This window comes from Balaenoptera acutorostrata, chromosome X (assembly GCF_949987535.1).
Source record: "Balaenoptera acutorostrata chromosome X, mBalAcu1.1, whole genome shotgun sequence".
In the NCBI taxonomy this organism is placed as follows: Eukaryota; Metazoa; Chordata; class Mammalia; order Artiodactyla; family Balaenopteridae; genus Balaenoptera; species Balaenoptera acutorostrata.
Window position 1 is genome coordinate 2,519,734 of NC_080085.1, and position 288,358 is coordinate 2,808,091.

At 40.4% G+C, this 288,358-nt stretch overlaps 1 non-coding gene across 1 annotated transcript; it reads right to left on the reverse strand.

Annotated features, from left to right (window-relative positions):
* Positions 1-122,034: 122,034 nt before the first annotated feature.
* On the reverse strand, positions 122,035-122,141 carry LOC114236698 (U6 spliceosomal RNA). The gene has a single exon (XR_003622563.1). It is a non-coding gene; the product is annotated as a U6 spliceosomal RNA (small nuclear RNA).
* Between the last annotated feature and the right edge of the window lie 166,217 nt (positions 122,142-288,358).

Below are 288,358 nucleotides of genomic sequence, written 5' to 3' on the forward strand. Positions count from 1 at the left end.
TTGCATGCAGGCTGATTTCTGCAGGATGCACTTTCGCACCTGCCCAGCACTTTTACTTACACTCATCTACCTACATGCTGAATCTGACACCGCATCCCTGTACACCTACCTGCCTACCTCTCTGGGTAGGATCTACATGGGAGAGGACTCCACACCAGCCGTGACAGGACAAAGAGCATGGTTTTATTTAGGGAAGAAGCTGCTGGTATCGTCTGAGAGGTCTTAGACAGAGAAGATGGGTGTCTCCCAGCCAGAAGATAGGTGTCTCCCTGTCTCCCTGGGTGTCACCAGCTTCCAATGGGAAGGAAGAGAATGGGTTCCAGGGTATCCTTAATCAATGGGGTCTCATTAATCGATGAGGGATATAAATGCAGCCCCTTCTCATTAACATCCCGCCAGGTCTTAGGAAGAAAGTTTTCTTGGCATTTATGGGTCATTTGATATAATCTCATCTATCTATCTATCTAATCTGAGAATTCTTCATGAAAAGATAACCTTGAAAGTTAGAGAAAAAAAACAGAAGAATATTTATTTACTTATTTGTATAAATATTATGTGTACATGCATATTACATGTACATACACATGTATATATGTATGTATCAATATTTATTTTTAAATGTATCCTGAGATCAAGAAATCCAAAAAAAAATTGAGAAAATACTCAGGTCGACTTCACAGCATAAGTGATATTTAGGGAGTTATCTGCAAACTGAAACCTAATACACTTTTTAAAACATCCCATTATTAGATCTCCGAGCACATCATTAAGCCAGAATTTCTTAATAGCATTTAAGTCCCTCATGCCACCCTCTCAACCAAGGTGAGGAAAGTGGGAGCTGTCTCCTACAAGCCTGTAAATCTCTTCCCTAACGTCCCACTGCAACTGTGTTTTGTTATTTAAAATAATCCCTTTTTGTGTAAGGGAGGGGGGAGGGATAAATTGGGAGATTGGGACTGACACATACACACTACTATATATATAATAGATAGCTAAGAAGGACCTACTGTAGAGCACAGGGAACTCTACTCAATACTCCGTAATGATCTATATGGGAAAAGAATCTGAAAGAGTGGATATATGTATATGTAAAACTGAATCACTTTCCTGTACATCTGAAACTAACACAACACTGCAGATCAACTATACTCCAATAAAAAATTTAAAAATTCTCAGTAATTTAATGTGTAGCCTATCAATACTGCAATTTTAACTTTACTTAGCCCTATAAGCTTTCGTTTGAAATATTTTAAATTAATGTTTCTGCTGCTGAAATTGTTTGGACCCATTTGGTAGAGTGTAAATCAGAGCTGCTCCCAGATCCATGCAGCTGCTGGTCATGGGCATTAAGCAGAGATGGAAGACACTGCAAGCTCCATGGAAACCAGGATCCTCTCTTCTTCTCCATCCCATGCAGCACCTCATGCTGAGCCAGCACAGGGAGAGACAACAGAAATGCGTACTGACCTCACCAGGGCTGGGGCTGGGGGAGGGTGCATCCTGCGAGCGTTTCAGGGTCTGTTATTTCTGCATCTATTCTCTCTCCCTTTTCCTTTCTCCTTTCTCTCTTCCCTCCTTTTCTTCCTTCGCTCTCTTCATCCTTCCCTCCCATGCTTTCCCAACTGGACACATTAATTCCAACATTTGAAGTATACTAGTATTTCCAATGAAAGTTCCCTAAGTATGGGCTCCAACTACAATTCATTTTTCAAAATTCCTACTCTTGGTTTTTCTATAGTCAGAAGAGACGGCTATTCCACAGTTCATGGATTATAACACTGACAGAGCCTTTTGCATGATCTCCTCGTTCACTCAAAGGATTAAAAGACAAGTTTACGATTAAGGAAGGGAAATCTTATACCCTGTCTGGGAAAGTTAGTGGACACACTGTAATTAAGAAGGACACACAAACATTGGCTTTCTCACTCCAATTTATTGGGTTGCAAGTATCATAAGTTGGATCCAACAGACTGTTAATAGGAACTACAGTGACAAAAAAAAAGTGGCAGAGTCTTTGAACAAATGAGTCTGGGAGACAACACTCTGAGAAAGTCACAGCATTTCCTCTGCAGACTGTCTCTAAAATGCCCTACCCTCAGAATGTGTTATAAGTGAAAGTGTGTCCAAAATCCCCAAGAAGAGGATATAGTGTGAACATATTTCAAATTAAATTTAAGGAAAGTAGTGTCTAACAATGGAGAAAGCTTACCAGTGTAATATTTTGATGAACACACTGTTGGAAATGTCATTCTAATGAATTGATATTATTCACCTACCTGATCAATATGTAGGGAGCACTCCTGCAAATTCTTGTACACAAATATTCGTAGAAGTACTATTCACAATAGAAAAAAACCGGGGGAGGGGTATACTGGGAGACTGGGATTGACATATATGCCCCACTATATACAGATAAAACAGACAACTAAAAAGAACCTACTGTATAGCACAGTAATCTGTAATGGCCTATGTGGGAAAACAATCTAAAAAAAGAATAGATATATGCATACGTATAACTGATTCACTTTGCTGTACACCTGAAACTAACACAACATTGTAAATAAACTATACTCCAGCAAAAATTTAAAAAAGACACATGCCAGCAAGAATAAAGAAAAAAGAAAAAAAAGGTGGAAACAATACAGATGTTCACCAATGGATTAATGGATAAACAAATTGTGCTGTGTCCATACAATGGAATATTGTTCAGCTGTAAAAGGAATGAAGAACAGATACCTGCTCTAACGTGGAAGAATCCCTGAAAACATGACGCTAAGTGAAATGTCAGACACAAGAGGTCACGTATTATATGATTCCACCTATATGAATAGTTCAATCTATAGAAACAGAAAGCAGATTAATGGTTGCCAGGGGCTGGGGGGAAGGTAGGAACACCTAATTGGGATGGGGTGTCCTTTTAGGGTCATGAAAATGTTCTGGAATTAGATAGTGGTGATGGTTGCCCAAGATTATATAAATGTACATATTGCTGCCGGATTGTTCAGTTTTTTAAAATAGTAATAGCAATTATTTATTGAGTACTTATGTGACAGGCAATATAGTACTTTTCGTTGTTCTTGTTGATTGACAGCTCTTTTATTTTTAAAAAAAATTTTAATGGAGTATAGTTGCTTTACAATGTTGTGTTAGTTTCCGCTGTACAGCAAAGTGAATCAGCTATATGTACACATATATCCCGTTTTTTGGATTTCCTTCCCATTTAGGTCACCCCAGAGCATTGAGTAGTGTTCCCTTTGCTATACAGTAGGTTCTCATTAGTTATCTATTTTATATATAGTAGTGTATATGTGTCAGTCCCAATCTCCCAACTCGTCCCATCCCCCCTTTCCCCCTCAGTAACCATAAGTTTGTTCTCTATATCTGTGACTCTATTTCTGCTTTGCAAATAAGTCCATCTGTACCATTTTTCTAGATTCCACATATAAGCGATATTACACAATATTTGTTTTTCTCTGTCAGAGTTACTTCACTCTGTATGACAGTCTCTAGGTCCATCCACGTCTCTGCAAATGGCACTATTTTGTTCCTTTTTATGGCTGAGTAATATTCCACTGTATATGTGTACCACATCTTCTTTATCCCTTCATCTGTCATCGGACATGTAGGTTGTTTCCATGTCCTGGCTATTGTAAATAGCACTGCAACGAACACAGGGGTGCATGTATCCTTTTGCTTTTTAAAAAAATGTTTTCACAGGTAACCTACCACAGTGTATTCACAATCTGTATAGGGTATTATGGAATTGAGGTACATAGTCCTTAAAATTCAGAATCCTGGGACAGGCGTCTCCCAAATAATCATTTCTGGGTGTCTGTCTCAGGAATGAAGGAGGTGGCCAGCTCGTCAATCCTAGGGGAAGGGTAGACAGTAACTAAATGTGCCAGAGACAAATGATCCAAATGGGCTGCATGTGGCTAAGGTGATGGATACATGCAAGTACAGATGTAGTTGCATTGGTGCCAAATGACCTGCCTCTTCCACTTATATTACTGATCCTAGTCATGAAAATCCTTACGGAAGACACAGATTACTGAATTCTGTTTTCTAAAATCAGAGGTAGTATTCGTGCATCAACTACACATTTTGGAAGACCCCAGAGAGACTTTGTGAGAGTGCAAATATATTTCAGAGTTTTTGAAAAGAGTTCTGAATAATGAGCGTGAATGCCTGGGAGTGCTTTGGTGGGAACAAGTTAGCATGTGTTTATGCAGAAGAGGTCAAACTGGGGGACCGTTTCACACTAAAATCACGAGACCAAAATTGCAGAAAGAGGAGGACACAAGTCACATGTTCAAAGTCAGCTGGAGGTTAGGAAAACGTGCGCCTCTCTGGAGAGATTCGGGCATAGACAGAGCAGAGGAAGTTGGAGGTCACAGCAAAGGAAAGGCTGGGATGCTGAGTCTGTGTTCCTTTCCTTCAGAGTTGTGTAGGGTCAGCCCCAGACAACTTTAACGGGTGATTAACGTGATCAACTGATAAAAGAGATTTACTGTAGAAGATCTTGGCAATTAGTGACGGCCATTATCTTGTAGCGCCTAGTTTTTCTCTTCCTTTCCCAGTTAAACCTATTTCCTGTAGAAACGGCACACCTTATGCTGGTCCTGTAAGATGGACAGGTGCGTGTTCATAGAATTGCATCCTTGCTGCTTCTGGTGCTGAAGATCGTTTAATTATTTAGTTTTTATAGGGCTGCAGGCTTTTGTAAGCTTAATTAAAGCTCTAAATTCCTCTGGGAAATGTAGATGAACTTGTTGGGCAAACTAAAAATCTCTAGGGAATGACTCTGAGGAAAAAAAAATAAAGAGGACGGAGAGATTGGTTCAAGTTGGCGGAGGAGAAGGAGGTGCGCTCACTCCCTCTCGCGAGAGCACCTGAATCACCACTAACTGCTGAACAATCATCGACAGGAAGACACTGAAACTCACCAAAAACATACCCCACATCCAAAGACAAAGGAGAAGCTGCAGTGAGACGGTAGGAGGGGCACAATAATAATAAAATAAAATCCCATAACTGCTGGCTGGGTGACTCACAAACTGGAGAACACTTATACCACAGAAGTCCACCCACTGGCGTGAAGGTTCTGAGCCCCACTAAAAATAGAACTATGATATGACCCAGCAATCCCGCTACTGGGCATATACCCTGAGAAAACCATAATTCAACAAGAGTCATGTACCACAATATTCATTGCAGCACTATTTACAATAGCCAGGTCATGGAAGCAACCTAAATGCCCATTGACAGATGAATGGATAAAGGAGATGTGGTACGTATATACAATGGAATATTACTCAGCCATAAAAAAGGAATGAAATTGGGTCATTTGTAGAGACCTGGATGGACCGAGAGTCTGTCATACGAGTGAAGTAAGTCAGAAAGAAAAACAAATATTGTATATTAACGCATATTTTGTGGAATCTAGAAAAATGGTACAGATGAACCAGTTTGCAAGGCAGAAACAGAGACACAGACGTAGAGAACAAACGTATGGACACCAAGGGGGGAAAGCGGGGGAGGAGTGGTGGTGGGATGAATTGGGAGATTTTGATTGACATATATACACTAATATGTATAAAATAGATAACTAATTAAAAAAATAAAGAGGAAAGACTACTGAATCTTTTCAGAGTTAAGGGAATCAGAGTTTAAAACAAATGTACACAATAGCAGGGAGAAAAATATGCCCTTCCCCAAAGTTTGGAGAGAATTTATATTAAATTCCACTTTGATTAATTTTATGAGTTAGTTAAATCTGACATCTGCTATTTTTCTGCCATTGTAGTATCTATTTAATTCCATCTCTTCTTCATTTTTCTCCCATTATTTTTGCCTCCTACACCTCCTTCTCTTTTTCTCTGGCCATGGAAGAAGCATAAATCACGGAAATATGGGTAAAGAGATGCAAAGTCTAACAACTAATCTGGGAAATTTTTAGGAGAACAGGCAATAGAGACCCACAGTTGAAGAAATGTTCTCTTCCTAAAACCAAAATAGATGGCCAAAACAAAACAAAGAAATACATAGACACAGTAAAAACGTATCAAGCATTCTCTCCAGAGTCTCCCAAACACCCGCTAGCTTGGGGATTGGCTGGAAAGGACACATGGTCCCCATCATGTTACAAGTGCAGCTAAGACTTATTAAAGCCAAAGAAACATGTAGGAACAGCAAGGAAAAGATCTACATTGGTAAAGACTACAGAGGTCAAATGCAGAGTTTCTTGTCTTTGCTCTCTGACGATAACAGAGATGTGCTTTGGGTTTCTCTCCATTTGCAAACTTCAGGGACATATTCAAGATGCCCTTGCTGAGCAAAGCTCACTTGAGTCTTGGAGTCCAATGTTCTTAAAGGGAACTGGTCACGTAGACACGTATGTACCCCATGACCAGCCATCGGACCCAACCAGGAATCAAAGCACACATCATGAAATGTCATGGTTAGTTTCAGCATGTTGACAGCCTGGTTTGTCTTACCCCCCTGCCTCACCTACAGAGAATCACATCTTACCTAGTAACCAAATACGTTGAGTTCTGACAGTTTGACCAAGAGTCATCGCCAGGAACAAGAGTAGGGGCAAAGAACAGACTTTCTGTGCGGTGTTGCCTCACAAGCATTCATGAAACTAAGAAAACATTTTTCTCCCTTATAGTTCATATCAGGAATGTTTGAGACAGACTCATAGCCTTTGCGTGCACACTAAAAAATAAAAATGCGGCCAGGAAAAATATTATCCGGAAGACCCTCCCTTTTACAAGAGCAGATGAACGTGGCCATTGGCTTCCAAAGAAACACTGAAACACCACTGAGATACATTGCATGGACGTGTCTTAAGTTAGAGCACAGTAAATGGCTCTAGGGAAGGTCCCAAAGTTACCTGACTGAGGGTGTCTAAGGTTTAAGCTCTGAAAGAGAGGATGGTATTTTTTAACCCATTTCTTACAACAGGAGGAAGCATAGAGGTTAAAGCCCCGAGGTCTGCAGTTAGACACAGATTTTTTTTTTTTTTTTTTTTTACTCTGGGTCTTAATTTCCTTTTCTTTTTTAAAAAAATTTTATTGAAGTCCAGTTGATTTACAACATTGTGTTATTTTCCGGTGTACAGCAAAGTTAATCAGCTACATATACATATTTATATACATATATATTCTTTTTCAGATTCTTTTCCATTTTAGGTTATTACAAAATGCTGAATATAGTTTGCTGTGCTACGCAGTAGGACCTTGTTGTTTATTTTATATATAGTCGTGTGTATCTGTCAATCCTAAACTCCTAATTTATCCCTCCCTCCCTGTTCCACCATGAGAGCTGTGTGATTTGGACAAGTTAAAGGAACCTTATCAACACTGTTTTCCCATCTGACAAATAATGATTCGGGGGAATGCTTCCATTGTCACGTTTATGTGCGGATTCCCTTAGATATAGGATGGAGTGCATTCAATCAGCATGTTATATATGTTAACAAAGACACGAAACGTGAAACATATGAGAGATTAATGTTGTATGCAGATCTGGTGGGGGAGAAATTACCTTCAAAGAAGACAAGATGATGAAAGAGAAATGAAAACGTGTAGTGTCATTTCCCTAAAAGTTAATATGGACTGTGTCTAACCATAAAGCAAAGACGAGGGAAAAGAAATAAAGAAGAGGATGGAACCAGAAGATGAGATGGCATCCAGGTTGGAAAAGATGACGAGGATGTGGAGGATACCACAGGTACCTGAGGCAGAAACAGACACAGGTGGAATCCACAGGCAGGACCACTTTCTGATTGGACGAATCACAAGATGCCTAAGGAGACACTGAATCTTCTCAACACTCAAAATCTGAATCCAATCCAAATGAACGCTCGTTACAATAAAAAACCAAACTCACGATCTGTGAATTCCCCTCCATTCCTACCAAACCAGTTCATCATTTTTACTAATCAGTATGATAGAAAGAGCAACATTCAAAGGTGTTAAGAGGAGACGGAAAAGATCAGGGTGAATGAACACCAGAAAAACTTTTACTCTTTGAGGAAAATCTGGAAATGACTGTGAAATCTACTGGCTGTGTTTCGAGACAAAGCAGAAGCCTGTGTGTGTGTATGTATGTATGCACGTATGTGTGTGTGTGTACTGGAAACAGAATTTATAATTGTATTGATTGCTTTCCTTCTAACTACATTTTTTCCTCTTGAATTCTTATCTGTCGGCCAATTTTGTTAACAGAATAGAGGGCAGACAATTTACAAAAAAACAGTTAATAGTTAGACCATTTAGGGACTCAATATAGAATAAAATTAAACTCAAAAATATACTTGGGGGACTTCCCTGGTGGCGCAGTGGTTAAGAATCCGCCTGCCAATGCAGGGGACACGGGTTCGAGCCCTGGTCCGGGAAGATCCCACATGCCGCGGAGCAACTAAGCCCGTGCACCCCAACTACTGAGCCTGCACTCTAGAGCCCGTGAGCCACAACTACTGAGCCCACGTGCCACAACTACTGAAGCCCTCGCGCCTAGAGCCCACTCGCCGCAACTAGAGAAAGCCTGCATGCAGCAACAAACACCCAACGCAGCCAAATATAAATAAATAAATAACTAAAATTTAAAAAATATATATATACACACTTGGAAGTTACAGTTACTGGGTAAGTAGAGATTTGGTGCTTTTGGGCCTTTGTTCTGTGTACTGAAAACATGAGTGATCTGCTTCATGGATGATTTCCTTTCCAAGAGATGATCATCAAATTTTGAAATCTCGACTGTGAGATACTCTAGTTTCTTTTTTGTTATTATTCACTCTTCAAACATATACACAAACATAAGTTTCCAAGGAATAAACTATTTTCGACCTCAAAAGTAGCTATAGAATGCCACTGGAATTCTAGGATATAAAATGGAAACAGGTAAAAATTAAACACAGCGTGTGAAGGGCTAAGCGTGAACCGTGGCCAATTCTGAGGTGAGGCTAATTCTCCAGGCACTGAAGTCATGGCATCCTGCCCACGGAAGAGAAAAAAGCATCATCGCATGGTTCTAACAGGCTTAGGTTTTTCAAGAAAATTACATATGCATCAAGGGAGATACTCAAGGAAAAACATAGGGAAGAAAAAGTAAAGCAAAACAGTTTTGCTGTGTATAGCAAATCGCCCCAAATGTGAAACTCGATGTTGAGATAATCATTTGGAAGCAGCATTTCTGTCAGTGAGTTAAGAAACCCAGAAGAAAAAAACCCCAAACAACCCAAAGCAAATGCTTGTTTTTTACCCTGTGAATACTGCAATTGAGATAGATGCTTACCATCTTTTTTTTTTCCATGTGTTTTGTGTCTAGACAGGTGTCCTGACAAAACACAGTGAAATCAGACAGACCAGAATAACTAGTGCTTTATGCTATCCATTTTCAAGTTGAGGATGGAAAAAAAAAAATCAAATATTAAAAAAAGAAAAATTCACATCTGCTCTACCTTTTACAGGGACAATTTCCTTTCTTTAACCACTTTTTTCACAATTTTTATTTATTTATTTTTCACAGTAGGTCCTTTGGCAGTGACAGGGGAATGAAGAGGAAAGTATGGATTTGGAAAACCTTTGGGAATTAGTACAGGCAGAAGTTTAGACTGATTAGATGTGGAGATAAGGGAGTATGTGACTAGAATAAATCCCAGAATTGGTTCTGGATTTAAATCTGAAAAATAAAAAATAAAAAAAAAAGAAAAGACCAAGGCAAGCACTCCAGCTAAGTTGGGAAGCTGGGGGGTTGCGGGGGGGGGGTGAAAAAGACAGGCTACAAGGGCTTCCCTGGTGGCGCAGTGGTTGAGAATCTGCCTGCTAATGCAGGGGACACGGGTTCGAGCCCTGGTCTGGGAAGATCCCACATGCCACGGAGCGGCTGGGCCCGTGTGCCACAACTGCTGAGCCTGAGCGTCTGGAGCCTGTGCCCCGCAACGGGAGGGGCCGCGATAGTGAAAGGCCCGCGCACCGCGATGAAGAGCGGTCCCCGTACCGCGATGAAGAGTGGCCCCCACTTGCCGCAACTGGAGAAAGCCCTCGCACGAACTGAAGACCTAACACAGCCAAAAATAAAAAATAAAAATAAAAATGAAGTAGCTATAAGTACCCTAACCCTAATGCATACCCTAACCCTAACCCCTACCCTAACCCTAACACGTACCCAAAAAAAAAAAAAAAAAAAAAAGACAGGCTACAAGAAAGGGATGCCGAGAAGTGGCACAGATGCCCAGTCTCCATTGGGGTTGAGGCTGGTACTCAACGAGGACCCCCCTGGCGGCCTTCGGCAAAGCATCATGCATAAACCACCAACGTGGATTCAGTCAATGCTGGTTTGAACCTTTGTTTATTCCGACCCACACTATGGGCACAAACGCTGTCCAATAGCTAAGGACCCTGGATCACCCACCCGTTCCCTACCCGGGGCGGAGGTGGTAGACCAGAAAGATTTCACACCACGCAAGACTGGGGTGGAGCACCCAGGCTCTTGACGGTATAGAAGGAGATCATTTTCTTCTTAATTTTTATTTTATTGAAGTACAGTTGATTTACAATGTTGTGTTAGATTCTGATGTACAGCCAAGTGACTCAGTTATACATATATGTATATAATTTTTGACATTCTTTTCCATGATGGCTTATCACAGGATACTGAATATAGTTCCCCGTGCTGTACAGTAGGACCTTGTTGTTTATCCATCCTATATACAATAGTTTGCACCTGCTAATCCCCAACTCCCAATCCATCCCTCCCCCACCCCACCCCACTTGGCAACCACAAGTCTGTTCTCTATGTCTGTGAGTCTGTTTCTGTTTCATAGATAAGTTCATTTGTGTCATATTTTAGATTCCACATATAAGTGATATCATATGATATTTGTCTTTCTCTGACTGACTTCACTTAGTATGATCATCTCTAGGTCCATCCATGTTGCTGCAAATGGCATTATTTCATTCTTTTTTATCTCTGAGTAATATTCCATTGTATATATATGTACCACATCTTCTTTATCCATTCATCTGTCGATGGACACTTAGGTTGCTTCCATGTCTTGGCTATTGTGAATAGTGCTGCTATGAACATAGGGGTGCATGTACCTTTTCGAATTAGAGTTTTTGCCTTTTCTGGATATATGCCCAGGAGTGGGATTGTTGGATCATATGGTAGCTCTATAGTTTTTTAAGGAACCTCCATACTGTTCTCCATAGTGGCTGCACCAATTTACATCCACACCAAAAATGTAGGCGGGCTCACTATAAAAACAGATCTTGAATGCAAGAGTCACAGATTATGCAAGACAATTTCTCGGTAGCTTTTGGTGTCTCACTATACTTGAGATATACTTTTGGGCACCCCTCCACTGTAATGGCATAGGTGAAGTATGCCTTTCTGGAATGGAGTAAGCAACTCAGCCCTTCTTAGGAGCTCCAGGAATATTCTGTAAACTATCTGAAATAAGAAGGTTTTGTTTCTCACTTCTCAGCTACCAGAAACATCCTGCCATTGGTGAACGGATCTTCATGTTACCTCTGGGCTTTCGGTGACGGTTAAACAGTTAATCTAAAGCGAATGAACAGAAAAGATGAAAAAAGAGTGATAAATACTTAACCGTTTTGGTGACTTTAAGTAAAGCATTTGTCATGCTTGAGACTAATTAGTAATTACGTAAGAAGTTTATTATGTCATGCCAAGGAAACATTACTTTGAGTTTCAGTGCAAATTTGAGTCTCAAGTAATTAATTGTTTAAGTCAGAATTAATTACTTCATGAATTATGAGCCACAGGATTATTTTCATGAACTTATGTTCGTTAATAAGTTTGTCAAGGTCTTCTTTTCTCCAGCATTAAGATGAATATTGTTTAATAACTTACTGAATGTAAACGTAAAATTCACAATGAGTTTAGATGGATTAAAGGGTTTCTTATGTGTTGTATTCAAGGACACAGTGTATTATTTAAAAGCTATATTAATTTTGTGAAAGGCAGATAAACAAGTTCAAAAATATAAAAAAGCATAGCATTCCATATGCTTAAATTAGGGGAAGAAATTGTAAAATATCTTGGAATTTCAGTATACGTCACGACATTCGAATATTGTGAGATTACAGATATAAAGCCTTCATGGAGTAACGATTACACGTGATAATTGTTTGCAAACCGTCCTATGGCAGAAATACTAAAGAATACTACTGATGATACGAAACCGCAGTCACGACACTTTTGTGAAATCCAAATGGTCACTGTAATTTCCCTCTGAGCTCTGAGAATGTCAATAATTGGATTTGTATCCACGTCAGAGGATGCGTTATTGATAGTTCTTTAAATAGAACACTGCTTTGTACAAAGTCAAGTTGAACACAGGTGAAATAAATGTAAGATTCATTCCAAGGAATGAGAAGTACTGAATCACTGGAGAGCAAAGGGTATATATCTTGACGTCTATTAATTGTACACGTGTAGTAGGATGGAAATCTGCTTGGACCACGTGCAGGTACAAAGAAAATGCCAGTTCTTTACTGTTCCCAAACTGTCCAGTTCTCCTGTATGAGCTCATCATCTGGAAAACATCACCTGTTCTGGAGGTGAACACCACATTTGCTGTGGGTTTCAGGTTTCCTCCTTCTGTGTTCTTTCTCAAGGTGGCTTTTGTGTGAATGTAGGTGGGGAGAGGAACAGGGGACACCAGTGTCCCCTTGCTTTCTGCTTTGTAGGGAGCTAGTCTGAGCTCCTAAGGTCTGGAAACCACTGGGGAAATGCTGGTCTCAGCGACATTGCCCACGTCGACATCTAAGGCTAGAGACTGTTTTCTCAACCTAGTAGGTGCTCTGGGAAGCAACAGCTAACTTCCCCTGCTGACTGGGTCCTTCCTGGCTCTTTCTGGGTCTGCATAACCCTGAGGTTGGGCTGGGATCCCTCTGCGAACACTGAGTGGAGAGAGTTTGGGGTGCAAGCCCCAGCTGTAGAGCTGAACACAGGAACCAGGGAGGTATCCATCTTCTACTTTTTCTTCTACATCTAGGACCTTTTCAATGGATCATCCGTTCTACAGATAGGATTCTCTCAACCCTTTCTTACTTTTTCTCATGGGTTGAACCTTGTTCCCCCAAAAGATGTGTTGAAGTCTGAATGCCAGGTAACTGAGAATGTGGTCTTATTTGGAAATATACAGAATCTCTGCAGATGTGATCCAGATGAAGACATTAGGGTGGGTCCTAATCCAATATGACAGGTGTCCTCAGAAAAAGAGGAGACACAGACACAGGAGAAGCCCCGTGAAGACAGAGGCAGAGATGGGAGGGATGTTGCCACAAGCCCAGGGACGCCTGGAGCCCCCAGACGCTGGAAGAGGCAGGAGGGACCCTTCCCTGGAGCCTCCAGAAGGAACCGACCCTGATGACACCTTGATTTTGGACTTGTGGTCTCCAGAACAGTGAGACAATACATTTCCATGGCTTTAAGACACTTAGTTTGTGGTCCTCTGCTGTGACAGTCCTAGGAAACAAATAAACCTCTATATAGAAATGCAAAAGAGAAAGTAGGCAGGAAAAACAACCTAGATGTTCCCGCACCCACCGTGAAAGGATCTAGGGAGAATGATTTTTCTCTATATACTTGGTGATTCCGTTTTCTTCTTCTTTAAACTCCTGGAGCAGAGTTATTGTACGAAGAAGAGCCTTATCTTCTATCACTTTGCATTTGGATCACGGAGATAACTGATCTCCCTTTTAGACGGAGTTTCGGTTGAGGGCAGTGAAGCAAGCACTTAAAATAGCCAGTGTCTGACTCACAGACATAGAAAACCAACGTATGGTTACCAAAGGGGATGACAGGGGAGGGATAAATTAGGAATTTGCGATTAACGGATAGACACTATGATATATAAAATAGATAAACAACAAGGACCTACTGTAGAGCACAGGGTACTATATTCAATATCCTGAAATAAACCATAATGGAAAAGAATTTGAAATATATATATTTATAATATATAAAATTATATATTTAGAATACATGTATATATTTATATAACTGAATATATAATATATACAACAATCACTTTGCTGTACACCTGAAACTAACACAATATTGTAAATCAACTATATTTCAATAAAATAAAATAGTGTGATAAACCATAATGGAAAAGAATATTAAAAAAAAAGAATGTATGTGTATAACGGGGTCACTTTGCTGTACAGCTGAGACAGGCACAGCATTGTAAATCAACTCTACTTCAATAAAAAATAAAAATAAAACAGACAGTGTTTAAATCGTAGTAGTGGTCCTGGATGCCCTCCAGAGTAAAATCAAGGGTCTCCTGTCTCTCACGGTGCACTGCTAATGGACAGTCAGTATGAACTTTCTATACGACACAACTCTCTGGGAGAAATGGACTTCACTCCCCACCGTGCACCGATCGGTTCCTTGGTTCCAGGAAAGTCTGACTTTCCTAGACCTCAATTCTGCACCTGGTAACAGGGTCAAGAGCATCCCTTGCCTCCTGTGTCAGGTGGGACACTGAAATAGGTTTATTGTGAAGGTTATCTCCGTGATGGTTAATGATTCGTGCTATCTACAGTCGTACATTAGATGCTCGTCTAATGTAAGAGTGTGTGTGTGTGTGTGTGTGTGTGTGTGTGCGCGTGTGGGTGTGTGTGTGTGTGTGTGAGAGAGAGAGAGAGAGAGAGAGAGAGAGAAGAGAGGGTGGGGGGAGAGGGTAGAGGAGAAAGAGGGGGTGAGACAGAGAGAAGGTGGAGGGAGAAAGGAGAAGGAAGCAGAGAATCAGGAGGACAGGCCCAAGCATCCTTTTGTCCGGCAAGAGAAAAGGAGGGTGTCTAGATGTTGATGAGAATGAAAATGTATTGAGGGGCTTTGCTCTCTGCGCTGTGGATTTTCATTTCTGAATATAATATTTCGGGAAAAATGTGTGTGCTGAGGGGGAAGTCAAATGGAATGGAGAGACGATTAGTAGCAGAGTAACTATAGGATGAAAGCAGAGCTGTAAGTCTGGGGTTTGGTTTCTATGAGCAAATCTAGAGAAGGCTCTTTAATCTCGAGGGATCTTGTTTCCGTTTCATTATTGGCTTGGCTTGTCTCTCTCTCTGTGATGTACTGATTGTTTCTTTATAATATCACTCCCCCCAAAATATACACACATACACTTTATTCCCAAAACAAAAGAGGGCTTGGCTCAGAGTAAATTCTAAATAATTGCTGGTATCTATTTCAGTCAATGAATGGATATGCTTATTCTTGGTTGAGATGTTAAAGGTTTTCAGACTCAAAATACTCATTATCTTCAATGATTTTTTTTCCGGAAGGGCAACCATAAATTGTTCTCAATTAGTAGTTTTTCGGCTGATAGAAGCAGCGTAGATCCTGTCATTTTCTGTAGTTTTTCTCTTGAGTGATCTCTGTAATTCAGGATGGGATAGAATCATTTGTGCTCAGCTGATTTTTCTTTTTCTTTTTCTTTTTGCAACGACTGGCATCAAACAAGGAACTATGTTTTTATTACCTCAGGGTATATATTAAAATGTGTAGCCTGAAATTAAGAAAGCACTCTGGAAATTTACAATTCCTCTGGCTCCTTTTTTTTTTTTTTCTTTTCTGAAGACTTATTTATGGTTTTAACGAATTTCTTCCAAGTTACTGTCATCTTTCAGTAGTGAAGGAAATGCCTTGTTATCATAGGTCTGCGTTGATTTGATTTCGGAGTCCGAGCGTTTGTTCCGGCTGAAGGCATTATGGATGTGTCCGAGAGCGTATTGCAAAACAAATTAAAGCAATTAAAGGGAAGTCAGAAATCCATAGAGTGGCAAAAACAAATTTATTAAATGACTAGACAGTCATCAAGTGGTGCGTCTTAAAGTGGAATGGGTTAATTTTTTTTTTTTTAAAGGAGGTCTCGACTCGAGGGAAGAGGGTGGGAGGAGACAAGGAGGGAGGGTTCCTTAGGAAGAGTTTCTAGATCTGGAGGAGCCTGGGGAAACCCTACTTCTGTGAGTTAGAGGTTTGACAGCTGCATACACCAGAGCATGTTTTTGAATAGACAGACCAGAATTTGCTGCTTGGTCTCATTGCATACTTGCTGGTGAGCTCAGGGAACCTTTCCTAGCCTCAAACTCCCTCTACTCTCAGATTAGACAATATAAGTAAAGATCCTAGCCCTGACTGTGGTACACAGCAAGCACCTAATAAACAGCAATTGTATCTGTGATGACTATCTTTTGAGCCCGGGCTGTGAGACTCAGAATAACGACCCTCCAAAGGTGTCCAGGCCCTAATCCCCAAAACGTGTGAATGTGTTACCTTATGTGACAAAAGGGACTTTGCAGATGTGATTCAGTTAAAGACCTTGAGGTGGGAAGATGATCCTGGATTATCTGGGTGATCCCCATTGTAAGGTAGAAAAGGGAAGCCCCATGGTAAAGACGAGGGTCCTTGGCAAGAAAACAGTCTCTCCTCTAGATTCTCCAGAAGAAAAAAGCCCTGTTGACACCTTAATTTTAGCCCAGTGAAATCCATGGTAGAGTTCCGCCCCCCAGAACTGTGAGATAATAAATGTGTGTTCTTTTAAGCCACCAAGCATATGGTAATTTGTTACAGCAGCCATAGAGAACTAATACTCATGCCAAGAATGGGTGAAGGGATTCCCCATCCCAACGAATAATCCACACATCTGCTGTGTCTATTCTTCACTGCAGGGATTCACCTGCTTTCCTCTGCCACTCACCTCAATTCTAAATACAGGTGACCCTTTCTCTGCCTGACTGACTTCACTTAGTATGATCATCTCTAGGTCCACCCATGTTGCTGCAAATGGCATTATTTCATTCTTTTTTATGGCGGAGTAATATTCCATTGTATATATGCACCACATCTTCTTTATCCATTCATCTGTTGATGGACTCTTAGGTTGCTTTCATGTCTTGGCTATTTTATATAGTGCTGCAATGAACATTGGGGTGCATGTATCATATAATATCACTCATATGTGAAATCTTAAAAAAATGATACAAATGAACTTATTTACAAAACAGAAACAGACTCACAGACTTGGAAAACAAACTTATGGTTACCAAAGGGGAAGGCTGGGGGCTCGGGATAAATGAGGAGTTTGGGATTAGCAGATAACACATTACCATAAATAAAATAGATAACCAACAAGGACCTAGTGTATAGCACAGGGAACTCTACTCAATATTCAATATGTAACAACCTAAATGGGAAAAGAATTTGAAAAATAATGGATACATGTGTATGTATAACTGATTCACTTTGGTGTACACCTGAAACACAACATTGTAAATCAACTATACTCCAATATAAAATAAAAATTAAATTAAAAAAATACAGTTGACCCTTGAACAACACGGGTTTGAACTGTGCAGGTCCTCTTATACCGTGTGTGAATGAAAAACGTCACCTGCCATATCTGTAAACAAAGGATGTTGCAGCCGTCAAGTCATCACGTTATAGCCACCCCGACGGTGAGCCCTGAGGGAACTCAGGATGGGAAAACACAGGATCCTGGCCCCAGGTAGCTGAGGTGCAGATCAAAACAATGATTTCAGTGAGCCAGACTCTTGCATCTTCCCCCACACAGAGCCCAGACTCTTCCCATCTTCCCACGCTACATTTCTTAACTTGAGATGTCGGGTTTTCTTTAATTAACATTAATTTTTTGACGTCCTGATTACCTGGTCTTTTTTGCAAAAAATCCTATATATCCAGGCTCCTCCCTGACCTCTTTGGGGCTGTCCCTCAGAGCTACCTAAGAGTCCTGCCCCCTAGGCTTGAAGTCCTCAGAAAGTCCGCCAAATAAAACATAATTCTTAACATTTAACGTGTGCGTTTGTTTTCAGTCGACACATGGATATGTCTCAATAGTAAATACTACAGTACCCCATGGTCAGGAGTTGGCTGAATCCACAGATATAGTGAAACTACACATATGGGATGGGGAGGGGGGGGGCAACTATAAATTATAGATGTTGTTCAAGGGTCAAATGTAGTTCAACCAAACCATCCAGCTGACTTTGACAAAACAATGGCCCATGCAATGCTTACTGAGTGTCTATGCTGCATCCATCATTGCTCTGGGCATTTCAGAGGCAGTCGTTAACTTTATCCCCGAAAGAAACTTCTCCGTTAATGACATTATTATCCCCATTCTACAGCTTGGGAAACTGAGGTGCAGGGAGGTTAAATCAGGAGGCAACACAGCCAGTAACTGGCAGAGGCAGTCGTTAACTTTATCCCCCAAAGAAACTTCTCCTTTAACGACATTATTATCCCCATTCTACAGCTTGGGAAACTGAGGTGCAGGGAGGTTAAATCAGGAGGCTACACAGCCAGTAACTGGCAGAGGCAGAATTTGACTCCACGAAGCTTCATACCAGAATCAGAGTGCAAACCACCCCATGATACCACCTGCTCTCAAAATCTAAAGATGACCTGGGTCTATGATGTTGATGGTGGTCATACCTATAATATTTGTTGAATTTATTTATAATTATATGGCTCACGACTATAATTATCATCCGTTATCACCCTCTTAAACATTGGGACCGCCTTTCTTGGTGCCCAACCCCAGGGGGAAGTGACCTGTTGAGCTAAACTTCAAATTGATGTGAGAGGAGGTGGAAGGTGTGTCTAGGATGATGTATTATAGCAGGAGAAGGGTGAAGAAATACGAATTCATCTTCCATCTCCAGGTCCAGTGTTTTTTCTACTCCAACGCAGCTGAAGGCGTTAAGAGGAGTCCATCGAATATTTTCGTGTTCCTGTTCCATCATTTGGGCAACAAGAAGGGTTCCTGGATGCCGATTCCTGGGTGGAGAACCCCACACTGAAATTCCATGGTTCACACCATTGCATAATGCTGTATGGTTTAGGATAAACACTTTGTTTCCGTTGCTAGGCAACAAGAGATCGTCATACACATAAAGACAGGTTTAGAACGCCGCCCAATTAAGAGGAGCTTCCTGTCATTCTCAGGGGATTAGAGGGTTTCCAAGAACCGGGGTTAATTATCTTTCCTTCTTGAAAATTATAAACAATCCAAATTGCTTCATGTATTTTGCAATGATATTTTATTGTTTTGTAAGACCACAAAATATTAAACTGATATGGATAATTAGTATTATTCAGTGTATACGTGTATGTGTGAACATTTTACTATCAGTGACCTCGCTGTGTTAATAGCTTGATATATATTATTATCTATGTTTTTCGTAGAGCTCTGTCAGCTGGGTATTACATTTTTTCCACTTTACAGATGAGAAAAGTAAAGTTCAGACAACTTAAGGAACATCCCATTAACTATTAAGTGCCCAAGTAGGAACATAAGCTCAAAATTATATAACTCAAAAAAACTAAAAAAAAAAAAAACAAAAAACACAAACAAAAAAATTATATAACTCCTCATCCCATTACATAAGTATTATGCCATAAAAAGTGTCATGATTGCCAGACTTTATTTTCCATCAAAACTCAGTATGCAGCATTCCTAATGCCAAAAAAAGTGTTATTTAACAATCTCCACTGCAAATGAACACGTGGATAATCGCTCCAAATAGAGTTAATTTTTTAACTTAATATGCCATGAACCATTTTCGCTTTTATTTGCTGTGTTTGTGGTGGGTACTGCATTTTTCCTGTTATTTTGATGCATGATTGAATTAAGAGAAAGAAGGAACTGAACATTTGCTAAGCAATAGGGTTCTTTTATTTACACAGAGTAAAATGCAGTGGGGAAATCTCAGGCCCTTTTAAAGGAAATTAGCGTTTTTTTGGTTTTACCTCTGCTGTGCACTTTTCCCACGTCATCCACTGCCAGCAAACAAGAGTCAACCATATGGCAGGGATATAAGGCAATTAATTCATCTCATACAAATGCCATTCCTATTTCATGGGAATGTCTCAGTATCATTTTACTGCAGTGGTTTTGAGGCAATTATCTTAATGGATTTTCATGCGTAGAATACGTTATTTCACAGTATCTTATCTAATTAATTTTCTCTATTTCTTAAAAAAAACCCAACAGTCTGTACTTATCAGGTCTCTTTCTGTTGAAAGTGACAGAAACCAAACAGAAACCAGCTTAAGCAAAAACGGAAGCAGATTGCCTTCAGCTGGTTTAGGCTTGATTCCGGCACGTCTGGACAGAGCCCCTCAAACAGTATTGTCAGTGCTGATTCCTTCTCCATCTCTCAGCTCTCCCTCCTTGCAGGATTTATTTCATTGTGCGTACGGAGTTTCTCTTTGCAGTGGGGAAGACGGCTACTTCCAGCCCTCTTCCACATCGCCCACGGGAAGAGAGAAGAAAGCATCTTCATTCTGTCCCCCGCCATCACCCATGAAAGAATCCTGTTCCTTAGCTGGTCGAGGATAGTGGTTTCCAAAGCTTCATCCTTGAAGCAGCAGCATCAAGATCACATGGGAACGTGTTAGAGATTCTTGGTCCTGCCCTCAACTTACAGGATCAGAATCTATGGGGGCTGGGACCCACCAAACTCTGGTGTATTGTAAGAAGCGCCGAATTCTGTGAATTGCGGCTCTAATATCTCCCGCATGACGAAAAGTCAGAGTGAGATGTTTGGCCAAGGCTGGGCCACTGTCTCCTTGGAGGAAGTAAAAGGAAAGAGCACTGAAAGTGGAAGGAAGGATTAGTTCTCCAAGAGAAATGGGAATTCTACATGGAGAAACACAACAGCATGTGCCTACTTGTGGGTGGAACACGTGACAACTGGAGCATCTACACACACTCAGGAAAGGCGGCCAGGGAGACCGTGCATAGAGACCCATCTTACCTGAGGCGTTCTCTAAGAAAGGGGAGCACAGCCTCATTCCCCAAACGCAAGTTATCTTTATTCTGCCCACAGGGAGCATCTCCCATGTTTATTATATTCCATTGGTGTGCCTAAGCTGTTGTAGGTTTTCCCCTCCGGAGGCTGTAGAGATTTAACATCCGGTCTCCATGGGTGTGGTTTTGGGTATCTGAAGACCGGGTTCTGTCCTGGCCTGAATGGTCCTCCACAAATTCGTATGTTGAAGCCTTAACCCCCAGGACCTCAGAATGGGACTATATTTAGAGATGGGGTCTTTAAAGAGGTGATGAAGGTAAAATGAGGTCATTAGCGTGAGTCCTAATTGAATAGTACTGGTGTCCTTATAAGAAGAGGAGATCAGGACACAGACACACACAGAGGGATGACCCTGTGAGGACACAGGGAAGAGAAGGCTGTCTACATGCCAAGGCAAGAGGCTTACAAAGGAGATAGATTATAATAAAAAATAGCTACTCAACTTTTTCAAAAAGGCAAATTTGTGACATATCACATGTTCTGTTAACGCTTTAACAAGACCAAACCAGTGGTGAGTATAAACAGTAAAGATACCAGCAGTTCCCTGAACTTAATTGGAAAATATTAGGTATTTCTATTGGTGACAAAAATCAGTCACACTCGATGTTATTGTGGTTTGTTGCCTACAGTGAGAATGGATGGAAATGCTAAATTGCAGTTAGCGTTACTGGTCCTTTGTGAATTTTGCTGAATGTAGACGCCATCCTTGTAGGGTCTGGTTCCTAGCGCTGTTTTCTGTTTCTGTAGTCTTAGCCTCTCCTCACTCCTTGATCCCATGTCTTAAGTTAAAGACCATTCCCTTGACCTGCCGTGGACCATCCCGCCTCAGGGTCCATCCCAGGGGGAGTGCTACTGTGAAAAGTCAAGTACAAAGAATGGATGTTGTTATGTTCCTTCAAAATTTATAAGTGGAGATCCTAACCCACACTACCTCGGGGTGATCTCACTTGATCTTATTTGAAAATAGGGTCTTTGAAGATATAATTGGTAAAGAGAAGGTCATTAGGATGGGTCCTGATGCAATATGCTTGGCATCCTTAGACAAGGGGAAATTTGAAAATATGCTTCAAGCTTGCAACATCAACTCTTCTCAGGATTTGCAGCCTACTGGTCTACCCTGCAGATTTAGGACTTGACAGTCCCCACAATCACGTGAGCCAGTTCCTTAAAAATCTCTGTCTTTCTCTCTGTCTACCTTTCTGTTTCTGTCTCTGTCTGCCTCTCTCTCTACCTACTGTTACACCCTATTGGTTCCATTCTCTCTGGAGAACGCTAACTAATACAACATTTCACTTATTACCCTACGATTTCCATATTTCCCAAAGCATCGGGCACCACATTTAAGATTTTCTGGACAATTCTGCATTATAAGGTTTTGTGTGGACCATGAGGCATGCAATGACAGTGCAGGAATCTAATTCCAACTCCAGTGGGGAGAATACCTCCTAATGATAACATCTGACAGAAGAGGGAATTACGTAGGGTTTAAACAATGAACCTTGCACACTTCACTTGGGAAAGTGTTTCGCTCTGTTCTTGTGCATTCCTGAATTTTAATTCCACTGCTCATTAAACAAGACTTTATGGTTTTCTATCCATGTCGCCGTGAAGCAATTTTTTAAGCTACGAACGCATCTGCTCTGTCAATGCACTTTTAAAGATGGAAATGAAGACAAATGGGCAATTCTGCATAAAAGTTCTTATCTTGGTGGTAGTGGACTTGATGTATGTCAGAAAGAGAATCGCTGCTAACTCTCCTTATCTGTGTGGGGAACAGGAAAATGCAACCTTTTCAGGATAACTCAGCCCATAGCAACTTTGTCAAATAAGTGAGTTGGTCTTGGTGCCCTTCCTTTTTTTTTTTCATGTTTCCTCATATGTCACAGGTGTGAGCTTCTTTCTCATTCTTAGCTAAATCACATGGGATTCTTGCTATTATCCTACTTTTGCAGTTAGGTAGAGTCCAACCCCAAATGGAACAGTCTTTGGCTACAAGACCTTGGGCAAAGTACTTAATCTTAGTCTTTAAAATGATGGAGGACAGAAGCAAAGGAGGGTGTGTTGTCTTAATGTGACTTTAAGATTCTACGTGATTAAAATGAACTGTATGGAGAGATGGTGTTCACTGCCTCAGGACACCTTGTCTGCCTTCTCTGATAAGTGAGACTCAGATTCCATTTCCACTGAGGTTGGATTGGCCCACCTGGATCTTTTCCAGATACTTTCAATGAATCCCACTCTCATTCCCCTAATATAAAGAATCATCTCCCTATTCCAAGAAAGACATCATCAAGGGGAGGAGACTTACCTGTAGGGAAGGTCGTCTGCTCGCTGGCCCTGCTCTGAGTTACACCTTTACCTGTGGGCTCTGTCATCTTCCTGCAGACTACCTGTCTACCAATGCTATGATACTCTAAGCCTTGGGAGAAAAGAAACAAAACAAAACTATTTCCCTTGGATCTTCTTAATCTAGGTGGGAGTAGCCAGAATACCCCCCCCAAAGCTTTTTACTTCATAAGGGAACCCCAAATGTAGATAAAATTTTAATTTCATGGTGTAAAAACATATTTACTGTTTTTCTTTGCCCCATTTCCCACAAATTTCTTATGCAATGTGCACTCAGAGGACAGCCAGTCTGACTCAAGGAAAGGTGGTAACAATTTTATCTCCAGGAAAGAAAAACATACAAGAAGATCACACATTTATAACATCTTCATGTGCAGAACTGGATATTAACCAGTTAACACACCACCTTAAGTCCTTTTGAAATGACATGGAGTACAGGAGCTAAATTCATTCCCTAAAAATAAATCCAGCATTTAGTTCCCCTTCATTTCAGTTAAAATAATATTATGAAGGGAGTTACCTATGATATAAATATGTATGTTTTTTCCTATAACATGTTATTTATTGAGTTCCTACTGTATGATATAAATATGTATATTCTTTCCCTATAACATATTGTTTATTGAGAATTAAGCCCCATTAAATTGTAAAAATAAATGCTACTGTGGCTTAAAGCTGGATTGTTCAGTGATCTAGGATGCATGTTTATTAAGAACAATTTGTCTTCATGCTTCGGTAGATAGGTTGCAAATGTTAAGATAAGCTCCCTGAGGTTCCTGGAACATATAAAGCAATGCACTGAATTTGATGAAATGCATCATATTCTTCTGAACAGAGAGGGAAGGAGAGGGCACTCTTGGAGTGGGTGACCCCTGCACTGTTATTTGATGGTCCCCCAAGGCCTGTCCAACATCTGCCCCCTCACACACCTATGTTGACCTGGCCTTGACATTGTGTTGGTAGTAATTTCCTCTACCAGGCAGATTATATGGGAACTATTCATACAATTGACTCATTTTTCCCTGTAAATCTAAATCTGTTCTAAAAAATAAATCTAATAATTTTTTTCAGATGATAGCTGCAAAAAAAAAAAAAATGAACTTCAACTTCACCTGTTACAAACTGACTCAAAAGGGATCATGGAATTTACCGTAAAATGCAAAACTATAAAACTTTTAGGAAACAAACAAGAAAATCTTCAGGATCTAGGGCTAGGCAAAGAGTTCTTAGACTTGACACCAAAAGCATGACCCATAAAAAAAATTGATAAATTGGAAGTCATCAAAATGAAAATTTTTTGCTTGCAAAGGACCATATTAACAGAATAAAAAGAAAGGCTAGAGACTGGGAGAAGTATTTGCAAACGACAAATCCAACAAAGTACTAGTATCTAGAATACATAAAGAATTCTCAAAGCCAAGCAGTAAAAAGCCAAACGATGCAATTAGAAAATGGGCAAAAGACATGAACAGACATTTCACTGAGCAAGGTAAACAGATGGCAGATAAAGACACAAAAAGATATTCAACATCACTATCATCAGGAAAATGCGCATTAAAACTGCAATCAGATACACCTGTCGGAATGGCTAAAATTTTAAATAGTGATAACACCAAATGCTGGTGAGGATGAAGAGAAATCGTATTGCTTTTCCACTGCTGTGAAGTGGTACGGGCTTTCAGGAAAACAGTTTGGCTGTTTCTCATAAAACATGCAATGATCAGCAATTGCACTCTTGTGCACTTGTCACAGAGAAATGAGAACTTATGTTCCTGCAACAACTTGAATACAAATATTCACAGCAGTCTTCTTTGTAATAGTCGGAACCTGAAACGACTCCGACGTCCTTCAAGAGGTGAATGGTTAAACAGACTGTGGTCCATCCACACCATGGAATCCTGCTCAGCAATAAAGGAACAGACGACGGATCCACAGGACAACCAGGGTGTCTCTGTGGGGGATTATGCCGAATGGAAAAAAGCCAATCACAGAAGGCTTCACACTGCATGATTCTATTCACATACATTCTTGAAATGACAAAATGATGGAACAGGAGAACAGACGAGTGATTACCTGGATAAAGGATGGAGGGAGGGGGAGGGAGAGGTGGGTGTGGCTGTAGAAGGGTGGTACAGGGATCCCGGTGGTGGAATCTTCTGCTTCTTGACTGCATTAACGTCAGTATCTTGGTTGTGATATTTTTCTATGCCACCACTGGGGGAAATTGGGTAAAGAGTACACAAGATCTCTCTGTATTCTTATTTTTTTAAGTTGAAGTACAGTTGATTTACAGTGTTGTGTGCATTTCTGCTCTACAGCAAAGTGATTCAGTTATACACATATATACATTCTTTTTTATATAAATTCTTTTCCATGACAGTTTATCACAGGATATTGAATATAGTTCCCTGTTCTATACAGTAGGACCTTGTTGCTTATCCGTCCTATATATAATAGTTTGCATTTGCTAACCCCAAACTCCCAATCCGTCTCCCCACAAGCCCCTCCCCCTTGGCAACCACAAATCTGCTCTCTATGTCTGTGAGTCTGTTTCTGCTTCGTAGACAGATTCATTTGTGCCAATATTTTAGATTCCACATGTAAGTGATATCGTATGGGATCTTTCTCTCCGTATTATTTCTTATCATTGCATGGGACTCTATCTCAAGATAAACCGTCTAATTAAAAATATAAAAATTTGACAGCTTTTTTTCTTTCTAAATCTATAAAAGGATTGGAACATAAAGCTGAAGAAATTTAGTAGGAGGTAGAACAAAAGGAAAGGGAGATGGAAAATACGAGAGAAAAATGTCTTAGAGAATCGGTCCAGGTGGCCCCTCACTTATTAATCGGAGGCCCAAAAAAGACAACAGAGCAGATGCAGGGAGATGAAGACTGTCTGGATTCCAGGGCTGGGGAGGCATGCGGAACGCAGCTCAGGGCCAGAGTCCCAGAAAGGCTGCAAATTGGAGACGCCGGGCTCCTTGGAGACGGGTGGCGTTACTGGATGGCATTACTGCCCACCCACCTGTACAGCCAGGGGGCCCCCTTCCCCACCCCAAAGAAGGCAGGAGACGTGCTCTCTGCAGAAGGTGGGCCAGAGGCTCTCTGGGAAGACAGGAGGCTCCTTACTGAGAAAGTGGGGAGCAGGAGAAAGTCTGCACATGGCGTCTCGAGCCCCCAGACCCCTCCCTGGTGCACTCACAGCACATGCACCACGGGCAGGGCGTGGGGTCACCACCAGGAGGGACGCCCATCCACAAGCCCCTCCCCAAACACACATTTACGTTCTTCGGTTTTTACCTGTGTTAAAGTATAATCGACGCACGGCGACGGGCACACATCGTGTGTGTCAGGCTGGATGGATTTTCACTAACTCAACACACCAGCATCCCAGAAGCCCCTCATCCCCTGCCGGCTGCACCCCATTTCCAAGACAACCACTGTGCTGACGTCTGGTGACACAGGTTCCTTTGCCTGTTTCTACGGTTCGGCAAGTGGCATCACGCGTGTGCACTGCTTGTGCTGAACAGCATGTTTGTGAGGACTGCCTGTGGGAATGTGTGTACAGATCACTCCTCTCACTGCAACACAGTATCCGCTGTGGAATATACGGCTTCATCCACCCTACTGTTGATGGGCACTGGGGTAACTTCCAGTTTCAGCTGTTACTAATACGCATTACGTGTTTAATCAGCTTTCAGTGCCTCCCTTTACAAAAGGAATAGACCGGCAAGGATCACCGGGAGAAAGCTTCAAACACGGAAAACGGAGAGTAAAACAGAGGGTCTCAAAGGGCCTCTGATGCAGGCAACAGAGCGAAATTTCAAAGTAAGACTAAAATGAGTACCTTCAGAGAGACAAGGGCAGGTCCATAAAGGAAACAACAAAGGAAATTCAGGGAACAGTTTCTAAGGAGCTCTTAGAAATTAAACTTGTGGGAGCACAAATTTTAAAATTAAATAGGATGATGGGAAGACAAAGTTGAGGAAGTCTTCCAGAGAGTTAAGATAAAAGGACAAAAGGGAAGAAAACACAAGAAAATCAGATAGTCGATCCAAGATGTCCAACGTCTGAATAATAGGAATTCAGGGAGACCAGAGAAAACTAAGGGCAGAAAATTATGCAAAGAACAATAAAAGAGAACATTCCGGAACTGAATGCATTCGTTTCCACATTGAGAGGCTTAGGGAAGGGCCAAACGAATGCAAAAAGACCCAAAACTAAGACAAATCGATGCCATAAGTGCTTGCCATGGGGCCATCACAGGGCACACGAAGTCGGGAGGCCGGTGGCATCCACCTTCTACAGAGCAACCCAGACGCTGGACGACGCCCCAATACAGGGGGAAAACGTACTCCCACCTGGATTTAACCCCAGCCAAGCCATCATCAAGGATGAGTGGAAAACATGCACTTTCAAGGGTACGTAGGAGGAGATATGGGGATGTACGTATGTATACGTATAGCTGATTCACTCTGTTGTACAGCAGAAACAAACACACCATTGTACAGCAATTATACTCCAATAAAGATGTTAAAAAAATAAAGGGTATGTAAAATACAATATTTCTGGACACTGAGGTCTCAAAAGGTCTGCCTCCCCATATACACAGTTATGAAGAAGCCCCCCCCCCACCCCGCCGAGAATGCACTCGGCTACACGAGGGCACAAGCCGGGGAGGGAGAAGCATGGGTACCCCAGAGCCGGGGATGCACCCAGGACCGACTGAGGCGACCAGGGAAGCCGCCAGGTAAGCACCCGGGGCTCGGGGCTGTCGTCCATTTAAGTTAGAGTTTAAAGATTCCACTTAAGTTAAAACACACCTGATGTGTTTGAATGATAATAACAACTAAGCAAACAAAAAAGTAGACCAATTCCAGGGGGAAAACTGTATAAGAAAACCATGTGACTCGGCTGGGAGCCCATCCACGCACCCGGAACAATACAAACGCAGGACATTGATTTAACCCGAAACGGTGATGTAACCACAGGGCAAGACATGAAGCGGGCAGGTGTGCGTGAAGCAGTGGGACATAGAAAGCCACGCCCTGAGCCTATAAAGATGACCTCAGCAGACAACGCTTAAAACCCAAGTGGCCAGCATCAGCAGTTCTGTCCTTGAGACCAAGAAGGACACACATCTGAAAAGACTGAAAAAGAGTTACCGCAGGGGAGGGGACCTGGGTAGGACAGGGCACAAGATCTTTGTTCGAAGCTTGATGTGCTACAATCTGAATTTTTAAGCTCTACACGTTTTACTGTGTTACATAAGTCCAGAAAAAGTCTCTATTCACAATTCAATAAAATAAGATATAACCAATAACCAATACAATTCAAGAAAATAAGAGGTAACCAAATGTCCCTTCGCCTGGACATTTTAAAGCCCTCTCTGAAGCAACATCTGGATCAAAGAAGAAATCAAAATCCACATTTGGAACAGCCAGATAGACTAAAAACAGTACATCGGAGCTAATATTCCTCAGAGCAGGATTCATAGTCTTAAAGATTTAGGTTAATACACAAGAAGCAATGAACACAATTATAATAAATATCCCTCCAATTCTGATACCAATTCCAACGTCTGTGCTTTTGTAACACAAGACCACACCATTCTCCAACACCAGCTAGGGGTCCTGCAATTCAGTTCCAGCTCTCTCTCTACGTGGAGGGAACATCAGATTAACCTTTCAATCCCACGAGATGCCCCCTGACCCCCGACCCCGACGGCAAGTCCAGCTTGTCACCTGCCCTTCTGTCCCGCCGGCTGCAGATTGGAGGTTCCCACGACCCCCTCGTCAGGTTCGGTTAATTTGTGAGCACGGCTCACAGAACGCAGAGAAACCTGCTACCCACGAGATTACGGATTTCTCATAAAAGCAGGTAACTCAGGAACAGCCGGACGGAAGACGCGCACAGGCCAAGGCCTGGGTTAGACATGGCAACAGGTTCCAAATGGAGTCTTTTACGCGAAGCCCCACGTCACCAAACTTAGACGTAACCGCGGTCTCGGCTCGCCCAGCAATGGGGTCTCCAAGCCGACCACCAGCCCCTGCCTGGGAGGCCCTGTCCCCCCTCCAGGACGGCGCCCTCGCCATGTAACCAACCCGCTTTTCCGCCTGGGTAACTCCTGCTTCCCACCCCTTCCGCCTCTCCAAGTCCTTCGTCGTGCCCAGCTCGCCCGCCCCTTGCCACCTGCTAACTGCGTGCTGCCCATCTCACGAACGGAAGACACAGCCAGTGGGAGCTTCCAAACGCACTCAGCTGAATTCTGCTGTTGTCACAGCGCAAGGGCACGGGGGCCTCACGCCCCTCCCCGCAAGCCCACACCTCTCCCCACGTCGCCAGGTACTCACCCTCCAGGAAGCCCTCCGAGCCCTCGCCCGGGGCGATCAACCGAGGCCTCGTGACGCGCGCATGGCTGATTCAGCCACTGGGGACGGGACTCGCTCTCCAGCCCCTCTGCCCTCCACCCTCCACGGCGCTGGGTGAGGGAACCGAAAACCTTGCAACCCCCTAATCACTCCTAATCATCAGCCTCCATCCTTAGGGGACCACGGGGCCTTCCAAACGTCACCTCAGGGGCAGAAAGACATCGTCCCCCAGGAAATCCCAAGGGTGTTAGGAGCTCCGGGCCGGGCGTGGGGACAGAGACCAAATCCCCATTTCTTAGGATGAATCACGATATCACCATCCCACGCAAGAGGTTAGAAAAGCACAAAAGGATCCCGGGCGGGTCTTTCTGGCCCTCCTGCCCGTGAGCCGAGCCGGCCCAAGAGCGGGGCTTACCTTCCAGTCCGGGGCGTCCGGTGCGGGGCTTACCTTCCAGTCCGGGGCGTCCGGTGCAAGCTGGGGGTGCCGCGGCGGGGGACTCCGGTGCTTCTCCACCCGGGCTGGGTGTGGCCAGGATCCGGCCCTCCCGGTCTGCGTGGCCGACCTGGGTGATGACACAGGTGACCCTGGAAGCGCCGGGACTTCCTCCTGGCTCTCTCTGGACCACCGGCCGGGGACCCCTTGGTCTGCCAAGGACTCCAGACCGTGATGGGCAGCTGTCACCTGCGGCCACACCGGCGGCGACTGGCCAGGCAGAGGGGCCACCTTGACCGTGGGCCCTGCGGCTCCCCCAGGCGAGCCAGGGCCAAATCTGCCTGCGGCCTTGGGAGGCACCCGGCCGGAGCCGCCCTGCGAGCTGCCCCGGAACCCTCGGAAAGGGCGGGAGACAGTCACTGTTTCCGGGCTGAGCGTCTGGGTTCTGGAGCGGGGGGTTCTGGGCCTGCAGAGACTGGGAAAAATGCTCACGTGCAGAGCCGCTCAGAAGCCGCCGCCCGAGGCCTGCGATTCGGCGCTTTAACGAGATCCAGGTGATGCCGATATCCAGGTGATGCCAATATCCAGGTGAAGCCGATATCCGGGTGAAGCCTCACGTGGCCCGCGAGGACCCGGAGCGTCCGGCCCCGCCCCCGGGAGAGGCGGCCGCGCCGCGCACCCCTTACCCGCCCGCCGCCCCGCGTCCCGGCAGCCGGCGGCGGGTGACAACGTGAACGCCAGGCCAGACGCGGCGGACGCACGGTGGACTCCGGAGGGTTCTGTGACCCACAGCGTCCCGGTGAGTGCTGCTTCCGCTTCATTCAGAGTTGGCTCCCAGGACCCCGAAGGTTCTGCGGGTTCTGGGTCCGTTTTACGCAGCGTTTGCTCGGCGGACTCTGGAAGGGTCTGCGGGTTCTGGGTCCGTTTTACGCAGCGTTTGCTCGGCGGACAATGGAAGGGTCTGCGGGTTCTGGTACTGTTTTACGCAGCTGTTTGCTCGGCGGACTCTGGAAGGTTCTGCGGGTTCTGGGTCCGTTTTACGCAGCGTTTGCTCGGCGGACTCTGGAAGGGTCTGTGGGTTCTGGTACTGTTTTACGCAGCGTTTGCTCGGCGGACTCTGGAAGGGTCTGCGGGTTCTGGGTCCGTTTTACGCAGCGTTTGCTCGGCGGACTCTGGAAGGGTCTGCGGGTTCTGGATCCATTTTACGCAGCGTTTGCTCGGCGGACTCTGGAAGGGTCTGCGGGGTCTGGTGCCGTTTTAAGCAGCGTTTGCTTGGCGGACTCTGGAACGTTCTGCGGGTTCTGGGTCCGTTTTACGCAGCGTTTGCTCGGCGGACAATGGAAGGGTCTGCGGGTTCTGGGTCCGTTCTACGCAGCGTTTGCTCGGCGGACAATGGAAGGGTCTGCGGGGTCTGGGTCCGTTTTACGCAGCGTTTGCTCGGCGGACAATGGAAGGGTCTGCGGGTTCTGGGTCCGTTTTACGCAGCGTTTGCTCGGCGGACAATGGAAGGGTCTGCGGGTTCTGGTACTGTTTTACGCAGCTGTTTGCTCGGCGGACTCTGGAAGGTTCTGCGGGTTCTGGGTCCGTTTTACGCAGCGTTTGCTCGGCGGACTCTGGAAGGGTCTGTGGGTTCTGGTACTGTTTTACGCAGCGTTTGCTCGGCGGACTCTGGAAGGGTCTGCGGGTTCTGGGTCCGTTTTACGCAGCGTTTGCTCGGCGGACTCTGGAAGGGTCTGCGGGGTCTGGGTCCATTTTACGCAGCGTTTGCTCGGCGGACTCTGGAAGGGTCTGCGGGGTCTGGTGCCGTTTTAAGCAGCGTTTGCTTGGCGGACTCTGGAACGTTCTGCGGGTTCTGGGTCCGTTTTACGCAGCGTTTGCTCGGCGGACTCTGGAAGGTTCTGCGGGTTCTGGGTCCGTTTTACGCAGCGTTTGCTCGGCGGACTCTGGAAGGGTCTGCGGGTTCTGGTGCCGTTTTAAGCAGCGTTTGCTCGGCGGACTCTGGAAGGTTCTGCGTGTTCTGGTTCCGTTTTACGCAGCGTTTGCTCCGCGGACTCTGGAAGGGTCTGCGGGTTCTGGTTCCGTTTTACGCAGAGTTTGCTCGGCGGACTCTGGAAGGTTCTGGGAGCCGCAAGCCTTAAGGGCAAGGGCAGAAACGCCACGTCCTGGGGTCACGGCCGGCGGGCAGGCCCTCAGGAGGCCCGGGGACAGGAGCGGGGGGACGGGGTGACGCCGTCAGGACCGCTGGCGACATCCCAGCCCAGAGGCGGGCCCAGGCATCCTCAGGCGGCCGGGCAAGCGGGGCCTGGGCGGGAGGACGGGCCCCGGACGGGGCTGGCGCTGGGTTCCGGCTGTGCGCGGGGCGGGCTGGGGGGTGGAGCCGCCCGGGGGCAGCCGAAGGTCACACCCGGGGGCCGGAGACCAGGAAGCGAGGGCGCCGTGCCCCCCGGGCCTCCCGCCCGCCACAGCGCTGGCCTTTGGGCGTCCTGGGGCAGCCGGGGATTTCGGACCGCTGGACACCGTTTCAGGGTGCAGCCGTCTGCACGGCAGGTGCTGATCCAGCCTGGAGGGTCTGGGGGGCGGGGGGCGGGGGGCGGGTCCCGGGGAAGGCGCTCATCTGCTCCCCGATGGAGACCTCAGAGCAGGCTTTTAGCACCGACGTAGATTCGTTTTAGGAGAGTCTTCCAAACATGAGGGGAAAACGGCCTCCTTGTTTGACCAGCTCAGAATTGGCCACTCAGCTGTTTGCTGTTAAAGGCTGAGAACTAACCCTGCAGCCACCTGAGCTCCGCAGGCCCGGCCTCTTGGGTGGGGGCTGGGTCCTTGCCGTGGCTCAGGGGCTGAGCACAGGTGGCCTGGCTCAGCATCCCTGCCCCCCAGACGGCAGACCCACAGCTGAGTCACTCAGTTCTGGGCGTGTCTGAGGTAGCTGGGCCGCTGGGGAAATACCACGCGCACGGCGGCTGAAACAACAGCTGTTTATTCTCTCCCAGTCCTGGAGGCTGGAATATGAGATCCAGGTGTGGGCAGGGCTGGTTCCTCCCGAGGCCTCTCTGCTTGCCATGTAGACGGCCGTCTCCTCCCTGTGTCCTCACGTGGTCGTCCCTCTGTGTGTGTCTGTGTCCTAATCTCTTCTCATAAGGACACCAGTCCTAGGGTATCAAGACCCACCGTAATGACCTCATTTTACCGTAATCACCTCTTTAAAGTCCCTCATCTCCAAATACAGCCCCATTCTGAGGTCCTGGGGGTTAGGGCTTCAACATGTAAAGTTTGGGCTGGACACAATTCAGCCCGTACCACTGCTGTTTAACTAGGGTTGCCAGATTTAGCAAATAAAAACACAGGACGCCCAGTTAAAACTGAATTTCAGATAAGCAACACATTTTCTGTAGTTCCTCTGAAATTCAGATTTAGCTAAGTGTCCTGTGTTTTATCTGGCAACCTTGTGCTTAAGAAACCACTCCAAACTCGGTGGCTTAAAGTCACAAGCACTAACTATTGCTCACAGGTCTACAGGTCAGTGGTTTGGGGTCAGCTGGCTGTAGGTGGGTCTTGGGTGGCCTTGGCCGGGACAGCTGGCCTCTCCTCCACGGGGTCTGTCATCCACCAGCAGGTTGGCTCAGGTTTGTGAGCCAAGCAAAGGTGACCCCTGCAGGGCCCTTGGGCCCGACCTCAGCATTGGCACACGGAAACTTCAGCCACGTTTTGTGAGTCGGGTCAAGTCACAGCCCAGGCTCCAGGGGTGGGGAGGTGGACCCAGCATCCACACGGGAGGGTGAGTAAGATGGAGTCTTTAGAGCGTAACAGGGAGGAATAAGGATCTGGGGACACTTTTGTCATCAATCTACCCTAGCAGCCTCGGAGCTGCCCAAACTGAGTCCCTGATGACTGCCCCATGGGGATGGGTAGAGTCTGGACACAGCAAAGTGGGAGCCGTAGTCACAGGGGTGGGGGAATGGCCCTCAGGTTGGCAGGGCTCATGATTTCTCCAAAACCCAGAGGTGGTGCTCTGGGATGGGAGAAGTTATCAGTCACAGCTAATTACAGGCACACCTTGGAGACCTGCGAGTTCGGTTCCAGACTACCTCAATAGAGTGACTATCTCAATAAATCAAGTCACATGAATTTTCTGGTTTCCCAGTGCGTATAAAAGTCATGTTCACATGATCCCGTAGTTGATTCAGTGTGCAATGGTATCAAAAAAACAATGTTCTTGTCTTAATTTAAAAATACTTCACATTTTTTAATTTACTTTTTAATTGAAGTATAGTTAATTTACAGTGTTGTTTCAAGTGTGCAGCAAAGTGATTCAGTTATACATACATATATATTCTTTTTCAGATACTTCTCCCTTGTAGTTTATTACAAGATATTGAGTAGAGTTCCCTGTGCTCTACAGTAGGTCCTTGTTGCTTATGTCTTATACATAGTAGTGTGTATCTGTTAATCCCAAACTCCTAGTTTATCCCTCCCCCCCTTTCCCTTTTGGTAACCAAAAGTTTGTTTTCTATGTCTGTGAGTCTATTTCTGTTTTGTAAGTGAGTTCATTTGTATCATTTTTTTAAGATTCCACATAAAAGTGATATCATATGATATTTGTCTTTCTCTGTCTGACTTACTTTACTTAGTATGATAATCTCTAGGTCCATCCATGTTGCTGCAAATGGCATGATTTCATTCTTTTTTATGGCTGAGTAGTATTCCATTGTATATATGTACCACATCTTCTTTATCCGTTCCTCTGTCGATGGACATTTAGGTTGCTTCTGTGTCTTGGCCATTGTAAATAGTGCTGCTGTGAATTTAGGGGTGCATGTATCTTTTTGGATTAGAGTTTTATCTGGATATATGCCCAGGAGTGGGATTGCTGGATTATATGATAATTCTATTTTTAGTTTTCTGAGGAACCTCCGTACTGTTTTCTATGTCTATGAGTATATTTCTGGTTTGTAAATAAGTTCATTTGTATCATGTTTTTAGATTTCACATGAGTGATGTCATATAATATTTGTCTTTGTCTGACTTACTATCTCTAGGTCCATCCATGTTGCTGCAAATGGCATTATTTCATTCATTTTTATGGCTGAGTAGTATTCCATTATATATATGTACCACATCTTCTTTATTCATTCATCTGTCAGTGGACACTTAGGTTGTTTCCATGTCTTAGCTATCGTGCATAGTGCTGCTGTGAACATTGGGGTGCAAGTATCTTTTCAAATTAGTGGTTTTGTTTTTTCCAGATACATACCCAGGAGTGGGGTTGCTGGATCATATGGTAGCTCTAGTTTTAGTTTTTTAAGGAACCTCCATACTGTTTTCCATAGGGGCTGCACCAACTTACATACCTGCTAACAGTGTAGGAGGGTTTCCTTCTCTAGCTTTGGACATTATATTAAGACAGATCATTTTTTTAGGATCTCTTTTTGCATGTCCCATTTCTTTCTTTTTTATGGTCTTTATATGGACTTAGATTTTCTTCTGTTAGGTCGATGGCAGAGAACCCAGACTCTGAAAAAGATTCTCAACCAGATTTTGAAACTTTGACATAGTCAGAAAACATAAAGGTGTTTAGAAGAAGTTGGGGTGCTGTTTTAGAAGTAATAACCATGGGTCTAAACGTACTATTTTGATATTAATTTGGTTTGACATGTTCTATTGTTTAGAATCACCTGATTTCTACAAAGATCATAAGAGTTCCAGAATTAGCCATGAATTGGCTGCCTATACTGTGTGTTTAGTATCTTTAAAAAAAGATGAATCTACATTCTGTTTTTATTGATTTGCGTATTTTGGATATTTCATATAAGTGGAGTTATACAGTATTTGTCCTTTTGTGCCTGGTCTATTTGGGGACCGGGGGCAGTGGAAAATGTGGAGTCATTGCTTAATTCTTCGGGGTGATGAAAAAGATTTGGAAATAGCGGTGATAATTGGACAAGACTATGGATGTAATTAGTGCCATAGAATAGTGCACTTAAAAATCGTCCAGAGGGCAAATTTTATTTTACATACATTTTACCACAATGAAAAAATGTAAAAATTAATGAAAAATCCTGGGAGAAAAAAAAACCCAAACCAAAGAAAACAGAAGACATAAATAGACATTGAGAAACTTGACTGCGTTAAACTTTTGAAATTCTGATTTTGCCGATAAATGAAAACCAAAAACCTTTGCCGATTGGAAGAAAACATTAGGAAACTATGAGGCAGGCAAAGAGATAATCATCATGCTATTTGAAAAGTCCTTTAATATGTGAAAATAAAGTTTTAAATGGACAATCAAAATGAAAAAGGTCAGCCGGGGTCGTGGTTTGCTCTCATGATGGCAAAATTTGTAAAAGTTGTACTACTTTTGTAGATCAGGGCAAAGCACACACACACATGCACACGTAATGTGTTGTGTGTAAATAAACTGGTATGGTTCTTTTGAAGATGAGTCTGACAGTATCTCAAAATGAACAATGTCTACATTCTTGGAGTCATTAATTATGCTTCGGGGAAACTATTTCAACAGATGCAAAAGACAGTAAGGGGACATGGTTGGCAGAGAGACCTCTTTTCCTCAGCACTGGCGGTTAGCGTGAACTATTCCATTTTCATCAATAGGGGACTGTTTAAATAAATTATGCAAGTACAGTCTTGTAGAATCCTCGCACAAGTTTAAAGACTCTCAGACACAAGACTAAATCTTCATGTCTGGATGTGTAACTCTGGGATAATAATAACAGGTACAGGTGTTGCAGTCCTGAAAATGTGCGTCTCAGAGTTTTGTTTTGCTGCAGCGAGAACCGTGGATGGTCAACGAGGTGACTCTTGAGTCCATCCTCTGTTCTCCTGGAGGCCACATGGCCCCTGATTGCTTCCACTCGGTGACTGGGTGGGGCAGGGAGATGGAGAAAGAGCCATTCAGGGTGATGGGGAATCTTCCCACAGACGGTTTTGGTGGGAGGGCTCCCAGGCAGCAATGCAGAAATGTTAGGATAACTGCACAGCTGTCTCAGCCTATCCAACTTCCTTCCTTCCTTTCTGCCCTGCCCCCTTTCTGGGTATCAGATCAGCCTCGAGGGCACTTCCGGCCTCCTTTGGCTTCCACTCCATTTTTCCTCACTGGAGTTTCCCACAATACACCTCTCACAGGTCTGATCTGACCCCCGCCCCCCCGTCCTTTGCATGCTTCTTGGGACACCTAGGCTAATACAACACCAAAGTTCGATAAGTTAGCTCTTGTCAAATATATCACATAATTTTTGAGCATATGGCAAAGTTTCAATAAATAAGAGCTTAAATATCAAAAAATGCAAAATAAGATTTTTAAAGATGCCCCAGTGTTGCCATCGAGCTATGATCTGGACTAATCCCATATGGATATAAGAAATATGTACTTGAAAAATGTTCTGTGCCTTTGGCTAAGAGAGCCGCAAGATACAAATCATCTGTAGTGTTCTCACATTCTGTGTTATAAGGATACACATTGTCAGTTTGCTCTCAAATGAAACAATGTAATTTTTCACTTTAAATAAGGTGTACGAGTCTTTGCCTTTGTGCTTGCGTGTGTGTGTCTGTGTTTTGGCTATTTTCCTTGTTTTTTTTTTAATATAATTTAGTTAATTATAAGTCTATGCAATGTAATATATTTTATTCTGAAAAAAGTTAATGATGATATAATTGACATACAGTGTTGTGTAAGTTTAAGGTACAAACCTGTTGCTTTGATACATTTATATACTGTAATATGATTACTACCACAGTGTGATCTAACACCTCTGTATGTCACATAATTATAATTTCTATTTTTGTGTGTGGTGACAATATGTAAGATCTATTTTCTTAGCGACTTTGAAGTATATCATACAGTATGGTTAACTGTAATCACAATGTTATGAATTCCGTCTATTTCCAGAAGTTATTCAGCTTCTAACTACAAATTTGTACCTTTTGATCAACACCTTCCCAATTCCCCCACCATGGTAACCATCGTTCATTTATTTTTTTAAATCGGGGTAAAATACACGTAACATAAGTGACCATTTTAACAATTTTAAAGTGTACAATTCAGGGCCATTTACTATATTTGCAGTGTTGTGCAACCAACACCTCTATCCATTTCCAGAATATTCTCATCCCCCTCAAAGGAGACCCCTTACCTGTTAGCCATCCCTCCCCATGCCTCCTCCGCAGTCCCTGACAACTTCTAATGTGATTATTTTGTCGCTATGGATTTGCGTGTCCCTGGCAACTTCTAATGTGATTATTTTGTCTCCATGGATTTGCATATTCTGGACATTTCATGTGAATGGAATAAAAAACGACGTGACCTTTTGCGTCTGGTTCCTTTCACAAAACAACATGTTTCAAGGTTTATCCTGTATGACTGTTTTTTAGGTTAATAAAAACCAAATCACCACATGCTCCCATTTCTGTGATGTTCAGAATGTAGTTTCGTGCTAACTCAAATCCTGTTCTTATACTTTCTACCCATGTTCTGCTTAACAATTTCTTAAAAAATTTTTTTTACTTTAAAAAAATTTTTTTATTGAAGTATAATTGATTTACAATGTTGTGTTCATTTCTGGTATACAGCAGAGTGATTCAGTTATCTATCTATCTATAGAGATATATCTCTCTCTATATTTTTTCGTATTCTTTTCCATTATGGTTTATTACAGGATATTGACTACAGTTCCCTGTGCTATACAGTAGGACTTTGTTGTTGATCCATTCTATATGTAAAAGTTTGCATCTGCTAACCCGAAACTCCCAATCCTTCCCTTGCCTAGTCCCCTCCCCCTTGGCAACCCCATGTCTGTTCTCTGCAAGTCTGTTTCTGTTTTATAAATAAGTTCATTTGTGTCATATTTTAGATTCCACATATAAGCAATATCATATGGTATTTGTCTTTGTCTGACTTACTTCACTCAGTATGATAATCTCTAGGTCCATCCATGTTGCTGCAAATGGCATTATTTCATTCTCTTTTATGGCTGAGTAATATTCCATTGTATATATGTACCATATCTTCTTTATCCATTCATCTGGCAATGGGCATTTAGGTTGTTTCCATGTGTTGGCTATTGTAGATAGTGCTGCTATGAACATAGGGGGTGCGTGTATTTTTTTGAGTTAGAGTTTTGTCCAGATATATGCCCAGGAGTGGGATTGCTAGGTCATATGGTAGTTCTATTTCTAGTTTTCTGAGGAACCTCCATTCTGTGCCCCATAGTGGCTGCACCAATTTCCATTCCCACCAACAGTGTAGGAGGGTTCCTTTTTCTCTACACCCTCTCCAGCATTTATTTTTTGTAGACTTTTTAATGATGGCCCATTCTGATTGGTTTGAGGTGGTACCTCATTGTAGTTTTTAATTGCATTTCTCTAATAATTAGCAATGTTGAGCATCTTTTCATGTGCCTGTTCGCTATCTGTATGTCTTCTTTGAAGAATTAACAATTTCTTAAATATTAATGTAAACTTACATCTTTACTGCATGCTCATATATGTGTGGTAATATTTCAAGCCATTGAGAGATTATTGGAGAAAGATGCAAAGCAAGATTTTAATCAAAGTGGGAAGTTTATCTTACTGTCATTGGGAGTTAAACCATGCCCTTTTTTTTTTTCAGTGTAAGTTTTTAATTTTCTTTCACTAAGCCAGAGTTGGTCAACCTTGACACAATTGAAATTTAGGGATGGATAATGCTTGGAGGTGGGGCTGTCCAGTCATTGTAGGATGTTTGCAGCACCCTGACTGCTACCCACTAGATGCCAGTAGCACTCCACAGACTTTTGATCTCAGATCCTCAAAAGTGTTTCCAGAAGTTACCCAATGTATCCTGGGAGGGAAAATGTGGTTGGCAAGTGTGCTCCCACCTGAGAACTGTTGACTTAAAGCATGAAATTAGGGTATGTACACAATTAAATTTCCTGTTGTTATAAAAAGACACAGAATGGAAAAGATCTTCAAGAACTGGAAAGAACATCAATTCAAGCACTAAATATAAAGATATTTTGGCTGTTTTCTCTCTGACCTCCACTCTAAAGTTTCGGTTTATATTAGAATCATATTAAGCATGAAGACTGTCCTGGAGATTCTATATATGAATCTATTTATTATTCACATGAGAGTATTGTTGTCCAATCATGCTAAACAGTTTACTCAAAAGCATATCTCTAGCTGTGAGTCAAGATTATTTCTCTGGTGTACCTCATTTTATACAAAACCCTAAATTATTCTATCATTTTCAGGCGGACAGTTGAAAAAAAAGTCAGAATCAGAAACTGAGGTAAGCGATGTTATCATTGCAGTGGAACTGCAAAGTGGTTTTTACTTCTTTTTTACACTGAAAGAATCACCACTGCAGTGGACCTGGTAATATATACTAGCTAAAGAGAATTTCACCTCCATGGCACTGCGTGGAAAATTTTAAACTTCTGCACTTTGCATGCTGCATTTTTTTGTTGTTGTTCTTTAGTCTTTCTTTAATATAGTGAATTTTTTAAGAGTAAAAATTAAAAACTGCTGAATCCAAATCTGTCCATATAACAGGTTTAATGTATATCTGAAGCATCTTGAGGTCAGGAATAAATATGTGAAATACTTGGAACTTCAATAAATTGTTGCAAATATTCCTATACCTGTCTTAGAAGAGAAACACTTTCAAATGGAAAGTAATGGTGGTTGGATGTCCTGTTGATTTAAAGACATCTCAGAAATGGTGTTGAAGAGTTTCCTTTCTGAGAACATTAGTCTTGAAGATTTTGATTTTTCTTCCCCTATGACTTTAAATATTGCTTTTTTCCCCAGAGACAATGTTCTTTTATGTGAGGTATGCTCCCCTTGTCCTTTTAGCTTTGGTTTAGGTGTAAATTGTAAAATAGGCATTTTGGCTGCAGCTAAAATGATAAAGGTCTTCACATGGAGCTTAAATGCTGACTTGCAAGATGAAAGGAAAATGGTTTTGCTTAATCAGCTTCCAACGTAATGGTCACTTAAATAAATTGTTTCACCTGCCCTAAAGAAATCTTTCAGGTTACCTTGTGGCTCACTGATTCTGATGCCAGAATAAAGTGCTGATTACTAAAAGGTTTTTATTTCTGATAAGAATGGATTGCAATTATAAAAGTTTCTATTGGGAGGAAGGAGCTAAGGGATTTATCGTAAAGCAAGCTTTTTATTTTCCTCTTTCTTTTTCTTTCTCTTCCTTCCATCCTTCCATCCTTCCATTCCTCCTTCTTTCCTTCCTTTTTACTTAAAAATTTTTTTTTCCTTTCTCTGTTTGGGTGGTCTGAGATAATCCCATGGCTTTAAATAAATACTAAGATCAGTAGATGAGTGTCAGATTTATACAGCCAGCTCAGACGTCTGCTCTGAGCATCTGCTGAATTAACACTCTGCCCAGGCTTGCCACCCGAATCCCTAAAGTACAGTATTCATAAGGGACCTTATTATTTTCATTTATCACTTCTGCATGATTGAGAAAATATTACATTTATTTGCATGAGGAAATATTTTTTGCCTGTGATGTGGTTCTTTCTTGTTTCATTAATTTTTGTTCTGATATTTATTGTTCCTTTAAACTTATTTGAGGATACTTCTACTGCTCTTTCACTCATTTCTCTAATTGAATTTTTAAGTTACATTAAAAAAACGAATTATAGGCTACATATTTATATATGCTTTGGGATATCTGTCTATTGTGTATCCATCTGTCTATCATCTATTTTATCTATCATGTATCAATCATCTATCTCATCTATTATCTTCTATTTTTGCTGTCATCTATCCATCATCTAATCTATTTTATCTATCCATCTAGCTATGTGTACATCTATAGTGTATCTTTATCATCTCTATTTATGTCTATCTCTATCCCATAATTCCTTCCTTCCCAGAGCATCTCAGTGTGTAAATACATGGTAATTAAACAACTCCTCAGTGGAGTCAGTAGCAAAAAACTGGCCAGAAATTCCTCCCATTTCTCTAGATACACCCCTTTTCGCTGAGATTTTGTTGACCTTTGCATCAAGAGATAGAGTCTACTTCTTTATCCTTTTGAATCTGGTCTTGTCCTGGGACTTACTTTGACTGAGAGATTGTCAGCTGTGCATCAAGGTGGGATCCCTGGATTGAGGGCTTGAGAAGCCTTGCAGCTCCCTCTCTTGCTCTCCTGGAATCTGAGACCCCTTGGGAAGGAGCCTGCCCTGACCTCCTGCAGGGTAAGAATCATCCTGTCCCCATGGGGCTGGCAGATGTTTGCAGGCTCCTGAGGAACCAGCAGAAGAACCACCCAGCTGAACCCAACTCAATCTGTTGACGGCTAGAATAATGAGGCAATAAAGTAATCATTGTTTTAAGTAAGTTAATTTTGAGGTCATATGTTGAGCAGAAGCAGATGTCTGATGTTCTTTGCAAACCGTAAATTAATTAGGATTGCATACTGTCCTTTTCCAAATATACATGTTTTTAATCTGCTTTTTGAAAAAAACTATCTTTTTCCCTTGCTGGTGTCTCACTGAACTGCACTTTGATCAGAGAGGGAATGTGTAGGCTATTGATTCATTGAAATGCGTCGAAATGTCCCTTATATTCTGGTATACGGGTGAACTTTATAAATATATTCAAAGAAATTATTTGGTCTGTTTATTGGATGTCCAGATACTCCGTATCCATTCTTTTTTACTTTGTTAGACATTTTTAAATGGCATACAACAAACTCGTGAATATAAAAAAACAGAAGTAGACTCACAGATATGGAGAACAAAGTAGTGTTTACCAGTGGGGAGAGGGAAGGGGGAGGGGCAAGGTAGGGGGAGGGGATTAACAGGTACAAACTACTAGGTATAAAATAAACAATTCGTATAGAAACACAAAAGACCCCAAATAGCCAAAGCAATCTTGAGAATGAAAAACGGAGCTGGAGGAATCAGGATCCCTGACTTCAAACTATACCACAAAGCTACAGTAATGAAGACAGTATGGTACTGGCACAAAAACAGAAATGTAGATCAATGGAACAGGATAGAAAGCCCAGAGGTAAACCCGTGTACATATGAACACCTAATTTATGACAAAGGAGGCAGAGATATACGATGGAGGAAAGACAGTCTCGTCAATAAGTGGTGCTGGGAAAACTGGACAGCTACATGTAAAAGAATGAAATTAGAACACTCCCTAACACCATACACAAAAATAAACTCAAAATAGATTAAAGACCTAAACGTAAGACCAGACACTATAAAACTCTTAGAGGAAAACATAGGCAGAACACGCTATGACATAAATCACAGCAAGATCCTCTTGGACCCACCTCCTAGAGTAATGGAAATAAAAACAAAAATAAACAAATGGGACCTAATGAAACTTAAAAGCTTTTGCACAGCAAAGGAAACCATAAACAAGACCAAAAGACAACCCTCCGAATGGGAGAAAATATTTGCAAACGAAGCAACTGACAAAGGATTAATCTCCAGAATATACAAACAGCTCATGGAGCTCAATATCAGAAAAGCAAACAATCCAGTTAGAAAATGGGTGGAAGACCTAAATAGACATTTCACCAAGGAAGACATACAAATGGCCAAGAGGCACATGAAAAGATGCTCAACATCACTAATTATTAGAGAAATGCAAATCAAAACTACAATGAGGTATCACCTCACGCTGGTCAGAATGGCCATTATCAAAAAAGCTAGAAATAATAAATGATGGAAAGGGTGTGGAGAAACGGGAACCCTCCTGCACTGTTGGTGGGAATGTATATTGATACAGTCACTATGGAAAACAGTATGGAGGTTTCTTAAAAAGCTAAAAATAGTACTACCATGTGACCCAGCAATCCCACTGCTGGGTATATACCCTGAGAAAACCATAATTCAAAAAGACACATGTGGGCTTCCCTGGTGGCGCAGTGGTTGAGAATCTGCCTGCTAATGCAGGGGACACGGGTTCGAGCCCTGGTCTGGGAGGATCCCACATGCCGCGGAGCGGCTGGGCCCGTGGGCCACAATTGCTGAGCCTGCGCGTCTGGAGCCTGTGCCCCGCGACGGGAGGGGCCGCGATAGAGAAAGGCCCCCGCACCGCGATGAAGAGTGGCCCCCGCTTGCCGCAACTGGAGAAAGCCCTCGCACGAACCGAAGACCCAACACAGCCAAAAATAAAAATAAATAAATAAATAAAATCAAGTAAAACTTTAAAAAAAAAAAAAAAAAAAAAAAAAAAGACACATGTACCCCAATGTTCATTGTAGCACTGTTTACAATAGCCAGGACATGGAAGCAACCTAAGTATCCGTTGACAGATGAATGGATAAAGATGTGGCACATGTATACAATGGAATATTACTCAGCCATAAAAAGAAACGAAACTGAGTTATTTGTAGTGAGGTGGATGGACCTAGAGTCTGTCATACAGAGTGAAGTAAGTCAGAAAGAGAAAAACCAATACCATATGCTAACACATATGTATGGAATCTAAAAAAAAAAAAAAAAATTCTGATGAACCTAGGTGCAGGACAGGAATAAAGATGCAGATGTAGAGAATGGACTTGAGGACACGTGGAGGGGGAAGGGTAAGCTGGGACGAAGTGAGAGAGTGGCATGGACATATATACACTACCAAATGTAAAATAGATAGCCAATGGGAAGCAACCGCATAGCACAGGGAGATAAGTTCGGTGCTTTGTGACCACCTAGAGGGGTGGGATAGGGAGGGTGGGAGGGAGGCTCAAGAGGGAGGGGTTATGGGGACATGTGTATGCATATGGCTGATTTGCTTTGTTGTGCAACAGAAACTAACACTTTATTGTGAAGCAATTATACTCCAATAAAGATCTATTTCAGGTGTACAGCAAAGTGATTCGGATATATATAATATTTTTCAGATTCTTTTCCATTATAGATTATTACAAGATATTCTGTGGGTATTACCTAACTGCATAACTGACCTTTCCTTTGGATCGTATTCCAAAGATGGAGTCATATTGTCATGCAGCAAGAAGTCTCTCACATGCAACTTTTTCCAGCACAGTGTATACAATGTCTATACAACATCTTTGTCTGTCCAGCCATCCATGGACGCTTGGGTTGTTCCTTTTACTTTGTTAGTACAGACAGAGCTATTGCGAAAATTGTCATGCATGTCTCCCAAAGCATTCAGAATAGCTGGGTTGTAGATGCCTCTTTAAACTTCATAGATGATGTCAAATTGATTTCCAAAATGGGTGATCCAGGTTTGGTCCGAGCGCCAGTGCCTAATTTTTCAGATTGCCATACTTCTCACTACCTTCGACATTGCCAGGCATTTCATTTTTCATTCATAGAGTTGGGTGAGAAATTGTAGCTAACGGTTGTCTCTTCGTGGTTGATGCCAAAGCATGTAACAGAGGGTTTTGCATATTCTGGTTATTCATAACTGAATCCTTTCTGAGTGTTCTAGTAGAACATATTCTTTTTTTTTTTTTAAAGGTTCAGAGAGGAGGGAGTATTTTTTTTTTTTAATGATATTCTTGTCTGCTTACATTCTTTTTTTTATGTATGTATGTATGTATGTATGTATGGCTGTGTTGGGTCTTCGTTTCTGTGCGAGGGCTTTCTCCAGTTGTGGCAAGCGGGGGCCACTCTTCATCGCGGTGCGTGGGCCTCTCACCATCGCGGCCTCTCGTTGCCGCGCACAGGCTCCAGACGCGCAGGCTCAGTAATTGTGGCTCACGGGCCGAGTCGCTCCGCGGCATGTGGGATCCTCCCAGACCAGGGCTCGAACCCGCGTTCTCTGCATTGGCAGGCAGATTCTCAACCACTGCGCCACCAGGGAAGCCCAGAACATATTCTTAAACATTAGAGAGTTGAATACGTTCCTGGTTTTGTTGTCTTCACTTTAGGCTGATGCTGTGAAATGTAAATTTTATTAATTGCTTTCATTCTCAAGTGAATATTAAAGAACATTTTTTCAGGACTCAGAGGGAAAACAAACAAGAAATGAAATTAATTATCTGAGGAACCATGTCAGACTAAACTCAAATTGATCCTTTCTCTGAATTAAAAAGATTGCTATTAATGGTCTTAAGAAAAGGTGGAGATGAATTAACGGAGGGATAAAAAAAAAAAAGACTTATTCTGGATGTGAGGATATAATCTGTTTATTTGCCCATCTTCCTTAAGGTAAATGTATGTCTCATAAGAGGGTTTATAATATCTCTGCTGTGAGTGACATGCATTTATGATGAGGGATCTGCAAGGTTTTACGTCCACTCTGGTTGGATTTGCGTTAGTGGTAATGAGAGGCTTTCTGTATTAAAGGGTGACCTATGTCTTCAAAAAGAGTCTGTTTACGTTTTAAAAAGTGATAAGACAATGAACGATAGAAGGAGGTGTTGAGGGAATTAAATCAGAAGACAAAATAATTAGAAAATGATGCACAAACTCTATGGGTGAGCAGATTTCTTTCGGATCCTTACCGGAACTTGTAAACCAAATACGCTTAGACTGGTGCTTGTCAAATGTTAATTCATCCACCATCATCTGGAGATCTTGTTAAAAGGCAGCTTCTGAATCAGGAGGTCTGGGGTGGAGCCCTGGGGGTCTGCATTTCTAACCTGCTCCCAGGGGATGCTTGTCCCAGAACTCACTTGCACAGGCAAGGCTTCCCAATAGTATCCTCCTGGGGTATCTGACCTTTGTCCCTCACTTGTAGGACAATTTTCAGCTTATTACTTTCCTTCCAGTCTTCTTTGTGGTTGGAGATGAAAGCGAATTTAAATCACTGGGCTGTAGTCACGGTGTAACTGTACATCATCACAGACATTTGGAGCTCAAAGGAATTTTAGCGATTCATGCCGTAGGTTTCAAATCTTTTTCAGCAGAAGTCTTTTTTTACGATTTTTTGCTTTTTAGGAGGTGAGTTTCAAATGGCATATAATTAACCATTGAGATTGGCAACTCAGGAGCATTTAGTACATTCACAATGTTGTGCAACCACCGCCTCTGTTTAGTTCCAAAATATTTTTATCATCCCCAAACTGGACCCCATACCCACTAAGCAGTCACCTCTCATTCCTACCTCCCCCCAGGCCCCAAGAAATACTCATATGCTTTCTGTCTCTATGGATCTGCCTATGCAGGACACTTCATATAAATGGACAATAGAATATGTAGTCTTTTGCGTCTGGCTTCTTTACAGTGAGCGTCATGTTCATCCACATTGTAACCTGTGTCAGAGCTTCACTCCTTTTTATTGGTGAATGATATTCCATGGTATGGACCCACCATTTTGTTTACCTGTTCATCCATTGATGGACATTTCTTTTACATTTAAAAAAATTTTTAGGGACTTCCCTGGTGGCGCAGTGGTTAAGAATCCGCCTGCCAATGCAGGGGACACGGGTTCGAGCCCTGGTCCGGGAAGATTCCACATGCCACGGAGCAACTGGGCCCGTGAGCCACAACTACTGAGCCTGCGCTCTAGAGCCCACGCGCCACAACTACTGAGCCCACGCGCTACAACTACTGAAGCCCACGCGCCTAGAGCCCGTGCTCCTCAACAAGAGAAGCCACCGCAGTGAGAAGCCCGCGCACCGCAACAAAGAATAGCCCCCGCTCACTGCAACTAGAGAAAGCCCACTTGCAGCAACGAAGATCCAATGCAGCCAAAAAGAAAAAAAAATTAAATTAAAAATATATTTTATATTGGAGTGTAGTTGATTTACAATGTTGTGTTAGTTTCAGGTGTACAGCAAAGTGATTCAGTTATACATACACATATATCTATTCTTTTTCAGATTCTTTTCCCATATAATTATTACAGAATATAGAGTAGACTTCCCTGTGCTATATAGTAGGTCCTTATTGTTTATTTTATATATAGTAGTGTGTATCTGTTAACCCCAAACTCCCAATTTATCCTTCCCCCCCTACCTTTCCCCTTTGGTAACCATGTTTCTTTTCTAAGTCTGTGAGTCTGTTTCTGTTTTGTAAATAAGTGCATTTGTATTTTTTTTTTCGATTCCACATATAAAACATGTGATATGTTTCCACTTGGTGGTTGTGAGTAACTCTGCTATGAACATGTGTGTACATGTATTAGAGTCTTGGCTTTATGCCGACCAGTTTCTTTTTTTTTTTTTTTTATTTTTTTTTTTTTTTATTTTTTTTTTAAAGCTTTTTTTTTTTTTTTTTTTAAAGGATTTTCTTATTTATTTATTTATTTATTTATTTATTTATTTATTTATTTATTTTTGGCTGTGTTGGGTCTTCGGTTCGTGCGAGGGCTTTCTCCAGTTGCGGCAAGCGGGGGCCACTCTTCATCGCGGTGCGGGGACCGCTCTTCATCGCGGTGCGCGGGCCTCTCTCTATCGCGGCCCCTCCCGTCGCGGGGCACAGGCTCCAGACGCGCAGGCTCAGCAATTGTGGCTCACGGGCCCAGCTGCTCCGTGGCATGTGGGATCTTCCCAGACCAGGGCTCGAACCCGTGTCCCCTGCATTAGCAGGCAGATTCTCAACCACTGCGCCACCAGGGAAGCCCCGGACCAGTTTCTTTTTAAGCGATACCTGGTGTGGCATCCCTCGATCAGAGAAGACCAAGCCTTGCCTGACAGACTCAGCATAAGGCAGGCACCTGATTCCCTGTGTTCGAGGTTTGGATGTTGTCCATTGCTGCCAACTCTACACCAGGTGGACACCCAGGCATGCCTCATGCACAATCCCCGGGGTCTAAATCCAGTTGCACAAACCACCCCCCCCTTCCTTTTGCAGAGGACCAGTGAGGTGAAATAAGTTTCCTCCTTGGTGTTTGGCGGGGCAGGATGGAAACTTCCATCTCCCAGCTTGCTGGGCTGTGATCTGCTGAGCTGTGTTTAAGCCGATAAGAAATAAATATCAACATGCCGTTTCATGCTGGGTGTACGATGATTCCTGTAAACTCTGGGGGGCGGTGGAGGAGTTGGAAATATATGGGAGTCACTTGTTTTCTTTTTTCTCTATTTCTCTAAGCCTGACATTTAGACATCAGAATTTTGAGCTTCCTCATATTGGATTCCTCCATCCTTTGCTTGTTCTACTCGCTTTAAAGGCTCTAGGTAGCTGTTAGCATTCTCAGTGTGACGTTCTGTGCGTGGGTGGACCCCTGTCTGTATCGAGGTAGTAAGAGGCGCAGGTGAAGTGAGAAGGGGTACCTTTTAGGGGATCTCCCAGGATAGAATCTATTATTGATGCAGGTGGAGAGGTAGTAAGGTGTTCCCCTTTCCCCACGGCAGCAACTTTCTCAAGGTCAGGTGCATTTCTGTCCCCAGTCCTCATCTCTCCGTTGGACAATATTTTGGCAGTATTTAATGTCAACTCATTAGAAATTCTGATGGCTTGGGATCCATCACTATTTTTTCCCTGGTTTTCCATTTAACTCTCCCTGGAGAAGGGTCCAGGCGTTTGTATTTTAAATCATTTCCAGGGGCTTCCAATGACCAAACTTATTTGGAATCAATTGTCTGTGCCGTTGTAGTCTTAAAAGGCGCTTAACTGTATTCTTTGCCTGTTCCCATTTTCTCTTGGCAATTGCCTTACTAGTAAGGATAAATCAAATTGTTGAATGAATGTTATCTGTGATGGACTGAACAGTATCCCCTTTCACCAAATTCCTGTCTACTCAGAACCTCTGAATGAGACCTTATTTGGAAATAGGCTCTTTGCAGGTGAGATTAAGTGAAGGGTCTGAGATGAGGTCCTCCTGGATGAGGGTGACCCTAAATCCAGTGACAGGGTCCTTCTAAGAGACAGAAGAGGAGAGACACACAGGAGAAGCCACGTGAAGACGGGGGCAGAGACGGGAGGGAGGCGGCCACAAGCCCAGGGACGCCTGGAGCCCCCAGAAGCTGGAAGAGCCAGGAAGCCCCAGGAGCACGGCCCTGGGACACTTTGGCCTCAGATGTCTGGTCTCCAGGACTGGGAAAGGATGAATTCCTGTCGTTTTAAACCAATAAGTTACTGATCATTTGTTATGGCAGCTACAGGAAACTCCTACACCATGTAACCTGCCAAGGCTATGTGTAATAAAGAGATAGCTACACATTCATTTTTACACTTATGAAAATGGAATAGAGCCACGTTCTGGAGTGACTGTTCTCAAAGTTCAGCACACGTTGGAATCACCTGGAGGGCTGTGGATACTATGGCTTGTTGAACCCACCCCCAGAGCTTCTGACCCACTAGGTGTGTTATTAGGGCTTCCCAAGCAGCCTTTGTCACAAGCTTGTAGCCATTGTGCTCGCTGTGAGGCCACACCTTGAGAACCAGTCTACTAAATAATGCAAAAGCTTCACTTGCCTAAAACAGCCAGAATTTTAGTCAAGCGATATTTTTAGTGGGACTGGAGGATTACAACAAAGTGTGTTAAATTCTTTCTTGAATAAGGTGAATTTTTAAAAAAAGGTATGTTTTAGGCTGTTGGCTGAATAGGGGCTGTCGTGGCAGGGAAATAGGAAATAGGAGTTGTGCTTTCTCAGACGTGTGTGGTTCTTGTGTGTTTGGGCTGTCCGCCTCTGTGACCGTCATTCTTTTTTTTTTTTAATGGTATCTCGGTTTACTTTTTTTTTTTTTTTTTAATTATTAGCACCTTTAATTATTATTTATTTATTTATTTATTTATGGCTGTGTTGGGTCTTCGTTTCTGTGCGAGGGCTTTCTCTAGTTGTGGCGAGCGGGGACCACTCTTCATCGCGGTGCGCGGGCCTCTCACTATCGCGGCCTCTCTTGCTGGGAGCATAGGCTCCAGACGCGCAGGCTCAGTAGTTGTGGCTCACGGGCCCAGTCGCTCCGCGGCATGTGGGATCCTCCCAGACCAGGGCTCGAACCCGCGTCCCCTGCATTGGCAGGCAGACTCCCAACCACTGCGCCACCAGGGAAGCCCATCGGTTTACTTTTAAATTTGCCTGTCTCTTATTACAACTGAGTTCTTTTTTAAAAAAAGATTTATTTATTATTTATTTATTTAATTTATTTTTGGCTGCGTCGGGTCTTAGTTGCAGCACGCAGGCTCTTTGTTGTGGTGCACAGGCTTCTCTCTAGTTGTGGCGTGCGGGATTTCTCTTCTCTAGTTGTGGCGTGTGGGCTCCAGAGCGCGTGGGCTCTGTAGTTTGCGGCACGCGGGCTCTCTAGTTGAGACGTGTGAGCTCAGTAGTTGTGGCGCGCGGGCTTAGTTGCCTCACAGCATGTGGGATCTTAGTTCCCCTGACCGGGGATCGAAGCCACGTCTCCTGCATTGGAAGGCGGATTCTTTACCACTGGCCCACCAGGGAAGTCCCTGTGACAATCACTGTTGACTTCATCTTTACTTTTCCTTCTGTCCATATTGTTCATGCCCTTTCCTTTGTTCTTGACCTGTTCTAGAGCCTCTTCACCCTTAAGGACCGTTCTCCCAGCCTGTGCACCCACCTCTCCATTCCCTGGGTAGAAGCCCAGTGATGACACACACCCCAGGTCCCCACCGATCTGGGTCCTGCCCCCTCCACTCTTGTGTATGCCTTCACCCCCCCCAGATGCCTGGGGTTCAGCCAGGCACGGTCCACCCTCAGAGAAGCAGACAAACAAAAGCATGGTGTAGTTCTTCCTGAACTTTGAAGACATTTTTCTCTCCACGGTGATTACTTCTGTCTCCCACTATGATGACTTGTTATTTTCTTTGCATCCTCCAAATATGAACAAAGCAAATTTAGGACCAGTGACCTTTACTCAATTCTCTCATACCGTAAAAATTTTAATTGCTCTGTTTAAAATGCATTTCTTATGTATTTCCTTGTTTAATTTATTTTGACCTAGTTCACTTGCCATCGGAAGCTATTATTGGTATTTTTTTTCTGAAACATCATTACAGGAAGAAAGGTGATAGGCAATTGCATCTTTTACTATTATTTTTATATTTTACTATTTCTTTACGTCATCTTGAATCTGATCTTTTTATTTTTTTAAATAATATATTTGTCATGTTAACATTACTTCAGCTGTTTTGAATTGTTTTAATATCAAATTGAGAATAATTTTCAAAGCTTCATGTCGGACAGCACATGTAGCTATTGTATGGATTTGCTAGTGCTGCCATAACAAGTTTCCACAGACTGGGTGGCTTGAAGACAGGAATTCATTCTCTTCAAGTTCTGGAGACCAGAAGCCTGAAGTCAAGGTGTCCCAGGGCTGAGCTCTCTCCTGAGGCTCCAGGGGAGGGTCCCTCCTGCCTCTTCCTGCTTCTGGGGGCTCCAGGCGTCCCTGGGCTCGTGGCCTCATCCCTCCCGTCTCTGCTGCCATTTTCACAGGGGCTTCTCCTCTGTGTCTGGGTCTCTCCTGTTCTGTGTCTTAGAAGGACCCTGTCATTGGATGTAGGGCCACCCTCATCCAGGAGGACCTCATCTGGATCATTACATGAATTAGCTCTGCAAAGACTGTTTCCAGTTAGGTCACGTTGAGATGTTCTGGAGGTGAATATTTGGACACCTTGGGGAACATAGTTCAACCCACTGTGCTAATACTAGATTCTCTAAGAGCAGATTTTTGAGGGCATCACAGAATGTGGAGGATTGTGAAGCCATGGGGATTTTTCTATATCAAACTATTGCAATGGGAGATTCTCTACTGACTGAAAGATATATACCTCAAGAGATATGACAAGGGCACCCCCTGTTGTAGAAATACTAGTACAGTCCTTTCCATTTTCCCTGATAGGAAACTACTTGAGATGCTATTTAAAGTCATCATTAAATAGTTGGGTTTGGCTTTTTATAAAAAATGAGAGTTGTGCAGGAAAAAAAAAAAAAAAAAAGCATGGAAAGGCTGCTTAAATGTTCTCTCCTCCTTCGCAACTCCATCTAACAAATTCACCATACTGTGACCAGGATCATCTTTGTAACATGCCCAAGTCTGACTGTGACCTCCGAGGAAGCTCTGTATGACCATCAGAATAGCTCATACTATTTATAGGGTCCTTTGATGGCTTTTGTGAGGTGGACCCTGATTGTCTGTCTGTCTGACTGCATGTCATGCTGTTCTTCAGTGCTCCAACCACACCAGGGTCCCAGATGTGTTTGCCTCTAGGTGCACGGTGATGTGGCTCTTTCTGCTTGGAAAAAGGTCTCTTTTCTTCTAGAATGTTCTCTCGAAGCTGGTATCCAGCTCTCTTCTGGACTTTCTTTTTAGTTTCATCATAGCCATCATTTCATTTGGGGAACCTTCTCTGATCCTTCAAGCTGCTTTTAGATGTCCCTTCTGGGTACCCTTGTCACCTTGTGCATGTGGCCCTCTTTTCTAACACAATACCTTCTTTGATGATGAATTTCCTATCCTGAAACACCACAGCAACTCCACACAAAGGGACCACCTAGATTGGGATGACCAATGTGTGGAGGATGGGAGTATCCCGTTTGCTTGAATTCATTGGAAACCTTCTGGATCAAGCTGAAATCATAAACCAGCATGATCGCCTTCACAATAGTTTTATTCCCCCCCAAAACCATTATTTTGGTATTGGTCATCCAGCCCCAAATCTTCATTCCATTAGCGATTTTTTTGTTTCATTTTTATTTATTTTTACTGAAGTATAGTTGATTTACAGTGTTAGTTTCAGGTGTACAGCAAAGTGATTCAGTTACGCATACATATATATACCTATTTTTTCCAGATTCTTTTCCCTTGTAGGTTATTACAAGTTATTAATATAATTCCCTGTGCTATACAATAGGTCCTTGTTTATCTATCTTATATTTAGTAGTGTGTATATGTTAATTCCAAACTCCTAATTTATCTCGCCCCCCTCTTCCCGTTTGGTCACCGTAAGTATGTTTTCTGTGTCTGCGGGTCTATTTCTGTTTTGTATGTACGATGCCAGGCTCCTTTTTTCTTTTCTGGATGGATCCTAGGGTGGTGTACGGAGGGGGAGAGAGAGACTTTGAAAGCTCTCAGCAAGGCAACGTTTGTGTTACTGTGACATCAGAGGCTCACGATCAGGGTCCCATCGGATGAAGGTAAACGCCCCTTAACTGATGATACTCCTGGGCGAATAAAGGCTGGCATCTGTTCTTTTCAGGTTTGGCTTTGAGGATTCTCCCTAGAAAACGGCAGTTGAAAAGATTGTCTTGGAAGCAGTGTTAAATAATGGAATGATCTTCAGCCAGCAGTGACCCCATGGCTCCCTGAGGCCTGAATGGCAATTGTGCAGCAAGCCTTCTGGTTTGCACGAAACAGGCTGCTGCAGATAGAGGAGGAGAGAGCAGGGGGAGAATATGTGAACGCTTGTCTTCTGTGTCTTCATGGCAGACGTTTAAGGCGTGGTTCCTTTCTGGGTTTTTATGCAGTGCAGTTTTACAAGGTGACATGTTCATAGGAGGATGTGTGTTCTCCAGAGAGAATCAGTTGATGAAAATGTTTTGGAAGCAGATGGAGGGGTCGGTGCACTTCTTAAAATGATTGATTTTCTGTGTTGTGAAATTCACTTTAGGACAGAGGATGATGTAGCTTTTTTTTTTTTTTTTTGGAAAATTAAAAGAATGACTTGTTCTTTTAAGGAGTAAACATGACTGTTTGAAAAGAAATAGCCTCAAGGAGAATCGTTATTTAGTACAACTGTAAACTTTTGAAAATTTTTCCGAGGGAATAAAAAAGAGAGATCTCACAGAAAAAAAAAAGCTTATGATTACTAAAGAGAAAACAAGCGGGGGAGGGAATAAATTAGGAGTTTGGGATTAACAAATACGCACTACTGTATATAAAATAGATAACCAACAAGGCCCTACTGTGTAGCCCAGGGAACTGTACTCAATATTCTGTAATAACCTAGAATGGAAAACAATCTGAAAAAGGATATATATACATAAACTGATTCACTTTGCTATACACCTGAAATTAACACAACACTGTAAATCAACTATACTCCGATTAAAAAAAAAAAAAAAGAGGTCTCATTGGAAGAATGATCCCTTCATGTGCTGGGTTTACTTCAAAGCATTTAAAAAATTTAACTATCTTGGCGGGTAGAAGGAGGTGATGACTGTAGACTTTGCCTTTCCCACAAAGGAGCTTTTAATACCTGTGAAGTATATGCATTTTCACACGTTGTCCGTGGGTCAGTGTGGAAATGTTGGCTTTTGAGTTTTGCAATTTGGCGGAGCTCCTTAAAAGCATTCCTAAAATGAAATTCTGCCATTGGCAGCAATGTGGATGAACCTAGAGAATCTTATGCTTAATGAGATAAGTCAGAGAAAGACAAATACTGTATGATACCACTTACATGTGGAATCTAAACAACACAACAGAGTGACTATAACAAAAAAGAAGCAGATTCTCAGATATAGAGAACAAAGGAGCGGTTACCAGAGGGGAGAGGGAAGGGGGAGGGGCAAATCAAGGGTATGGGATTAACAGATGCAAACAGCTGTTCATAAAATAGATAAGCAACGAGGATATATCGTATAGCACAGGGAATTATACCCATTATCTTATAATATTTTTAAAAATTTTTAAATTTTTTTGAAAGAGAAAATAATAGTTTTATTTCATTCTTTTTAAAAAATTTTTATTGGAGTATAGTTGATTTAAAATGTTGTATTAGTTTCTGTTGTACCACAAAGTGAATTAGTTATACCCCATTATCTATAATAATGTATAATGGATGTGAAAAAGTGTCATAATTTTATGCCAACATGAGAAGAAACATAAAAATTCTTCTCTGCCCTTTGGTCTCTCTCTCTCCCACCCCGCTGTGCATCGTGTATCTGCCTTAGGCATCGACCAGACCTCCCCCATCAGCAGGAATATCTGCTCAGCCATACAGAGCAACATTCTCCCAGCGCCAGCAAGACGACGCCTAAAAAGATGACGGTCCTTCTTGACCTTGTGAGGGACCACAGTGATGGTCAGATATGGACTGTGTAGACCGTCACTAATACATCATTTAACATACAGCCCCGTGTCTCAGAAAACTTACATAACTGTCCCTTGACTTCTAACAGGGCGGAACAGTTGTCAGAGCCTTCTGAGATGCTCTACCTGGCTTATAATCCTCATTTTGGCTCGAATACAATTTTCCACTTCTTTCTTACATTGACGGATTAATTTTTTGCCTCATGTTGCAAGATAGGTGTGGCTATTTTTGTAAAGTAGGGGGGAAATCAGAGGAGAATAAGATAGCAAGCAACCTTTACCCCACAGGGAAGGTAGGACTGCAACAGCTTAGCTATCTCTCAAGTTGTCTGCTCATGGACGGACCATCTTTATAAAGACAACACCTGCTTCGTTTATCACACATCTTAACATGTTTAGTACCTTTCGAGGGACTTTCAAGATCAAGTCCAGACTTTTTAATGGGACACTCAAGGGTCTTCATGCCCTGGTCCAAGCTTTCTCTCTTCCTTACCTTCTGGTACTCTGAACCCCCACCCCAACCATATGCCCTAGCCATGCTTAACCATTTATTTCCTAGAACATCACAGGGCCTTTGGACTTCTCGGATTTGATTATGCTCTATTGTCTGCCCAGCACACGATAGGTGAACAATGACTTTTTTAAGAAGTCTTTTAACCCAGGTTCCAATTTTCTCTCTTTTTAATTGAAGTATAGTTGATTTACAGTGTTGTGTTAGTTTCAGGTGTACAGCAGAGTGATTCATATATATATATATATATATATATATATTCATCCATCAACACACGTATTCGTTAAGAAGTCATTGTTTTTTTATTTTATTGAAGTATAGTTGATTTACAATGTGTTAATTTTTGCTCTATGGCAAAGTGACTCTGTTATACATATACGTATATTCTTTTTCATATTCTTTTCCACTATGGTTTATCCCAGGAGATTGACTATAGTTCCCTGGTCCATTAACAGGAAGTCATTGTTAATGGAAATATATATATGTATATATTCTTTTTCAGATTCTTTTCCACTAACAATGATTTCTTAATGAACGAGTATGTAGATGGATGAATGAATGGAGCTTAACGTTTTAGGGTCTTTGACGCTTTTGAGAATCTGATGAAAGATAAGGACCCTCTTGCAAGCAAAAAGCAGACTTATATCACGAAGGTTATCTCAAGGAATCCATGGGTCTCCTGATGTCCAAACGTTCATTGCTTCAGGAGAACCGCTGGTCACTGAGATGGGATCAGAGAACTCCATTGCAAGATGATGTCCTTTTCCTTCTTCTTTTTTTAAACGTTGAAGCCTTTTAACAGGCAGTCCTATACTTCAAGTGACTGCTCTAGAAATGATTCAAAGTGAATTTCATTTCACGCTGACCCAGTCAAAATATTGATTACAAGCAAGGGAAGGAGGCTTGGGTGAGTTAATGAAGCCATGGGGAAAATGGATGGTGTTTAAGAAAGAGGAACGCGATTGGCGTACAGACAGACTGCAAAATTAAATCTGTTTCTTTTTTCTGTTTCGTGCAACAAAAGAATATTCTGGAAGCTGGAGGGAAGGGTAAGGCAGAAAACATATAAGGGTACTATGTTTAGAAGAGAAAAACTTGTGTTTCCATTCTGTTTTTCCCCAAAATTGCTGTGTGAGTGTGCGATGTCAGGGTCTCTCTGTGTGTCTTTGTTTCCCCTTCTACAAATCGGGTGCAAACATCTTCACCATTTCCTGGGATGCTCAAATGTGGATAAAGAAAGTGGGGAAGTGATATAGGGACTGCAAAATACCATCCATGGGAAAATGATTGCTGTTACTACCATTATTGTCATGCTACGGATTAATTAGGATCAGGCAGGTGGACATACTTGAGTTGGGAAAACATAATACAAGCAAGGGGTTTTGGCATCGAAACAATCTCAATCCCTAATTTGCTGAAACTGAGAGCATTCTGTAAGAAGTTCAAAGAACCAACATCTTTTCTACTCAAGCTGGTTGTAAGATATTTAAGCAATTGTTTTATACTCATTCAGAAATGGTGCCCAAATTAAGTGATTCTATTATTATATTAGTTAATTGGCTTTAGGTGATAATATAATTAAAAGTGCATTTATTCATTTACCCATTTTAAAAAATAACATTTCATGAGTTCATCATAGAAATAGAGAATAAAATAAAAACTACCCAAACCTACCATGCAGACATAACTTTGTTTAATGTTTTTTTTTTTGTTGTTGATGATGTCCTTGTATTCTTTATCTATGCCAGTGGTTTTCAACTGGGAATGATCTTGATTTCCAGGGGGCATCTGGCAGTGTCTGGAGACATTGTTGGGTGCTACATCCGAGGGCAGAGGGTGCTCCTGGCATCTAGTTGGTGGAGACTAGGGGCGCTGCTCAACCTACCACAGTACACAGGACAGTCCCCACCACAGAGGATGTCTGGCCCCCAGATGTCCATAGCACTGAGGTTGAAAACCCCTGATGTATGCATATATGTCTGGCAATGTTGGGTACCTATTTCAGTCCACCATGGTTGGGTGTAGATGTTTTGAAATAGCTCTCATGGTTAATTTCATGTGTCAACATGAGTGGATCAGAGAGTGCCCCGATAGTTGGCTAGACATTATTTATGGGTGTGTCTGAAAGGATGTTTCTGGGTAAGATTAGGATTTGAATCCATGGACTGAATAAAACAGATTGCTCTCCCTATGTGGGTGGGCCTCATCTAATCAGTTGAAGACTAAACTATAACAAAAACTTGGAGGAAGGGAAAATTCTCTATATATCTAGCTGTCTAGCTATCTATTATCTACTAGCTGTTTGTGTATCTATCAATTATCTATGTATCTATCCATCTATAATCTATATCTATCTGTTATCTATCACCTCTCTCTCCCTCTCTCTTTCTGCCTGTTTGAGCTAGGACATAGATCTTCCCCTGCCCTCAGACTGGAATCTCAGGCCTTTGAACCCAGACTAGAGTTGACACCACCATCTTGCCAGGTCCTTCAGCTTCCGGGTGGCAGATTATGGAATTTCTTAGCCTCTGTGATGACCTCAGCCAATTCCCATAATAGATCTCTTTTTCTAAATACATAGATTTATTGGCTCTGTTTCTCTGGACAACCGTAATACCACTTTTATTCAAACCCAAAGTGTTTCTGATCCATGAGTGGGTCAGCATACTGTTGTTATCTTTATCTTTCTCCTTGACCTGCAGACTATGACACCCTTAATCCTTGTGCAGTAGTTGCCTTGAACTTCAGACAGATGTTGTGTGAATCATGTTTTCAATGCTGGGCTTCTGACTAAAAGTTGATTCCTAACTCCTGATGAGCCTATAGATTCTGGGTGAAAATCAAAAGGCAGCTCTATCCCAAGCTCATCTTGGGGCGCCTCAGATCCCATAATTAAGTTTTGCTTGGGAGCCTGGAGTTCACCACGATGCCAGGATAGACAATGATTTCATATATGCTTTCAAGAGAAGTTGCTTCTTGCATTATTTGTGGGTCTTATGTATCTATAAGTGACCATAAAGATTTTTTTAACTGAAATATAGTTGATGATATAATGTTGTGCTAATTTCTGCTGTACAGCAAAGAGATTCAGTTATACATATATATACATTCTTTTTTTATATTCTTTTCCAGTATGGTTTATCATAGGATACTGAATATAGTTCTCTGTGCTACACAGTAGGAAACCATAAAGATTTTATTCACATCTAACAAGTCATAAATAAATAGTGACCATAAATAGTGACAAGTTTCCAAATTTTACCCAAGGCCAGGTGTACCAGTTACCTGGTGTTCACTGATTGCCTAGTTGTGATCTTGTCTTAAAAATGATTCTTCTCCTTTAAATTCACATTGGGGGGAGTGTTACTCAATATAGCTACTCCAGACTTCATAGAGGTAAGTAAGGAAGTCCCCACAGTCACACGTCTGGGATAAGGCACACCTGGGATTCAAACCTGGGCTGCACACCTGAGGACATAATCCCCATCTCTGCGTGCCCCTGTCTGCCGTGTTCAGAGCCCCACAGAGACAAGAGCTGTGGGAAAACTCCAATGTGGAGCTAATGGACATTTCAGAATAAGTTCATGGTTGGCTTTTACGTTTGTTCTCATGTTTCCTTCGTATTTCTCAAATGCAAATGTTGGAAGAAAAACACAGTTCCTAAACAATTTTTAAATCTCTAAAGTTTATTCTATCTGTTTAAATTGTTTTTGTTTAGATTTTTGAATGAGAATGAGTTAAGCCTGATGGATGTGTAATACAGCAATGCATTTTTAGTAAAATAAGTTTACACATGCTTTCTTAATTAGAGGGAAAATGATGAAATTTGGAACAGCCCTTGGAAACCAGAAATACAGTATTTATAGGAGCTCAGAAAAATGCCAGGCTCTTCTTTTTTCACCTGTGAGGCAACACTTTATTAAGAGATTGACTTGTCCTGTGACATAATTGCATGTGTTAATCAACAAGAAGGGAGTAATGATTGTGTCTGATTACAGATGGTAAGGTACCTAAAAACGAAACAAAAAAAACCCAGTAGGTAGTATACCAATAAGTGCTACCTATAAAGGAAAATTGCCCTCTATGATTCGAAAAACAACAATGAATTGATGTAGGACAGGTAAAGGAAAATTAAATAAAATAGTTTAATATATGTAGAAATGATGGATAAGAAAAATTCCACGCTGTCTACGGAAAACAAATATAAAAATTTCGGGAAGACATAAAGGGTTTGAGAAAACACGTCTTCCCCCAAATTATCGTTTTTACTGGTTTTCTATAGTTTATGAAATCCTTCTCTCCTCTCCCCACCCCTTCTCTTTATCTACATTGAAGTATTGAAGGTTCATTAGTGTTTGGGGGATGAAATAAGGCGTCGCAAGCTGTGCACTTGTGAACAAGAAGGAATTGCCCTTCGGACATTTTTCGGGCCCCACAGGGAAGGGACGCTTTGCATCCCATCAGCAGGAAATGAGGAATTATATACTTGAAAGTCGCTGAGAGATGGATCTTAAATGTTCTCATAAAAAGAGATAGCTATGTGAGATGATGGGGGTATTAAATAACCTCCTTGTGGTAATCATTTTGTAACATACGTGTATCAAATCATTGCATTGTACACCTGAAACATATACAATGTTATACGTTAGTTATATCTCAGTAAACCTGCAATAAAGAACACAGATGCCTACTCTATAAAAAAGGATCACCTATGTCTCAAACAGAGTAGCTAGACAGGGGATTTTAGAGAAAATGAAAGGCTGCTCTCACAAAGGTTTTCATTGGATTTATTTTCTTTTTTCATGACAAGAGTTAATAGTCAGGGACTTCCCTGGTGGCGCAGTGGTTAAGAATCCGCCTGCCAATGCAGGGGACATGGGTTCGAGCCCTGGTCCTGGAAGATCCCACATGCCGTGGTGCAACTAAGCCCGTGTGCCACAACTACTGAGCCTGTGCTCTACAGCCCGCGAGCCACAACTACTGAAGCCTGCACTCTAAGGCCCACATGCCGCCACTACTGAGCCAGCGTGCTGCAACTACTGAAGCCCGCGCGCCTAGAGCCCGTGCTCCGCAGCAAGAGAAGCCACCGCAGTGAGAAGCCCGCGCACCGCAACGAAGAGTAGCCCCCGCTCGCCACAACTAGAGAAAGCCTGTGCGCAGCAATGAAGACCCAACGCAGCCAAAAAAAAAAGAGAGAGAGATAATAGGATATTCTGCACTCACAGTGGTGCTTGTTACTATAATTGTTCTAGAAACAGGCTTTCAAATAAAAATGTTAAATATAAGAGTACAGCCTAAGATATAAATTGATATTGTTTCAAAGAATCTGAGATGCAGCAAAATACAGCAGAACAGAAAAGTAGAGGTTATAATATACATCTTCCTGGCATGTGTTGTTTGTTTTATTTTATTCACAGTGTATAGGGAATAATGGAAAGATATTCTAACTTAGAATAATTTATTCTCTTTTTATCGCTGTGAATCTAAGCGTGCCTATGCATAGATGGTAGGATACTACAAATCAATACTGCAAATCAATACTACTTAATTCTGTTCTCTGTAAATGAAAGAAAATGTCTCTGATGAATATTTCACCCATAAATATCATTGATACATTTCAGACCTGACTCATTTTTTGTTGGTATTGAGATTTTTTTCTCTGCAATCTAAATAAGTAAATTACCATGATGTTTTGATTTGGGATCCTATTCAAACTCTATGCCTAATATTATCACATATCAGAGAGAAAAGGTAGTCAGGTCAGCTGTTCAGCTTGCATTGTATTGATGATTTTATGATCTTCTAGTAACCCACTTTTACATTCGTTCTGAATGGTTTTGAAAGGAATGCCGGCTTTTTTGTACAGGAGAGAAGAGGCTTTCTTCGGTTCTCTTTGTGAATATTCTACTTGTTTGTAACATATTTTCAGTGTTTATCAGTATACAGTGTATACAGCGGTTCCCATCGTTTTTGGCACCAGGAACTTGTTTCGTGGAAGACAATTTTTCCATGGAGCATTGGGGGCGGGGGGGATGGCTTCGGGATGATTAAAAGCACGTTACATTCATTGTGCACTTCATTTCTATTATTATTACATGAGCTCCACCTCAGATCATCAGGCATGAGATCCTGGGGGCTGGGAACTCCTGGTATACATGATTAAATAATTTAACTTATATCCTGTGTAACATGTCTAAGTTGATTTTAACCATGCACAAATTGGTCTGAGATTGGGAGGCATTTATATAGCAAAGTCCAGTTTTGTTTACTGTGTGTCCCAAAGCATGTTGTTTAAACTCTTAGGCTACTAATTTCTCCATCTATAAATGGGTAAATCAAATATCTGCTTTCATCTAAACCAAAACTGTTTTCCTAAGTAAAATCTGTTTGAAATTGCTTTGGGTTCCTCTGGATATTTTCTGTTTGAATTTATGATTTTACTTAAAGTGTTTCCATACCTGCCAACATAGAAACTTTAAGCTCTCAATAAGTTGAGACAGTTTCATTCATTTTTGGGGGGTAGATGCTGAATGTGTCTTGAAATCTGTCCTTAGCGATCATGGAGAAGGTCGTGCTTTCTGGGCATGAACGCTTCTCATAAAGCATCTGCTCCCGTTAGCGACTTTGTCTAAGGCTTTGTGTTTCTGCAAGATGGTCATGCCTATTGTCGTGGGAACGTGACACCTTCTGCTCATTTCAACTCTTGCATTTGGGCTCCTCCATCCTGTCCCAGACAACCCTGAAAATTACAACTCGACACCAGCAAATAGCTTTGGAGACATTGCCTCCGTGCTCTGACAGAGAGTTTCTCCTGGAAGCAGCGTCCTGTTCAGAGTGATCGGTGGAGGACAGGGGATGCTGTGCTCTTTCTTGACAGGTGACATGCCCGGGCAGCAATAAAGGCAGATGCTCTGAACTCCACAGGCCCAGAGGTCTGTTAATGCAGCCTGATTCTCAAGGCAATCCGTGACCAAAATCGGAAGCAAGGAAGAGTTTCGATCCATTTTAGAATTGGGATGTGTCGTGTTGATCTATCGCAACCTAAGCTCTTTTAGAAGAGATGGATATTTTTGCTTCTAAGAGATGAGAGATTTTAAAATGTTTTATTTACTTTTTTTTAAGGAAAATATTCCCAAGGTAGAGCATAGCAAATTTTCTTTTTTTTTTAACATCTTTATTGGAGTATAATTGCTTTACAATGGTGTGTTAGTTTCTGCTGTATAACAAAGTGAATCCGCTATACATATACATACATCCCCATATCTCCTCCCTCTTGCGTTTCCCTCCCACCCTCCCTACGTAACAAATATTTTAACTGATGTTTATTGAGATGACATTGAGATCCTCAATAAACTTGTTTGTTCTGAAACAAGTTTCGAAACATAACGTGTAATCACTGGCTACATTTGGAGAAAACATTCACATTCATAGGTTCATTAATGGGAAGTAAAACATTAACACAATTTTTGCTACTTTTCTCCACTCCTGGCCCTAAGCAGACTAGATGCAATTGACAAGCTATTGTGCTAGTACCTAGACGTGGACGGAATAAAATGTCACCCAGACCCTGCAGGGAGATTTGAGGAAGGGGAATGGTATTTTGGTATATACACACAGTTGAGCTGCAGGAACTGTGAATTTGGTCTATTACATAGCACAGTGGACTTTGCATATGTCATTTATGTCATAGACCTCAAAATAGGGAAATTATCCTAATTAACCATGTGGGTCCCATCTAATTCCATGAGCCTTTAATAGAGAACTTTTTTTAGGAGAGATGCAGCAGAAGGGGAAGTCAGAAAGATTCGAAGTGTGGGAAGAATCCACCTGGCATTGCTGGCTCCAAGGTGCAGGGGACACCTGCATGGACCAGAGAGAGGTCTCTAGGAGTTCAGGGCTGCCCCCACTGACCACCAGCAAGGAAAGTTTGTATCAGTACAACCCCAAGGACCTGAATTCTGCCAACAATCAGAGTGAGTAAGTTCACTGAGGATCTCAGTGCCATCTGTATAAAAATGCCTACATAAAGTCTTATGGACCTAGACAAAATGATTCGGAAGTTAATGCTGAAAAATGTACATGTAACAAGGTTTAGGGCACTATGATTAAAATGACCAATGTCAATGGGAGGTAGAGCTATTAGATATTAAAACATTGTATTGGACAATGGAATATTATGTAGCTGTGAAAAAGAATGAAATAATGCCATTTGCAGCAGCATGGTTGGACCTAGAGATTATCATACTAAGTGAAGTAAGTCAGACAGAGAGAGACAAATACCATATGATATCACTTATATGTGAATCTAAAATACAACACACATGAACTTATTTACAAAATAGAAGCAGACTCTCAGACATAGAGAACAGACTTGTGGTTTCCAAGGGGGAAGGATGGATTGGGAGTATGGGATTAGCAGATACAAACTATTACATATAGGATGGATAAACAACAAGGTCTTACTGCTCAGGGAACTGTATTCAATATCCTGTGATAAACCATCACGGAAAAGAATATGAAAAAGAATGTATATATATGGATAACTGAATCACTTGGCTGTACACCAGAAACTAAGACAACATTGTAAATTATACTTCAAATTTTTAAAAAATGAAAAAATATATATAGAGAATGCAAAAAAAAAACACCAAAAACACATTGTATTGGATCTGTAGTTAAAATGGTGGTCTTGGTTCATGACAGACCAAGAAAACACAAGAGAAATTCCAAAATAAGACCCAAGTGTGTTTGGCAATATTGTATTTGGTAAATGTGGCATCGCACGTCAGCAGGGACAAATGGACATTTTATTGGATGTTTTTGGGACAACTGGCTGGACATTTGAGAACTGAGAAAAAGATAAAATGGGATGCATAGCAAACCATACACCACGATAAGTAAAAATGCTTCAAGGGTATACATACGAAAACATGCAGCTAGTTATGTACTAGAAATAAACCTTCCATTGCTCAAATTCCTGAGGCCATAAAGTTAAACACTAGTGAGCTCACTGCATATAAGCCTAAAACTCTTGCATCTCTCAACCGTAAGCACAGTTTAAAGACAGAAGGCAAACTGTGAAAAGATGTCTGCAGTGTGTATCACACACAAAGAGATGTCTCTATTACAATCAAGATTTTTTAAAAATTTCAGAAATGTGCAAGGGAAATGAAGAGATGACCCTCAAAAGAAAACATGGAAAAGGCTTTAACTATATGAAAATATACCGAACTTCGTAATAAGAGAGTTACAAATCAACATCAGGCACAGATACCACTTCTCATCAATTAGATTGGAAAATTGCAGAAGTTTGGCAACAAACCCTGTTGACCAGGCTGTAGAAAAATAAGCCCAATACGTTTGCTGGTGGAAGTGCAAAATTGGACCACTTATAGGAGGGTAATTTGGAGATATCTATATCCAGTTAACCTTTGATTAAGCAATTCTACATCTATGAATCCAGCCCAAAGATAAATAGGTAAAAATACTGCATCTCTTTGGACAGCATTACTCATAGCTGCAATATTTGTGATCTGAAAGATAGAAAGTATTTCAAATGTCTCTCAGTAGGAGATTGGCTCAACAGACTATGGTACATGGATAGATAAAATACTATGAATCCAAAATAAAAATGAGGATATTGGTGTGGGGTGAGCTTTAGGTTGTAATAATGAGTGGAAAAAACAGAAAGAAAAAGGTGCACAACAGAATAAGTGTGTAATTAGGCTAAATTTTGTAGAAGATGGAGAACTACACAGAAACCCCATAGGCGTCCAAACATATGCATAGATCCTTGTATTAGCAAAACTATCGAATGGGAGAATGAATGAATGGCATTAGCATACCTATCTTTCACACTTGCGCCATGCCATTTTGCAAGAGTTACCACACCATCAGAGCTTCAGTATCTTTTTGCATGAATTGGAAGTAATAATCCTGCTAATTACATGGTCTGGAGGTATCAGTATAGATAATACTTGGCTGTATGACAAACACAAGTCATACAACTGTTGCTCATTGTTTATGGAACATACTGGATCTTCAACACACGTACGTGTAGGATGGATAACTTCACTGAAGATCAACATCATCCCATCTGACTCTACAGTTTTCTTTGAAATTTTCTTTAGAAATTGAGAAATTTGTGAAAATGACAAAGGGAGAGGCTGCACACCCCAACAAAAGTCTCCTCCTGTTTTGACACCAATTGCAACTTCAAGGGGGTCCTTAAAACCCTCACGTCTGACGGTTTGCTAGAAGGACTCGTAGCACTCCCTGAAAACCGGTGCACTCAGGGCTATGGTTTATGGCAGGGAAAGGACACAGATTAAAATCAGCCAAGAGAATAAATACATCTACAAATCAAGGATTGCCAGCTGTCACCAGGAGCTAGGAGAGAGGCATGGAGTATATGCTCCCCCAGAACCTCCAGAAGGAACCAACTCTGTCGACACCTTGATTTCTGACATCCAGCTTCCAGAATTGTGAGAGAACACAATTGTTGGGTTTTTTTTTTAAAGCCAAGTAGACAGATAGGTGGGTGGGTGGGTGGATGGATGGATGGATGGATAGATAGTTACAGTCGTCCCTCAGTTTCCATGGGAAATTTGTTCCAGGATGCCCTTGGATACCAAAATCCACAGATGCTCAAGTCTCTTATATAAAGTGGCATAGTATTTTTTTAAACATCTTTATTGGAGTATAATTGCTTTACAATGTTGTGTTAGTTTCTGCTGTATAACAAGGTGAATCAGCTATACATATACGTACATCCCCATATCTCCTCCCTCTTGCGTCTCCCTCCCACCCTCCCTATCCTACCCCTCTAGGTGGTCACAAAGCACCGAGCTGATCTCCCTGTGCTATGCAGCTGCTTCCCACTAGCTACCTGTTTCACATTTGGTGGTGTATATACATCCAGATGGCATAGTATTTGAATATAACCTATACACATCCTCCCATAGGCTTTAATCATCTCTAGATGACTTATCATACCTAATACAAGGTAAATGCTATGTAAACAGTTGCAAATCCAATGTAAATGCTATGTAAATTGTCATTGACACAGCAAATTCAAGCTTTGCTTTATGGAAATTTCTGGAATTTTTTTTTCCTGAATACTGTAGATCCGAGGTTGGTTGAGTCCTCAGATGCAGAACCCACAGATATGGACAGTCAACTGTAAATAAGTAAAATCAACCAAGGGAAATAGTGCATGGGGCATGGTCCAAAAGGGGTCCTAAGGTGGAATTTCCACTGTCCTACTCCCAAGAGGTCATAGATGGTGTTGCTTCCTTCCAGATATGGTTATGCTGACACACAGAGTATTGGCTACTAGGGAAGCTGGCCTGAGCCTTGGTACCCAGAGTCTTTATTGGAGCTCCATCCTCTCCAGCCCCTGGGGTGGACCATTAGTCTCCAGCCTCTACAGAGGTGGGGCTAATATCTGTGGTCTTCAGTTCCTCTGGAGATCGGAACTGATAGGCACAGTCCAAAGCCTCCGTCAGAAGTCACATTGTAGACTCTTCCAGTTGGCCCAGAGCTGCAGGTCAGCAGAGGCACTCCTAGCGCCAGGGCATTCCAGGGGTCTGGAGATCACCTCCCAGAGCAAAAGCCAGGCATCTCTTTAGGAAGGGGTAATTGTTCACTACAAACATATTTATATAGCCTATCAAATAGTAATACTGAAGTACATTTTGAGATGTAGTTAGAGGGATTTCTCTTGGGGGGAAAAAAAAAGATTCAAAATCATGATGGGACCTAAAATTTGGAATATTTAAATCTTAGCAAAATGGCTAAAATCCTTTTATGAGTAACTGGTAACTTCTTATTTTCTTGAGTGATCTTGACAGGAAGTTGATTGTTCCTCCTTTAAATCTAAGGACTTTGGGTAGCAAAGGAAACCATGCTATTTCTATGTGAATTGTGTCAATGTGCTGTTTGTACAAAAAAATAATTGCATGTAATTGTGAAGGACACACGACTGCCTCAAAATTCATTTAAAAATCCCACTTCGGGGGCTTCCCTGGTGGCGCAGTGGTTAGGAGTCCGCCTGCCAGTGCAGGCGACACGGGTTCGAGCCCTGGTCGGGGAAGATCCCACATACCGTGGAGCAACTAAGCCCGTGCGCCACAACTCCTGAGCCTGCGAGCCACAACTACTGAGCCCACACGCCTAGAGCCCGTGCTCTGCAACAAGAGAAGCCACCACGATGAGAAGCCTGCACACCGCAACGAAGAGTAACCCCTACTCGCCGCAACTAGAGAAAGCCCGTGCACAGCAAGGAAGACCCAGTGCAGCCAAAAATAAATAAATTAAAAAAAAAAAAAAACCCTCTTCGGAATCTGTTTTCGTGCCTACTCAATTATAACATTCAGTAAATAAATATGCCATCATAGAATAAAACAGGATGGGTTACATCTTTCTGCACCTAGAACCGTTTCTGATGCTGTTGGATGACGGGACACATCAGTACACGATGACAGAGACGTAAAGAAAATCTTCGCATCTGCGTTTGGATGCATTTGTTTTCTTCTAACCTGGACATGCATGGCTGAGACTTGTATCCCAACAACAAGGGAACTCCCGGGGGGTGATTCGGAGCCTCTTTTCTCTAAGCAACCATCCTTAATCCATCGTCTCTTTGTCGGCTGACCTCCAGCACCGGCCCTTGCTTTTTTCGTAGCATTATTATGTATTTCACAGATGCAATTTTCTTTCAAATTGCACATCAGTGAAGGTCACGGGTTTCTTAATTCCAAAACTTTTGACACCTCACTCGATTTTGTCACCGGAGGCCTACTTGCTATTCCAAGAAGCTTGTGCTTCTGATAGCGGAGAATTAACTTGAAGTGCCGGCTTCTGAATCTCAGATGCTCTCTGGATGGGCATAAGTAGGGCCTTTTCGTAGGCATTATACTGAATGCTGGTGTGGCCAATGCTGGCGGGCTCTGGGGGCGGGGGACAAGAGACGAGAGGAAGCCAAATGGGGTGCGGAATATGAACAAAGCAAAATGGGTGACTATGCCTTAGATCAGTTCCCGCCGCTTTATAATCTGCTTCAGTTTTGTAAAACTAAGATTTTATATTTTTCGGGCAGTTTCAGATTCCCAGCAAATCAAAGGGAAAGTATAGAGGTTCCCCATAGACTCCTGCACCCCAACACATGCACGGCCTCCCCACAGATCGACATCTCCCGCCAGGTGGCGCTTCTGTTACAATGGATGAACCTACACGGGACACATCACCATCACCCAGAGTCCATAGCTTACGTTAGGGTTCACTCTTGGTGGTGTAGACTTTATGGGTTTGGACCAATTTATAGTGACGTGCATCCACCATTAGAGTATCATACATTGTATGTTCCCTGCCCTAAAATTCCTCTGTGGTCTGCCTATTCATCCCTCCCTCCCCCCAACCCATGGTAACCACTGATCATTTTCCTGTCTCTCTAGTTTTGCCTTTTCCAGGATGTCATAGGGCTGGAATCATACATTATGTAGCCCTTTCAGATTGGCTTCTTTCACTTAGTCATATGCATTTCAGGTTTCTTCATATCATTTCATAGCTTGATAGCTCATTTCTTTTTAGTGCTGAATAATATTCCATTGTCTGGATGCCCCACAGTTTATGTATCCATTCACCTACTGAAGGACATCTTGGTTGCTTCCAAGTTTGGGCAATTATGAATAAAGATGCTATAAACATCTGTATGTAGTTTTTTGTGTGGACGTAAGTTTTCAGTTCCTTTGGATAAATGCCAAGGAGTGTAGTAAATCTGCATGGTCGGTCTATCTTTCTATCTATCTGTGTGTCTGTGTATCCATCCATCCATCCATTCATCCATCTAAATATAGTCTATCATCTACATCCATCTGTCTATCCATCCACCCATCCACCCATCCATCCACCCATCCACCCATCCATCCACCCACCCATCCACCCACCCATCCACCCATCCACCCACCCGTCCGTCCATCCGTCCGTCCGTCCATCCATCCATCCATCCATCCATCCATCCATCCACTGGTTCTTTTTCTCTGAAGGACCCTGTCTAATACACCAGCTAAGTAGTTTTGGAGTTATTGAAGCTTTCTCACTTTCCTGAGCCTCAGTTGACACATCTTTAAACTAAGGATAAGCATACCTACCTCCTAGTGTTGTTATGAAAATGAAGTGTGGTGGTTTCTGTAACACACTGGGTGTATTCCCTGTAACATAGTGTGTGCTAGAAAACGTTTATGATTGCTCTTATGAGCCAGTATACTATTGAGAACTCTTTTGTTAACCTGTACTGTCCCTCCCCCAAGGACAGTTCTCTGGAGGGGGAAGGGGGTGATTGACACCACCTCCAGGGATGCTCTTGGAGGAAATCCTGGCTCCTGGGACATGGTTAGTTAGTGGGTGAAGCACATCTGCCCTATAACTGAGAGTGATGTCGGCTCAGGGAAGAACAAGTGGGTTAAACTTCGAGCTACCGCAACTCTATGTATCTAAGGAACTCAGACTTGGGGTGAGGGATAGGGTGATATCTGGGCATCTAGGTGTGGGCTCAAACACATTCCTGGATTGTGACGGGATTTGGAACAGCAGACTATACAGGTGACCACGTGTGGGCTTTGTAATAAGACAGACCACAGTATATTTTTAGCTCTCATTCTCACCAGCTTTGTGGCCCTAAGCAGACTAGGGACCATCTTGAAGCCCCCGGGTTCCTGGTTCACTTCTTGTGTGTGAGCATTATGGGTGAAAGTTGTGAGGTTTTCTTGAAAGGGTTTAGGCAGAAGGAAAGAAGAAAGTGGTCTCTGATATATCAAGTATGACATCAAGACCTATGGGGTCGGAGAAATTCACCTGATAGAGATTAGTTGGAGGGTAAATAAACATTTAACTTACATTGTATTATGTTATTCAAGCTAAAGGGGAAAAAACCCCAATCTACTGTTAAGGGTTGTCAAGGATGGAATCATAGAAATGGAAGATTCCCAGGGAAAAGCTTGTTTGCATCCATCCAAAACACTGCCTAGGAGAGAGGAATCATTCTAAGAGTAGGAGACACCAAACCTGATTATACGTACATGGATGTGATGACCTGAGTAATACCCTGATATCAGTTGATATTGGGATATGCATCCTAACTTGGTCTGATTCTGTGTTCAGAAAGTAATCTTCTAGTTTTCTTTTTTTTTTTTTCTGTTATCATGGCTCTTTATTTTTTTAAGATCCATAGTGCTTTTAAAAATTTATTATGTTAGTTACAGGTGTACAGTATAGTGATTCATAATTTTTAAAGGTTATACTCCATTCATAGTTATTATAAACTTTTGGCTATATTCCCCGTGTCGTACAATATATCCTTGTAGGTTATTTTATACATAGTAGTTTGTACCTCCTAATCCCCTCCCCCTGTATTTCCCCAACCCCCTTCCCTCTCCCCACTGGGAACCCCTAGTCTGTTCTCTGTATCTGTGAGTCTGCTTCTTTTTTGTTATATTCACTATTTTGTTGTACTTTTCACGGTTCCACATATAAGTGAGATCATATAGTATTTGTCTTTCCCTGTCTGACTTATTTCACTCAGCATAATGCTCTGCAAGTTCATCCATGTTGCTGCAAATGGCAAAATTTCATACTTTTTTATGACTGAGTAGTATCCCATTGTATATATGTACCACATCTTCTTTTTCCATTTGTCTGTTGATGGACACTTAGGTTGGACACTTCGTAATCTTCTAGTTTTACATTGGCTTCCCACATAGGTTTTCTTTTTTTAAAAAAATTACTTATTTTATTCAAGTTAGTTGATTTACAATATTAGTATCAGGTGTAAGTAGTCTGTTTTTTAAATATCCAGTTTATTTAAAAGTTACCTTGGTGTACTAATCCTAGATATTAAAAGAGAGAACACAGTGATCAAAACAAACAAAATCTAGGGTACTTTCCTGGTGGTCCAATGGTTAAGCATCCACCTTCCAATGCAGGGGACGTGGGTCCGATCCCTGGTCCGGGAACTAGGATCCCACATGCCACGGGGCAAGTAAGCCCATGCGCCACAACTACTGAGCCCACGTGCCTCAACTAGAGAGCCTGTGTGCTGCAAACTGCAGAGCGCATACGCTCTGGAGCCTGTGCGCTACAAGTAGAGAGAAGCCCATGCATCACAACTAAGACCCGATGCAGCCAAAAATAAATAAATAAAATAAATACTAAAAACAAAAATTAAAAAGCAAAATCTAGAATATCTTTGAATTTGAGTATCTGCTATTACAGAATAAAGCAGCAGTTATTTAGATATTTTTAATATAGAATTAAGTAGCAGTTTTAAATATTTGCTTTGATTTATTATATAAAATTGATACATGTATTTAACAAAGCACTGAATTTTCAGGCCTGAGCCCTGTGAATTTTCTTTGTAGCCCCTCGAACACACATGGTTAAGATTTCCCAATGACTGTATCCAATGTTTCTCCACCGTTGGGTGGGTTCACAGTCACATAGGTTTTCTTATATACATTTTCTGGTCTGCACAATTGTTATATTTCCCATGGGGGTGAGGCAGGGAACAGAAGAAGAAAAAAACCACAAATTAGCATTTTTGTGTTGTACATCGATCATGTGAGTTTGGTTAATGTCACTCCATTACTGAACGGTTCACTCAGTCTTAAAATTTTGAGTTACAGAGTCAAGACTAGATCTTGCATCATGATTGAACCCATCCAGATGAGATTTTTGGGTTCTTCAGTCATCTCCTGGTAACCTCCTTGTTAATAGTTCTGTATAGGCTAGCTCTGCTGTGTAACAAGCGACCCCAACCTTAGCAACCTAAAAGAACAAGCGTTTATGATATGTGGGGGAGAAATCTGGACATGGCTTACTGAGTCCCCTGCTCAGCATCTTACGAAGCTACAATTGAGGTACCATCCAGGCTGTGTGTACTTTTTCTGGAATTCAGGGTTCCCTTCCAAGCTCATGTGCTTTTGGGCAGAATTCAGGTCCTTGAGGTTGTAGGACTGAGCTATCATCAGGGCTGTTCTTGGCTCCCTCGAGCATGTAGCTATGGCATATAGCTCTATCCATGCAGTTCACAATATGATACCTCACTGTTCAAAGCCGGTAGGAGAATCTCTCACTCAGACAGTTAAGACAGAGTCCCATATCACATAATCTAATCATAAGGTGATATTTCATCCCTTTTGCCATATTCTCTTGGCTAGAAGTGAGTCACAGTTTCTACCTACAGAAAAGGGGAGGAGAAGATACAAAGAAAGACATGGCTCACTGGGCGTCAATGTGGAGGGGCGGGGGGCTGCCACAGATTTCCTCTGTATGGCTCTTCTCCATGGATTTCTGGTCAAATGGCAATGCTCAGTCACCGTCGGGTCATTAAGAGGACTGCATTCAATGGCATATGCAAAACCAGCAGTCCATCATACATTGTGAGTCACGTTCTTCTCTCAATTTCCATGCGAGTTTTTTTCTCAGGATCCTAATATTAGCCAGTTAAGAAGAGTATACCAAATATTGCTAGGAAATAGAAAACTGAAGTAACCTCTCACATGTACGCCCTTCCCCACACCTGACAAAATTTGGAAGAAGGCCACTCAGGCAAACCTCAATTGTAGTGGAAAAAAAAATTAAAGTGGCGGCACCCTTCTGTTTCACTTAGCACATCGTCCCAGGTAATGAAACGCTATTCCATTTCTTGTGTCAACTGTCAAATCACACATCCTTATCTCTGGTGTGTTAGGCTCTCGTTTGTTGTATGCCATGTAGCCTCCCAGCACCATGAACAAATCTTATTTTTTGATGTGCGTGATATACACAGTTTATAAAGTGAAATTGTCACTGTTTATTGCACTGAAGAATCCGTGCAGAAGAGGAGAGATCAGCATCCATATGTTAATTTAATGCCATTCTTTATTTATTTTGCCTCAAATGAATCTGCTATCTGGTACACAGGTTTTTTTCCCCCTCTAAGTAAGTGCATCTTACATTGTGAATAATAAAAAAGGTCATTTAAATCTGCACCAGTGGTGACCTTGCTCTCCCTTGATTCTGTAGCCGAAACCCAACTGGATTATAGTCAAGGACAAACATTATTTTGTTATACAGAGGCCGCTGAAACTGCAGACTCAATTTGGGCAATTATAGGAGCGTCGTGTATGTCGGCCAGGTCGTAATTAAAGTTGGGATGTCCTTGGTTTCAGACTCTCTCCTACTGTCCATTGTCCTCAGAGTTTGTTCTTGAGGATTTTGTGTGCCAATGCGTGTAGCATGGATTAAGAATGCTACCCCAACTGTGTAAATGTTGCTGTCTAGTTCCTATTAGCAGTGATGGACTTGAGGTGGAAGCTTCAATTAACAGAGCCAGATCATTTAAATAGAGAAGGACATTTGAAATCCAGCACATCCACCATTATTCGACATGTATCCAAAACCCTCATTAGTGCGCTAAGACCAAGAAACTCGGTGTACCTGTCAAGCAAGAGCATGGTCCCTTGCACCTTCTCCACCACCAAGTACACTGCATTGCCCAAGGAAGGAATTCTTCCCATTAATTGCACCTGGGTTTCCCAGGCTCCACCCATAGGGTCTTAAAATGGATTCCCATGACTAGGGATCAACTCCTTGCTTTCCTCATGTTCCATAATTGGTTTGCAGCAATTCTACTTGTGCCCAAACTTTCTTCCACTTCCACTGGAGTTCAAAGATGTTTCAAGGTTATCCATACACCAGTCCTTTGTGGACAGCCCATAACTACTCTACATGCAGAGTTGCTTGTGGGCGCCATTGCTTTTGGACCTGCAAGCAAGCTGGCTTTCTCTGGTCCCTGCTACCATCAGGGACCACCTTAGGACATGCATCCTTGGATGAGACCCAATTCTACTGAGTTTTTCAGAAGCCTCAATTTGCCAAAACAATTCGATAGTCCATGCATAACTGATGGTATTCACTCTACTGAGCTACCCTTTACCAACATGAGCACTGTAGTGGCTCGGTAAAAATACCTGAGTCTTATAGATTGTTAATGAAGAATAATGCTTTGGTATTTTGCACGGTGGTACCCTTTTCTGTGTCCTGCTCCACCCTAGGATTCCCTGAGAGACTCGCTTAGGAGTCTCTGGATGCAAGACTCATGGACAAAACAAGTGTCAGACGTCACAATCCAGAGAGAGCTGTCCTCAATGACCGAAGCATTAAACCTGACCATGCTTCTTCTCATTAAGTCAGTTTCTTTTTAGGGACCCTTTTCTGGTCACTTTCACATAGTCCTCTTGTGTGTCAAACACATCCCAACATCAGATACAAACACACCTGGGGCTGAAGGACACACCCATGCAACATGAAAGGTTGACAGCATTACTGGATTTTCTGGTCTGCATGTCCAAGAGTTTCCATAGTGCCCAAGTGAATGTTTTGGGCACCAATCATTTCGTTGTGGGTCAACAGTCATGACACAAAAAAGTGATGCTTGACGGATCATGGGGTAGAAACTCAAAGGAAAACATTTTAACAGAAACCATGTTCTGCTTCATTTGTGTAATGAACAGAACACTATTTCCTAAGGCTATGTTTCAGATCAGATGCTAATAACAAATGAAAAAATGTTACTTCTGTTTGAGGGGGGGCATGCTTGTGGCTGTGTAGGTGATAAATGAATCTGTTGTTGCCCTTCCCTCTTTCTTTATATCTCCAAGAGCGAATTCAAGGTCTCATTTACCATGCACAAGACATATGGGTAATGGTTAATTGGGGTGAATAAATTATAGGAATTACATCTACATTCAGGTCCCAGAAGGTTCCGGTTTTTCTTCCATAGAAGCATCTGACCTCCTGCTCCCCTAATTATCTCCTTGGCCTCGGTTAGTTAATTGGGTGAAGATGTCAGAAGAGCTTAAAACCGAAACACTATTCCTAACTTGGCTTATCTCATGCTCATTAATTTTTAGAAGCATATTTCAAAGTCAGAAATACTATCATCTTCCTGTGTTTGAAATATAGCTGGAGAGAAGAAAGACTAGTGTTGGGTTAGAATCAGACTTCTTGGAAACGGGCAGGGGCCCTAAAAGCAATGTCTGGAATATCTGCGCATTTAACAAATGCGTATTTTTTACTGAGCGTTTCCTTAATGGGGCATGGCAGATTGGATTTGACCGTACTCTATTTTTCTTTAGGGTGAAGTTGTTTTTCTTGAGTTGCGGAGCAGTTGCTACGGCATTAAATCAGAGTTGCTGCAGCAGAACCGGGCACATATGGGCAATAAAAATACCCAGATTGGAGCTGATTGGGGTATCAAATTTTGGGAAGATGACCCAGGATGACAATATGATGGGTTTACCTTGCCTCAGAAAAGGAGATGTCGTTTCCCTCCTCTATAGGATGACATATGAACGAGAACACCGGCAGATGGGTTGGCTTGTTGGAGAGGAGGAATGGGGAAGGACTGTACTTTCAAGGACAAGTTAGAATGTTCCTTCTTTTTTCTTTTCTTTCTTCTTTTTTTTTTTTTTTTTAAGAGAAAGTGGGTAAATTAGACCTATCCCAAGTTATAGGGCAATTTGTGGGGCATTTGATTACAAAGTAAAAGGGAGGGCAGAATGTTAGGTTACAATGTAGAATGCAATAGGATGGCATCGAACCTGCAACTCTCCACCTTTGTGGCTTCTCTGCAAAATGCAGTTTGGTAACCGAGACCGGGCAAGGTGATTGTTTTCCTTCTTTGTTTCACATACTTCGGGCACTGTGGGCACAGCTGGGTTATAAGTAAGAACAAATATTTGTGCTTTGCTGCAATTTACTGCCACCTGATCCAATAGTGCTATTTTAGAGCGGCTTTCTTCTACTCCCATCCTGAGGCAGTGTACGATTTCAAACAAAGCCACGTAGATCGACAGTGATTAAACAGCAAGCCGCACTATCCAAAGCAAGCTTTTCGCCATGTGTGAAAGTTACACAGTCCAGAACTTCCCTGTGTGCAGAGGAAACAAATTCAGTGCCCTCTGAGGCAAGAGACAAGAGGCACGGAGTCTTGCTGATTTCATGAATATTCTTGGCATAGAAAGGGTGCAGTGTGGGTGCTGGATGTGAAAATAATTATGTAAATTCAGGATGCCAAGGATCTTGTTTAAACAAACTGTAGCCTCACAACCCCACCTCTAAAAGTGCCGTCTGGTGTGAATAGCCCTGCTTGCATTTCTTTTTTTGGCCACACTGTGTGGCATGTAGGATCTTTTTTTTTTTTTTTTTTTTTTAATTATTTATTTATTTATTTTTGGCTGTGCTGGGCCTTTGTTTCTGTGCGAGGGCTTTTCTCTAGCCGCGGCGAGCGGGGACCACTCTTCATCGCGGTGCACGGGCCTCTCACTGTCGCAGCCTCTCCCGTTGCGGAGCACAGGCTCCAGACGCACAGGCTCAGCAGTTGTGGCTCATGGGCCCAGTTGCTCCGCGGCACGTGGGATCCTCCCAGACCAGGGCTCGAACCCGTGTCCCCTGCATTAGCAGGCAGACTCTCAACCACTGCGCCACCAGGGAAGCCCGGCATGTAGGATCTTAGTTCCCCAACCAGGGATTGAACTTGCACCTCCTGCATTGGAAGCATAGAGTCTCAACCACTGGACCGCCAGGGATGTCCCCGCTAGTAGAATTTTAAACCAAGGCAGTCTCTGATCTTTAGAAAGCTTCACCTTGGAGATAGGAGAAGATAATCAGGAGAAGAATTCTATAGAATCAGAATCACTCTTGCTCTGCTGGACTGAACATTGGGGGGCATCTGGTAGGCTCCCTAAAATATTTCACATTAAACTCTTGGGTCCAGGTGGTGGACGTACGTTACGATGGTCCCGGTGATGTCTTCCTCTTGGTGTTCACGCCTTTGTAGAATCCCTTCTCCTGAAGTGAGGGTAGGAGGTGCGATTTCCTTTTTAATCTAGAGAATATGGCAAAGGTGAGAAGACATCACTCCTATGATTATTACATTACATTGTATTATATTACATTATATATTATTATATTATATTATATTATATTTTATATTATTATATTATGACTCCATCTTACAAACTCTCCCTTGACTCTTGTTCTCCTCGCTCGCTTTGAAGATGCAAGTGCTGTGTTGTATCGTACAATTGCAAGGGAATGTATTCTGTCAACAAACAGAGTTTGGAAGCAGAACTTTGCACATTTCAGCCCCCGGAGGACCACTCATCCCTGGCTGACCTCTTGATTTCAGCCTTGACAAAAATTCAGTTAAGCTGTGTCTGGACTCCTGACCCACAGACACTGTGAGATAATAAATGTGTGTTGTTTCAAGCCTCTACGTTGGGGGCACTTTTTTTTTGAGCACAGAAAATGAATATAGTCGTGCACAGCAGCAAAGCTGAACATCTGTTATTCCAACTGACCCCAGGGGCTCTTATCCAAGGTCCATTTTAATCCATTGTATCTGTCACCAGTGAATCTGTCAAAGTCAAGATCAAGTGACATCTTCATCAAGCCTTCCCCAACCTGCGTTGAGCTCTTCTGCATCCTGTTCTTGCTGACAATGCCACACATGTGAGAATCTTGTAAAAAATCCTCTTCAGTTTAATGGGAAATTCTATGATAATAGGAGGCTGCTTTTGTTCATGAGTTCCTCTTCATGGATTGAATCCTGTGTGCATTTCTCCCAATATAAATCTTCCTTCCATGTGTGTATGGGTTATGCTGTAAATTTTCCAAATGGCTCAATCTCTCAGCTGACTTTGCAAGGTTGTCTTTTCTGGTCTAGATCTTCTACAAACTTCCTTAAAATGCTCCAGCAATCACACTAGACCAGTGTCATTCTATAGGGAATTCCTTGCTGATACCCAGCCGTCATTAAACCCCACTATTACTTTTTCTGGTCACCATTGTGAAGAACATGGTGAAAAAAATGTTCATGGCTACAGTGGGTAAATATTTTTGCCTGTTAGTTCATGCTCTGTAATCTCACCTGCATATTCTGTGCAACTTGGCAATGTGTTCATTCACCTCTAATTGGACATTTTCCACATCATCTTTCACAAGTATGCTTCATGAACATATCAAGCCTTCAAGCAGATTTTAACGCTTTCCTTAAAATAAAAAGCTCAACATCCTTAAGGTGTAATTCACATAAGACAAATACAACAAAACCGGACCCTCTTAAAGTACACAGTTTGATGTGTTTTGACAAATGTTTACCCAAGTTTAATCATAGAAACAACCAAAAATATACAGTGTTTCCATCACTTTAAAATGTTCTCTTGTATTTCTTTGAAATTGTTTCCCTTCCACCCTCCTCAGTCTCTGGAAGCCACTGTTTTTTATTGGGGTTTTTTTTTTGTCTTGTATCTAGTTTTGGTTGTAGTCAGTCTTCTCTAGATTTTAATAGGAATGGAATTATGTACTTTGTGGGTCTATTTCTGGATTTTTTTTCATTGCTTAAAGTTAGTTTTGAGATGTGTCTCGTAGGTGTCATGCAGATGACATCATCAACTCCCCTGCAGTAAGTAAGTGGTTAGGATGTCTAGACTAGTGGTACCACACGCACCAGGGGTATGAAAGGATGTATTATTCACAAATGAAGGGCTGGTGGCTTAGTTTTTTGTTGTTGTTGTTTTTGTTTTTTTACTGTTGTTACAGGGCCTGGGCTGAGGTTTGCATAGTTCAAATTACCCTCTGGCACCAAGAGGACATACATAGTGGTGTTCTCAGAAGATTGCCCAATTGTAGGGTGAAAGTAGCAGGGATGTAATGAGGCTGGACTCATTGTTCAGACATCAACAGTGAAGCCTGACTTTTTACCAGATGCATCCAGATATTGTGTGTGAACCTATATGTGCCTTTTTATGGTTTGGTGGTAGATGGACAGATCACAAGTTGAACTAGAACACACATAGTTTTATCCTTGCAGCTGACCATGAATGTTCACTTGATCCCCAGTGTTCGGCATTTTGAACAAAGTTGCTATCGATATTTGTGTACAAGTCTTTATGTGGACACACGTGTTCATTTCTCTTAGGAATGTTTCACTGTGAGTTATGGAACTAGGTTGTATAGGAAAGGAAGGAATGGGTGATTTTATAAGAAATTGCCAAACTGTTTTCCCAAGTGGCTGTACCATTTTACATCCCCAGAAGCAAAAATATGAGTGCCAATTGCTGCACAGCCTCACGGACATTTGATATTTGGGGATTTGTTTCTTGCTTTTAGACTTTCTAGTGGCTTAGCAATATCTCATTATAGAAATAATTTGTGTTTTCTTGGTATCTACTGAGATCGAGCATCTTTTCTACTGAGATGAATGCTTATTGGTCATGCTTATTGGTCATTCACATGACTTCTTTTGTGAAGTGTCTGTTCAAATAGTTTTGCCCATTTAAAAATAATATGTTTTTGGACTTCCCAAGTTGTAACAGGTAATTATATATTTGGACTACACGTCCTTTGTGAGATTTATGTGTTGAAGTAGTCCTCATTCTGGAGACCTCCTTTCCATTACGTTAATGGTATCTACAGAAAATTAGAAGCCTTTACATTTTTGACGAATTCTAGTATTTCATTTTTGTTAGTGGTTTGTGTTGTTTGTGTCCTAAGAAGCCATTGCCTTCCATAAGGTATTTTGTTTACATGATCTATATGTCTCCGTGTTTGGATAGAATGTTTGTGTCCTCTGAAAATTTCATATATTGAAATCCTAACCCCCAAGGTGGTAATATTTAGAGACGGGTGTTTGGGAGGTGACTAGGTCACAAGCGGGGAGGCCTAGGGAAATCACTGAGATGAATTTGTTTAAAAGTATAACTAGTAAGCTAATAGGGAGAAAAAATTTAAACTAAAATACTGAATTCATCCAAAAGAAGGCAGGCAGGAGGGAGGGGGGCAGAAAATACAGGACAAATAGAACAGATACAGGAAGATGGTAGAATTAAACTAATGGTGGTATTATTATAAATTGTCTAATATTCCAGTTAAGACAGAGATTGTCCAACAGGACACACAAAGTAAGAAGAACCAACACATTCTTTCTACAAGGAGGGCAATTTAAATATAACCCCAGAAAGGGGTTAAAAGAAAACCATAGAAAAGGAAATAAGATGCAAATATTAATCGTGGGAAAATGAAGAAACTTTATTAACATCAGATGAAGTAGACTTCAGGCCAAGAATGAATAGCTGAGATAAAGAGGGAGCTCTCTTTTATTGACATTGCCTATTAAACGCTCTGCAATTAAAGAAAACCCTGTAAATCAGTGCAGCCACTGTGGAAAACAGTATGGGGGTTTCTCAAAAAAACTAAAAATAGAGTTACCATGTGATCCAGCAATCCCACCCCTGGGCATATATCTGGAGAAAACCATAATTCAAAAAGATACATGCACCCCAGCGTTCACAGCAGCACTATTTACAATAGCCAAGACATGGAAGCAACCTAAATGCCCATCAACAGATGAATGGATAAAGATGATGGGGTACATGTATACAGTGGAATACTACTCAGCCATAAAAAAGAATGAAATAATGCCATTTGCAGCAACATGGATGGACCTATAGATTATAATACTAAGTGAAGTTAAGTCAGACACAAGAAGACAAATATCAGATGGTATCACTTATATGTGGAATCTAAAAAATACAACAAACTAGTGAATATAACAAAAAAGAAGCAGACTCACAGACATAGAGAACAAACTAGTGGTTACCAGCGGGGAGAGGGAAGGAAAGAGGGGGGAGGGACGAGAGAGGTAGGAGATAAAGAGGTACAAACTATTATTTTTAAAATAAATAAGCTACAAGGATATATTGTACAACACAGGGGATATAGCCAACATTTTATAATAATTATAAATGAAGTGTAACCTTTAAAAATTGTATAAAATTTTTTAAATAATAAAGGGAAAAAAGTAAACAAAACCCCCCTTTCTCAAATGCCAGAAACTTCTCCATCCACTTGATTCTCCGTTGAAAACTCGTTAACTCGGAAGAACTATTTTTCCTGCCCTTCCTCAAACTGACTCTCTTTATTCTCTCACCGTCACATTCACATGCTCAGGAACTTAGGTCTACGTTCTCTTCACATGTGCTTTTTCCAGATCATTACTCCTTCAGCCTCTTCTAAAATGCCTGCTCCTCTGAAATTTACCTTTTGGCCATGACCCTCCGGTCTCCAGGTCCTATGGACGCCCACCACCGGAGCTACTCTCCTTTTATTTCCTGGAGAGCTTGCCTTTCTACTGCTCTGATATAGTCTAGAACCCTTTCTTCATGTTGTGCTTTTTAGGTCCAGACTTTCTGGTCCTCACAGTTGAGAAGCTGGCTATCCACATGCCTTCACAGATGCAGGCATTAGCATCACCCAGGAAACCGATGGAGATGTTAGATAAGAAGGGTCTTAGGCGTCAAGCCCAAACTATAGTGCCTCTTTGGGGACATTTTCCCCTAAGGATTGGTTCTGTCCATCTGCGATAATCCTGGGCATTGCTTTCCTTCTCCAGCTCCCCACGGAATTCCAACATGCAGCTGGGATGGATCGCCATGAGTGTAGAGCTTTCTCGCCAACCTCCAAGCCATCAATCACATCCGACTTCCAACCCATCCCTTCTCAGATGCTCTCCCTACTAGAAAAGAGTCCTGGGGACGTATTTTAGGGGGAGCAAATGTCAGCACTTAAATTGGTAGAATTCAGTCACTGCATACAGTTTCTGGCTCTGCGGAATGTCCTCAAAGTTTTGTTCTAGTATTTTCATGATCACCTCTACTAGGCAGCTCCTGATGTAACAGAGAAGAATAAACCTGACTCCCTTATCTATTCCATTAGCTCTAACCTTCGTGCCCTGCTGTCTGTGCTTAGTCAGGCTGGCTCTGCACCTTTTGTAAAAGAATGTTGCCTAGAGCCTGAAATATACATGACAGCACATTCTCAAGGCTCTGCCTCCCAGGCTTGACCTTTAAAGGCATAATACAAAGTTGCAGGACAGAAAATAACATTTGTCTTGTTGGAGGTTTATAGGAACATCCTGATCAGAGTTCTGTGGACAGCTGCAAAAACAATGGATTCTTGCACCAAGAAGTTTGCAAGCGACCAGCCACACCCCCAAAGAAGCCTGAACTTGACCTCAAGTAGGATAGTTCTTTGGGACACTAGTCCTCTACCTTCTCAGTCTGCTGGCTTTTCTAAATAAAGTTGCTATTCCTTGCCCCAGCATCTCATGGCTTGATTTATTTGCCTGTCCTATGGCAAGCAGTTCGAGCTTGGACTCAGTGACACCTACTCTGCTTATAGACGCAGTTAACCCTGACCTTGAACTCAAACTTAATAGGGTCAATCACAGGAATGTTAAATGTTTTCTATGACTTTTTTTTTTTTTTTACAATAGGTCCTTGTTGGTTATCTATTTTATTTTACTTTTTAATTAATTAATTAATTTCGTTTTGGCCGCATTGGGTCTTCGTTGCTGCGTGCAGGCTTTCTCTAGTTGCGGCGAGCGGGGGCTGCCCTTTGCAGTGCACGGGCTTCTCATTGCCGTGGCTTCTCTTGTTGCACAGCATGGGCTCTAAGAGCGCGGGCTTCAGTAGTTGTGGTGCGTGGGCTCTAGAGCGCAGGCTCAGTAGTTGTGGTGCATGGGTTTAGCTGCTCTGTGGCATGTGGAATCTTCCTGGACCAGGGATCCAACCTGTGTCCCCTGCATTGGCAGGCAGATTCTTAACCACTGCACCACCAGGGAAGTCCGGTTATCTATTTTAAATACCGTAGTGTGTGCGTGTCAGTCGCAAACTCTCAATCTACCCCTTTTGCCCTCTCCCCCCCAATAATCAGAAATTCATTCTCTAAGTCTGTGAGTCTGTTTCTGTTTTGTAAATAAGTTCATATGTATTTTTTTATATTCTGCATGTAAATGATATCATATCTTTGTCTTTCTCTATCTGACTTCACTTAGTATGATAATATCCAGGTCCATCCATATTGCTGCAAATAGCATTATTTCATTCTTTTTTATGGCTGAGCAATATTCCATTGTGTATATGTACCACATCTTCTTTATTCATTCATTTGTTGATGGACATTTAGGTTGCTTCCCTGTCTTGGCTATTGTAAACAGTGCTGCAATGAACATTGGGGTGCAGGTATCATTTCAAATTAGAGTTTTCTCCAGACACATGCCCAGGAGTGGGATTGCTGGGTCATATGGTAGCTCTATTTTTAGTTTTTTTTAAGGAACCTCCATACTGTTCTCCATAGTGGCTTCACCAATTTACATTCCCACCAACAGTGTAGGAGGGTTTTCTTTTCTCCACACCCTCTCCAGCGTTTATTGTTTGTAGATTTTTTGATGATGCCCATTCTGACTGGTGTGAGGTGATACCTCATTGTAGTTCTGATTTGCATTTCTCTAATAATTAGTGATATTGAGCATCTTTTCATGTGCCTCTTGGCCATCTGTATGACTTCTTTGGAGAAATGTTTATTTAGGTCTTCTGCCCATTTTTGGATTGGGTTGTTTGTTTTTTTGATATTGAGCCACATGAGCTGTTTGTGAATTTTGGAGACTAATCCCTTGTTGATCACATCGTTTGAGAATATTTTCTTCCATTCTGTGTGTTGTCTTTTTGTTTTGTTTGTGATTTCCTTTGCTGTGCAAAAGTTTTTGAGTTTAATTAGGTCCCACTTGTTTATTTTTGTTTTTATTTCCATTACTCTGACAGATGGATCAAAAAAGATCTTGCCATGATTTATGTTAAAGAGTGTTCTGCCTACGTTTTCCCCTAAGAGTTTTATAGTTTCTGGTCTTACATTTAGGTCTTTAATACATTTTGAGTTTATTTTTGTGTATGGTATTAAAGAATGTTCTAGTTTCATTTTTTTACATGTAGCTGTCTAGTTTTCCCAGCACCATTTATTGAAGAAACTGTGTTTTCTCCATTGTATAGTCTTGCCTCTTTTGTCATAGATTAATTGGCCATAGGTGCTTGTGTTTATTTCTGGGCTTTCTATCCTGTTCCATTGATCTGTATTTCTGTTTTTGTGCCAGTACCATATTGTCTTGATCACTGTAGCTTTGTAGTATAGTCTGAAGTCAGGGAGCCTGATTCCTCCAACTCCGTTTTTCTTTCTGAAGATTGTTTGGCTATTTGGGGTATGACTTTGATTTCAAAATATTAGTGAATGATAATATAGACTGCTCCTCATGGTCTGTTGATTTGTGAGAAAATGGCTTTGTCTAAAGTACTTAATATTTTAAAAAATATTGTATGCAAAGTTTAAAGCATCATAGACCCTAACTATTGTGCAAATATTGTTTGGAAAAATTAGTGCAAGTAGCACACTTCCAAATTTTGATTCTCTAGTGTCAGAATCTGATTTGAGTGTTCTCATGGAGTGATACAGAGAACAGGTGCTCTCAGGAGGAACCCGTAAGAGAGCAACGGATACAGGATAAGATGGATGGAGAAGCCAAGGATCCTTTCCTGCCTAATCCCAGGGGAGCTCTGGAATATAAATAACCCCAGAGGGTTCTTCTCACCCAGGAGAATGGAGCTGGTCCACCTCTGCATCATTTAGCCATTACTGGCTAGCAGTTGTCCCTGGGTGTGTGTGGTGGGGTGTCACCTTCCAGGCATCTCCAGGTGAGGTGGAGACAAAGATGATTCTGTGCAAAAGTGCAGGCATAAACCATAGCGGCCAACACCACAGCGTCCCTGTAAAGACAACCTTTGTGGGAACAGCTGCATCTACCCGCATGAAGACAGTCTATAAAACCCTCTGTAGGTGCTCTCTCGACTCTAATAAAACGCCATTTATATCCTGCGCTTCGTCCTTCTTCAGGCCACTTCATTGTCTGCCTCCTGTACCTTAGCTTTTGGCTGCGAGTTTGTCACAGGCAATTAATTTCTGTCTCTGAAGTAACCCTGTTGAATTCACCAAGGAGCCATGAGGTTCGGCTGAGTTTCTGCCTCACAATTAATGCACAGGTTTTTAATGGGTTTATAATCTGCTTCCTCTCAAGAAGAAGAAGAAAAAAACAATTACTGAAAGCTCCTGCACCTATTCAACCCATTCATGATATTTTTAACTCTTACGGAAGGATAAGTTAACACAGAAATAGAAATTGCCAAGTGTTTTATTTTTTATCTATATACATGTTCCACCTCTAAAACCTCTCATCTCCACTTGGTCGTTACGTCCTTTACTCAATAGAAGAATATACAAGATGAAAAAGAAGAGGATTTGACAATGGATAGAATCTTGATTTCAGGATTTTTACTTATCATTGGCACTTGGGGATTTTCTCCACTAAAGTAATGTCTCCTCATTCTTTTGCTGTGAGACTTTTTCTCCCGTCATGCTTAGGAAACCCCATGATGATACACATCCCTTGTTTTGTTTTTATACTCATTTTCTCCATATAATAACTTATTTGAGTTGTATATATTTAAATTGTAGGCTGCTATGAATATTACACCAGACTGGTAGTTCTCAGATTTTGCAGTTCGTAAGAATTAACTGGGTGGAGACTTTAACATGCAGATTCTGTGGCCCCATGTCCAGATGTACTGGTTCCATCCGTTTGGGTAGAACCCAGAAATGTGCATGTTCAACAGAAATTATAAAGCAGGTAGCCCATGGTCCAGAGCCTGAGAATTGCTAAATGTGACTGGTTCCAAAGAGGCAGAAGATTGGCTGATATTTTTGCATTTCCTCATGCTCCTCAGCCAATACTTTGCATCAGATGGGTGCTCAGATTTTTTAACTGTAAACTGACCACAGGTGGTCAGTGGTTCACATGTTTTTATGAAGCCATCTAACACGAACATGCAGTTGAAGCCTTGAACTTCAAATTTGAAAGTAAAGGTCTGAGTTAGGTTCTCATACCTCTTTGGAAGTATGGACTAGGTGCATCTACTGCTTTATTACCTTCTCTGAACTCTTAGTCACCTCGGGGCTTGTATAATTTTGTAATAAGTGATAATATGGCAATCACTGTTATGCAGAATTTTCACACTTCAGTCTTACTATTCTCGGCACTGTAGTTTATCGAACGGGTTGCCAGCTCATGGATAACTGCTTACACCGCCTGGAGCACACACCTATGCTCCCACAACGTTGCCAAGCAAGCTCCTATTCATCCATCAAAACCCCGACTACATGTCACCATCCCTAGGAAATTTTTTTCTTGTATCTCTTTATCAGTTCCTGTGAAAATCTTTCTTGATTCTGTACTGTCTCTTTTTTTTAAGCATTTCTGTGAATTTACATGTCACATTCTCATTGAATATGCATATGATTACCTCCGTCTTAGCCTGGGAGATACGCTGCAGGTAGAGGTCATATGTTTATTTTTTGTTTGTTTGTTTATGTATTTATTTAGTCATTCACTTATTCACTCCTCTAATTTTCAGTGATCGGCATATGGCCTGAAACATGGCAGAAAAAATGTAGTTGAGTTTATCTAAATTATATTGCAGTGGTTCACCAAATACTTTGGAGTGATGTTGTCTCATAGGGGACATTTGGCGATGTCTGGAAATAGTTTTGGTTGTCACAGCTTGGAGTGTGGGTGCTATTGGCATCTAGTGGTGAGAGGCCTGGGGTGCTGCTAGAAATCCTGCAGTGCACAGGACAGACTCCAGAGCAAAGAATCATCGTGTCCAGAATATCACTAGCGCCCAGGTTGAGAAACCCTGACTATATTAAATGCTCCCCGATGGCGAGTTCTGTCATATAATGTGATATTTCTTAAAGCGCCTAACAAATTACATACCCCGAGTAGAGACTAGACAGTATGGCAAAGTTAATTTTATTAAATAAGTTGATGCTTGTTGATTGATTAATTGAAGAAACATATTAACCTTTTAGATTTTATGTGGGTTTTTTTTTTTTTTTGAAGACATACGTGGGCTTTGTGTCAGAAACATCTTTTCCACTGTCTTTATTTCCAGAATAAAATCTGGGGAAATCTATCTGGTGTGGTTAATCATTACCTCATGTACTTACTCCTTGTCATGTTAGAAATAAATCCTAGGGTATTTTCTCCATATACCTTACCTGTACTCACTTCAAACTATGAGTAAGAAGAAGAGTACAGAAAGTTTTATCTAATTTTTTTCTACCCTTGTTGACTCATGATCCATTTTTATCAAAGTGTGAAGAATGGCCCAAAAGGGACAATTCAGCAAGTATTTCCAATGAAGGGATCTCAGAACTGTGTTTAAAATGGGACACATCTGCCATTTACGGCGATATAGTCCTATATTCCCCATGTCGACATAGGGACAGAAGTAATTTTACTTTTATTTAAATATTCTGCCATCATTTGGAAGGCTTGAAACGCATGCCAACTGCTGAGAGAGAGATACCTGTAGCACAGTCTCAGCTGTCAGAAGGCTTACAGGCTAGAGAGAGAATCAGAGGCTCAATCCTGATACTATATTCTGATGAGAGAGGGCGCCTGATCTAATCAGGCGGGTCCAGAAGATTTGTAGGCGTGAAAGATGGCTGAGCCGTGTGAGAACGTTTGAGGGTAGCCTTGTGTAGAGGTTGAGTGGAAGAAGAAAAGATCAACCTATTACTAAACACTAAGAAATGTTTCTTAATGAGATAAAGCACAATGTATTTTAAGAGCAAAAGTGGGTCCCTTATGGCTGGTGCTTAGCATGGGAGAAAGTGTGGGCAGAAACGGAATGGGAGAATTATGATATGGGGGTGGCAGGTGGAAAAGTATTAAAAAGCCCGAGAGACACAGGATGGTGTTTAGAAGTCGTATGGGAAGTGATGCTGGGATTTTTTAACCGGGAAGTGATGTAGTGACGTGGTCTCTTTTCTGTTGTAGAGGATAACTCTGGATGCTTGCTGTTGACTGGTCTGGAAGAGAAGCAAGGTGGTGCTAGGGAAAAGGGATGGGTGCTTTTTTTTTTTTTTTTTTTTTTTTTTTGAGCAAACAGCTTGTTTTCTCTGAAATTTGCAACATTACTGTTGTGCTAATGGACATGGGGTACTAGTATGGTGTGTCTGGGGAGGGAGGCTGGGAAACACACAAGACCAAGAGGGATTCACCAAGTAGAATTGACAAGACCTGTTGACAACTCATGGGATCTCGGCAGAAGGGATGATTCTTAGATACTTTTGACTTGGAAAGTGACTGATGGGGACCCAAATTGAGACAAGGGACCCTGGTATAGCAATGATGACCAGTGGCATGCTGGCAGCGAGGGGTAGGTGATGCATTTTGGACAGGATGAGTTAAAGATGATGGAGGCATCAAGTTAGGATGCCTTTTAGGTAGTAGAAAATAAGAATGAGGAGATTAGAAAAACAGCTCTGAAACTGCAGCTTGATGTTTTGGGACGTGACGATACGTATTCCCCTTCCTCGTGCAAACAGTTCTCTGTTTTCTCTAGAGATTATCATTGCCTTGGGGGACAAGATCTGGATTTGCTACTTTCTTGGGAAAGTATTGATACTTAAACTTGACAAAGATGACTGGAAGAGACTAGCTGTTGTGTCTTATCATGAAAACAGACTTGAAGCAGAACGCTTCCATTCTTTATCCATCCTCCTGGAAAGACTAATTATCTGGTGTCGGGATCAGACAAGATCTAAGCTGGGCTATGTTTCTTATGGGCAGGGCACTTCTGGGTCACCCAGGTGGCCCTAACTATTCAGCAATTATGTATTTTGTTTGGCTTGTGTTGATTGCCACTGTACGTTCTTATGTAAATGTGTGTTCTGCAAATATTCCTTTCCCAACAAGCTTTGGTTTCTTGCGACAAGTGTGTTATCTTCCGATGCGAGCAGGCTAACTTTCCCCCAAAGTGGGCACTATGTACGTTTTGACTGCATATTATTATTATTACTATTTTCTGGAAAAATACTTGAGTGCTTTGGGAGGGAAATCAACAAAAGCCATATTGACGTGCTACTGAGTTAGTCTTAGCCTCTAACGTGGGAAGAGGCAGTTGGGACTTGGAATTTTTCATATCAAATCCGCTTATGAGACAGAGAATTCAGGAGATGAGGGGCTTGCACCACCGGTCCTAAATCCACGCCGACGGTTTAGGACTGGATCGTTCTCTGTTGTGGCAGGAGCTGTCCTGTGCTTTGTGGCATATTTAACAACATCACTGGCCTCTTCCTATTTGATGCCAGGGGCACCTCCCACCCCGAGTCCTGACAACCAAAAATGTCTGCAGACCTGGCTACGCGTCCCAGGGGAGATAGTACGTCGAGGCTTAGCAAATAAAAACACAGGGCATGCAGTTAAATCTGAATTTTAAATAAGGAATGAATAATTATTTAGCATAAGTATGTCCCTTGCCATCTTTTATCTGGCAGCCCTGCCTGGGGGACAGAAATTGCCACCATTCAAGGAAACTGCTTGCTCTTCTCACTAATTTTCTTCTGAATTTACGAATGTCTCTACTAGGTGCTTAGGTCATGGGAGTGACATGGGATTTTGCATTAGCAGAGTATTCAACTTCCATCGACAGAGGAATGGATAAAGAAGATGTGGTAGGACTTCCCTGGTGGCACAGTGGTTAAGAGTCCGCCTGCCAATGCAGGGGACACGGGATCGAGCCCTGGTCCGGGAAGATCCCACATGCCACAGAGCAACTAAGCCCGTGCGCCACAACTACTGAGCCTATGCTCTAGAGCCCGCGAGCCACAACTACTGAGCCCATGTGCCACAACTACTGAATGCCCGCGCGCCTAGAGCCCGTGCTCCGCAACAAGAGAAGCCACCGCAATGAGAAGCCTGCACACCGCAACCAAGAGTAGCCTGCGCTCGCCACAACTAGAGAAAGCCTGTGCGCAGCAACGAAGACCCAACACAGCCAAAAAAAGAAAAAAAAGATGTGGTATATGTATACAGTGTAATATTACTCAGCCATAAAAAAGAACAAAATAATGCCATTTGCAGCAACATGGATGGACCTAGAGATTGTCATACTGAGCGAAGTAAGTCAGACACAGAAAGACAAATATCATATGATATCAGTTATATGTGGAATCTAAAAAAAAAAGGGTATAAGTAAACTTAGTTACAAAACAGAAGTAGAGTCACAGATGTAGAAAACAAACGTATGGTTACCAGGGGATAAGGGGGGTTGGGGGGAGGGATAAATTGGGAGATTGGGATTGACATATACAAACCACTATATATAAAATAGATAAACAACAAGGTCCTACTGTATAGCACAGGGAACTCTGCTCAATATCCTGTAACAACCTAAATGGGAAAATAATTTGAAAAAGAATAGATACATGTATATGTATAACTGATTCACGTTGCTGTACAGCTGAAACCAGCACAACATTGTACATCAACTATACCCCAGTAAAAATTTTTTTAAAAAGGAGAGATGAAGAACCTGAAAAAAAAGTAGTATTTCAGTCTGAAAGGTCCATTGAGCTCACACAAATAACCTATTAGAACCTTTAAATAAAAAGAAAAAAAAACTTTATAAAAAAATTCCATCTTGAATTAAAAATGCTGTGTTTCAAAAAAAAAAAAAAAAGGAGTATTCAACTGTCTTGCTTGTATATCTTTAGGGGAAACTGCAAAATCCAGAACAGTCTGGTCGAGACACCCACACTGTCCCCATTTATTGTTAACTGCATACTTTCCACGTCACTTCGTCTACAAAAAGCAGACAGTGTTAAAAATTAATGTTTGCTAAGTTAATCTGTGAGTTGAAAAGAATGCTCTACTGTGAAGTTCTCTGTACTTCTTTAGAATTTCACTTGTGGGGCAGGCCTGAAAGTTCTAATTTACTGGTTTGTGGAATCTCTTGTCTGCAGGTTATTTCTGCTGCAACATCTTCTGTTGGTAAAACAAAATAAAGTGTACTCTTCTGCCCCAGGAATGTGGTGGCCTTCATCTTCCAGCCTGTTGGTCCTTATCTAATTACCCAGCGTGAAGAATCATCTGTTGGCAGTGAGACCAGACTGTGCTGGCAATGGGCAACTCCTCCTGGTACACCAGCCAGCAGACCCATAAAATTAAGAGGCAGCATTTCACAGGCTATTTCTTGGACGTTTTAGAGCGTTCAAGTATCCTTAGAGAGTAATGCATAAGATATAGACATAGTGCCATGGATTTATAAACTCTTTATGGGCAAGATCTGTGTCCATTATTATTGTTATTATTTTTGGATCAACCTCCATTCCATATTTTGCACATGGAAAGTACTCAGTAAGTGCTGTTGCTGAAGGGAAGTTAAAATAGAATGCTTCTACCTTTAACCAGAATCTTTTCCCTCCTACCTGCTGGATCGTTTCACTCTTAGACACATTCTTTCCTGTTTCCTTTCTACAACACACATCACCCTCATCTGTGGTAATGATGATGGTTATGATGGTGATGTTGATGTAGCTTATGGTGGTGGTGGTGATGATGATGATTTGTTTAATATATATTTTAATGCTGTTCTTTTTAAAAATTTATTTATTTAATTTATTTATTTTTGGCTGCGCTGGGTCTGCATTGCTGCGTGCGGGCTTTCTCTAGTAGCGGAGAGCGGGGGCTACTCTTCGTTGCGGTGCGCGGGCTTCTCATTGCGTTGACTTCTCTTGTTGCGGAGCACGGGCTCTAGGCGCACAGGCTTCCGTAGTTGTGGCATGAGGGCTTTAGTAGTTGTGGCTTGCAGGCTCTAGAGCACAGGCTCAGTAGCTGTGGCGCACGGGCTTAGCTGCTCCGTGGCATGTGGGATCTTCCCAGACCAGGGCCCGAACCCGTGTCCCCTGCGTTGGCAGGCGGATTCTTAACCACTGTGCCACCAGGGAAGTCCCAAGCACCACTATTAATATAAATTATTTTAAATAGTCACAATAATATGTATTTACTATAATAATCTATAATGTAACCATTATATTATGAGTATAAATTATTGCAAATACGAATAATTCAGAGGCAGTCTTGTGGCCATTAAGGGCAACACACCTTAAGTTTTCTATAATCTGCCTCTACCGTGTATGTCTGCATTTATCGTGTTACCTTCTATTCTGGGCATTATCCCTCTTCTCAGATTCTTTTGTGGTGTCTATACCTTGATTGGAAACTGCTCTCTTCTCTTGAACTATAATGACTTTGCCCCTTCCTCACCCTTATTTAAATGCCGTCTGTCTTTCCAAATGTCCCCTCAACGTCTGCCTCTTCTGATTTTCCAAGCAGCGTCGATCTCCCTTCCCCTAAGACACACTGTCATTAGGGTCTAGTTTGTGATTGAGTCACAAACTAACTTGCGTTGCTACTGAGGAATTCCATGAGCATACAGTTGATGTTAACCATCTAATGAAACTTATACAAATGGGTGACTGGTATGACTGACCATACAATCAGAAGAAGAAAACATCTATGCATTCGTATTTGTAACTTTTGATCAATGGGCCTAAACAAATTAAAAACAAAGTTCTAGCCTCAGAAAGAAATGTGTTGTATAATGCAGTAGAAGTGAATGTAAAGCAAAAGTATTGTGCTGGCCAAAAAGTTTGTTCGGTTAGTGAATATGTTGTTCAATAAAGTTCTTGGTGTAAATGAAAAATGTGTATTTTTACATACAACCGAATGAACTTTTTGGCCAACCCAAAGAAGGAGTAACCTCCCCCCAAATCCCTACACTGTTGAGCAACTCCTTAATTTCAGTACTTTGTTTTAGCACCCTATGTGATCAAATTTCTCTTAGTTTTTCTTTTCTTTTGTTCTATTAAAAAGATATTTTCAAATCTAATTTCACTTAAAATTCTAATAACATGTCTAGTATCCATGCGTTGACAGTTTAAAATTTTCTGTTATGTTTTGAAGTTAATAATGTGATTCTTTAGTAAAGTTGAAACTGCATGTAACCTATCATTCGGCGATTACGCTTTAAGATAAAGATAGATATACCTTAGAGAAATGAAGGCAGCTGTGCTCAGAGATACACGATGAACATATTCATATCAGCATTGTTCATTGTTAACCCAGACTAGAGATAAACCAAATTAACATGACCAATAGGCTGGATAGTTACATTTTGTGTTTTTCTGTTGGGGAAAAAATTAAAATAATATGTAAAAAAAAAAGAAGGAAGATAAAGAAGCAGCAAACAACAGCAGGTCATCACAAGTTTTACCTCTGTAAATATAGAAATGTTTAAGATGTAGTCTTAGGGGCTCTATTTTGGCCTCACACCCATTGCCTACAGATCACCAATAAAGAGTACACTTATGAAAGCCTTGGTGGGTGTTGTGAGTTGCTTTGTTTTATTTATTTAAAAAATTTTTCTTTTATACTGGAATATAGTTGATTAACAATGTTGTGTTTCGGGTGTACAGCAAAGGGATTCAGTTATACATACACATGTATCTATTCTTTTTCAAAATCTATTCCCATTTAGGTTATTACAGAGTATTGAGCAGAGTTCCCTGTGCCCTACAGTAGGTCCTTGTTGGTTATCTGTTTTAAATAGAGCAGTGTGGACATGTCACTCCCAGAGTCCCAATCTATCCCTCCCTCCCCCCCCCACCACCTTTCCCCTTTGGTTACCGTAAGTTTGTTCTCTAAGTCAGTCTGTTTCTGTTTTGTAAAAAAGTCATTTGTATCATTTTTTAAGATTCTGCATATAAGTGATATGTGTTGCTTTGTTTAAAGATACTGGTTAAAAGGTTGTAAGATGGAGATGCTTCTAATGGTCTGATCCTGCATCCCATGAAAAATGGGATTCTGAGAAGGTGAGTCTGATGGTCAGAGAAAGTCATGTCGGGGAACATTCCTGATGCTGTTGGACTTCCTGGTGGCTTCCAATGGTCTACACTTGATGTTCTGCAACATGGAATGTACTTTCTCTGAGAAAAATGTACTTTCATTTGGAATTCTGTCCTTTTCCAACCCCAAAATACTTGAATGATGTAATGATGGAGAGAGAATACACTTAGTTGGTAGGATTTTCTTGGGAGGTAATTAAAATAATTTAATGAAGGGAATAAAAATAGTCATAATTGATAAATTAGAACACTTGCATTGTCTTGAGTTTCATAAAGATGCAAAGAAGGAAGACAGTAAAACCATTGTGTAAAGTATGAAAATGTGCTAAAACCAAAATGCTACAGTATTAAAATACTTTACGACTGATGTTTGTTCTCTGAAATCTGAAAAGTGGTAATTTTTTTTTTTTTTTTTGCTATAAATGCATCCATAAGGGATATCCAACTCAAATGGTTTTACTCATGCTGTGCTTTTGTAAAGTAAGAGAGAATACAGTTTTAGTATTTATTATAAGGGAAATTCCCAAGATTCTCCATTAACATTTTATAAGCTGCAAAGTAAAAATGAGCTTTTATCCTACATTAGTTCAAATCATGATGTATGTGGAAAACCACAAAATACGCCATATTTCTAAGCATCTTTCCCTAGGTGGTTCTCATTCCAAATTAAAATGTTTTGTTGTAAGTGTATAAAGAGGCATGATTTAAAACTAATCGTGAATGTAAATTGTGTTAACATATTTTCAGACAGAAACATCTCGCTCCTAAAATTGGTGTGGATGTATTGTTCCTACCAGCAATACATAGCTCAGTGTAATAAGAGGGAATAATTAGATTTGCTTGTCTTGAGAGAGAACCTGGACAGTGAGTACCTAACATTTTTTTAACCAAGATGAGGGCTTTACTGTAACACTAGATCATACTTGGTAAATGTCATTCAACAAAAAGCTCAATGTGTCTGAAATAGCACTGTGCTTATGTCATAAATATTTTTTGTTCATATTGAAGAGAAAAGGCCATGCAGCAGAATCCCATGAACAGGGGTCTCTAGATTTGCTTTTAAAAATGATTCAGTGTTAATACATCAGCGCCATCGTATTGGCTTCAGGGTAAGTCGGTATAAATGACACATCCTGACTCAACAGGGATATTTAAATCCAAGTCCTTGGGGGCCGCACGTATTGCTACCACGACTGATCCTTTTTGTGCTGCAGCCTTTTTCCAGAACTTGCCAGATTCTGCTAACAGATGTGATGCAACTTTATGGAGCCTGGTGCAGTTAATGAAAATCACTAAGATGTTACTCCTAATACGGAGATGAGTAAACCAGCTCATAAATTGACTCTAGGTGGCTCTTGGCTTTAAGAACAGACGGAGAGCCAGCCCTAAACATGCGGGTGATTTGTGGTCAGTCCTCAGAGACTTAACCTGCCTTTCGGTTTTGTCAGTAACTGCATCTCCTGTTCCCTCATGGGAACCCTGATAGCTTGCTTGTCTACTCCACCCTGAAACCTTCGACCGTCCACGTACCTCTGACCTCTGGGTTCTTCAGAGCCCATCACAGGTGACGAACTCCATTCTGAGCACTTTGCCTGAATGTTTAAAAAGAACGCAGCACAGCAAACTGGGATGCCCAGTTAAATATGAATTTCAAAAAACCCTACTAATTTGAAAAGAAACATGCACCCCAGTGTTCATGGCCACACTATTTACAATAGCCAAGACATGGAAGCAACCTTAATGTCCATTGACAGATGAATAGATAAAGAAGATGTGGTACATATATACAATGGAATATTACTCAGCCATAAAAAGGAATGAAATAATGCCATTTGCAGCAACATGGATGGACTTGCAGGGCATTATGCTAAGTGAAATAAGTCAGACAGAGAAAGACAAATACTGTGTGATCTCACTTATATGTGGAGTCTGAAAAATATAACAAACTAGTGAACATTACGAAAAGAAGCAGACTCACAGGTATAGAGAACAAACTACTGGTTCTCAGTGGGGAAAGGGAAGGGGGGAGGGGCAAAACGGGTGGGGAAGTGAGAAGTACAAACTACTATGTATAAAATAAGCTACAGGGGCTTCCCTTGTAGCGCAGTGGTTAAGAATCTGCCTGCCAATGCAGGGGACACGGGTTCGAGCTCTGGTCTGGGAAGATCCCACATGCCGCGGAGCTGCTGAGCCTGCGCTCTAGAGCCTGTGAGCCACAACTACTGAGCCCATGTGCCACAACTCCTGAAACCCACGTGCCTAGAGCCCGTGCTCCGCAACAGGAGAAGCCACCACAATGAGAAGTCTCGCACTGCAACCAAGAGTAGCCCCCACTCGCTGCAACTAGAGAAAGCCTGCGCGCAGCAACAGAGACCCAACGCAGCCAAAAATAAATTAAAAAAAAAAAAAGGATGTATTATGAATTCCCATTCCCCAAGTAAAAACCATGACACTGAAGGAAATCTGGTGCATATTTAGTACCCTTTAACAGTTGTTATATCTGTTCAAATTATGCTGCAGAGGACCAGACGGTGCTCTCTGGAGGATTCCTGCAGAGCAAGATCTTTAAATTTCCATTTTGGTTTCATTCACCAGAGAGTCCAGTATAGTCACTGAATATCACTCATGGTTCATTTCCCCATGTTGAAATTGCATCTTTCATCACGACATGGTATAAATAAAGACTTTTTTTCTGACCATAATATCTAGACCAGTGGTTCTAAACTGGGGGCCATTTTTGGTTATCTCATTGGGATGGGGGTGTTACTGGCTATTACTAGTGTGGACCACGGACTCTCTTGAACATCCTACAATGCACAGGACACTCTCTACCATAGAGAATTATCTGGCCCCAAATGTTAATAGTACAAATGTTGAGAAACCCTGATATGGAGTTATGATATGGAATTGTGCTATTTGGTCTTCTGGTCTACCTTCAGGACCAAGCATGATCAATTACAAGTTTTGATGCAGTGTATTAATAGTTTGCATTACGTTCAAAAACACATGATGTTAAATACCAAAGAGAAAATAAAACAAGGCTGTAGTCATACTTCAGTGCAATTCTACAAGTATTGATAGAAAATACTGCCTGCTTAGCTGTGTGTATTCAAAGATGAAAAATGATGTGAACCCCCCACCCCCTCAAGGAGCTTAGAATATGTTGATTGAGGCATGCCTGGAAATGGATAAATTTCATATAAGGCAGAAATATGCTCAGGACAAAGTGGAAGCAAGATGGTGTTACTATTACCTACTACTTTGTGTAATTATATTTAATAGAAGTAATTTGACTTCCTGGAATAGACAACTATGAGAGATAGATAGATGAGATAGATAAAGATGATAGAGATATAGATAGATGATAGATAGCTAGATAAATAGATAAGATAGATGGATAGGTAGATGATAAATAGACAATAGATGGTAGCTGATAAATAGACAATAGATGATGATAAGTAGGTAGGTGATAGATGAGATAGATAAAGATGATAGAGATATAGATAGATGATAGACAGCTAGATAAATAGATAAGATAGATGGATAAGTAGATGATAAATAGATAGACAATAGATGATAGATGATAAGTAGGTAGATGAGATAGATGAGATAGATAAAGATGATAGAGATAGATAGATGATAGCTAGATAAATAGATAAGATAGATGCATAGGTAGATGATAAATAGATAGACAATAGATAATAGATGATAAGTAGGTAGGTAGATAGATGAGATAGATGAGACAGATAAAGATGATAGAGATATAGATAGATGATACCTAGATAAATAGATAAGATAGATGGATAGGTAGATGATAGATAGACAATAGATGATAAATGATAAGCAGATAGATAATAAGTAGATAGATGATAGATGTTAGATTAGATATATAGGTAAGTACATATAGATATACAAGTGCATTTGTGTATGAACAGTAATAGTAATAATAAACTACTAATAAAATTTAGGAGCTTTCCTTGGGAAATTCATGTAGTTTGTTTGAACATTTCAGTTTCTTTCTTTTGTCTCCTCTCAAAGCCGTGTACAGAGTTGGTACGGTGTTTAAGAAAAGGGATCATATTGCAATTAGATGAGCTAAGCAAAGCTTCTCTTTTTCAAGTTGGAAGGAACTTATGTATATTATTGCCCTGGGAAAAGAAAGCAGGTGGAGAGGAAAAAGGTAAAATGACTGGCAAGAGAGTGTGGCTGATGAAATTAGGAGATAGAATAAAAGCAATTATGAGACAGCACAGGTGGAGGAGATAAGATCTGAAAGTCTGTATTTCTGTCTGAGATCGGAAGTGGGGGGCGAGGAGGGAGGAGGAAGGAGGGACACGGAAGAGGAAGGGAGGGACAGGAGGAAAGGAAAAAGGTACAACGTGAACACAGAAAAATTTGGATTTGGGGTCTTGGGTTATGGAAGACACTCATAGACTCTTTTAGTTCCTGAGTATGGACTAACTTTCTCCTGCAATGTCCTAGGAAAATAAGCAGTAAAAAGTGTTGTGAAAAGAATATAAGAAGTGGAAATGAAGATTTTTAAATATCCATTATTTTATTTTTGACCCTGAGCAAATCTTTTAGTATTCTTAAAAATTCCATTTTTTCGGGCTTCCCTGGTGGCGCAGTGGTTGAGAATCTGCCTGCCAATGCAGGGGACACGGGTTCGAGCCCTGGTCTGGGAAGATCCCACATGCCACGGAGCAACTGGGCCTGTGAGCCACAGTTACTGAGCCTGCGCGTCTGGAGCCTGTGCTCCGTAACAAGAGAGGCCGCGATGGTGAGTGGTCCCCACTTGCCACAACTAGAGAAAGCCCTCGCACAGAAACGAAGACCCAACACAGTCATAAATAAATAAATAAATAAATAAATAAAAAGAGAAAAAAAAAATTCCATTTTTTCATCTTTTTTTAACTGAAGTATAGTTGACTTACAATGTTAATTTCTGCTGTACAGCAAAGTGACTCAGTTATATATATATATATGTATATATATACGTATATATATACATATATATATATATACACACACACACATTCTTTAATATTCCTTCCCATATGGTTTATCACAGGATATTTAATATAGTTCCTTGTGCTCTGCAGTAGGACCTTGTTGTTTATCCATCCTATATACAATAGTTTGCGTCTACCAACCCCAAACTCCCAGTCTGTCCCTCTCCCTCCTGTCCTCCCCCTTGGCAACCACAAGTCAGTTCTCTGTGTCTGTGAGTCTGTTTCTGTTTTGTAGATAGATTCATCTGTGCCATGTTTTAGATTCCATATGTAAGTGACATCATATGGTATTTGTCTTTCTCTTTCTGACTTACTTTGCATGATAATCTCTAGCTGCATCCATGTTGCTGCAAAGGGCATTATTTCATTCTTTTTTATGGCTTAGTAATATTCCATTGTATATATGTACCACATCTTCTTTATCCATTCATCTGGTGATGGACATTTAGGTTGTTTCTGTGTCTTGGCTATTGTAAATAGTGCTGCTGTGAACGTTGGGGTGCATGTATCTTTTTGAATTAGAGTTTTGTCTGGACATATTCCCAAAAGTGGGATCGCTGAATCATATGGTAGCTCTATTTTTAGTTTTCTGAGGAACCTCCATACTGTTTTCCATAGTGACTGCATCAACTTACATTCCCACCAACAGTGTAGGAGGGTTCTCTTTTCTCCACACCCTCTCCAGAATTTATTGTTTGTAGATTTTTTGATGATTCCATTCTGACTGGTGTGAGGTGGTACCTCATTGTAGTTTTGATTTACATCTCTCTAATAATTAGTGATGTTGAGCATCTTTTCATGTGCCTACTGGCCATCTATATATCTTCTTTGGAGAAATGTTTGTTAAGGTCTTCTGCCCAGTTTTTGATTGGGTTGGTTTTTTGTTGTTGAGTTGCATGAGCTGTTTGTATATTTTGCAGATTAAGCCCTTGTTGGTTGCATCCTTTGCAAATATTTTCTCCCATTCTGTAGGTTGTCTTTTCAATTTTTTTTTATGGTTGCCTTTGCTGTGCAAAAGCTTGTTTGATTTGGTCCCATTTGTTTATTTTTGTTTTTATTTCTATTGCCTTGGGAGACTGACCTAAGAAAACATTGGTACGATTTATATCAGAGAATATTCAAAACCTCCATTTTTGGTGCATTCCCTAACTCTAGTGATTTTGTTGCCATTTTGTCTGTGTTTGTTTTTATCCTACTATTATTTTGTTTTTGAGCCACAGGAAGCTACCATGAGAATTATAATAACAGTTAAAATCATGCAAAAATGCATATTAGGTGCATAGAATTGGTGCCTTTTAGTGGACCTATAAGCACCTAATGATGTAGTCTCAAGATAGGTTAAAAAAAAAAAAGGCATAATTGCAAGAACAAATTGATAAATCCACAATCCTACTGTGTGATTTTTTTAGATACCTCTCTCATAAAATAAAATAATAGCTGAAACAAATAAAATACTAGTAAAGATATAGAATATTTGAGTTATATAATTAATAAATTTTATATGAGATATAGATAGGTAGATATCATATCTAGATCTATCATCTATGTAATCTATCATCTATCAATCTATCATCTATCTATTCATCATGTCTGTCAATCTAATCTATCATCTGTTATCTATTGATCATCTATCTACCTATGTATCATCTGTGTGTCATCTAACTATATATCATCTATCTATTGATCATCTATCTAATCGATCTAATCTCTCTCTGCATCGGGACCTAATAGCTCTAATTCTCTATTTTTTGCTCAGCTCACTCCACTCTGAACACGCTATCATACTATTCTGGTCCCCAGTGATTAAGCTGCTCCCTAAAAGGCTTTGTCTAAAATGGATTCGTGTGAACCCTGTTTTAGAGAAACCCATTGATTTCAAACCAAAGGTGGTCCCTGATTCTCACTTTGGCATCGGGGCTAAGGGTGTGAGGGCCCCTGTTTCCTGGCTGAGCAGGGGGCTTGCAGATCTCTCTTGTGAGGGTCAGTGTGATTCAGCCCATTGCTTCCTGTTCCCTCCTTCTGGGTCATCTCATAAACGGAGCTGACTCAGTCAACAAAGACTCGTTTTCACACAGTGTTACTCTAGGGTGGACAAAAGAAACAAAATCTAATGAGAAAAGCCAAAGGAAACGAGATGGACATTACAAACACAGAGATTATGAATGTCTGAATATGTTTACAAGCAAATACGCTCTTGAGAGTTGGAGAACTTGTGTCATAAGTTGGAAGTCAAAGAGAGGTAAACATCTATGTCTGTGATAGGTTCCTGGCTACCTAGGACGATAGGTAAGATGTCCTCTGCTAGGACGATAAACTACTTTACTCCTAGGAAAGGGGTTGTTCACCATTCCACAGGTACCCTGTGAAGGTAAAGGTTGCAATGATTAATCAACAAAGGGACCATGGACAGAATGGCAGAATCCATTCAACGGGGCTTCAAGTATTGGCTTCCAAAGCATGGACTCATATGAAAATGAGGTTATCTGCGTATTTCTGTGGTTTTTGAAGTGCCAGTGGTCCAAGAAGATCATTCTGTGGTGAGTATCCTGAAATAGGTCTTGACGATTCTTAGAAGAGGAGGTGGATCTTCATGCAGTGGCAACTGTGAAGAGATGGATGGCGTGTGTGTTAAGCGGAAGGTGGGAATATATATGCAGGGTTATCAGAACTGTGTCTGAAGGGGTTTCTTACTGAGTGGTAGATGGTGGCAGGGCAGGGGAGATGGATTAAGCACACAAGGTCTTAATTTTAAGATTATCATAAAGATTTGGTTGTATCTTCACATAAAACTTCAATGTTTCTCCGTTCCCTTAATTTACACTCACACCCATTCTCAATTTTCCTTCCCATGTTCACTCCTGGATCCCCCTCCTACTTTCAGTGCCCCAAGGCACTCATCCTTCATGGGAGGGGGTGGGGCAGGGCTGCAGTTCATGTCTTGTAGCCCACCCTGGTCCTTTGTATGTCATGGCAGCTTCCCTTGAGGGGTCTTACTGGATGCGAAGTGAGTCTCTCTCCCAGATGCTCTTGTGCATGTAGACAGGAGTAAATTACAGTGCTTTTTATAAAGTATGGTGAGTCTTGCTTTCATGCAGAAGACCTTGTGTTCATGGAGAACAGAAAATGCCTGGATTTGACAAATGCACACACAAGTTGGAGGCCTCTCCTTTTCCCCGGGTCCTGCCTACGTTTGTATCAGAGAGTCAGAAGCAATGGTAGGAGATGGAAATATCTAGTCCCTTTTGTTACCATCTATTTGTTGTTGGCATAAACTGAGCCGTCTTTATTGCCATCTGGTTCCAAGGGTTGGTCCATACAGATCCAACTGAGTTGACCTTCATCCCCAGCTACAATGCTACTTTATGTCTTTCTTTCTTGTAGTGGATTTTGTGCCGTCTGTAGGAACATGGGGATCATTTGGCTGTTCTTGAGCCGAGGTCTTCCACGGACACCCTTCTGGAGACTGCTCAGATATATACACAATGGTTTTGACCTCATTGGCTCTACCTGACTTTTTTCTGATGCCACAAATCCACCTGTGGATTCAATCATGCTCATACCCTTGGCTGAGATTGAATTATACAAGGCACAGGTAGATATCCTTGACTTCTTTTTAGGGTCCGTAGTATCAGATCTCCCCTCTCTTCTAGGAGGTGGTGGTAATGTATGAGTTAAACTATACACCCTTTCCTTGAAGGAATAGAGATGGAATGTCTAGTTGATTAACTGTGCAAGAACATGGGGAGAAGAAGTAATATGAGATTCTAAATGGTATAGGTTAATATTTAGTAAATAGAGTCTGACCACATGTGTATCCAAAGAGCTAAGCTCACTCTGCTTCTAGGGGTAGAACTAATACAGCAAACATAATATCAAGACATGTTTAACTGGGAAGAATTTTCTCATGACCCTTTAATCAGAGCTGTGACTTAGCCATTGAGTAACGGAAGGACAAAGAATTGCTTTTCACTCATCCTAAAATGTCTAAACACAAGAGGTAATATATTGCAAGTAGAAATAAGGTTTTAAAAGAGATGCTAGGTTTAAATTTAGGGGTATAATTGAGATAGAATCTGAGTCCTCAGACCAGGAAAGCACCTTTTTTCTTCGGGGGAGGGGGAGTGCATTTTTTAGCATTCAGCTGGACAAATGCCTCATAATTTATTTCAGTAACAACTTTATTGAGTTGCAATTACCATATCATAAGGGATCTGTAAATCCCTTGGAAGCCCATGGCGCCTGATATCGGTGTGGGATTCTCTGATCTAATGGTGATCACTTCTTTTTCTAAACTTAATTAACCTTTTATTATTACAGAAGCAATGTATACGCAGTATGGAACATTTTAAAAAACAGAAAGTAAAACTATAGAAATACGTCAAATCCCTACCATGCAGTGATTACCACTAGTGACACTTTAATATTTATCCTTCCAGATCTTTTCACTGCATATAAATATCTTTTTACATAAAGGGAATCACAGTGACCATACTGCTTTATGATCTCCTTTTTTTTTTTTTCATTCAATAATATCCACCTTTTCATTTCAGTAAATTCTATTCCCGCATTCTATTATCTGGAACATATTCAAATCCCCCTAAGTGGCCTCCCAAATGATTACAGTTGGTTTTTCAGAATCCAAAACAGGACCCCAAATCCATCTGATCATTGTGTGCATAAAATTGCATAATATGATGTTTCCCCCTTAACTTCCCCCACCCTCACACACACCTTTTTCTTTGCCATTGTCCCATTGAAGCATCTAGATCAGTTTTCCTACAGAAATCCTTCCTCCAGATGTGTCTGGTAATTTCCTTGTGCTGTGGTTTAGTTCAGCTGCCCACTTTTTTTTAAAAAATTATTTATTTATTTACTTGGCTGTGTTGGGTCTTCGTTGCTGCACAGAGGCTTTCTCTAGTTGCAGCCGGCGGGGGCTACTCTTCGTTGCGGTGCGCTGGCTTCTCACTGCGGTGGCTCCTCTTGTTTCGGAGCACGGGCTCTAGGCATGTGGGTTCAGTAGTTGTTGCACGTGGGCTCAGTAGCTGTGGCTCGCGGGCTCTAGAGCGCAGGCTCAGTAGCTGTGGCACACGGGCTTAGTTGCTCTGCAGCATGTGGGATCTTCTCGGACCAGGGATCAAACCCGTGTCCCCTGCATTTGCAGGTGGATTTTTAACCACTGCGCCATCAGGGAAGTCCCCGGCTGCCCACTTTTAGATTTCTATTACCTCCTTTACATAAGGTCACAGTTTTTTTTTTTTTTTTCAAACAAGGTACTGTCTCATTTCAAAGAGAACAGACGTTCATGCATTTTGCAGAACGCGTGAAGAAATGGGCCAGGCAGAGACTCACCTTTTGAAAAACACGTCTGAGGACTTTTCTTGATTGCACCTTCTGACTATTCAAGGTCTCTACATTGCCCTCCGATTATATGAAGACTTATTAGCTGCAAGTATAATGAAGACCAATGCCACCTGTCTATTGACCCTTTAATTTTTCCCTTCATTTAATTTCTGAAATTTATTTATCAATCAGTTTGCCTTGATTGGCTTCTGTAATTATAAGGAGCCTTGAAGGGTAAATGGGGTGGTGTCCAAATCACATTAGCTGCCTGCTAAGGGATGTACAAAGTTTTCTTCACAATCCATACCAGCTTGACTAATTCATCATTCCACTCAGGCTTATCTTCCACTGAGGTCTGTGCGTGAGAGAACAATGAGGAAAACCTGAACGGCAATCTTGGAGGTGATGCTTCAGGTGTGGAAACAGCATGTGTAGTTTTACGTTGTTTCACTAGGCAACGAATGGTTTAAGCTGTGTGGATCGGTGATCATATTTGCAGCCATTTTAAGCACAGTTAATCTGTTTTCTTTCCAAACAGTGTGCTTCCTCATAATCAATTTTAATAACAACTTTATAGAGCTGAAATTCACATATCAAAACTTGCACTTTTAAAGTGTCCACGTCGATGGCTCTTGGTATACTCACAGCTGTGTATCCGTCACCACGTCCTCATTTCAGAATGTTTTTATTACCCCTCCAAGAAACCCTATATCCATCTGCAGCCACTTTCCATCCCCTCTTCTCTCAGCTCATGGAGACCATGAATCTACTTTCTCTATATGTTTGCTTCTCCTGGACATTTCCCATAAATTGGCTTATAGACTATGTGGTCTTTTCTGTCTGGATTCTTTCACTTAGCGTAATGTTTTCAAAGTTAAGCCCCCATGTAGCATGTATCAGTACTTCATTCATTTTTATCGTTGAATAACGTTCCGTTGTGTGGATATACCTCCTTTTCTTTATCCATCCATCCATTGATGGACATTGGAATAATGCTGCTATGCATGTTCATGTAGGAGTTTTAGTGTGGACTCTCGTTTTTCTTTGGTTGGCATCGAGGAGTGAAATTGTTGGCTCATGTGGTAACTCTAGGTTTAACTGTTGAGAAACTCCCAGACGTCGTCCAAAGTGGTTGAAGCATCTTACTTTCCACCAGCAATGGGTGAGGGTTCCAGTTTGTCCACATCCTGCCCGATGCTTGTTATGGGCTATATTTTTAGCCACCTGTCAAAAATGTAGACTGTGAAAATTCTAAATTTAAAAACTGAATTGGCGGATGGACCTAGAAGTTATCATACTAAGTGAAGTTAATTTGGACAGAGAAAGACAAATATCATATGATATTACTTATATGTGGAATGTAAAACAAACAATGATACAAATGAAATTATAAAATAGAAACAGGCTCACAGACATAGAAAACAAATTTAGGGTTACCAAAGGGGAAGGGGGGAGCTTGGGATAAATTAGGAGCTTGGGATTCACAAATACAGTTTACTATATGTAAATAGATAAACAACAAGGACCTGCTATATAGTACAGAACTGTACTCAATATCTTGTAATAACCTATAATGGAAAAGAATCTGAAAAAGGAATGCATATTTGTTTCTGCATTTTCTCACTTCTCTGATTAAATTTATTCTTTGGAACTTGGGAAAGGTCTAGGACGCTAAAGCTTTTCTGCAAACAAAAGGCGGGGAACCTGGGGGTTGGGGGGGAGTGGTCTTGTCCCTGGGAAGCCCCTGCAGGGTCCTGCTTGGTTTCAATATGATGGAAGCTTTCAGAAGTTTAGTGTCTGATCATTGCAGAATGAGCAAGAGCTTTCCCCATGGAAACAAATAGCTGTGCCTCTGCTCTGTGCAAGAATTCTCTCCTTGTTCAGCATCGTTACACAGACTGCTATCTGAAGCCTGCTCTGGGTCAGGCATCTGACTGCCTACTGAGGGATGAGTAAGAATAAAACAGTCTTTCAGCTCCAAGGGTTATGGTCTGTAAAGAGGTAGACTTGTAATCTGACTGTTTCAGTAAAGGCAAGATGCACCTTCCTACAATACAAACTCGAATGAAATCAGATCCAGAGAGAAACTCCAAACCAAGACTGGGGCCAGGAGGTCCTCCTGGGAGACAGGACAGCTGAGGGTACCTATGAGTTACGTGGGGGGGAGGAACGTCATAGAAGGAGAGCTGTGTGAGAGGACAGTAAAGCCCCGGGGGCAGAAAGCAGTAGCAAGCACTCAACTGAGTTGGTTTGAACCCAATGGACACGCAGCTTTTATACTTACCCTCCGCTAACCCCTTCTCTGCCCAGAGACAGAGTATCGTTCATGCCCCTCTCTGATGAACACCCTTTCATTCTGCACTTCTGAGACCCATGAAAAGCCAGTTTCCAATCCTTGGGGTTGATGCCTGCCAGGGGGCTGTTGTTGGTACAGTCACGGTAGAAGGAGGAAAAGGCTGCAGGCAGGTACCTCTCAGTTTCTCGCACGTGACCCTCCTGGATATTAGAAGTATCCGTTTACGTCCCATTAATGACTGTACTGGGAGGATAATTTCCCTTTCGTGATGGGCCTGTTGGGCCATATGTTGTTGCAAAGCTCTACGGTGTGGGCATTTTCCAAGTCAGGCTGTATTCTGAGCGCTGCATCCCCGCCGTGCACTTCTCCTTCCTCGCCACTTCATCAATACGTACCAGCTGAAAGTGGCACCTGCTACATTACGGACAGCTAAGTGGCAGAGAGCCCCTTAGGCTCAGCGTGGGAAATGGTACATTTTGAAGCCGTCTTTCTTCCCTGCATCTATGGAGAACTGCCTTCTGATAGACAGCCTGGGAACTGGGAGCCCTGTTCCTGTCATGGCAAAGTCAATCAATCTCTACCGTGAGGATTGTTCCACGGCTCCCAGGTCCTGACATCGCGTCCGTCAGTGTTTGCCAAGCTCTCTGTTTGGTTAAAAAAAAATCACTGTTCTGGCTGTGAGGGAGGAGAACCAATGGAAGAGGAAGATATAGTACCTGCTTTTTAGAAATTTAATTTTATTAAATTTACTGTCTCCTGTTATAGTCAGTGGCTGGAATAGAAGAGTGAAGACTTGCTGAAAATAGCCTAGAGGAAAGCACGTAACTGCCATGGATCTCAATTTTCTCATCTGTAAAATGGGGGCTAGATGAGATTCTGTAGGCAAAAGACCTCTTTGCAGTTTTAAAGTGATATGAAATTTTAATGGGCAGTGACTGCCCTATTTAGTTGTCTTCATGCGATCCACCGTCTAGTAGGAGAATAAGTATGTTCTGGCTTCAAAACGCAGATGTGTTTGCTACGTAAGTTACCCTAAGAATCCATGTGTGTGTGTGTCTGTGTGTGTGTGTGTCTGTTCTCTACTGCTAATCTCTCCAAATGTTCACAAGTTAGCCAAGAGGAGGGCACAGAGAGTTAGGAGAAATTAAGTATAACATGCCTCAAACTTCAGTGTGGAGAAAAATCCAAGTCATAGCATCCTACCTGGGATATTATGGAAGATTAATGGATGAACTACCTTAATTTCCATTCAGCCCACACTAGAATTTGTAGGACTTAATAGATTTCAGTGAGGCTTAGAGTTTTATGAGCATTGTGCATAATACAATGTACCGCAGTTTTAAAAAAACAGAACCCACGAGATTTTATTTCTTTCAGACTTCACGGAATTTATCCCACAGTAAGATTTATAGTGCTTGCCTCTGAAATATTATCTGGCCAATGACACCTGATGCCATTTATAAAAATGCATGTATAGATTTGTTCTGTAAGGGGAGTATATTCTGATTCTTAGAAACTGACTCAAGACCTGCCACCTTCAAATTTCTATTTGGCTTTCCTTTTTCGGAAAAGATTTACTGTCAACATAAGGATCTTTGGAGAATTTCCCAGGCTCCTTCCATTTGTGATTATCTTAACAGATGACTCCAAACAACTTCCTTTGACCTCAGCATGTTTTTTTGAAAGAGAAAATGTTGGCCAATCAATTACATTTAAATTTAAAGATTTGAGATTCTTGCCACCTAGAATTGAAACAAATCATTTTCAGCAACATGTACTTTAGCAATTTAGTAGGTTGGAAATATTAGATTTAAATGTTTAAAGTTTAGAGATTTTTAAAATTAATTTTTGTTGGAGTATAGTTGATTTACAATGTTGTGTTAGTTTCTACTGTACAGCAAAGCGAGTCCATTATACATATACATATATCCATTCTTTTTTAGATTCTATTCCCATATAAGTCATTACAGAGTACTGAATAGAGTTCCTCGTGCTATACAGAAGGTTCTTATTAGTTATCTGTTTTATACACAGTAGTGTGTATATGTCAGTCCCAATCTCCCAATTTATCCCTCCCCACTTTTTCCCTCTTGGTAACCATACGTTTGTTTTCTACATCTGTGACTCTATTTCTGTTTGTAAGTAGGTTCATTTGTACCATTTTTTAGATTCCATGTATAAGTGATATCACAGGATATTTGTTAACTTATTTCATTGAGCATAATGCCCTCTAGGTCCATCCATGTTGCTGCAAATGGCATTATTTCCTCCTTTTTATGGCTGAGTAGTATTCCACTGTATATATATAGACCACATCTTCTTTATCCATTCCTCTGTCCTTGGACACTTAGGTTGCGTCCATGTCTTGGATATTGTAAATAGTGTTGCTATGAACGTAGGAGTGCATGCATCCTTTAGAATTATGGTTTTCTCTGGATATATGCCCAGGAGTGGGATTGCTGGATCATATGGTAGCTCTATTTTTAGTTTTTTAAGGAACTTCCGTACTGTTCTCCATAGTGGTAGAGTTTTTTAGAGTATAGTTCAATACCATAAAAGTTCCACTTGTAAAAAACCCACTGCGGTGGCTTTTGGTGCACTCACAGGTTGGTGCAGTCATCACCACTGTCTAATGTCAGAACGTCTTCACCATCCCATAAAAACCCAGTATTCACAGAGCAGTCCCTCCCCATTCCTCCAACTCTGGGCCGCTGCTAATCTGTTTTCTATCTCTGTGGTCTCTCAGCTGCTGTCGTGCCCCGTTGGTGATGAAAACAAAATCAAAGATGAGCATCTTGCTCAGTGCGGTGTCTTGATTATTCAGACATGTTTTTATTGCAATCAGGTCCACTGGATCATCGATTTCTGCCCACCCGCTTCCCTCCACTCACCCAGCACAAAGGACCCCATTCTCCAATCTTAATGAGGGCTTAAAGTTTCTCCACAGAATTTCTCCTTTTTCCTCTTAGAGTAAGCTCAAGAATTAGGGAGATTTATCATCAGAAATCCTACAAACAATAAATGCTGAAGAGGATGTGGAGAAACGGGAACCCTCCTACACTGTTGGTGGGAATGTAAATTGCTGCAGCTACTATGGAGAACAGTATGGAGGTTCCTTAAAAAACTAAAAATAGAACTACCATACGACCCAGCAATCCCACTACTGGGCTTATATCCAGAAAAGATGAAAACTCTAATTTGAAAAGACACATTCATCCCAATGTTCATACCAGCATTATTCACAGTAGCCAAGACATGGAAGCAACCTAAGTGTCCATCGACAGATGAGTGGATGAAGAAGATGTGGTACGTATATACAATGGAATATTACTCAGACATAAAAAAGAATGAAATTCTGTGATTTCCAGCAATGTGGATGGTCCTAGAGATTGTCATACTAAGTGAAGTAAGTCAAACAGAGAAAGACAAATATTATGTGATATCACTTATATGTGGAATCTAAAAGATGATATAAGTGAACTTATTTACAATACAGAAATAGACTCACAGACATAGAAAACAAACTTATGGTTACCAAAGGGGAAAGGCAGGGTGGGATAAATTAGGAGTTTGGGATTCACAGATACACACTACTATATATGAAATAGATAACCAACAAGGACCTACTGTATAGCACAGGGAACTGTATTCAATATCCTGTAAAAAGCCATAGTGGAAAAGAATCTGAAAAAGAATGTGTGTGTCTGTGTGTGTGTGTATGTATACATATATATATATAAAACTGAATCACTTTGCTGTACACCAGAAAGTAACACAACATTGTAAATCAACTATACTTCAATTAAAAAATAAAAAAAGAGAGAGACTATTTTAAGCAAAGGACCAAGTAGCTGATTAAAGAAGCATCCTGTATAGAGAATTCAATCGATTTTCCCCCTTTACTGTATCAAGTACAAGTAAAGACTTTGCTGCCAATGACCCTGGAGTGGTTCTTGGGAAGCTTCAAGTAAAAAAACCAAAACCCAAAAAACTAAGTACTAATAACAGTAAATTATTCATATTAATGGAGCAATGCATTCTTATTAACTTTAAGAATAAATTTCTTATAAATAAATTTAATAAGTCATTTATTGTTAATTATCAATAAATTAATAAAATATTAACAGGTTAATCATTTGGTATTTATTATCCAGGTTCTAGCCACCCGGCGAAAATAAAAGTGAAATTCCAGGCTGTGTTCGTCCCTTTCAGTAGAATAAAAGCATCCCCATGACTTAACCCAAATGTACCTCTGTACTAACAGAATATCTCCTCTCATATCTTGTCAGATGCAATCCAAAATGACTAAGATACTTGTTTTATCACCAAAATAGTTAGTTTATTCATCTGGCAATTTTTCTCCTTTAGGCATTATACTATTTGTCTCATCAAAGCATGAACTACCGAGCTCATGTTCAGAAACAAAGCATGTTGCTGGTTTTTTCCTTCCTAGATGGCTTGGTCCGTTGTACGTCAGTAGAAACATGTATGCATAGTAGAAACTTTCCCTAGGTATCTTCTGGAACAAACCAAATGACGGAAGCATATGTTGATATTTTGGTTATGTTATGTTATTTTAGACTTATGACCCACCATTGGAATTAGAATGGTGTGTTTGTAAATAAAATGTATTGCAGATCTTTGAAGACCTGTGTCTTCCGCCAACACCAAAGAGTTACTTCATACTAACACGTGTTCCATTTTGGAGCTCTTTTGATGAGAGTTCCACCCAGGATGCAGGAAAGCTTTCAAATACTATTGAAACAGCGTTGGAACTCCTGTTCATGGCTTGTACTGCGTCCCAGAGATCTCCAGGGAATCTGTCCATGTTCTGTACAAATGAGCAGTTGTGTTTATTTGAATATAATACCTTTAAAAAAATTTTTTTTTTACTTATTTATTTATTTTTGGCCACAATGGGCAGCATGTGAGATCTTAGTTCCCCGACCAGGGATGGACCCTACAACCCCTGCAGTGGAAGCACAGCGTCTTAACCACTGTACCGACAGGGGAAGTCTTATAATACCTTGTTCTTTATGAATGTTTGCCTCCTGGTGTTGTGTCCCAGTAATGGACTCTTTTAGTAGATTTGCTTATCCACTAGACACGAAATATGCAAAAGTAAGAGAAAAACAACTGTAAATTTGAAATGTAATGTTAGTGTTTTCCTAGAATTTGAGTAAGATTAACTATCCAAAAAATCTGTAAACCTCTGTCTAAATTTTCTTTGGAAATTCTAAAATCAGATCTATCCAAACGTGATTGGGAAAGTATGTTGTTAATAATAAACTCAATTTTAATGGAAGTACCGGAAAACTTAAAAACACACAAACAGCATGGAAAAGGAATCTCTCTTGCACAAATCACTGGGCTGTAATAGCTCTGAGTTTTAACTTCTGTACATAGAAAGGACTGATTATAAAACTTGTTGAAAATGAGTTGAATAAAATAATCCAGGAATAATATCTGATCCATTTTAGTATGAATAATAGATCACCCAACAAATAAGTGCACGTCTGTTGTAAGCCTTCATTTCCTCACAATATAAAATTTTACTACTTTGCACGCAGTATGTCGTCTTGAGATGAGACAAGGCAGGACGAAGTATGATTAAGTATTGATAATAAACATGTGCTCAGAATTATGCAAATCCTGTCTTGCTTTTTTTTCCCTCCTCATTTTTATTGAGTTCTTTTACACAGGCAGCACTAATATTTCTGGAATCTGCAAAAAGGGAAATAAAAATGAATAAAGCCTCATTCAAAGTCACAAGTGAATAAACATGCTCATTAAAGAAGACAATACTCAGGGACTTCCCTGGTGGCGCAGTGGTTAAGAATCTGCCTGCCAATGCAGGGGACATGGGTTCGATCCCTGGTCCGGGAAGATCCCACATGCCATGGAGCAACTAAGCCCGTGCGCCACAACTACTGAGCCTGTGCTCTGGAGCCCGCGAGCCACAACTACTGAGCCCATGCGCCACAACTACTGAAGCCCGTGCGCCTAGAGCCCGTGCTCCGCAACAAGAGAAGTCACTGCAATGAGAAGCCCACGCACCGCAACGAAGCACAGCAATGAAGACCCAACACACCCCAAAATAAATAAATTAAATTAATTAATTTTTTAAAAAAAAGACAATACTCAGATTAAAAATAGAGGGAAATCCCAGAAAAGAGAAAAGACACTCGAGAGAGAAAATGTTTTAAGAGTTTGTTCCTTTCACTTCCTTAACCTTACGGATGTTCCAAACCAAAAAGCTATGACTTTGGTGAAGTCTGAAGGCATTTCACTTACAAGAAATAGAAACTTTTTATTTTGACTTAAATTTTCCACCATTTTCATCTTGTATTTTTTCCTGACTTAATGCACAGACCTTTTTTTTTTTTCCTTTGAAGAATTTGAGGATGGGGCACTTGCAAATGTAAGCAAATGCCATAACTTCTGGGTTAGGGATTCATATTCTTTCTTTATTCACTTTTTGGCTGCACTGGGTCTTAGTTGTGGCACGTGGGATCTTCGTTGCGGCATGTGGACTCAGTTTTGGCATGTGGATGCTTAGTTGTGGCATGTAGACTTCTTAGCTGCATCATGTGGACTTCTTATTTGCACCATGCGGACTCTTAGTTGTTGCATGTGTACTTTTCGTTGCGGCATGCGGACTCTTAGTTGCGGCATGCATGCGGGATCTAGTTCTCTGACCAGGGATCAAACCTGGGCCCCCTGCATTGGGAGTGTGGAGTCTTACCCACTGGACCATCAGGGAAGTCCCCATATTCTTTAATAGATTGATTGATAGGTGTTGTTTGTGCCATTTTTTGTCTTTGTCTTTTTCTGTTTGCCTTCTTATCTTCTGGTGGTTGCTGCAATCCTTCGTGTCCCTGGGCTTGCAGTTGAATGACTCCAACCTCTGCCTTTCGGTCACACAGCCTTCCTCACGCCATCTCTGTATCCCAATGTTTCCCCTCTTACAAGGACACCAGTTGTTGGATTTGGGGACCACCCTAATCCAGTATGACCTCATTTTCACTTGATTCCATCTGCAAAGACCCTATTTCCAATTAAGGTCAGATGAGATTTCTAACAAAGGTACACAGTCATTTTGCCTTCACAGAAGGAGCATTTTTAGGTCATGAAACATCTTCTTTTTATACTCAGTTGCTAGCTTAGGGCACACTTTCTAGGAAGCTACATCACCTAAATCCATAGATGCTGGGTTCCCTTACCATAAGGCAATCCTAAACAATGAGATGCATCATGCTACAACATTCTATAGACAAGGATTGTCTTGCTAGCACTTGGCTTGCTCAGCCTGAGGTGTGCCAGTAGGGTGATCACAATGAGATGAGACTCAATCTCCTGTCTTCTTTCTCTCCCTAAAGATCTCTGACACCCTCACAAATGAAGGGAATTTATATAAGGTCTGCTGCTTTAACCACTGACTTTCCGTTTAAAAGTCTAAGGAAGATTTTCATTTCTATTAAGATACACACTGTATTATATTCTTGCCTCCTTTGTCATAGACTAGGTGACCATAGGTACATGGGTTTATCTCTGGACTTTCTATCCTGTTCCATTGATCTATATTTCTGTTTTTGTGCCAGTACCATACTGTCTTGTTTACTGTAGCTTTGTAGTATAGTCTGAAGTCAGGGAGCCTGATTCCTCCACCTCCATTTTTCTTTCTCAAGATTGCTTTGACTACTTGGGGTCTTTTGTGTTTCCATACGAAGTGTAAAATTTTTTCTTCTAATTCTGTGAAAAATGCCCTTGGTAATTTGTTAGGGATTCCATTGAATCTGTAGATTGCTTTGGGTAGTATAGTCATTTTCACAATATTGATTCTTCCAATCCAAGAACATGGTATATCTCTCCATCTGCTTTGTGTCATCTTTGATTTCTTTCTTCAGTACCTTACAGTTTTCTGAGTAAAAGTCTTTTGCCTCCTTAGGTAGGTTTATTCCTAGGTATTTTATTCTTTTTGTTGTGATGGTAAATAGAATTGTTTCCTTAAATTCTTTTTCTGATCTTTCATTGTTAGTGTATAGGAATGCCAGAGATTTCTGTGTATTAATTGCATCCCACAACTTTAGCAGATTCATCTGTGAGCTCCGGTAGTTTTCTGGTAGCATCTTTAGGACTTTCTATGCACAGCACCATGTCATCTGCAAACAGTGACAGTCCCACTTCCTCCTTTCCAACCTGGATTCCCTTCACTTCTCCTTCTCCTCTGATTGCCGTGGCCAGGACCTCCAAAACCACGCTGAATAATAAAGGCAAGAGTGGACATCCTTGCTTTGCTCCTGATTCCAGAGGAATTGCTTTCAGCTTTTCACCATTGAGAATGATGTTTGCTGCACTACCCCACCATGCACACTCATTCTCAACTCAATCAGCTTTACGTATTCTAGGTTGTAAAAGTATTCTTTAACAAATGAGCCCCCCAAAATATACTTAGTCTATTTTAATGTAACCGGAATACTTGAATTTCATATCTAAGAGGTAATCGTACTATGTGAATTGTTCAAACAGCTAGAAAAAAGCTAATGATCCTTTCTAAAAGATGAGGGCATTGAAGCAAAATTGACTTCTTTGTATGAGGAAAGGTTTAGCAGCCTATTCTAATAAACAATCAATAATAACACACCACCCCCAGCAATTTTCATTCTTGACTGTAAATGAAACTGACATGTGATTTGTCAGTGAAAAAAAAAAATTAAGGTGAGCTATACACTGTTTTATTTTTCAAGCAGTCATGAAAGTTGTGCTTTTGCATGTGCTTTTTCTATGCTTTCCTTACTTCTGCTACTGAATTGTTTGATGTTTTATGGATTGTTTGATATCTTTAATTGGTAGATGTTCAAAGGAAAAAGTAGAAGGTGCTTCTTCTCAGTGTTTGCATTAACACCTTTGTATCCCTTAAAAGCTGATCTGTGAACATAAGCAAAACATGGAATTGTATGCACGAGTGGATTGCTCGAGGCTCTTCAGAGAAACAGAACCAGTAGGATGTGTATATATAGAGAGAAAGAGGTTTATTATAATAAACCTCAACAGAGGAAAGGAGAAAGAAGATGTGGTACATATATACAATGCAATATTACTCAGCCATAAAAAAAAGGAATGAAATAATACTATTTGCAGCAACATGGATGGACCTAGAAATTATATTTAGTGAAGTAAGTCAGACAGAGAAAGACAGATATCATATGATATGACTTACATGGGGAATCTAAAAAATGGTACAAATGAACTTATTTACAAAACAGAAATAGAGTCACAGATGTAGAAAACAAATTTACGGTTACTGGGGGTAAAGGGGGGGGAGTGATAAATTGGGAGATTGGGATTGACATATACACACTACTATATATAAAATGAATAACTAATAAGGACGTACTATATAACACAGGGAACTCTACTTAATACTCTGTAATGACCTATGTGGGAAAAGAATCTAAAAAAGAGTGGATCTATGTATATGTATAACTGATTCACTTTGCTGTACAGCAGAAACTAACACAACATTGTTAATCAACTATACCCCAATAAAAACTGAAAAAGGAAAATAAGGGAAGAGATTTCCCTCCCTTCATTTAAAAAAAAAAAAAGTACTAGTTTAGAACCTCTAAATGCTCAAAGTAAAATTTTTATTTCAAATCGTAAAGGACAAATTAATTTATAATGAAAAAATGATTACCTCTCAAACATCTAGACATTTTTCACTGTGTACATTGAAATTAGTTTGACAGCTTAAAATACGAAACAGCTAGAGTTTCTCCTATAATGTAAAACGTGTTGTATGATGCCAGATGCACCATAAATCTTCATGCATTTGGGACGGGGGATTGTCTGAGAATGTTAGTTCATAAATGCTGTCTGGTGTTTTTCCTCTTTATTCTTTACATCTACATTTAAAATAAATTTTTAACAGAGTAATGGCAAAAAAAAAGAACTAAGAAAACCTGTGATTGTAGGGTTTTTTCTTCCTCCTTTGAAATGTATATAAATCCTTTTTGAGAACTAGATAGGCCTTTTGCCCGCTTTGTAGCACAGACGTGTCTTTCTCTAGGACCTGCGAGCCATCTCTTTGAAATATAAATGTCAAGGGGATATACCACCCCACCCTCCTTGTGCTGGTGGGAGGGTGGGAGCCTAACTTCAGTGGTCACTGCGCTCCAAGGTGTAGACCATGAGAATTTGTCTTTCCTCTGGATAAAGCCAGTTAGCTAACATAGATGGTCACCTCAATTACCAGGAAAATTTAGGGTGAACTAGGTGACACATGGCATTACCAAGTCCTCTAGCCTGAGGATTAGTTGTTGTTTATCTTGAACATGTGTATGGAATGGGTTGTACCTGCTTGGCTTTATAAAAGGGGGAGATTTCTTTTTGTCTTTGCAATCTCTTAGTAGATTGCCTGTGATGTGTATCACATTCTGGTTTAAAGCCCATTCAGTAGTAGAACTGTATTCTTTCTCTACTAAAAAAAAAAAAAAAAAAAATTATGTCCTACAGTATTGCCCCATCTGTGTGGTTGGTTGAATCCGTGGTGGATGTGGAACCGTGAATATGGAGGTCCGACGTTTTCGTAAATTCATAGGAACATTGTTGACTGGGCAGTTGCTGGGCGCCCCTAACTCCCCTGTGTTGCTCAAGGGTCCGCTGTATATCTGTTATGAGACTAAAATTAAGTGATGCAGGCAAAAATGCGGCAATTCCTGGTACAAAGAAATCCCTGAATAAAACACTGGCCCCCATGACTGCTTCTCCCGCCTGATGCACCATTCTGAGCAGAGGTGAGGTGAAACCAGCTCTCCTGGCTTATGAATAATTCAGTGTTAGGGCGCCCATCCAGCCATTTCAAAAGTGTAGAAGTATAAGTCTGTCCTTTTAGGGCGTGTGCTGAAAACAGGAAAAGGCAGTGTTTTATCTGGTGATGTATTAATCTCCTACCTGCATAGGGGTAAGATATTTATCAAGTGGGACCCACCATCTATTTTTGCTTTTAGCAGTTTTTTTGTTTTTGTTTTAATTTTTATTGCAGTACAGTTGATTTACAATGTGATGTTAGTTTCACGTGTACAGCAAAGTGAATCAGCCGTACATATACATATATCCACTCTTTTTTAGATTCTATTCCCATATAGGCCATGACAGAGTATTGAGTAGAGTCCTCTGTGCTATACAGTAGGTCCTTATTAGTCATCTATTTTATACATAATAGTGTGTTTATCTCAATCCCAATCTCCCAATTTATCCGCCCCCCCCTTACCCCCTGGTAACCATAAGTTTGTTTTCTACATCCGTGACTCTACTTCTGTTTTGTAAGTAAGTTCAGTTGTACCCTTATTTTTTTAGGTTCCACATATAAGCGATATCATAGGATACTTGTCTTTCTGTGTCTGATTTACTTCACTCAGTATGACAATCTCCAGGTCCATCCATGTTTCTGCAAATGGCATTATTTTATTCTTTCTTTTTATGGCTGAGTCATATTCCATTGTATATATGTACCACATCTTCTTTATCCATTCCTCTGTTGATGGACGTTTAGGTTGCTTCCATGTCTTGGCTATTGTGAATAGTGCTGCAGTGAACATTGGGGTGCAGGTATCTTTTCGAATTATGGTTTTCTCCCCACCATCTATTAAGCACAGTTGATACTTAAGCAAAATGATGGATATTGGTTCCTTAATAGAACTTTACATATGGTGGTATGGGATTTACTGTGAATGTATTTACTTCCTCACAAGGGAGGAAAATGGCAAGACGTCCAGGTTATGCCAAAGAGGGGCTCACTCAGATGCCAACATCACTGCTTCCTGATCTCTTTCTTCATTTCCCTGTTGGAAAGTCAGAACTGAATATTAGAGCACCATGTTGTAATAAGGGGTCCCCAAGATCCTTCATCTGAAAGGTGAGCGAGGATAAAATATTTGTCCCACAAGTCTCTTTGGGTGACCATGGCTATAAAGTGGTTGGCTGCATGTGAGATAGCTATAGAAACTATGAAGTGCTATGAAATATAAGGGTCCTGCATTTACCCGCAAAGGTCTTCCGCTGCCTCCTAATATGGTTTGGATTCCGTGATCCATGATCCTTGCTTTTTACCCCCCCCCATGCTGGCTTATTCCTCCGCTTTCTAGCTGAACAATTAGCAAGCCCCAATCCTGCTTGGACTAGCTTTTCCTAACCCTGACCTGAGGGTGCTGGAGAAAAACACTCAACATATAAAATGATCTAACTTTAAATTATGATAGCTACTCTCACAGGAAACAGCAGTCATTCCCCGAAGTTCTCCTCTCTTCTCTTAGTTAATTCATTCTGCCAAGACTGAATTTTCATTTCTCCTTTCTGATCAAATCTCCAACACCTTCTCACAGTGAGCCGATGAACTTGCCTTTCTTTTTTTTCTTTTTTCTTTTTTTTTTGGCCTTGCTGCTGCATGGCATGCAGGATCTTAGTTCCCCGACCAGGGATTAAACTCACGCCCCCTGCAGTGAAAGCGTGGGGTCCTAACCACTGGACCACCAGGGAAGTCCCTGAACTTGCTTTTCATTTTCCTGAAAAATGGAAAGGTTTTCAAGTGAACGTGTCCATGTTATCATATCCATATAGATCCAGCTTGAGGAAAGTGTTAATATAGTGGCTCAGTCATAGGTTTTACTCAGTTCTTACTTATCTCTGTAGCCATGACGATGAGGCTCGATCAGACTTGGAGAATAAGAGCAGTAGAATGTTCACAGAGTGACCGGGTCATAACGTCCTTCTGTACACCCAAGGCTGTGGGTTAGAGGAACCAGACAGGCGACGTGACTTGATGTAAACATGAAGATGGACGATGTGTATCTGGAGCCATGTTTGGGCTCAGCCTCACGGCGGGTCATCCATCAGCATGCACCTGTGTGACTAGCCTCTTTTTAGGACTCTGGACCCTCAGGACCCAAGGCTAGATGCTCTTAGTGGACATCTTGCTACATGTCTCAGTAGTTCAGAGCAGGAGAGAAAAGTATGTCCTGTGTGACCATAGTAGAGAAAAGGAGGGAGGACTTTGCAGACTGTCTGTGATTTGTCTAGTCTCTGTCTGTGGGTGTCTTTTCTCCACTCTTCTTCCCGAAACTCACCCCCTCCACTGGGATACTAGGTTGTTTTTCTTTTTTTAAAAAATTTTTTATTGGAGTATAGTCGCTTTACAATGTTGTGTTAGTTTCAGGTGTACAGCAAAGTGAATCAGTTATACATATATCCATTCTTTTTTAGACTCTTTTCCCATATAGGCCATTACAGAATATTGAGTAGAGTTCCCTGTGCTGTACAGTAGGTCCTTATAAGTTATCTATTTTATATATAATGGTGTGTATGTGTCAATCCCAGTCTTCCAATTTACCCATCCTCCCCTTACAACCAAAGCAATCTCGAGAAAGAAAAACAGAGCTGGAGGAATCAGGCTCCCTGACTTCAGACTATACTACAAAGCTATAGTAATCAAGACAGTATTGTACTGGCAGAAAAACAGAATATAGATCAATGGAACAGGATAGAAAGCCCAGAAATAAACACAAGCACCTGTGGTCACCTAATGACAAGGAGGCAAGAATATACAAGGGAGAAAAGACAGTTTCCTCAATAAGTGGTGCTGGGAAAACTGGACAGCTACACGTAAAAAAATGAAATTAGAATACTCCTTAACACCATACACAAAAATAAACTCAAAATGGATTAAAGACCTAAATGTAAAGCCAGACACTATAAAACTCTTAGAGGGAATCATAAGTAGAACACTCTTTGGCATAAATCACAGCAAGATCTTTTTCGATCCACCTCCTAGGACACTAGGTTTTATCTTCTGTCACCTACACAAGGACAATGCTCCGTGGATACACTCTCCTCTGCTTCTCAACTGATGATCTGTTTCCTCAAGAGGATCATTCCATCAACATAGAATGTGCTGCAATATATACCACTTTAAAAAAATTGAGACCCTGCAAAGCTTACTCCCATCCCTCAGTATTGCCAAAGAGCTCTGCTCAACTGTACCCACCATATCAAATTCATCTCCTGAACGTCTTTGTGAATCTACTCCAATAAGATTTCCCTTCTTTTTTTTTCATTTTATTTATTTATTTATTTATTTTTTAAATGTCTTTATTGGAGTATAATTGCTTTACAGTGGTGTGTTAGTTTCTGCTTTATAACAAAGTGAATCGGTTATACATATAAAAATATGGAACGCTTCACGAATTTGCGTGTCATCCTTGTGCAGGGGCCATGCTAATCTTCTCTGTATTGTTCCAATTTTAGTATATGTGCTGCTGAAGCGAGCACAGATTTCCCTTCTTAAAGGAAGGACCACTCCACCTAGAACACCCTTATCCAGGTTACTACTGTCTCTGCTGACAAATACAATGGTCATTTTTTGCCCTCATTATGCTTGGTTTATCAGCTCTATTTGAAGTAGTTGACCATTTTCTCTACTTGGCCCCCAAGATGTTGCTATTATTTTGGACCTCCTCTAGACTTCTTTTCCAGCACTTCTGGCAATCCTTCTGCTTTCCCCAAACTCTAAAATTTGGAGGGTTCCTGGGCTCATTCATAGGATGAACTCATCTTTTCATACATTCACTTCATTTTTTTTTTTTTATAATTTTATTTATTTATTTATTCCTGGCTGTGTTGGGTCTTCGTCTCCGCGCGAGGGCCCTCCCCAGCTGCGGCAAGCGGGGGCCACTCTTCATCGTGGTGCGCGGGCCTCTCACTATCGCGGCCTCTCTTGTTGCGGAGCACAGGCTCTAGAGCACAGGCTCAGTAGTTGTGGCTCACGGGCCTAGTTGCTCCGCGGCATGTGGGATCTTCCCAGACCAGGGCCTGAACCCGTGTCCCCCGCACCGGCAGGCAGACCCTCAACCACTGCGCCACCAGGGAAGCCCCTCACTTCATATTTAATATCATGCTGTTCTACAGCTTTAAATACCTTTTAATCCCTGGTAACTCCCAAGTTTCTATCCAGCCTCAGTTCATTCTTTCCTTGCCCTAGAACTTTAGAAAAGTCTAAACTTACATATCCTATTGCCAATTTGGCAAACCTTACACGCCCTACAGACATCTCCAGTTTCGCATGTTAAAAAAATGAATTCTTAAGTCCTTCCTTTATTCTCAATTCTGGTCCATCCATGGTATTTCTCATATACACATGAAAATTATCCTGCTGGGCTAACAGTTGCTGAGACCAAAAATCTTAAAGTATTTCTTCTGCTCTTTTAATATAAATGCACATTCAATTGATCAACATATTCTATTCTCCTTTCAAAATATGTCTGGAATCTTAAACATTTCCTACTACCACACTTTTTTCCTTTTATTCCATACCCCAATTATATTTCACATTACCAACTGTAATATTCTCATATCTGATGTCTTTTCTTTCATCCTTGTCACTCTTTTAAATTTTTTTTTTTAATTTTACATTGGAGAAAGGTGATTAACAATGTTGTCTAGTTTCAGGTGTACAGCAAAGTGATTCAGTTATACATATACAAGTATCTATTCTTTTTCAGATTCTTTTCCCATGTAGGTTATCACAGAATACTGAGCAGAGTTCCCTGTGCTATACAGTAGGTCCTTGTTGGTTATATGTCTTAAACATGGTAGTGTGTATATGTTGATCCCAAACTCCCAGTCTATCCCTCCACACCCCCCGCTTTCCCCTTTGGTAACCATAAGCTTGTTTTCTAAGTCTGTGAGTCTGTTTTGTAAATAAGTTCATTTTTATCATTTTTTAAAAGATTCCACATATAAGTGATATCATATGATATTTGTCTTTCTCTTTCTGACTGACTGCATTTAGTATGATCATCTGTAGTTGCGTCCATATTGCTGCAAATGGCATTATTTCATTCTTTTTGATGGCTGAGTAGTATTCCATTGTATATATGTACCACATCTTCTTTATCCATTTCTCTGTTGATGGACATTTAGTCTGTGGATGGAGTGATCATTTTAGACCAAGTCAGGGCAAGCCTGTCTTGTTCTCGAAACCCTCCAATGACTTGTGTCCCATTCAGGGTGAAATCAAGTCCTCAGAAGGCCTACAAGAACTTTCTCCACCTCTGAGCTCATTGCTCCCCATGTCTTGCCAGCCTTACTTTCTGGGCTCCCCCCACATTCTCATGTGCTTCGCTGTAGCTCATAGAACATCACTATCAAACGCAAACCTCAGAAATTTTGTCTTTGATGTTTCTGTTCCTTTTCCCTTCCACAAGCATGACTTGCTTCCTCACTTCCTTTGCAATGTAACATTTTCAGAGACGCCTTCCCTGACCACTCTGCACCAAAGACTTCCCTCTGTTACTCTCTCCTGCCAATACTTTTTTTTTTTTTGGCTGCACCACGTGGCATGCGGGATCTTAGTTCCCCAGCCAGGGATCCAACCCTTGCCCCCTGCAGTGGAAGCACGGAGTCTTAACCCCTGGACCGCCAGGGAAGTCCCTCCACTCCCCGTATTTTTGTGTTACTAGAAAGAGCATAAAGAAATTCAGATGAAGCAACTACAAGATACATTCTCTAGAACATACTTCGATGTAAATGTATCCATTATTTTCATTATGAGGGCCCCTTTCATAGAATCTGCATATGTTAGGATTCATAAAATGACCCTCAGGCTTGTAACTTATACCACGACGCATTATTCCTCAGTTTGGGTAATAAAATGCAATTTTCAAAATGCTCTGTGTTTTTGGTGGCTTTGGCAGTTTTAATTTCAGCACATCATAGTGCATTCGTGTGCGACTTTCCTTAAGCTAAGACCTGAAGTCGCGACCCCTGATAAGAAGCGCTCCCTACTCCTAGCTGGCATTTTACCTTTCTGGGCCAAGCAGTGTTTTCGATCGAAGACTAGCATTTAACATGAAAATTTAAGCACAGTGTATGAGCTGAGTTGGAATACTGAGTCCCTGAGTCTTAAAGGAATTGGAAAAAATGCTAATAATACGGCCACATCATAAAGTCTTAAAAGCCCAAGTGTTAGCATTTACAGTATATTCAAAATGCATTCCCGCAATGTAAAATGATAATTTGCCCTTTGTGACTATGGAAACCCTTTCCCTGTTTATTATTTAGTCCTCTTCACACCAGACCTTCTGGAAAGTACCCACACTCAGCATCTTCAGAAAAAATGTGTATTTTTTAAATAAAGATTTTGTATTGTAATATGTCTTGGAGATAAAAATCACCAAAATGGCAGTAATGCTATTTTTGTCCCTTTGAGGTTGAGGGTATTACGTCTTCTCTGCTCCTCATGGCTGGTCTTTGGTCTCTTACGTTAATGGGAAAAAAATTTTTTTTCTAAGTTCGGTGTGTTGGAAGAAAAAAAACCACCATGGAATCTAATATAAATTCTTCATATCCTAAGGTTAGTAATTGTTTAGGTGTTTCTGTATTAAGCTTTCTGAAAAGCTGTGCTGTGTGTTATGTGGGTTGTGAGTGATTGGATTTGCCCTGTTAAAATTGTAAAGAATAAAGCAAGGTTAGGAAAAAACTAAGTTGACATAAATTAGGATATGTGGTTGGGAACAAGAGAGGGACACACAGAAAGGAAGATGCAAATCAGAAACACATAAAAATGCAGTTGTGAAAACAAATGAATGAATGTAACAAAACAGAGATACAGAGAACAAACTAGTGGTTCCCAGTGGGGAGAGGGAAGGGGGAGGGGCAGGATAAAGGGATAGGGGCTTAAGAGGTACAAACTATTAGGTATAAAATAAATAAGCTCCGAGACTATATTATACAGCACAGGGTATATAGCCAATATTTTATAACTTTAAATGGAATATTACCTTTAAAAATTGTGAACCACTATACTGTACACCTGAAACTTACATAATATTGTACATCAGCTATACATCAATAGAAATAAATAATAAAAGTATCCATTACATAAAAAGATCAAGATATTACATACCTCTTAGAATATGGTAAAAAAAAAAAAGTTTATCACATGCTAAGAATGGTTGTTATCAGCTCCTACACAAAATAAAATTGACAGTCAAACTAATTGCCTGATAAACATGTGCTCACTTTACATTCTTCTTGCCTGTAGATAATTGTAGTTTGGGGATTGCCATGTGATAACTGTTCCTTTTATCTTATGCAATATCCCTTTGTCAAAGTGCGTTAAACACACATGCTTACGGAATATATTCTACAATATGTTATATAGTATACCATTATATTAGCCCCCCCAAAAAAAGATGGAGGAATCAACAAAAAACGTTACCATGTTTTGCTTCCCATGGATTTGCCATTGTTTTGTTTTTTGAGGTGATTCTGTTTGAGGATTCTCTTTCAACACCTCCACCTATCAAACTAAATCTTAACGTCCTTAAGTGAGATAATGAGTGTGGATAAAGTTCTGTTTCATCTGGGGAGGGCAGAACAAAGTTAGTTTTTATTATAAAAGCTGAGTTGGGAGGGGAGTGGTGATCTGGTGGCAAACTGTGACTTTCGCAGGGAATTCAGTTCTTCAGGTTCCATACTGAGTTTCTGGGTTCAGGAAGCCGGCCTCAGAGGGGTCCTGCAGACCTTCCCATGAGGAGGGTCCTGTCTGGGTTCAAAAAGGAAAGAAGTGTGGGCTTGGCCAGCGAGGGCTACGCTGATCGTCTGTTTGGTATAAGCCATCAGTGCTGTAACCGGGACAAGATTTCCAGGAATATCCCCATCCTACGGGAATGTACACAGTACCCAATCTTTTAAAGCGAAGATGTAAAAGATCACCTGTTTTTAACCCTGCCACTTCACCAAATGTTTTCCCTTCTCCATCCCATCCTGATCCTGCTAGGAGGGGGCCATCGTCCGGGCCCTTGGTCATCGCAAGAGAGAGATCGTCAAAGGCAAGGAGACTATTCCCGTGAATCAGACTGGTCTTCACAAGGGCACCCCATGCCACCCTCTTCCCTCCTTTCCCTCCGTCCATTCGAGGGTCTGTTTCTTGGGTTTATTCTCACTGCCAACATTACTCTATCTTGTTCCCAATTCCTGTGGCTAAACAAATTTTTAACAGTCTGCATAGATTATTGAAATTGTCACAAGGACTGCATTGATGGCTTTAGCCGTAAAACCGATCTTGTCACTGACATATTACTACTGTAAAATTTATTTTGTACACGGCCCCAGAAACGTTCAAGGAAAACTAGCAAAATGCAGTGTGAATGTCTTCCTTTCCTATCTTGAAGGTCATTGTCAGTATCACCTCCATTCTCGAAAGGCACTTATCAGACCCTGCAGAATGTGGCTTAAAGCAACTCAGCGTTGCTTCATCAAAACAAACAAACAAAACCCAAGCGGCTTATTCACGTGTATGTTGGAATAAGCTGACCAAACACAGCATTTGTCTATGATACAAACCATTGCCTTCTTCCTTTCTTTGGATTATAGGGTTTTACATTATTTTAAGAGCAAAACATGTCCACTTGCACCTTGCTACAAAACCAGTTTGCTTTACACTGTTTGCTAAATAGTCTGAAGCAAGCACAACTTGCTAAGTTAGCTCATTTCCCGAGATTTGAGTGTTCTTGCAGCATTTCCCGTGTTTCTACGCCCATTTATACCTGACAGGTGATATGAATGCCCCAGAATTCCTAAGTGGGTTGTCATGAGCAGTGTGATCAAAGTAGCAGTAGCCTAAAATCATTGCTAATTCAAAATCCGTCTCAACTTAAGCCATAAATTTTGAATTAACAAGTGTCTAGATGCAAGCAGTAAAATAGATGAGCATTCCTTTAGATGCTTACAGCGTATTATGAATCATTTTCCCTTCACCTTAACAATGTGAAGACAATCAGAAGAAAATGAAAAGAATTTGAATGGTGTCATCACATTCAAAGACAAACCAGTAGAGTATATATGCAGGGAGTTGTAAAATGATCACGCCTAGAATCCCTTTCAGGGACCGATATCCTTCATTATAGTTATAATTCCTGCATATTTGATGGACCTGCATTTATCGAGGTCAATGTATCATAATTTCTTTTTGCAGCATTTATTCCCAGGGCCGTAAGTTTTTGTTTCTCCAGTTTCTTCTGGGATATCTTTCTCTCCTGTGCAACCTCCTCTTCTGGTTTAGGGACAATCTCTTCTTTTTCAGTAAGGGTCATCTCAGCGTGTCAGGGAGAGCTCTCGTATGGGTTGATCCGACCATGAGCTCTGTAAGTCCTGAGCTGCATCTTGGGGGCTTTGTTCACCTGGATGGGCTCATTGACCAGAGAATCTACATCTAAGCCCTTAAGTTCAGCATGGCTCTCTGCATTTGTGAGCATGTGCAGTAAAGATTCAGCACTCTTTCTGGGCCACCGACCCTGCGTCCAGCCCCACCGGACACACCTACCAACTCCACCATTGTGACGATGGAATGGCTCCCATTGCTTCTGTAAAGTGACATCCTTCAGATACTTGGTGACTTTTTGGATATGCCTACCCTTATTGGCCTGGGCGGTTTCACGTGTGTTCTTAAAGTGAACACAGAGATTTGAACCTCTTGATTTGCATGATCTTGTAGGGTTGCCTGGGTCAAGTGAATAGCGACCCATTTTTAGAGGTCACTTCAGGCTGCTTACCGGAAAAAAAGAGATCATAATTTCGTAAACTCTTCTTGAATTTCTGTGCAAGGGAGAGTGGACAACGTGAAAGCCAGGACGAGAGAAGGTGGACACATTGGTGATTATTATGGGCTGCTCGTTTTAAAGGTTCTGAGAAGCAAAGCATTTGGGTGAATGTCACAGATCAGCAACCAGAGTTCAGAAAGAGATGACAGGGGCTTATCAACAGGCTTCCCAAGGGGTGCTTGCAAGGGGAAAAGCCAACATCCATTTTCAGAACGTACTAGCACAGGTTGGGAGACAGAAGAGCAGTGTGTTTGAATCAGGGCGTTCCATAAATACTGCTAAATTCGGCTATCTTAATTAGTATCCCTGTATAGTCAACAGATTTTGTCCCTCAGATGCCACTGAGTCTTGGAAAACATTGACTCAGGTTCACCATATCTATCCCATTCCTATTTTCATTGACATGGTCTTACTTTGGGGAGTTTTCGTGTGTGCTTGTTTTGGGGGAAGGGGGAGAAATATGGTAGCACTTCTTAGCGTCCATAATTGCATGTGTCAGTTCCTGGTAATGAATTGCTTTATAGCTATCTCTATATCCATATCCATATCTGCATCTAAATCTATACCTATATCTATCCATAGCCACCATCTGTATCTGTATATCTATGTTAATATATGTTCTATTGGTGGGTTTGTTTCTCTGGAGAAGCCTGAAAATACAGTCTTTTGCCTCATAGGTTGTCTTTGAAGGTGTTTGGGGGTGGGCTAAAAACGAATGGTTTCCCTGATCAGTTACCAGTTAAAAGGAGGATCAGATATTTAAAGATAGCAAGAGGCAAACAACTAAGAAAAGGAAATAGTTGAGACAGATATTGTATGTTTTAATAGTTGAGACAGATATTGTATGTTTTAAAAAGGGAAAAAAAATGGGAAGGGAATCCAAAAAAGAGGAGATATATGTATACGTAGAGCTGATTCACTTTGCTGTACAGTAGAAACTAACACACCATTGTAAAGCAACTCTACTCCAATAAAAATTAATTTAAAGAATCAAAAAAATTAAAAGGGGGAAGAAAAAGGCAACAGCCTCAGGATACGTCGGTCTTTTCGCTGGCAGTCACTCTCTTCTGATATGTTTCAGCTCTTTTTTTGTTTTCATACCTAGGGTGGTGTGACATTTGAAAGATGAGCTTCTCTTTTTTTGTTTTCCCCAAATGCAAACTTGAAGATGTCTGAGATTTCCTTGTGACCTCATTAGTCTCTCATTCCTTATTGGGGCAAGTCTTGCCTGTTTGCAGACCATCAAACTGGAAACGCGCAGATCTGTGTGTGTGTGTGCACGCCTGTGTGTGTGTACTGTCCTGTAGAAAGATTCAGGGTCCTGATGGTACCCTGGCCACATCAATGTCTGGGCAGTGCACACCTGTCATAAACTAGAGTCTTGCCTGTGGCCAGGCCTGAGGCACAAACATCTTTATGAGCAATAAACCCTCCACAGAGAAGTCACCCTTTTTATCCCATGACAAAACATGACATGCCTATGGCTTGGTAAATGCATTTTTCTACAATGATGTCTGTCAATTTTAGAACGACTTGTAACATTTCTTTTTTCATCAGCCTGCTTGTAGAGTTTAAATCAAGGGCTGGGTGTAATTATCTACGTGTCTGAGGTTAAAAATGGATGGGATTTCATCACTTAAAAAAGATGTCCATCGGCCCAACCTTGGGGTTCTCCTAATAACGTCCTGCTTCCCAGTCTGTCTGTATTTTACTCTGAACTATTACGTGCCTTCCCCTTGCCACCTGTGACCCATACCTCACGCTGGGAGCGGAAGCAGCTTCTCTGCTGGCAAATGCAACCTGTCCAAACTGCCGCCTGCAGGTACTAATCCCACCACCAGCCGTCTACATGGGTCTGGGCCATTATTGAATCTTCTGTACCTCAGTGTTCTCACCTGTAAAATGCGCATGTATACCGTAGATGAGGTTCTGGGGAACAATACATGAAAATTATTTAGCACATGGGACTCCACAGACATTAACTGATACAACCCCTGGCTGAGAAAAACACCAAATATGGAGAAGAGTGAAGACAGGCACACATGATTTTCAAAGCATGGAAACTCTCACTTACTTGGGTAGAGCCACGATGCAGCAATAAATCTTTGATTGACTTCTTTTTTTTTTTTTTTTAACATCTTTATTGAAGTATAATTGCTTTACAATGGTGTGTTAGTTTCTGCTTTAAAACAAAGTGAATCAGTTATACATATACATATGTTCCCATATCTCTTCCCTCTTGCATCTCCCTCCCTCCCACCCTCCCTATGATTGACTTCAGAGGCCACCAGAGTTTTTTTTTTTTTTTTTTTTAATTTTAAAACTTCTGTTCCAGTTTTATTAAGATATAATTGACATATACCATTGCATTAGTTTAAGGGGTACAACAGAATGAATTTGATTTATGTATACATTGAGAAATCATCACAATATGCTTAGTTTAACATCCAGTATTTCAAGATAATGTAAAATGAAGATATTATATTATGAGAAATATGTTATTTACAATATGATTTATGATTTCTCTAATACTACATTTATATGCATTGTATTGCATTATACATGCAAGATATATTATATATATTATATAATATATTTATATAACATATCTGTTGTCTATATTATACATACTATTATATTAAATATTATAAATAATTATATTAAATATAATATATGCATAATATGCACAATATTAAATTTTTAATATACCTAATTATGTATAATATCTTTGTATGGTGACAGACCTTAACTAGGCATCGTGGTAATCATTTTGAAATGTATGTAAGTATCCAATCACTGTTTTGTGTATCAGGAACTAACATAGAGTCATAGGTCAATTACACTTCAAAAACAAACAAACTCATAGAAAAAGAGATCAGATTTGTAGTTACCAGAGGCGGGAGCTGAAGGGACAGGAAATTGGATAACGGTGGTCAAAAGGTACAAACATCCAGTTATGAGATGAATAAGGGGACTTCCCTGGCGGTCCAGTGGGTAAGTCTCCACGCTCCCAATGCAGGGGGTCTGGGTTTGATCCCTGGTTGGGGAACTAAGATCTCACATGCTGCAGCTAAGAAGTCCGCATGCTGCAACTAAGACCTGGCACGGCCAATAAAAAAAAAAAAAAGAGATGAATAAGGACTAGGGGTGTAATGTACAACATGGTGAATATAATTAACGCTGCTGCGTGTTATCTAGGAAAGTTGTAAAGAGAGTATATCCTAAGAATTCTCACCACAAGAAAAAAAGTTTTCTTATTGCTTTCATTTTGCATCTATACGAGTTGATGGATGTTCACGAAACTTATTGTGGTCATCATTTCAGGATGTATGACCCTCAAAGTTACAGTTTCTTGTTTGCTTTTACTCTTTTTGTGGTTCCTACAACTGAGAGATTTTGGATGTTTGCCCTTCCAAATAGTTGGTAACAGTCTACTCTGTTTTCTGTGCATTTAGAGTGGTTTATAGGTTATATAAACAATTTATGGTGGTTTCTGTGCATTGATGTATAATTAGTCTTATTTATATATCACTGTGCTACATAATAAACACCTAAGTCCAATTTTGTTTCAAATCACTAGCCAAAGGCACCGATGCAATTTAATCCATAATTCTTGAAGGGATTATTTCTCCCTAAGGATATTTCTGTGAGAGAAAGAGAAGCAGGGCTTAAATCACTTGGGCATGAAGGAAATAGCTAAAAGGGACATTTCTCCTATGCCAGAGTCCCCTGACTTAATACTAAAGATGCCTGGCATCTACCTTCTGCCTGATTCAGTCAAAAGATAGTGTACCGTAAGCCACGTTGTTTTTATTCGCATGCTGGTTCTTTGGCGTTCCTTGCAAAGTATGCTTCCCAGTTTGAGAGACTGTGATGTCTTCTTGCAGTAAGGGTTTCTTGTCTCCCCTGTCGCACATAATTGGGCAGAGAGAACTGCTGGTGTCAGGTGAGGGGAAGAATGTCCTAGGAGAAATTGTCCTAGGAACAAGATGCACAGAAAGACATGTTTCCGGAATGTTGAAGGCTGCTGGGGATGCAGCAGAGAGCCAGAAACTGAAAAAGCCTCTGATAAGACCTCCTGTGACCCTAGGATACTGGGAACATAAAAGAAATCCAGTTGCAAAGTTTTTTTTTTTTAAATAGGTGTTTTCAGACTCTGCAATATTAAAAGATGATCATCCCTTCTCTCTTTGCAAATGCATCAAGATTGTGTGTCCAACCCACTGGGCATGTGAATTCACTAGATTCAGAGAATTAGGCTTGATTACCATTATCTGTCATTGCCTGGAGGGCACCCCATCTCTGCCTAAGTATAGTCAATAGTCAAGAGACAATAGGACACATCTGTAAAATGCAGAGTGGGTGAGATAATGTTTACTAGCTTTTTATAAAAGCATTTGTGGTCAGAAAATTAAAGTACTGTATCCGTTTCTTCTTAAATGTCTAATTCTTCTCTTTTCCTGTGGTTTGTAAGGTTAGGCAAGGCTCCCTTCTTGGTTAAACATTATTTCTGGTTAAAACTTCACTGAATATTATTTGCTCAGATTAAAATAAAAGAATAGTACACAGGTGTGTATGAATATGTATATATATGTTACATATAATATTTAGATATGTATATAAATATGTATATATCCATATCCAGAGCAACGTTAACAGACTGAAGGATGGAAAACTGTGTCCTTACATAGATGTAAGTCAAAACATGGTTAAAATACACCATAGCCAAACTTTGCATTTTAAAAAATAATTTACTATTTGCTTTCTGCATTTTCATTCGTATTCATGTCCTCTCATTAGATGAATGCTTCATAGAGAGGGGGCCAGTTGCAAAAGTTCTGAGAAACACAAAAATGAACACGCTAAAGCCTTACTTTCCGTGAGCTAACATTTTTGTGCCTGAGATTTTTAAAATATTTGTTCTTCAACTACCTTACACGTTAATATATTTTAAGCTCTAAAGGGTTGAAACCGCAGAATTTATTTTGAAAAATCAGTCAAATATCTGCTTACAGTTTATTCTTAGGAGACAAATAACATGCATTTCCTGGATGCATTTTTTCCAAAGAAGAAAGAAAAGGAAGCTTGTGTTGGGTTTTAAGAATAGCGTCCCTTTTAGAGATGCATTTCCTAAAACATATTTTCAACAAATTAAGGAAAATGGGAAGAGTTTTTGTTTCTTTAATTTTTCTTTAACACATTCTACAATCAGTTTACTTTATAAAATCACTTGCTTTGTAAATAGTAAAATGTAAATGCATTTGCCGGTGGTGGAGTTTAGCGTTTACTATTTTATGATGAACTTAACGAGTGAACCAGTTAAGTGTTTCTAGAGAGAGATTTTAACTCACATGGGTTCGCGAGGTCCATAGATCATGCAATGCTGTCGCTCTAAATTTTCTTTAAATCTGTAGTTCGCTTATCAAGTCAAGAAAGATTCACACCTCAGGGAACTCACCAGGACAAGACCCGCACAAAGAATGAGACAGGGAAGCAGGATCCCTGTGGTGAACTTCATTTCTGAGTCATTCTAGCCAGCTTCTGCTTTCCGTCAGTGACCAACTGATGTTTAAATAAGTGGTGAAAGCATTGCCTTGTGTTCCTAGGCTGGCGACACGATGGCTCATTGGTTCCAGGATAATCTGTTTCTGTCCTGCAGCTTCAAACCCTTATTTACTATTTACTTATTTACATTCTGTGCAGTTTTCTCTATTCTATTCAGTAATATACTTCATAAGCTGATTTTAAGTTGTCTAAATGTGGACAGTCTTTGGACGCCTTGAATATAAATGCTGTTCGAAAGAAAAGAGAGAGAGAGAGAGAGAGAGAGAGAGAGTTGGCCCTTAATTTACCTTTGAAGGGCCCTATGTAAATGTAATTACAGAATTAAGGAATCTGACCCCATCAGGCACAGATTCCATCCTCTCTCAGCTCTCAGGCAAGTTCTAGGTCTGTTCTTGCTGAAAAACTGAGGAAGACAACACTTTTCTATCACCCTCTGTTCTAGATTTCATTGTTGTTCGTGCTCTTAAATCTTAAAGCAACCTTGTGAGGTGGGCGGGTTGTGTGTCCCATCAGAAAACTGCATCTTTCAAGTTCACTCCATTTGTTCAAGGTCATGCGTCTGGTTACAGGTGGAGCCAAATTACAATTCCAGACCCGTCTTTTAAGATACTGCACCTGGGGAGAGGTGGTGGGTGGGGAAAGAAAACCTTGGTCTTGAGGTCTTTAAAAATGGAATGGAGGGAATTCCCTGGCCGTCAAGGCCTGGGTTCAATCCCTGGTTGGGGAACTAAGATCCCACAAGCCACGCAATGCAGCGAAAAAAAAAAAAGAGGAGTGGAGATGGGTTCTATATTGAAAACGTTACAGAGCCTGAGTAACATAAATCCGACTGGCCTTTTTTCACAAATCCAGCTGAATCCGGTTTCAAAGAGAATTGATAATTTATTGGGCGTTCTTCCAGCTTTTAAAGATGTAAAATATGTCTTTGATAATGTCTCAATGCTTTTCCAGGGGTTGGGTGTGTCAGGCGGTGAGGTTCAAGCAGGTGAAAGTCAGACGCTATGGGTATCAGAGGGATGAAGGCATGAGGTTGTGATGCTAAATTCGGTGAAGTCAGTAGGGGCCTCAGGTCACAGAATCCTCTCTAAGAAGCCAGTGCATTTTCCTGCTTCCAAAGCTCCTTCCACGGTTGGCAAAGTTTTTCTGTAAAGAGCCCATTGATAAAGGCTTTAGGCTTGGACTGCCACGCGGGCTGTGTCACAACCGCTCAGCTCTGCTCTTGTGTGAAAACAGCCGTAGGCGATGTATCAACCAGTGTGCACAGCCGTGTGCCAATAAAACTTTATTTTTATAAGAGAGGCAGTGATGGGCTGGATGTCGGCCTCAGGCTGTGCCCTGTGGACCCCTGATCCAATATGAACAGGTAGGTCGACGAGAATTCAATGACCTATCAAGTTAAGAAAAAAGGCGATTTTATTCCAGCCAAACTGAGCATTATAAACCAGGAAGCAGATTCTCAGAAAGCTCTGAGAACTGTCCTGCCTGTTAGAAGTTGAAGGCACAGTCATATACATTTTTGGCACAAAGGATCGTATATGAAAATGACATACTGATATTTCACATTAAAGTTCACCTGGGATGCGTGGTCCAGGTGGGCACGTACAGGGTGAGCAGTAAGTCACCGTGACCCCTTACAGAGCTGGGAAAGGATTTAATCTTATAAGAACTTACATTGCTAGGGCTTCCCTGGTGGCGCAGAGGATAAGGATCCGCCTGCCAAGGCAGGGGACACGGGTTTGAGCCCCGGTCCGGGAAGATCCCACATGCCGCGGAGCAACTAAGCCCGCGAGCCACAACTACTGAAGCCCGTGCTCCTAGAGCCCGTGCTCCACAACAAGAGAAGCCACCGCAATGAGAAGCCCACACACTGCAACAAAGAGTAGCCCCTGCTCGCCGCAACTAGAGAAAGCCCACACGCAGCAACGAAGACCCAACACAGCCAAAAAGAAAAAAAAAAAAAAAAGAAGAAGTTACATTGCTAGTGTCAGAAGAAAGGGGAAAAAATGATCTTTACAATCAAGCAGGCATCCCATCTTTGAGGAGGTCTGGTTAATGTGTAATGCAGATACACATTGCACATTAGGGATGGAGGGAAGAGGCCCAAATAGAGATAGAATTTTATGTTTACATTCTCTTTTCCTGCCTTCAAATATAAATTTTTATTTCACCACGTATGTCAAACAGGTGTAAGTGGAAACAAATACATATACGATAGTGTACTGTGAAATGCACAGAATTAACTTTATCTCAGAGGTCCAAGAAAAAATTATTGAACTAAAATGTTGCACACATACCCCCTTTCACTGGAGTGTTACCCACATTTCTAGACCCATGTTCTCATGTTCTTCTTCATAAACTCTTTCCATTCTTCCCCACTGAGAGTGTATTTCTGTTTTAGGTAGCATAAAGTGACATCATTTTTTTTATTGAGATATAATTGGCATATGACATTATATTAGCTTCAGGTGTACAACATAATGATACATATATAGTCTGAGATCATCATCACAATAAGTCTAGTTAACATGCATCACCACACATAGTTATAAACTTTTTTCTGGTGGTGAGAACTTTAAAGACCTACTGTCTTAACAGTGTTCAAATATACAACACAGTATTACTAACGACTGCCACCACACTGTATGTTATATCCCCAGGACTTATTTTTTTTATAACTGGAATTTTCTACTCTGTATTTGTTCTCTGTATCTATGAGTTCATTGTTTTGTTATAGTTTTTTAGATTCCACATATAAGTGAGATTGTACAGTATTTGTCTTTCTCTGACTTAGTTCACTTAGCACAATGCCCTCAAGGTCCATTCATGTTGTGAATGACAGGACTTCCTTCTTTTTTGTTAGTACAATAAATTATATATGTGTGTAAATCACAACTTATTTACCCATTCATCCATCAATGGATACTAAGGTTGCTTCTATGTGACATCATGGTTTTTAATTAGAAATATTTATTCAAATGAACATGCACTCAGGTACTTTGCATGGTGCTAATAAAAAGTGTAGGTCTTCAGTACATGTTTGTTATTATCAATATAATTCTATTTATCAGAGAATTCTCAAAAGATGGATGTGCTCAACTTTGTTGGTCATCCAAGCGAGTGAAAAAATACTGAGTTTTACTGACAGACGTATAAGAGCTTAATAAGCAGAGGAAAATTTCATGGTCCTTATTTGGAAGGAATTCCATGGAAAACTGATTTCCTTAAAAGATATACCTACCCCACCTCCCATCCGTCAGAATGGCCATCATTAGAAAATCTACAAGCAATAAATGCTGGAGAGGGTGTGGAGAAAAGGGAACCCTCTTGCACCATTGGTGGGAATGTAAATTGATTCAGTCACTATGGAAAACAGTATGGAGGTTCCTTAAAAAACTAAAAATAGAGCTACCATATGACCCAGCAATCGCACTACTGGGCATATACCCTGAGAAAACCATAATTCAAAAAGAGTCATGTACCACAATGTTCATTGCAGCACTATTTACAATAGCCAAGACATGGAAGCAACCTAAATGTCCATTGACAGAGGAATGGATAAAGAAGATGTGATACATATATACAATGGAATATTGCTCAGCCATAAAGAGGAGTGAAATTGGGTGATATGTAGAGACGTGGATGGATCTAGAGACTGTCATACAGAGTGAAGTAAGTCAGAGAAAAACAAATGTTGTATATTAATGCATATATGTGGAATCTAGAAAAATGGTATAGATGATCTTATTTGCAAAACAGAAATAGATGTTTCTCACAGATGCAGAGAACAAACATGGACACCAAGCGGGGGAGAGGGGGTTGGTGTGGGATGAATTGGGAGATTCGGATTGACATATCCACACTATTGATACTATGTATAAAATAGATAACTAATGAGAACCTAGTATATAGCACAGGGAACTCTACTCACTACTCTGGTGACCTAAATGGGAAGGAAATCCAAAAAAGAGGGGATATATGTATACATATAGCTGAATGACTGTGCTGTACGGTAGAAACTAACACAACATTGTAAAGCAACTATACTCCAATAAAAATTAATTTTATATATATATATATACCTACCCCAAATCAATATCTTCATGTTTTAATAATACCAATGGTAAAACCAATGTGGTATGTGAGTGTGTGTGTTCAAGGGTGCCGGATATAGAAAGAAATTTAAAAGGCATCATTTGAAAACATCCATTAAGACAAAGACCCATTAATTTTCTTGACACTTCAGACTGTGTTTATGTGTGTGTGTGTGTGTGTGTGTGTGTGTACAGCCTCACTTGTCATATCACACTTCAGATGTTATTCTCACTTCACCCACATTTAAAAGTATGTTTTTTACAGGAAATAAAATTGTCAAAGTTAGAGGATGGTTGGGGGAAGGAACTACATTTGTACAGTAGTAACGCTGCTGATGAGGGCCACGTGAGTTTGTCTGCTTTGGCTGAAATGTTTTAGAAGATGTGACAGGTGCCAACCAGTTGGAAAATTGTTAACGTTAAAAAAAAAAGAATAGTTGCCCTATTGAGTTTCTATTTTAAAAGAAGTAGGGACTTCCCTGGTGGCGCAGTGGTTAAGAATCCGCATGCCAATGCAGGGGACACGGGTTCGAGCCCTGGTCCAGGAAGATTCCACATGCTGCGGAGCGACTAAGCCCGTGCGCCACAACTACTGAGCCTGCGCTCTAGAGCCCGTGAGCCACAACTGCTGAAGCCTGCGCGCCTAGAGCCCGTGCTCCGCAACAAGAGAAACTGCAATGAGAAGGCTGCGCAGTGCAACGAAGAGTAGCCCCCGCTTGCCGCAACTAGAGAAAGCACGCATGCAGCAACGAAGATGCAACATGGCCAAAAATAAAATAAAATTAATCAATTAATTTAAAAAAAGAAATAGAATTTTTTGTCATTACTTTTCTCCAAAAATTATGTGTCTATGTGTGTAATTTTATAATATATTGATAGCATGTTACCTTTCTTTGTAGACCAGACCATCTTACATAAGTACAAATTTTCTTTGGATATTCACAGAAATATTGGAAGTGTGATATACTGCCTTTCTCCTCCTCCAGACAAGAGATCCTTGCAGCACTTTTAGTTGAAACACCTCTGGTATTGCCTATAGAATCATATATCCTGTGTTTCCTAGGGTTTCTCCTCTTTCGTTGTGTTAGGTCAATTGAGATGAATCACCAGGACCCCTGCAAAGCCCTTTATGCATCATTCATAAAGGTTGGACGGTAAAGTGTTCTAGTCCCAATGTGGGGCTCTCTAGAAATACACTATAAATCTCCTTCTGTTCAAGAAACCAACCGTTTATCTCAATAAAAAAGTAAATCAATTCTCCCCTTAAGAGGTGTGTGTTTGTGTGTAATGCAATGGAAACTCTATGGATTTTGCCTTCCCATACTGTTTCATTTTTTCTTCATTTTTCTTCTTTTTGTACATGTATATATCTATATCTGTCTACATACATACATCTGGATACATCTAGAGAGACAAGGAGAGATACAGAATATATAGAGGCAGATATACAGAAATAGACACATCTATAGAAATATAGATAGACAGAAAGACAGGTAGATGGATGGGTGGATGGGTGGATGGATGGATGGATGGATAGGTAGATAGACAGACAGTCAGGCAGAAAGAAAAGCAAGGTAGATAGATAGATGGGTAGATAGATCAAGAGAGACAGAGATTTGTATGTATCAGTAGTTACGGAAACTTAGAGATGGATAACACTTTCCTTTACATATATTTGAACCACTTTGAAAAATTAATCCCTCCTTTCCTATATAATATTTCATCACCCATTTGCAAATTCAGCAGCTAAAAGGCCAGTCGACACTTACAGCTTTGCCAAGGGAGTCTGTCCCTAGACCAAGAAAAGTAGACCTATTTTACCATTAAGTTAAACCACTTAGACACTTAATCAGAATAAATGAAACAACAACAAAAAAATCTTTCTTACCAGAATTGTGCTTTCTATTTTGTTATAATCAGATAGTCATTTGCACAGGTGCCTGCTGTGTTGGTTCATTTTCAGGTCTGTCTTACAGTGAATTTAGTACTAGTGTGAAGCTCCAATTCAGAAACCGCAGAGGTCCTCTTGTATTAACATTTATTATGACATGGTGGAAGCACTTTTGAAATTCATTATTTATGCTGTAGAACAATCCTTTAATGGAATACCTCGTGCTATTTTTAAAGACTTAGAAAGGCCTTTTATAAACTGCTTCTAGAAAGGAGGCACTAAAATAATTTCAAAGGGGTGGGCAAGCTAGTTCTCTTGAAGGATATTTGGGGGGAAGCTGGGGCAGAAAGATATTGAAACATTAGGAGTCTAGGGTGGTCATTTCCTAGAGGGACATACCCAAGGTCATATATATTATGGTGTTCAGTATATGCCAAAAAAGGACCCAGATTTTTGTGTTTGATGTCCATTCTTAGGAACTGTGAAATTTGGGAGAAATACTGGGCATTCCATTATCATATATATAGAGCACATTTTTATAACTTTTTACCTGCAAGACATTTAAATCTATTTGATTACTATGTTGAACCTAATGAAAAAATTATCCTATCATTTTCACTTAGACCATTTCATGTTTTTACACACACACACATACACACACACCCCATTGGTTTTTCTTTTTTCTCTTTTCTGTAAACAATGAGTTTGAAGTAGGCACATGTTATTTTCATCCACTAAAAACGACTTTATTAAATGTTTACAGTATTTTTGGTTCCCAGGTATTCATAGCTCATGGCCTATGAATGTGAAATGAGCTTACAGACACCTGAAGATGCCCCAATTTTTGTAGAACACATTGCTACTGACTTGAATAATTGTTACACATCTGCTCTGTCCAGTGTGGTAGCCAAGAGTCACGTGTGACTCCTTACCATGAAATCAAATGAAATCAAATGCAAAACCCACTTCCTCAGTCACTTTAGCCATGTTTCCCATGTTTAATGGACACACATGACCAATGGCTACGCTTTTAAAAGCCCAGATTATAGAACATTTCTATCACTGCAGAAAGTTTTACTGGCCAGCGTTGTTCAAGGCATGGACTGTTTCGGGCAGAATTCAGCAGCCAAACAGCTTTTAAAAAGTTTTAAAAATCTCTACTAGGTGTCCCAAAGGTCCGGTTTTCTGCACAACAGTGTATGACTTGATGTGTGATCTTTGAGCTAGCTTTCTGAATGTTCTGTGTCCATATGCAACGTAGTTGTAGATTTTTTGTCTGTGGAACAGATTTGCTGGAAATCAAAGCAGGGAACCAGGCAAAATGTCTGTTCTGTCTAAAGACAACAGGTGGATGGCATGCATCTTGCAACACTGTAAAATCTTTAAAAATCAACCTGTTTTGCAATTGTCTGCCTCTGTTAACCCCACCTGTATGAGTTTCGTGAGCCTTCTGTAACAAATTATCTCAACCTGTGGGTCTTTTTTTTTTAAATTGAAGTATAGCTGATTTACAATGTTGTGCTAATTTCTGCTGTACAACAAAGTGATTCAGTTATACATATGTATACATCCTTTTTCATATTCTTTTCCATTATTGCTTATCACAGGATATTGAATATAGTTTGCTGTGCTCTACAGTAAGACCTTGTTGTGTATCCATCCTATACATAATAGTTTGCATCTGCTAATCCCAAACTCCCAATCCATCCCTCCACCACCCCGTCCCCCTTGGCAACCAGCAGTCTGTTCTCTATGTCTGTGATTCTGTTTCTGTTTCATAGATAGGTTCATTTGTGTCATATTTTAGATTCCACATATAAGTGATATCATAAGGTATTTGTCTTTCTCTGTCTGACTTACTTCACTTAGTATGATCATCTCTAGTTGCATCCATATTGCTGCAAATGCATTATTTCATTCATTTTCATGGCTGAGTAATATTCCACTGTATATATGTGCCTCATCTTCTTTATCCATTCATCTGTCAGTGGACATTTAGGTGGTTTCCATGTCTTGGCCATTGTGAATAGTGCTGCTATGAACGTGGGGGTGCATGTATCTTTTTGAATTATGGTTTTGTCCCGGTGTATGCCCAGGAGAAGGATTGATGGATCATATCTCAACCTATGGGTCTTAAAGACATCCTGAAGTTTATCAGCTCACAGTTTTGGAGGCCAGAAAGCAGCAGGTTGCTTCCTTCTGGAGGTTCTGAGGGAGGATACATTCCATGCCTCTCCCCCAGCTGTTCCTGAATTTCTTCCCTTCTTTGCAGCCAAATTTCCCTCTTATGATAGGGAAACCCGTCCTTTGATTAGGGTCCGCCTCATCCAGCACTACGTCATCTTGATTACATCTGCAAAGACCTATTTCCAGGTAACGTCTTATTCAGAGGCACTTGGGTTTAGGGCTTCACTGTATCCTTTTTGGGGACACAATTCAATCCATAACAATATTCCTCAGCTTTTCTTTCCACTGTCACTCCTGGAAAATACTTTTGATCTTTTGCCCCCTGATTTCACCCCAGGAAATGAGTGCAAAACTCATTGCTTAGAACACAGGAAGGGTTTATTTTCAATTAGAGAGTGAGCATATAATGTGTAACGGTTTTGGAATCTAAAGAATGAGAACAATGCAGAAACAGAAGGCTGGAAGCATTTGATGCCTACGCTCAGGTCCCTGAAGAAATATCCATCTGTGTCCTCCCGAGATGCAAGTGTTATTGGTCTCCCCATTCTGAAAGGTAATCGTGGGCATTCAGTGGCTTTCCCCCCCTCAAGCCTATGCCTGATTACAATTTGAGAGAGGCTGGCTTCAGTCAAAACTGTCATAAAATTCAAGTAGCTGTTCTGAAGTACCATTTGATAGCCTTCATGGGGAAGGGATGCTTTAATCAAGAACGTCACACTGAATTGTGAGGCAGAGACACTGAGAATAACTTTTACAACTCGCAGTGAGCTCTGGAGTCTGACCGAGATGCTGAAGAGAAATGCCTTTGAGAACTGGCAGTTTGACGGACATCCACAGAACGCTATGGGATATAGGGTTGTTAATTGGAATCCCTGATTTATTTGTGGGGTCCCAAGTGTGGTAAGGACCTGGTTCCTCAGAGGACATCTGAGTTTGATTTGGGGAAGCAAATCCAGACTCGATCAAGAAGAGAAGTGAGATCTCTTAAATGTAGGATTCAGGAAGTCTGATTTTTAGGATTCTAAAGTTCAAGTTCACACTCAGCTGGGTCTGTTGACTTAATTTCCTTTTTATGGTCACCCTCTGTTTTAGTTTTCTAGGGCTGCTGTAACAAAGGACTGACCACTGGGTGGCTTACAGCAAAAATGTATCATCTCACGGTTCTGGAGCCGACAGGTCTGGAATCTTTTTATCCAGGATTTCCACAAGGAAATATATTTACTTTTTCTTTAGAATTTGTCTCAGAACAGTAACATAAAAATATTTACATTAAAATAAATTGAGATGTGATCATTCAACGATATATAATAATTATGTTGGAATATATTTGCCTTTCCATGAATTTAATAAAAACTAAGATTTGGTTTTATTTTTATTTTTTTAATTAATTTTTATTGGAGTATAGTTGATTTACAGTATTCTGTTAGTTTCTGCTGTGCAGCAAAGTGAATCAGTTATACATATATCCACTCTTCTTTAGATTCTTCTCCTATATAGGTCATTACAGAGTACTGAGTAGAGTTCCCTGTGCTATACAGTAGGTCCTTCTTAGTTATCTATTTTATATATAGTAGTGTGTATGTGTCAATCCCAATCTCCCAATTTATCCCTCCCCCCCTGGTAACCATAAGTTTGTTTTCTACATCTGTGACTCTATTTCTGTTTTGTAAATAAGTTCATTTGTACCGTTTTTTGTTTTTTCTTTTAGATTCCACATGTAAGCAATGTCATATGATATTTGTCTTTGTCTGAGTTACTTCACTCAGTATGACAATCTCTAGGTCTATCAAGATTTGGTTTTAGATTCAGTACCATCCTTCTGAATATTTGGTATGAAACTTGATAGAATAACTGATGTCAATGGGGCTGAAACTCAGGGTAGAATCCTTCCTTGCCTCTGTCTGCCTTTTGCTGATGTCTGGTAATCCTTGGCATCCCTTGGGTCATAAATGCATCACCCCCATCTCTGCCCCTGTCTTCACAGGGCTGTGTGTCTCTCTCTTCATATGGCCCTCCTCTTATTAGGACACCAGTCATATTGGATTATGGACCCATCCTAACTGAACTCATCACATCTGCAAAGACCCCATTTCCAAATAAGGTCATGTTCTGAGATGCTGGGGGTGAAGACGTAAACATATCTTTTTTGTGGGGGGGACACCATTCAAATGATGACATATAAAACAACCCGATAAAATCCAATCAACTTTTGCAACTTTGGCGAACAGTATCCCTATACTGCCTTCCCCAAATACTCAAGCCCGTATTCACAACTCTGTTTTTCAGAAATACCCGTACAACTTAACGTCCAATTAATGTCTGATCTTTTCCTGATTGTTTGTTTTATTCTTTGACAGAGAATGCTAACTTCTTCAAAAGAAGGAAATATATTCTAATGGGAGTTTTCTACTCCCCTAAGTCCTAAACGAACAAATAAACCAACAAGCATAAAAACCCCATATTTTTTAAAGAAATGTGGGATGAACAACAGCTAGTATAAGATAGTCTGCTGGATGCTACAGAAGATATAATGCAACATCCTTTGATTTTTTCACTAATGGTCCCCCTTGTGAGATGACGAGGTCGATTGTCTCGTAACTCATGTACAGTTTTACCTGTTAAACAACCTGCTCTTTTTCTTAAATCCAGTGTGAACACTCCATGGGACAATTCTCAAATCAGGACAGTGCTAATATTGCTTCTTGCTGCTGTTCTGCTCTGCAAAGTCTCCACACTCAAACTGGCTTCTTCGGCAATGGTGTTGACGAGACATGTACTTCTCTCTAGTTCACACTTAAAGAGTCTAGTCATCGTTCTATGGGAAAACAAGATTTCTGGCCGCCCTTGGTGCACCCAGAGGGAACGCTGATCCCTTGCCTCTCTGCTGAGTTTCCCAAGTCAACTGTTTTCCTTATTTCTAGTTTGACAATTATTTATTGTGTGAAATATCTACCACTGGGGTAACCACAGTGAAGAACACAGACATGATGCTATGATCCGACTTATTAAGGGGTTGGCATCTTGCGAGGGAAGGATGGGGGAACACATAGCATATTGTAAGTCAGAAGACTCAGGGAATACCCTGGCGGTCCAGTGGTTAGGACTCCGAGCTTTCACTACCAAGGGTGCAGGTTTGATCCCTGTTTGGGGAACTAAGATCCCACGAGCCATGCAGCGAGGCCACTCGGTTCAGATCCAGATACAGGTATTAATCATCGAACCGTCCATACTTCTGTATGTGGATCATAATTCTGATGCCTGCCGAGTGAAATGTTTTAAGAGTTGACAAAGGAACCCATGAATGGTGAGGCCAGTAAGAACCAACTGGTCTTCCATTGACTCTGATGAAGGGTACACACATCTGCAGCAGAGAACAGGGATTCCTGTATCTACCACTTGGTCCCCCTTTGCTGATTGGGGGTTGGCCACAGGCTTTCTGGTATCACAACCTGCATTTTCAGAAAAGAATATCTGCTTGGATGTGATGCATTAGAAAGAACAGCTCAAGACTGGCTGTTCATCTGGCCATGGTTTTATATGTTGGTTTGGAAATTTCAGCCCAGTTTCCGACAGGAGTTTTCCACTGATCTGGCGTGAGCCAGGGGTGAGAATAGATTTGCCTGGTAGCTCGGTCACCAATGCCTTCTGTTTACTTCTGGATGTTGTCTTGCCTGTGTCAACGAGATAAGGCCTTGTTTCGAAAAGGGCTGTTTATCAGAAGACGAACCGCAGAGGTGACCTTGGTCTCCTCCATCCTCTATTTCAGAGTAAAGACTGCTGGCCTGTGAGTTGGTTCTTTAGTTCATGGGTTCTGGTGAACTGAAATGAGATGGGGACAGCAGTGGTGGTTCAACAAGGGACCGATACAGCCAGCCCCTGTGCAGCGAGCCTTTCTCTTTTGCCTCACACTTGCATGCTCCTTGTGGCTTTGTGACTTATGAAATATAATTATCTACCATTCCAGGAACATATCTCTGAGCAAGCTCCATCATATGTGACCTATAGAAAAGCAGTGGGAGTTTCAGTGAGGTAGTATAACTGAGCAGGACCCTATGGGGCCTCCTGGGAACAGACCCCCTGACCAAGTTGTCTGCCTGCCTCTTGTTTGTAGGAAACCTTTAGCCTCCTAGGCCTTCCCTGAATTCCAAAGAATAAACTTATTCAGAGAAATGAGAAAATCCAAAAACAAAGGAAAACAGTCAAGCAAGACTAAATAATAATAGTTTAGCCATTAAACAGAGTCAAGGGGCTTCCCTGGTGGCGCAGTGGTTGAGAATCTGCCTGCTAATGCAGGGGACACGGGTTCGAGCCCTGGTCTGGGAAGATCCCACATGCCACGGAGCAACTAGGCCCGTGAGCCACAGCTACTGAGCCTGTGCGTCTGGAGCCCGTGCTCCGCAACGGGAGGGGCCACGATAGTGAAAGGCCCGCGCACCGCGATGAAGAGCGGTCCCCACTTGCCGCAACTAGAGAAAGCCCTCGCACGAACCGAAGACCCAACACAGTCAAAAATAAATAAATAAATAAATAAAAATAAAAAAATAAAATAAAATAAACAGAGTCAAGGACCTTTAGTTCCTCCCCAAGGGCTATAGATCCTATTCTGAGCCATGTCCTGTGAGCTGTCTCGTAGATACTGAAACCTCCACCGGGTGGAAGACGTGAACTACATGATGACCAGACTGTAGTCATGACATAAGCTGCCACAATTCCGAGAATTGGCCTCAAGGAAATGGGAACAAACCGACCTTGGAACTGAAGGTTGTTAACTGTACTTAAAACAATCAAGATGATGGTGGTCAGAGCACCGCATGACCAATTTCAAGATGAAGGTCAGAGCTGACTGTGCTGTTTCTGCATGGGGCCCCCTCCCCACCTCTGCACCCCTGAACCTCCCCTTTAAAAGCTCGTCCCACTGACCAGCAGGGGGGAGTTGGTTCTTTGGGACATGAGCCCACCTTCTCCCCAGGACTGCCGGCTTCCTCCATAAAGTTCTCTTTCCTTTTACCTGACACTTGTCTCTCAACATTGGATTCTTGAGTGACAAGCAGCAAACCTCAGTTCAGTAACAGTAGTAAGAAGAGAAGCAGAATTATATTGGAAACGAAAGGCAAGAAAATGTTTTTTTTTAATTGAAATGTTAAGATGTTAACAGATATTACACACATGAGTGAGATGAGTCTTTTGACCATAGAGACAATGGAGATGGCCAAGAGTGATCCAGGCATTATGTGCTGATTCATGTATTCAGGTGTCAATTCATATGCTTCTTTGGTAGAAACGCATCAGAGTGCTGTTTGTCAGGCCGTGATTAAGAGAAGAAAACAAATGCCATAATGAACCAAGGGCCAGTGGTGTGGTGTGGGAGGAATGGTTCTGAACCTAAATATTCCAAACACAGGCAATGTCTCCATCATCAGTACGGTATCTGGCAACTCAGATCTCTGTGCTTTTGCTTATGGCCGGAAGCATGGTTGTCACTTACCTGTCTGAGAAGGCAGGTCTGCCTGTGCTGTCCTGATTAGGTATGAACCCAAAGTTGAGGAAGGGTGAACAGAATTGAAGACCATGTATGATGCACGGGCTGAGACTGTAAAGCTTACAGTATAAGGTCATTGCAGTAATTTGGTTGTGTATGTGAACCTTCCTGAGCTTGTAGACTTGTCATGGTGGGAGCCAGTGGTCATTTCAGGGGTGAGAGGAGAGCATTTTATGGAGAGTGAGAATGACTTATAAACTATGAGCGCATTGACCTGCTGAACCTGGACACATGTCAAGGATACTGGAGTCTGATTAATGGGGCTGATGCCTCTGCTTGGAATTTTGGATCTTACTTCGATATTATGCCCCGGGCACTTCAGAAGGTGATAGAGAAGTTACACAAGAATCAGCATCACTGCGTAAGATACCACTTAAGGGGCCTCCCTGGTGGTGCAGTGGTTAAGAATCTGCCTGCCAATGCAGGGGACACGGGTTCGAGCCCTGGTCCGGGAAGATCCCACATGCCGCGGAGCAACTAAGCCCGTGCGCCACAACTACTGAGCCTGTGCTCTAGAGCCTGTGAGCCACAACTACTGAAGCCTGCGCGCCTATACCTCGTGCTCCGCAACAAGAGAAGCCACCGCAATGAGAAGCTCACGCACCGCGAAGAGTAGCCCCTGCTCACTGCAACTAGAGAAAGCCCGCGTGCAGCCATGAAAACCCAATGCAGCCAAATAAATAAATTAAATAAATAAATAAATTTATTAAAAACAAAAAAAGACCCAACACAGCCAAAAAATAAAAATAAATAAATTTAAAAAAAATACTGCTTAAGAAACTCTTTTACTTTCTGGTGCATGGCCAGCAACTTAATTAATTAATCTTTGAATGGAAAACATTATAATAAAATGAAGCAATAAACTTGCTGGACACAACTTAAAAAACAAAGAGGTTTGAGAAAACCTTTATGGAAAAGAAAATGGGTGAAAGTGTGAGGTGATATAAGAATGTGTATCTGTGCCTTAAATGTAGAAGATAAGAACAGAATGATGACAAATGGGTAGGTTTGAATAAAACATACTGTTGTGTAGTGTATATATAGATATATAGTACAATCTATAATACAATATAGCATAATGACAACGTAATAACAATGTAACATAGTATAACATATTAAAATTCAACTGTATTGTTAAATGCCTACTTTTGCTAGGCAGTTATTGAGGTGCTGGAGATAAAATAATAAACTGAAAAGAAAAAAAAGCCCCAACACTCAACATTAACTTCTTAGTGAGATAAGACCCAAGAAGCAATAGATAAATTAAATGATTTACTTATAGAGTATGCTAGAAGTTGACGGGTGTTGCGTAAAAAAGAAAAGCAGCATGGGATGAAGAGATTTGGAAGTGCTGGGAAGCACGGGGTATTGTAATGTGAGATAGGATTATCTATGATTTTTTGTGTTCCTAGGAAGTACTTGGGATCATTTCCTTGAAATGTGTTTGTCTAGGAGCAGTTCTTGTTGAATTTGGTAGATGCTGGATTCTGTGCTGAGTGCAAGGGTTGCAGAGATGAATGGACATCCGTATGTTTGGCTTTTGTGGACTCGCCGTGTACTTTTATGAACTTGCCGTGTACTTTTAGGGACTCACCATGAACTTTTACGAACTCACCATGTACTTGAGCATTTCTATAAGTACACATCCTGCTCTGTTTTCAGCTAACAATGATACACAAGAGGGTGATCTGTATAAGATGGTGTAGGAAACTCAAACATTTATTTATTCCCTGTCACCTCACAAGGCACAAAACATATAAAACATATTAACAAGATTTAGCCAGCCTCAAAATTTTTTTTTAAAAAGAAAAAGGGTGAAGCATCTCTGTGGTACAAAAATACACATCAGAGAGTGGACCCGGTGTTCTGGGCTTGTCTTGGTTCTCATTTAGAAGACAGATAGAGGGGACCGCTGGTTTGACTTCGTTGTGGTAACAACGTCTAAATGCCCTTCATGACCAATGGGGAAAAGAGTCAGGGTTCTTGGGTAAAACCAATGGCTTGGGTGAGGAGAGTTCCCCCAACCCTGGGAAAGCTGACTCAGTCAACCAAAAAGAAATGCAAGGAACTTCAAAAACATGATGCTCAATGAGAGAAACCAGGCATAAGAGGGCACATGTTGTTGGATTCCATTTATAGGAAATGTCCAGAATAGGTAAATCCATGGACAGAAAACCTAACATTGTCTTTTCTACAAATCAGGTTAGAGCAATATCACTATGATCATTAGGAAGAGATTTAAAATCAGTATCTTCAGGCAAAAAATCAGTCAGCTACGTTTCATAGCTAATTCTATTTCCTTAGAATTTTAATGACGATATAGTCCTTAAATGTGTATTAATTTTTTGCTGTTGTTGCTTGCGCTTTTGGTGTCATATCCAAAAAATTGTTGCCAGCACCAATGTCAAGGAGATTTTCCCCTGTGTTTCCTTCTAGAATTTTTATGGTTTCAGGTCTTTTGATTAAGTCTGAGTGACAGACAGTGGATGAATGGATAAAGAAGATGTGGTCTGTATACAATGGGATGTTACTCAGCCGTAAAAAAAGAATGACATTTTGTCATTTGCAGCAGCATGGATGGACCTTGAGGTTCAGAAAATTTCTAATTCCTGTTCACAGAGGGAATGAAGGAAGACAATGTCTTTGGTCAGAGAAACCTCAAAAAAATCTTGCCCCTGATTGACCGCAGAAGAGACATCTTATTTCTGGACCAGGCTTGATGGAAATGGACATCCATGATGTTTGCCCAGAGTAGCTACCTGAAGAAATATATAAAGAGAAAGCCATAACTTTCATACGGTTTTTCTTATGGTTCCATGTCTTATTCCCATTTTCCTCCAACTAGGTTAGCAATTTTCATCTGTCACAATTTATATTTGAACTGCAGTATGCTCTTAGAATCTCTCCTTGAAATCATTCAGTCCTCCCTTATATAATCCAGGCAATACCAGTGTTGTCTTTAGTTATTTATTTTTAATTTTTATTAGAGTATAGTTGATTTACAGTGTTGTGTTAGTTTCAGGTGTACAGCAAAGTGAGTCAGTTATACATATATGCACTCTTTTTTTTTTAAGATTCTTTTCCCATATATGTCATTACAGAGTATTGAGTAGAGTTCCCTGTGCTATACAGTAGGTTCTTATTAGTTGTCTATTTTATATATAGTAGTGTGTATATCTCAATCCCAATCTCCCAACTTATCCCTCTCCGCCCTTATCCCTGCTAACGATAAGTTTGTTTTCTACATCCGTGACTCTACTTCCGTTTTGTAAATAAGTTCATTTGAGTGTTATCTTTACTTAGATCTCTAATTGTGATGGGACATTTAAAGTTCTGGATGAAGCAGGAATACACCCTTGAAATTCTCCACTGAGGTCACTGGGGGGCGTAAGAGTGAGAAAAATGGATTGAGGTCTGGAGGTGAAGGGAGGTAGTTATGTGGTGGTCAAGAGCTGTGGAAGGGTAGGAGACAGAAGATAGGTTAAGAAGGAGGCACCCAGGGCTTTGGAGGCTGGGAAGTGACTTTATCAAGACACGGCTTCAGAATCAAGCAAGACAATGTTGTGTCTGTTTCTTTCCTCAGTCCCAAGAAAACCCTGGGACCATATTCACCACAGAAGGAAATACAGCGTTATTACAATTGCCTCTGATTTATAAACCCCAAATCGTAGCATTCTTACTTCAGAGTAAAGTATTGCCATGTTGAAGCAAGTAAATCATGCAATTTTATGGAAGGAAATTCTATCTGGAAATGTGCTGTTTCTTTCCTTCCTTCGTTCCTTCCTTCCTTCTTTCTTCCCTCCCTCCCTCTCTTCCTTCTCTCCTTCCTTCCACCGTCCACTTACTTTCCTTTTTTTTTTTTTTTTTTTGGCAGAAGATAAGGGTGAAAGGGAATTCAAGTAAATCTAGAAAGTGCACAGTGAAAAGTGGAAAGGTTGAAAGTCCCTTGGTGCCAAATTCCATTACCAACACAGCTGCTTCAAAGTGAAAGAAATGAGATCCAAACTCAGGGATTCCCGGAAGATACAGTTTACGTGCATTAATATTTCAGGGTATGTCTTTAGTGGTGTGAAATGGAGGCATCAGGACACACATCGCCTGCCGTGTATTGTTAATACGTGATGGATTGCTTACCCTGCACCTTTGACAAACGCAGCCCCGAATGTGTCTCACTCCTTGCACCTGCGTGGAATTTAAAAATCTTGACGTGGGGGCTTCCCTGGTGTCGCAGTGGTTGAGAATCTGCCTACCAATGCAGGGGACACGGGTTCGAGCCCTGGTCTGGGAAGATCCCACATGCCGCGGAGCAACTGGGCCCGTGAGCCACAACTACTGAGCCCCTGTACCACAACTACTGAGCCTGCGTGTCTGGAGCCTGTGCTCCGCAACAAGAGAGGCCGCGACGGTGAGAGGTCCGCGCACCGCGATGAAGAGTGGCCCCCGCTCACTGCAACTAGAGAGAAAAGCCCTCGCACAGAAACGAAGACCCAGCACAGCCAAAAATAAATAAATAAATAAAATTAAAAAAAAAAAAAAAAAAGAACTTAAAAAAAAAAAATCTTGACGTGGAAAGTAAGGTATTGATAAACTCGTTTCTGTTAAAAAATAATAAGAACTTTTCTCAACGTATAATGAAAGTTCTCAGTACAGGAAAAAAAAGACCTCATGTACAGCATGGTGACTAATATTAATAATACTATATTGTATATGATCTGAAATTTGCTAGGAGAGTAGATTTTAAGTGTTCTCACTCCCCCAAAATGGTAACTATGTGAGGAGATGGATATATTAGTTACTTTGACTGTGGTAATCATTTCACAATGTATACATATATCAAAACATCATTTTGTAGCCCTTAAATATGTATCATTTTTGTTTGTCAATTATGTCTCAATAAAGCTGGGGGGGGGACGAATATGTTAAAGGTGCCACTACCAAAAAAAAAAAAAATAAGAATAAGAATTTACACATACACATAGTGCTTTAGAAATATCTTCACATATATATGTATACCTATATGATATAATTTTATTTTATCATGATAGTTTTCTGAGATGAGCAGTGAGATACTGTGAGAATTTGGGTTCAGAAAATGGAGGCTTTTTTTTTTTTTATTGAAGTGTAGTTGATTTACAATGTTGTGTTAGTTACTGGTGTACAGCAAAGTGTTTGAGTTATATATATATATATATATATATATATATATATATATATTCTTTTTCAGATTCTTTTCCACTATACAATAGGTTATTACAAGATACTGAGTCGAGTTTCCTGTGCTCTACAGTAGGTCCTTGTTGGTTATCTCTTTTATATATAGTCATGTGTATCTGTTCATCCCAAACTCTTAATTTAGCCCTCCCCACCTTTCCCCTTTGGTAACCATAAGTTTGTTTTTGAAGTCTGTGAGTCTGTTTCTGTTTTGTAAATAAGTCAAGAAAATGGAGGCATTTAAAATTTATTAGACCCGCCTAAATTTTAGGAAATATTGAATGGCGATGTAGAGATCCATAGCCAGGGTGTATTTTCACCACATCACAGAGGGTATTAGTAACTGATTCGAGTAAAGGAATTCCTTGTGATTTTGTTGCTGGTGTTGGTTTTATTTTGGATTATAGGCAGTGTCTCTTCTCAGGCTGAAGGATTCTCCTTAGAAAAGTTGTCTGTTCTTTGTTTTCTCTCCTCTATCTGTAAAGCTCTAATTAAAAAGAGCTTAGTTAATCAAAGACCTTCTTTCTGCTATTGTGTACACATCGCAAATTAATTAGGCAGAAGGAGATTTCTGATATCAAGTGAGATCAAAATACAATAGTTTTTCATCCGTGGGGCTGCATTTAGAAGGGCTGGTAGCACCCTCGGCTGTCGGGACCACCATCCCCCCGGGGAATCCTCACCTTATCGCCACGCACCAGAGCAAACCCGAGATGGCGGAGTCACTGTCACCTCCAAGCTGGGAGTCTGCACTTAACTTTGTAGAGTTTGTAGAGAATCACGTGAGTGCGCTGGTTAAGAAAATAAGGCATCATCTGGTCCAGAGAGTCTTAAACTTCCACGTGCACGAAAATCACATGGTAATTTTGTTCAAATACGGGTTTCCATCGAGCACGTGTAGGGGCTAGAGATGGTGATTTATTTTTTTGATTTTTTTTTTTTTAGCAAGCTCTTTGAGAGGTTGATGCTGCCCGTCCAAAGGCCGCTCTTGGAATAATGAGAATCTTTGCTGGACCCCCTTCATTCTCATCCCCAGACCAGATGGTCCACAGAAGTTTTCTTTCAATCCTTGCGTAACTGTAGCACTTCCCAATCTGACTCTCATATATTGATTATGTGATGATAATATGTATATTATATATATATACACACACATACACACGATAATGATATACACACATACATTCATACATGTATCACAATATATTAGGAGGAATATATATGTTTTATATGTATTATACATTCACACCTATATGTATATATCATAATTTATGAGAAATGGAAATGTATCTATTATATGCATTCTATATACTATCTACTTATCTATCATCTATCAACTATCAACTACCTATCATCTAGCTATCATGATCTATCTCTATTATATTATCTGATCTATCTATCTATCTTCTATCACCTATCATGATCTCTATCTGTTATCTATCAGGATCTATCCCTAAGCTATCTACCTATCATCTATCCATCTTCTATCATCTATCTGTGAATCGTCTGTTCAACAAGGGATAGATTGTAGCTACAATCTGACATTTTTTAACATTACTACATCTTCTCCCTTTCTTTTCTGCTTGGCTTGAGGTTCTTCCTTGGAAACAATTTCTCCTCCTCCCATTACATCTCTTCCCATTATATACAAAAAGAAAAACACGGTTGTTTTTTCTTAACCCCTTTTTTCTCTTATTTAATGGATATTGATACTTCTTTCTTTAGCGATATTCTGGGCAGTTGTTTTCTATCAACTTCACCATAGTCTATGAGAAAGAGATTAGTGTTTCTCAACCATTTCATTTTTCATGTAATAATATGGATCATGGATATATAAGAATCCCATTTTGGAGGAAGGTTTTTTTCCCCAGGCAAGACCAGTCTCTAACATGTATCTCTAGCTTCTTGACTGAAATGAGAATTGTTATTATTATTTTTAACCTTTTTAAACAAATTGAGATATGGTTGCTGTACAATATTATATGTTACAGGTGTACAATACAGTGATTCACAATTTTCAAAGGTTATATTCCATTTATAGTTATTATAAAATATGGGCTCTATTCCCCCTGTTGTACAGTATATCCTTGTAGCTTATTTTATACATAATAATTTGTACCAAGAATTGATACCTTTTTTTTATATATCTTGGAACATACTTGGAATCTAGATGCTGATTCAACCAACTTGAGTCAAGAAAACACAGTTTAACTGTCACTGTATTGGAAATTGTGCTGTTCCTGCTAATATTTTTGCTGTTCTCATATCTCAGCTTCTTGTTTTGAGAAGTCACAGGGACCTTTTTGTTTTTTTAAGCACTAAATGCTAGAAATCTAGGAACTTCTTTGAAACGAACTTTAAAGGTGCTAATTTTCTCCCACCAAGTGGGCTGTGTTGTGGCCATGTTGACTGAGCCAGTAAATTTGTCCTTAGGAAATGGTCTGCTTTATTATTTTTTTTTCTCTTTCTGATCCATTACCCACTAGAGCAATTCTGTGTGGTTGAACTTTCCGTGACGGTGTGAATATTCTACATCTGGGCTTTCTGATGTGGTACCTTTCGCTACCTGTGGCTCGTGAGCACTGGACATGTGGCCAGTGCAACTGGGGAATTAAACTTTTATTTTTTATTATTGTGGTAACATAGAGCGTCAAATTTACCATTTTTGCCATTTTAGAGCATACAAGTCAGTGGCATTAAGTGCATTCACATTGTTCTATAACCGTTCCCACCATCCATCACCAGAACTGTTTCATCTTCCCAAATTGAAACTCTGTCCCCTTTAAACCCTAATACCCCATCCCCTTCCCCAGCCCCTGACACCCACCATCCTACTTCCCGTCTCTATGAATCTGGCAACTCTAGGTGGCTTATGAAAGTGCAGCTCTACAGTGTGTGTCCTTTCATGTCTGGCTTTTTTCACTTTGCATGGTGTCCTCAAGTTTCATCCAAGTTGTAGCCTGTGTCAGAATGTCCTTCCTTTTTAAGGCTGAATAATATTCCTTTTTAAGGCTCATATGCTTGGCTATTGTGAATAATGCTGCTATGAATATAAATGAACAAATATATGTCCAAGTCCCTGCTTTCAATTCTTTTGAGCATATACCCAAAGGTAGAATTACTATATCATATAGTAATCCTGTGTTTAATCTTTGGAGAAACCACCAAACTGTTTTCTACAGCAGCTGCACCATTTTACAGTCCCACAAGGAGCTGAATGCTCCCTTGTAATTTAACTTTTAACAGCCACCTGTGGCTGACGGCCATGGTGCCGGACAGCGGACATTTAGCTTACTAAAATGAAACCGGAAATGAATGTTTCACCGATTTGATACAGGTGAGAGACGACAGGAGTTTGGAACCTGCAGTGATTACAGTAATAATGATGGCATCCGTTAAAAAATATTTGGACTGATGCTCAGGCATCTGTTTTGCATTTAAAAAGTATACAAGCCTATCTTGAAGTTTTAGGAGTCCAGGTAGAAAGACATCGTAATTTGGATACATTAATGCCAACCGTTATTCTAAACACTGGTCGGGTATCATCTCGAGTTCAGGATAGAGATGGGTATCTTGGCCATACCTGTTTTTGAGGCCACCCCAGGTGAAGAGTTTGTGCAGGTGTGTGGGTGAAATTCAAAGGGTACTCATGTCACGGAGGACTCCGTGTTCCACAGCACGAGGGGGAGGTTAGGAGGGCCCTTTTTGAGAGACGTGGGACCCCAGCTGGAAACGCGCTGTGCTTCTTCCCCCTCCTGCCTTCTACTATGTAAATTCCATGCTGCTTCCCCTCCATTGTTTTTATATTGGAGTCGAGTTGATTTACAATGCTGTGTTAGCCTCAGGGGTACAGCAAAGTGATTCGATTATACATAGACAAGTATCTATTCCTTTTCAGACTCTTTTCCCATATAGGTTACTACCGAATATTAAGTAGAGTTCCCTGTGCTATACAGTAGGTCCTTGTTGATTATCTATTTTAAATATAGTAGTGTGTATATGTTAATCCCAAACTCCCTAACTATCCCTTCCCCCTTACCTTTTCCGCCTGGTAACCATAAGTTCGTTCTCTAAGTCTGTGAGTGTTTCTGTTTTGTAAATAAGTTCATTTGTATTATTTTTTTAAGATTCCACATATAAGCAATATCATATGATATTTGTCTTTCTCTGTCTGACTTACTTCACTTAGTATGATCATCTCCAGGTCCGCCCATGTTGCCCCAAATGGCATTATTTCATTCTTTTTCATGGCTGAGTAGTATTCCGTTGTATATACGTACCACATCTTCTTCATGCATTCCTCTGTTGATGGACCTTTAAGTTGCTTCCATGTCTTGGCTATTGCAAATAGTGCTGCTATAAACATTGGGGTGCATGTATCTTTTCAAATTATAGTTTTCTCTGGATACATGCCCAGGAGTGGGATTGCTGGATCATATGGTAGTTCTATTTTTAGTTTTTTTAAGGAACCTCCAGACTGTTCTCCATAGTGGCTGCACCAGTTTACATTCTCACCAACAGTGTAGGAGGGTTCCCTTTTCTCCACACCCTCTCCAGCATTTATTGTTTGTAGACTTTTTAATGATGGCCATTCTGACCGGTGTGAGGTGGTCCATCATTGTAGTTTTGATTTGCATTTCTCTAATAGTTAGCGATGTTGAGCATCTTTTCATGTGCTCCTTGGCCATCTGTATGTCTTCTTTGGAGAAATGTCTACTTAGGTCTTCTGCCCATTTTTTGATTGGGTTGTTTGATATTGAGCCGCACGAGCTGCTTGTAAATTTTGGAGATTAATCCCTTGTCAGTTGCCTTGTTTGCAAATATTTTCTCCCATTCGGCAGGTTGTCTTTTTGTTTTGGTTCCCCTCTATTTTAATGAACTTGACATACGCAGTTGTCTCCCTCCATATTTGGGGGAAGGAGACACCAGGTAGGACTGAAGGGTCTTCCAAAGAAATGTCCCCCTTGGAGCACATCACGTTTGGGTTTGCCAAATCCAAGTACGTATGACCAACATGGGATAAAGTGCACAGAATTTAAGGGGCATAGCGTACGCCCATGTAACCAGCATTCATGTGAAGATATGGGCATTTAAAGTACCTGAGAAGGTTTCCTCATAGCCACGCCTTCCTGGTCAACCAGCAGCTCCCAGCCTGGTCCAAGTAACCTCTGTTCTGACACCTGTCCTTGGAGATTAGATCAACGTCATCTTGCTGGAGTTAGTATTGCTATGTAACAAATATCCCCCTACCTCAGTGGTTTAAAAGAACCATGTGGTTGTGTCCACAGATTCTGTGAGGCCAAAATCTGGACTGGGTGTGGGGAGGATGGTGTGTCTCTGCTTCAGGGTATCTGGAGCTCTTGGTCCTCAACTGGGAAAACTGAAAGCCTGGGGTCAACTTCACAAATGGCATTTGGGGGTGAGATTGCAGGCAGTCTCATCTACTCCCATTTCTGACCCTTGGGGTGTGATAACTTGGGATTAGGAAAATGGATGAGGGAGCCCACATAAAGACTCTCCTCATGGGACAGTTGCTTCATTGTAGTGTGGACTCAGGATGGTAGAAGGTTCTACATGGTGGCTCACGGTTTCAGATGAAAATACCAGGAAATCGTAGAGTTGCTGTAACAAAGTCATGCAGAGTGGGTGCCTGACAACCACAGAAATTCATCCTCTCTCAGGATAATGAATGACCACAAACCATGTAGGTTAAAACAACAGGAATTCATCCTGTCTTACTTCTGGGGACCAGATGTCTGAGAAGAAGGTGTCCCAGGACCGCGCTCCCTCCAGAGGCTGCAGGAGAGGGTCCTTCCTGCCTCTTCCAGCTTCTGGGGGCTCCAGGCGTCCCTGGGCTCGTGGCCGCCTCCCTCCCGTCTCTGCCTCCGTCTTCACGGGGCTTCTCCTCTGTGTCTGGGTCTCTCCTCTTCTGTCTCTTAGAAGGACCCTGTCATTGGATGTAGGGCCACCCTCCTCCAGGGGGACCTCATCTCAGACCCTTCACTTCATCACATCTGCAAAGACCCTGTTTCCAAATATCACTTTCACAGATTCTGAGGGTTAAGACATGGACGTACCCTTTTTGAGGGGCACAGTTCTGCTCAAGGTGGGCACTTCTGCAACTTTCCCTCAGCTGAAGCCACTACGCACCTGTCTGGATTCCAGGGGAAAGGACTTAAACTCCACCTTGTGATGAGGTGAAGTAAAATCGCACTGTAGAAGACGGGTCAGTTCCGGAGGTGAAGTACTGGCCTGTTACTACACCCTGTGACCCCCTCAACGTGTGACCTCTGTCCACGTCACGTCCACTGGTCTGCCCTGCTAATGTGTGACATGACGCTGCCTCTGCTTATTCCTAAGGTTGACATTTTCTGACTATGTTCAAAGCAGAAACGGTGACTCTGAGTATTCCTTGGTCACTCCTGTACTTGGAGATATAAATATCCTAATGCTCGTTCAGCAGGCTCTGATTTTTAACTGAAGTATTTAATCACAGCTGTTAATAGATGCTTCTGGCTCTTAGTTATAATGTTTCTCCTTTTACACTGATCGATTTAGCATCTCAAGATGTGAGACATAATCACACACACATTTATCCATCCATCCATCCCTGTACACACACAGATATGTTTCCAGGGGCGGGGGCAGAGAGAGAGAATTGACAGTGCTTTCCATGCCGAAAAATTAGTGTTGAGAGGTTTCTTTCTGTATTTCTGAAGTGTTCATTTCAATGCTGGCGTGGAGAATTTGACATAGCATAATTGACTTGAAGGTCATTGCTGCATTTTAATAATATGTTGAAGAGAAGTCATACAGCTGATCAAATAGCAGTAACACCCATTTAAGAGGGAAAATAATCCTCTCTGAAAACAAACCCATACCGAAAGAGCTCTCTTTTGCGAGTCCTCTGCATTCAAATTGCTTGTGTGTGAGCAGAGATAAATATAGCTGGCCTTTCACGAAAACAGAGGTGCTCCGCAAATCACGACCCATGTCCTTAGAGAACCTAACAAATATTAGAGAGAATCAGGATGGTCGTCTATCAGAATGCAAACTTTTCCAGGGGGTGCTGACTGCAAAAGCCGTTTATTTTCATATTTGCTTCTATTCTGTTAGAGCGCGTGAATCTGGGAATTTTCTTTTCAGTACCACCCCGCTCAAGTTAAGAAGTTGTGCTTTGCTTTTGCTATTGTCCCTTTCAGAATGAAGAGGAAATTAAATCTACGGGGCAAGCAGGGCTGCAGAGGTGTTTCTGGCAGGTCCCCTAAGGTGTACATGGACCCAAGGAGATGAAGAGACACCAGCTGAGGCCGTTCAAATTAATCCCTGATGGAGGCAGTTCAGGGGTGACCGTAACTTTGTGTGACAGTCTGCTAGGGATGCTGTAACAAACATTGACACACTGGTTGCCATAAACAACAGAAATGTATAGTCTCACAGTGCTGGGGACCAGACGTCTGAGATCCAGGTGTGGGCAGGGCCACACTCCCTCCAGAGGCTCCAGGGGAGGGTCCTTCCCGCCTCTCCCAGCTTCTGGGGGCTCCAGGCGTCCCTGGGCTTGTGGCCACCTCCCTCCCGTCTCTGCCTCCGTCTTCACGGGGCTTCTCCTCTGTGTGTGTGTCTCTCCCCTTCTGTGTCTTAGAAGGACCCTGTCATTGGATGTAGGGCCACCCTCATCCAGGAGGACCTCATCTCAGACCCTCTGAGGGGGATTCCAGCCCATGCCTCTCTCCCAGATTCCGGTGGTTTGCTGTCAGTCCTTGGTCCTCCTTGGCTTATAGAAGCATCACCCCAATCTCCGACTTCATCTTCACGTGGTGTTCTGCCACTGTGTCTGTGTCCAAATTTTCTATCTTATAGGGACACCAGTCCTATTGCAGTAGGGGCCACCCTACTCTGGTATGACCTTATCTTAACCTAACAACTTACATCTGCAAGGACTCTACTTCCAAATAAGGTCACATTCACAGGTACTGTGGGTTTGGTCTTTGAGATGTATTTTGGGAGAACTATTAGATTCTTAGCAGCGTCAGGATTCTCACAGCTGGAACGATCGATGCCCGATGACGGTGTCCTTGTGATGGAGTCTGTCTGTGAGTCGGTGGCTGTCCTTTGCTCGTGCTTTGGAGCCAGGATGATCCAGGATGATGAGCTGGTTGGGCCCTTCCAAATCTCCTTGCCTATCAGAGACTGGGAATCAACTGGTCCCTCACTTCCATGGCCAGGATGAGAGAGATGATGTAAAAGGGGTAAGACACAAGCTTCTCTGCTCTTCCTTTTCTCAGAAACGTACCTACTGTCCACCCAGGCTCTGAAATATCCATAAGGAAAAAAAAAAAAGAGCTATCACACTAAGTAGAGCAGCTAAGGGAGGTCGGCAGCTCAATGTTAAACAGAAGTATGTCCAGGATCTCGAGGAATGCACAAAGACCAGGGTGTATTTGAACTTCTGCAGGGTTTATAAATGTATTTTCAAATGCATGGTTTGGAAAAATGTCCACACGGATATATATATATATATATATATATATATTTTTTTTTTTTTTTTTTTTTTTTTTTTGGTCACGCCACGCAGCATGCAGGATCTTAGTTCCCCGACCAGGGATCGAACCCACGGCCCCTGCAGTGGAAGTGTGGAGTCTTAACTACTGGACCACCAGGGAAGTTCCCAGATATGTATTTTTCCTTGAATGAGGAAACCACCAGTTTCCTCGTTTTTGGTGTCTGTGCTTCTGCGTTCCTTCCACTGTCTCGACTAAATAGTAGACCAGCTTCCTGTCTGCCCGACTATGGCGGTTTTATTCATTTTATTGCATACATCACCTTCCTTTTCACTCATTGCTCAGTAGAGCACACAGCTCCTTGGTGAGGGTGTGTGAGATGGTAAACCCTAACCCTAATTGGATGTATGGAACATTCTGGAAGTTCCCTGCACACTGAAGCCCTGCAAAGTTCAGATTTTGCTTAGGTTTAAGCAAAAAGTGATGGAGCTGGAATAACAGGTGGGCACAGACGCAAGATGCCTGTCTTGTTGCTCAGTTTTGCTTTCCTCGTCTGTGTACCTGGGGCCCTCATCTCCTTGGGCAAATTCTTTCTCTTTCTTCATCAAAGTCAGCAGGTAATTATTCTGTTAACATGAAGACCTGCAGCCTAGACTGCCTGGCTTTTGACAGCTGGAATCACTCCTGAGGGTGTAAGTCTGCTCCATTTCTCCTGTTGAAAATGTACACCCTTGAGTTTCTACCTTTTTTTTTTTTTTTTTTGGCTGCATTGGGTCTTCGTTGCTGTGCGTGGGCTTTCTCAAGTTGCGGCGAGCAGGGGCTACTCTTCGTTGCGGTGCGTTGGGCTTCTCATTGCAGTGGCTTCTCTTGTTGCGGAGCGTGGGCTCTAGGCGTGTGGGCTTCAGTACTTGTGGCACGTGGGCTCAGTAGTTGCAGCTCACGGGCTCTAGAGCGCAGGCTCAGGAGTTGTGGTGCACGGGCTTACCTGCTCTGCGGCATGTGGGATCTTCCCGGATCTTCCAGGGATCAAACCCATGTCCCCTGCATTGGCAGGTGGGTTCTTCACCACTGCGCCACCAGGGAAGTCCCTTGAGTTTCTACTTTTATGAGCCTTCTTTTATACTTCTTTGGATTGGCCATTGTTATCATATTCAAAAAAAAGAGTGCATCTTCAAACAAATATGTTTTAGAAATTGTCAGCAAAATTGGCATCCTGGTCAAACACATTATTTTTTAAAAAGAATAGGGTGTTTCAAGTATATTTGATGGGGTGTGCTGCCATCCAGAGGGTTTACTCATTCACATCTATCCTTGCTGAACTTGGGGTACAGAAGAGAGAAAGCAGTGGCAGGAAAAGAGGAGCGACTCCACCGCCAAAAGCCTTCTGGTGCTGGCACGGGACTCTTAACTGCTTGTTTATGGGAACTTATACGGATGTTAATTCCAAGATTTAAATGAATAACACTGCTGATTGTTTTGCAAAGCTAACTTCTCCTCTTTCATACAACTTGTCCACACCCCTTTCCCAGAACCCTCATTTCTAAAACTTGTGTGTGTGATGGGTGGAATTGTGTCCCTCCCCCCTCCCCAAGAAAGACATGTTCAAGTCCTAATCCCTGGTACCTGTGAATGTGAACTGTTTGGAAATAGAGTCTTAAGAGATGGAATCAAGTTAAGATGAAGTCACTAGAGTGGACCTTTATGCAATATGATTGGTGTCCTTATGAGAAGAAAAAAATGTGGAAAAAGGTAGGCACAGAAGGAAAACAGCCACAGGAGACAGAGGCAGAGACGGGAGGGAGGCGGCCACAAGCCCAGGGACGCCTGGAGCCCCCAGAAGCTGGAAGAGGCAGGAAGGACCCTCCCCTGCAGCCTCCGGAGGGAGCAGGGCCCTGGGACACCTTGACCTCAGACGTCTGGTGTCCAGGATGGGGGAGGATGGATGCCCGTGGTTTTAGGCCCTCAGTCTGTGGTTGTTAGAGCCGCCCTGGACTCTGCTATAAAAAATAACTCTTTTCTCCTGACACTCACCATGCACCCCTAGCCCCTCCCTCTGGCCTCCTGAAACCCACCCGGGTCCCTGGCCCCATGCCAGGGAGCAAACTCCCCTTCCCATAGGGTCCCTGTCCCACTGGGGCACAGGTCCGCTCTGGAACCTGCCAGTGGCCAACCCCAGCTTGGGCTGACTTGCCAGGTTCTGAGTTTTATTGTAAATCCATCCGTGTAAATAAGAGTCTGCCGGGGCCAAGCCCATCCGTAAGCCGGAGCTGATGCTCCCACGAGAAGCCCATCTTTCCAGGTCCAGGTTGTTGCAGAAGAAATTTTGTAGTTGCTCTCTCTCTGTATATATATCACAACACACATATGTATTTTTATATAGATATATAAATGCACCACATGTATATATTTGTATACATATGTATGTCTAACATACCACACACACAAATATCTATATATATTTATATATAATCCTGGGCTGACACACATAATTTTCTTTTTAAAAACAATGTCCTACAATTTAAAAGTAACTCAGTAATTTAACTTTAGTAAACTTTACATCTCTAATTAATGTTTTTATTTTGAGATGATTGTAGAATCGCATGCAATTATAAGAAATAAAGCCAAGGGACTTCCCTGTCCGTCCAGGGGTTAAGACTCCACCCTTCCCCTGCAGGGGGCACGGGTTCGATCCCTGGTCGGGGCACTGAAATCCCACAAGCCGCACGGCGCGGCCTAAAACAGAATGAAACAAACAAACAAAGAAATAATGCTGAGAGATTCCTGTGTGCCCTTGACCCAGTTTCTAACACCTCAGGCATCTTGCTGTTGGCGTTGATTGTCCTTTTTTTTGTTCAGTTTGAGATCTTCCTGCTTCTCGGTTTGATGAGTGATTTTTTTTTTTTTTTATTGCATGCTGGACATTTTGGACATTGTGATAAGAGGGTCTGGAACTTAGTAAACCCTGCTGTTTTAGGTGGCTTCCTGTGACAGCATTATGACCTGGGAGGTGCGGGGCGATGTCTAGTTACAGCCAGGTGGGTGCAGAAGTCCGGGTCCCCTACTCAGCCCCCAGTGACACACAAGGTAGAGATGCTACTTGGTACTGGTCCTTGGAAGTGGAGTTTCCACGTCCCCAGTAAGCCTCCCCAGTGTCTCCCTGGGTGGCAGGGGTAGGAGTACATCCTCGTTGCTTCCCGAATGGCCTCTGCTCACACCGGTGGTGGTGGGGGACCTCATTAATTCTGGCTGGTGGTGAACTTCCTGATCCCCACTGAACCTCTTTTGACACCACCCCAGTGTGAACGGAACAGAACACCCCACTAACTGCCAGGTGCCCGTGGGACTCCAAGCTCCCCAAGTGATCCCCCAATGGAATCACCACTGGGGAGCTACAGTTTGGCAAGCACAGACGCCTAGACACCCCAGTTGTCTGGGCCCACGGCTTTTTGTGTAGTGTTTGCTCTTTCCTTTAGCACACACACACAGAGTTTGGCCCAAAGGAAGCCCCATTAAGATGGCTCACAAAGGTACTCTCTGCCTGAGTCATTGGTTATAATCATTCAACTTCTGGATTCCCTGGAGGTAAGCCATTGTTTGCAGAAACTGCCTAGGCAGCCTGGTACAGCAGAATTCTGTGATTCCGCACACATGCCCATACAAACCTTAGCGCTTAGTAATGTGGGGTTTGTTGTGAATGTCAAGTTCTCAGGTGCCAGTCGAGAGCTGGTCGCATAAGCAGGTCCTTCTGAAGATGGTAACCTCAGGCGTATTACTTTAACGCTTTCCCGAGCAAGCATGTATTCCAGACACTATACTGCAATCTCATCAACTTGCATTCACTCTTCTTGGCCCGCCATGTTGGACAAGGAATAAAATTATGAACTGTTGACCATGAGAAAGTCTTGGGTCTCTTTCAGCTGCAATGCTCAGAAACCCCAAATCCATTGTCATCAGCAATTTAAAACCTGAATGATCCCACATAACCAGAAGTAGCTCAGGCTGAACGATATCTTTGATGTTGACAATACCTTCCATGCTTCCCCCCTGCCGTCCTAGGTGTTGGTTTCCACATCTGGCTCTTGCCAAGATGGCGGGCACAGCTGGACATGGTACAAACTTTCTCTGTCACAATCCAGAGGAGCATAAATTAGGGTGTCTGTTCTTAGGGTCGTCTTAGGACTGTGGAAATATGTCATAGAATCATTCCAGCAGCCTTTCTGTCCTGTCTTTTTGGTTAGAATTTGGGTCTCGTTACTCTCCATTCAGTTCCGAAACCAAACTATGGGCCTAGCAACCTGATGGGCTTAGATGGAACTGAATCTACGCTCTCCCCCTTTTCTTCCCCCTTGGGGATGGGGATGGGTATCCAGTTCCATGAAGCACGTGTGCTTTATCCATGTATGAAATTGGGGTTGTGTTTTCAAGGAGAAAGGGAGGAGGATGGTGTGTAGGTTGTCAGCAAGGTCTGGGACACCGAGATACTCGGGGACCACATCTCTCTGCACCACCCATGAGGAAAGCCCTGGTATAGATTCATTGAACATACACTCAACAAAGGTCTTAAATCAGAAACGGATTCAAGGTTAGTTGTATTTTCAGACCGTCCCTCCACTGCACTCCGTAAGGAATGCCTCACACCTCTTGCATCTAACAAGAGTCTCAATGAACTTCTTGGGAAAACAAGGCCTTCTAAGGCCCTGGAGTTCTGAGCTCGTGTCTTTTACATGCACCCCACTCCTCTTAGGAGAAGTACACTTGAGTAAGGAAGCCACCTCCGTGAGTTCTCAGAACTTTTCTTGGATCGATAGGCTCAAAGTAGCAAGCATTCCATGAAGAGCCGTTTCTTATTCTTTTTTTCCTTTTTTAAAAAGTTTCTATTTATTTATTTCTGGCTGCACCACGCAGCTTGTGGGATCTTAGCTCCCAGACCAGAGATTGAACCCATGCCCCCTGCATTGGAAGTGCAGAGCCTTAACCACTGGACCTCCGGGGGGGGGGTCCCTGTTTCTTATTCTTGAGTCTCACATTACATTGATGTATAAAGGCTCTCAACTTGTATTATTCTACCCTCCAAGTTGTAAAGACTGTCAGGGCCAATGTCTCTTGCTAAGAATGTCATGGGGGCAGATACATCATTTTGGCATGTTCCCTTCGTTCCACGGGCTTTCGAAAAATATAATTTCTCTCTTACTTCCTAAGTGGGAAAACAAGAGAGCCAAGATCATTCATGTCCAAGAGATTCTGGGTACCTAATGAGGGCTAGATAAAGATGCATTTAGGAATGCATACGTCTTTTTTTTCCATCTGAAATATTGACATTTATATACTTGTCAATTTTTAATGAATAACCTTCCTATTTCAAAAGAAATCACCTTCTTGAGGAAACATGTGCAGAGAAAACCAAGATTCTATAAAAAACAACTTATTTATAATCACATCAACCTAGAATCACCAGGGTGAACCTCATGGTATGTACAGTTTCATTGTCTTTCTCTCTCTCCTTTGTCCATTTTCACCCAGGACACAGAAGGAACTCTTGGGAAAGGTAAATGTTTACTTAAAATAACTGAAATGTAATAATTGATCTGTTAGGATAGAATTCCTGTATACTTAAGTATATGTATGATATATTTTATGTATATGCATATGTTTAGGTATATGTACAAGGTCGGATCTGTTGGGATAGAATTCTCGTACACTTATGTATGTTTCATGTATATGTATATACACACACACACTTAAATATATATATTTTATTATATATGTTTATATTTAAGTGCACAAAAATTCGTTCCCAACAGATCAATTGTTATAGGTAGTTATTTGTATTCATATTCCAGAAACGACATCCTTTCAGTCCAGTGGGCCGGGGGTCCTGTAGCATAATGCAGAGGACGGCGAAGCTGCATGTAGATCTTTCTTTTTTAAATATAAAAAGCCAGGAAACGTAACCATGCATTATTAACATGATTAGCATTGAGGAGGACATCTGGATTTGAATGGATTATCATATGGTACCGCCTGCCTTATCAGCGTGCATTTGCCCGTTCTCCCTCACCCACAGAAGTGAAATTCTGTTCCAGGGACATTGTACTGAGCCACAGATATACAGACAGACACCAAACCCTCAATTTCTCAGCTTCCCTTTCAATGAGGAGAAGCCATGGGGCATATTCTGGCCAATGAAATAAAAACAGACAAGTGGTTCATGCAGCTGTCCACTTTTTTATTTTAGTATTTTTTTTTAGTTGACGTATAGTTGATTTACAATGTTGTGTTAATTTCTGCCGAACAGCAAAGTGATTCAGTTGTACACATATATACATTCTTTTTTTTTTTTTTTTTTGATATTCTTTTCCATTACGGTGTGTCCACTTTTAAATCATTTAAAAGCATTATTTTAAAGCAAGTATCTGGCTTGTGAAAAAGGGCCACCTCAGTTTGCACACACTCTTTGCCACTGGCCTCTTCCTTCTTCTTCCTGCCTGGAATGTAGATGCTTTGTCTGGAAGTACAGCAGCTTCCTTGAGACTATGGGGACAAAATGTATTTACTAAGAATGGTGGAGGAGAAAAAGGGATATGTCCTGGATTATTGAACCACTGCATATTATTTCCTGGACCTGCTCTAAGAAATGGCCACAGGGACTTCCCTAGCGGTCCAGTGGTTAAGGCTCCACGCTTCCACTGCAGGGGTCGCAGGTTCAGTCCCTGGTCGGGGAACTGAGATCCCGCATGCCGTGCAGCAGCAACAAGAACAACAGAGAAGACAGACCACAAACTGGATGGCTTAGAACAAGGGAAATGCAACCTGGGTGGACGGTGGACGTCACGGTAACACCCCTTTGGATCTGCAGACATGGGTAACGTCTAGGAATAGAAACACAAGGTCAGAGTAGCCCAGCTCCTTCCCACCTTGGCAGCATCATCAATCTGGACTGCTTATACTAGGACGAATCCCTGGGGTGAAGGAGACGTTCTCTTATTTACACCCGTGTGATGTTTAATCTGTTATTGGAGCCAAAGCTAGCCCCTGCCTACCTCTCTCAGCACCTTTTAAAAGTGGTGGGCTTTATAGTAGAATCATGTATGGAGTTCTGGGTTCTCCTAAATTCCACTTTCACGACCAATTTCCTCTCAATGACTTTTGTTTTCCCCAAACCTCCTTCCTGCTGTCTTCTCCTAAAAGCATACTTTAGTCCTGTATTGATTTCCAGTACTCTTAAAAAACTGTTATTGAAGTAGAGTTGATTTCTAATGTTGTGTTAGTTTCAGGTGTGCAGCAAAGTGAGTCAGCTATACATATACATGTATCTATTCTTTTTCAGATTCTCTTCTCATATAGGTTATCACAGAATATTAAGCAGAGTTCTCTGTGCTCTACAGTAGGTCCTTATTAGTTATGTATTTTGTATATAGTAGCGTGTCTATGTTAATCCCAAACCCCTAATGTATCCCTCCCCCTCCCTTTCACCTTTGGTAACCATAGTTTGTTTTCTATGTCTCTGAGTCTGTTTTTGTTTTGTAAATAGGTTCATTTGTGTCTTTTTTAAAAATTAGATTCCACATATGAATGATATCGTATGATATTGGTCTTTCTCTCTCTGACTTACTTCACTTAGTATGATCATCTCTAGGTCCACCCAGGTTGCTGAAAATGGCATTATTTCATCCTTTTATGGCTGAGTAATATTGCATTGTATACATGTACCACATCTTCTTTATCCATTCATCTGTTGATCGACACTTAGGGTACTTCCATGTCTTGGCTCTTGGAAATAATGCTGCTGTGAACACTGGGGTGCATGGATCTTTTTGAATCAGAGTTTTCTCCCGATATATGCCCAGTAGTGGGATTGCTGGATCATATGGCAGCTCTATTTTTAGTTTTTAAGGACCCTCCATACTGTTCTCCATAGTGGCTGTAGCAATTTACGTTCCCACCAATACTTTTTGAGATGTTATTTTGTTCCCTTGGGCAAAGAAATTGCAGTTGTTCTCTCCTCTTCTGTGTCAGAGACTGGGAATCTGAAATTACTTATTTGTGTCGTGTCGATAATGTTTGGTGAGGAGCAGGAGGGTAGAAACCGTACCTGGGTTATTATTCGATAGGTGCAGAGTGACATCCTCTGTCTTCTCATCTGAGCCAGGAGCTTTTTAAGACCCCACATGGGCAACCTCTACCCCAAGAAGAGGTCATTCCCTGTTAGAAGGCATCCCACACTCCCTTCTGTGGTTTTCCTAGAGATTTATCTACAATTCTAGTGTGGCTCTTACTTCAGCTTTGCTTACAATATCAGTGGATGCCTGCCTGCCTGCCTGTCGACTGCCCCCATTCAGACCCCCTTAACGACAGAATTCAGGTGTTACTCGTCCTCTATAGATGGGTGTTTATTTGTGAGCTAGATGGCTTTCCAGGGGCTCAAATGAACTTTCAAAGATTAAGAGCAAAGCTTTACGTTTATTGCCCTGGTCCTGGAAGAACTGTGGTTTTTATTAGGTTGATAAAGTTGCTTGAGATTTTTTTTTTTTTTTTAAATTAAGAGATGGACCTTTCCCCATAGCAGGCATTCCGTAAATATTTGCTGAATGTAAGTGAAGTCAGGAAGAGGAAGTGAGAGTGTCAGTGCAAACATAGATACTTTATGGGGTCTCTTCCTATACTTTTTCCTACTTCTTCCTCTACAGCTTGTTTGGTGATGGCTCATCCATGTAGGTCATCACCAGCTTTCTGCACGAATGTCCTTGCAATACTTGACCTTATATTCTTGCTTCCTTGTACTTTTTCTTTTGTTCGAAAGAGAGATGCCTCCCAGAGACCAGGCATGATGAAGGAGAGGCAGAGTCCAATGAATAAATGGATACATGATTCCCCCATTTGCCCAAAGAGTAGAGAATTCTGGCCCACTTTTCATAAGGCTCCTCAAAAGGTCTTGGGGAATCCAGCACCAGTTGCCCATTGAGTGGTGAACCCTGTAAGGCATATTTACTTTTGTTTGGGGTTTTTTTTTTGGTACTGAATTTTCTTGTTTTTTCAGCTTTATTGAGGTATCATTGACATGCACAAAATTGGTACACATTTAATTTGTATACATCTAGATGAGTTTGGTCATATGTATACAGCCATGAAACCATCACCACAATCAAAGTACTAAACCTATACATCACTTCCAAAAATCTCCGTTTTCTTTTTCTTGTGTGTGTTGAGAACATTTAACATGAGACTTTTCCTAACATATTTTAAAGTGTTAAGTGTAGGTACCATGTTATACAGAACTTAACCATCTTGCATAATGAAAACTTTGTCTGTAGGATAAGGTGTTACTATCCAAAATGTATGAGAAACTTATACAATTCAATAGCATAAAAACAAATAACCTGATTTAAAAGTGGGCAGATGACCTGAATAGACATTTCTCCAAAGAAGATATACAAATAGCCAATAGGTACATGAAAAGATGATCAAAATCGCTAATTGTCAGGGAAACACCAATCAAACCCACAATGAGATATCACCTCACAATTGTCAGAATGGCCATCCTCAAAGAGAACAGATATAACAAATGCTGGCAAGGCTGTGGAGAAAAGGGAACCCTCCTACACTGTTGGTGGGAATGTAAATTGGTGCAGCTACTATGGAAAACAGTATGGAGGCTCCTTAAAAAACTAAAAATAGAACTGCCATATGGTCCAGCAGTCCCATTTTGGGTTATGTGACCTCAAACATGGAAATCAGGATCTTGTTCTGCATCCCCAGATTCATTGCAAGATTATTCATGATAGGCAAGGCATGGAAACAACCCAAGTATCCATTGATGGATGAATGGATAAATAAATGTGATATATATATACACACACACACACATATATATACATACGTACGTACACACATCATACACACACACAATGGAATACACTGGAATACTATTCTGCCTTAAAAAAGAAGGAAATCCATAAGGCATCTACCCATTAATCAACCTTCTTTCCTTCCCTCTTTCATTTCTTCCTTTCTCATTGTTCACTGGAATCACATTAAACAAAGCATCTCCAGGAATGCCAGAATCCTTGCGATGCCTTGATATATGCCTGGGATCTGCCCCTCATAATATGGACCACTGCAGCTCACGTGGAGGTTATGCATGGAGAACTCCATTTCTCTCTGTAGCACTGTCTCTGCGTTATGGACTCGTGCCTGATTAAAAAAAAAAGAGTCAGCAAATGTGGATGGAAGGAAATCACAAACTCAAATGAAGTTGTTTAAAGAGCCTCTGGGAACTAAAAATCCATTTCCCTGAAGCAATGACCCCAACCTGCCCTCTCTACAAACCAATTAACTTGATTCTGAGATCTCAAAAGAAAAAAACCCAAAAAAGACAGGATTGTACTTAGGTCATTGAGCCATATTTTATGTGTCCTCCACTATCCAGTTTTATTTCCAGAAATATATGGGGAAAGATTTCCAATGTAAATCTGATTTTGTTTTACTGGCCAGAAAAGGAGAGCACAGAGTATCCCTGGATGTTAAGTCTCCACATTCCAAATGATGCACAAAGAGATGCCAGGAACAGTCATGTGACCCTTAATGCTGCAGTTAATATTTGGATGCAATCTGTCTACACACAAGGTCCAGCTTTTATTTTTTTATTTTTTAAAAAATTTATTTTATTTGTTTATTTTTGGCTGCGTTAGGTCTCTGTTGCTGCACGCAGGCTTTCTCTAGTTGTGGCGAGAGGGGGCTGCTCTTCATTGCGGTGTGCGGGCTTCTCATTGCGGTGGCTTCTCTTGTTGCCGAGCACGGGCTCTAGGCGCACGGGCTTCAGTAGTTGTGGCTCGCAGGCTCTAGAGCGCAGGCTCAGTAGTTGTGGCACACGGGCTTAGCTGCTCCGCGGCATGTGGGATCTTCCCGGACCAGGGCTCGAACCCATGTCCCCTGCACTGGCAGGCGGATTCTTAACCACTGCACCACCAGGGAGGTCCCGGTCCAGCTTTTAGATAAGTAACAAGTATCTTATATTCTCATCTCTTAATGAACAGGGAGGGTTTGCTGTTTAAATATTTGGAGACCTAAGAAACTAAATACAGTATGACTGTGGAATAAGGTGTTCCCATGCAAATCACAGGCACTTTTTCTAAGAAAAAGAAAAGGGATGTAGCCATAGGATTTCAGCTTTTATTACTGCACATGTGAATGAAGGACCATTTCCACATTTTACTCTAGAAAACTGAAGATTGAATAGAAACATGTTCCTGGAAATCCAAGAGAAACAGAGATTGCTTTTTACATTCTTAGTTTTAAAATATCACCTGCGGGAATATAAATTGGTACAGCCACTACAGAAAACAGTATGGAGGTTTATCATAAAACTAAAAATAGAAGTACCATACAATCCAGCAGTCCCACTCCTGGGTATAAAAAATGCAAACTCTATTTTAAAAAGATACACGCACCCGTATGTTCATAGCAGCACTATTTACAATAGCCAAGACATGGAAGCAACCTAAATGTCCATCGACAGATGAATGGATAAAGAAGATGTGGTATGTTTATACAACAGAATATTACTCAGCCATTAAAAAGAATGACATAATGCCATCTGCAGCAACATGGATAGACCTAGAGATGATCATACTGAGTGAATTACGTCAGAGAAACACAAACATTATATGATGTCACTTATATGTGGAACCTGAAAAATAATACAAATGAACGTGTATACAAAACCGAAACAGACTCACAGACGTAGAAAACCAACTTATGGTTACCAAAGGGGAAAGAGAGGGGAGGGATAAATTAGGAGTATGGGATTAACATATACAAACTACTATACATAAAACAGATAATCAACAAGGACCTATTGTATAGCACAGGGAACTATATTCAATATCTTGTAATAACCTATAAGGGAAAAATAATCTGAAGAAAGTAATATATATGTAACTGAGTCACTTTGCCGTACACTTGAAACTAATACAAAATTATAAATCAACTCTACTTCAATTAAAAAAAAAAAACAAACAAACGAAAAAAATCACCTGGACCAAGAGAAACAGAAATTTCTTTTTCTATCCTTATTTTTTAAAATATCAACTGGATTTACATATGCAAATCATCATTTGTCCTCTTTGAACTGAGATCCAGGAAGAGAAGTAGCAGCTGTACAGTATGAAATGCATTATGAAAATGAGGGTTTGTGGCTCTGGCCAACTTATTCCAGTTGACCTTGACCGTCCTTGCCACTGCATTTAGCCTCACCGGGAAAACCGGTTGGTGAGTGTAGAACCTGTAGCAGAAAATGTGGTAGCTAACTCCCATGTGTAAAACTTCCTTATAAAATGCAGTGTCGTGGAACACCAGGTACGAGCTCTAAATTAGCTGTTCTGTCAGATATACCTAAAAAAGACACTCGACTCCCGCGTATTAAAACCCCTGAACAGTAATAAAAACAGGCAGCACTGTGTGCAATGTCTCATTGTGTGCAAGGGTGGAACACATTAGCTACTTTGAGAGATGCACATCATGCTAGAAGCATGAATAATGGCAGCATCTATGAAATACATTATGTATGTAAAATGTTATACACATAAAATGCAAGGAACATGAATAACTTGATGGGGTTTATAAAACACACGCAAAGAGGTTATTTAAAAAATACACAGCCTGAAATTTGCGTTTTCTTCCTTCATTTTTGCTCAAAATGATGTATGTTGACAGGGCTCCCGAATTTAGGATTAAAAGTTTGTGTTAACACAGGGAGTTTGCCTTTTCCAGCAGCAAATCCATCGTTTCTTTCTGGAACTTCCCTATGAAGTAAAGCACAACATTGCCGCTCAGACATGGCTGAGTTACCTTGTTTTAAACTTAGATCACAGGAGGCAATAAACAGGCACTAGCACATGGGGAGGATGCCTTTTGTTAATTGGGATCATTCCTAATTCCTTCTCAATGTCATGCGTTCAGTCTGACCAAAGCTGCAGCAACTAATCATTCAGTAACTTCCAGATCAGAGACCAATGTCCCTCAAGTCACAGTGAGAGTCTCTAAGCTTTAGCTACTCAGAAAATATCAACTTCATGTTTGAATGACTATATTCACTGCCTATAGACTTCTATGTTCCTTTTTTTTCTCTTTTTCCTGCCAGCTCTTGCAGGTCACTCCTCAGCTATGAAGGACTTCTCCCTCTGTACATCATTTATTAAAAACTTCATTGTGTCCATTTCCCTTCCACAGCCCCATAAATCTGTGGGACCTCCCCTTATTCTGGGTGTTTCTTGGTATTGTCATGGGAGGAATACAAACAAAACCAGAAGTGGGCATCTAGGATGTATATTTTCGGTATGCATCTCCTCTCAATAGGCACAATGTGTGTTGTAGTTTTGTAGCAGCCAACCTTTAGGTTTCAGTGAGAAGTGAGAATTCATATGCAGGTGTGTTCAGGAAAAAGGTTCATCCCAGTAGAAACCAGTAAGAGCCAAGGGAAACTAATACTGAGAAGTAGAAACAGCCGAAAAAGATGGATTAACCCTCTTCGGGATACTCCCTGGTGACCTGAATTTGTATGCCACCTGATATTTTACATCAGCCTGTCAAGACAATCCCTTTCAGATGTGGTGACAATTGACCCAGGTCTTTTTGTACCTCTGTTTGCATCTCTGCACAGAAGGGACCTGTTATCTGGGTCCTTGGTGTGTGTTCAAGTGTGTTCAAAGTTTTTTCATCTTCTCCAACCCAACAATGGTTGAATGGATTTCTGGGCATGCTGGGGCCCCGTTGTGTGAGGTTAAAAAGGCATTGGTGTGTCCAAGTCAGTACTGGGTTCTTTGGGTCTGTTATCACTGGTGGTGTTGGACATTCCTTTATGCAAAAAGAGTAGTGAGAGCTAAACGTAGGTTCTGTGGGTTTTTTGAGCAGTGACACCAAAGGAGCCGGCTCCTGGCTTGCTGCGGGTTGACATTCGTTGACTCTGTCTGGCATTGAAAAGTGAAGTCTCCTACGTGGTGCTTCTCGTCTTTGTTAGGACTGGAATCAAACCCGCAGGTGATAAGGTTACTGAACGTGGGGCCCGGCTGCTCACCCCTCAAAAGCCAATAAAGAGGCCAGGTTGGTGGAAAGGAAAGTTTGCTTTATTTCAGAGGCCGGCAACCGGCGGGGGTGGGAGGGGGGTATGGACACCTGTCCAAGGGCCGACTCCCCCCGCCCTGAAAATCAGGGCGCAAGAGCTTTTATAGACAGCGGGAGGCAGCTCCATGCAGAACCATCAGCTCTGACGGTCATCTTGAAATTGGTCCTGCGGTGGTCTGATCCGCGTCATCTTTTTTTTTTTTAACATCTTCATTGGAGTATAATTGCTTTACAATGGTGCGTTAGTTTCTGCTGTATAACAAAGTGAATCAGCTATACGTATACATATGTCCCTATATCTCTTCCCTCTGGCGTCTCCCTCCCTCCCACCTCCCTATCCCACCCCTCTAGGTGGTCACAAAGCCCCGAGCTGTGACCAGCATCATCTTGATCGTTTTAAGTACAGTTAGTCTTCAGTTCCGGGGTCGGTTTGTTCGCATTTTCTTGAGGCCAGTTCTCGGAATTGTGGCAGCTTATGTCATGGCTACAGTCTGGTCGTCATGTAGTTCACGTCTTCCCCTGGCGGGGTTTCAGTATCTATAAGACAGCTCACAGGACGTGGCTCAGAAGATGATCTATAGCCCCTGAGGAGGAACTAAAGGTCCTTGACTTTGCTTAATGACTAAACTGTTATTATTTGTTCTTGGGACTGTTTTCCTTTGTTTCTGCATTTTCTCACTTCTATGATTAAATTTATTCTTTGGCTAAAGTTTTTCCACAGAAAAAAGGCAGGCTGAGGACATGAGGGGCAAGGACCCTAGGGTCCTGCCCCGTTTCAGTAATCGCTTTGATTCCCTTTGTTCCATAGGTCATCAGGCGGTGTTAGCGCTTTCCTTGGGGATCTCGCGCAGAGGGGGAATTGGTGAAGGGCTGAATTCCGATTGTGTGACTTGATCAAGATATCGTTTCGAAATCTTTTCCATCCCACCACGATTCTTCCAAATAACAAAAGGGCTGTCCTAAAAGTCCTAGTGTTGTTGATGAAAAACTAATCTGTTGATCTAAGAAAGAAGTGGAAAATTTTATTCGAGCCAAATTTGAGGATTATAACCCAGGAAGAGCATCTCAGAAAGCTCCGAGAACTGTTCCGTCCATTAGAAGTCAAGGCCCAGTTGTATAAGTTTTTTGAGGCACAGGGCTGTACCACAAATGACGTGTTAGTGACAGATCTAAGCGTCATCGTGGCCCCTCACAAGATCAGTAAGGAATGTCATCTTTTTAGGAGTCGTCTCGTGGATGCTGGGAGAACGCTGCTGTTTATGGTTGAGCAGATACTCCTGCTGATGGGGGACGTCTGGTTCTTGCCTAATGCGGATACACGACGCTCAGTGCAGGGAGAGAGGAGGCCCAAGGGCACAGAAAATTTATGTGTTTTTTTTTTTTAATTTTTATTTATTTATTTATTTTTATATTTATGGCTGTGTTGGGTCTTCGTTTCTGTGTGAGGGCTTTCTCCAGTTGCGGCGAGCGGGGACCACTCTTAATCGCGGTGCGCGGGCCTCTCACTATCGCGGCCTCTCTTGTTGCGGAGCACAGGCTCCAGACGTGCAGGCTCAGTAGTTGTGGCTCACGGGCCTAGTTGCTCCGCGGCATGTGGGATCTTCCCAGACCAGGGCTCGAACCCGTGTCCCCTGCATTGGCAGGCAGACCCTCAACCACTGTGCCACCAGGGAAGCCAAAAATTTATGTTTAAATTTTTCTTGTCTTGCCATAAAATATAAATTTTATTTCTCAGTGTCTATAACTAGCTTTGCGGCTTTAAGTTCAGCACTGAAAGCCTTTAGGACACGACTCTTCGAACTCCAGCAAAGATGGGGTACACTGAAGCTTTTTTCCCCTTTGTTCTAATAAATTTATTTATTTATTTATTTTTGGCTGCATTGGGTCTTCGTTGCTGCGTGTGGGCTTTCTCTAGTTGTGGCGAGCGGGGGCTACTCTTCGTTGCGGTGCGCGGGCTTCTCATTGCGGTGGCTTCTCTTGTTGCGGAGCACGGGCTCTAGGCGTGCAGGCTTCAGTAGGTGTGGCACGTGGGCTCAGTAGTTGTGGCTCGCGGGCTCTAGAGCGCGGGCTCAGTAGTTGTGGCTCGTGGGCTTAGTTGTTCCGCGGCTTGTGGGATCTTCCCGGACCAGGGCTTGAACCCGTGTCCCCTGCACTGGCAGGCAGATTCTTAACCACTGCGCCACCAGGGAAGCCCCACTGAAGCTTTTCCTGCATCCATTTCTGTCTTGGAAATGTGAATCCTAGCTCTATAACCACAGTCTGTGATCTGTGCTTTAGTCCTGAAGACATCACTTAGTTGCTGCCTGGGAACTTGAATATCTGAACACGGATTCTGAAATGGAATTGGTATCCACCCCACTACCCTACCTGTCAAAGTGGATATCAACATCAAATTATGTAAATATGAAAGTGCTTTGATGATGGTTAGTGACGGCGCACGTGTCATTGATTATCAGCACCATCGTATGGGCACTCAGGTAGAATTCTTGCATCCCCACCATTCTGAGGCATGATATAAAAGCGCTGCCATGCTATTGAGTGTAAATGAATACAGTAATCTTACTTGCAGAAAGGCCCTAGGTGAGGACAGAGCGTTCGCCCTAACTGACATTCCTCAGGCACGGAGACCGCCTAGAATTGAATTGTCTATTTTCACACCTCCTACCACCCGGAGCTTTCTCAGTGCCCCACTTTATGCCTGTTTCGGAGATTTTCTCTTGATGTGTAAAGGTGTTTCACACTTGCCCCTGTAAAAGCTGCAGCTCCATCGGGCAGGTATTCTGAGAGAGCCCCGGTAGGGTTTACATTACATAACGAGACACTTCACAGCAGCCCTATTAACTTTCTGAACCTTTCCCGGAACTGCCCTGAGCTGGCTCATTAGCTGGGCTCTTTCTGTGACTTTACCTGACATGCTGTCTCTTTTTCCTGGGTCAGCAGCTGGTTCCCTGTGGGCGTTGGATCAGCGCCAGGCCCCGCCCACTCTGTTCTTAGGATGTATTATCTCTTTGCACTTGCATTGGGGTCACCACACCCACTGCCTTGGCACCCTGCAGAGTACAGGGGCGCCTTTGAAGCGCTGTCAGCTCTTTAATCATGGCGAGGCTCTCGGGAAGAGAAATCGAAGCACCAGATGTTAGCAAGGGAGGGACTTGGGAGGGTAAAAGGTGTAAGAATTTTCAAGGAGCCGCAGATGTGGAAAATGCCAATGTATTTAAGATGTTCATTTATATAAATACATGAAAGTTGGGCAAACATTGACATTTTCAGAACGGTGGTTCCTTAAAAATGTGTTTTCCCTTTGGCTCCTGGTTCCGCCTTTGATGAATTTTTGATAACTTTCCATCAAGGTTTAAGGCTAATCATTGATTATATATGTATATCAATATCTATATGCACATCTACATCTATATCTCAACCTCCGTATAATCTATCTATGGATAGATACAATTATTGATTTTAGATATATGTCGATTATAGACACACATATATATTCACATATATATTATATGTGTATGTAATTAGATTCGATACCTGTGTATGTAATTTATGTGTGTACCTATGTGTATATATAGGCACATACATACATGTAAAAATGTATATATGTATATTTTACATATATACATGTAAAAAATATATGTAAAATACATATATACATGTAAAAATATATGTGTGTGTATATACATGTATATGTATATCTGTGCCTATACACACATATACATATAGGTATATATACATATATAAACATATATATGTATATACACATGCACATATATATATTTTTTTCAATGGTTAACATTTAATTCCTGATGGGAATCCATTATATTACTGTTGCAAGTTTAAATCCTTTGCTTATGTTTTGGGGAGCACCAAGCACCTTTTTTCACACAAGTAATTTTTTGTTTTTTCTTAGTAGAATGTCTGATAAACTATGGTCGGTCATGTTATCTCTTGCCTTTGATTATGCTTTGTTACTCTCCCTTTACCCAATAAGCTCTTGTTTTCATCTATGTCTGTTACTGCTATGCCTTTGAAAAATAATTAGTAAGGCATTATCCCTTCCCCAGTGTCGCCTTGGTTTGTAAGATGAAACGGAACGTGTGTTTTCACACCATCTCGTATAAGTTAAATAGACTCAGGAATAGCACCCCTGGATCTCTAGAAGATCACAGGAGGTACACACTATATTTATTTAATTAAACAAATGAAGAGGAAGAATTAAATTCTGATAGGCCTAGAAAAGAGCCAGGAAGACTGAAGACTTGAGGGCGAGAGCTTTGGTGTCAGGTGTCTTCCCTGGGGATAGAGGGAGGACGGATTCAGCCAGTGAATTCTGATTTTCACTTCTGGAGGCTGGTAAATAAAATCTGCTAGCCTGGGAATGTAAGGAGACTGAAGTGATGTACCAGTTGGGGAGTTGCACACACATGTATTCAGTAAGAAATAGGATCTTTATACACTTTTATGAATTCAGGTTTTGAGAGTACAGAGTTCGCAGGTAAACAGAAAAATCGAGATTGAATCTGTCATGCTGCATTAATTCGGATGACGACCCAACAGAAACCAACAAAACTTAATCGAGTAAAATACTTTATTTATTTATTTATTTATTTATTTTTGGCTGTGTTGGGTCTTCGGTTCGTGCGAGGGCTTTCTCCAGTTGCGGCAAGCGGGGGCCACTCTTCATCGCGGTGCGCGGGCCTTTCTCTATCGCGGCCCCTCCCGTCGCGGGGCACAGGCTCCAGACGCGCAGGCTCAGCAATTGTGGCTCACGGGCCCAGCTGCTCCGCGGCATGTGGGATCTTCCCAGACCAGGGCTCGAACCCGTGTCCCCTGCATTAGCAGGCAGATTCTCAACCACTGCGCCACCAGGGAAGCCCGAGTAAAATACTTTAAATATTAGTAGCTGTGATTAGTACATCCCTAAAATGTACTGAGGTGTTACATGTGCATTTTTAATAGTGGGTAACAAACAGCTCCTGGGTTTGAAAGTCATAGGTGCCCAACAGGTCCAAACATCAAACATATTTCAAAGAAGTACCACAAGTCATACTTGTTATATGATGAAAATGCCGCTTTTTTATACTTCCCAGCTCTTTTCCTTTCTATACCAGTTATGTCTCAAACATCTTACACATTTTCCCACTTTTGATGTTTAAAAAAGGGGATTTATTTGATGAAAATCACTAAAGCACACACCTTTCAAGTGTGTTTATTTAATGTCAATGTCAACTTTTTATGATCTTTTATATCCCATTTACATATTTGCCTTTTACATGAGATTAAATACATCATATCAGACAATATTAATCAAGCCTTCATAGGAGCCCATTGGTAATAATGGAAGATAAAAATTCAGACTGGAAAAAGAAAAAAAGAATAACAAGAACAACTAACATTTTTTAAAACTTCAGATTGGGATGTCTCTAAAACGTATGAATTTTGAGGTGATGCTTTTTACGTGAGGTCATATTTGTACATCTTTTGTGTCTTTACCACTCAGTACCAGGTTTACCACTGACCCGCTAATACAATCTGATGGCTTATTATCCATTCTGTTCTAGTTTTGAACCATGCATTGTGTCTATTTATATAGACTAGGAATTACACACTTCTCCACACTTCTTAATTTACTTGGTCTCATTATCCCTGTAATATATAAATTAAAAATGACAAGATCGATGAACGAGAAGATTCCCATACAGAATGCAAATTATAACTAATTGTTCACTGTGCCTCTCCTTTATCTTCAATGGCATGGAGCTTAATTTTTGAAAATCAGCATATAAATGTTTCAGACTCAGGAGCATTCTTTCCCTGGAGAAAGGATGAAAATAGCCCTAGATCATTGGTGACAGTTATACTGATTACGGTAAAGAGAATGGGGCTGAAAGTCAAGGACATCCAGTGTCTAGGGTGTTCTGTATATGAAAGAATCATTCACTGAGCATCTACTATGTGCACTGCCCTGTGCTGAGATACAGGATCCCTCCATCCAATTTCAGCTCTGCGCCCAGAGATTCTGCAGAGGTCTTTACCCACCCTTTTGGGTTGCTGGCTTCTGGAAAATAATTCCACAAGTAGGAATTTTAAAATAGTGTTCGTTCTTAGCGGGTCCATCTGTTAGATCACTCTCAAGTGTTTAAATTTCAGTTTCAATGTTCAAATTTCAAACAGTTGGAATATCCAAATCTAAAACACTGTTTCAATAATCCATCACTTATGAAAATAAGGGTTGGTGCACCTCTGCTCTGTGCTTCTAGGGGGGCCTCAACTGTCTTTTTGGGTTATCAAACAGAAGCCTCCCTGGTTCCAGGATCAGAGACAGCAGGTGGGTGTTTTGATCTCCACGTTCCCACAATTACTCTGTCCTACTTTTAAAAGCAGCTGCTTCCTTTGTGAGATGTCTTACAAAACTATATTGGAACTAAATATACATTTGACGCGACAAAGGAAAGTTTGATATGGCTTCCCTGTCTATACTAAGCAGTAATACCAGAAACAGGTGACCAAGAAAATAATAATAATAGTAATAATAATGGTGACTGTTGTCTCCTCAGTATTTGGGATCACGTTTATCATACAGGAGCTGTGTCCTCTTCATTTTATAGCCTCCAAATGTAGCATGATGCCCGGTAATTCATGCATTTTTAAAACGGTTTTTTACTGGTGTGTAGTTGATTTACAATGTTGTATTAGTTTACGGTGTACAGCAAAGTGATTCAGTTATGTATTATACATGTATCCACTCTTTTTTAGATTCTTTTTTTTTTTTTTACTTTAAAATTTTAATATGCAGTGATGTGGAGGAAACAGCAAAATGGGCATATTCATAATATACTGTGGTAGGAATATAAACTGACAATAATTCTTGAAGGAAACAGCATTTTGCAACGAAAACATTTGGAAAATGTACTGGTAAATTAGAAACAGGTCTGCTATCAAATGGTAACAGTAGCTAATGTTTCTATTGTACTTTACTACTCCTGGGGAAGGGAGAATTAAGACGAGTTTAGTTTTTAGTAGATTCCAGTCTATTCTGTCTTCATCAGAATCAGCCAGGTTGTCAGGCAAGGCAGGGGATTAAAATGGACGCAAAATGGCATTTTCCCTCTCTAATGTCCAAATGTACAAACTTTTAAATAATGCTTTTTCCGTTATATATCTAATGTGTTTTCATTTCAGACAAAGTAGCAATATAGAAAAGCATAAATATGAAAGTTGCTTGTATTTTCTGATAGTAGAGCAATCCTGAAATCTATCAAATATAAAGTTCCTACTTACATTTGTGATGCTGATTCATACTTATGAATGAAAATGACCTCATTTATTTGCAAAAAAATCTTTAACTAAAAAAATAAAAACCATTCTGCAATAAACATATCAGTATATATATTTCTACACACTTGCATGAGAACCTCTGTTAGATAAAATCAAAAAAGTGGAATTGCTGGGTCAAAGGATATTCACACATTAAAGTTTGATTTCTCTGATTGTATTAACATTCGAATATAGGCGAATTATCTATTTTCCCACCCTCATCAACACTGGGTGTTAACACAGGAACTTCAGTATTCCATCCCCCAAATACCTCTTGTTGGCTGGAAACTTTTCCATTTCTCCCTTTCTCATGGTTGCTGTACATGGCTTATAAATTCATTTTGTTTGGTGACAAATAATATGTATACAAAACAGATTTCCTGTCCTCTGCTTAGCCCTCCATGTAAAAGCTTGATGTTGACTCTGAGTAAGTCACTCTCCCTCAAGAGACCTGTGATTCCATATATCAATCTTTAATTTTCATGAAAAGAGAAAGGCACACAATCTAAAACTTCATTTAAGGTCAGTAGTAATTGAGAGGAGATTATTCTACTATCTGTTGATCACTTTTATTTCTTTAACAAACAAAAATAAAATTAAATGGAAACTATGCAAGCTTCAAAGTCTAACTGGCTATTCAGTACTGTGTTCCACAGCAGGCAGGACAAAGGAAAAAAAGGACATACTAAGGAGCTTCTAGAATCTCCCACTGTAAGACGATGCCTGACTTGAAGAATCTAAAAATTATACTTACGAAGAACCTATGAAATTATACATAAAACCCAAGATTTTTTAACAGCTGCTATAGATACTTTTTCAACTGAATTAAGAAAGCCCCTCATTTTGGAGGGCAGGAGACAATGTCGAAGCAACCTGGCATCACTTAAACCAAGAAAGGTTCACGACAAACTATGGGTGCAGCCCGTCTTCTACAGAGCAGGAATGGTGATCATGGTGTTGTTGATGATCGTATTCTGGAATCCTGACTTGATACGTGTCGCAGGCAGAGACTCGTGTGGGCGTGACAAAAAGAGCTCCCTATGTTTCAACTGATGTTTCTGTTTTTATCGGTCAAGTCAGCCTCAACTGTCGTTTCAGATTCTTCCTTAATTTGTTTAGCGTGCTTGTCTGTAAGCATTATAAGCATGTTGGAAATATCTCGTCGTCTCTAAAAGCACACTACTTTTGCTTCCACGTTGCCAGTTGCAGTCTTGTTGAGTTCTTCTATCCTTCTGATGGGGTACGGATCGCTAGAGGAATTCTCAAAGCAGACGTAATCTCCCACCCGGTACCTGCTGGCCGCTTTGTCCACCCGCCTGCCCGCAGAGCCCAAGCCGAGCCCCGGCCGCCGCCGCCTACATTCTTTTAATTCATGCATTTTTTTTAAAAAAGAGAAAGGGATGATTGCATACTGAAGCACAGAATAATAGGTCAACATCGTTGGTGGAACAAAAATTTGAAACAAAAATTAACGCCTGGATTCTTACCTCATTGTATAAGGTATTATAAAAACCTTATCAAAATATGAAATGCTTTTAATTACAGATAAACCCCTCTGCTCTCCAGAGATTTCTGGCTTTACATTACTTTGTCTTTTGTTTTTGTTTTTTGTTTTGTTTTTTGTATAGATTGCTTTTTGTAAAAATATTTATAATTTATTTGCTTGCGCTGGGTCTTAGTCGTGGCAGGTCGACTCCTTAGTTGCGGCTCGAGAGCTCCTTAGTTGTGGCTTGCAAACTCTTAGTTGCGGCATGCATGGGGGATCTAGTTCCCTGGCCAGGGATCGAACCCTGTGGGCCCCCTGCATTGGGAGCACGGAATCTTAACCACTGCGCCACCAGGGAAGTCCTGCATTACTTTGAATGTAGGTATAGTTGTAGGAACTTCCTTTGCAATCATCTTTTCAGATGAGAAGGGGTATTGGTGTCTCCACATAATTCCAAACATTTGATTACATTCCTCTGCAATTTAAGGAGAATTAAATTGAGGCAGCTTGGACTAAACGTTCTTTATTCGGGCTGGTTACTAAGGAATATTTTCAGCACCCAACTTTTCACTTTATGTGTATCTTCTAGTTCTTGCATTAAAGAAATAAATGCCGGTGTGTCCAGGGCTCACACTCTGTTCATTGGTCTGTGTAGCTGCTGACGGATATGTTTTCCATTTTATCCAACCTTCATAACTGCTACTGACATCCTAATGTTTCATTCTTCCTTCACTGATTGGGGAATAAAGGATTGTGTGACTTGGAAGGGTTCGAAAGTTGACATTTGCATGAGGCTAAACATATGTTGCCATGGCCTTTGTTAGATGAGCTGGAGAATTCCTTGGGAGACAGCTGCAGCACGCAATTGAAGGATTCAAGATCTGACATTGATAGTGATGCCCTGCTACCAGCCTTAAATAAATCCAGCTCCATCTTGAAACATCACTGGGTATATACTAAGCTGGCCTGCTGAGTAAATACCATATATACTTCGTCCAGACACCATTCCCACTTATTTCCATGTAATGGAAGCCTATTAGCCATGTACATCGGTTGCTCCATGAATATATCACATTTTTTTGTTAAAAAATGGACGGCCACGATCTTCCATGTCCAAGGTGAGTCGTCCATGACCCAGCCAGCCGATGGGCAGCCGTGGTCTTCTACGCCCAGGAAAAGCAGTGGGACACAGAGATGTTGTGTTGAGATCCCATCAGTCCAGGGGAACAAGTGACAAATGACAGTGACAAATGACAGAGACGGCCAGTGGGAGACTATGACCTCAGGTAATGACTGAGGCAGCTGATGGGAGCCGGGATCTTCTCAGTCCAGGGAAACCAGTCAATGACAGAGATTGCCATCCATGATTGCTTTAGTACAGGGGAAACAATTGACCGAGGTGGGGTCTGGAGTGATCACCTTATGCTAGGGAAACTAGCTGATGACTGAGGTGGGTGACCATGATCACGTAAATCCAGGGAAAGCAATCCATGCCCGAGATGGAGGGTCCTGATTGCCTCACTCCAGGGAAAAGTGTGGATGAGGGACCTATAATGTTGGTAACGCAAAGAAAGTTCATTCCCAGTTAAGAAAAGGGCTCAGAGTCATTTTAGTTATTAGTATGCGGATGGGTTTATGCCTGCCTACAAATTAACTCCACCTTTAAGAAAACATGTAACACATGTTGTATGTAAATGTGCTCACTGTTAAGTCTCCATAATTCGTATTTTCTGCATTTGTTCACTGGTAATTACTTCAGGTCAAATCTCACACCTGAAGGTTGGTTTTTGTCATGGCTCTGACTCTGGCCCTATTTCCCTTGGTATTTAGGAGAATTTGCGCCCTGGGGTTCATTGAGGGCCCTGGCACAAGATGTTCCATCCCCAGGGGATCTTCCTGTCTAGAAAACTGCTGAATGACCATAGACGCTTGCTGCGTCTTAAGTCAGTGACTTTGTGTTTAGCCGGAAGCAGGTCAAAAATTTTCACTTGTAGAGGAGGGTCATTAAAACTCTGTTTTGCAAATTCTACAATTCACTTTAAATTGACTGGAAATATAGGTGGGATATTTAAGGAATTCTCTCCTTGCTTCTCTGAACACATCAGCCAAACCCACATGTCTTCTGATAATTGCAGTGTCCTAGGATCAGTTCTGGGAACAGTCACACAGATTTGCCTCTGGCTCACAACCACAGGGACATTATTTTTTCATGGAAGATCTAATTTAGAAACGCTAGGCTTTGAGCAGTAATGGAAAAATGTCTGGGTGTCGGGAAGAGCAACAGGAGATCAGCTCGCCATTGGAAGACATACTTCACATTGGGGAAGTCAAAGCAAAGAAAAAAGGGTGGAGAAAATGGAAAAAGTATGGTTTCTGGAAAACATGTTGAACAAATGTGAAACATTTCTTGAAGGGGAGTGGTAGAAATTAAACTCCAAGATGTCTAATTATTATTCAGCTTAGATACGAATCATGCGCTAAGGACAGCCCCAAATGAAAATAACAAAAAAGCAATGGCAACTATACCAATAATAACCTCCACTGGGCTGTGAGCAATCCCGGTAGCGGGTCTCTTGCATAAATAGAAAGAGATGATGCATGTAACTCCCCTCATTGAAACATGACATTTCTTGGATGTTTCCAAAAGGAAGAGAATTTGGGTAACAATCTGGGCTGCGACTAGAAATTCCCAGATGATCCATGAAAATGTCTTTGGGGATTATGTGTGATCATGGCTTTACCTGCAGAAACAGTTTTGCTTGCATGTCAGAACATAAATTGTATCTCACTTTATATTGATTTACAAACCCATTTCTGTCCAGCAAAAACATGTCATGGGGTTTTCCTACAAGCTAGAGCCACCTTTGAGGAAAGAAGCCCTTTCTTGTTATCAGCAACCCCCAGTTTCCCTCGGGCATCTTGTTTCCCTGCTGAGTAACCCCAGAAGATGTGTCTGCAGCCCATGCTTGCCAGTGAATACATATTTTTTGGATAAATGAGATGCGTTCCTCAGTGCGACAACAAATCCAGAAGATAAAATATACTTTTCCTATCTCGAAAAAATTCTTCTATTCCGTCATCGGCAAAGTGCCCTGTTTCCCATATTCATTTTTGCATAGGATTTCAAGGCATGTTTTGTTCCTAAATAGGTTTTCCTGCAGAACAATGGTCCTCAAAGTGTCATCTGTATATAGAGCCCTGGGGGTCGCTGAGACCCATTTGGGGGGGATGCGAGGTCAGAATTATTTCGTAACATTATTCAGAAGTTGTTATTATTTTTCACTGGGTTGACATTTACAGAGATGCTGCGAAAGATAGTGACGTAGCACAAATCAAGATGGTGTCAGTGGATGCGAGGTGATGGGTGCTGGACGCGTTGATTCACTTGATGGTGGTGATCACTGCACAGTGTATACATGTATCAAATCACGTTGTACACTTTAAATATATACGATTGTCTTTGTCAGTTATACCTCAGTAAGGCTCAGAGGGAAAGGTAGTGTCTGCATTGCATGGTAGTTCTGGTTTTAATTTTTTGAGGAATGTCCATCCTGTTCTCCATAGTGGCTGCACCATTTTACGTTCCCACTAAGAGTTCACACAGGTTCCAATGTCTCTACATCCTCACAAACAAGTTTCCTTCCTTCCTTCCTTCCTTCCTTCCTTCCTTCCTTCCTTCCTTCCTCCCCTCCTTCCCTCCTTCCTTCCTTCCTCCCCTCCTTCCCTCCTTCCTTCCTCCCCTCCTTCCCTCCTTCCTTCCTTTTTTCCTTCCTTCTTACCCCCCTTCCTCCCCACTCTCTTTTTTCCTCCTCCCCTCCCTCCCTCTCTTGCATAAAAGCCATTCTAACATGCGTGAGGTGGCATTTTATGCATTTAAAAATTTGTTTAAGTGGGTAGATCTCACATTAAATGTTCTCACGATAATAAAAAAAAAAAAAGGAAAGGAAAAATGTAGCGACTAAGTCATCATTATATTATTTGCTGTCATATAATAGCAAGTTTAGGTAACCTGCCCACTGCCACTTAGCCAAGAAGAGATTTATCTACTCCACTCAGCATTCTGAGATGCTGTACTAGTATCCATTCCCAGCAGGAGACACTCTGTTTTCCAATTAATTACAGGTGTTTTTAGGTTATGAGGATTACCCACGTGAATGCATATTTCATCTATACCCCATGTTGTTTCCAATCGGGATATGAATATTATTCCAGCTTCCATGGAAATTCATTAAAATTCTCTTATTAAAAACAAAAATCAAAAAATACCCCCTTTTCCAATGGCAAACTTAATTAAACAGTTCGAATTTTTGTTTAGTAATTAACATTTCACCCTTCACAAATAATCTTAAGTAGTGTAGATGCATCAGAATCTTGATTCTGATGATTTTTTTGCCCTAAGATGTGAGGAAATTAGTACACCTCTTCATCTTCCTTCCAATTTTTGTTTTTCTAAGGACACTGTTACCTTTTCAAGTTTCCGTAATGTAATTAAGTCTTTGGGGCTTCATGGTTGGTTGAATTCCAAAAAAGTTCTAACTCAATAAAAATGTATTTGAAGAGTATGTAAATATTATTCATTTAAACATTTTAATTGGATTCATAGAGATGGAAATGTATTCCTACCTCATTGAAACTTTGCTGCTAAAGAAACACATTTCCAAGTGTCAAAGTCTGTTGGATTCTCTGTAAAATTTTTTTTTTTTTAGGTCTTAACTCTTCTGATTTGGTGCCATTTCTTTTTTTTTTTTTTTTTTTTTTTTTTACTTTTTAAAAATACGGCAGGTGTGTATATGTCAATCCCAATCTCCCAGTGCATGTGTCTTTTTGAATTATGGTTTTCTCAGGGTATATGCCCAGTAGTGGGATTGCTGGGTCATATGGTAATTCTAATTTTAGTGTGTTAAGGAACCTCCATACTGTTCTCCATAGTGGCTGTATCAATTTACGTTCCCACCAACAGTGCAGGAGGGTTCCCTTTTCTCCACACCCTCTCCAGCATTTGTTGTTTGTAGATTTTCTGATGATGCCCATTCTGACCAGTGTGAGGTGATACCTCATTGTAGTTTTGATTTGCATTTCTCTAATAATTAGTGATGTTGAGCAGCTTTTCATGTGCTTCTTGGCCATCTGTATGTCTTCTTTGGAGAAATGTCTATTTAGGTCTTCTGCCCATATTTTGATTGGGTTGTTTGTTTTTTTAATATTGAGCTGCATGAGCTGTTTATATATTTTGAGGATTAATCCTTTCTCCTTTGACTTGTTCGCAGATATTTTCTCCCATTCTGAGGGTTGTCTTTTCTTCTTGTTTATAGTTTCCTTTGCTGTGCAAAAGCTTTTAAGTTTCATTAGGTCCCATTTGTTTATTTTTGTTTTTATTTCCATTACTGTAGGAGGTGGGTCAAAAAAGAGCTTGCTGTGATTTATGTCAGAGTGTTCTGCCTATGTTTTCCTCTAAGAGTTTTATAATGTCTGGCCTTACATTTAGGTATTTAATCCATTTTGAGTTTATTTTTGTGTATGGTGTTAGGGGGTGTTCTAATTATATTCTTTTACGTGTAGCTGGCCAGTTTTCCCAGCACCACTTATTGAAGAGGCTGTCTTTTCTCCATTGTATATTCTTGCCTCCTTTATCAAAGATAAGGTGACCATGTGTGCATGGGTGTATCTCTGGGCTTTCTCTCCTGTTCCATTGATCTATATTTCTGTTTTTGTGCCAGTACCATACTGTCTTCATTACTGTAGTTTTGTAGTATAGTCTGAAGTCTGGAGCCGTTTCTTTCCCTCAAGTTTGCTTTGGCTATTCGGGGTCTTTTATGTCTCCATACAAATTTTAAGACTTTTTGTTCTAGTTCTGTAAAAAATGCCATTGGTTATTTGATAGGGATTGCATTGAATCTGTAGATTGCCTTGGGTAGTATAGTCATTTTCACAATGTTGATTCTTCCAATCCAAGGACATGGTATATCTCTCCATCTGTTAGTATCGTCTTTAATTTCTTTCATCAGTGTCTTATAGTTTTCTGCATACAGATCTTTTGTCTCCTTAGATAGGTTTATTCCTAGGTATTTTATTCTTTTTGTTGCAGTGGTGAATGGGATTGTCTCGTTAATTTCTCCTTCTGATCTTTCGTTGTTAGTGTATAGGAATGCAAGAGATTTCTGTGCATTAATTTTGTATCCTACAACTTTACCAAATTCATTGATTAGCTCTAGCAGTTTTCTGGTGGCATCTTTAGGATTCTCTATGTATAGTATCATGTCATCTGCAAACACTGACAGTTTTACTTCTTCTTTTTTAATTTCTACTCCTTTTTCTTCTCTGATTGCTGTGGCTAGGACTTCCAAAACTATGTTGAATAATAATGGCAAGAGTGGACATCTTGTCTTGTTCCTGATTTTAGAGGAAATGCTTTCAGTTTTTCACCATTGAGAATGATGTTTGCTGTGGGTTTGTTGTATATGGCCTTTATTATGCTGAGGTATGTTCCCTCTATGCCCACTTTCTGGAGAGTTTTTATCATAAATGGGTGTTGAATTTTGTCAAATCTTTTCCTGCCTCTATTGACGTCATCATATGGGTTTTATTCTTCAATTTGTTAATATGGTGTATCACACTGATTGATTTGCATATATTGAAGAATCCTTGCATCCCTGGGATAAATCCCACTTGATCATGGTGTATGATCCTTTTACTGTGTTATTGGATTCTGTTTGCTAGTATTTTGTTGAGAATTTTTGCATCTATATTCATCAGTGATATTGGTCTGTAATTTTCTTTTTTTGTAGTGTCTTTGTCTGGTTTTGGTATCAGGGTGATAGTGGCCTCATAGAATGAGTTTGGGAGTGTTCCTTCCTCTGCAATACTTTGGAAGAGTTTGAGAAGGATGGGTGTTAGCTCTTCTCTAAATGCTTGATAGAATTCACCTGTGAAGCCGTTTGGTCCTGGGCTTTTGTTTGTTGGAAGATTTTTTTTTTAAAGACATTTTTTAAAAAATTATTTATTTATTTATTTATTTATGGCTGTGTTGGGTCTTCGTTTCTGTGTGAGGGCTTTCTCTAGTTGTGGCAAGCGGGGGCCACTCTTCATCGCGGTGCGCGGACCTCTCATTTTCGCGGCCTCTCTTGTTGCGGAGCACAGGCTCCAGATGCGCAGGCTCAGTAATCGTGGCTCACGGGCCTAGCTGTTCTACGGCATGTGGGATCTTCCCAGACCAGGGCTCGAACCTGTGTCCCCTGCATTAGCAGGCAGATTCTCAACCACTGCGCCACGAGGGAAGCCCTGTTGGAAGATTTTTCATCACAGTTTCAATTTCATTACTTGTGATTGGTCTGTTCATATTTTCTGTTTCTTCCCAGTTCAGTCTTGGAAGGTTATACCTTTCTAAAAATTTGTCCATTTCTTGCAGGTTGTCCATTTTATTGGCATAGAGCTGCTTGTAGTGGTCTCTTATGATGCTTTGTATTTCTGTGGTGTCTGTTGTAACTTCTCCTTTCATTTCTCATTTTATTGATTTGAGTCCTCTCCCTCTTTTTCTTGATGAGTCTGGCTAAAGGTTTATCAGTTTTGTTTATCTTCTCAAAGAACTAGCATTTAGTTTTATTGATCTTTGCTATTGTTTTCTTTGTTTCTATTTCATTTATTTCTGCTCTGATCTTTATGATTTCTTTCCTTCTACTAACTTTGGGTTTTGGTTGTTCTTCTTTCTCTAGTTCCTTTAGGTGTAAGGTTAGATTCGTTGAGATTTTTGTTGTTTCTTGACGTAGGATTGTATTGCTATAAACTTCCCTCTTAGAACTGCTTTTCCTGCATCCTATAGGTTTTGGATCATCGTGTTTTCGTTGTCATTTGTCTCTAGGTATTTTTTTATTTCCTCTTTGATTTCTTCAGTGATCTCTTGGTTATTTAGTAACGTATTGTTTAGCCTCTATGTGTTCGTGTTTTTTATGCTTTTTTCCCTATAATTTATTTCTAATCTCATAGTATTGTGGTCAGAAACAATGCTTGACATGATTTCAATTTTCTTTAATTTACCGAGGCTTGATTTGTGACCCAAGATATGATCTATCCTGGAGAATGTTCCATGTGCACCTGAGAAGAAAGTGTAAAGTGCTGTTTACGGATGGAATATCCTATAAATATCAATTAAATCTATCTGGTCTGTTGTGTCATTTAAAGCTTTTGTTTCCTTATTAATTTTCTGTCTGGATGATATGTCCATTGGTGTAAGTGAGGTGTTAAAGTCCCCCACTATTATTGTGTTACTGTCGATTTCCTCTTTTATAGCTGTTAGCATTTGCCTTATGTATTGAGGTGCTCCTGTGTTGGGTGCATGAATATTTACAATTGTTATATCTTGTTCTTGGATTGACCCCTTGATCATTATGTAGTGTCCTTCCTTGTCTCTTGTAACATTCTTTATTTTAAAGTCTATTTTATCTGACTTGAGTATTGCTACTCCAGCTTTCTTTTGATTTCCAATTGCATGGAATATCTTTTTCCATCCCCTCACTTTCAGTGTGTATGTGTCCCTAGGTCTGAAGTGGGTCTCTTGTAGACAGCATATATACGGGTCCTGTTTTTTATCCATTCAGCAAGCCTGTGTCTTTTGGTTGGAGCATTTAATCCATTCACATTTAAGGTAATTATCGATATGTATGTTCCTGTTACCATTTTCTTAATTGTTTCGGTTTTGTTTTTTTAGGTCTTTTTCTTCTCTTGTTTCCCACTTAGAGAAGTTCCATTAGCATTTGTTGTAGAGCTGGTTTGGTGATGCTGAATTCTCTTAGCTTTTGCTTGTCTGTAAAGCTTCTGATTTCTCCGTTGAATCTGAATGAGATCCTTGCCGGGTAGAGTAATCTTGGTTGTAGGTTTTTCCCTTTCATCACTTTAAATGTATCATGCTACTCCCTTCTGGCTTGCAGAGTTTCTGCTGAGAAATCAGCTGTTAACCTTATGGGAGTTCCCTTCTATGTTGTCGTTTTTTCCTTGTTGCTTTTAATAATTTTTCTTTGTCTTTAATTTTTGTCAGTTAGATTACTATGTGTCTCGGCATGTTTGTCCTTGGGTTTATCCTGCTTGGGACTCTCTGCACTTCCTGGACTTGGGTGGCTATTTCCTTTTCCATGTTAGGGAAGTTTTCGACTCTAATCTCTTCAAATATTTTCTCGGATGCTTTCTCTCTCTCTTCTCCTTCTGGAACCGCTATAATGCGAATGTTGATGGGTTTAATGTTGTTCCAGAGGTCTCTTAGGCTGTCTTCATTTATTATCATCCTTTTTTTCCTTTATTTTGTTCCATGGCAGTGAATTCCACCCTTCTGTCTTCCAGGTCACTTATCCGTTCTTCTGCCTCAGTTATTCTGCTATTGATTCCTTCTAGTGTAGTTTTCATTTCAGTTATTGTATTGTTCATCTCTGTTTGTTCTTTAATTCTTCTAGGTCTTTGTTAAACATTTCTTGCATCTTCTCGATCTTTGCCTCCATTCTTTTTCCGAGGTCCTGGATCATCTTCACTATCATTATTCTGAATTCTTTTTCTGGAAGGTTGCCTATCTCCACTTCACTTAGTTGTTTTTCTGGGGTTTTATCTTGTCCCCTCACCTGGTACATAGCCCTCTGCCTTTTCATCTTGTCTATCTTTCTTTGAATGTGATTTTTGTTCCACAGGCTGCAGGATTGTAGTTCTTCTTGCTTCTGCTGTGTGCCCTCTGTTGGATGAGGGTATCAAAGAGGCTTTGCACTTTTCCTGATGGGAGTGACTGGTGGTGGGTAGAGCTGGGTGTTGCTCTGGTGGGCAGAGCTCAGTAAAACTTTAATCCGCTTATCTGCTGATGGGTGGGGCTGCATTCCCTCCCTGATGGTTGTTTGGCTTGAGGCGACCGAAGACTGGAGCGTAACCGGCTCTTTGGTGGGGCTAATGGCGGACTCTGGGAGGGCTCATGCCAAGGAGTACTTCCCAGAACTTCTGCTGCCAGTGTCCTTGTCCCCATGGTGAGCCACAGCCACCCCCCCGCCTCTGCAGGAGACCCTCCAACACTAGCTCTTAGGTCTGGTTCAGTCTCCTATGGGGTCACTGCTCCTTCCCCTGGGTCCCGATGCACACACTACTTTGTGTGTGCCCTCCAAGAGTGGAGTGTCTGTTTCCCCCAGTCCTGTTGAAGTCCTGCAATCAAGTCCCGGTAGACTTCAAAGTCTGATTCTGTAGGAATTCCTCCTCCTGTTGCCAGACCCCCAGGTTGGGAAGCCTGACGTGGGGCTCAGAACCTTCACTCCAGTGGGTGGACTTCTGTGGTATAAGTGTTCTCCAGTGTGTGAGTCACCCACCCAGCAGGTATGGGATTTGATTTGATTGTGATTGCGCCCCTCCTACCGTCTCATTGTGGCTTCTCCTTTGTCTTTGGATGTGGGGTATCTTTTTTGGTGAGTTCCAGTGTCTTCCTGTCGATGATTGTTCAGCAGTTAGTTGTGATTCCGGTGCTCTCGCAAGAGAGAGTGAGCGCACGTCCTTCTACTCTGCCATCTTGAACCAATCTCTTGAGCTTCACTAACTTCTAACTGTCTGATTTTTCTGGGACAGGTCATGGATGTTCCTACTGAGACCCAGATTTCACACAGTTCTGCAAGCCAGAAGTCCTAGATCAAGATGTTGGCAGGGTTGGTTTCTCTGAGGCATCTATTTTGGTTTGCCTGGTGCTATTTCTTGATGACCTGTCCTAGTATTTCTTCTATTTCTTTTCATGCTAATGGAAGCTTTCCTGAATAATCACTTCTACAATTCAAAAACCATGTATGGGAGGAGGTAAGGTAAAAATTCTGGATTCTTATATTTTTAAAAAATTATTTATTTTGCTTTCATCCTTGAACGTTTGGCTTCTTACAAAATTTCTGGGTTAAAAATATTTTTTCCCCCTCTTCACCTGATTGAAGACTTTGATTCATAGCTTCATAGCTTCTAGCTATTCTTCTAGGTACCAGTGTTGCTGAGGAGAAGTATGATGTCAAACTGATTTTCATAAATTCTTAGATCTGTTCTTTCTAGAACTTTTTACAATTTTTAATCCAGGGAGTGGGACTTTTGTTTTCATGTGACTCAACATTTCTTGGAGCATTTATTTTTATATTTCAAACATTTCTATAATTCTGGGGGAAATTATTTTATCTATATGTACATAATAAATATGCTTTTATAGACATGTTTATATGTTTATATAAATATATATTAGACTTTTTGTATATGTCCTAGGCTACAAACACATACACACACACACACCTCACCCTCCTACTGTTTATAAGAATATTTTCTTGTTTTCTATCTGGACAGTTCTCTCTCTCTCTCTGAGAAGAGGGGGCGGGGAGAGGGAGAGGGAGTTATGTCTTCTTAATATTATACCTGTTCCTATAAGTGCATGTGTGAGTCTAATTTTATTTTACAAGTGTCAGACAGTAAGTTGCAAACATAATCTTCATTTATTCCTAAATACTTCTGTATATATTTTAAAAAATATGGACATTCTCTTATATATCATCAGTACAATGATTAAACCAGGACATTAACAGTGCTTCAAGACTATTATGTAACCTACAGACCTTATATAAATTTTGCCAACTGCCCCACTAATAATTCCCCTTTGGGAAAAACAAAAACAAAAGATCATGTATTTTCTCCTGCAGGATTACAATCCAGGGTCCCACTTCATTTTTAGTTGTCATGAGTCTTTTATCTCCTTTGATCTGGCATGATTGCTGAGCTTTGTCTCTTGTGATGCTAGTTGATGTATTTATTTTTAGAATGCCCCTTGATTTGGATTTGCCAGATGGTTTTTAGTTTTTTCTTCTCAATGTAAAGAAACATCTTTAAATATTGACGTATTTAGCCCTGAATCTATGATGTGTGTTGTAAATATTTTCTCTATTTTTCTCAATTGCCTTTGACTTAAAGTGTTTTTTTTGCCATTGAAAAAAATGTTTTTAATGTCGTCAGCATTTTTAAAAATATGTGTAATGCATCTGGACTTTGAGTCAGAATTGTGAAAAGGAATTCACTCAAGCTATTTTTTAGTACTAGTATTTTTATTTAACATGCAATTTTCCTATTTGGAGTTTATTCTTCCCTTGGATGTGAAGTACATATCTGATGTGATTTTTTTTTATTTTTGCAAGTGTCTAGCAGTTACCCCAACACTATTTAGTAAGAAGTAAACCTGTACCCAGTAATTTGAGATGACATTTTGTTTTCACACACAGACTGTATTTTATTTTTACAAGAGATAAATAAACTGACACCAAGCATTGTAAATGGATGACCACAACAAAAGCAACAATGATTGCAATTACCAAGCACGAAACACACTCATACTATGTCATAATATTGACATTCAGTCCAGTAATCCTCCACTGTAACAGCTCCTTTACTTTGCAGTGAAAATTGATTTGTATATTTTTTGCCTCTGAGTCCTTGTGGGATTTTTTTTTTATTCAAACAGAAAGTCACAAAAATTATAATCATCCTCATCAGTTCACTCAGTCCCATGTAATTAATTTTTTTTTCATCTTGATCTTTTGTTAGCACTTTTATGAATTCATCAGTTTTCCATTAGAGTTCTGAAAATACTTATTCATTCAGTTCAGCAGTATAGTCAGTTACCAGAAACCTGTACTTGTCAGAGTCTTTTCCGTGAATTCCTTGAAGATGAAACCCTTTTATAGGAACATATTTGCAAAAGCATCAGAGTACACCCAGAACTGTCTGTAAATGACAAAAGACTTAAAAATGACCACAGTTAAAGATTTGATGAAAGTTCATAATAATGCAATTGACAAGGAAATTTAGTTATTTCTGAGATATACATTTTAAAGTAATAACCAGAATTATGACTTATAACATTATACCAGAACATATAAGATCTTTAGAAATTTCATGTAATGTCTGAAATATTTATATTAACATATTTCCATACAAATAACCCAAAGAAAGTTTAGTATTAGTTTTTTGTGTTTGTTTGTTTCTTTTATACTGCAGGTTCTTATTAGTCATCAATTTTATATACATCAGTGTATACATGTCAATCCCAATTGCCCAATTCAGCACACCACCATCCCCACCCCACCGCAGTTTTCCCCCCTTGGTGTCCATACGTTTGTTCTCTACATCTGTGTCTCAACTTCTGCCCTGCAAACCGGTTCATCTGTACCATTTTTCTAGGTTTCACATACATGCGTTAATATACGATATTTGTTTTTCTCTTTCTGACTTACTTCACTCTGTATGACAGTCTCTAGATCCATCCACGTCTCTACAAATGACTCAATTTCATTCCTTTTATGGCTGAGTAATATTCCATTGTATATATGTACCACAACTTCTTTATCCATTCGTCTGTTGATGGGCATTTAGGTTGCTTCCATGACCTGGCTATTGTAAATAGTGCTGCAATGAACATTGGGGTGCATGTGTCTTTTTGAACTATGGTTTTCTCTAGTATATGCCCAGTAGTGGGATTGCTGGATCATATGGTAATTCTATTTTTAGTTTTTTAAGGAACCTCCATACTGTTCTCCATAGTGGCTGTATCAATTTACATTCCCACCAACAGTGCAAGAGGGTTCCCTTTGCTCCACACCCTCTCCAGCATTTGTTGTTTGTAGATTTTCTGATGATGCCCATTCTGACCAGTGTGAGGTGATACCTCATTGTAGTTTTGATTTGCATTTCTCTAATAATTAGTGATGTTGAGCAGCTTTTCATGTGCTTCTTGGCCATCTGTATGTCTTCTTTGAGAAATGTCTGTTTAGGTCTTCTGCCCATTTTTGGATTGAGTTGTTTGTTTCTTTGATATTGAGCTGCATGAGCTGTTTATATATTTTGGAGATTAATCCTTTGTCCATTGATTCATTTGCAAATATTTTCTCCCATTCTGAGGGTTGTCTTTTCGTCTTGTTTATGGTTTCCTTTGCTGTGCAAAACCTTTGAAGTTTCATTAGGTCCCATTTGTTTATTTTTGTTTTTATTTCCATTACTCTAGGAGGTGGATCAAAAAAAGACCTTGCTGTGATTTATGTCAAAGAGTGTTCTTCCTGTGTTTTCCTCTAAGAGTTTTATAGTGTCTGGTCTTACATTTAGATCTCGAATCCATTTTGAGTTTTTCTGTATGGTGTTAAGGAGTGTTCTAATTTCATTCTTTTACATGTAGCTGTCCAGTTTTCCCAGCACCACTTATTGAAGAGAGTGTCTTTTCTCCATTGTATATCTTTGCCTCTTTTGTCATGGATTAGTTGACCATAGGTTCATGGGTTTATCTCTGGGCTTTCTATCTTGTTCCATTGATCAATATTTCTGTTTTTGTGCCAGCACCATACTGTCTTGATTACTGTAGCTTTGTAGTATAGTCTGAAGTCCAGGAGCCTGATTCCTCCAGCTCCTTTTTTCTTTCTCAAGATTGCTTTGGCTATTCGGGGTCTTTTGTGTTTCCATACAAATTGTGAAATTTTTTGTTCTAGTTCTGTGAAAAATGCCATTGGTAGTTTGATAGGGATTGCATTGAATCTGTAGATTGCTTTGGGTAGTATAGTCATTTTCACAATGTTGATTCTTCCAATCCAAGAACATGGTATATCTCTCCATCTGTATCATCTTTAATTTCTTTCATCAGTGTCTTATAGTTTTCTGCATACAGGTCTTTTGTCTCCCTAGGTAGGTTTATTCCTAGGTATTTCATTCTTTTCGTTGCAGTGGTAAATGGGAGTGTTTCCATAATTTGTCTTTCAGATTTTTCATCATTAGTTGTATAGGAATGCAAGAGATTTCTGTGCATTAATTTTGTATCCTGCAACTTTACCAAATTCATTGATTAGCTCTAGTAGTTTTCTGGTGGCATTTTTAAGATTCTCTATGTATAGTATCAGAGATGACATTTTTTTTAATGTACATCCCCATATGGATTTGGGACTAGTTGTGAAGTTTCTCTTGTACTCTACTTATTTATCTCTTATAAACAAAGCCACGTCACTTTTATGTATTTATTTGCTTTTTGGCCACACCGTGCAGCTTGCGGGATCTTGTTTGCCTGACCAGGGATCAAACCCATGCCCCCTGCAGTGGAAGCTTGGAGTCCTAACCATTGGACCGTCAGGGAAGTCCCAAAACATACTTATCTTTTTTTTTTAAACCACTTTTAACAATAGAGACACTTAATTTTTAAATGTCTGGTAAGGTTATTCCTCTCTCAAAGCTGATTTTTTTTTCAGTGTATTCCTAGTTATTTTTACCAATTTTTCCATATACATGTTAATATCATCTTCCCAAGGTCCATAAATGTAGTTTGTAGATAGATAGATAGGTAGGTAGATAGATAGATAGATAGGTAGACAGATAGATAGATACATATTTTTTTAGGTTGCGCCGTGCGACATGTAGGATCTTTGTTCCACAACCAGCGATTGAACCCGTGCACCCTGCATTGGGAGCACAGAGTCTTAACCACAGGACCGCCAGGGAAGTCTCTGTAGTTTGTATATATTTTTATAGGTTTGCATTGCATGTATTTATGACTGTAGGCAGAATCGACATCTGGAGATGGTTCCTGTTCCTCTTGCACCCAATATCTCACTTTTAAAGAACTGGCCCCTTGGCCTTTGGTGAGCATTCTATACAGATGTGTTAGGTGCTGGTTTCTTTCTGTATCCCACAGTGAATCATGGTTAGAAATCACCAGTAATGTTGCAGAAAGAGTAATTCCTCCATGATTGTAAGAACAGTCATGATTACCAACTTACACAACCTGAACATCACTGTCTAAAATACTCTTTATACAAATATCTTATGATATCACTTATACATGGAATCTAAAATATGATGCAAGTGAAATTATCCATGAAACAGAAAGACTCATGACATAGAGAACAGACTTGTGGTTGCCAAGGGGGAGGGGGGGAAATGGGGGAGGGAAGGATTGGGAGTTTGTGATTAGCAGATGTAAGCTATTACATATAGAATGGATAAACAACAAGGTCCTGTGGTAGAGCACAGGGAACTCCATTCAGCATCCTGTGATAAACCATCATGGAAAAGAATATGAAAAAAGAATGTATATATATGGATAACTGAATCACTTTGCTGTGCACCAGAAACTAACACAACATTGTAAATCAAGTATATTTCAATAACATAAATCTTTAAAAGTAATATTTTAAAAAATAGTCTTTATGCTGGTCAACTCAGAGAAATGTAAGAGATGTCAAGTTTATTCTTTTATGCACATATCATATTGCAGACATTTTCCGTCTGCTATTATCCTTTTCTTTTCCTTTTGCCGGAAAAAGTTAATAGTTTTAGAATTCACTCCAGAGAAGCCTTTACTTAATCATCTACATTAGCTGGACTAATTAGACCTGTTCCTACTAGAAGCTCCCCAACCCCTTAGTAAAATTACCTTCAAGAGTTATTTGTGATATGGCATTAGCATTCCACAGCTGTTGTGTAATTCTGCTAAATTCCTGAGACTTTGTAGCTATAATGCCTTTTATCTGACTTCCACTTTCTTTCAATAAAGAAACGGAAGTAGTATTTTCTTTGAGATGTCTAAACCTATCCAAATTGATAACATCTGAATGACACAGTTGTGAGATTAATAAAAACCCAGGGCTGTGTTATCCAAAGGCTGCCAAACATATTTATCTTCAGAAACTGTTATTTTACATAAAAATCCAGCGGTGACTTTCATAACTTTTAAGCGTATGGGCTGGGTTCATTAATATGCTAAATTCTTAACATCATTCATAGATACTCTTCTGATCAGAAGGTAAGAGGCATTATTATTAAATAGCACAGAAAGAGCCTTTCTTTTCCAAGGAGTCATTAAGCCAGCAGGTCTTTCTCTAATTTTTCTTTAGCATCCATTCTGTATATTAATGAAAACCGTTATTTTAAAATATTTTAACAGGTCACGAAGAGAATGATCAAAGAATTGAGATAATTTAGCCTGAAGAAAGAAAGCCTGAGGACTGATTGAACTTTTAAAAGATCACGCAGATAACAGCCACTTCCAAATTCTTTAAAGATGCTGAAATTGGAAACCAGGTAAGATTTAGGGTGGAAGTTGTACATTTTAGAAATATTTTAGTAGAGTGTGCTGTGTTTCTTTTTTAATGTGTGCTTGCGTGGTGGTCATTGTATCTTCCCATTAGATGGCTCCAATTCCTTCAGCTGTCCAGTACATTGTTCATTCACGCAGTCAGTCAAAACACATTTTAAGCAGTGCCTTTTGTCACACTGCCAGTTTTAGCAAATAACAGTGCTATAAGGATCCCAGTTAAATTTGATTTTCAGATGCACAGTGCATTTTTCTTTTAACAGTAAGTATCAAGTTTTTATTTAATAAAAATACACAGATTCAAGTTATTTGCAATTTGGGTTTCCCACAAACTGTGACGTGTTTTGATATAAATTTTTTTGTTGTTTTTGTACTATGTGAGAAAAATCATAGAAAAAAGAGCAAAAGTGTATTCTTCCCCAGATTAGAACATTTAAAAGTTTCTTATGTCAAGTATAGAAGAGCATAAATTTTTTTTTTTCAGTAAATACAGTGGATAAACATTTTAACTTCACATCATAAAGTATGAAGGAAGAGAACCAGAGGGATGAGGTTGGGATAGAAAAAGAATTGGGGAGGTGGATTAAAATTTAAGAAACGTTGCTTATATTGATAGAGCATATTTTTAATATAAGAGCATCCACACAGACATAGAGAACAGACATGTGGTTGCCAAGGGGGAGGGGCTTGGGGGAGGGAGGGATTGAGAGTTTGGGGTTAGCAGATGCAAACTGTTAATATTATATATAGAATGGATAAACAACAAGGTCCTACTGTAGAGCACAGGGAACTATATCCAATCTCCTGGGATAAACCATCATGGAAAAGAATATTAAAAAAAGAAAGTCTTTATGTATAAAACTGAGTCATTTTGCTGTACAGCAGAGATTGGCACAATATTGTAAATCAACTATACTTTAATAAAAAAAAAATAATAAAGAGTGTCCATGCAATATGTGGGAATTTTTTTTTTTAACCTAAAAAACGTATTATCTAAGATTCAAATTTAACTGGGCATCCTGTATTTTATCTGGCAACTCTTGATTTATGTCTGCAGAATGCCATATCGCTGAACAGACCCATGAGCCATAATCCTCTGTTCAGTAATGTTCTGGTCTGCAAGAGTGGGTGCAGACACATTCTCATCAATGCAACCATGTTTTCAAGCAAATGATATGCAAAACCTGAGTATATTGAATAGACCGGCACCCAGCACTGGTCTGCCCTGTTGGAGAGGGAAGTGTTTATCATGGTGCTGGACTCTCCACCATTGAAGCTGCCTTCTCTCTCCTCCCAACGTGGAAGAGTCTGAAGCCCCTCCTTACCGACCCTTGGGAACTTGTGTTTCTGTGTCTAGTGGTAGCAGGCATTGCCATTTTGAAAAACACTCATTGGGGATGGTTGGGCTAACTCAAAATACATTAAGAAAAGTTAACTCTAAATGCAAAACCCCCAGGCGCTATTCTTCTGTAGGATATGATTGTGAAGGTTGCCAGAAATATGGAGATATAAAAGAAAGAATATATATTTTCTGTGTGCATTAAATACCTTCTTGGATAAGGGAGCGTGAGATCTGCAGAGGAAAGAAATTCGATGCAACATTTATGAAGGGCCTACAGCTGAATTATGCGAGAGGCTGTCAGGGATAAAATGATGAATAAAAATAGTCGCTGTTCCCTAGAATTCATTATCAGGTAGGGAGAATGACACGAACGTAAACAACTCTATTATAAGGCATATTGAGATAAATGGTGTTCATTTTGCAAGCTTCAAAGACAACAGGTAGAATGCATCTTGCATAACTCTCACTTGCAATTAAAAAAAGAAAAACCCAAATCATCTTCATTAGACATGAATAATCCTCTCAAAATGGGTGATAAGGGAGCACTTCCCAATTCTTTCTATGTATAGAGTCCTTCAGACAGAGTAGGATACTGAAGGAAACAGAAGGAAAGCGTGACTTCTATCCTGGGAAGGAGGAAAAGAAACCATACGGTTCATGAAATAACAGTATTTCAGCTTTCCTTTGAAGACGCCTAGAATGTTGATGACTGAAGATGGGGAAAGATATCCCAAGAAGGTGGAACATCATCGGCAATTATTTCCTGTTCGTTGAGTTTGAAAATTAGGTGCAAATGTGGTTTCTACGCCTTTACCACGTGAAATACAGATTATGTCAGGAGTAAACCACCACAAAGGAGAGCGAAATTGACCAGTACAAGATGAAGCCAGTGGCTGAGAGACGATGATGATGATTATTAATATTATTATCATATTTTGAGGGCAAAGATCAAGGACCTCAACTCTTATCACAGTAACGGCAGAGTGCTCTGCCTCATTTTTAATATATCTGATTTATGGTGCATATTTAATATGAGATCCCAGGGATATGATGACAGGTGCCTACAGTATCTGAACAATATCCTTTTTTGTATTTTATTGGAATGTAGTTGCTTTACAGTGTTGCGTTAGTTTCTGCTGTACAAAGAAGTGAATGAGCTATACGTATACATATATCCCCTCTAATCTTTGAAACTAGGTGTCTCACAGGCTATGTTCACCTGGTATGGAGAGCCGAACATCTTTATTGTTATCAAGCCTCAGAAACATTCACACCCCTCTTTCATTTGAACATGCCCTCCTGGAAAAAAAAAAAAAAAGTGGTTTTTAACTGATTTTTGAAATTATTTGTCGTATTTAATGAAAGACGGCTGTTAACCCTTCCACTCGTGTTTAGACATGTAGAATGTGAGGGTTGGAATGTTGCCAACCAAAGGCCATACAGTTATTGGTATATATTGGAATATTAGTATATACTTTTTGATTTCAGACACACGCACATACACATTATAGACAGGGACAGATAACGTATATCTATCTGTGTGTATGTCTGTATATATAGATAGAGAAACATGCATGCATACTATATGTCTTTGAGAAGTAAGCATATGTATATACATATACTCATAGATGTATATTTGTGTCTATATATACTTGCTATATATTTGAATAAATGGAAGAATTATATAAAATACATATTTTTTGTGGAAGTAAAAATAATACAGGGAATTTATCTACTTTCCCCGTAAAAAAAAAAAGGAAATAACTAGCTGCAAAAAGGCATCTCTAGCGGCAAGGAACTCTGCTCAGTATTCTGTAATAACCTAAATGGGAAAAGAATTTGAAAAAGAATAGATACATGTCTACGTATAACTGAATCACTGTGCTGTGCACCTGAAACTAAAGCAACACTGTTAACTCTACTCCAATATAAAATTTAAAAAAAAATTGTTTAAAAAAGCATCTCATGCACTTGTAAAGATATGCAAGTAAATTCTTTAATTTTTAAAAAAATATTTTTGCCTAAGACAGTGTTCAACATTAGCCAAATAAAAGAAAGACAAAGCTACATAGCCTGCAAAGATTGGGGAGGATAATTGAGACGAATTCATGTATTTTTAGTGAAACTACACCATGCCCCGTTCCCCTAAATGCTAGTCATAATGCATGTCACATTTTACAAGCCCGAAAACCTCACTTAACGTTTTGGAGACACAATTACTTTTGGAGCAAGAGCGTTAGTGAATACAGAATGTCCTTTTCTTTCTGCCGAGCAGAGTATAAAGTGATCGCACGCTCTCTAGCCCTGCTGCATCGGATGTGGTCCATTAACAAAGGACCCCTTTGCGGTGCATCAAACCCTCCTGATGCTTAAGCCTTCCTGCCAGAAAGATTTGGGCTGAGATAGCCACGCTCTAGTGTGCACCTGACAACTTCACATTTCACATGGGTTTTCATGGAATTTGAGGGAATTAATCCATCCTTAAAAACTCAGCTGAAAGCATTCCATCAGGAAAATTGCTAATATTACCCCCCTCTTCCAGTTCACGCATCTCACTTTAAAAAACACTTTTAAATAATATTCGTTGAACATAAGGAAGAAACATAATGTGAAATGTCATGAGATAGCCCTAGAAAGTACCTCCAGACCAAGATGCACATTATTAATGACAGGGTAGTAAACAGAAACTACCATGGATGAAAACAGCAAAAATGTTAGAATCAGTCGTCACTGCTAATATTCACCGAATGTGGAATATATGAAAGAGAGATTGACGAACAGCTTAAGGTGACTTTTACGTGGATTTCCTGATGAGTAGTCAAAACAGTATTTATCAAAGTATAATTTTGAAAGTAGATTCAATGGAGTGTGTCCCCAAAAATTAGGTAGGGAATTTCTGCTGGGACTGTACTTTATTGCTTTCATGAGTATGTACCATAAATGGGGAATTCCTACAGACTCAAGGTCTCCAAATCATGCCAGGGAGCATTAAAGAACCATAGAGTTAAAAATCTTCAGGCCAAAGATTTCTTCATACATTCTGAATATTGATTTTCTTGGTCACTTTCAACGGCACTTTTTTTAACATGATAAATACATGTATTATATGTGTGTATTAAATATATTATAAATATACAGATAAGTGCATACACACATACATCCATACTGAGTTATATGAACTCAGTAGTCTTAATTTAATTCAACAGTTATATACACACATGCACACACAGGGTCAGATATATATCAATATATATAAAATATATATCTAATCAGGTGCCCTCTACCTTTCTGCAGAGCTAAATAATTAAATCTTGACTATAGCGTACTCAAATCCGAAACATTCTCATGCATTTTCCAGTATCTTTTCAAGTTCTGTCCTTGGTGTTCTTGCTAAAACTTTGCCGGATAGGTAACCAAAGTATTAGTTATCATAGAAACCCCTGAAGCTGTGTGGGTCTCAGGCCAGGTTCTAGGGTTTTGTGTTTGTTTTTGTTTCTGTTTTTGTTTGTTTTGCTTTGAGGCATTCTCAATCCTCCTTTGATGTGTGTGTGAGGTAGACCAGATACTTCCCTGAGCTCTAGGCATCAATCCTACTGTGTTGTTCTGAGGCTCTACAGCTGGCAGAGGAATGGTCCCACTGGCCAGTACAATATTTTTATCAAGGGATGGCTTGACATTGGGCTCCTCTGTTTGAGAAAAACAGTGAAGCTAGAAAATTGTTCATCATTTAAATCTTTCTACGTAAAGTACGTTCAGTGTATTCCATGGTCAATGAAGAACCCTCACCAAGAGGTTCTTGAAATGGTTGCAGATAATAGGCTATGAAGGTAAGGGAACTTGGGGTGGTTTATTTATTATTTTTTTTTAATTTAATTTTTTTTGTTGAGGTATAGTTGATTTTTTTTTTTTTTTAATTATTTATTTTTGGCTGTGTTGGGTCTTCGTTTCTGTGCGAGGGCTTTCTCTAGTTGCGGCAAGCGGGGGCCACTCTTCATCGCGGTGCACGGGCCTCTCACTATCGCGGCCTCTCTTGTTGCGGAGCACAGGCTCCAGACGCGCAGGCTCAGTAGTTGTGCTGCACGGGCTTTGTTGCTCCGCGGCATGTGGGATCTTCCCAGACCAGGGCTCAAACCCGTGTCCCCTGCATTGGCAGGCAGATTCTCAACCACTGCGCCACCAGGGAAGCCCGGTATAGTTGATTTCCAATGCTGTGTCAATCTCTGCTGTACAGCAAAGTGACTCAGTTACATGCATATAGACATTCTTTTTTTTTATATTCTTTTCCACGATGGTTTATTACAGGATATTGAATATAGTTCCCTGTGCTCTGCAGTAGGACCTTGCTGTTTATCCATCCTATATATAATAGTTTGCATCTGCTAACCCCAAACTCCCAATCCTTCCCTCCCCTCCTCCCCCTTGGCATCCACAATTTTGTTCTCTCTGTCTGTGAGTCTGTTTCTGTTTTGCAGATAAGTTCATTTGTGTCGTATTTTAGATTCCACATATAAGTGACATCATATGGTATTTGTCTCTCTTGGGGGCTTTACTTTTATTTGAACTGATACTTGGATGCTGTGTTAATAGTCACTTAAATTATTCATTGCACTACAGTATTTAGAGGAGACAGTGATTGGCAATCCATATGACAGCTACAGGAAACCATTTTAATAGGCTCAAGGAATACCAGGGTTGAGCAATGTGGTGCTTGTTTCTTACTGTGGCATTGACTCTGCAAGAAGGAAAGAAAGTCATTTGGGGTCTACTGACTGAGAAAGAGAGCTGGCTACAGGGATGGACTAAAATGATGGATCTACTCATTTTCCTTAATATCCTTCTCTCCGTTTCCCCAAGTTCGCATAGGGGGTTGGTAAACTAGCCTCCTCATTTACTTCCCTGGGGATGTGAATGTGAGGTTGTGACTTAACCAGAGAAGGAACAGAAAAAAATCCAGAGATGTTTCCAGTGACTAATGAGATTTTTTTTTAAAATATTGCCGTGGAAAACTGTTTCAGCCCATTCTTTGTGGCCATTCCTTTTTTTTTTTTAATATTTATTTATTTATTTGTATTTTTTAAATTTTTGGCTGCGTCTTAATTGCGGCACACGAGATCTTTGTTGTGGTGCGCGGGCTTTTCTCTAGTTGTGGCGTGTGGGTTTTCTCTCTCTAGTGGTGGCGCTCGGGGTCCAGAGCGCGTGGGCTCTCTAGTTGTGGCGTGTGGGCCCTGTAGTTGCAGCACGCGGGCTTAGTTGCCCCACAGCATGTGGGATCTTAGTTCCCCAACCAGGGATGAAACCCCACGTCCCCTGCAGTGGAAGGTGGATTCTTCACCGCTGGACCACCAGGGAAGTCCTGACTAATGAGATTTTGATCATTCTCAAGTGGCAGGGAGACTATTCTGTTAGATGCCTGTGGGTTTGGTTGTTGCTGTTTGGGGTTCATCTGTGGAAAGAAAGTACGTAAGGAAGTGAGAAGCCCAAGGAAGACTCTGCCAACTGGTTTATTCATCCATGAGCCCAATCCCTTCCTAGATGACTTTCTTCTTCTATAGAGTCAGGACATCCTGATTCCCCCCCTGAGGATAAGTTTCTCCATGTGTCCCTTATGCCAACCAGCAGAAGCACATACATGGGATTTGGAAGGTGGACTTGAGCAAGAAGAGGTGCAAGAGGGTTAAGGGACCTTTAGACCTTGGGTTGAGGTGTTTGTTCCTTCTTGAGACCTGAGGCAACAGTCCTTCCTTGTGTTCAAAAATACCTTAATGAGAGTTACCCTAAGGGATGGTTATGCATTTCCTCTGGCTTAACCCTTTTGATGTAAACTTACTACTTGGTTCCTCTACCTTCTTAGATATTCAGAAAGATACTTATTACCATGGGAGAATCATTTTTTTAAGAACTTAATCATGGGATAAAGCAGAACATGGATCTATCCATTTCCAGCAGCTTCTCCAATACGTTGTATTGGAATGTAACTCTGAGGTTATTGGATCTGTAAAGATGTATCAACAGATCTGTTGCAGGAACGGGGACCCCTTCCAGGACCTGAGAGCGGGCTCTTGTCTAACACTCAGAAATGAATCGTCCGAGGAGACACACGTGCTGACAAAGCAAGAGACTTTATTGGGAAGGGGCGCCCGGGTGGAGGGCAGGAGGGTGAGGGGACCCAGGAGAACTGCTCTGCCCCGTGGCTCGCGGTCTCGGGTTTTATGGTGATGGGGTGAGTTTCCGGGTTGTCTCTGGCCAATCGTTCTGACTCAGGGTCCTTCAGAATGCGCGGTGGCGCGTGCATCACTCGGCCAAGGTGGATTCCCCGAGAAGGATTCCGGGACTTGGTAGGACCTGTGGACGGGCATCTCCTCTCTCCTTTTGCCCTTTCCCGAATTCTTCCGGTTGGTGGTAGCTTGTCAATTCTGCGTTCCTTACCAGGACCTCCTGTTCTAAGAGAACTCATGGCAGTGGTTGCTATGGTGCCTGGCCAGGGCGGGCGGTTTCTGTCAGTGCTGGAAACAGAGGGACCATGGTGAATAAAACTACAAGGAAAGTGCACAGGGAGAAAACTGCTTGAAGCCTAAGTGTTTCCGCTGAGACCTACTGCTTAGAATGAAAGGCTGCATTGAAAAGAAACGCATCAAAAGTGTGCAAATATACCGCAGTCCACGGCAGTATTGAAAGATAAAAGGTTAGACTCAAGAGACCCAGCCTGTGTGCAATAGAAAAGATAAACAAAACAAGCTTCCACACAAAAAGCAAAGTGCCCTGAGGCTTTTTGTAAGGAAGAGAGATAAGCCCTTCTTCCCTCCTAATAGATAGCAAATGCCTGGAGTTTGTTTATAAGGACAAGAACAGGCAAGTCAAGTAAACAATCCCTTGAACTTATTTACAAAACAGAAAGAGACAGACTTAGAGAACCAACTTATGGTTACGGGCGGTCCGGGGGGAAGGAGTGGGGAGGGATAGATTGGGAGTTTGGGATTGACATGTCCACACTGCTGTATTTAAAATGGATAACCAACAAGGACCTACTGTAGAGCACAGGGAACTCTGCTCAATATTCTGTAACAACCTAAATGGGAAAGCATTTGAAAAAGAATAGGTACATGTCTCTGTGTAACCAAATCCCTTTGCTGTACACCTGAAACTAACACAACAGGGTTCATCAAGCTATACTCCAATTTAAAATAAAAAGTTAAAAAAAAATCCCTTTTATAAAAATGTGCAGAATGGAAATGGGAGGAGCAGACATAGTGGGAGGAGGAAAAAGAGAGCTACAGCCCCTGATGGACTCACCCCTTCACAGAGGAGATAAGGGAAAAGGCTCAAAGCAAAAAAAAAAAAAAAAAAAAGAGCCTTTTCTAAAGGAGCTAGTCAACTAGAACGTACTTGGAGAGATGTGAACAGGTTGTAAGTGTCCGGCTCAGTGAATCGTGCTGAAAATCCAAGGCTAATCGCTACAGGAAGAGCCACCCGCCGGGCATGCTTGGGGGCTTGTGCTGAACAGGAGGATGGCTGGAGGATGTGCTCCCCCCCCCACCAGGAGAGGACCCAGTGATAAGACGGGATTTCCTCAGTCTATAGCCAGGCACTAAGCTCGCTGCGGTTCCCCGGGGCCCAAGCCCCAGTGGGTGCGGTAGAATCTCAGCGCCGAGGTGAGCCTGCCATCCAGGAAGTGGATGCCAGTTAGAATACCTACAGCCCAGGCAGTCTGTCTGGGACATAAAATTTGTATTTTATGGCCAGACGAGAAAAATTTAAACATTAAAAATTTTTTTCTGCCCTTTGGTCTCCTCCCTCCTGTACTCCACATTGTGTATCTGCATTAGGCATGGACCAGATCTGCCCCGTCAGCAGGGATATCTGCTCAGCCATAGACAGCAGCGTTCTCCCAGCATCCACGAGACGACTCCCGAAAAGATAACGCTCCTTCTTGACCTCGTAAGGGGCCGTGACGATGCTAAGATCTGGATTGTGAAAACTGTCAGTAATACGTCATTTAACGTACATCCCTGTTTCTCAAAAAACTTCTGTAACTCTGGACGTCTAATGGGCAGAACAGTTCTCAGAGCTTTCTGAGATTCTCTTCCCGGATTATCATCCTCGAATTGGACTCAAATAAACATTTCCACTTCTCTCCTAGACTGACTATTGATCAATTTTTGTGGACGTGTCCAAACCTGGTCCTAGCACCAACTTCAAGCCCACACTCCCGTAGTCATTGACGAGCATGCACGTTAGACGTGGGTCTTCCCTTCTTGGCTGTTTGCAGGATGTTCCTGGCACTGGTGATTGACACTCAAGGGAGTCAGGGAGAGAATAACCAAGGGTAGACACTGTGAGATAAACTGTTTACATGATAACCCTCAGAGATAACCAGGGATGGCAGGGCAAACATTAGTATCGCCCTTAAACGGAGGCTAGAAGGGCGTCTGTCCCGAGCCCAGGTTTCAAGGACACAGTTCTGACCCTTCTCCAGCCTCGTGCCTCCGTGCAAGGAGTCCAAGAGATAAAGAACCTGCACCCACTGTAGACCCCACACTGGGTGTCTAGGACCCTCGAAATCTCTGCCCCAGTAGCTTTGCCTGCCTGCATCCACGTGCAGGGTCTTTGTGTCTTGTTCCCTGAGCTGTAGCCTCAAGGACAGTGCTACTCCTGTGGGTGGTCACGTGATCCGTCACTGGGTGGAGTATGGATGGATGTGTGTGTGTTTTTTTTTAATTAATTTATTTTATTTTTGGCTGTGTTGTGTCTTCGTTGCTGCACACGGGCTTTTCTCTAGTTGCGGCGAGCGGGGGCTACTCTTTGTTGTGGCACTTGGGCTCAGTAGTTGTGGCGCATGGGCTCTAGGGTGCGTGGGCTTCAGTAGTTGTGGCTCTTGGGTTCTAGAGCACAGGCTCAGAAGTTTTGGTGCACAGGCTTAGTTGAGACTGTGATTAAAAATCTTCCAACAAACAAAAGCCCAGGACCAGATGGCTTCACAGGTGAATTCTATCAAACATTTAGAGAAGAGCTAACACCCATCCCTCCCAAACTCTTCCAAAATATAGCAGAGGGAGGAACACTCCCAAACTCATTCTATGAGGCCACCATCACCCTGATACCAAAACCAGACAAAGATGTCACAAAAAAACTATAGTCCCAAATCACTGATGAACACAGATGCAAAAATCCTCAACAAAATACTAGCAAACAGAATCCAACAGCACATGAAATGGATCATACACCATGATCAAGTGGTGTTTATCCCAAGAATGCAAGGATTCTTCAGTATACACAAATCAATCAATGTGATAAACCATATTAAAAAATTGAAGGATAAAAACCATACGATAACCTCAATAGATGCAGAAAAAGCTTTCAACAAAATTCAACACCCATTTATGATAAAAAAACTTTGCAGAAAGTAGGCACAGAGGAAACCAACCTCAGCATAATAATGACCATATATGACAAACCCACAGCCAACATTGTTCTCAATGGTGAAAAACTGAAACCATTTCCTCTACAATCAGGAATAAGACAAGGATGCCCACTCTCACTGCTGTTATTCAACATGGTTTTGGAAGTTTTACCCACAGCAATCAGAGAAGAAAAAGAAATAAAAGGAATACAAATTGGAAAAGAAGTAAAACTGTCACTGTTTGCAGATGACATGATACTATACATAGAGAATCCTAAAGATGCCACCAGAAAACTACTAGAGCTTATCAATGAATTCAGTAAAGTAGCAGGATACAAAATTAATGCACAGAAATCTCTTGCATTCCTATACAGTAATGATGAAAAATCTGAAAGAGAAATTAAGGAAACACTCCCATTTACCACTCCAACAAAAAGAATAAAATACCTAGGAATAAACCTACCTAAGGAGACAAAAGACCTGTATGCAGAAAACTATAAGACACTGATGAAAGAAATTAAAGATGATACAAACAGATGGAGAGATATACCATGTTCTTGGATTGGAAGAATCAACATTGTGAAAATGACTATACTACCCAAGGCAATCTACAGATTCAATGCAATCCCTATCAAACTGCCAATGGCATTTTACACAGAACTAGAACAAAAAACTTCACAATTTGTATGGAAACACAAAAGACCCCGAATAGCCAAAGCAATCTTGAGAAAGAAAAACAGAGTTGGACGAATCAGGCTCCCTGACTTCAGACTATACTACAAAGCTAGAGTAATCAAGACAGTATGGTACTGGCACAAAAACAGAAATATAGATCAAAGGAACAGGATAGAAAGCCCAGAGATAAACCCACACACGTATGGTCACCTTATCTTTGATAAAGGAGGCAAGAATAAACAATGGAGAAAAGACAGCCTCTTCAATAAGTGGTGCTGGGAAAACTGGACAGCTACATGTAAAAGAATGAAATTAGAACACTCCCTAACACCATACACAAAAATAAACTCAAAATGGATTAAAGACCTAAATGTAAGGCCAGACACTGTAAAACTCTTAGAGGAAAACAGAGGAAGAACACTCTTTGACATAAATCACAGCAAGATCCTTTTTGACCCACCTCCTAGAGAAATGGAAGTAAAAACAAAAATAAACAAATGGGGCCTAATGCAACTTAAAAGCTTTGGCACGGCAAAGGAAGCCATAAGACGAAAAGACAACCCTCAGAATGGGAGAAAATATTTACAAACGAAGCAACTGGCAGAGGATTAATCTCCAAAATATACAAGCAGGTCATGCAGCTCAATATCAAAAAACAAACAACCCAATCCAGAAATGGTCAGAAGACCTAAATAGACATTTCTCCAGAGAAGATAGACAGATTGCCAACAAGCACATGAAAGGATGCTCAACATCACTAATCATTAGAGAAATGCAAATCAAAACTACAACGAGGTATCACCTCACACCGGTCAGGATGGCCATCATCAAAAAATCTATAAACAATCAATGCTGGAGAGGGTGTGTAGAAAAGGGAACCCACCTGCACTGTTGGTGGGAATGTAAATTGATACAGCCACTATGGAGAACAGTATGGAGGTTCCTTAAAAAACTAAAAATAGAATTACCATATGGCCCCGCAATCCCACTACTGGGCATATACCCTGAGAAAACTATAATTCAAAAATAATCACGTACCACAATGTTCACTGCAGCTCCATTTACAATAGCCAGGACATGGAAGCAACCTAAGTGTCCATCAAAAGATGAATGGATAAAGAAGATGTGGTACATATATACAATGGAATATTACTCAGCCATAAAAAGAAATGAAATTGAGTTATTTGTAGTTATTTGAGGTGGATGGACCTAGAGTCTGTCATACAGAGTGAAGTAAGTCAGAAAGAGAAAAACAAATACCATTTGCTAACACCTATATATGGAATCTTAAAAAGAAAAAAAAAAAAAAGGTTCTGAAGAACCTAGTGGCAGGACAGGAATAAAGATGCAAACGTAGAGAACGGACTTGAGGACACGGGGAGGGGGAAGGGTAAGCTGGGACGAAGTGAGAGAGTGGCATGGACATATATACACTACCAAACGTAAAATAGATAGCTAGTGGGAAACAGCCGCATAGCACAGGGAGATCAGCTTGGTGCTTTGTGACCACGTAGAGGGGTGGGATAGCGAGGGTGGGAGGGGGACGAAAGAGGGAGGAGGTATGGGGATGTATGTATATGTGTAGCTGATTCACTTTGTTGTACAGCAGCAACTAACACACCATTGTAAAGCAATTATACTCCAATAAAGATGTTAACAGAAAAAAAGAAAGAAACCAGACTCGCAAGGTTACCTACTCTCTAAACCTATGGATGTGACGTCCTAAGAAGGTCAAAGTAGAGGTAGGATGCTCAGATCAGTGGTTTCCAGGACGGCAGGCGAGGGGCGGGTCTGACTACGAAGGGTAGAGGTGGAAATTTCTGGGGGTGGGGAGGGTATGAAAATATTCTCTATGTTGGTTGTGGAGGTGATTCCTTGAGTCTATGCATTTGTCAATTGTCACAGAACTGTGCACTCAAAAGGATATATTTTACAGTACGGGCAGTGTATTTGTTAAAAAAAAATCTGAAAAAAATTTTATATGTAAAGGTTTCCTTTTGATGAATGAAACAGAAGATTAGTGAAGAAGTGACCGGTCAGGGAAATCTGATTTTGAATATGTCACACCTGGAAGTTTCTAGATTTTTGTAGAAGTGTTCCACCAGGATGGCGTGCCCAGAGCTGCTGATGGGAAACCTTAAAGGGCCTCAGCAGTGCTTTTTGGTGTGTGTCGGTGGGTGGAGGTGGAGGGAATAGCTCAGAGAAAATTTAGCCTGACTTCACGGAGGTGAATCAGGAGAGCCTTTTAATATTTCCAGGAAAAACGTGGAATCCAAGTCTAAAGTAATGGAAGAGACATTTTCTCTGAGTTTCTGTCAACACAGTATTAAATGCTAACGTTTTATATTGTAGAAGCCACAGAATTAAACGGGGTGTCTTATGCAGAAAATTATGGCTGAAATGTTCTATTTGCAAGGAGACAGACTTGAAGTGTTCTTGCTGAGGTGGAAATTTCTGAATTGAAATGTCAGTGTACCTGGGTGTTTCTATCAAAAATCTTCCTGGTTTTTAACCTCTGATAAACATGTATAAATTAAAAATGGGATGGAAAGGCAGACTTCTGGTGTAAACTGATAATCGACACAGCAAAAGGGGAAGAGGGCAATTCCCAGTTCAGAAGTACTGGGGAATCCGTGTGTATGACTAAGCTATGGATGCATAGGGAGTTATCCCCAAAGCAAGAAAGAATGAAGGCTTATTATTATCATCTTGCCATCAAGTGGTTAAACCTGATAATGGAAAATACTGGATCTTCCTCTTTACCTTTTCCATCTTGAAGGAAAAGTAGAGAGAGACAGGCATTCAACAAGCTCTCATAATTTGTTCTTTGTCTGCATCTTAGCCATGCATCATGCCAAAAAAAAAGACCTTAACATATTCATAATCACCTGCCAAAAAAAAATTAACTGTCACCAATTATCATGCAACACAATTAAATATTTTCAACACAGGGGAAAAAAATAGAAACCCAAACCTTCTCTGCTTGAGAAATGGATAGCACTCTTCTAAATCGTTTTCTGGTTAACAGTTAAAACTGTAACTATAATTTCAGTCGATGAGATATAAGGCATAAAGACAAGCGAATATCAAAACCTGTATGATGTGGTAAATGTAGGATTCCAGGAAATAGCCACAGCTTAAACCATTCATTAGGAATCAAGAAAGAATGAAATCCAAGGAAGGGATTATGCCTTGCACTTGGGAAACTAGGAACAAGTAAGACAGACTAAGTCAAATAAAATAGTGAGAGGGATTTGTACAAGTAAGAGAAGAAAGTGAACACAAGCCTCTTCATATCTTTGGCCAAAGGATTTAATTTCTCCCCCAAACCGAGACTAATTCCTCAAAAATTGAGATGCTGATAGAATTGTACTTTCATTCTGCCACAGTCACTATATATTCATGAGTGAGAGTGACAATTTTCCTGTTGACATAGATGGAAATCAGGAGCAAGTTGAATCCGGGCCAAAGGCTTCAGGTCTGGAGTAGGTTTTCTGTGTTTGCATCTCAGCTGCTTCTCTAATCATCCATGGGGACACTCTCTGACCTTTTTTTTTCTCATAAAAAATGAGCATTCTAATTGTACCAACACACAAACTTATAATTAATTGAGGCATATCTAGAATACATAGAGTAGCTGATGCATAGCAAGAGGTCGACCAAGGTGAAATTTTATTAAATCGTGATTTTAAATATTCTTTAATGCCGGTACTCTTTTTACCATTTGGAAAGACGTCCTCAGGGTATTAGGTGTCCAGAGGAAGATGATTTCCATTCAAGGCTGAAAATCCTCACAGCTGAATGGCACAGGATGAGTCAAATATAGTGGAGGGGAGAAGTGGAAAATATACAGCCTGGAGAAGAGAGCTGAGCGTGATTTAAAGGGAAGTAAAGAGGCATTGGTGAATGCGGTCCTATATTTTTACTGCGGGAATGAATAGAAGGAAACAGATTTAACATATCACCTGCCAAGGGCTATAGTAACGTCCGATTCAGGTGTCAAGAAAAGTGCATTTTCCTTCCCCCGGTGTGTCTATCAGTGCTGCAAATACACACCTCCAGCCTGAAGTTTGCTTTAAGGTATAAATTAAATGACCTCTTTTTGAATTTTGTTTCCAATGGAATCACATGGACATAGTATCTCAGGAAATAAGTTCCATAAATAAGCCATGTAAAGTTTCATACTCAGCAAAACTTTGCAGTCAATATTTGACCATTGTGCCCATCTACTTCCAAAAAGGATTTGCAGTCACTTACCAAAAAAAAGAAAAAAAAGAAAAAGAAAAATGGATCAAGATCATTACATGTGCATAGCAAAATGAAATAATATCTAATAGTGAAATAACTGTAAGTAATATGTATTTTAGTCATTTTGGCTCATTTCTGTTTTTTACAAAAAAGATGTTGAGGGATACATTGGGAAATTGGGATTGACATATACACGCTACTATATATAAAACAGATAACTAATAAGCACCTACTGTATAGCACAGGGAACTCTACTCAATACTCTGTAATGACCTATATGGGAATAGAATCTAAAAAAGAGTGGATATATGTATATGTATGACTGATTCACTTTGCTGTACACCTGAAACTAACACAACATTGTAAGCCAACTATACTCCAATAAAAATGATTACTCCAATTAAAAAAGAGTTGCATTTTGTTGAACATAAATTGTACAAAATCAGCCTATGCTGCAAAATAAATTGTTGATTATGGCAATTGGAAAATCCTCCCCAGGCTTTTCATGGGGTCCTATGAAAGGGCATGATGTCTCAAGACAGGTGACAGAAATGTGAGCCATGGCCCTTGGGAAATAGTCTTGGAAGAGCTGTGCTCATGTTTGCACATCTGGTAAGACCTCTCGGATCTGTTTCACTGCCCTGCTTTCGGGCCTTGAGAGGGTCTCCTGGGATGTGGGTCCTGGAGCAGTGGGCTGGCTGCTCTCCTGTGCAGACCGAGCCCCCCCTGTCTTAGGCTCTCTGAACCTCAGATTTCTTCTCCAGCTCCTGAGTCACAGGGTCCCTGCACTGGAGCTCCCAGCTGTCTGCAAGTTCCAACACTTACTCAATTTTCTAGGGAACCAGAAGCAGCAACATTTTTTGATTTTTTTATAGAAGCAAAAGCAGCAATAATTTTTTGTTGTTTATAAACTTTAATTTCTAATAAAGTGAAGTATGGAAGGACATGGAAGGGAAATGCACCATACAGAGCAGTGTAAGTTCTACACACAAACCTAGTGTCAAATAAAGCAAATTAAGATAGAAGAATCCTGGGCTTCCCTGGTGGCTCAGTGGTTACGAATCCGCCTGCCAATGCAGGGGGCACGGGTTCGAGCCCTGGTCCGGGAAGATCCCGCATGCCGCGGAGCAACTTAGCCTGTGCACCACAACTACTGAACCTGTGCTCTAGAGCCCGCGAGCCACGACTACTGAGCCCACGTGCACAACTAGTGAGCCCACGCGCCTAGAGCCCGTGCTTCGCAACAAGAGAAGCCACAGTGATGAGAACCCCACGCACCCCAACGAAGAGTAGCCCCCACTTGCCACAACTAGAGAAAGCCCGTGCGCAGCAACGAAGACCCAATGCAGCCATAAATAAATAAATAAATAAATTTATTTTTTTAAAAAAGATAGAAGAATCCTTATTTCCACCCTCGTACACTGCTGGTGTAATGTAAGTCAGTGAAGCCACTATGGAGAACAGTATGGAGGCTCCTTAAAAAAACTAAAAATACAGTTGCTGTATTACCCAGCAATCCCACTCCTGGGCATATATCTGGAAAAGAGGAAAACTCTAATTCGAGAAGATAGATGCACCCTAATGTTCAAAGCAGCACTTTTTACAGTAGCCAGGACATGGAAACAACCTAAATGTCCATCAACAGATGAATGGATAAAGAAGATGTGATACACACACACACACACACACACACACACACACACACACATATACACAAAATGGAATATTACTGAGCCATAAAAAAGAATGAAATTTTGTCATTTGCAACATCATGGATGGACTTGGAGGGCATTATGCTAAGTGAAATAAGTCAGAGAAAGAGAAGTACCATATGATATCACTTACATGTGTAATCTAAAAGACAGTACAAATGAACTTATTTACAAAACAGAAACAGATACACAGACATAGAAATCAAACTTATGGTTACGAAAGGGGAAAGAGGGGAGGGGATAAATTAGGAGTTTGGGATTAACATACACACATTATATATAAAAATAGATAAACAACAAGGTCCTACTGTATAGCACGGGGAACTATATTCAATATTCTGTAATAACCTCTAATGGAAAAGAATCTGAAAAAAATATATACATATATAACTGAATCACTTTGCTGTACACCTGAAACTAACACAATAATGTAAATCAACTATAGTTCAATTTAAAAAAAAAAGAATCCTTGTTTCCTGATTGGCCAGAAGATACAGTCGATTTAAATCACCTTTGATACTACAAGTTTGGGTTCTTCAAAAAGCAGCGTTTAAGCTTTGTCTTTTCTTTGTATGTAGATGAACTAGTTAACCAGCATAGGGGAAGTTGAGAGTTTAACCATAAAGTGTTTTTCCTATGGGCGCATTTACTTTTTACTTGTAAAGGAAACGATGAAAACATCGTAAACATAGGAGGAGGAAAAAAAAAAAAAAGACAACTGTTCATAGTTTTTGAACTCTACTGTCTGTTGACTCAGCTAACTGCCAGGCTTTGTGAAGGATAATCTTTATGTCTGAATCACTTTACCATTTGCTTCTTGTCGCACCCTCTTAGATTATACAAGTACCTGTGTTTCTTATTCTAAATTTTTTTGGTAATCTTCTGGAAAAGAATGGCCTTTCCTAAATCTAGATACAGCATATCGTTTGAGGCTATTTGTTTATTGCAATTAAAAAAATAAATCCAAGAAAAATGTAAAGATGGTAAATTTGGTATAGTAAGATAAAACAGATTTTACATCGAATATGTTATAAATCGTTAAATTGAAAAATATTTCAATTAAAATATAACCACACCCACTAGGATGGCTATAATCAGTAAGATGGAAAGTCACAAATGTTTCCAGGTGTGGAGAAATTGGAACTCTTGGACATCATTGGTGGAGATGTAAAAGGATTCAGCGTCTGTGAAGAACAGTTTATTCCTCAAAATTTACACATAACATGAACATATAACCCAGCAATTCCACTCCTATATCTATGCCAAAGAAAACTGAATACAGGTGCTCCAACAAAATAGGTGCTCCACTGTATTACGTGCACAAAAGCATTATTCACAACAGCCAAAAGGCAGAAACCACCCAAATGTCCATCCATGGATGAATCAATTAACAAAATGTTGTCCATGCATAGAATGGAATATTCCTTAGTCACAAGAAGGAATGAAGCACTGATACAGGCTACAACATGGATGGACCTTGAAATTATTATGCTAAGTGAAAGAAGCCAGACGCAAAAGGGAAACATGATATGATTCCATCTATATGAAATGTCCAGAATGGCAAATCAATACAGACAGAAAGTTAATTAGTGGTTACCAGTGGTTAGGGGGACAGGAGAATGGGGCGTGATGTTAAATGAGTAAGGGGTTTCCTTTTGGGGTGAAGATATTCTAAAACTAGAGAGACGGTGGTTGCACAACATTGTGAATGTACTAAAAAAACATGTTTTGGAGTAATTATTTTCTTTTTTAAATTGAGGTATAGTTGTCCAATATTATATAATTTTCGGGTGTACAACATAATGATTCACCTTCTTTAAAGATTCTACTCCATTTATAGTTATTACAAAATAGTGGCTGTATTTCCCTGTGCTGTACAGTATATTTTTGTAGCTTATTTATTTGATACCTACTAGTTTGTACCTCTTACTCCCCTCCCCCTATCTTGCCCCTCCCCCCTTCCCTCTCCCCACTGGGAACCACTAGTTTGTTTTCTGTATCTGTGAGTCTGATTCTTTTTTGTTATATTCACTTGTTTGTTGTACTTTTTAGATTCCATGTGGAAGTAATGTCATATATTTGTCTTTTACTATCTGGCTTACTTCACTTACTATGATAATCACTAGGTCCATCCACATTGCTGCAAATGGCATGATTTCATTCTTTTTTATGGCTGAGTAGTATTCCAGTGTATATATGTACCACATCTTCTTTATCCATTCCTCTGTTGATGGACACTTAGGTTGCTTCCATGTCTTGGCTGTTGTAAGTAGTGCTACTATGAACACTGGGGTCCCTATGACTTTTCAAGTTAATGTTTTCATTTTCTTTGGATATAAAACATGTTTGACATTTTGTAACATTAAAAAAACATTTTAAAAACATGTAATAAAAAATGCCGTTGAGTATTTGAGTCCTCTCTCATTGAGCAGACAGTGTTAAGTTGAAGTTGAGTGAACTGAGGTAATACTGAAATGTCTGCAAATAGCAGAAAAAAAATAACAAAAGGGGAAACACAGCAGAGAACTCTCATGAACAGTAAAGTCGCTACTTTTCAGTGAATGGAAACCACTGCAGTAGAAGTCAGAAAAAATAATATCTGGTGGATAAATGCAGTCTAAGCTCAGAAGGAAGAGTTTGGTCCTGGTCCCAAGAAGATTTCGGCTTTCCGGTCAGCTTTGAATCAGAATCCTGAAACCGTGGATGAATAGCCCATGATGGCAGGATAAATGACAAGCAAATAACCTGTGGACACAGGTGCGTCCAGAGAGACCTGGCACCGCTAGTAGAATTCAACCCATGACTCTCACCTTCCTGCTTTCTGAGAGTCAACGTGGAGGGCTCGTATAGAAAACCACTGATTTTGCCACGCCAGCCAGACACCCACTGTGGTGTGTTATGGATGACCGTCACCATGGCTCTGATGTGAATTCCAATAAAATTCGTGATGGAAGATAATTCAGTGCTGGGGATTGGCCCGCCCGCGATATTAAACCAATAGCAACACAGCCCTGCCTGTCAGTGCAATGAAGCGCTGACAGATGACACCTGTGCCGTTGCTTGCTTGCTTGCTCCCAAACTTCTTGTATAAATAGCAGATGGAAATGCTTAGGGCATTCACACGGGATATATTTGGCCTCGGTGCAGCTGACTGCGTCTGAAATCTTTACACAGGGGGACATGTCCCTGAAAATCGGTGACCCAGTCCTAAACCAGAAAAGAAAATGAAGATGCAGGAGCCCTAAAAGTTACAAACACAGTTCAAAGAGATGGATCTCCTCTTAGAAAACGATTGATTTCGGTACCTTGCATTAATGTTCAATTCAACCCAATTCATCAGAACAACAACAACAAAAACTTGCTAAATGTATTTTCTGACCATTTCAACATTCATTCCCTCTATCACGAATGAAATATCATGGTGGATTAGTTTTACTATTTATATATGAAAGCTGTTACTGAGAATTTAAAGTGCTGTTACCTTGAAGTGTATTTAAAGTATCTATTTTGTGCTGCCAGAGATGTTACACTCATTTTTTTTTCACCTGGGAATCAGAGTAATTTGCACTTTCATTCTGCCATCATATTCTCTATTTTCTGAAGTGCAACATACATTAAAAGTTGCTGTTGTTTTGTTTTGTCTGGTCATCATCTCTACAGAGAGATTTCACGATCTACAATTATCCTCCCAGAGGTCAAGATTACCTGGGAAAAAGGTAAACCCAAGAGGCAGAGAGTAAAATCACCCTGTGATTCTGACTGTGTAAAGAAGTTAACAGAAAAAACAAACAAAAACAACCATTCTTACAAGTGAAGTTGATTTTTCTGGTTCAGAGTTTTCCACCCCCCCAAAGGTTTGGTGTGAAATGCTGTTCATGAATTGAGCAGGATTTGGAAGAAAACTTTGCTATAAATATGCTGTCAGTGGACAGTTTCATGAGTCACAAACTGGATTCAAATATTGAAGTCATTTAAAAAGCCAGTTTTCCTTATAAAGACTGAATTTTCCATATAAGTTGATCTAAGTTAAATTTAACTAAATTAGTAAATAAATATAAAAGTTAAGGTAGACATTTAGAAAACAATGCTTTGTGGGGATGCAGAAGGTATCATAGGGCACTGAATCCCAGACTTTGGTTCCACAGGAATAGCCCAAAGTTTTCGCAGAGAATTTCTCCTAAATTTAATCCATGTAATGGGTCTGTAACATATATGCTTGCCATTAGAAAAGCAAAATCTTGCACTCAGATTCTTATAAATAATTTTCCTATGTCTTTACCCTGCCATGCATGATTCTCTAGGGAAAATACATTGTCAGAACGATTTCAGATGATCAATGTTCAAATTCTAGAAATCTGCATTGATTTTCTTCCCTATATGTATGTTGCATAATTTGTCATTTACCATGGAAATCTACTTTCTTTTATTATTATGGGTTTATCGTTTAAAATGACTAGATTTTAGCTATTAATTGTAAAAATGCTAAGATTAATTCTTTTTTGCACTTTAAAACCTTTTTAATTTTTTTTAGAAATTTATTTATTTATTTTTGGCTGCACTGGGTCTTTGTTGCTGCGCGCGGGCTTTCTCTAGTTGCGCCGAGTGGGGGCTACTCTTCGTTGCAGTGCGCGGGCTTCTCATTGCGGTGGCTTCTCTTGTTGCGGAGCATGGGCTCTAGGCACGTGGGCTTCAGTAGTTGTGGCACGTGGGCTCAGTAGTTGTGGCACGTGGGCTCAGTAGTTGTGGCTTGCGGGCTCTAGAGCGCAGGCTCAGTAGTTGTGGCGCACAGGCTTAGTTGCTCCGCGGCATGTGGGATCTTCCCGGACCAGGGCTCAAACCCATGTCCCCTGCATTATTGGCAGGCAGATTCTTAACCACTGCGCCACCAGGGAAGCCCTGAAACCTTTTATTTGCTTAATCATAAGGATAAATCCGTTCATTTTCTAAAAAATAACTGTGTCTTTACATCATTTTCCAAGAGCTTCATACAGCCAAGCAGTTTGGATTATTCAGCAATTTCTTGATAATTAATGACTACAAATCAAATCTGGTTAGTGCCCTGTTTGGTAATGTTTTGGTATGCATGTTCTTAATGAACTAATTTCATAGGCAATTGCATTTGGAAGCAGAAATAGAAACAAAATAATCAACTCAATATTTCAGTAACTAAAATATGTTTCTCGGAGATAATACACAATTATTGTAGAGATTAAAGTATATTAAATAGAGTCTTGAAAGAGATAAGGAGTTTATGAATTTTAAAATGTGGTTAATTTTCTGTTTGTACCCAAGCAAAATATGTGTAACTTGCATTTGTCTGTGGGTACTTGAGATCTTCAACTGCTGCTTTATACCCAGATCTGTGTATTGCCCAAAGATTCCTCTTCTAGAAGGAGCGTGTGTGTGTGTGTGATTTAGATTCCATGGACCATATTTTCTCCCAGGCATCTTACATTTTGATTAGCTAAACTTCCCCACCACTTATTTTCATAATAAGATGTGATTGGAAAATGGGAGGAAGGGCTGGATTTATCAGTTTGTATCATTATGTATAGGAAGACTGATGGGTTTATTGTTTTAAAGGAGCAAATGAACATCAAGGGCAAATGGAAATGTTCTTTGGCTTAATCATGCGTTGTTTGTTTCTCTACATGAATACATCTCTGTCCTTTCATGTAGGGAATAGGATGAGAGGCCATTTCTTTCTTTCAGTTATAAGTAAAATGATATAGAACCGTAACCTCTGCTTTTTCATTACGCCATATGGACTGTCTGACATTCCCTCTGTCCCCTAGAACCTGTGGTCGGCTTTGTTCCCTGGTCAGAGGAATTCTGGAAAATTGGAACCTTACACTGTGTGCATGTCACTGTTGGTGCCCCCTCTAATTTATGCATCTAGTGCATTCACTGTGTTTTTCATCTTTTATTGGAGTTGGATAAGCTTTTAATATCCCATGCCAATATACACTGTCAAGTCACTGTAATAACATCAATACAGTATTGACAAAAGGACAGACAGAGCGATGGATAAAAGTGGAACAAAGAAAGGCAATAAGAAATAGATTCTAAAACATTTCAGAATGGAACTCAGGATACTGTTGGCAGTTCAGTAAGGTGACATAAAACTGGATTATTTAATACATGGGGTTTGTACAACAGACTCTACTGCAAGAAGCTGAAATTGGATCTCCATTTCAGGCATACACAGAATTAATTTGCAGGTGACATGAGAGACTTCAATTTAAAACATGAAGGCTATTGAAGAAAAAAGTGATAGTCAGACACAGGGAAATTGAGAATTGAAACACTGTTATTATTATTTAAGTAGTTCTAAAAGAGGAGATGGGTGAGCTTAGTATAACAACTGTGTAGCAAAAGATCACATAAGAAATCATCAGTAGATTTGCGGGGGGGAAATAATTTGCTGAGAACTGTGAAGATTGCAAATGTACACAGAGGTTTTCCTCAGTAAACAAACTGGGATGAGAAACCCCAAAAGATAAGGAGCCCAAGTAGGAAATTCATAGGAATTCAAATCCAAATGGCGAGAAAATCGGTGAAAAGGAAATCAAACAGGACATGCTCCACATGTCTGGACAGTGGTGGTCAGTCCTTAAGTTGGACTCTCCTGGCTCCTAATTAAGGAGAAGGGACAAAGACCCACTTCTGTGAGTCACCAATGACCATGGGTCATCAATGGCCAAGGACAATGAACAGGGTCTGAGTAGGAGTGAGGTCACCTGACTCCCAAATTATACTTGAGATGATTGAAAGGGAGGAAGTTTGAACTTTCCTTTTTGGGGGCACCAGGAGCTGGGGTTTGATTTATCCTCCAATAGAATTAGTTAGGAAGGTCAAATCTGCATAATTTCTTAGGATCAAGAGAAAGATGGCAGGATATTGGAGAACATTCCATGCTTCCCTTGCGTCCCCAAGTTGTAACTTTTTTTTTTTTTTTTTTTGTGGACCATTTTTAAAGTCTTTATTGAATTTTTACAACATTGCTTCTTCTGTTTTATGTTTTGGTCCCTTGGCCGTGAGGCATGTGGGATATTGGCTGTCCGATCAGAGATCAAACCCGCACCCACTGCATTGGAAGGCAAGTTTTCAACCACTGGACTGCCAGGGAAGTCCCCCAGGTTGTAACTTATTAATATTATCTTTGGGGAACAAAAGAGTGTTTCGAGACATTCCTTCACAGATAAACAAAAGATCACCCGTGGTGAGGGGCCAGAAACCTGATTGGTAGGTGAGAATTCCCAAGTGTCTCTTGACAAATCTGGTAAGTTTTGTTCAAGCAAAATGCAGGGGGTGTGGCAAACAATGCAAAAGTTCATTTTGAAAATGACATTCCACTAAGAAAACCAGCATTTTCCGGGAAAAGAGCTTTCTTTAGTGCTCGGGCTTTCATTAAGAGAGAACTGTAAATGTATTTCTTGTTCTTATATTGAAGACTGTTTTATGTGTCTCATCTTGCTTCAGTTTACATGAAGAAGTAATGAAAATGTTTAAATTTTGAAAAGTGAATTAAAAGACATCTCAACTGTATGGCTGCTGACTTTTGGCCTTTAAATGCTGATTCCCAGCAATTCCACATTCATTATTTGACCCTGTTCTAATGGATTAAAAAATTAAATGTAATTGTATAAAAAGTTTATAACATTAAAATACATAGAAAATATCAGATTATTAAGAAATGTTTCATATTTTCAAAAAGCTGGTTTTCTCCTAAAATGTACAAATTTATTAAAAGTAGAAGATATAACACAAATTATAGTTAACAAATTTTAAAAATGAGCTTTACAACTTGACATTTACATTGTGGCTAAAATAAGGAATGATAATCAAAATTCCAATGTAATGTATAGAACTACATATATATGTATATATGGTATATTAAATATATGCATTATCTATATATACTATACATGTAACATATGTTATATATTATATACTATATATACTATAATTAACGTATACCATATATTAAATATATACTATACATAGTATACAATAAAAATAGTATAGTATATATATAGTATACACTATGTATATATAAATATAGTTTTACACATGCTATATATAAGATATACATTTAGGGCTAAATATTTATGATTTAAAAAAATATTCAAGTCATATTTTATATATCTAGTTTTATACATACTATGTATAAGCTCTATATGTACATGTGTAAGGTATCTATATATGTAACTACATATATATGTATATACAGTATATTATATGCATTATATATTTATGTATATTATACATACATAACATATAATATACATTTTATATTGTGCCCATATACAATATATACTGTATAAAGTATATTAAAATAGTTTAAAAAATCAAATATATATAGTTTCATATATACTATATATAAGATATACGTACGTGAGATAGATATATATATAATTATAGAACTGTATATATAAAATATGACTTTAAAATATTGTTTAACGTTGTCACATGCTTCTCGGGCTGTGTGTGGCTTTGGTAGGTACCCTGCTAATTTGTGAGGATTTCTGGAACCACAGGTTGGAAAATGAAGGGATTGAGTTCGTGCTGGGCGGTGCTGGGAAATGATACTTTTTATTCAATCATCTTCTGCATTAGGGGTTGGCAACCTTTTTCTGTAAACAGCCTGACAGTAAATATTTTGGGCTTCCCAGGGTAGGAGGTAAAACTTGGACGGATATTCTGTAGGTGCTTATATAACCATTTACAGTGTTGCTATGGACACACGTAAAAGCCATTTCTAGTAAGAGCTCCGGGACCCTTGTTCTGCATTCCATCCAAGAGTAAGCGATTGAGAAATTAGTGTGTTGTTTTCCACTCATCTAAGCACTTCTGCAGCTCAAATCCTCCCACACCTCAGAGCAGTGTCCTTCCTACAGACAGCAAGGTTATAACCCACAGATCGCTGGGGTATTTGATTTCCGGAACATACGTCAGTACTTTTCGGGGGCACGAAAGGAATTGGTGGGGGGCACAGATTTCAGGGTTGCAGTTACATGCACTCTGCCAGAGGCGAGCCCCGGAACCCACCGGACATGTGTGCCCTGGCTTGTGCTTTGCTGGCTTGTGCTTGTGATACAGGAAACCCTAGAAGGCATGGACCCCACGTTAGGGACCTCTCTGTGTCCAGCTGTGTGGACTGAATTGCATACAAGGATTTAGAAGCATAAACCAGATTTTAAAATATTCTTGTGTCTCTGTCCATGGCTCTGGGATTGGGTCTAATTTTTTCACTCATGTTTCAAAACATAATATGTGAAATGAGATAGGATTCTCTCCCAGGAGCTCTGAGCAGTAAATGAACTCATAGGAGGGAGCAGATTTTTCTCAGTCCCTGAGGAAAGAAAGGAGATTTCACAGAGGAGATGCGACTTAATGTACATTTTGGACATTGAGAGTGTCGAGGGGTTTTGGGCAAATGAAGCAGCACAAATGCAGTAATGAATTTGCAGGGAAAGTAGGGCTTTTTATTCTCAAGTGAGATTCACGGAGGTATCCCTCTGGAGATGGGAGAGAAATGAATCTCAGGGTGGGGGGCAGGGTCTCGTGTGGCATTCCTGGCAGCTAGCAAATGCTCAGTAAATGCTTCCCGAATCAACCAACCAATCAATCAGTCAGTCAATCACCAATCAGTCCATCAAAGCAAGAATCGATAAGACACTAGAACCTAATCCCACAAGGAAACATAGAGTGGCATGAGCGATTCAAGCAGGGAAAGACATACTTACGTGTATTTCAGGAGCGTCATTTTGGTGGCACGAATAGGCATCTGAGAGATTGCGTGGCAGCCGTTGGGGAGAAGTACATAGCTCTGAGTTCTGGCACTGCTTGGGAGGCAGGAGGGAGCTGATTGAAAAGGGCTTTAGGAGTGTGTTAACCTCCTACAGCTGCCATAACAAAGTACCACCAACCGGATGTCTTAACACAACAGGAATCTATTATCTCATAGTCCTGGAGGCCAGAAGTCCAGAATCAGGGTGTCTGTCAGCAGGATCACGCTTGCTTTGAAGCCAGGAGGGAAGGATTCTTCCTTCCCTTTCCCCAGGTGTCTCTTGGTGGCGGCAGCACCATGCAAGTCTCTGCCTGCATCTTCACACGGCAGTTTCTTCCCTCTGTGTCTGTGTCCTGATCCCCTCTTCTTATAAGGACACCAGTCCTATTGGATCAGGAGCCCACCTTGCTCCAGTAAGACCTCATCTTAATTATATTCGCAGTGACCCTATTTCCAAATAAGGTCATAGTCTGAACTACTGGGGGTTGGAATGTCAACATATATATATATATATATACATATATATATATTTTTTGGTAGGGAGTCAAAGTTCCATGCCTAACACAGTAGAGGTACAATCCACACGTCTTGGTAACTAATGCAGCATGAAAAGTGAGCAGATTTCAGAACATCATGCGTGGTGTCAAAGTCTCCATGTTGGGTCTAGATGACCTTGACCTGACTTGATGTGGAGGACATCACCAGCACCTTAGTTGCTGAACCCACTGGGTTTATAGTGCCTGAGAATTATTTAGGAATGACTTGGCACCAGAGGGGTGGACTCAGGAGAACTCAAGAGCCCGTGGAGATCCAGGCCATATCATGGTCATATCTCTTCCATCAAGTGGTTCCTGCATCATGCAGCTGTAGGAAGACAATGTAACGCTGCTTTGTGTGCTGATGTGGAAACCTCTCCAGGATATACACGTGTGTGACAAAAGCAACGTGCAGGATGCTGTGTCAAGTCTACTAACATACGTGTAAAACAAATACACACGAAATGACAATGGCAACCCTCTTGTCTATTTCCACAATGTCCAGGGAAAGAAGTACAAGAGCCTGGAAACTCTGAGTGGAGTTTGGGAGGAGTACTGAGTACCATTTTGAACCTTGGGATTTGAGACCATTTTAGGGTGTTAATTATTTTTAAACTAACAGTTGCTTTGAATACGGGTATTGACACACACTGTCTGCGTCTCTGTTGATACCCCATTGAACCCTTGCTCTGAGTCTTTGTGGGGATCATTTCCCGGTGTTTTGTAGAAAGAAGCTGAGACAGAATCGTTCAGACGCAAGGTTGGCGGAGAGCAGGTTCCTTATCCTGACATAAACGACTTCCATTCATGAGGCTCAGTGTCTAACCCTACGGCACCGTGAGGTCCCTTATGGAAGCACAGGAGACGGTGTTCTCGGGACCAGCATCCAGCCATGCAGGAATGCTGATAAAGGGGAGAGTAAGGTCACACGAAAGCGTGAACGGTGAAGAAAGTACATGGGGAAATAATACTGCTTGTTCGAGGGACACCTTTCAAGCTGCAAGTCGTTCTCTTCTGCCTTTGCTTTTGAACGATCCAAGTTGCTCTCTATTTGCAAGAGAGAAAGAGACAATTACCATGCCCGGTTGGGAAGCCGGATCTCTAGCCGTCCAATTTCACAGCACATTGGTTTTCAGCCTGGACGGTCTGTGTAATACTGGGCTTTAAAGGAGTCATTTAGGGACTTCCTTTGTGGTCCAGTGGTTGAGACTCCACGCTCCCAATGCAGGGGGCACAGGTTCAATCCCTGGTCGGGGAACTAAGATCCCACGTGCTGCATGACACGGGGAGGTGCATTACAACAGTTGCTCATGTTGGAGTGGTGGTGTAGGCTGAATTGTCTCCCACACCTAAAAATGACATGCTGACATCCTAACCCCTAGTACTTGCGAATGCAACTTTATTTGGCAATAGGGTCTTTGCAGATGTAATCAGGTTAAGCTGAAGTTGTTAAAGTTGACATTAATTCAATATGATTTATAAAAAAAAGGAAATTTTAGACATAATGACACATTTTGGACAAAAATGTCATTGGAGCTTAGGTAAATTTTAAGAGTAAATTTTTATGTACTCTTTAACTGGTAGAGCTTTTAGAATGTGCCAAAAGCAAGTGAAATCTTTAAAAAAAAAAAAAAAAGGGAAAAGATGCTGAGGAATTGATAATTAAGACTCGGAGTCACATTCCTAAGCAGTTCTCTGTCTCTGTCAGTTTTCATTACAGTTAAGTTTTAATACACATACAAGCCCCCCTTTAATCAGAACGGAGAGAGGAGTGCCCCCTTGATCGGTCACGCGAAGAACGAAGTTGCCATCATCTTCCGGAAAGGTGGCAAAAGGTGTGAAATCTAAGAGACTGTCTACAATGCAGTTATTTTCACATTCCCTGCCACTGCATAATTCAAACCCTCTCCATGCTCAATTGGATATTTTAATCTTTAAAGCGAAGAGGAAAAATATAACCTTTTAAAAGCAAATCTTCAGGTGGGAATGTTGGCGTGTTTGACTGAAAACGCATTCATTTTTGCTCCAGAAGACAATTTGCAGCAGGAAATCATTTCCATCTCAGCCAGGAGATTGGAAAATAAAACTAGAATTGAAAGTTTTTCACCCGGCGTCCTGGAGGTGGGATGTGGCCATGGTGGGGAATGTGATATATTTTAGCAGCTTTTGTAATCATGCCCTCATTTGCATGGGATGTGTTTGGGTTTTCTGCCAGGTTGCTCTCTGGCTCAAATCTGAATCAAGGTGGATCTTTGTGCAAATTTAAATTTTGGTTTGTGAATCGAGGGCAAACATTTTCCCTAATGGTTTCCAAATTGCTCAAAAGGCTTCAAATATAAATGGTAATCGGTTGATTTCAATCTGAAAGGAGTCTGTGTTCCCCCGAGAGCATTCGGACTTTAACTGACAGGTTATCTGAATCCAACCATTAGGTCTGTTTGTATGGACAGTAAGAAAGGAACTTCAATTCCGTGGTTCCTTTCTAAAAGGTATCCATTAGCATACGTGTAAATGGCATATACCTACTCGCCTCCGAGTGGGGAAGGATAATTTGCTGTGAAAAAGATTCATCTAACTTCGTATAGAAATCCCTTCCCTCTGTTTTCTTACAATATCCACCTTACTAATGAATGGCTTGAAGTATGTTGAGAAACGTACACCGTAGTCAAGATTTATGTAAGAATAAAGGAGCACTCTGGTATCTAAAGGAGATAGCTTTGGGAATTTTAACTAGCAATGTTCTTTGAACTCACGTACATTTACCTAGGGAAAATAAAATTTCCTTCCATTGCTCAGCTTGCAATGAAGATGCAGTTTAGGGAAGTAGAAAGGACCTTATTCTGAACCTCTAGGCTCTTTGCTCTTGGCAAACTGTCACATCTGTAAGGTTCAGCTTGCTTGGTTGTAAAAAGCAGATAAAGTATAGGTATGTGCTTTAGACACTTTCACAGCTGCAATAATGTTACTGGTTTTGATTGCTCTTCCAAAATCATTGAGGAATTAGACAGTCCGGATTAGTAAAGGTGTCTTGTGAGAAACGTTCTGTAAACTCACAGCCCAGGAAGATTGCAGTTCAAGTTCAAGTTCAGCTGTGGCTGGGTGGTAAGGCAGGAGAAACCTCCCTCTTAAGTCCTAATTCCAGGAATACATCATCTTGACGTCAGGCACACAGGAGAAGCAGTCTCTCTTTTTTTAAATTGAGACACAGTAGACATATAAACTGTCTAAGTTTGAGGTGTACCACCTGTTGGTTTGGTACATTTGTATGTTGCAATATGATTGCCACTGTAGCGTTAGCTAATACCTCTATCATGTCACAGAATCACTTCTTTTTTGTGTGGAGGACCATTAAGATCTAATTTAAAGTTTATAATACAGTATTGTTGATTATAACCACTATGTTATGCATTCGATTTCCAGAACATTGTTCGCTACTAACTGTTCTTTTGACACTGATGAATTTGCCATGCGTTTTGGTGCTACCAAATGTAGCTCGCAATGTTGGTAGTACACAGGATTATGGATTCTGTAGACTGAACATGGCTTAGGAAAACTGGGATGGCTAGATAGTGATCACAGGTCACCTGATAAGTTTGGAAAGGTTTGCGCCAAAGGCTGGAAGCCAGCTAGCCACGGGCTAATGTGCACCTGCTTCATGTCTTTTCATGGCTTGAAAGCTCATTTCTTTTAGCACTGAATAATATCCTATTGTCTGGAAGCACCCTAGTTCATTGATCTATCCACCTACTGAAGGACATCTTGGTTGCTTCCAAATTTTGGCAGTGATGCATAAATCTGCTATCAGCATCCCTGTGCAGAACATATACTGTGTTTTTGACATATTATATCCAGCTTAAACATAGTGTTGATGTCATTTCTTATCCTGTCTTGCACTAAATCCCTACAGGGAATTTTTCTCCTCATATTTCTAATTCAAAAGCAAAAAGAAGGAAATTCCCTGGTGGTCCAGTGGTTAAGACTCCACACATCTGTGCAGGGGGCATGGGTGCAACCCCTGGTCAGGGAACTAAGATCCCACATGCTGCATGGCATGGCAAAAAAAAAAAAAAATGGAGGCAATCAAAGACAGGACCAGAAAAAGCTTTGAGGGCAGGCATTTAAAAATGTTTTCATATCCACAGTGCCTAGCACAACGTATGGCATATTTTATTTTTTTATTTTTTAAATATTTATTTATTTATTTATTACTTATTTATTTTGGCTCCGCCAGATCTTAGTTGCAGCATGCGTGATCTTTAGTTGCGGCATGCAGGCTTCTTAGTTGTGGCATGCGAACTCTTAGTTGTGGCATGCGGAATCTTTTAGTTGCGACATGCAAACTCTTAGTTGCGGCATGCATGCGGGATCTAGTTCCCCGACCAGGAATCGAACTCGGGCCCCCAGTGTTGGGAGCGAGTAGTCTTACCCTCTGGACCACCAGGGAAGTCCCTGTATGGTGTATTTTAGATGTTTAATATATAGATGTTAAAATATTATATGGCTACATGATATGTGAACCCTAAAATATTAAAAATATCCCACACATTTATAAAGAAGTGGGTAATATCAGAGAAAAATCTATCCAACTTTTGCTTTAAATAGAAAGCTTGCTCATTATGAGCTGAAAAATGAAATATTCAGGAACAGGTCAAATACATTAGGATATACCCTTCTGCCATTGACTGCCCATCTTGGGTTTCTAATTCACTGGATTCTTTGCTCCTGGTCATTACAGATACTATAATTTTTCATTAGCCCTTTCATAGAGGTTCATGCATAAATACAGAGTTTAGTTTAACTCACGAGAACCCTACAATGAATGACTTGATGTTTTTGGCTTCACAGCTATTCTTGTGTCTTTTGAAACCACGTAACAACCCTGACTGTTGCCTTAGTGCCAAAGACCCATCTGGGTTTTCAATCGAAGTCATGACAAAATTAACAAGGGCTTCTGATTGTCTAGCACATTTTGTCTAGACCCAACTCATAAAACATTCAACGTGATACAAAAAATCCATCCAGTCGTTTTAAACAGATGGCTTTGAAGAAGTTTTCCTATTTTGTATTCAAAACAATATATTTGCTGCAATCATGCCCGGGCACGTTGACCAAAGCGGGAAGAGACCGTATCTGAATTGACAGGCCAGCCAGGTTTCCCATCACCGCCTTGAGATTGCTTTTGGAAACTGGCTCTTAGTCACGTCGATCATCTCTCTAGAGAGAGGCCTGATAGAACAGAGGGACCTCACACTGAACCCTAAAATGGCAGAGACCTGTCAGTCTAGGGCTTTCCCCCATCAACAACATCATGCAAAAGATGCCTGGGGTGGTAGCAGCACATCCAAAATGAAACGTCTGAATGCCAGTGAAAAATGGCTCTCGCACCTCGACCAACCTCAGTGCATGTAAAAGAGGGAGCTGCTGATCGCTCAGAGCTTCGAAAGCAAAGGGCTCCGTCAAGCCACTCTTGGAATGGCATTTGGGGAGGAAGCCACAGCTGTGCACGCACACACTTCGTAACGAGTCCCACCCCGCCCATCTGCATCTCTCTTCTTCAGGAACGGCCAGGGTGTGCTGTGGGTAGAGGGTCTGGAAGGCTGAGCTCTGCAAAGTGGAGGAACCCCCAAGCACAACAGCCAACGTGGAACAGCAAACCTTTCTTTCTGTTCACGCAGGTGGCATGCACACACACAACTCAAAAGTCTCTTCCCAGCGAGAGGATAAAAATGGACGCACAGACAGGTGTGTCAGACCACTGCCCCATCTGCCCTGTACATTCCTGCATGTGGAGTTTGTCGGAAATTCCCACCGTCTACCACTTCTCTCCCCTATGAGCTCATACCCATCCTTCAAGACTTGATACATTTGTAACCTTCCCGGGGAAGTCTTTTGTAACATTCTGTATCCCAGAAATGGTTCAATGGCTATCCCAAATCGTGATCCCACCACTTGCTGTGTCACTTGCATTGGGGACTTTCTCACTGCATTGCTCTGTGACATAGCTCTCCACACGATGCTGAGGTTGACACATCCCGGGGTCCCCCGTCAGCTCTGACTTCCTCCGTCTTCCGACAGACTGAAGAAGCATCCCTTTTCTCTTGCGTCAATCATGGATCAGTCCGAACTTCAGATCTGTCCTGGAGTGGACTCTGTAAGCGGAGAGCTTCCGTAGATGCAGGTCATGAGCATTATTATCGTAGAGTCAGGAGCTTTGAGTCTGCCCCTCACAGAACTGGCTGCCTCAGAACCTCTGACATGAGGGCACAATTTTTAAAAACCGTAGTAAAATTCACGTGACATAACATTAACCGTTTGAAGTGCAATTCCATGGCAGGTGGTCCATTCACACGACGGTGCGTAACCATCGTCACTATGTACTTCCATAGTATTTTCATCAGCTCAAACGGAAACCCTTTACCCATTAGGCAACCACCCATCTGCTCTCTTTCTTGATGGATTTGCCCATTCTGGGCATTTCCTCTAAAGGGAACAGTGCATCCATTTTAACGTGATAATTCTGCAAAGGGTCTGCCTCCCAGTACAGTCCAGGTGAAACAGATGCATGACAGCTTCCGACCACCATCGACAGCAATAGAGAAACAACGTAGTGGGATGATTGATCCTACATCCTAACTCAGCTCTCCGTTTGTATTTCCATCATTTCTGAAGAGTCTGATGATTATTGGATATCCGAATCCCGGGTTGAAGAAATGACACAACCAAATCCTGCTCTAACTTTTCAATTCTCACCTCAGGAGATGCTTGTGTCTTTTTTTTCTTTTTCTTTCTTTCTTTCTTTTCTTTTTTTTTCTGTACAACTATCACTGTCACGGATTGACGTCTGCTTCCTTGGGTTTATTTTAAATCATAAGGACTGAGAAAAGACAGACTCTCTACAGAAGGTCATGGATTTGAAGGAAGGTTGGATTGCCTGTTGTCACACCAGGTGACTCTGTCGTGCTGTCGTCTCTTGGGTTCTGCTTGGACTTGTCAGGTTTGCGCCGAGGGAATGAACCAGTCAGTGGTGTTTCGTATACAAGCACAGAGGACAGAGAAGATTCTTTCACTTGACGACAGCAAGGATGGCATGATTTCGCCGATATAATCCTTTGTTTAGGAGGGGATCATCATCTGAAATGTTGAAGTTTCGATGCGGAGAAAACGGTAATGTCAAGAGTCACGAGAGTGTTTCCTTTTTATTTTCATTGAACCAAAAGCACCAAGTGTTTGGAGAGGCAGGAAGAAAAGTAATTTAAACAAACAAACAAAATCAAATTGAGCTTTTAATAAACACTAACCTATGCAGTCCAAAAAACAAACAAACAAAACCAAGCTCAGTTCTTTATTTTCATTACATGAGGTTGTTCTATCCCAAGAAATGGTCCCATTAATACTCAGTGTAACCTTTTTGTGGTTTTCTTGCTTTTAGGCATGCAAGGGAAAGTAAAGTGCAGGGAAGAAAGAAAAGGGTTTTAAATTTTAACATAAAACAATTAGCAGGTAGAGTTTGACATTGGTGTGGATGGGACAAGATGCAGGTCATGTTTTAGAGGAAACCACAGTTACGTTTACACCAGGACCAATTATTTCTTAGCAATGTAAAGACGGTTTCAAACAACAGTCCTCCTATGTCTTTCATAAATGGCTTCCATTGCTTTCCTCTATGTCAATGAGAGGCTAGATGTCTTTCACTTGTTTAAAACCATGAATAACCTGAGTTTGCATGTGACAGTGGTTTACCAAAAGTCTTGAGGTGTGAATCTGGGTCTGATGGCTGTGTTTGCCAGGAGAGGCTACCTATTGTAGGAACAGTGTCTGAATCACAGTGGCTTCGTCCAGCAAGAGCTCATGGCTTGCTAACATCACAGTCAAAGATGGGGCTGGAAAGGCTTTGCCTGATCAAAGCAGGTGGAGGTCACCTGGGCCACTGTGTGTTTCCATACAGTGGAAAAGGCAGAGGGTGAAGGCTGGTGCACACAGCGTGTGGGGTATGCACCACTCTTGCCCAGATCCCACGGATGAGAGCTAGCCTCCTGGAAGCTGGCATAGGAATCCCAGTGGGGGAGAAGGAGGAGGAATGCAGCCAGCCTCTGTCACAGGCATACCGTGTGTCTGCTCCACATCACACAACACAGTGATCTGCCGTATTTTAGGGACATCACCCTAACACAATGAAGTACGAAAGGAGGTGACTTCATCATATTCCTTGTACTACATCTTGCTTTACGTCCAGAACTCATTCTCAGTGACCCCAACTCGAGCCCTGTTCTCTGCATTCTATTAAATATCTCTGCTGAATTTCTCTCTCCCCATATGTAGCACGGCACCCTTGGAAGCCTAAATATTAGTATTTCTTGAAGACATAAATGCACATCAGTCAACTCTTACAGTTGGATCCTTCTTTTATTAAATTCCACGTAGTTAACATGTGTACTTAAGATGATATAAACAGAGAGGTAGAATAGAGATGAAAAGATTGAATCATTTTCAATAATTGGAGTTTTGCTTTTGAGAGGTTTTACAGTGGAACTAGGACCCACTGTTTTGAGGGAACTCTTGCTATTATATCTGTTTGGTCCTTAATACAATGTAAATTTGGACAGATTTATTCTAGTTAAGCCATAAGTGTCAACATGTACATTTGTTTTGATTCAAGAATTTTTCTATCAAACTCTACTAGTAACTTACTTCTTTGCCATTTACAGAAGTGTGATGGAATTCTGGATTTGCTTCTACAAGAGTATAACTTGGTCTTAGAAATTGTATTGTTTGGGGACACACAGTTACTAAAACATAAGCTCAAAATGAAAAATATAAAAGAAACATTTTGGGGGTTAAAAAATATATATTAAATTATTAAATTAAATTATTAAATTATTAATTTACTTAATATTAAATTTAAAAAAGAATATGTTAATGTATAATGATATGTTAAGTTGTAGATAGAAACTTTTCTAAGTTCTTTTGCTATTGATTAAAAGATTTTTATAAAAAAGAAAACAACAAAGAATTTTTATGGTAGTTGTAAATATTTTTATTCCAATTAGATTTGCCTCCCACTTTACAGTTTTATATCTCTTATATTTCTTGTGTCAAATGGCTTTGGTTACAATCTCCATAACAATCTTGTAGTGTGGGAAACATCTTTCAATGTCATGATTTTATAAGAATATAAACAAATGGGGTCTAATGAAACATAAAAGCTTTTGCACAGCAAAGGGAACCATTGACAAGACGAAAAGACAACCTACTGAATGGGAGAAGATATTTGCAAATGATGTGACTGATAAGGGATTAATGTCCAACATATATAAAGAGCTCATACAACTCAACCTCAAAGAACAAACAACCCAATTAAAAAATTGGCAGAAGAACTGAATAGACATTTCTCCAAAGAGGATATGCAGATGGCCAACAGGCACATGAAAAGATGCTGAACATCGCTAATCATCAGGCAAATACAAATCAAAACCACAATGAGATATCACCTCACACCTGTCAGAATGGCCATCATCAAAAAGAACACAAATACTGGAGAGGGTGTGGAGAAAAGAATCCCCTCATACACTGTTGGTGGAAATGTAAATTGCTGTAGCCACTATGAACAGCAAGTATGGAGGTTCCTCAGAAAACTAAAAACAGAGTTACCATACGATCCAGCAATCCCACTCCTGGGCATATATCCAGACAAAACTCTAGTTCAAAAAGATACATGCACCCCAATGTTCACAGCAGCACTATTCACAACAGCCAAGACATGGAAGGAAGCTAAATGTCCATCCACAGAGGAATGGATAAAGGAGATGTGGTACATACATATACAATGGAATATTACTCAGCCATAAAAAAGAATGAAATAATGCCATTTGTAGCAACTTGGATGGATTTTCAGGGCATTATGCTTAGTGAAATAAGTCAGAGAAAGACAAATACTGTATGATCTCACTTATATGTGGAATCTAAAAAATACAGCAAACTAGTGAATATAACAAAAAAGCAGCGGACTCTCAGATATAGAGAACAAACTAGTGGTTACCAGTGAGGAGAGGGAATGGGGGAGGGGCAAGATAGGGGTAGGGGAAAAAAGGGTTATTATGGGATTATATGAAATCATGGGTGTGAAACTTTTGAAAATTGCAAAGCACTGTAGAATTTAAGAATCTTTCATTCAATTAAAATTTTTTTAAAAAGAAAATGATGAAATTTATACATGTCGTTTTAGAACTTATGATATTAATTTTTCTTCTATGAATTATTAATCTAGAAAATGGAATTTATACATTTCTGTTTCATATATTCTTTATTTCTACTGAGAACCCCACATAATTGGGTATGTTTTTTAAATGTCTTGCTGTATTATACTTTCTTACTGTTTTACTTAGATTTAGTCCTATTTGGAAAGTGAAATTTTCTACTGCTTTCTTTATAGAACTTTCTCAACTCTTTGTGTCTGGAATTGTATAAAAATTAATACAACTTTCTCCATTCTCTGTATCCTAGAATAAGTTAAATAGCATTGAAATGATCAGTCTTTTTAAGGGTCAGTAGAATTCAACCCTACACCCACAGGGTTTTGAGGGGGTGGTGTTGGGGAATTACTCTCTGACAGTTTGATTTCTTCATGACAATAACTTTGCAGTTTTATTTATTTTTGGCTGCGTTGGGTCTTCGTTGCTGCGCACGGGCTTTCTCTAGTTGCGGCGAGCGGGGGCTACTCTTTGTTGCTGTGCACAGGCTTCTCACTGCAGTGGCCTCTCTTGTTGTGAAGCACGGGCTCTAGGCGCGCGGGCTTCAGTAGTTGTGGTTCAAGGGCTCTAGAGCACAGGCTCAGTAGTTGTGGCTCACGGGCTCAGTAGTTGTGGCTCGCAGGCTCTAGAGCGCAGGCTCAGTAGTTGTGGCTCACGGGCTTAGTTGCTCCGCGGCATGTGGGATCTTCCCGGACCAGGGCTCTAACCCGTGTCCCCTGCATTGGCAGGCGGATTCTTAACCACTGCACCACCAGGGAAGTCCCTGCACAATTATTTTTAAAGCTCTTTAAAATCACTTTAGAAATTCGTATTGTCCTGCAGCCACACTTTGCAGAGCAGAGTTCTGGAACGCAGCCTTCCCGTTTGTGTAACTTCCACTGCACTTTTTCCAGCCACCGTGAATTACACGTAAGGAGTTGCTTACTAGTTCTGCAGAAGATGGGTTTTCTTGTTCTGTGTGTCATTCACCTTCCTGTTTTTGTTTTCAGGAGGGAGATGGGTGAGGAATGACTGATGAATTTATTCACCATCAATGCCCCCTCATTCATCTTTCCTGAAACTTTACTTTCTTTGCCCCTTAAACATTAATATTTCCTGCTTTTCCAACCACAGTGACCCTTAGACACATACAGGCAACATGAGGGAAGTGTTCCATTATGGTGCTGAACACTTGTCCACTGGCACTTTCCAAATGTCAGCACTTCCCAACGTTTTGGATTTACTGCATTGCTCCGAATTTACTGCAGATTCTTCTCTGCAACTATCTTATCACAGTACCTGGGATGGACCTAAGCCAGCAATTCTATGACCCCCCATATCCATACACCTACCCTACACACCTCGAATACGAGAAAGCCTGAAATCACTTTCCCATCCCCTCATAATATGTCTTCCTAAAATCCCTCCAAATGGTACCAATGTTTCTCTGTCTCCTTTAACCCCTAGCTCCCCCTTTTACAGAATCACCTGATAATCTGATGATCGTGCAGCTGTGGGAGGGCCTTTACAAAAAAAGAGAAAGCATTTTTCACAAGCTGATTTTGTTTCTTTATAAGACTACAAGGGAGGAAAATCAAAGGGATTCCATGAGCACAGTATGTCTGCCTAACAAAGCTTTGAAAACCTGTGATGTCTCAGTGGAAGGCACAGAAGCTGAGATCAGTGTGATAGGAAAGTTAGAAAGCTTCACTGCTTATGAGAGAAACTCTCAGGAAGTGTGGCTTGACAAATAAATAGTATCCTCCAGAAAGTTTCCAAGTTGATTAGGATGCAGGAGAAGCCTCTGTATTTCAGTTTATCATTCTCAAGAATAAAGTTTCAAGGAAAGTGCAGTTTAAGAGTTTGAATGAGGATATACATATATATATATATATATATATATATATATATATATATATATATATATATATAAAACAAAAATTTATTTACTTATACTTATAAAATGTGTGTATAGTATATACTAATATGTAATATACATATTACATGCACACAATATATACAATATGTATGCAATATATAGTATGTAACATGTATCACATATGTAATTTATCAGTATAACACAATATACGGTATAATATTATTATAATAATGTTTATATAGTACATATAACATGACATTTTATATGTAATGTATTACATATAAATAATATACGGATTAATATAACATAATTATGTTATATATTTGATATATATTAGTATGTATGAAAATATGTATACATGTTATAGAATTTATATATATATAAACATTTACAATAATATATAATAATTTATATAATATATACATATTATGATAAATTAAGTGGTCTAATGCTTTAAAATCCTTCCCCTGAGAGCATCTAATAGGAAGATGAGTTACAGCATCATGATTTGATGGTAGAGAAAGAGCCAGCACAGCCAGAAAATCATTTATGTCCCCAGAGTTCTATGATCAGTTCTTTTTGGTTGGACTGTAATAAAAGATATGTTCAACTTCTATATTTGAACAATCATTTTTTAAAATGATATGTTTATATTTTCAAAGGAAATTTATTGGAAAGGAATACATATTATTTGCACATGATAGCTACATGTTTTCTATTTCTTTTCCACTCTTCATATGTCACTCATTTCTGGACTTCATGGTATCAACAGTAAACTTCTGTCATATTTACCCACGTAGGCAAAATCCTATCATTCCACCCGTGTTTAACAACTATTGGGAATGTTAGTTTTTCAGAATCATAAAAATGTTCAGATAAGCAAATAATATAGATGCCTGTTAGTGGTAGACAAGATATTCTGGGTCAGATTTCTAGCAATCAAACAGTTTGATTCTATCATTTTCTATAAGATAAAGATGGAAATAGTCAACTTGGTGTGACAGAATGAATTATGGAAGCAACTCCTTATGTCTCTGAGATGGTCCAGGAGCAAATATTCTTCAGAATATAAAGGTTTACATATATTTGTAATGCTACATCACTCTGTTTTAAGTTTCTGACATGTTTCAGGAAAATTGGCAGGGATCATTTTTACCTTTGAGAATCTAATATAACAGAGGATATCAATTAACTTCCATGATTCATAAAACTGCAGTGCAGTTGTATTTGCATAGTCAGTTATAATATGAAGCCACTGTATAGCATGGTTTACAGCATTTAAAATGAACTATTAAAAAAACCCCACACCCAATCAAAAAATGGGCAGACCTAAGCAGACATTTCTCCAAAGAAGACATACAGATGACCAACAGGTACGTGAAAAGATGCTCAACATAGCTAATTATTAGAGGAATGCAAATCAAAACTACAAAGAGGTATCACCTCACACCGGTCAGAATGGCCATCATCAGAAAGTCTACAAATAATAAATACAGAAGAGGGTGTGGAGAAAAGGGAATTCCCACCTTTGTTGGGAATCTAAACTGGTGCAGCCACTATGGAGAACAGTATGGAGGTTCCTTAAAAAACTAAAAATAGAGCTTTCATACGATCCAGCAGTTCCACTCCTGGGCATATATCCAGAAAAGATAAAAACTCTAATTCAAAACGATACATGCACCCCAATGTTCACTGCAGCACTATTCACAATAGCCAGGACATGGAAGCAACCTAAATGCCCATCGACAGATGAATGGATAAAGAAGATGTGGTACATATATACAGTGGAATATGACTCAGCCATAAAAGAACAAAATAATGCCATTTGCAGCAAACATGGATGGACCTAGAGATGATCATACTAAGTGAAGTCAGACAGAGAAAGACAAATATTGTATGAGATCACTTCTTCTTCTAGGGAATTGAGCGATGACTTATAAACTTTACATGTGTAGCTAATACGAAAGAAAAGTCCTAGACGTTTGATATGTGTCTTCCAAAAATACATGTACTTTTCTCAGATTTAACAATGTCAAAATATAGTTTCCCTCTGACGTACTTTGGAATTATACCTCTGAACAATTCCCAGTTATCATGGGATCCCTTTAGAAGACCCAGATTTAAATTTAATAAAATTTGAACAATCAGGAGCTAGTTTGATCTTTACTATGACAGTAGCATTTCTTGAATGGTACCACCATACTCATAGAATATTCCTGACTTTTCTGCCCTCAAATATTATGACTGTCCTTTCAAATCATTATCTTGAACTATCCTTTCAATAACTCTCAGATTACATAATACAGGGGAGGGAGGTCTGTACATAATGTAGCCAATCTGCTCTAGAATTTACACGAGTTAAAAGGTGGTCCAAGTTAGCAGTTAACATAGATGGGACTATTTGAGGTGAAATGTAAGAACAAACCTCTGATGAGGAGAAAAGATAGTACATTTGGCATGTGTTATAATAGTATGGGGCGGTTACTCTTTAATCAATGACAAACTATTTGACAGGTTGTAGTAGCATTTATAGCTGTAGAGATGATGACGCATGTCTTGAAAGCCAAAAGGAAAAGATGTTCAAAACAAAACAGTGATACAAGCCAACGTTCTAAGTGCAAGATTCCAAGGCAGTGGTGTACACACATGTGCTAAGTCAGCCACTTTAATTTCCACAAATTGCTGGAGCAGGAGATTGAAATCATTTAATGGTATTTCTGGCAAGTTGAAAATTCCCACTCCGCTTGTGGAGTTTTATATAGACTGGCAGAGAATGAAGCCTCTATCATTTATAGAGTTCAGAGACAACTGGTTTTACGAAAGAGGGCCGCATGAACAGGAGACCTCTAGCAATGCCAGCGCATCTCCAAGTGCAGGATGGAAGGTGGAAACAGCAACTGCTATCATCACAATCCAGGGGAAATCTATCAGCAGTGCAAACCGGAGACGTTCCCAAAGGTCTCGAAGTCAGAGGTGGTAGACGTGAAGAAGAAAGCACACGTCCCCATCACCAGAAACCTGGAAAGTAATTCCTGCCATTTGGACACTCCATATCCTTAGGCCAAACAGAATCTCCTAGTGAACGGCATTAAGGCTCATAAGGGAGCTATGCGCTGAATCAATTCTTGCACAAAAAAGAATGTGGAAAGAGCAGAGAAGCCCACCAACATCTTAGGAGTTCAAAGAAAAAAGTTTCCTCTTCTCTGCCTGCCGTTGAATCAGTATGGCAAAAGGCTTTGTTGCATTTGATTTCTTAAGGGGGCAGCAAGAATTGTGGGTTGACCAGAAGGAGAGCATATGGGCAAACGTTCCTTGAGGCACAAAGAGTAAACCAAGAAATAAACCAAGAACAAGGAATAAACCAAGAAAGGACCAGAACAAGGCTTGAGGAATCGTCCTTGTGTAACTGACAAAAACAGTGCACAAAATAACCCTGGGTGAAAGAATTTTTAGACAGTGAAAACTTCTGAGAAGAAACCCACCAACATCTTAGGAGCTCAAAGAAAAAAGTTCTGAGATTAAATGCTTCTCCCATCCGTGTCTTGTTTTCCCATATGAGCCGCACTAAAGGGGGGATTTCATAGAATTTACTAGACTATTTATCAAATGCCTTGTCTTTCCACTGTGGTTTCTGACTTAACATATTTGAAAATGAGTCAGTTGAATGAAGCCAGGTTTTGGTCTTGTAGAGTTTTCTTCAGAGGTTCTACTTGGGCTGGGATTTTAAACAGTTGAGCATATTCTGTTTTATGATTCCTTCTTCCAAAAATTGTCTGAGTTTCTTGAGCTATAATGTTCTCTTTTTACCACCAAACGCTCCTTATTGATATTGATAATAATCAATGCCTTATCATGTGGAAAACCTTTGTGAGCATAGCATACATTTCCTAGTATGATGACTATGGTCATTTCATAATTCCTAATGCAAACTTAAGTCTTGAGTCGACCTAGAATCTGAATACTAGATTTCTGTGTTTTCTCAGCTACAAAATAAATCTCAGTTCTTTTCCGTGGCTTTTATTTTTGTGAAAATGATAAAAGAATAAAGTTTTGTTGGTTTAAGCTAAAGTGGACATAATTATCTTCTACATTAGTATTTGTACAATGTCAATAAAACTGCTTCATCCAACACCCAATTTTACAATTTAAAAATCATTGTACAATAGGGATTACCCATTCCAGAAAAATTTGAAAACTCAGTTCATGGAAATGAAGACCATATTCTGTGTTCTTTTTAACTTTAAGGTATTCCTGAGTATTAAGATAATGATTAGAACATTCGAGATTTTCACATATTATATGATATTCATTATAAACAACCACATATTCTTTTTGTTGGAGTATAGTTGATTTACAATGTCGTGTTAGTTTCCGGTGTACAGCATAGTGATTCAATTATACATATATGTACACATATTTTTTCGTATTCTTTTCCATTATGGTTTATTACAAGATGTTGACTATAGTTCCCTGTGCTATACAGTAGGACCTAGTTGTTTATCTATTTTATATATAGAAGTGTGTATCTGTTAATCCCAAACTCCTAATTTATCCCTCCCCCCTTCCCCTTTGGTAACCATAAGTTCCTTTTCTATGTCTGTGAGTCTATTTCTGTATTGTAAATAAGTTCATTTGTATCATTTTTTTTAGATTCCACATTTAAGTGATATCATATGATATATGTCTTTGTCTGACTTAAATCACTCAGTATGCCAATCTCTAGGTCCATCCATGTAGCTGCAAATGGCATCATTTCATTCTTTTTATGGCTGAGTAATACTCCACTGTATATACGTACCACATCTTCTTTATCCACTCCTCTGTCGATGGACATTTAGGTTGCTTCCATGTCTTGGCTTGAATTCTGACCTTTCTGAAAGTTTCAGCTGAATAGGTTTAGCCTTATTTTCACTCTGTAACTGGAGTCTCACTTTTACTCCATAAAGGACCAACAATGATTATTTTATCCGATTGCCTGCTCCTGCTGTCAAATACATGAAATCAAAAATAAAGTCCGAAGCATCTCATGCCCCCTTACCTCCATCATTTCTGCAAAGCCAAAGCCAACTTGGAGATACACTCTCATTGTTCCCAAATACAGACCGTACCTACCATTGTTCTTTTTGGGTCCTGTTGTCTATGTGTCTTCCTGGTACCATGCCTTACAGACACCCTCACCTAGAATAAACGTGTTACCTTGAACCTCATTTAATAAGGCTTGATTATATTCTAGAGATCTAACTGGTCTTCTCTTTTCAAACGTGAATGGATTCATGAAAAGGCCTACTATAAATCTCTTCCTCAGTTTTTCCCCCCAAGTTCTTATTTTTTGTTGTTGTTTCTACTTCTGATGTATTACATTCAGGTTCTTCTTTGATGTACTAATCACGTGACCATTTCTCTTTTATTTCAGAAAGCTTTATTGAGAAATAATTTATGTCACAGAATGCAGATTTTCACTGTAAAAATCAGTATTACCATGTGTGTACAGTGTAACACACAACCCATCAAGATATGAGGGACCAGAAAGGTCCGTCATTCCCCTCACCAGAAGAAATCACTGATTAGATTTCTATAGGTTTGCCTACTCTACGTCTTCATAAAACTGGAATCCATAGTATCTACTCCTTTGTCTCATTTGTCCTAATTTTAGAATTTTTCATATTGCTGTTTATCAGTGGTTCTTTCTTATCATTGAGTCTGTGTTTTTTGTTGTTGCTGTTTGTTTTGTTTTGTTTACTCACCTGTACATAGTTACCTGGCATATTTCTACTTTGCACCTATCGTGAATAAATCTGCTATCAATATTCTTGTGTAACACCTTTTGAAGACATGCATTTTTATCTTTCTTGGTTACATACATATCCAGGGGAATTGCTGGTTTATGGAAGTTGTATTTATGTAACTTTTTAAGACACAGGCTGACAGTTTTCCGAAGTGTTTGTACCATTTTAAACACATCCTCACCAACATTTGGTGTGGTGATCTCCTTTAAATCTTAGCTATTCTAATGTGCACTAATGACATCTAATTTTGGTTTTATATTGTAGTAGTTCCCTAATCCTAATGACATTGAGGGCATTTTAATATGCTTATCATTCACTTGTTTAGCTCTTTCTGAGAACATTTAATTTTGCAAAAACATAATTTAATCATCTTCCTTATGGTTAGTTCTTACATTTTAAATCATTTTGAGTTGATTTGTATGCATCATCGGCGGGGGGGGTTGAAGTTCATTTTTATCCATATGGATATCGACGCATTTCAGCAACACTCGTTGAAAATATTTTCCTTTCCCACCGCATTTCTTCATCACTTTTGTTTACGAAAAGTCTACATATATGCAAGTCAAGTTCTAGACTGTTTTATCCCTTCAATCTGTCTCTCTCTTCTTTGGCTACTACCACATTTTCCCTTATTTTTCCTTCACCCCCCCAATTTTTTAATTGTGGTAAAATACACGTAACATAGAATGTACCGTATATTCATAATATTGTACAACCATCACCAAGCATCCATCTCCTGAACCCTTTTCCTGCTGTAAAACTGCCCATCTCTTCCTCCAAGCCCTGACAACCAATTTTTTACTTTCTGAGTCTATGATTTTGACACTTTAAATTCCTCATGAGTGGAATCACAGTTTGATATCAGTAAATGCAGAGAAATTCTTGGTCGAGTGCAAATTCTCCACTTTTTCTCCTTTTACTCCAGGCATTATAATACAGAAATTATATCCTTATATATAATATACCTAATAGTAGTAGATAAATAATATTATGTATTCATGATATAATTAATACTAATATTACTTTAATATTTATAATTGGTATCAATATGATTATGTCTGATGCATATAAATTATTTAATTTCTGTAATATAATGCCTGGAATAGACAAAAGAAAAAAATATGTATTTTTAAGGTACAGGTATCACATCTTTGTCACCCTTATCCTGAATTAATTCGTCTTTTGATACTGTTGTGAATGATATTTTACTGCAATCCACTGATGAGATCTCTAGTCTGTTTCTCCAGCCCAGGGAAACTCATGAAATCTCTGCTCAGCAGTTTAGCTTTCCTGGGACCGTTCTGTATTAGGATCCTTTGAGGCTCACACTGAATTGATTCAATGAGCAGTCAGGCCAGGATTTTTAAGGGAATTTGTACTGACTTTTGAGCTCAGCCTTCTGTGACCCCCTTCGTTGCAGATGGGCACCCTTGATTTACAGGGTCATGGGCTGTCTTGAAGGTCAGCCTCTGACTTCCCAAACCTGGACAACGGGTGATCTTTCCCACGGTTACTTGTGCTGTCACACAGGGAGTGCCCTCAGGTGACCAGTCAGATGTATGCCCGTCTCATCTATTTTTCTCTCTCTTTACGTGAGGATGTTGACACCTCGCATTCTTCTGTTTGGTTGGCCACCTTCAGAAATACATATTTTTTAAAATTTTGATTAATTGTTATTGGCAGAAAGATGAGTCCAATACAAGCCATTTTCCTATCACCATAAACAGAATTCCTTGCCAGTATACTTAGTTTTAGAAATTTTACACTTAAAGTCATTATACTGAATTTGGAGGAGAGACAAGAACTAGATCTGAAAATGCATAAAATTAATCATCCTCATTGAAAAGTTACCTTTAAATTAATTTGGAAAACAGCAAATATTATCTAATTTGACTCTGGCTATAGCCCCCATATTGGATATCTAACTCTCGGCATTTGAAATATTTAATATTTTATAAATTCATTTTGACTTCCTCTTCTTAAGTCTTAATAGTAGGTTAAATAAAAATCTGACACAAATACACTTTGATGTAAACAGCACAGAGGGAAGTTACAGAATGTTTGAATTTCTCCAAATATTTCTGTTTCCCTTTTCAGTCACTACTCCCACCTACCCAGCAGCAGGCAAACAAACCCTGATCTAATTTTTTAAAATATTTTAAAAACTTATTTATTTATTTGGCTGCTCTGGGTCTTTGCTGTGGCATGCAGGATCTTCGCTGCTGTGTGCAGGATCTTTAGTTGCGACATGCGAACTCTTAGTTGTGGCATGCATGTGGGATCTAGTTCCCTGAGCAGGGATAGAACCCAGGCCCCCTGCATTGGGAGCGTGCAGTCTTAACTGCTGGACCACCAGGGAAGTCCCCCAATCTAATTTTATCACTCTAGATCAGATTTATGTTTTTCTCGAATTTCATATAAATGGATCACATATCATGTACTCTTTTTTTTCTGGATTACTTTGTGCAGCGTAATGTTTTAGAGAGCCTTGAATGAACTTTTGTGTTTCAGGAGTTGTCCTATTATTCTTTAAAGCAAATAACTATTTTTTTTTTAGAGGAATTTTAGGTTTACAGAAAAGTTCAGCCGAAAGTATATAGTCCCTGTACACACGGTCTTCTCCGGACATCTTATCAGCATCTTGCATTAGTGGTGTGCATTTGATACAGTTGATGAACCCACATTGATACACTCCTGAAAATACCCAGTTTACATTAGGATTCACACTTCATATTGTACAGTGTTTGGGGTGTTGAAAAATGCTTAATGTCAACATTAAACATCATTAAACACCCAACATTAAAACATCAAACAGAATAGCTTTACTGCCCGTAAAAATCCCCCGTACCCCCCACCTATTCCTTCCTTCCTAACCCTGTACCTCTGGCAACCAATGATTTTTTTTTTTTACTCTTTGCTTTTTCCAGAATGTCACAGAGTTGAAATTATATGGTGTGTAGCCTCTTCAAATGGGCTGCTTTCACTTACTAACATGCATTTAAGTTTCCTCCCTGTCTTTTCATGGCTTGATAGCTTATTTCTCTCTCTCTCTTTTTTAATACGTCTTTATTGGAGTATAATTGCTTTACAATGGTGTGTTAGTGTCTGCTGTATAACAAAATGAATCAGCTATATATATACATATATCCCCATATCCCCTCCCTCCCTCCCTCCCTCCCTCCCTATCCCACCCCTCTAGGTGGTAGGTGGTCACAATGCACCGAGCTGATCTCCCTGTGCTATGCAGCTGCTTCCCACTAGTTATCTATTTAACATTTGGTAGTGTGTATATGTCCATGCCACTCTCTCACTTTGTCCCAGCTTACCCTTCCCTCTCCCCATGTCTTCAAGTCCATTCTGTCTACGTCTTTATTCTTGCCGTCACTAGGTTCATCAGTACCATTTTTTTTTTTAGATTCCCTATATATGCATTAGCGTACGGTATTTGTTTTTCTCTTTCTGACTTACTTCACTCTGTGTGACAGACTCTAGGTCCATCCACCTCACTACAAATAACTCAATTTTGTTTCTTTTTATGGCTGAGTAATATTCCACTGTATATATATGCCAAGAGGTACAGGAAAAGACGCTCAGCATCACTAATTATTAGAGAGATGCAAATCAAAAGTACAATGAGGTATCACCTCACACGAGTCAGAATGGCCATTATCAAAAAATCTAGAAACAGTAAATGCTGGAGAGGGTGTGGAGAAAAGGGAGCCCTCTTGCACTGTTGGTGGGAATGTAAATTGATACAGCCACTATGAGAACAGTATGGAGGTTCCTTAAGAAACTAAAAATAGAACTACCATCTGACCCAGCAATCCCACTACTGGGCATATACCCTGAGAAAACCATAATTCAAAAAGATACATGCACCCCAATGTTCACTGCAGCACTATTTACAATAGCCAGGTCATGGAAGCAACCTAAATGTCCATCGACAGACGAATGGATAAAGAAGATGTAGCTTATTTCTTTGTATCACTCAGTGTTCCATTGGCTGGATCAACTACAGTGTACTTGTCTATCACCTGTTGAAGGGCACCCTGGTTGCCAATTACATTTTAAGGCAGGTAAAGCTTTTAACCCATCTCCTCCCTGCTGCTCTGTCTACTTTATCACTTCTTCCTTCTTTCCTTGGCTGCCTAGAAACATTTCAAGCCCCTAATTTTTCTGTCCTTTCCTTTCCTAACATATTCATGTTATAAACATTTGAATCTAAGTTGTAGGATAGGATTAAAATAATAACAATCTTCCCAATAATAGCTAAAAATCACCTTCCCCAACTGCCCATCCTTCTCCAGGTGGTTGAAAGAGGAGAAATCTTCACTGTTAGAAATTAATACAAATATGAGATACTTCTCTCCACCTCAGGTCTAGCTAAAGGTTTTAAAAGGGGTTGTTTTTGGAATATTACTCAGCCATAAAAAAGAATGAAATCATGCCATTTGCAGCAACATGGAAGGACCTAGAGGTTATCATACTAAGTGAAATAAGTCAGAAAGAGAAAGACAGATGCCATATGATATCACTTATATGTGGAATGTAAAATAATGATATAAATGAACTTACAAAATGGAAATAATCATATAAATGAACTTATTTACAAGACAAAAATATACTCACAGATATAGAAAACAAATTTATGGTTACCAAAGGGGAAAGGTAAATTAGGCATTTGGGATTAGCAGATACACACCACTATATATAAAATAGACAAACAACAAGGACCTACTGTAGAACACACAGAACCTTATTAAATATCTTGTAATAACCTATAATGGAAATAATTTGAAAAAGTGTGTGTTTGTATGTATATATATAACTGAATCACTTTGCTGTATACCAGAAACTAACGCAACATTGTAAATCAAATATACTTCAATTTTTTTAAAAAAAGGTTGCTTTTAGTTATCCTAAAAATGAGTGTTTTATTATTGTGAATCCACTGAGATTCTGGTTCGGAGTACTTTCTCAGTTCATATCAAGGGCCTGCTGCTGGAGCACACTGGAATCTCATTCTAAGAGTGAGAATTATCCTTATCTTTTAAAAAGAAGATATGTTTGGTGTTAGTGTCATTCAACGTTTTAGGGATCATAATCGAGGCCCTGATTGTTGTGCGTGTGCGTCTTCAGTACACTGGTAAAGAGGGGAAAAAAAATGATCAGAAGCCATTGAAGTCATGGTGATTAATTCTGCATTTGTATGGCAATTTTAGAAATGCCTGCTGGGGAAGCAGAGGAAAGCACTTAGCTCCGGTACTGTGGAAGTGGCTTGCTGAATTGCCCGTCTTTGGGGATGGGGAAGTCTGCAGGCTGGCAATGGAAATGTTTCTGTATTCTCATAAAGTAATAAATGAGCTGTCATCATTAATAGAGCCAGGAAAGGGTTGGCCTATCAAGCAGAACCAGTAAGAAAAGAGCATGATAGCCTGTCCGGGGCTAATGAAGCTGACAGATTAAAGATACTCCATCATAGTATTTTACTAGTACACCTGGATTCTCTTTATTAAAAAGGCATTTATCTAATGATCCATTGCAAGCTATAACCAGAAACGAAGAATGGTGTTATTGATGGAAAGAGGATTGAAAGGCATTGAAGAAGGAATATTTCCTCACTGTAATAAACCTCGATAAAGTATTGACCTTTAAAGGAAAACTGTTGGTTTTGCATTTTGCACCGGGCTGTCAAGATTAGTTATGGAGAGAATTATTTAGCCAAATTCCCAGCACTCTGTGTTAATGAAGTCAAGACTTTTATTTCTTTTATCAAGTAATTTTTATACAAAACAGTAGTTCCACGATCAGGATAATGCTGAAAGAAAATTCCTTGTTATCAAACAAGGCAATAGGATTACTGTGAGAAAATCCATCACCCATTTGATACCTTATTCTAGAATATGTCAGTGTGTCTGATTAAAATGACCAGTTGCAGTTGTGAAAATTATCTCACTCTTTTCAACCACCACTGGGAGGACAGGACAGACTCTATCCACCAAACTAATTCATAATATTCCTAGTTGTTGTTGGATGATTAAACCATTCTGGGGAAAATAAGCACCAAATGTCCTTGTGGTAAGTGTACACTTAGAAAAATGTAGAGAGAAGTTAGAAAATAGGACAAAGGGACAGAATTAGACATCTAAAATTAGGTTACAAACTTTAAAATGTGTTTGTCTGAGTATCTGTTGCTTCACTCCTAGATACAGGCTACAACATAATATTCTTCCAAGGTGTTTAAAACCACACAAGCTTGCTACAATGTACATGAACATCTAGCAACTGTTAGGTTTGAGTGAGTGTCTTCACTATATCAGGTCAACATAAGGAGTATCTATTTGCATTATGTGTACATTGTCTGGAAATTGTACATATGTTTTAGTTTAGCAGTGATAATTTTTCTAGCGCCTCTCCTGTGACTGTTCATAATATGTATTGAAAGCATTGTGTTCAGTGAAAGAAGCCCGTCATAAAAGACACAACATGTGTGATTCCTTTTAGGTGGAATGCCTTGTAAACATATGAAAATCTATAGAGACAGAAAGCAGACTGGTGGTTATAATCTGGGACGGAGGGTGGAGAAGGATTGCTAACGGGTAAAAGATGTGCTTCTAGGGTGATGAAAATGTTCTGGGATAGACGGGGATGTTTGCACAGCTCTGAATATACTAAAAAACCACTGCACTGTACACTTTAAAGAGTGTCTTTTTAAAAAATTTTATTTTATTGAGGTAGAGTTGATTTACAATGTTGTGTTAATTTCTGCTGTACAGCAAATGGATTGTTATACATAAATATATGCATTTTTTGTATCCTTTTCCATTATGGTTTTTATCACAGGATATTGAATAGAGTTCCCAGTGCTCTACAGTAAGACCTTGTTGTTTATCCATTCTCTTTATAATAGTTTGCATCTGTGAATCCCAAACTCCCACTCTATCCCTCCCCCAACCCCTTCCCCCTTGGAAACCACAAGTCTGTTTTCTTTATCTGTGAGTCTGTTTGTTTTATAGATAAGTGCATTTTTGTCATATTTTAGATTCCACATAGAAGTGATAACACGGCATTTGTCTTTCTGTCTGACTTACTTCGCTTAGTATGATCATCTCTAGGTCCATCCATGTTGCTGCAAATGGCATGATTTCATTCTTTTTCATGGCTGAGTCGTATTCCATTGTATGTATGTACCACATCTTCTTTATCCATTCCTCGGTTCTTGGACATTTAGGTTGCTTCCATGACTTGGCTATTGTGAATAGTAAGAGTGCATTTCAGGATATGTGAATTACATCTCAAAAAAGCTGTTAAAAACATGACAGGATTTGTAGCTAGTACCCACCCTGGGTACAGCGCCTGCATGTTTACATGGTTCCATCTTGTCAGGCGGAAACCAACACTAGGGCCGGGATGGTACCGCAAAGCCGTCAAAACCCAACATTCTTGGTTTTGGCTTCTCAAAGTGTGGTCTTTAAAATGAACAGCATCAGCATTTTGGGGGAGGTGGGGGTCACTGCAGAATCTCAGGTCCTGAATCAGAATCTGCAGTTTAGCAAAATTTCAGAGGGATGGTCTACATGTTCACATGGATGTTGAGAGAAAGCACTGAGAGGTACCCTGTGTCATCCAGGAATTGTTTGGTTGGATTATCTGCTTCTGATCAGAACACATGCCTTTTAGGTTAATGTTGGAGCTAAATCGATGTCCTTGATGGAAACAAACTGCTTTTGTCTTGGGACCCCAGGCCAAGGATCGTTCTGTCAATTGTATGTCGGAGCTGGACTCACGTTGGAGGCAGGGTAGGTGGGTGACAAAATGACCGGATGAGTGACAGAATAAGTCTTAGGAAGCCAACAGTGGTGCCCCTTTGCTATAAAAATGCCATGTGATCCATATAATGGCATACGTAACCACACGGTCACTGTTAGAAATATGCATCTTAAAAGACACAATTTCGAGCAAAATATTAAAAAGAGCTACTCCCAATGAATTCCAGTATATGCCTGAAGACACACTATCCAATTTAGAGACTGTAAAAGTACAACCATGAACTTAGAGTAAAATAAGCTTAGGACACGTTAATGGTTTCTGTCTTCAGTGTGTGTGAATTTGACAAATTTCAGTATTTATGAGTCTCCATCTTTGCCCTCCTTCATTCGAAAAGAGTTTTGATCAAAGAAATGGAGTGTGTAAAAATGTTCCATAAATACGATCCTGAGCTGAAGATAACTCATGTTTGGTTAACAAGACTACTTCATACTGAATTGATGGTTTCTCCGCAGAAAACACTTCAGTGATAATTGTGATCAATTTGAAAATGTTCCTGCTTCTCCTCCTAAATCCAAGCTCAGGCACAGTCTTGTTTCTGTGTGTGTGATAATTTGGATTATGAAGTATTGTCTTAAAATTTATTTTTTCTAAGGTTGATTGCCTCATCTTTCATGGTGCTTATGTGCTGTCTGGCACTTGAGTTTCTTAGCTATCTGGTGGTTTTGCTTTGCCAAAGAGAACCAGTTAAATGAAATTGTAAAATCTCAAAGTTGCTTTATTTATTCAATATTTATTAAATCTTAGTGTTGCAAAGATTTGAGAAAGGGTGTCACCACCCCTTCTTAAAGCTGGAACAATTTCCTCAGTGACTTTTGTCATACCATGCACTCCAATTCCTTCATTCTGACTTTTTCTTCTGCCACTATGTAATGCATTTTACTCTTACTATCTGTTTGCAGTTGCCAACTGGCTTTATGGGAGAGTTCTTGCATGTATTACCTCTATAAACGCTTTAATTTCTCTTTAATTATAATTTATCTTTAACTGAAGTATAGTCGGTGTACAATATTATATAAGTTTCAGGTAAACAATAGTGATTCACAATTTTTAAAGATTATACTCCATTCGTAGTTAGTGTAAAATATTGGCTATATTCCCCCTGCTGTGCATTATATCTGTGTAAGTTATCTTATACATAGTCATTTGTATCTTAGTCCCCTACTCTTTTTTTTTTAACAGTACCATTTTACTTATTCCTGAATATAATAAGCCCATATTCATGATGCATCAAAATATTGAGAAAGCACAAATGCTGTGAATAATAAATGTGGTTTTATATAATATGAAGTAATATGTGCAATGGTTTCATTCATTCACTCTGTCAGAAATAGTTATTGAGAACACAGCAGGCACTGGAGTTTATGTTCCATGCTGAGAATTGACAGGGAAATATAAAGGACAAAATCTCTTCCGTTTTAAACATGAATCCAGATAGAAACATCAAGGGATCTTCTTGGAAAAATATATAAGATTAACATATTTGTTTTAAAAAATCTAAATATACAGATTGATGCCCCGGAGTGGAATGACTGGGTCATATGATAGTTGTATTTTTAGTTTTTTGAGAAACCGCCATACTGTTCTCCATAGTGGTTATAGCAATTTACATTCCCACCAACAGGGTACGAGGGTTCCCTTTTCTCTACATTCTTGCCAACATGTTGTGTTCTTTTTCATGCTAGCCTTTCTGACAGGTGTGAGGTGATGTCTCATTGTGGTTCTGATTTGCATTTCCCTGATGATTAGCGATGGTGAGCATCTCTTCACGTGCCTGTTGGCCGTCTGCATTTCCTCTTTGGAAAAATGTACATTCAGTTGTTCTGCCCATTTTTTAATTGGGTTGTCTGGTTGTTGTTGTTTTTTTTTGATGTGGAGTTGTAACAATATGAGCTGTTTATATGTGTTGGATATTAATCCCTTATCAGTTCCATCATTTGCAAATATTTTCTCCCATTCTGTAGGTTGTCTTTTCATTTTGTCGATGGTTTCCTTTGCTGTGCGAAAGCTTTTAAAACACCAATTTGAAAAGATACATGTACCTCAATGTTCCCAGCAGCATTATTTACAAAAGCAGCATTAATTACAAGACATGGAAGCAACCTAAGTGTCCATCAACAGATGACTGATACAGAAGATGTGCTATATATAAATATACAGTGAAATAACAGTCATAAAGAGAAATGAAATTTTGCCATTTGCAGCAATTTGGATGGACTTGGAGGGTACTATGTAACATGAAATAAGTCAGACAAAGAAATACTATATGATTATCAGTTATATGTGTAATCTAAAAAATACAACAAACTAGTGAATATAACACAGAAGGAAACTCACAGATATAGAGAACAAACTAGTGGTTCCCAGTGGGGAGGGGGGAAGGAGCAAGATAGGGGTGCAGCAGTGGGAGGTATATACTGTTGGGTGTAAGACAGGCTCAGGATGGATTTTACAATACGGGGAAATAAAGGCAATATTTGGTAATAACTGCAAATGGACAGAAACATTTAAAAAACTTAAAATTTTAAATGAAAAAACTAAAACATTAAAAAAATTAATATGCAGAAAATACAGAAAATGTGAACATCTTCCAATGCTCTCCCTACACATGTACAACTTTTTTAAAAAATTAATTAAATTTTGGCTGCATTGGGTCTTCATTGCTGGGTGTGGGCTTTCTCTAGTTGCGGCGAGCGCGGGCTCCTCATTGCGGTGGCTCCTCTTGTTGCAGAGCACGGGCTCTAGGTGCGTGGGCTTCAGTAGTTGTGGCACTCGGTCTCAGTAGTTGTGGCTCGCGGGCTCTAGAGCGCAGGCTCAGTAGTTGTGGCGCACGGGCTTAGCTGCTCCGCGGCATGTGGGATCTTCCCGGACCAGGGCTCGAACCCGTGACCCCTGCCTTGGCAGGTGGATTCTTAACCACTGCGCCACCAGGGGGAAGCCCCACATGTACAACTTCTTGCAACAAAACACCATTCTACTCTCTGTCTCTATGAATATGACTGCCCTAGGTTCTATATAAGTGCAATCATATAGTATTTGTCTTTCTGTTTTTCTGTGATTGCCAGGTTTCACCGAGCATCAAGTCCACAGGGGTGATCCATGTTGTGGCATGGCGGGATGTCCTGCCTTTTTAAGGCTGAATCGCAGGTATGTACCACATTCCCTCGTGTGCATGGACCACATTTTGTTTATCCATTCATCCAATGATGGATGCATGGGTGTACAAGTGTTTGTTAGAGCCCTGCCTTCAGTTCTTTGGGGTTATTAACCAAGGACTGAAATTTCTGGTGGGACTTAGGAAATTCTGTTTAACTTTTTTAGGGAACTGCAATACATTGTCTGAAATTTAAGGTTTTAAGAAAGTTTAAGGCAGGAATGGTATCCACTGGGGAAAAAAAAAAAAGCACAACCTAAAAGTTGAGGATTCTGTTTTACTTGGTGGACATTCTGAGGACTTCAAGCCCAGGACACAGCATCTCAGATAATGCTAAGAAAGTGTTCTGAAGAGGTGAGGGGGAGGACCCAGGATATATAGGAGGTTTTGCAACAAAGATCAGGTAGTCAAAATCAAAAAGATTACTGTGAACGAGAGGAAACCAGTTATCTCAAGTTAAGCAATTTACTGCTTCTCTATGTATGGGGAGATGCAAAGTCTGGGCTCACGGAAATCGTTCCTTTGATCTGCACCTCAGCTGTCTGGGGCCAGCATGCTGTGTTTTCTGCGTCCTGAGTCTCCTCAGGGTGCACTTGTTGGAGCTGCCTGCAGTGGTGGGCATTTCCAACCTGAGTTCCGTCAGGGATGATCATCAGGGTGGCTGTGAGGTAGTGGCTTGATGGCTACAACATCCTTTGTTTACTGATACTGTAACCAAAAGTGGGGTCCGGCTACTCGCCGCTCCAGAGCCAGTAAAGAAGCAAGGTTGGTGGAAAGGTAAGTTTGCTTTATTTTGGATGCTGGCAACCAGGGGGAACTCTGCCCCCCGCCCGACAATCAGGGGGCAAGAGCTCTTATAGACAGAGGGAGGGGGCTCTGTGCTGAAACAGCACAGTCAGCTCAGACCGTCATCTTGAAATTGGTCCTTGGTGGCCTGACCAGCGTCATCTTGATTGTTTTAGGTACAGTCTTCAGTTCCAGGGTCGGTTTGTTCGCATTTTCTTGAGGCCAGTTCTCAGAATTGTGGCAGCCTATGTCATGGCTACAGCCTGGGCATCATGTAGTTCACGTCTTCCCCTGGTGGGGTTTCAGTATCTATAAGACAGCTCACAGGACATGGCTCAGAATATGATCTATAGCCCTTGAGAAGGAACTAAAGGTCCTTGACTTTGTTTAATGACTAAACTATTATTATTTAGTCTTGTTGGACTGTTTTCCTTTCTTTCTGTATTTTCTCACTTCTCTGATCAAACTTATTCTTTGGCCAAAGATTTTCTACAGACAAAAGGCAGGTGGAAGACATGGGGGGCATGGACTATGGGGTCCTGTTCCATTTCAATATGGCAGGGAGTATTGCTGCTCCGATAATAATTTAAAAAATTTTTTTTATTGGAGTATAGTTGATTTACAATGTGTTAGTTTCAGTGAGTTCCCTGTGCTATACAGTAGGTCTTTATTAGTTATCTATTTTATATATAGTAGTGTATATGTGTCAATCCCAATCTCCCAATTTAACCCTCCCCCTGCCTTTCTCCCCCGGTAACCATGTTTGTTTTCTACATCTTTGACTTTCCTTTGGTTTTGTAAATAAGTTCATTTGTACCCTTTTCCCTTACTTTCCACATATAATAATTGATAGCATATATTTGTCTTTCTCTGACTTATTTCACTCAGTATGATCATCTCTAGGTCCATCCATGTTGCTGCAAATGGCATTATATCATTCTTTTTTATGGCTGAGTAATGTTCTGTTGTGTTATCTATGTACCACATCTTCTTTATCCATCCATCGATGGACATTTAGGTTGTTTCCATGTCTATTGTAAATAGTGCTGCAGTGAACACTGGGGGTATATGTATCTTTTTGAATTATGGTTTTCTCTGGGTACATGCCCAGGAGTGGGATTGCTGGGTCATATGGTAGCTCTATTGTTAGTTTTTCTGAGGAACCTTCATACTGTTCTCCATAGTGGCTGCACCAGTTTACATTCAGTTGTGCTTCTTTACAAGAATGAAGCTTCACAAGATTCTGGTATCACTCATGACTGTTCCCTTGCTATGTGGTCTTACTAGCTGGATGATTTATTTCATAAGAGGAATAACTGCCTGTCTGTGGCACTGCTTCGTCTCACAAGGCTTTACACACCCTGTTGTGGCTGTTTAGTGGGCGGTGCGAGACCAAGGTGCCGAACATCTTCTAGAAGCAGGATTCCTGCGATTTGACATCTAATTCTTGATGCATCCTATGTGCAGCCAGACACGGGTCTCCTGACATTCAGCAGATGTCTTACAAATCAAGCCACGGGGTTCTTCTGTGTTTCTTAATTCGTCCTCCTTTGATGTAACATTTAGGAATTCTATTTGAGACCTTGGTCTAGCTGATCACCATACACGGACGCATTTCGAATGAGTGAAGCACGTCCAACAGGGCCATGCATGGAATAATTCTCAACATCAGCTCTAATTTTGAAATACGTTTAATATTCCTACTCTGCTTTTGGTCACTTTGTGTTAAACATTACCAACTATATTGTGGTCACAGCTTTTACTTAAAAACGTGGGTACACTGTTGAGGAAGTTCTCTCTTTTCCGTGTTTCCATGGCTGCTGGGGAGTAGCAATCACGGAACCCCATTGTAATTCTATGAAGTTTTAGCCTTTTGCTATAGACTGTGGACCTCTCAAGGGCAAAGATCCCTGACCGCTTATTTCCCAAATTCTGTTTTCAGCAGAAAGCCTTAGAAGCGGAAGGTACTTAATCCACATTGAGTACATGAAGGAGAGAAGGAAGAGACAGAAGGGGGAGAGAAGGAAAGGAAAAGAGAGGAGGTGTTTATTGAGCAGTGTCAGGCAAGTTACAAAGCATTCAGGAAGTTGAAGTGTTTCACTTTTCCTAAGTCATATAATTAACCTTGTTGGAAACAATCCCGCCATGATTCAGCCTACCGAGCCTCAGGACATCTTCATACTGTGTATCCCCTGAAAAGAGTGGCCAGATCTCACCTGATCAATCTCTTCTTCCCCATGTCCCTAAACGGAGTCAGTGACTTTTACAAAGGGTGGATTTGACTGTCCAGCTGATGGGAGATTTCCAATCAGGAGCAGCTCTAACCTTTCGGCTTATGGGCTCCAGAATTCATCTCAAAGTCGTGGGCTTGGTGATCTGAGTGACTGATGTGAGCTCAAGTTAACGACTGACCCAGGAGACATAGATGACCCCCCTTACTATCCTACACCTGGCCTCTTCTTGGATTTTTCTGCTTCCATTTCATGGGGAGACTGAAGTATGCCAGGGAACTCTACGCTACACCTGGTGTGTCCACAGATAAATGATGACCTGTGAGATCCCAAATCCCACCTCTCAGCAAGGACCCCTTCACCTGTCAAACCCTGCTGGGCCCACCAAGTCAGCCAGATAAACCTCTGTACCTTCCTCTCAACTTTTCTATGAAACAAAAACTACTCTTAGACTCTCTTCAGAAGAGAAGTACAACAAAATCAAACGCTTTACCAAAAAAATACAAAGGGTATAATTTTACACATTGGAATGAATTTATATGCCCAAAGCTTGTCATTGTGACATTTTTTCCCCCTAAAATTACCTTTTATTCATAGTTAAGTGAGTAGTTTATATATTAGCATATTTATTATAAATAGTCTCTGGTCCCAGCCTGGAAAATTCCATTGATAGAACTGTCCTATGGTAATAATATCATAAAGCAGTTCTGAAATTGTAATAAAATTTTGGAAAGTTAAGTTTTGACCAGAATTAATGGTCATGTTAAAATTTACAATGAAATCATTGTTATGATTTAGCATTAAAAAAATCAAAATAAAATCCTGTGTTTCATGGCAGGTTTTTGGTTTCATGATCAAAGCCTGAAACACCAAATTAAAGGTCATTCTACAATATTTGTGACACTGTCTCAAGCCAGAAGTATAAATTGAAGGCTTGTCAACAAGGAGCAGCATCTGATTAAACTAGGAAAAAAAAATGCTGTTAAAAAGTTCAAGACGGGGCTTCCCTGGTGGCGCAGTGGTTGAGAATCTGCCTGCTAATGCAGGAGACACGGGTTCGAGCCCTGGTCTGGGAGGATCCCACATGCCACGGAGCAACTAGGCCCGTGAGCCACAGCTACTGAGCCTGCGCGTCTGGAGCCTGTGCTCCGCAACGAGAGAGGCCGCGATAATGAGAGGCCCGCGCACCGCGATGAAGAGTGGCCCCCACTTGCCGCAACTGGAGAAAGCCCTCGCACGAACCAAAGACCCAGCACAGCCAAAAATAAAATAAATAAATAAATAAATAAATAAATATAGTAGCTATTTAAAAAAAAAAAAAAAAAAGTTCAAGACAATCTCAAATGAAATTCCTAGAAGATTTTCTAGAAGTCAGTTAAATTTTATTGTCTATATTATCATCTTTATAGGAGTTGGAAAACCTCTAGAGAAGTGAATTAAAGTTGATTCTTTTGCTTGTAATAAAATAAAGAACATCCTATTTTACCTAAGGGGATGTCTTCAAAATGACTTTTAAAGTAAAAATCATAAAAGTAAGAAAAATAAACCCAGGGAGATTGTCTACATCATTTTTTTTTCTTTATCTGTTTTTCCCAAGGAATTAATTATATAACTAATGCTGCTTAATAAACTTGGGACCTGTCACTTGCTAACCTGAGCCCTTTCCTGGAGAGATCAGTGGATTTGTTCTCTGATGAAAATATGCCAATTGCAATCCACAGCGAGCGAGTCATAAGTCTGCTTTGTCATATGGCAAAAACACCATTCGCCAACGTTCTTCCCTGCACACGGTGGTCCAAACCCCATAACCTTTTCCCTGAGTGGAGCTCACATCACCCACGGTCATTATCCAAACAGCCCAAATCCCAGTGATTTATGGGTTCTGCTGTAGCAGGGCTAAAATGGAAATGTGGGTAATAACTGTCATTTTCAGGTTGAGAGCTGGGACTGTGGGTCTAAACTGATTCTTCACTGTTTGTTGCCTTGCCAACAGGTAATGCTACATTTTGTCTCTTCCTGCAGCCACAGAAACAGATGAGCATATTTGTCTCTTGAATGCGTTAGATCTCCCTTGATATCTTTTCCCAGAATATGACTGTTTTTTCCTCTGCAAGTCATGGTGAAAAAAATTCTTTTGTTTAACAGTTGGGCTATATGTAGTGGTACCCCTGGATTCACTGATAGCCATACTGTGAGGAAATAAATATTAATTTATTTGGGGGTTTCTATGAAAACTCACAGAATCGCTTATATGACTATTTCTTTCATAGTGATTTGGGAACTGTGCTCTCTTGGCTTCTTGCATTCAAGGTTGGAAAGAGATGCCAATTGACCTTGAACATGCTTGGTGTCTACATCCGTATTTATAGTGAGGTGAGGGGGGGTTCACGAAGGACCCCGACATGGAAAACTTTCTCCCTCTCTGCATCCTGTTGACACTGAGCTCAAATATTCTCATATCTGTGTTTCTTCTTGTTTATTCTCAGTCTCTGACCCAGAATATAAACACCATGAGTCCAGAGATTTGTGTGTATCTGCCTGTTCGAGTATGTAACCCCTGGTAAGTAGTGGGTACACAATAAATATGTGTTGGTTGGATAAAAGAAAAACATATATATTGTTATCCATATATATTTTTAAAAACATCTTTATTGGAGTATAATTTCTTTACAATGTTGTGTTAGTTTCTGCTGTATAACAGTGAATCAGCTATACATATACTCATATCCCCATATCCCCTCCCTCTTGCGTCTCCCTCCTACACTCCCTTGTATATATTATATACTAATAAAATGAGTTTTACTAGTATATAATATGAATTATATTATGATATAATATTATATACTAATAAAACTATCATTTTATTAGTATATAATATACTATTATATATTAGTATATTATATAATAGTATACTATTATATAATAGTATACTATTATATAATAGTATACTATTATATATACTATTTTATATATAATAGTTATATATAAAACTATTGATATAGTTTAAATGTAAATAGTAATGTATAATGCATAATAAATTTATTATGTTTATAATTTAAATTAATAACACTTATTATCATACATATATGACACACAAAAAACCACAATGTTAAAAGGGCATGTGGTTCAATGAATCAGAAACACACAAGAGTAGTTTCAAAACAAATTACTTTAAGAATATTCTTAACCTAATAATATATGATAATATCTAGCTATCTATCTAGTTATCTGTCTATATAGAGAGAGATTGGATGTTTTCATTCCCCCTGCCACCCAGTGTGATGGTATTAGGAGGTGGGGTCTTTGGAAGGTGATGAGGTCATGGTGATGGAGCCCCCATGAGTGGGATTAGTGTCCTTATAGAAGATGCCACAGAGCTTCCTTGCACCTTCCTCCATGTGAGGACACGGCAAAAAGATGCCGCCTACAAACCAGGAAGAGGATCCTCATGAGACACTGAGTCTGCTGGCTCCTGGATGTTGGACGTCCAGCCTCCAGAACTGTGAGAAATTAGCATCTGTGTTTTATAACACCTGCACCCACCCCCCTGCCAGTCTGTGGTGTTCTGTTACAGCAGCCTGAATGGACAAAGACATACATAAAGTAGGTGGGGGATTTCCCTGGTGGTGCAGTGGTTAAGAATCTGCCTACCAGTGCAGGGGACATGGGTTCAAGCCCTGGTCCGGGAAGATCCCACATGCCACAGAGCCACTAAGCCTGTGCGCCACAACTACGGAGCCCATGTGCCACAACTACTGAAGCCTGTGTGCCTAGAGCCCACACTCTGCAACAAGAGAAGCTGCTGCAATGAGAAGCCCGTGCCCTGCAACGAAGAGTAGCCCCCGCTCGCCGCAACTAGAGAAAGCCTGCACTCAGCAACGAAGACCCAACACAGCCTAAAATAAATAAAGTAAATAAATCTATTAAAAAAATAAAGTAGGTGGTAGTGGTTGGCAATATATTGACAACTTTAATGATTTCACAGATAAGAGAATAAAGTAGAACTACCTCAAAAAAACCAACTGTGGCCATACAGACAGACATTACAAGGGAATATTAGTAACATCAAAGGATAGATCATAGTAAATGGACATATTAGAAAGCCTTCATCTGCTAGACCTACGTTCAAGAGAGAACATTTTAAACAGCTTGACACAAGGCATTTTTCTATTTCCCTATGAACCAATTCAGCAAACTTTTAGTTTCCATTTTATTCTCATTAGTGTTTTTTATTGACGTATAGTTGATTTACAACGTTGTGTTAGTTTCTGGTGTACAGCAAAGTGACTCAGTTATACATATATATATATATTTTTTCATATTCTTTTCCATGATGGCTTATTACACAATATTGAATAGAGTCCCCTGTGCTCTACAGTAGGACCTTGTTGTTTATCCATCCTGTGTGGAACAGTTTGCATCTCCTAATCCCAACCTCCCAATCAATGCCCCACCCTGCCTTGGCAACCATAGGTCTAGTCTGTTTCTGTTTCATAGATAACTTCATTTGTGTTGTATTTTAGATTCCACAAATAGATGATATATTTGTCTTTCTCTGACTTACTTTACTTAGTGTGATAATCGCTAGGTCCATCCATGTTGCTACAGATGGCATTATTTCATTCTGTTTTATGTCTGAGTAATATTCCATTGTATATATGTACCACATATTCTTTGTCCATTCATCTGTGGATGGACACATAGGTTGCTTGCATGTCCTGCTATTGAAAATAGTGCTGCTATGAACATAGAGGTGTATGTTTCTTTTCAAATTACAGTTTTCTCTGGGTATATGCCCAGGAATGGGATTGCTGCATCATATGGTAGTTCTTAGTTTTTTAAGGAAGCTCCATACTGTTCTCCATAGTGGCTGTATCAATTTACATTCCCACCAACAGTGTAGGAGGATTCCCTTTTCTCCACACCCTCTCCAGCATTTATTATTTGTAGATTTTTTGATGGCCATTCTAACCAGTGTGAGGTGGTACCTAATTATAGTTTTGATTTTCATTTCTCTAATAAGTATTGATGTTGAGCATTGTTTCATGTGCCTGTTGGCCATCTGTAAGTATTCTTTGGAGAAATGTCTGTTTAGGTCTTCTGCCCATTTTTTGATTGGGTTTGTTTGTTTTTTTGTTATTGAGTTGTATGAGCTGTTTATTTTGGAAATTAAGCCCTTGCCAGTCGCATCATTTGCAAATATGTTTCACGTAGTCCATAGGTTATCTTTTCATTTTGTTTATGGTTTCCTTCACTGTGCAAATGCTTATACATTTGATTAGATCCTATTTGTCTATTTTTGCTTTTATTTCTATTGCCTTGAGAGACTGAACTAAGAAAACATTGGTATGATTTGTGTCAGAGGATGTTTTGCCTATGTTCTCTTCTGGGAGTTTTATGGTGTTGTGTCTTATATTTTGTGTATGCTGTGAGGGAGTGTTCTAACTTCACTGATTTACGTGCAGGTTTCCAACTTTCTGAACACCACTTGCTGAAGAGACAGACTGTCTTTTTCCCATTGTATATTCTTGCCTCCCTTGTTGAAGATTAATTTACCGTAGGTGTGTGGGTTTATTTCTGGGCTCTCTATTCTGTTCCATTGATCCATATGTCTGTTTTTGTGCCAATACCATGCTGTTTGGATTCCTGTAGCTTTGTAGCCTGAAGTGTGGGAGGGTTCTGCCTCCTGCTTTGTTCTTTCTTCAGAACTGCTTTGCCCATTCTGGGTCTTTTATGGTTCCATATAAATTTTAGGATTATTTGTTCTAGTTCTGTGAAAAATGCCATGCATAATTTGTTAGGGATCTCATTAAATCTGTAGATTGCTTTGGATAGTATTAACAACATTAATTCTGCCAACGAAGAGCATAGGATATTTTTCCATTTCTTTAAAACGTCTTCAATTCCCTTTATGATTCTCAGTGTATAAGTCTTTCACCTCCTTGGTCAGGTTTATTCCTAGGTATTTTATTTCATTTTTGGTGCTATTTTAATAGGTACAGTTTTTTTACATTCCCTCTCTGATGTTTCATTGTTAGTGTAAAGAAATGCAACCAATTTTTGAATGTTAATCTTGGATCCTGCTACTTTGGTGAATTCATTTATTAGATCTCGTAGATATGTGTGGAGTCTCTAGGGTTTTCTGTATATAGTATCATGTCATCTGCATATGGTGACAGTATTACCTCTTCCCTTCCAATTTGGATACATTTTATTTTTTATTGCCTCAATGCTGTGGCTAGGACTTCCAATACTATGTTGAACCTAAGTGGTGAGAATGGGCATACTTGTCTTGTTCCACATTTTAGTTGGAAGGCTTTCAGCTTTTCACTGTTGAGTATTATATTGGCTGTGGGTTTGTCATAAACAGCTTTTATTATGTTGAGTATGTTCCCTCTGTACACACCTTGGTAAGAGTTTTATCATGAATGGATGGTGAGTTTCATCAAATGCTTCTTCTGCAACTATTGAGATGATCATATGGTTTTTGTCTTTTATTTGTATGGTGCATTACATTGATTTGCCTATGTTGAACCATCCTTGTGACCCTGGGGTGAATCCAACTTGATCATGATGTATGATCCTTTTCATGTGTTGTTGGATTTGGTTTGCTACTGTTTTGTTGAGAATTTTTGCATCTATATTCATCATATATATTCATCATAGATAATGGCCTGTAATTTTTTGTTGTAGTGTCTGTCTGATTTTGGTATTAGGGTGATGGTGGCTTCACTTTCGGTCTGTGTGTGTCCTTTGACCTACAGTGGGTCTCTTGTAGGCAGCATATTGTAGACTCTTGTCTTTTCATTGGAGCATTTAGTCTGTTGACATTTAAGGGAATTAATGTCAGATATGTATTTATTGCCATTTTAAACATTTTCCAGTTGACTTTGTATTTCCTCTTTTTCCTATTGTGGCTTGATGGTTTTCTTTTGTATGCTTATGTTCTATTTGGTTTTTGTGAATCTTGTGTATATTTTTGATTTGTGATTACTTGTTTTACACAGTCATATAGGCTCAAAAACATTCTTTTAAAAAAAATCTACACTTTCTTACTCTCCCCCCACACATTTTAGGATTTTGCTGTCCTTGTTTACATCTCCATGTTTATCCTTTTGCTCTTCATTGTGATTATCATTACTGTCATAAATCTTTTTAAAATACCTATATACTAGCTTATTTAAGTGATTTACTTTCCAGTTGTGATTTCTCTTTCCTATAGATTCTTGCTGCTGCTTTATTTAGAGAAGACCTTTCAATATTTCTGTTAGGATAGGTTTGGTTTTGCTGTATTCTTTTAGTTTTTGCTTGTCTGAGAAGTTCTTTCTCTCTACCTAGCAAGATTATCATTTAGAATAGAAGACTATACTAGGCTGCAGATTTTTCCCTTTCAGGAATTTGAATATATCTTGCCACTCCCTTCCAGCCTGCAACGTTTCTGTAGAGAAATCAGCTGATAGCCTTATGGGGGTTCTCTTGTAATTAACTCTTTGTTGGTCTCTGGCTGCCTTTAGAATCCTCTCTTTTTTTTTTTTTTTTTTTTTTGATGTCTGATCTTATTTATTTGTTACTCTTAGAACATCTCATTTTTGACTGGACTCAGACTTAGAAGTAGAAGCTCTCAGAGAGGACAGCCTCCGTCTCTTGGCAATCTGTTCCTGGCGTTTTTCTTTGGCCTCCTTCATTCTCTTTAACATTTGCCATTTTAATTACAATGTGTCTTGTTATAGGTCTGTTTGGGCTCATCTTAATTAGACCCTCTATTCTTCCTGTACTTTGGATATGTTTCCTTCCTTAGGTTTGGGAAGGTTTCAGCCAGAACTTCTTCAGATACGTTTTTGATCCCCTTTTCTCTTTCTTTTCTTTCTGGAATCCCTATTACACATAGATTGGCATGCTTTATATTATACCATAGGTCTCTTATATTGCTTTCATTTTTAAAATTTGTCTTCCTCCTGTACTGATTGGTCGATTTCCATTATTCTATCTTCCAGATCACTTATATTCATTCTTGTGTATTATTCAGTCTACTAATCATTGCCTTTAGCTCAGCTTCAGTGTCAGCAAATGAATTTTCTAATTTTCCTTGACTCATGTTTATATTTTGTAGTTCCTTTTTACAGTAATCTGCATCTCTATTGATAGCCTTTATTTTTTAATTTAACTTTTATTTTATATTATAGTGGATTTACACTGCTGTTGTTTTGAGTGTACAGAAAGGTGATTCAGTTATAGATATACATATATCCATTATTCTCAGATTCTTTTTCATGACAGATTACTGAGTAGAGTTCCAGTAGGTTCTTGATTATCTATTTTATATATAGTAGGGTGTATATGTTAATCCCAAACTCATCCTTCCCCCCACCTTTCCCCTTTGGGAATCATAAGTTTGTTTTCAAAGTCTCAGTCTGTTTCTCTTTTGTAGATAAGTTCATTTGTATCATTTTTTTAGATTGTACATATAAGTAATATATTTGTCTTTCTCTGACTTACTTCACTTAGTATGATAATCTGTAGGTCCATCCATGTTGCTGCAAATGGCATTATTTTGTTCTTTTTTTTATGGCTGAGTAGTATATTCCATTGTATATATGTACCACATCTTCTTTTTCCATTCTTCTGTTGATGGACACTTCAGTTGCTTCCATGTCTTGGATAAACAGTGCTGCAATGAACATCGGGGTGCATGTATAATACTTTTGAACCATGTTTTACTCCAGATATATTCCCAGGAGTGGGATTGCTGGATTATATGGTAGTTTTTAGTTTTTTAAGGAACCTCCACACTCTTCTCCCCAGTGGCTGCCCCAATTTACATTCCCATCAACAGTGTAGGAGGGTTCCCTTTTTCTCCGCACCCTCTTCAGCATTTGTTATTTGTAGACTTTTTGATCATGGCCATTCTGACTGGTGTGAGGTGATACCTCACTGTAGTTTTTGGTTTGCATTTCTCTAATAATTAGTGATGTTGAGCATCTTTTCATGTGCTTTTTGGCCATCTGTATGTCTTCTTTGGAGAAACGTCTATTTAGATCTTCTGCCCATTTTTGATTGGGTTTTTTTAATATTGAGCTGCATGTGCAATTTGTATATTTTGGAGATTAATCCCTTTTCGGTTGCTTTGTTTGGAAATATTGTCTCCCATTCTGTGGGTTGTCTTTTCATTTTGTTTATCGTTTCCTTTGCTGTGCAGAAGCTTTCAAGTTTAACTAGGTCCCATTTATTTACTTTTGTTTTTTGTTTCATTACTCTAGGAGGTGGATCCAAAAAGATCTTGCTGTGATTTATGTCATAGAGTGTTCTGCCTATGTTTTCCTCTAAGAGTTTTATAGTGTCTGGTCTTACATTTAGGTCTTTAATCCATTTTGAGTTTATTTTTGTGTATGGTGTTTGTTAGGGAGTGTTCTAATTTCATTCTTTTACATGTGTTCTAATTTCATTCTTTTACATGTAGCTGTCCAGTTTTCCCAGCACCACTTATCAAAGAGATTGTCTTTTCTCCACTGTATATTCTTGCCTCCTTTGTCATAGATTAATTGACCATAGCTGTGTGGGTTTATTCCTGGGTTTTCCATCCTGTTCCATTGATCTATGTGTCTGTTTTTGTGCCAGTACCATACTGTCTTGATTACTGTAACTTTGTAGTGTAGTCTTAAGTCCAGGAGCCTGATTCCTCCAGCTGTGTTTTTCTTTCAGGATTGCTTTACTATACAAGGTCTTTTGTGTTTCCATAGAAATTTAAACATTTTTTGTTCTAGTTCTGTGAAAATTGCCATTTGTAGTTTAGTAGGGATTGCATTGAGTCTGTAAATTGCATTGGCTATTATATTCATTTTGACAATATTGATTTTTTCCAATCCCGAACAGGATCTACCTCTCCATCTGTTTGTGTCATGTTTGATTTCTTTCATTAGCATCTTATAGTTTTCAGAGTACAGGTGTTTTATGTCCTTAGGTAGGTTTATTCCTAGGTATTTTATTCTTTTTGATGTGATGGTAGATGGGATTGTTTCCTTAATTTCTTTCTGATCTTTTGTTGTTGGAATGCCAGAGATTTCTCTGTATTAATTTTGTATCCCTTTTTACAGTACTCTGCATTTCTGTTGATAGCCTTTCTTAATTCCTTCAGTATATTCATCACCTCCTTTTTGAACTTGGTATCTATTAGACAGAAGAGGTCTATTTTCTTGGTCTTTTCATTGGGAGTGGATCCTGTGCTTCTTCATTTTACTTATATATTTCTCTGATTCTGTGAGCTTAGGGGAAACAGTTATCTAGTGTGGTATTATTGGAAGGCTGTTTTTATGTGGGAATATCCCTGTGTGGCCTGCATCCGTCTATTATTTTGGTCCAGGGGCTGTTTTTAGTATGGTTGCCTGCAGCGTATTTTCTTACTGTGTGTTGGCCTTTGTCCCCTTGATAGGGGGTGTGACAGGTGTTGTAATGACTGGAGCCTGCCCTGGCTATCCAGGGGGCCCTCCTTGTTATTCTGTTAGTGTCACCACTCTGCTAGGATGCAGGGCCTACTTCTGAATTACTGCAGTAGAAGCCCCCAGATCTGTTTCTGAGCTGCAGTGTGAGGTAGGTGGGACTGGAGCATTTCCACTGGGAGAGGAGCCACTGAGTATTCCCCCACCAGAGCCTGTGCTGTGTGGTATCGCCTGTCTGTCACCTGTTGTACAGGTTCACAAAGTACACTGTTGATAGCACTGCCCTCGGCCCCACCTCAACCATGAGGATGCCATCAGCCATGGTGCCCCTCAGGCACAGTGTTCACAAAGCCACCAGCGCAGATTCACTGAAGTCAGGTCCCAGGACCGTAGTAGTTGCGCACCTGGACCCACTATGTGAGTTATGGAAGCATCCCAGACCCTGGCCCTACCTCTGCATCTGTGAACCCACAAAGCCCACAGCTGCTAAGGCTGAACCTGTCCTAGGCATGGGATCACTTGTCCATGCTCAGATGTCCCACACGTGCTGAGTTTCCAAAGCTGGTAGTGATAGCGTAAATCTGTGGATTGCACAGCAGCAGGGAGACAGCTCAGACTTCAGCCCTGCTTCCTAAGTGTCATGGCCCCTGGGGCTCAACTCTCATTTCAGCTCCCTCCCATGGGCTCATGTCCTGACCCCATTCCTTTTTTTCTTTCTTTTTGCATTTCGTCCTACCTGATTACGTGGAGATCTTTCTTGCAATTTTCGGTGTCTGATATCTTCTGCCAGCCTTCAGTAGGTATTCTGTGAGAATCGTTCCACGTGTAGATGTGTTTTTGATGTACTTGTGGGAGGAGCTGAGCACCACATCCTTCTATTCTGCCATCTTGATTCATCTCCTACATTAGACTTTTGTATGTTGGGAGGGACAGACTTTATCTTAGATGGCTCCTAGAATAGAAAAAAAAAATACATTCTCATATGCCAGAATATTTTTTAAAAACAGGAAAACTGCTACCAGTTTGCAAAATACTTAATCCAATCTCCTCATCTATATTTTAATATTTGCACAGGTCTAGCATAGCTAAAAGCTCCACAGCGAATCTTGCTGTAAATAGTAAATTCCGTCTCTTTTGTCATCACAGCATCTACAGAAGCAAACACAGTGCCAGATGGAGAGAAGCCACTTCATTATACAGTTGTGTGTTTGTTAGCTTATGGGATGTGGATGGAACCCATTGGGAGCAAATTTAAGTCACTCATCTCTTCCAGTTGACTTTTCCTCTTGTGTGTGCTAGAACATGGATGTGATGGTGGCAAAATATCTAGACAAGGGCACCTTTTTTGCAGATGGTGGAGAAACAAGAGTTATCCAGGATAATTTTGGATGAATCCGAAAACAGAGTTTCCATTCTCCTCAAATACACATCAGCTAAGACATTGATGTGCAAGAGAGAAAAGTTCCATGTTGGTCAACAGATGCATACATACCTAGTTTAGGTTAACAGATAGGTTATTTATCAGAAATGGAAACTGATTTCAGAAAATGGTGTATTCTTGATACTGTTGTATTCTGAGGGTATATGTTATGTATAGAGCTCTTAGAGTGTAGCTTTTTCATTCTTGACATATCCTTGTTGCCATCCTCTTGGGAGACGGGTGCAGGAAAACTCTGCATCTGGGAAAAGAACCATTAACCAAAAATGGGAGCACTAGAAAGGTCTCTGTTATCCATGGAAACTTTTGGCAAAAAAAGCAGTTTTTTAAAACAAGTTAAGAGCTTTTCATTTCATGTCATTGTGGAGATTCTCACATATACTGAAATGATCGTTTTGAAAGAATTTTTCCTATTACTATTTAACTAGGTTTTTTTTTTTAAATCAAGTAGAAGAGGAACAGGCACCTTACATGTCCATAACCTCCATGACTCAAAATATCCTGAACACGAAATTATTTTCCCGGTTGCATCTCTCCTAAGGCTCACCGCACTTTTTACTACATTTCCCATGAATTTGAGAGACAGTTTCAGTTTCTGTTATTGTGCCATCAAGTTACATTACTTGACTCCTTGGGATACTTCTCCCAAGAAGTTGGGTCATTCCACTGAAAACTTTTGCCATCTGTTAGAAATGAGGGAGTTGGTTTACTCTAAGAATCTTACTGTAATAACTATAAATTTTGAGATTCAGGCATTTCCGCCACTTAAATGCCTAACTGGAAAAATTCATGCCCTTTTGAAGAATGCCTAATTCCCTCTAGTGTGATATAACTGTTGAGTTTCTCTTAATAAACCCTCATAGTGGGTGGTGAGATGAATTTGAAAAGTTAAATTTATGTGTGTATTCTGCTGACTAAATATCTTAAGATAAATAAATAGTAGTCCACGCTGTTTTCTTTCCAACCTACAGAACGAAAACACAGGTAAGAAATGCAGTCTGGAACAACCTGTGTTAATTTTTCAGTCTCCGTTAACTCTCCAAATGTTTCTTTACATCTGAATGCCTCCCTTTTAGAAACACACATTAAACGATGGCAGTTTTTGTTTAAAATGAGGAAAAAGGGCACATTTCCTTGGAATCACATTTGTTTGTGAAAATCAACAACTACATAATAACTAAAAGCTCAGAACATATATCCCAGTTGTGGGTTAATCCTTCTCCCTTGCCTTTGGGGGAGTTTTTATGAAAGGAAAATATATTCAAGGATTCTGACGATTGGAAGGCCTAGGGAATACACATTTAGAGGATGTCTGATATGTGTAGGCTTCATTGAAAGGACATTTGAATGTAGTTGTGAATTAGTCTGTGAACGTTCTAAGTCTCTCCTACATGCAAAAATAAATAGAAATAATAATCATATTTCAGTAACTTGCTTACCATTCCATGAGTTGATCTTGTGGCCAAGGTTATCTGATGTTTCTAAGCAAATAAAAGGCAGGACTTCCCTCCATAGAAAAAGAATAGGATTAATCTCAAGTCACACATGCATTAGAATGTAACATTTTAACTAAATTCAGTAAATCAACTACCTTATCTAATCCATAGAGAAGCTGTTTATGCATTGCTCCTCCAAGGAGAATCAAATAAAAAGTGTTTATGGTTTAGTTTGTTTTCATGCCCAGTGGCAGATGGTATAACAATTTTTGGCGAAGTTGAATACTTTTTACTTTAGAATACATTTTAGAATGCATACTGAGTCTGTTAATCAAGATAGAACATAGGGCTTCCCTGGTGGCGCAGTGGTTGAGAATCTGCTGCCGATGCAGGGGACACGGGTTCGAGCCCTGGTCTGGGAAGATCCCACATGCCGCGGAGCAACTGGGCCCGTGAGCCACAATTACTGAGCCTGCGCGTCTGGAGCCTGTGCTCCGCAACAAAGAGAGGCCGCGACAGTGAGAGGCCCGCGCACCGCGATGAAGAGTGGCCCCCGCTTGCTGCAACTAGAGAAAGCCCTCACACAGAAACGAAGACCCAACGCAGCCATAAATAAATAAATAAATAAAATTTAAAGAAAGAACATATTCAAAGAGATTCAGAAAATGCTGAGGGAGGGGGAAAGAAGCAAACGGGGGGAAAAATCTAAACAAAGTTTAGATTGTAGAAAATGATACACATGAAGGGTTGCAACAGCCTAAAAGTTGGGGATTTGATTCAAGTTGATACACATGAATGATATAAAGTAGATTACTTTAGGACTTAAATATGTGCATTAAAGTATCTAGAGAAATCATTAAAATAATGCACAGAGGGTATATCACTTCTGGAAATGTAACAGGAAAAACTGGAGGGCTAGTTCCAAAGAATCAAAGAAAGGAGGATGGGTATGGAAGGGGGGCCATGTAAGATGAAAGAAAGTAAAAAGGACAGATACATCAAGATCCTACCAAACGCTAATCTAATCAATTTTCCTATTCAAAGATAAGAACTGGAGGATTGCGTTTTCAAAAAATGCATCTGTATGCTGTTTGCAGAGAACACAGATGTAAGAAGCAACTAGATGGAAAAAGAAACGTCACATACCTGCTACTCAAGAGTAGATGGATGTAACTCTTGATATTGGAGAAAATGAACGAGAAGTCAGAAAGGATTATTCCATTTAAAGAGGGTCAGGAGACACAGAAAACACACTTACAGTTACCAAAGGGCAAGGGGAAGGGGTAAATGAGGTGTTTGGGATTAACAGATACAAATTACTATACATAAAATAGATAAACAACGATTTACTGTGTAGCACAGGGTACTATGCTCAGTCTCCTATAATAACCTATAATGGAAAATAATCTGAAAAAAATATATATATAACTGAATCACTTTGCTATACTCCAGAAACTAACACAATATTATAAATCAAATTCAATTTAAAAAAATACAGGGTAACTACATATTGCTAAGAAGTTCACTGCTCCAGGAAGACACACCAAGTCTAAACTTGTGTATATTTATTAGCAGTGCATCAATATTTGAAGCACACTTGGCATAACAATGAGAAATCGACCAATCCATAACCATAGTGAGTTAACTTTCTGCTCGTGGCAATTAGTACATGAAGCAGAATACATCAAGAGAAAATACAGGGTATCTGTATAGCACAGCTAACACACAATGAATACATTTCCTAAGGTGCATACGTAGAACACGACTGCCCCAAAACTGGAGACTCAACATGCATCTTTGAGTTCCACAGAAGTTTAACAACAAATGAACACATAGCAAATTATAAAGCCAGTCTAAAGAAATGTGAGGACGAGTTACACAAAAGTTTGAAAAGTAATCACCTCTCTCCTCAGTAACCAGTGGGACCATAACAGCACGATCATTTAAATTAGGAAATATTGGAACTGAATGAAGGTGGAAATGGTACATCTTGAAACTAATTCGACTACATTCAAACCAAGGCATAAGGAAATGGAAAAGAAGCCACACACTTACAGAAGTTGTTTGCAATCATTTTAATTGACAAAACATTAGAATGCAGGATATATAGATATGTATGTCTATGTATGAACCAATTGGGAAAAGCTGAATAGAAAAATTGACTAGTAAGTTATGGAAGAGAGTGGAGCCTCTGATGAACATTTGTTTGTTTCATGCTAATTTGACTGAAACAAACTAAACTTTTGAGAGAGGATTTTCCATCATTCTTGCATTTATGAATAGTTCCCCTTGCTTCTCAAAGGTTCACGGCAATAAATAGCTTTACTCTGAATGGTACATGTGTTTAAATGGGATACATTTTTACTTACTGTGTTTTCTGTAACTTCTGTTTTGCATCATATTAATGTAATTCTCTCTGCTTCCTTTTGATCTGCATTGCTCCAGGCCACAACTGGTCTTGGTTTTCCTTTAACCTTCCTGAATCATTTATTTTATCTATGCATTCTTAAGGGCTGAATTTAATCAGTATTTTTAAAGTGAAATCACTATCTTTCTGTCTTTATAGGTGATTGCAACTGATTCATTTACATTACCATGAGTGATACATATAGGAACACTTTCAAAATTTTGGTTTATGCATTAAACATGATGTTACTGACGTTAGAATATGTAGCTTTTCATAGTAAAACATCATATGTATACAAACACATATGTAACACACATATAGATACCTGCAAAAACATACTATATACACGTATATATTTACATATGTACATATACATATTCTGTTTTTGCAGGTATCTGTATATGTACATAAAGACACACATATGCGTGCACGCACACACACACACATATGATTTAACTCTTTCTGAAGTGATATCCGTTTACTTTTTTAAAATATTCAGGTCTTCTGTCCACTTTTTAATTGAACTGTTTGTTTTTTATATTGTGTGAGCTGTTTATATATTTTGGATATTAACCCCTTATCGATTATATCATTTGCAAATATTTTCTCCCAATCAGTAGGTTGTCTTTGCGTTTTCCCGATGGTTTCCTTTGCTGTGCAAAAGCTTTTAAGTTTAATTAGGTCCCATTTGTTTATTTCTGCTTTTGTTTTCTGAGCCTTAGGAGGCAGAGCCAAAATAATATTGCTACATTTTATGTCAGAGTGTCCTGCCTGTGTTTTCCTCTAGGAGTTTTATAGGATGCAGGAACCAAAGAGCCCTTGGAAATGAAGGGATAGTTCCTGAAAGACAATTGCAAACCATTCCGTTGATGTCCCCTCAGTGTGTTCCCAACTACAATACAAGTAGGAAACAATCTGAAACTCTTTTACATGAAGGAAGACAACCCTCAATTGGTTCCTGTTGTTTTGCTTTGTTTTCACCAAAGATCTGTGTTTCTTTGGGCGTTCAATACCATTTGTTCCAGAGAGTCGATTATAAGTTCTATGAGGTATATCCACTGTACCCCACAGCCTTCTTGAGACGTGAACCCACATCTAACAGACCTTTGCTTTTTCCACAGCCCTTACTCCAGTGCCACGGATGATATGGTCCACCACTAAGGGATCAGCCCTGGCTAGATCAGCGGACAGGTACCAGGGAGCAGATAAAGGTATGGCATGAACGTCAGGCAAGCACGATCCGCTTTTTCACAGCGTTTAGACTTGAATGGATGTGGGAAACTATGGAGTTAGTCAATAAATGGTGAAAAAAGCAAACCTGTGAAAGCTTGTAGAAGAGAAGTGGAAAAATGTTTACCGATCACTGACAATGTGAAAAGCAATGTATTAAACTTGCTATCGAGTTTTGCTTAAAAGTTAGTTTAGCATGAAAGAATAGATTTTTTTTCCCTCAGAGTAATGTTTTTGGTGTTTCTAGTCTCCTGGAGTGTGTTTAATGGTGAGCAGGGGGAGGGGAAAATGATGCGGGCAGAGACATTTCCTTGGGAGTTGGTTATCTCCTCTGATCCCACAATTGTTTTCTTCTTCCTTCTTCCCTTCATTCAAAATTGACTTTTTCTTTGTCTACCAGAAGCCCAGAACTCCTCTGTGTCTTGGGGCACGTAGTGAGGCAAAGTGGAAAAACACAGCCTTCCCTCAAGGAGTCAGGGTTTTGCGGGTAATACTGACCAGCTGGTTTGGGTTGTGTTAGCGAGGTGTGTCCCTCAAGAAATAGTTACATGATACAGTATCACGTTTTCTGAATATTCAATGATATTAAAACTGATTTTTAAATGCTATTAAAAATTGGTGCTTTAAATTACATGTCTAAAAAGTGATCATTATAAATGAGTTGGGTTGTATATTTACCTTTCATACAAAAGTCTTTGAATGCCAAATGCCTTTGTTAATAGCAGCTATTAAACTGGTGAACGAATGACTTATACATATTAAATATAATCATTAGATATATATACACAGAAACATGCACACACACCTCGATACCTTACTCCTTATAAGAATTTTCTGGAAGGAGAATTAGCTAGACCTTTACTTTATAGCAACGGAAACCTTTGCAGACATTGAAACCATTATTACATAGAATATAACCATACAACCCATTTGGTTCACCTTAGCTGCACTTTCACAAGCCCTTAAAAAGTTGTCTTATGGCAGAACTACAGAGGAACGTAGGCATGTCCTTAAATTGCTAGAGGATTTTTCCCCCTCTGCATTTTTTTTTCATTCATAACTGACATTTGGTATATCATAGATGTGGCACTCATGGGAGTGGGGAAAGGCTGGTTGACACAATTTGATATCCATATGACGAAAATGAAATTTGACTTCCAACCTCATACTCCGTCACTACCTGCATGCTACACACGCACATTAGAAAATTTCTTGCATTTGTACATTTGGACGCATGACATACGAATGTTCATAGAAATACTGTAAGAGTAAAATTTTTTTAAGTCAAAACAACACAAGTCCATAAAGAGTAGAATGAAGAAATAAAGTGTGGAATGTTTAGCCAGTGAAATACTATAGTGCCATGACCCCCTCTGCATTTTTAAAAAATAATTTTTATTGAAGTAGATTTTTAATGTTAGTTTCTGCTGTACAGCAAAGTGAATCTATTATTCATATACATATATCCACTGTTTATTAGATTCCTTCCCCATGTAGGTCATTACAGAGTATTGAGTAGAGTTCCCTGTGCTATACAGTAGGTCTAAACCAGATAGTTGCCTCTTTTCTTTTCTTTCTTTTCCATTGTCACTTTTCTTAACTCATTAAAATCACTTTGAAGCCAGTCCCCATTTTCCTTTGTCATAAACGAACCTCCTATTTTGTTCAAGGATGAAAGTGTCGTTTTATAGAGCAAAAATGGTCGAATGTTGGGGATTTCATACGTATACATGTGTATTGGGGCTAGTTGCCTTTAAAAAAAAAAGAGGGCATACAGCTTAATTCAAGCCTACATTGATCTAATTCTGAGGAGACTTGGTTATTTCTTTACTAATTTCATAAAAATGTTTTTATGTGTCAGCACTTTTATGAGGAGCTGGAAGCAGAGGAAATATTTTCCTAAAAAGGCTCTAAATACATGTGGGAATAAGATGGGAACATTCTGGATAAGGTTGGACCTGAGACAGCATATGCAGTGGCTAATGCCCATCTTTTCCTGTATCTTCAGCAACCCTTTCACACCAGCTGTTCCTCCTGATCTCAGAAGGTCCCAGGGGCGCTGTCCCAGGGGGGCTGTTGCCTTTTCCCCTGCTTGGTCTGTCCATGAACTTGCTTGTGGAGAGGGTACCGCAGCTGGCTGCGAGCCTGACTTTTCTTTCCTTCACCCTGTCAAGCCGTGTCCCTCTTGGGGCCTCTGCCTTCTAGCCAAATCCTAGATCAACTGCACAAAACTCAGCCAGCTGCCCTCTTCTGCAGCTGCACAGCACAATGCCTTATCAGAAGGATATTTGTGCCATGGTTCATGAAGCCCTAGACCCCAGTGACCCCACGGTAACAGTCTGCAAGACAGCAGGTGTGTAAGATCAAGTTACTTTGCCTGGAGGGCAACTCCTTCCCCCATCCTCAGCTCAGTTCCTACCTGGCTCGCGAACAATCCAAAATCATCGCGTTAAGACAGGACAGATCAAGGGGAAGGATCAGAGAACAAGGCAAGGAGGTAAGTGTGCTTCTGCCTGGAGGTAGGAACAAAGCATGATCCTAATCACGGTGTAGATTTGTGGATGTAAAAGTTTACACAGAGACTTGGCTGTATTTCAGGTGGTATTTCTTCAATACGGTTTAACTTTTCCTGTTCTGAATGGCTTATGTTCCTATTAACTAAAGAATCTGACAGAAAGGAAATAAAAGACTACATGTGCATTATATATACTTACATATTTATAATTAACATATATATCTTGATTTATGATATAATCATAGCCTCAAAAAATTGCAATTGTAATATGGTTATAGAAAGGTGATACACAGCACAAAAACAGAATTATACATCAGTGGTACAGGATAGAAAGCCCAGAGGTAAACCCATGCACCTATTGTCACCTAATCTATGACAAAGGAGACAAGAATATGCAATGGAGAAAAGACAGTCTCTTCAATAAGTGCTGCTGGGAAAACTGGACAGCTACATGTAAAAGAATGAAATCAGAACACACCCTAACTTCATACACAAAAATAAACTCAAAATGGATTAAAGACCTAAATGTAAGACAGGACACTATAAAACTCAGAGGAAAACATAGGAAGAACACTCTTTGACACAGATCACAGCAAGATCTTTTTTGACCCACCTACTAATGAAAATAAAAACAAAAATAAACAAATGGACCTAATGAAACTTAAAAGCTTTTGCACAGCAAAGGAAACCATAAACAAGACAAAAAGTCAACCCTCAGAATGGGAGAAAATATTTGCAAACAAAGCAAGGGACAAAAGATTAATCTCCAGAATATACAAACAGCTCAGCCAGCTCAATATCAAAACAAACAATCCAATCAAAAATTGGGCAGAAGACCTAAATAGACATTTCTCCAGAGAAGAAATACAGATGGCCAAGAGGCACATGAAAAGATGCTCAACATCACTAATTATCAGAGAAATGCAAATCAAAACTACAATGAGGTATCACATCACACTGGTCAGAATGGCCATTATCAAAAAATCTAGAAACAATAAATGCTGGAGAGGGTGTGGAGAAAAGAGAATCCTCTTATACTGTTGGTGGGAATGTAAACTGGTACAGCCACTATGGAGAACAGTATGGAGGTCCCTTAAAAAACTTTAAAAATAGAACTACTATCTGACCCAGCAATCCCACTACTGAGCATATACCCTGAGAAAACCATAATTCAAAAAGACACATGTACCCCAATGTTCATTGCAGCACTATTTACAATAGCCAGGTCATGGAAGCAACCTAAGTGTCCATTGACAGATGAATGGATAAAGAAGATGTGGTACACATATACAGTGGAATCTTAGCCATAAAAAGGAACGAAATTGGGTCATTTGTAGAGATGTGGATGGACCTAGAGACTGTTATGTCATACAGAGTGAAGTAAGTCAGAAAAACAAATATCATATATTAATACATGTATGTGGAATCTAGAAAATTAGTACAGATGAACCTATTTCCAGAGCAGGAATAGAGACAGAGACACAGAGAACGGACGTGTGGACATGGCAGGGGGATGGGGGGCAGGGGAGGGTGGGGTGAATTGGGAGAATAGGTTTGACATAAATACACTACCATGTGTAAAATAGATAACTAGTGGGAACCTGCTGTATAGCACAGGGAGCTCAGCTCGGTGCTCTGTGGTGACCTAGATGGGTGGGATGGGGGGTGGGAGGGAGGTCCAAGAGGGAGGGGATGTATGTATACATATAGCTGAATCACTTCATTGTACAGCAGAAACTAACACAACATTGTAAAGCAATTATACTCCAATAAAAAAAAGGTGATACACATATGTGTATATACATAAATGCATACATATATATGTATATACAAACATATTTGTTCTTGTTGCATGCAAAGGTATAATTGTGTATAGATACTTATATTACAGCTGCAATTATACTTCTGCATGTAACAAGAACATATATTTAAATTAGCAAACCTAGAGATCATACTGAGTGAAGCAAACCAGACAAATATACGATATCACTTATATGTGGAATCTAAAAAAAATTATACAAATGAAATTATACAAAACAGAAATAGACACACAGACATAGAAAACAAACTTATGGTTACCAAAGGGGAAAGGGCAGAGGGAAAAATTAGGAGTATGAGATTAATAGAGACTCACTACTATACATAAAATACATAAACAAGAAGGACTTACTGTATAGCACAAGGAACTATACTCAGTATTCTGTAATAACCTATAATGGAAAAAGTCTGAAAAAGAATGAATATATGTGTATATGTGTAACTGAATTGCTTTGCTGTACTCCTGAAACTAATGCAACATTGTAAATCAACTATACTTCTATTAAAAAAAACCCTCACTATTGAAAAAATAAACTAGCTAACCTAAATTATGATATAATTTAAATGTGATACATACACATATTGTATAAAATTGTCTTTGCAAGTAACAATGTATTTAAATCAACTTACTTAAATAATTGATACAAATACATACATGTATTCATATATACGCAATTATGCCTTTGCATGTAACAATAACAAAGGTATTTATGTATCTTCCATTATGTGCCAGGCACTGAACAAGGCTCCAGAAACATAATTGTGAAAGCATATTCATTAATTCATATTTGCCTCAATGATGGTAATGTACTTTTGTTTTGTTTTCATGGTAAAGGATTATTTTGAAGTACACTTAAAATAAACTATTTTATAGGAGGGTTTGATTTCCCATATTGTGTAAATCTAGTATTTTCATTTTGCATCACAACAATTTAACTAACGTTGTAACTTCACTTCATGTTGGGTGCATGCTTTGTAACCTGGTGGGGAGTCAGGTCTGGTATTCAGTCTTGGCTTCATTTCTAAATTGCTATGAAACTTTAGGAAAGTTATTTTATCCTCTGATTCTGTTCTAGTTTTTCATGTGAAAAATGCAAATAAAACACAGATATCATGGAGTTGCAGAGGAATTAAAAATAATTGACGTGAGATTTTTACCTAGATAGGAAAGGCCTGAAGTAGCAGGTTAAAATATTTTGACTTTCATTCTGTAGGCAACAGGCAAAAAAGTACAGGATTTGGGGAAGGTAGACAACACAGTTACAATACATCTTACTTAGGGAGTGTTGCGTTCCCTAAGCAGAAATGGGGGAGTGAAAAAGAAAGTGCCAACTCACAGCATCAGAATATCAAAAGACCACATTTAGACAGAGTGAATTGGGGACATCTGTTGACATCCTCTAAACCGAAAAGCAATGATTAAATTTTTCATTTGCAACCTGAAATGGAATTTTCAAACTCATTAGAGAAACTTAAATAACATGAGAAACGATAAAAAAAAAATAGAAGACTGTTCCACGAATCTGAATTATGCAGCTACTGTTACTATCTTGAAGATAAAAACTAACCATGAAAATGACAAACCATCCTATTGTGAATTTTATTACGCTCGACAGAGAAGTTCAACTTCATGCAGTTAAGAAATGATAGAATTCATTCTCTCTTTTATTTATTTAACAGATATTTTAGTAAGAGTCTTCAATACGCTGGAGACCATGAGAGAGAGCAAGGTTCATGAGCTTTGGTCCCCCAAGAGAATAAAAATTCAGTGGATAAGACAAAACATTCAATAAAGAATAAGCCAGATATAGAGCATTCATCATACACAACTTCTAAACATGTTCATTGGAAGGAAAAAGGACATTTGTTATGGTGAGCAGAAGCAATGCAAAGAGGAAATAATTTTTCTAAATAAAGATAAAAAGAGCAAATGGAGTGGATGAGGGGCTGCTGGTGAGACTTCAGGAAAATAGGATCCATTGCAGCTGACAAAGAGATTAAGACAGGGCAATGACCAATGGGTTTGGCCACAAGGAGATCACTGGGAGAGATTGTAAAAAATGGCTCGGTGGGGACTTCCCTGGCAGTCCAGTGGCTGGGACTTCACCTTCCAATGCAGGGGGTGTGGGTTCGATCCCTGGTTGGGGAGCTGGGATCCCACATGCCTTGCAGCCAGAAAACCAAAACATAAAACAGAAGCAATATTGTAACAAATTCAATAAAGACTTAAAAAAAAATGGCTCTGTGCAGTCATGGGGACTGTAGTCTGATTGATAGGAATGGACTCGAGAGAATAAAGGTGCAGAAACAAGGTAATGAATGCGCTCACATTATCGAGGAGTTTTTCTGAGAAGGGTTGCAAAGAAAGATGGGGTATGTGCTAGAGTTTTGTTTCAAAAGTATTGTAAAATGAGAGAGGTTATAGTTGGTGTAACTTCTGGTGGGAGTAAATCAAGGACAGAGTTGAATGTTTGGGGCATGCAGGTGAGGGCTGAATATCTTGCCTGGCCACTTGCCAAGGGTGTGAGCTTCAGCGAGTTAACTTATTTCTAGAGTCCATCATATCCCTGTTTACAAAGAATAATGAGATCCATCTTGAAGGGTCATTGAGGAGATCCGAGAAGAACAGAAAACGCACCAAAGACAAAACACAGATGTGTCTTGGAGATGCAGGCAGTGATGAGGAAGAGGAAGAGATGGTTACGGTAAAGAAGGAAGAAGCACCAGAGGGGGACGACGAGGGGGCAAAAGAGATGAGGAGGAGATGAAGAAACACCACAAGGGGCAGGAAGAAGGGACAGAAGGACACAGTAGAAGGGTGGGGAAGAAAGAGAACGAGAGGAAGAGGAAGAGGTGATGGAGAAAGAGATGGAGGGCCAGAAGGAGGAGGAGAGTAGAAAAAGGAGAAGGAAGGAGGAGGTCAGAGAAGTGAGGAATCAACAGGAGAGGAGAAAACCCAGAAAGAAGAGTAGAGAGGAGACAACGACCCCAAGAATGCAATTCCGTTTATTCTTTGGAAATTTCAGTTTACATTGAACTGAGGAGGGAAAGGTAAAAACATTAGTTACAGGGCTGTAAGTGCAGTGAACACTAGGATAAAAGGATGTGATGATTGTAACGTGCAGTGGGTGGCCAAAAAAAAAAAGGAAGGGATTTCACATTTCCTTTGAGAATATTACTGAGAACATAGTCAATGCCAGGGAAATGCTAGAATCCAAGGGAAGAGCGGAATGCAGCTCTTGTAAATAAACATGTTCTCCAGCTAGAGATGCAGTGAGGACAGTGTGGAAGACAGCTGGGCCAAAACCAGCTTGAAGGATTCAACCCCAAATGTACAAATGATGAAGCCTTTAAAAGAAGAGGGACTTTGACAGGAGGAGTTGGAATTGGGGGCTGGATGACTCGTCTTTGGACACTTGGTGCTTGGAGTTGAGGTGCTGGCAAGGCAGCTGCTAGGAACCATCCAAGAGACGTTTGGAAATGTGAATCTGGGGCACATTGCAAATATCCGATTAGGGAATAACCTGCCCGGAGGTGATAATTAAAGCTGAGGAGGTTGTGTTAGTTCAAAGTGAGAAGAAAATAAACAAATAAATAAGCTTTAACAGAAGAGGCCGGGACTTCCCTGGTGGCACAGTGGTGAAGAATCCGCCTGCCAATGCAGGGGACATGGGTTCAAGCCCTGGTCCGGGAAGATCCCACATGCCGCGGAGCAACTAAGCCCATGCGCCGCAACTACTGAGCCTGCGCTCTAGAGCCTGCAAGCCACAACTACTGAGCCCGCGTGCCACAACTACTGAAGACCGCACGCCTAGAGCCTGTGCTCCACAAGAGAAGCCACTTCAATGAGAAGCCCGCGCACCGCAACTAGAGAAAGCCCGCGTGCAGCAACGAAGACTCAACACAGCCAAAAATTAATAAATAAATAATTTAAAAAAAAAACAAAACAAACAAACGAACAAAAACACCCCAAAAGAGGCCACTTATCACCTGAGCCAGCTGGGGGTCCACTGGGAGAAGGTAGCCTCCGACAGGGATAACCCCATGGATCAGCGCCTAACCCTGACGTGTTTCCTCTTGTCTCGTGGCAACATGTATGCCTTCCTCCTCCTCCTCCTCCCCCCCCTCCTCCTCTTCTTCTGCTTCTTCTGCTGCTGCTTCTTCTGCTTCTTCTTCTTCCGCTTCCGCTTCTCCTACTCATCTCCCCCGGGGAGAAAAACAATCTAAGCTTTTCTCTTGAGCTTGATACATTGGAGATCTTCTGAGATGATCAAATGGGGAGACCACAAAGTCAACCGATTTTATAAAATGAGAGTCTAGAAAAGAGGCCCTTGGGCATAACAAAGGAGAAATCAACTGATGTAGAGATGGGATTTAAAACATGAGAACAGAAACAATAGCCAAGACATGGAAACAAAGTAAGTGTCCATCACAGAGGAATGGATAAAGAAGATGTGGTACAAGTACACAATGGAATATTACTCAGCCATAAAAAAGAACGAAATAATGCCATTTGCAGCTACATGGATGGACCTGGAGATCATCATACTAAGTGAAGTCGCATAGAGAAAGACAAATACCATGTGATGTCACTTATATACGGCATCTAAAATATGACACACATGAACATATATATGAAACAGAAACAGACTCACAGAGAGAACAAACGTGTGGTTACTAAGGGGGAAAGAGGGGAGGGATAAATTAGGAGTTTGGAATGAACATATATAAAATATATAAAATAAACAACAAGGTCCTACTGTATAGCACAGGGAACTATACTCAGTATTTTGTAATAACCTATAATGGAAAAGAACCTGAAAAGAATGTATATGTGTATAATGCCCTCAAAAAATCTAGCCACGGATAAGAATTGGGGTAGGTGGTTGGAAAAGGATGGGGAGTGGGGTCCAGAGAGGCTTAACTTTTGGGCCAATGTGTCTGCAATACGTCTAGCGTATATATCTCTCGTAATACGTAAAAGACAACTGAAAGAAAAAAAAATTGGGTGACAAGCTTCAGGAGTCCCACTCAGTTTTTTCTCTCTGCTACATCAAAGTACAACAAATTTAGAAGCTTTAACTACCAGTCATTTATTATCTCACAGTTGCCATGGGTCAGAAGTCAGGGCCCAGGGCAGAAGATCTAAATAGACATTTCTCCAGAGGAGACATACAGATGGCCAAAAAGCACATTAGAAGATGCTCACCATCACTAATTATCAGATAAATGTGAATCAAAACTACAAGGAGGTATCACCTCACACTGGTCGGAATGGCCATCACCAAAAAGTCTACAAACAATAAATGCTGGAGAGGGTGTGGAGAAAAGGGAACCCTCTTGCACTGTTGGTGGGAATGTAAACTGATACAGCCACTATGGAGAACAGTCTGGAGGTTCCTCAGAAAACTAAAAATAGAATTACCATATGATCCAGCAGTCCCACTCCTGGGCATACAGCCAGAGAAAACCATAATTGGAAAAAGTACATGCACCCCAATGTTCACTGCAGCACTATTTACAATAGTCAGGACATGGAAGCAACCTAAATGTCCGTCGACAGATGAATGGATAAAGAAGATGTGGTACATATTATACAATGGAGTATTACTCAGCCATAAAAAAGAACGAAATAATGCCATTTGCAGCAACGTGGATGGACCTAGAGATGATCATACTAAGTGAAGTCAGACAGAGAAAGACAAATATTATATGATATTGCTTATATGCAGAATCTAAAAAAAAAAAGATACAAATGAACTTATTCAGAAAATAGAAACAGACTCACAGGCTTGGGGAACGAACTTATGTTTACCAAAGGGGAAAGCGTAGGGAGAGGGGAGGGATAAACTGGGAGATTGGGGTGAACACATGCACACTACTATTTATGATAGATAACCCACAAGGACCTGCTGTATAGCACAGGGAACTCTACCCAATATTCTGTGATAACCTATATGAGAAAAGAATCTAAAAAAGGATGAATATATGTATTTGTATAACTGAATCACTGTGCTGTAC